The sequence below is a fragment of the Drosophila subpulchrella genome, chromosome 3R, assembly GCF_014743375.2.
Source record: "Drosophila subpulchrella strain 33 F10 #4 breed RU33 chromosome 3R, RU_Dsub_v1.1 Primary Assembly, whole genome shotgun sequence".
NCBI lineage: Eukaryota > Metazoa > Arthropoda > Insecta > Diptera > Drosophilidae > Drosophila > Drosophila subpulchrella.
Window position 1 is genome coordinate 1,297,598 of NC_050609.1, and position 253,444 is coordinate 1,551,041.

Here is a 253,444-nt window from a genome sequence, read left to right on the forward strand (position 1 = left end):
CTATCGCCTAAACATAGATGTACGTATGTATCTATAGTTTGTTATCGATTTGTTTTGTATGTACATATACAAGATGCGTAAAGGTATAGAAAACAAAGCGTTACTACAGCTGACTTGTTACATAACTAAAATGAAACTAAGAACTAGCAAAGAATTCTCCTCTCATCCTCTCATTCCGCAAATTATATTCAAAAGCTTTATAAAATTTCGTGCTGCTATTTTTTTTCTTGATTTTCTGGTGGGGGCGGGGCATTTTCTAAATTCAAACTAAAATCTATAACAATTCCGAACGAAAATGTCGCTTAAATTTTGTGTATTTTAGTTTTAGTTTCCTTGCTGGTCTGCGCCTAAATTCATGCTTTAAAAATGTTGTGTTTTGCATTCTGCAGCTTTGAACATAAAAATTTGCATATCAAATTGTTGTTGTTGCCGTTGCTGTTCGGTGTGTGTGTGTGTGGGTGTGTCTGTGTGTGTGTGTTGAGTTCTGGTTTTATTTTGTTTATTTAACTTATAGCTAAGCGTTTCATTTTTGTTTAGGCATAAATATCTTTTTTCTTGTTTTTATTTTTTCCCTTTTTTCTGCTTTTGTTATTTATGTTTAAGGTATACACAAATAGTTTCTTTAAAATTTCTGGTTTGTTTTTGCTGGTTGTTGTTCTGGATTCTGCAGTTGTTGTAGTTGTTGGTTGTTGGTTGTTGGTTGTTTTGTTGCTTAGCTAATATCATTTTATAGATTTTTACTACGGTTGTTGGTTGTTTGTTGTTCTTTGCTTGTTGTTTTTTGTTTGCTATTACTTGACTGATATTGCCACGCGGTATGCTAGTTTTGGGATTGGATCGGACTGCTCCTCCAGTTCCTGATGCTCCTCCTCCTTCGATCCTCTTTTCATTCTCCAGTTGTGGTTGTTGGTGGTGGTAAAATTTAAGCTATGATTTTGGCTTGTTCGCTTCCGGAGAGCTCTCTGGTTCCCGTTTCCGTTCCAGTTCCAGTTCCGTTTCCGTTTCCGGTTCCGGGCCGGATTACGCGGATTACAAGTGCTGGCCGTAGTACTCGGCCGGCGGGTAATGCGGATAGCCCTGGTGGAACCCGGGATCTCCGGGCGGACGGTGCATCATATGCGCCTGGCTGTCCATCATGTAGCCCATGGCGTCGTGGCCATATCCGGAGGGACCTGGATGCGGTGTATAGACTGTGTTGGTGAGTCGCCCATGAGAGAAAAAAAAAGAAAGCGTGGGGAAAAAGAGAAAAAATGCACATAATTAGAAATTGCGTTCGAGTGTTCGATTTTCAAAAATAAGCGCGGCGATCCTCGCGGCTCACCACACTTAGTTCTTAACTAGATCATCGCCATTTCATAGTTATGGATATTTTTTTTGATTTCTTTTCTTATGTTTTCTAACTAAGAACAATAGTTACCTGCACGATTCGATTGATCGATCATCGGCTGGACGATTCTTCGCCGCGCATTGATGAACCTGTAAGAGAGACACAAAGAGATTTCCGTTTTAGTGGCATTCCCTAATTAAAAAGCACACACAACCGAAAAGGTTGCCATGAATTATGCATGAATTGGAGCCGGATTTACCGCCGGACCACGGTGGTGCTTTATGTGCCCAAGTTAGCCATAAACCAAACCAAATCTCCGCCAGAGTCACACTTTTTGCTGCCCTCCAAACCAGAGGCCAGATCAATGGGCCGCGCCGACTTTGGTTATGATTGTCGTTTAATAAATGCAATAAGAAATAATAAGCAGTTGGGAAGCCAGCCCGTTGCCCGTTGATCCGAAGGATCAGTGGCGACATAAAAAGCGCAAAAAGAGCAAAATGATTAAAGCAGAAAGCCGCCGGCGGAGTGACAGTCACTTGGCCAAGACGATGTTACTCGCAAGCTTTGACACGGCCTCAGATGGAAAAAATATATATATCAGCCAAACAACGAAACCACACGGCAAAAAAAACCCAAACAGGGAAAAGGAAAAACCACCAGAGGAATCAGTTACAGGTGCACTGGGAAAAACTAGTTCCCAAACTTGGAAGAACTAACTACATTTTGGAGATTAGTCTTTCATGGATTTATATTGGATTTTGTTTCTTCAGATTTCATTATTAAAGAAAGATTTAAAGAACTTGCAATTTTTTTAAAAACTAATTAAATTTTTTAACCATCGGTTAAATTTAATTTTGTTTTTCTTTTGTGTTTCAAGATAGCGTTTGCTTTTATTAAAAAAGATTTTGAAATTGAAAGGAAAAGTATACTTTTTTCCAGTGCACGTACAGCTACTCGCATTAGCCAAAAACGAACTAACCGGAGGTTAATGCACTTGGCAACTCCTCCTCAAACGGATTGAAAAAGGGAACATTTCACCGCTCGCCCCTTTGACTTTTCAATTTGCAGTTCGTTTGCGATCTGCCCCTGATTTTTGCTCATTTTGGGGCGGAAATTGTTGCAACGCCCTGAAATCGTTTATCAAAACGACAAAATGGAATTGAGTTCCGTTTGCTGCCATATAGATATTTCGCTGGTTTTTTCGCATTTCAAGATGCAGCTTGTAAGCTGCAAATCGATTTGCCCGCTGGCCCCACACTTGATTGGAATGATTGCAGATGAGGAGAAAAGAGAAAAAATCATACATATATATACATAGGTTCAAATCGGTAGGATAGCAAACATTTGCCGAGTTATTTATGTACTTAGGCCATAATTATAACTTTTCCCTCTGCAGCTGTAACTAAGCGTTAATATTTAAAACTTGCTGAGGAAAAAAGCGAAACTTTTTCGATTACGAAAGTTACTTTTGCTGTCTGGCCATCTCTTATTGGGTGTTAATGGACTTGTACAGAATCTCCTGGTCATTTGAATGGCTTCTTATGCCGAGTTCTTTTCTGTCCGTCTCAAATTGCGCAAAATAAATACACATTTAGAGGAGATATAGTCCTGCGGGGGCTATTCCCCCAGGATTAAAGTCCAGCCCTGCTCAGCGAAAAGGTGTTGCCCGCCTGCCCATAAATAACCAAAAGTGTCAACATTTTATTTTGCTATTTTCTGCCACGGTTTTACTTTTCGCTTTTCTTCCATTTTTTTCTTTTTCTTTTCCTTTTTTTTTTTGTTTTTCCCCAGGACCTTTCTACGCAGCGTTGCGTGCCTAAGCGAATCGGAAGGATGGGCCACGGGGTCCTTTGGCTACTATTTGTTAATTTGCAGTGTGCTTCGGTGAGCGCGAAATTCAATTTAATTGAGCTGAGTGCCTGCCAGGCGGCAGAGCTCTCACACATTTCTCCCCGGATTTTATTGTGGCCTGTCGCAGCTTAAAAGCATTCCACAAAGCCACCTCGCCACCCCGATGGGAACTGCATAAAAGATTCAGCAGCGCTTTTAACTTGCTCTCAAGCTTTTCCATCTCTATTCCTATATTTTCGCATCTTGCAGTTTGCAGTTTGCAGTTTGCAGTTCTTGCACTTTTCAGCTTGCCGAGTGTCAAGTTCTCCAGCCTGTCGCATAATGTGCAAAATTTGATGAAGTTGCCATCTCCTAGAGACGTTTCCCTGGATCTCTGTGGCCCTGTCTCAAGCCTAATGCACTTTGGGATCTCTAGGATTTCCAGTTTCTCCAGTATCCCCAGTATCCACAGTATCCATATGAACATGGCCCATAATTTTGTTTGCCACATTCTTTTCACCTCTTTGCCTGTCGGCCTGTGGCAGGTTCTATTTCCTTGGCGTGGGCTGCCTTATAAATTTGTTTTGGCCAGTTGTGTGCTCTGGTTTTGGTTTCGGTTTTCGTTTCGGGCTTAATCTTACGGCCAAGTTGGAAAATAAAGCGTGTGAGTAATGGACAACCCAGGGCATCGTTTACCATATTATGATGTTGGGTGTTTGAAAAGATATCTGAGCCAATGCGATACGATCGGATCTCGAGCGGATACTCACCAATTATTCACTTGCAGTATCGTTAGGCCGGTGTCCTGGGCCAATTGTTTCTTCTGGTCCTCGGATGGGTAGGGATGCTGAAATGGAATGGGGGAATAAATGTTATTAACTATGTTTAAAGTTAATTTAATTTTAAGTCACTTTATCATCAATCAATTATATACATATTTTTATTCAATTGTTCTTATCAAGTGGTAAGTATCATTGATATCTCTATCAGAACATTTTCTTGCCAGATTAAAAACCTTTAATTTTAATGTAATAAAAAATGTTAACCCCTGTTTTTCACGCACCTTAGCATAGCGTCTATAAATACATGGTGTGAAAGTTGGACAAACTGTTGCAGTGCCCAAATTTACAATCTATCTAGCGAACCGGCCAAACAATCGATCAATCATGGGCCGCAATAAAACCGAATGGGAACCTGTCAGCCCGCCTCGATGGCTGCACTTGAAACGCTGAATTTTCGGTTGTTTTTGGAGTTTTATCAGAGGACCGGTTGCAGTGCCTTTGCTGCTTATCAGCAGTGCCACTCAAAGTGTCCTCAATTGCCGGTACCCTCAGGGGGTTAAGTGTAAGCGAAGGGAATGGGTTAAATGGGCGGGAGGCGTTGCATTGCAATTGGAGCGCGTGTCTAGCGCCAAATGGGCAAACAAATGCCAACGAGCAATCCACTTCCCATAAATCTTGCAGTCGAACCGCCGACACAGTGGCGTCAGTGGGTAAATAGTTTGACTAAAGTGAAAGTGCCACTCCCCCTGGACAGCCGCCTCCAAGGTCCCCGCCCCCTTTAAGCCCAGCTAATCTAATCGGCTGCTCGACCTGGCGCTTATTACAATTTGTTTTATTTGCCTAGTTGTTGTGCACTTTTTGTTGATTCAACGATTCCGATCGCAGCACAAATTCGGTTTATTAATGATGGTTGGGAAGCTACACAGAAAAAAATATTTGGTAGCTTAAAATAATTTAGAAAGCTCCACTTGTAAAAAAAATATTTTTAAGGATCTTTACATATTAGGACTAATGAGAGCATTTTTTAGTCTAATCTTTTAAATTCAAAATATATTGTAGTTCCTAAATAAATTTTTCTTTTACTTTTTTTCTTCTAAGAAATGGTTTAACGTGCCATAAATTGATTTGTTAGGAAATATGCTATCAACAATATTAACTTTAAACATTTTAATAATAGTTTTTACCCTTAAAAAAAAAAGTTTTAACATTTTTCAGTGCAATAAAGTTAAAAAAGGATTCCAGACGTCACCTGGTGGCTGTCAAAAAATTATTTCTAAGGATCTGTGTTGGGCGGAAATAGCCGTCAAATGATTTTGGCTTTGTTTCGCCCCTCGAAAAATCGGGATATTCTTGTGCGCGTGCTCCGGGAACGGAGGACCAAGGACCCAGGACGAAGGACGAAGGAGCCTTTGTGTTTTAACCCTCGACTGGCCGCAATCGTTTCCGGCAGCTGTGGGCGGTTCCTTCAGCTTTTTCGGCCACTCGTCACCAGTCGATAATTGTGATTCGAGGGGATCCGCATCCGAACCCACAACCTCCATTTCCATTTGCCTGCGAATGCAATTTTGTGTGCTGGCTAAGAAGTTGTTTTGGCAATTTACGATGGCCCCCAAAAAATAAATGAACTGTCAACCATACATATAAGGCGGGGCCAAAGCCATTCCAATCCAAAATGTGCAACGCTGCACATCCATGTCTCCGTCTCTATATATGTATGTATCCGTATCTGTATCTGTATGTCCTGGCCATCGTCTGTAATGCAATTTAGTTGCCATTGTTGTTGTCGTCCTGCAGAAGCGAAGGCTTGGCCTTTCCGTATAGCTCCTTAAATGCATTTGGCTTATTGTTTGTGTTTAATAAATTTTACGTGTTGTCTTGCTGCTGCTTGTCCAAGTCGAAGAAGTCCTGTGCCCGGCAGCAATAGTTGTTTGCTGTCCTGTCGAGGCCAGGACTTTCAGCCTGACACGCCCGCACTTTGGACAACAACAACAGCCGAACAACAAACAACTAGCAGATACACCAAATACTATATGAAATTTGCGTATTGACAAATAAACGTAGGAGCCATGTAAATACAATGGACATGCCAATGGCAATGTTAACCCATCCCAACTGCTGCACCTCGTTTTCCACATATAGAAAATGTTCAAGAAGTCAGAAGGCATAAATTACATGCAGGTAAATTAAAACGGAATTTATAGCATACTTTGTGGCGCACATCTATTTGCAGAGATGGCTTTCTCAAAAGGAGGCGATGGATTTGTATGGGTGTGGGTGGTGATAAGATGGGGGGGGGGGTTTGGGTTTTAGTTGCAGGTGGAGCCTGGTTATTGATTTGATGTTGTGGCCAACACGAGCCGAGACATCTGGCAGTAGCAGGAACAACTTTGTGGTTGTCAATGGGGAAAAGGAATGGTCTGCAAACTTGGAATAATTAAGAGTCCAACTCAGGGAAAAGCATATATATTTTGGATTTTATTGCCTGGACAAGGAAGTTGCATCAGACAATTTTAAGGTGAAAAAAAGATAGTACATATATATACAAAAATATCAAAACAAGGTTGCTTGACTCATTTGTCCTCGTAAATTAATAAATAATAACATAATATTAATAGGCTTTTAAAAATACCCAAGTTTATGAAAGTATTCCCATGGTTAAATTTTAAAAATATCATTAAAATCCAAATGGATTAAGGATCTGAAATTATTACTTCTGAATATATAATCTAGAGTCCCACTGCAGATATTCCTTTCACAAAGACCAAGATTTCTTTACCAACTATAAATACAATAGTCTTGTCCCAACTGAATGTAATCCCCTATATATATATCTGTCAGGTCAAGTTCGTTGACTTGTCCGACTCTTGGGGGATCAGAAGTGCATATAATTCATTTGCAAAAGCTTTTCTTTCAACGCCTACTCTTCGTTTGTGGACTCCCAAGAGTCTGTCCCCCGTGTTTCCCCCCTGACACTTCCGTCTCTGTCTGCTTAAGCGTTTTTCTTTCAGCTGCACTTTGTTGCACCAATTAGACTAATGAAAGCAATTATGCATTTCGCACTCCCATACAGAAATATATATATATAAATATATGTATATACAGAGAGTGCATAACATGTCAAGTAGAAACAAAGTCCATTTGGTTTATTAATTTACCATACGACAAAATAATTAATTACTGTCACGCCTTTAAGTTGTCGCCCCAGCCCATAGTCCCCATAGTTGCCCTGTCTCTTTCTCTCCCTCAGCTGGCCGTCTCTTTCTTTCTGATTGCTGTTTCTCTTTCTGTGGCTGCCTTCTTGTCCCTGTGGCAACTTGACTCGCTCCACTTTTTTTGTGCCAGCATATTTTCACTTTGTTGTGTGTTTATTTAAACTTGGCAAATGAATTTAAAACAATCATCGCACACAGATGTGTTGGGAAAAGGGGGGGAGGGGGGTTTTCGAGAGGGGTTTAACTCCTTCCTACTCAACCCCCCTTGCTGACAAGTGGCAGGCCCAAGGCCCCCAGAAGAGGGAAAGAGAAGAGACCCCCTTTTCATTGGACCTGGGCCCAATGATGTCAACATGACTGCAACGCCGTGACACATGGCACAACAAGCCCAAGAAGTCTGCCCGGCCTGCCCCCTTTTGGATCCCCCGCCCATGTCCCCCCACATACACACACATCATGGCCAACAACAACAACAACGGGCAACCATGCGATGCCAGCGATGCCGACGCCATTAACAACGCCAAATGCGACGCCATTTGTGAAACAAGCCAACGGCAACAGCAACAACTGCTGCAGCAACAACAGCAACAGCAACAGCAACACCAACTGCAACAGCAACAACAACGTTGGCAGCAAATTGCAGCGGTGAAAATTGCATTGCCACAGCGAAGAAAAGGCGACTGTTGGCCATTATGAAGATTTTTTCCAGTCTAAACAAAGCCAAATGAGTGTTTTTCCCTCGCACATCCCGCCCCTTTGAAAGCCCCAATGATAAGGTGAGCTGGAAGGCCTAGCACTAATCGCAATGTTGTGCCCCATACTCAGAAAAAATCATAATAATATTCAGCTTGACGACCAAGAGGGTTATAAAGTTATGAAGATGCCCTACGTCTAGCAGGTTGTGAACTTTAGTATAAAATAAATAGGAAGGGGTTTAAATTTAAATTAAAGGCCTTTGTGTCGCATTTAATTAAAAAACCTTCAGGGCAAGAAATATTTGATATAAGAACTTTAAGGTTGCCTTTTTATTGGAATAGTGCACAGCATTTAAAGGGCTCTTAGAGTAAAGACGATGGTTTTATTTTAGAATGTTAAAATCTATAAATGTTTTCATTTATAAGCAAAATACTTTCCTTTTAATTAAGAAATGAAAAAAATTTTATTAATTTAAGATTTAAAAAAGAAATATGATTTTAAAAAAGAACTCTTTTTCAATAAATATAAAAGAAGACACAAGCATTTCCTGGCAATCAAGGTATATTAAAAACTGAGAGTAAACAACTCAAAAATAATATTCTAATTTCCCTTTTAAATATTTATTTATAACTATAATATTTTCTAACCACTATATTTGGTTAGGATATTGGTTTACATTTGAGAAGCGCATTGCTGGTTCGTCTTGAGTCGGTGCCTTGAACCATGCCACACACTAAGCGCCGTTGCAACATGACTCGCTGACAACAATGCAACTCTTTCACCGCGGCTGCACCTAATTCCCCCTGCCAGAAACCCCCCTTTTCGTAAGACCCCTTCGACCTCCCTCTATGGCTTCCTTTGGCCATTTTGCCATGGCTTAACATTTCGCGCTCTTCGCTGTTTTTTTTTCGGGGGTTGCAAGTTGCAACGGCAAAACCAGCAACGGCAACGTCAAAATGTAGGCCCAAAAGCAGAACAGCAACAACAGACAGCCGGAAGAAAATTGCCGGCGAGGGAGGGTATTTTTTTTTTTTTTTTTGGTGGGGGGTTTGAATCGAGAATGGGAACGAACCTGGGGCATATGGGCAAACTGCACACACATGTGGCTAACTGCTCGAGTAGGCGGAGCACGCGAAATGAGACTTTTTTGCTGGTGTTGCTGCTGTTCCGTTGGTGTTGCTGCCGTGCCATTGCCGTTGCCTTGGTTGCTGCTGTTGTTGTTGTTGCTGCCTGTCTGCAGTGCGCGCCAAATGTAAACAAAATATTCGCGCGCCTGCCATAATTATGGCAACCAAGCGGCGGCAACAACAGCAACACATTGCTGCAACAACGGCAATCAGCCCATAAGCAACAACAAGGCAGCCATGCAATGCCCTCAATGTTGCTGCTGTTGCTGTTGCTGTTGCTGCTGCTGCTGCTGCTGCTGTAATTGTTGTTGCAGCCAACGTCTGGCTTTTGTTTTTTGGTTGGCCAGTCAGTTAACCCGGCCCCAAGCACCCCGCCCCCTTTGCCAGAATGCAATGCACTTCATTAGCACCATCATTGCGGTCTTATTTGGGGTCTGTCTTATTCGGATTCGATGGCTTTCGAGCGACATCTCTTTAACTGAATTTATTATGCAAGTTTAAAAATTCAGCTACCGTTGATGGGCCTTTAAGCATATAAATCAATATTAAACACCCACACTTATTAGCGATCTTCAATATTTCACAAAGCCTCTTTTACGGTTCGATTTCTCAATGTCATGTTAACTTTTGTCAACTTTTGACCGAACTTCCCCCTGAATCGTAGGATTATAAAGAATTAACCTTACAGTGAAAAATCCAATTTCTCTTTCCAAACAGTTCATCTTCGTGTTACCTTTCCTTGACAGACAACAAACTAGGACTTTAACCGGACATTGTGAAATCGGCCAAAAATGGAAATTAAGGGATATTAAACGTGTTCTACCTCTACTCATTATTTTATTCTAATTACATTTTTTTTATTCTCCATTAATATATATTTTAAACTGAGGAGTTTCAATACCACATCAGTTATAGGCTCCCTTGGCCCTTAAGTTAATTATTTCGAAAGCTATACCCTCAGTCGATAAATCAAATTGGCAATCATTGCATTATGCCAAATCGAAGGCCTTTGAATACGAAATTAAAGTTTCAAACGCATGTCGGCGTAAAAGAAAAACAATTTCCCTAATGCGTTGAAAAACTGTTAATGGCATTAAGCCGGGACGACGGAGTCAGTCAAGGATGTGGATGTGGATCTGGATGGAATGGTGGATTGCCGATGAGGATGTGCAGGCTGTGAAAGTCGAGACGCTGCCGCTGGGCAAACATGAGTGATGCGCTGATTTAAACGGCAATTCATCAATGTCACCGAGGGTTTGGGGGAAATGGGGGTGGTTGGGCTAATGCTTCTTCCGTTTACTTTACTTTTCGCCCAAGGGGGTGGCTGGCGTTTTAAAACGCTTATATTCTTTGGGTTCTCTTCTTTTTTTATTTTTGGGCCAGAAACGCATCCTCAACTTTAATTTCCGATTCGCTGGCTTATCGCGCTGGTCAGCTTTTGGTCGTTAACTTTGGCCACACACCAAACACACTCGCTTACCGAATTCCATTAAGATTTCTATCATTTTACATACGCAGCAGCGGCGGCAGACTCACAAAAAATCCCCAAAACTAATGGCCAAAAAACGTAGTTGGAACTTCCTTGACCCTTCCGCCCAGCATAAAATCTTATAGTTTTGTTTGGCTCTTTCTTGGCTCGACCGCATATTCAACCCTTGGCCACCTTGGATTTTCCCCTTTTGCCCCTTTTTCCCTCTTTTTTGTTGCTTAACATAAAGTGGCGCATAACAAATCTGTTTATTTGTATTACACATCCGCTGGATTGGACTGGACTTCCGTTTGGCATCTCCGAAATCCGAATAAGGAACTTTGAACTGCAGTTTCTTTGCTTTGAATAGCCATTGCCATTGGCAATTTGTTTTTAGTGCCGCATTTCGAGGCCGTTTAGCCGAGCTCTTTGATGGCCCCAAAATGGAAATCTAATTGGACGCGATGACCGGGCAAAGAAGCCGAAAGACAAGGTCCGAAAGGGTATTTGGTATGGCCAACTGGATAAATGGCTAAATGGATGCTTAGGCCGAGTGAGTGGTCTGCGATTGGGCCTGGCAGTTGAAATGGTTGGGGGATAGAGGATAGAAAACTCTTCAATCTGATCGAGTACAGCACACAATCTTGTTTGCATTTCCCACCCTAATGGCCATATAATCAAGGTTCCGAATGGCGCCTCCCCTGGCTGCTATCGTTTACATCATCGTGCAGGCTTTCCAAGTTCCCTCGAACCCAAGAGCGCCCGTTTTGCTTTCCCCCCATCTTTTCCCCACCCACTGCGCCGCCCATTGACGCAGACCATTCATTGGAGCCCATGCGGTAATCTTATCAACCTGCCACACGTTGGAAAAAACAACGGAAATAAAACAATAGGTAGTGCACTGAGAGAAGTAATTAGGAACAACTGGCTTGATTTGCTTAAATTCTTAAAAAAAACTTAAAGAAGTTTTTCTTAAAACCTTTCATTTCCCAAAAATTTTATTTTTTGGTATACCAAAAATATAACTTGGAATTTTGGTGTATTATAGAATATTTCTTTTGCTTTCTGTTTATGCTTAAAATTCCCAACTCATTTTTCAGAATACCAAAAAATTTACTGAATCGAGTTCATTCGATATGGTATTGCTGTACTTCATATATATGCACTTTTCAACTAAATTATATCTCTTTATGCTTAAAATTCCCAACTGATTTTTCAGAATATCAAAAACCAACTGATTGAAGTAACTACTTTCATTCATTTGATATAATTTAAATTAAATACTTTAGTGCACTACATTGAGTTTATTTGGAAAGTTCGAAGTCTTAGGAATTTGTTTTTCATTTACGTTCAAATAATTTTTTTTGCAGTGTGACTAGACCACATTCTTATCAGACTGGGGCTGGTTTAGCTCCTAGTTTCTAGGGGTGGGGCCGCAGCCCCCAGCCAGTCAGAGATTCCCACTGAGATCGCGATAACATCTCTGACGTGCCGGGAAGCCATTGGCCATTGGAAATCGGAGGTGGAAATGAAGGTATAAGGTGGAAACATGCCACTTGCGCTACTCACCGTTAAATGCTGAAACAGCCACGCTCTCAATATGTTGGTTGCTACTTTTGGGAAAATGCCACGTTTCTTTTGGTTCTTTTTGCCGCTCGCATCGTCGTCCTCCTCGCCGGTGCCCTCTCCACTTCCTATGCTGGCATTGCTGGCATCACCTGGAAAATTCGTGGAGAAATGGTAGAAAAGTGAGTGGTGTTCGGGGCATCTTCCTAAAGGCCTATGTCAATATTGTCACAGTTCTACATACTACTACTATGCCATACTATGCCATAGCCCCCAAAAATCCCAGATCCCAGATCCAAGACAAGTTTTGTGTTTGCTGTTCTGGTTTATGGCTGTTTGTCAAGTGGGCATAAAATTACTCGACTCGGTCGTAACGATAATCATATGGATGACATTGTTTGTGAGTGCAGGTCAGTAGAGTGGGTTCAGCTCCAAGACTTGTTTATAAACAAAATTAATATTTGTCAGGGCTGCCGCTTTGGCTTTTTGGTAATGTTCCTGCATAATTTTTGGTTAATTTAAACTCCCCAGGCTTTTATCTTTTGTTTGCCCCTCTCAGCCATCCCAGGCCAGGCGTTTCCTGTGTGCTTTCCTTTTCATCATCATCATCCTCATCGTACTCAGTGGATCTCCCTAGTCCATGTATATTTTTGTTTAATATTAAGTATGTTATTTGTGTGTTTACTTAAAGTTTTAGTTACACTTAAGTAACTCAAATGCCAGCAAACAGGAAGCCCGAATCGCTGCGCACATGCAAACAAAATAAACCAGACCAGGCTGGAGCAACTCGAAGACCATCCATGGATTGCATAATTTCACGCTCCTTCCTCGATGATGATGATGATGATCATCAGATTTCGGGGGCCCCAAAACAAATATTGCCCAACGCAAAATGTCTAACTTGGTAGCCTTCGTTTAATTCCTTCATAAATTTTCCATGCTTTATCTTTTGCACAACACCTTTGGCATTTGCTTTCGCTCCACCTTCACTCTGGCCGCTTTTCATTAATTTTTCAGTTAACTCATTCATTAATTTTCACACACAGTAGCCACACCTAGAAACAAACACTCAAACATTCAATGGTGGCAGACTTCACGCCATTTTGCGTAAACCGGAAGTTCGTTTTGATTAATTTAGTCGCCGATGGAGACGTTCGCTTGGCGAGTGGTCAGAAAAGTGGAAAAGGGAAGGGTAGGGGATTTTCCAAATAGGCCATAAAACAAAACCCGATGGCAGCAGACCAAATAAAAAATGGATGGAAAAACAAACAGAACCTGGGGAATTTTGATGGTGAAAAAAGGCAGACCTCTCTATACTCTAAATTTAGATAAAAGATATGACGAAGCTTTTAAGCTTACATTATTAGCAATTCTAAAATCACATAGAAAGTATTTTTGGAAAAGCTAGATCGGTTTTTTATAACTTGATTACTTAATATACAATTTTATAGTCTGAGATAAAGTGTAAAATAGAAAAGAAAAGCTAAGTCAAAACATAAGAGAAAAGTTAGACCTTGTTATTCTTATATTATTACTTAATATTCAATATAATACCCTGAGACAAAGAAATATAGAAAGCCACTAACCAAATCAGCGGAACACGAAACCGGAAAGTTGTAAAATTAATTTACCAGAAAGAAGAAAAGGCCCGAAAAACGTAAACAAAAGAAGAAGTTCCCAAAACAATCACTTGTTGGAACGCTGGAACCTTTCTAGCGCCTTTCGCCCCCACCATTCTATGCATAATTTAGCAATTATGGAAATGCGTCTGTGGCCCATAGTGTATGTAGGATGGTATGGTATGGTATGGTATGGTATGTGGCCAAATGAAAGCCAAGAAGGAGGCGTCCATTACACAAAGCTTATCGAGGAGCTCTGTGAGCTGCACTTTAGCTGCGAAGAGCGCCGAAGAAACTAGCTGCTGGCACTTAACAACTTCATTAAAAGTTGTTTATGATCCTCGAAATTGATTATTCCACTCATGAGGGGAGGGTTCAGGGGGATCGGGATCTCAAGGCCCCCCGAATTCCCGCCGCCTAAAGAGATCCACAAGGCACTCAAATCGCGACGGGCGCGCGCTTAAGAAAACATGAAATTGATTAATGCATTTGCCTGCAACATGGTCAGGAGGAGTCGGAGATGCAGATGGGTCGTCTCTGGAGTCCGGGGTCTCTGGAACTCTGGATCTCGGGGCCCGGTATCTGCTGGTGATATGTAAATTCCTTCAAGTGGATTGCACTTTACGCCGACTCCAAGTTCGGTTTGCTGTGGTGTGCTCCCATTTCCATTTCCATTTTCTTATTTTATACTGTTTTCTCCTCTTTTTTTTCGAGACCCAAACACAATTAATCTTTGGCCGAAGCCGCATCTTCTGGCTCGCTTATTATTGTTATAATAACGATGTGCAAAAGCACTTGTGCCACTTGAAAGGGCACTCGTAAGTTGTCGGTGGATGGAAAATAAAGGGGGAAAACCGATTAGGACGCGGTGCGTTTTCGTAGCTTTTTCCCAAAGTGCTTTTCGCTGTACGCGATAAAGGCGCTTGCATTTTTGCTTTTAATTGAATTGTTAAGCGCAGCGCAAAACTTAATTAATTTTCACTATAACTTTGTGGACTTTATGGTGCCCGCTCGATTCTCAATAAGTTTGCTTTTCGGGGGCGGGGGAGAGTTGGAAATAAATTTGATGCCGGGGCAATTTTCGTGGGTGGCTCACAAACATACCCACACAAGCATTTTTATTTATTATTGGCTTAAAGGACGAAGGATGCAGGAGCCAAAGACGCAGACGCAGACAGACATATATATATATATTTCTATATATATACTGTGTGTGTGTTGTTATTATTGCAAAATGCTTCCAAAAAAAAAAAACTTGCTTGCCACATTTTCATGTTTGTTTTTGGTACGCTCTTTTTGCTCCCATTTTTTTTTCCTTCCTGCCTTCTACAATTGCGCAAAATTCCAATTTGCAGTAAATTTTGCGATTTTTCCTTTATACGGACATACAAAACATTTTTAGTTTCCTGCTGGCTTTTCCTTTTCCTTCCGCCCCAGAATGCAATTATAGAGTAAAGCTGACAAAAACCCAAATGCTTCGAGATTCTTGCGGAAAGTTGCCCGATTGATTAAGATTTTTGCAGAGCATGCAGCCTCATATTTTCATATATTTCATTTAAGTCAGTTGCGGTTGTCCAAATTTCTTAATTTAACAGTCGAAAAAAATGGTATAACACAAACTGTTCATATTATTCTATTGTAAAAAAATAAAAACTCTTTAGGCTCTTTTAAATAATTTCTTTTTTTTGTATAAAAATTATTATTGATTATTATTTCATGTGCACAGTTTCCTATTTTTAAAAATAAAGACCAAAAATAAATGCAATTCTTCTACAGGCTGCATAAAATTCAATAACAAAATGCACTTTTCCACCCGTCAAGTTGCAGCAGGAAAAACAAACAAAATTGCTTTTCCAGCCGACAAGAAGCGAATGGCGAAAGACAGTGAGGGCTATAGATATTTTCCCTCTCTCGATGGCAAAATATTTCCAAGCTACTTGACTGTGAGGTGGAGATTGGGAACTGGGTGGTTGGGGGTTTGGGGTTGCTTTTCAATCGTAGCAGTTTTCAATTAGTTTTTAAATAAACTTTTGCCCGCGCACCAACTGAGAAACGCCAAATGCTACCGCACAAGAAAACTTTCCATTTTTCCAATGGGATATGGGGATAGCCAGAGTTGTTCAGTTTTCAGTTTTCAGTTTGTTTATACAAATCCATGCCAATCGTCTGTCAATCATTTTCCAATGGGAACGAGCAACGAGTAACATGGCGGAAGTCTGCTTAAGCTCATCGCTTCGCAGAGTATTTGGATTTTTCAGGGTGCCTAACTAATTGAGTTTGGCCCGAAATGATAATAAACAGCGGTGGCGGCGGTCTATGCCGGTTAATTGAATTCAAAACATGTCAAAAGAAATCACACTGGGTGGCCAGAAACGCCCTCAAGCTGCGGCATTTGTCGTCAGCTGCAGCTTGGCAAACACTTGAGAGAGGAGGGAAAAAAAACCATGGCTCAAGTGTTGGCCAAGAAGCTGCGTTTGAGCCAAACACTTCAGCGGCAGAAATGCCAGAAGAAAAAAAAAAACAGAAGCGCCTGACAAAAGCCCTAGAAAGGGCGTCATCATCATGCTCATCTCGTCAAGTGGGTGGCTCTACAGTAAACACTCGAGCGGTGGACCCCCTACTATTCCAAAATCGAGGAGAGTGAGACCTCCGAGGTGTTAGCCCGCTTATTAGCCAACATCACGAGCTGCGCTTGCTGACTTGGGCCTGATTTATGGCCCGGCATTTATTGTTTATGAAACGCTTTATTGAATCTCATCTCCACGGCACTGTGATAAACATGAGCAATTCATTTCGGTTTAGACGGTGACCAGTTAAGTGATATGCATACGATCGGCAAATTAATAAAGCTTAAGTGCCACTGGCAAATGGCTTAATTAAACATGGAATAATCATCGTGGTTTGACTTTGCTTGGTTTGACAATCGTCTATGAGTTATGGCTGCACAGGGGAAAAACATTCTAATAGAAAGGAGTCTTAAGAATATTATTAAAAATCCTTAAAAAAATAATATCCCGGGGAGTAAGTTAAAAGATAAAAAATATTTAACATCTAAAACAGCTTGCAAGACTACTACAAAAAAGAGATCTCTTTCGTCTTGATTTCAAGAATGTTTCTTTTCGAGCAAGTGAGAAGATCGATTCTCAATTTGAGAACATTTTATCCTAGCTATTTTAAGTTCTCAATTTTTTCTGGCTGTAAGATAGCCTTTAAGTACTTTGTAATTTTAAAAGCCCTCAGCCAAGTGTTTTTCATTGGGTCCATTCGATTTCCCTGGCAATTTTCATGAGCGAATCAAAAAGGGAAAAAGATGAATATACTGCAAATTATCGGAGGCCGCAAAATGATGATGGATCACCCAATCGCGCAACGCCATAAAACGGCAACAAGTCAATAAGAACAACTACAAGAGCTCAGGCATATGGCAAACCAGACTCCAAAGTCAATAGCAATTTTTGTGGCCATTTTTTGTTGTGATTTTTTTTAGCTTTTTCGTGTTTGTTGTTCCCAGGCGCAGGCACAAAAAACAGTTTGAAGTATTAACACAAAAGCCGCTTTAGCTTTTGGCTTTGCCATCCACACACGAATATATCTATACACATATATATATATGTATCTATAGAGCGGAGGCTTTTTATGGAGGATTTGTGTGATCCGCTGCAATATTTTGAGCCGGCCAACAACAACCAACAACCATCATCATTGTCGGCTTGTTGCATTGTTTTTGGCCAACAAAAAATGTTGGGGGAGGGGGGAATAATAATAAAAAATAATAATAATAATGTTGCAAGGGGAAAAAAGTCTGTCGATGCTGCAACATGTTCATGCCTCATTATTTTCGTACGGATTTTTGCGGTTCGCCTTGGACTCTTTGGATTTCGGTTCTCAGGCTGATGATGCTGGAGTTCATTCAATAGGCTTATGTACAGTGCAGGGAAAAAAGAGCCAGAATGCTGCCTGGCGGAAAAAGTTTATTAAAATTCCAGGCCAGGCCAGTGAAAAAAAATACAACAAAAAAAGAAACAGACCAAGCCAACACATGTTTTCACGCCTACGAAAAAAAAGCGGTTGAAGAAAGACGGAAAAAAGCTGACGGAGCACCGCCTTATATGCAGATTAGCCACATGGAGTCGCCGTTTCTTTTCTCGACTCTCCTACCCATATGCAAAATCAAATTATTCAAATTCAATTATTGTCAATTTTATTTATTATTAATGCGCATAATTGTCAAATTTGCCAAATTTATGAACCCCTCGGTTCGTTTTTTCGTTGTTTTTTTTTTTTAAAGCCATATGCAAATGGCGGCAAGACAAGATTTCAGTGCGCTCAATCCGCTCGAATTTATGAGACATGTTGAAATGCATCTCACCTTGCTTTTTGGAGGATCCCAGGTCTCAGAATCTCAAAATAAAACCGAGACAGGAACTGAGAGCCTGGGATACCGAAACCAAGTCGAGTTCTGGAGTTGATCTGCCACCAAGGGAGTTGGCCGGGAAGATTAATGGCCACGGGTTTAATTTGTTTTTGGCTGTTCAGGTATTCATTACTCTTTATGCATTCGCATTGACACCTTTTCAAAAAAAAAAGGGGAATAAAAAACAATATTTGAATGGGGGGCCCACAGGTGAGTGACTCGGATTTGATGCCTCCTTTGGTTTATTACCCTCACTCCTTAGTTTTTCTGTTCTCTACGCCTTGTGGTACATGATATTAAGCAATTCATAAGCGTGTAATTTCGTTTAGCACACGAACCAAATAAAATACAAGCCAGCAAAAAAAAAATGGAAAAAAATTAAATGTCTGCAGTTGATTTTTTCCTGACATCAAAATTGCAGTTGTGCCGCAGACAACGCGCCAAATTCAAGGCGGTCCCAGACATTGGGGATGTTCTGCTTCTTCTTCAGCTTCCTCCCCCTTCTTTTTTGCTTTTTTAATAACACACACAGAAAATGCTTTTTTAACAGCCTGAAAATTATAACGCATCAGTCACGAAAACATGAAGACAAGGAAACTTTTGCTTTATATTTTTTTGCCCAATTTTTTTGCTGTTATTTCCGGTAGTTTTTCCCTTCCTCCGCTTGCATGTGAAAATCTTTTTTTTTCTGTGTACATTGTTACCCCATTTTGTGCAGCTTTGTCGGCCATATTGGAGGGGAAAAGTCTGGCCAGAAAGATAGAGAGAGAGGGAGCGAGGGCGTGCGATAAAAGAAAGAGAAACCAGGGAGCAAAGTGCAAAAACTCAGAGTGAGGGCGAGCAAAAAATTCGCATTTATTCCGCCGCTGTACTTAGCAACAAAATGGTTTATTAGATTGAAAAACGAGAAGCACAACCAAATAGATAAAACTTCAATCTTTTTTTCGTTTTAGATATTTCCCCTTTAGCTTGAGAATATGCAAATCAAGTTAAGTAACAGACAGCATAAATTAAAATTAAAAAAAAAGACTAAAGAATCTAGATGCGATGGGGAGATCAGATGAAATGAATCTTTGAACCGCTCGGCAACTGTCCAATAATAATGAAATATTTCCAACTCGAAACCGGCAAAGAAATAGACAAAAACACGCTTGTAAGACGGCCGTGTGGTTTTTGTTACTCGCCTTATTTATGTTCTCCCTACTAATTTCGAATTTGAATCTTTTCGGCTGTGTGACCTTTGGGGCCTTACACACATATCTCGATATATATTTGGTAGATGTGTGTATTTTTCTTAATTTTGAAAGCGTATTAAATAACGAACCGAGGGCTCGGGGGCCCCCAACCGCCGAACCCCAAAATTGAAACAAGAATTTCAAGTATGTTTAACCCAAAACACACAGAGCCAAATGCCGCAACAGAACAGAATCAAAATCAAAATCAGAATCGGAATCAGAGAACCAAAAACCGAAACCGAAACGCAGAGCAGATTGGATTGGAGTTGGGAGTTCGGAGATTTGGAGTTGGAGGCTCTGGGCTTAAAGTATTTCACAGGAAATCTTCGGAAACGCAACCCAACGGCACTCACACAATATGTTCTACACATTTCTTTCGACCCCGCCGTCGCCCGCCCTCCGTGTGTGAGAAATCGAAATCCCAAAAACTAAATCCTATAATGCCTGCGAGGGGCGCACACACCATCGAAAAATCGAAAAATCCGACCCGCACTCACGCACGGCTACATTTTGAAATATCTCATCGTGTGTGAGAGTGTTCGGTTCGGTTTGGTATTTCTTTTTCTTCATATTATTTTGTTTTCTGCCCTTTTTTTTTTTTTGTTGGTTTCTTTGTTTCACATCCCCACCCAGGTTCCCAGTCCCTTTCTGGCCCCATCTCAAGAGTCACAGGGCACTGGCAACCCGAACAGAGCGTGCGCTCACTCTATAATAATGATAAGATGGCTCTTAATCACAAAATTTATATGTGCCCCGGCATTTAGTTGTTCCTTCTCCCTGAAAAGCCGAAGCCAAAGACCAGAAATCAAGGGATCTGGAAACTGAACACTGAACACTGAAAACTAAAGACTGAGAGACCCCATCCGAACTGAACTGATGATGGGTTATGCGCGTTTATAATTATGGGTCCTGTCATTCCGCATCTCAAAGTCTACAATTTTCAGTTTAGTGCGGAACAGAGATGGGCAGTCATTCCTCTCTCATTCGGTTTCTCCATTTTGGCAGAAAGTTTTGGCCAAAGAACTCTGATCTCTGGGGCGTGGCATTTTTCAGAGGCTGCCCCGAAAAAAAATTCGTAATAATAATTATACAATTATAAGGAGAAAGCTTACCGCTTGCACTCGTTCCGAAGTTGTCTGCAAGTAGAAATAAAATGCAAAAATTAGTTAATTATTTGTTCAGCTATTTGTATTCTTTTTTGGGGCAACAATAACCTGCCTAATTCCCAAATATTTCTTTCCAACTTGGCTATAATAAATCTTCTCATAACCCAAACACAAAATTTCAAGCCCAACAACACGAAAAAAAAAATTGAAAAATTTCGTGCAGACTTCTGACCGCAAATTGTTGTGAGTCTTTTATTTCGGTTTTGTCGGATTTCGCTGGCTATAAAATATGAAATATATATTCACACGCCGAAGGGATTGGAGGGGTGGCAATCAATCAAAACTATGTGAAGCCTGTGGAATCCACACCAAGTGTGAGCCCAAAATATTTGGAGCAAATCAAATGCAGCCTCAAAGAAAACAAAAGATGAAGCCCGTTTCGGTTCCAACATTTTATTTTATTACTTCGTTTTTTAGAGCTTGGCAATAATTTTGTTTCTCTGTTTTATTTTTGGCTTTTTCGCACGCAAATCATATTTTTTTTGTCTTTCTTTCTTTATGATTTTTGAAGCATTTTGTGATTTTGCTGGGGGCATTATGCAAATCCCTTTTTGTCGGTTAAAATGACCATAAACATTATATTCAATCTTTGGGGGATCTTGGCATGAATTTTCTAAGCTTGATTTGGGATAGCGACCAGTTTTTCTTTATAAAACCATTTTTGCATTTAAAATAAAATCTCGTTAAGTATTCCTGATGAACAAAATATTCTGGCTTAAATCTTTGATACCCGCTTTTTTCCTCCCATATCACTGGTGTCATTTAGTCAGTTTGTAATGACATGGCTAAGAGTATTTTGTGAACTCGGCATTTGAGGTTGGCCAGCTCAATTGCAGCCTTGGCATCTCGAAATGGACGCGTTCCTCTTGTCATTTAAGTCATCGAACACGCATTGGTACATTGTACACAGTGTCGGTGTCGGGTTTGTTGTCGTTTGCCGTCTCTTTCTAGGGGGCCAGCTCCCTCTCCCTCTGCTCGCTGGATGTCAGTGTCCTGGAACGGCCATCACCAGACCGAGTTACCAAGTTCCCAAGTTCCAGTCTCAGCTCAGTTCCAGAGTGTAGGATCCCCAGCCCCCCGAGCAGTTCATAAATAATCGTCTTAAGTTGATGGCAATGCGGTGACTGTCGACGATTGCTGGGTGGCACTCGCTGCAGTTGATGGCACACCGAAAGAAATAATATTATCCAGTATTTTAATCTATCAAAATTGCATTTAAAACGGATCTTAATCATGTATCTTCCATATTTAAGCTTTCATTGTAATACTATGTTATTAAAAGCCCCTCGTTGGGCGCCAATTATTTTAATTACATTATGGAGTGGATTTTTTTCGGTGCAGCTTTTCGGCTTGGCTTTTTGGATTTAAGCCCGAGTGCTTAACATTGCAGTTCGAAAATGAAAAGGTACGGGAATTTATCAGCACTGCTGCAGAAAGAAAGCAAAGGCGGCTGGGAATCGTTCAGATATTCCGAAAACGTTTCAATGAATGTCAGCTACGCATTGCTTCAATTTTTTTCTGTTCTGTTTGCATTTTGTTTTTCTGTTTTTTTTTTTTCTTACCCCCATACAAACTTGTGTCGTGTCTGATCCCATTTTAATATTCTAGATACTTAAATAAAATACGTGTCTGGCCTGGCCAACAAACGTTTATTGTTTGTTAATTGATTTCGCAGCCAAAGTTCTGGTTAAAATGCAAAGTGCAGCTTTTTCAGACGGCGTCGCGAGGAGAGAAAAAACAAAATTACAAAAAAAAAATACAAAACGAAGACAAAACTTTGCACACTGGTCTTCTGCTGGCTGGGAATTTGGTATGCAAAATTTGTTTGCCTTTCGGCCGGGCCAAGATCGCTGCTCCTCTTCTTCTCTTTGGCGTTTTGGGCGCAATTAATTTGCAGACAGCGAATCAGCCTTGAGGCTTCTTAACCAGTTGACAATTGTCAAGGACTGCGACAACTTGGCGGCAGAACGCAGTGTTGTTCGTCTCGTTGTTGGTTGTTCGTGGCTGGCTGTTGTCCCTCGCATGGTTGTTGCCTTCCACTTGCCACCTGACAGCTGACAGTTGCAAGTGACTTGGTCTCTAAGCCTCGGACTTGGGTCATTTAACGGTAATTACCAAAATGCTGGCCGCACAAAAAGCTTTCCGCGAACGCTGGCTGGAAAACGCTTTGTTTTTTTTTTTTGGTTCTGTTTTCTAGTTTTAGCCGACTTTCCGAAGAGCAGAAAGAGCTGGCTGAAAGAGCAGCTCAAGTGCCGACAAAGCCAAAGCGGCCAAGTGAAGCATAAAAATGAAGCACCCAAAACGAAGAAAACCTCAAAAATGGCAGAGCCACAAATAGAAGTTGAAGTGCACTGGAAAGAGTTGATGTTTATTTTGGCACATATTTCATTTAATAGGGAAAGATCAATAACTTTTATGAAAAATATAATTTTCATACTAACATTTTTTTAACGTTCTAAGTAGCCCCACGTTGGGCGCCAGTTTTTGTATAGTACATCAGTTATCTCAATGTTCGTGTAGAACTTTTATCTAATAACATTTTTAAGATTATTTACTTAAAAAACTAAGTCATTTCATAGATGTTTTTATTAAATTTTTCCTGCCTTTTATTGCAGAAAAAATATTTAGAGTGTAGAAACCCAGGCACACGATTTTCCATTTGGCCAGAGCCGAACTGCGCGAGACTCTCGAGCGCGACTCACAGTCTATTTATGTGACTATTGAAGTGGGCTTTCTGTTCACTTTCTGGGTTCTGGGGCCTCCTCTTCAGCAGAGTCTCGGAGTCCATGCTCCGCACTCCATAATACTCCAGACCTGAAGAGACTGCGGCGGCTCGGGCTTTGATTTTTGCTTGATTTCTTTCAAAATCGGCTGCAGCTAAAATAGAGATGCAGAGTAGGGCTGCTCCTCCGGACCCGAGAGTCTTGGGCCTCCGAAGAAGAGTGGAGTCTGCTTTTATTTTGCTTTTTGTATACTTTTTTTGTGCTTTTTGTGTTGCATGTGCAGTGACTGTGACGCCATTTTCAGGCGAAGCGTATGCAAAAGAGAGAGAGAAGCCGAGAAGACCAAGGTTGGAGAACATGTCCAAAGGCAAACCGCCAAAAGGATAATCAGCAACAATTTAGTATTATTACACCACGTTTCGAAGCCATCGAAAAAGGGGTTTTGTGGCATGGGGAAGGGGTCTAAAAGGTGGAGCACACAAAGTTGTCTGTCAGAGGCTCTGGGCCCTGGCCCTCTTTTTAGCCTGGCTGAGCTCTCGAGTATGCATTTCAAAGAAAATCATTATTATCGATGCGGCAAGAGGATGAAAAAAGAGGCTGAGACCGAGGAGAAGGAGGATTAAGGCCCCGGGTCTTGCCTTTCGGTATTTTCACGTAGTTCGTAGATTGAGTTTCAATGGAAAAATGATTTGCAAATTGACTTTAACGAATTGCCAGCCAGAACGGGCAGGTTGGCTTTTGGGCATGTTATGGAATTTTGATTACAGCATTTGCTATTAGAAGAAAGCTGCGGCCCCATGTAATTGGCACGCATTTTGGCTTGGGATGTATGGAGCTATGGATCTAGGGAGGGACTCCTCTGGCCACTCTGCCATTCAGAAGACAATCGAAGGCGTTCTCCGGAGCCATGTCGATGCCATTTTGATGGCCGTTTCATTGGCATCGGCATTGGCCAGGCCGAAAGTCTGGCTCGGACTGAGAAACTCAAGATACTCGGGGCCGCAGGCGGGACGTCTGATCTGATCCATGGCCGCCGATCAGGCGCACTCTCTTAAAGATCTCACTGGGGAAAATAATCTTTAAAGTATGAAACAAGATTTCTGCTTTTTAAATCTTTTGTGGTTATATTATCAGAATAATTAGGCTAAAGGTATATTTTCTGTTTGCCTATATTAAAAGAGCTTTTAAACAAAAATCACATGGTTATATGTTTTGATAAATTCAATTTTCTGACTTTTTCTGGACTATTATAATATTTAATAGTATGTTCTTTTCTCTCCGTGTTCGATTGCAACTTCAACTGGGACTCCAATGCGGAGGAGCCTTTGCCCGTTGGGCGATGCCAGTTCGTATATCATTATAGAAATTACCTACTCTCGGCAGCAGCCATTGTTAGTATTTTGCCATTAACGTTAACTCTCTGGCACAATCTGAGCCGCTTGATCTCTCGCTTTTGCAGCAGAAGCAGCCTCATCGATGGGGCAGCAGAAATTAAAAGCAAACCAGCCAACAAACCAACCAGCAAAAGCCCACAAAAAACTGTCAGGCGGAAAGGTGAGGGACCGGGAAAAAAATTGATGTTGTAAATTATTGAAATCTAATGGAAACGTTGACGTCAGTTGGTCTTGTGATGATAGCTCAAGTCCGCTGATAAGTCGCACTATCAGCTGCCCAGACAGATAATGGTATACGAAGTTGGGTAAATGGAAGTTACTTACCAGGACTACCGAGGAAGACTGAGGAATACAATCGCCGGGAGGCGTCTGCATTGCGAGCATCGGCAGGTGAGGACCATTCTCTTCGACACCATCGTCCTGGAAAAGATAGAGAAGCCGAATGTTAGAAATGAATTATACTATCTTAAATACTAATCATTAACTTGTGAAAATAATGAATCAATGAATGTAACAACAACTAAGCTAAAATTACAATTGTAATCTTTTAAATAAAAGTACAACATTTGTGTAAGACCATCGGTAAACTAGGGCTCCACCACTCCATTATCACAGCGGAAAACCACATATAATTATTAATTAAATTTTCCGCGTTCTTAAGCCTTTCGGCAAACGAAGTGAAACTCATTTCCAGTTAAGGCATCCGCAACAGTATTAAGATCTTGAGCCACTCTAAGCCACCGACTGACTGACACAATTCGCAACACTTGTCAACTTAATGCTTTTCAACCGATATTGACAGCACGCTGAATATGTTAAGCCAACGCACATATATCTTATGATATTTGTGGAAGGTTTACGGAGATAGTTGTCTTCTTGGGGCTTTCGTCAAAATTCGAGTCGAGTGACAGGTGCCTCAGCCCCACCCCACCCGAAATACCACCAAAAATAATCTCTGAACGAAAAGGTCGCTTGGTAAAAGAACCCTCAACGAGAATGGCCCACAAAATATAAACATAAGAACCTCAATGGACACTTTAAGCTTATAAAACTTTAAATGAAATACGTAGTGTAAGGAAAAAAAAAAAGGAAAACCAAGGAAAATGGCGCTAATAATAATTTGGTTTATTGGCTTTAAAGCACAATGGGGGCGGGTGAAAAAAATGAAGTGAGGGGGCGTGCCCGGCGGTGGAAGGCCAAGAACAACAACAGCTACCCTCGGCCAATCTCCCGGGCAATTTCTATTATTTTTTTAAGCACTTTCTTGAGCTCAACGACGGGGGCAGACAACCAAACGCACCTTTATTTAAATTTTCTTTTTTTTTTTGCCTCCGCTTCTATGGTCAGAAGAAGAAGAAGCAGAAGAGGGGGCCAGACTACGCTTCGTTTTCTTCTTAATGGGCAATTTTCTTGGTAGTAAATGGGCACGTTTTATGAACGCTTTTGTGGGGTGTTTATGGGGTGGTGCTGATGCCCAACCTTATAGCCACCCACCTTTCGAGAGCCACCCCCTGACACGCCCCCTGTGGGCGAAAGCGAATGCAAGTCTCTTTCGCTTTTGTTTTTCTGTTCAAAATGGAATATTAAATTGCCACTGAAACTGCACCTGTCCAATTAAAATGTAACATAATATGCTCGAAAATATACATTCTGAAAAACTAACAGACAGGGGAAAATATCTCTTTAATTGGTCATCAATTTGCATGTTTTATTTTGGTGGAAATAAATTCGATTTTGATGTAGTATACTTAATGGACTATTTTTGTAAACAATTTAAACAATTGCCATTGATTATTATTATTCATTTTGTATATTAATTAAAGAAATGATATTTTTTAAAAATAAAAATGCTTAAAAAAATATTATTCTTTGATCTAAAAATAATCAATTTGTCAGTTCTATTAGGGTGGAAATAGATTTGACTTTAATATATTATTCTTGACGGACTATAAATTTTAACCAGTTTTTAGATTATTATTTCTTATTATGTATATTTACTAAAGAAATTGAAGGAATATTATTTTTTAAAAATAGTTATGCTATTAATTATTTCTATAAAAATGATTTAAAAACTAAAATTTGATTTTTAAAAAAATCCTAACAATTTACATTTCATAAATTGGAATTCACCGAAAACCTTAATAAAATTAATAGAGATTTCTTGGTGGCAACAACAACAAAACAGCTACAATGAGTGACCGAAAAAAAATTGTTCGCACATAAATCTTTGCACTAAAAAATTTTATTGTCGTTTTTATTGTAAGGAAATAAAATAAAAAGCCGAAGCAAAACAAAACAAAGGCACAACGAAAGCAACAACAACAACAACACAAAGAGACAGAGCCAAACAGTCTGCTGAATTTCGCTCTCCCAAACCCACACACACACAAGCGCACGCCCCATCTCTTTCGCTCTTTTGATGGCCGCGTATATTTCCCCTGGCGAGATTATCGTACCGTAAGTTAGCTGCTTAAATATCGTAAGAAGGCAGCGCCATTTGCCTCGCAGCGGCTCTCCTCTTTCCCAATGCGTCAGAGCGAGACGAAGCTAGTGAAGACATAAAAGTGCGGCGAATTGAGATGTTTTTTGTTTTCTTTTTTTTTTTTGCTAAGTTAATGATTTTCGATTTTTGTGACTCGACTAATTCGATTTTTAAAGTCACTCCACTTTTTTCCAATTTTTTTTCTACTTTTTTCTACTACCTTATGCAATGTTAAATCAATAAGGCGAACAAAGCCAATTCGCTGCGCTTTAAACGCTCGAAAAATGCCACACAATAAATATAATTTGAAACAAAAATGCTTTTCAGATTTCTTTGTTTATGGGGCTTTTAAATGTCACAACTCTCGATTCTGAGAATGTGCTAAAACATTTATGGTTCGCTTGTCTCAAAATGTATTTTAAATTATTTTTGCTTTTTGTGTGTTGTTCGAATTGCTTTAAAAATGTATTTTAAATGAAATTGGGGGTTTTCGTTTGTTCTACTTTATTTTTGACTTTTATTTGCATGTCGTTTTGTTAAAATGTTTTTCGAAATGTTTTTAAATTAAATTAGGTCCTGCTAATTATGGTGCCGCTCAAATTGCCGAGTGTTTTTGGGTCCCACCAATTTATTTTTGTTTCAGCATATTTATCTTGTTTCTACGGGTAATTTCTGTATTTTAAATGTATTTTAAATGTTCTTAGGTTGTGTTTGGTTCTTCATTCTGATTTTCTTGATCTAATATTTATTTTTAAATCCTTTGTTGCTTTGCTTGATTTGCTTTTTGGCCTTTTGTCGGTGAAACGCAACGAATGATTTTCTATTTTTAGTGGCTCTATTTTGGGGGCGACCCCATTCGCTTTTCAGCCGCCAGCTAAGTGTGTTCTTCTCCCCACTTTTCCCCGAATTTTCCCCGCATTTCCCCGAACTTTGTGAAGTGCCCATGGGCCTGATAAATGGCGCTTAGGTATTGATTAGATGCCCCAGAGCTACGAAATGCATTTGCCTTATCACCCATGCACTCCTCACACACACTGGCACACATTATAACTAACACCCATTATCCCCCACTTTTTGTTCCGTCCAAAAGTATCTCCCCCCCCCCCCTTGACAGTCGACCAGCAAAAGCCGAAAAAAAGAAAAACAACAGACGCAACGAAACGAATTTTCCATTTTCCATAGAGTTCACTTCACCCCAATGCCAAAGTCTCTTCAATTCTGTTCAGTGCAGTGAGAGAAAAAAGGGATAGGAGAAATATTTATATAAATATTTACAATAGGATAAGGGGATATTTAAATAAATATTAACAACTTACTTGAGTTGTTTAATAAAATCTAAAATGATTTTAATGGTTTTAATAGAACTGCTAGCTAATAAACCATGTCTATATTTTAGTCAAATATATATTTAATTATATATGTATCTCAACGATTAAATTAAAAATGTAAATAAAGTTTAAATATAGAAGTGATCTGTTTAAGACATGATTTGAATTTAACATATTTTGTTAATTTTGTTTTTGTTTTTTAATTTATAAATAAATATCTTAGAAATCTAGAGATTTGAAATAGTTTTAAATGGTGTCTAAAAGTATGCAATAAAATCCAAAACTACTTTTTTTCATGTATTCCACATATTGGTCTATAAAATCATTTAAATTTCCACTAGTTTTAATAGAAAATAGATTAAGAATATATTATATATAAATAAACAACTTAGAGTTATAGAGATATTAAATAGTTTTAAATGGCTTCTAAAAGTATGCAATAAAAACCAAAACAAAGTGTTTTTCATGTATTCCTAAGATTGAAATTTAAATGTCAACTAGTTTTAATAGAAAGTAGATCAAGAATTTGTTCTCTGTGCATTTGTCTGTCGCTTTCCGTCTGTGTGCGAGTCTCTGTCTGTGTTTAGATAAAATTGTGTTTCGAAAGTGACAGTTGAAATGATTTATCACTTGCCAGCGACTGCAAGGCGCAAACGCCAACGCTGCCCCGCCCCCACCGCCGCACCGCCCCCCCCTTTTCGCCCAGTGCTTGGCTGTCGTCAAAGTTTTTAGCACAAGCTCTCCCTTCGACCCCCCTTTGCCGCCTCCTCTGATTTTCTCAGCCCCGGCATGTTTGGCATTTTTGTGTAGAAAAATTGAAAATTGCTTTTTTCGTCAGAAGCCCCCCTCATAACCCACCTCACCCCCCTTTTTGTCCTGCTATCTCAGGCAACTTCATCTTTCCAATTTTCTACTATTTGGCTTTGTTCCCCTTCCCCTGCCTCTGTTGTTGTTGTTATCTCTGAGTTTTTCATATGAAAATTTAATTCCGCTCACACCCCCACCCACCCACTCAAACCCCCTTTGCCCCCCTTGAAAACACCCAGGCATTTCCCATGCGAGCTAATTTAAAAATTTTTGTAATTTTTTCGCTTTGCTCTTTTGGAATTTTTGCAATGCGCGACAAAATGATTTATGTCGCTGCCTTGGCGAAATTAAAAATATTACAAAAAGCCACAACAGCAACAACAATGTGAACACATTTAAATAACATAAAAAAATATATATATATGTATATAGATACATGTATCTGTACATCTGTATATGCGAGATATACGGTGTCACTTGAAGCTTTAAAATGAAATTGTTGCCGTGTGGAAATTTACGCTGGCTTTTCTCAATTTTTATGCCCAACAATTTCGAGCGACTGCAGCAGCGGCAGAGGTGGAAAAAATTTAAAATAAAATACATAAACCGCAACAATTTTTCAACATTTTGCACGTGTAAATTTTCCAATTGGTTGAACGCGCCAAATGAACGGAGGGGAAAAAGTTGCGAAAATGGGTTGGGAAAAATGAGGGGGCAAAATGTGTGGGCGGCCAAAAAAAGCCGGTTGGTTCGCAGGGGGCGTGGCTCACTTATTAAAGGTCTTTCTGATGGATTCATTTCGTCGATTCTTGAGGCAGGTGAACAAGTTTCCTTCTCATTCCCATTTTCTTTGCATATAAAAAATAATGGTTGAAAATTATGGCGGAATATGAAATTTGCATAGGTTATGGGAAACCCTTTGGGGGCCCTGAAAACTTCAAAACAAGTTGGGAAAACAGGTATTCTATCTGTCTCAGTCTTTCTTTCATCAGTCTGAATATTTTTGCATTGCCGTCGGCAGTTTTTATTTTATCAGGCTCTTGGCTTTTAAAAGTTAAGCGGCTGAATAAGAAAACAACCTATAATAAAAATAAATATATTTTTAGTTTATTAAAATACTAAAAAATATAATCTCAAAAGATAGAGGGAGAATTTAGACTCTGTTCTTTCCCAAATAGCTAAAAAAAAATATGACACATTCGTGGGGTATTTTTGAATTTTTATTAATATAAAAGCACGTTTAAAAAATTAACAAAATCTTGATAAAGCCCGTGAAAATCCCAACTTAAGTTTCATAACAAAAAAAATACTTAAAAAATTGCCAATTTCTTGTGAATGAATTTAGCAACTTCACTTGAGCACAATTCCGAAAAGATTAGCCCGCAGTTGATAAGATTTAGCCCGCCTAGTGATAGGAAAATAATCTTTTATATGGCTTTATTTTATTTCCATCCTTTTCGTTCAATTCTATTTGCAAAATTAAAGCCAGATAGCCGACCAGCGAAAAAAACAAACAAAATATTGTTAACCCAAATTGCATTGGCATTTCATCTCTGCAATCTTTCATTTGGTTTTTCCCCTCACTCTTTTTTTCTTGGCTTTTTGTGTAATTATTCACATGCACCGAATGAATTTTTGTGTTTTATTTTTTTCTTTTAGTTTGCCTTGATGGCCGGAAGGTGGCGCTGCTGCAGCTGCTTTACGAGCACAGAGCAAAAAAAAAAGCAGAGCAGTTATCTATTTTGTTGCACTGTTTTTGTAGTTTGGCTGGCATTTTCCGCTGCCGTTTTCACAGCATTTTCCAGTTTTTTCTTTTTTGTTTGCCCGTTGAGGAATTTTGTTGTTTGCTTTTGTTTTAATTTAAATGAAAAAGCTTTTCGCGCATAGTTATGAAAATAATGGCTGCCAAAAAGGGGGTTAGGCTAGATATATGTATGCATATACGTTAGTATGGAGCCAGTTCTAATGCATTAAAGCACACTAAGTGGTTTTAGTTTGGGCCTCAAAAAGCCAGAGGCCTTAAAGAGACGCTTGTTGTTTTTTTTTCAATAAAAAATCAAGGGCCACACCTCGAACATGACTTGTAACTTAAGCTATGGAACTCCGTTCCTTCAGCCTGTGTCATCAGTTTTGGCGACATCCTTTTGGGATCCGCATATCGCTTTACACTTGAAGCGAATTTGAAAGTCTGGATCGGTCCGCTCGTAACTCTTCTTGTTCCCGCCCCTTTAACCCCTTGTTACCCCCGTCGTACTGCCCACACACACGCTCTTCTCATTGGGTTTTTTTTCTGGATTTTTGCTTTGTATTTCTTTTTTTTTTTTTATCTGGCCCGCGACTAATATAAACGTACAATGGACCAACTTAAGCTGAAATGACAGTTGCGACATGTTTGCGTAGGCGTGTGCGATCTCCCGGACGGACAAAACGGACGGACAACGACCCAAGATCCAGACATACATACCATACCATACCATACAGACCAGAGCAAATGTTTTGGTATTAATTTTTCTTGTTGTTCCTTTGAGCATCTGGCCCCTCAATCTCTGGACTTCATTCCCCGCCCGAAAAGGCCACCAAGGCGACCAACTGACAATAAACTTTATCGCATTCATGTGAATGCACTTTATGACACCTAACCAGGCAACACGGCCAGTCGAAGGTGGAGAAACTTGTTTACCTGCCCGCAATTTCCACGGGACGAACAAAGAATTTTGTTGCGGATTTCGAAGGCAATTTTTGCACGACTGATTTGAATTGAAAGACTTTGATGAGCTCTACATGTGGCTAAGGATATTATTACAAGTAAAAGCAGAGAGAAAAAATATTTTAAATATTTTATGGGATCAAAAATTATGTAAAAATCAAAAGTCCATAAGTTTCTTTTACTTGGTAATTTAAATGGTTTATAAATCAATCAATTTTCTGTTTTATTTGCTAGCTATGTACACCATTTTGAATGATTTCTAAAATATATGAAACTGTTTTTCCGAGTTCTTGGATATTAAAAAAAAACTATTGGGCTTGTAAAAACATAATAAGAGTTTCGTAAGTGAACAATAACGATATTGTTATGCTTTTTTCGCCGTGTGGCAATGGGTATTTTGTGGTCGTCTGGCTGGCTCGTGACTCGTGCAATTTCAGTCGTCCGTTTGACGGTCACGTGACCCTAATAAATCACAGAATTAATGTTACGTAAAATGGAGTTGGCTCGTCCTGAGTCGCTAAAGTCCAGAACTCAGGACGTCCTGAGGAGGTCCTGCGAAATGCGAACTGCGAACTGCGAACTGCGAAAGCCACCACCGTTGAGTGGTTAAACTATGCCGGCCGGAAATTGAAAAACGTTTGCGGCATTTCTGATAAGCCAAAGGGAGCAGGGAAATCGTGTAACTTAAAGATCAACTGGTTAGTATGGGAAAAATAATTTAAATTTTATACTTAATTTTAGCACAGCACTCGCACTCGCAGAAAGAGATAGCAGGAGTCAACACATTACGGCCATTAAAAATACCCAAAACGACAACGACAATTTCCTCATTATCGTAAAATTTATTCAAGCAAAATAAATTCATTGGTCGTTAACCTTGACACTGGTTTTTCTTTTATTTTTCCCCCGTACACAGATGGGTGTGTGTGTGTGTGTGTGTGTGCGCATAAAACTCATGCTATGACGCGTGTTAAATAGTCGCCTGTCAACTGGGGAAAACTTTGGCCCGCCAGCTGTAAAATGATTTTTCCCAGACGGCAGAGCTCCAAAACGCCTCGATTTCGACTACATTAAGTGTAGGCACAGACAAACAAATTGTGATTACAGGCAGGAAAAAAAGGAGATACTAAAGTGAAAAACAGAGGCTCAAGGAATCTGTAAGCCAGGCATGACTTTCATTATTTTCTTTGTCTGGTTACCAAACTACCAAAAATAAATAAAATGAAATGACGCCCGTAAGTATGCTACAATAATCGATACGAGTTTGTTTGGTTGTGTGTGTGTGCTTGTTGTTTTTACTGCTTGACTGCGTTTTTCCGCACACACACACACACACACACAACCATACATATACAGGCAGAAAAGAGACCGATTTGTCATGGGGTTGCCGCGAGTTTTCGGGAGTTTTGCATTTTCCCCAGACATCAGACATTTTCCCCGGGGCTGTTTTCACTGGCTTAAAGTGTTAATGTATCAGTTTGGCATTGTTTTTCCACAATTTATGCACTGCGAACTTGTTGAATACCTTGTGGACTTATGTCCGAACTTAAAGACAAATATGGCGCCCAACTAAATTAAATTTCACATGTAAAACAGCATACACCAGACTCAATATAGCCCCTTTATATATATCAAATTTATAGCTGTGACAAAGGAAAGCTGGAAATGGGAGCTGAAGGAATAAATAAAGAAAGTAAAAAAGTAAAAAAAAAAGAAAGGAGGAGAAAACTAAAATGAAGAAAAGCTTTTTTCAACCCAAAAGCTAGCTGGGTATTCGTTTGTGTGGCAGCTGTCTGTGTGCGTATTGGCGAAAACTCCAACCGACCAACTCCGACTGCCTTTTCCCCATCGCTTTTCCTCTCAAGCTGTCGTCGTCATTTCGTTCTTTATATAAAACCCGAGTGGAGCCAAGGAAAATGCTCAAGCACACACACATAGACATTATATTTTTCCGCTTTTTTTCTAGTATTTTTCTACATTTCTTTTATTTCCAGTCAGCAGAAAAAATTCTTATACACAAGCATTGCGTTTTCTACAAGTGTATGTATGTGTTCTGGGGGAAAGCTTTGCTCTCATGTGTGTGTGTGTGTGTGTGTGTGTGAGTGGAGAGCTGGAGCAGTCAGCTCAGTTTTCTTTTGAATGATTCGATGATTTTAAGCGCCTGCGTTATATGAAAACCAATCGCATCAAAGCACCCCATTAAATTTCATCGTCAGGCATATATCCTTGCCACACACACACACATACAAACGGGGGCACAGCTGCTGCTAGCTGATATCCTTGGCTCCTGGCTGGCTCCCAGCTCCCAGCTCCCAGCTCCTCTTGGCCACGTCTGCATCTATTCCATGGACGTATTCGTCTGTCTAAGCCCAAGGCAACTGTGCTGTATGCTGTGTGTTTGCTATGTGCCGGGGAAATCCGTCAGAAAAGCGCAGTCGCTGCAGCTGCTCCTTCACGAGCATCCTGATCCCCCCATCCCCCTTTCTCCACTTTCCCATTTTCCATTTCCCCTCCCACTCCATCATTATGTGCTGACGGCGTAAATGGCTCTATCAGCACATTGTGCCTTTGGTGCCTCTGACATGTGAGCCTTCGAACGAACTCTTAGCCTCATGCGATTCGGGCTTAAAGTTTCGAGCACATTTTGAGGCAATTTAAAGTGCTGCTAATGGCTTTATAGGAGCCACAAAAGAAATGTGAGGAGAATGTATAAATTGCAAGTCATGCTGGGAAGGGGGGTTCACAGTCGAACCCGTCTTATGAACATTTTTAACAGACATTAAAAGGTGTCTTATCAAATAAAATTAACATTTTTTAAAGGCTTTTAGATTGCCGAATTACAAAACAATTTATTATATTAAGTTCTTTTTAGGTAAATAGTTTTAAATATATTTTTGTTATATACCTATAGTAAAGCTATCCACTCAAAACTGAGAATCAGTGCACAGGGAAATCTACTATAAAGATACTATTCAAATTTCTTTCATTTAATTTGCATAAGTTCTATAACTTGATATGCTTAACCCCATATGTAACGACCATAGTTCTTATAAAAAAAACCATAATGGATTCAATCCCTACGAATATGAAATATTTATAGTCTGAAATGACACCTGGTATGGGGTTTTATTAATGATATTTTGGCACTGACCATTTCTGATTGCAAAGTTATGACTGTAGTTTATTCGCAGAGAGGTAGCACTGTAGTTTTTGGACATGTACAAAACCGCAGCTATATGCACATAGTACCATATAGTCTATCACTGGAAAACGCCGCCATCTTCTGGCGTTCGTCGTTTGCTTTATTTGCAGTTGGTTCTACTCCATCTCTTACTTCTTCTTCTGGCTTTCATTCCTTTATTCTCAACCCACCACCCCACCCCTTTAACTCTCTATATATATATCTTTTTTTTTTTGATGGCAAACATTTAATGGGTTTTTCAGAAAATTGCATTTTCTTCTTTGGCACTCTTTAGCCTTTTTGTTTAGCTGCTACTTTGCTGAGAAAGGGGGTGGGGTGGGGGAAAGTGGGTGGTGGAAAGTGGGTGGCTTGTGGGTGGCTGGGAGGCAGTCCCAGTTGTTGTTGTTGCTGCTGCTGCTCATGACCATGGCTGCCATATTAGATTTTGAATGCATTTCCGCTTTTTGCCGCAGCGAGCAAAACTTTTGTTCGCCATGTTGGCTCTGCTTTCCCAGCTTTCTAGCCCTCTCTCTTTCTCTCCGGCATACCCTTCTCTTTCCATTGCTCCTTCTGTGGGGCTGGGAAATATTTTCCACTGACTGACAGCTGTGCAAATGGGCGGCAACAAGGACGAGGAGGCGTACTGCAAGTTTGTCTATCTTCGGCTTGTTTTTGTTTTTGTTTGCCAAAAGTGGGAGGTGGGCGGTGGGCGGTGGTAGGTTGCATTAAAAGTTTGTTTCATTCTCCTCTTATTTTTCCTTTTTGCTTTTGTTTGATGAAAAAGTCCAAGTTGTTGCGCAAAAGTTTTTATGCAAGTTTTGCTATTTTGGCAAATGGATATCCTTCTGCTACTCCAACTCCCCTGCCTTTCTCTCCCCCCCTTCGATTATGCTGTGGGCGCACTCTATCTATATCTATGTTACTTATATGAAAGTTGGTCAGACATATAGCACGCCACATATATATATTTGTACATACGAGCAGTGCTTGCTATTGGCAAGAAGTTTAATCAAAGTTTTCCCTTGAAATGGGGAGGGAAAAATAAATTAAATAGGGAATTAATGCACAGAAAGAAAATAGGAATCTTATTAAATATCTAAACACATTTTATAAATTCCCCTGTGCCCTTGAACTATTCCAAGTCATTTATTTCCCACTTCATTGTTTAAAATCCAAGAAATATCTTATTAGGAATTGAAATAAATCTTTAAAATGGTAACAATTTTTTGTATACTTTGTTTTTTTAAATATTTTAAAATCAGAAATATTTTTAAGTTTAATTCCGTATTTCTCCCAAAAGAAAAAGGTGTTATACGTGTTAAACGTACAAATTCCTCCTGTTTTTCCGTGTATGAAATTCCAAACCGAACACACCTTCAAGCTATGCTGGCGGAAACAAAAACCACTGCATATTTCAGGGCGCAGGCTGCATATGCAAATGAAACATTCCACACATTCCCCCCGAAGGCAAAAGGCCATTAAATGTCAAACCCGCAGACACAAAAAACAAACATCAGCGAACACATTTTCCCAACCCGTTTTCGTTGACCAAATTAAAAAGCCATTTGGGCCTAGCCGAAGCCAACAGACTTTTGTGCCAAGTTACCTTTTTGGCTTTTTGGCTGGCGGCAATTCATAATATACCCACTGCTACTACTACTGCTTTTTGACTAGAAAAACATACAACCGGTTGATGGGTTTTATGAGTGCCAATCAAAGTTTATCGATTATGCGACAGCAATGCGTCTGCTTTTCATCATTTCGGTTTCAGTATTGAGTTTTCGATTCCGAATCCAATTCCGATCCGAAATGTGAGGCATATCTTTAACGATTCTCAACGGCACTAAATCTTCAAGGACAGGGAGCTGAAGTGAGTTAATCATGAATGATTTAACGAGTCGTAGACCATTTAATTGCCATTCAACTCGGACATGACAGCAATCGGTGATTAAAGCCAAACGAGACGCTCACAAAAACGAAACAAAAAAGCGACACCAAATTGTGTTCGCTTTTAACGACTTGACAAAGTCATTTAAGGAATTTCTTTTGACAATTTTGAGTGGAGTTTCCTCTTCAATGGGAAATGGATACGGCACCTGTAAGTTTTTCCGGTGGGGAAAGGTGGAAGATGTGCAGCACGCGCCATTTCGTTGGAAATTGAAAACGTGTCCAACATCGAGACATCAATTTTTAAACAGAAGTAATCACTTTGTAAACGCCGAGCGGAGAGGAAAAAAATAAATATTCGAGGATATCCTTTGGGGGTTGACTTGGGCTAAGCCAGCGACCAGGGACCACAGTTGAGTCCTTCAAGTCCTTTTGGCCCTTTTCGGGCTTTTTGCCTCTTATATTTTTCGCCCTCGAAGCCTCAACCAGCAATTCTGGGGTTCGGCTTGGCTTGATTTCCAAATTTCTGCACGTAACAACGTAAAGTTGCAGAAATTTTTATACAATTTGTTGCATGCATAATTCACGAGGACAAAAATAAAGTTTGGGAGGGACCTCTGCTCGGGATTTATGTGGGTTGTGTGTCTGGCTAAAGAACTTTCGGTGACTGTCGAGGAATTATGATGAGCCAAAGAGAGCATCAAAGAAAGTGACTTAAACGGTTTGGGTATTCAATTTGGGGAAAGTAATGGTCCAGGCAATTTGTTTACACCGAGAAAATAAACTTTTTTTGAAATATTCCCTCCATTGGACAACCAATTATGGTTATATTTTTCATTAACTTGATTTAAGGCTTGAAAGCCCCTACTGGCTAATTGATGGCTGGGCAAATAAAATCGAAAATAAAGAAATTCAAATCCCAAACTGAGACCCCATATCAAACAACATTAAGACCCCCGTTAATCTATCGAAACGAGCGCCACCATTTGTCTGCTTAAATAAAAAAAAAACCACACACGTTTTAATTGCCGTCCGCACTAAAAACTGAAAATCCAAATAAGCTAAAAATTTATTAAATTCTCATTTATCAAATGCCATAAATCACGACGCGTCTGCGTTGTATTTTATTTCAAATGATCTATCAACAGTTGCCATTTGTTGCCTCACTTCAGCAGACGCTTTTATGACTAGCTAATTTGGTTTGTTTTTGATTTTGATTTGTCAGTTTATTATTATTGTTGGTCTGTCAATGATTCGCTCTCGCTTTTTTCGGTGGTTTCGGTGGCTCAATGAACTATAAAAAACTAATGTTTCAGAGTTTCGCTAACTGTGTGCTGTGTGCTCCTGACAAGTGAATGAAAGGCCGAATGATGATGTCAATCTATCAAATACACACACTCCCCCTTTCAGATGCTTTTTTTTTCTAACCATAGCACACACACACACACCTCTAGGCCTGTCAACTTTTACTTTCCGAATGACCTTTGCTAAACTGTCAAAATTTGTGTCAAAATGTGTGAGTGTTGCTGCGGGGATGTTGATGTTGCTGCTGTGCTGTACTGCGATGTATTTGCATTTGACAGCTGCTGTCGGACGTTCGCTGCCCTCACATGTATATGTATATATTTTTCGCACTTTTGCAGCAGACGCAAAACGCGGCTTTGAACTACTAAATCATTTTTGACAGTTGGCAGCGAAGCCGGGGAAAGCCCCCAGTTGCTGTCTCTTTCGCCCATGACCTTGAGAACCGTTACACAGACACCACACACACAGACAGCAATTTTTATTCCGATGGCGTAGCCTTTGTTTATGCAATAAATTAAAAGCAATAATTTTTCATCTTGAGCCAGCAGCAGCAGCAGCAGCAGCAACAGTTGAAAGTTCGCCCGCTGCGGCGCAACAACATTAATTTTACACACACACACACACGTGAGAAAGAGAGGGCCATACACTGAACCGAAAGAGAGGGGGCATTTTGATAAAGTACCGCCATGGCAATGGCATTGTTTTTAACTCGCTGCGACTGCGCTAAAAGCGAACAAAAAAATATGTGCAGAAACAATAATTCAACTTGTGCTCCACATACACAAATATATATACACGGACTGCAGGTTCAACGGACGCTTTGCGCCTGCGCAGGGTTAAACAAATTGCAGCTGTCTCCCTCTGTCGCCGCAGCCCCTCTCGCTCGCACTCCCACCATCTGTGTCTGTGTGTGTGTGTGTGCCATTAATTCTAGCGCTTGCCGGCTTGTTTGACAGTTCTGACAGACGATTATTTAAAGTTGTGCTTAAACGCTCGCTGTCTCTGTCTCTGTCTCTGTCTCTTTCGCTCGGGTTCTTGGCCATGGCCCACGGCTGTCTGCAACCGCCTCCGCCCCACCCCCCTGCCACGCCCCTGCCCCACAACGCCCACGGGGCAAGCCCAGGGAAATAATACAAATTACACTTTTGGCATATTGTTCGGCTGCTCTCCTTTTTGGCCAGCCTAAAATAAAAGCTCTTTTTGTAGGTTACTGGGTCTCCCGAACTTGAATTCGCACAGCAAACAAGTTGGTAAATCAGTCAAGGAGGTTATTTTAGCAGATACTTATAAAGGTTACTAATGGAAGGATTGTAGCTATTCTCATCATACTTCGCTGGTAGAATATCTAGCTGACATCATATGAAATTATAAAGAAAACCCTTAGCTGGACAAATATTTTTAGATTTATAGGTTGCTATCAGTTTGAAAGTTTAATTCAAAAAGTTTAATTTACTTTGGAGGAAAGTTCTCAACAGTTTTAGTATTAATTTTACAGAAATGATATGTTGCCGTAGATAAAATAATATGATATAGGAATTTTATTTATATGGATACCCATTTGCAATTAAATAGACCTTTACCTAAAATTGTATTTACTATTTATCACTTTCCAACTTAAATTCTTTAAGTTTCATCAATATATCTATCACCTTTTTCTTTAGTACCCACTTAAACTTCATCACCACAAACCAATACACGATTACGACCTCTTTTCGGTGCAGGAAAAACAATCGAATGTAAGTTACATTCAAGCGGCCCTACACTTGCCTTTTTAACGATTTAAATGCTCTGGCACGCCATTCCTCAATTTAACGCATCATAAAGAGGGGAAAACTGCATCCTGAGCTGGGGATTTTACGACCCAGAGGAGGCTGCTTAGCCCGGCAAAAGAGGCAAAAAAAAAAATAAAAAATACAGAACACAGAAAGAAAAGCCCCACATGGAGGGCCGCTCGCCGCTCGCCGATCATAAATCAAATTTCAATTCACGTGCCGGTCGCTCGTCCATTCGTTTTTGCCTCATGTTCATTAATGAAAGCGAAATGCGCTTATATAATGCCGTAATGCCGGCGACTATCGGCCCTCGGACATCATCAAAACTGCCACTGATTTTCGCAGCGCAAAAATTGGCACAAGTTCATCATCATCATCTGTCGGTTGTTTTATATTTTGTCCCCCCCCCCCTTTTTTCAGGGGGCGTGGCCCACATGCACGTTGAAAGCTCCGGAGACCGCCGATGTTCAATTTATGAGCCGCAGACAGTATTGCGTCCCTATGGCCCTTGTCCCTCTTAATCGATTGTAGTTTTTAATTAAAATTTAACTTTATAATGATTTTTTATCAGCTGTCCCGGTCGCCGTCTGTTTAAGTCTAAATTAAAAAGAAATTTCTCATTTTAAAAGATCGCAGAAACAGGAAGCCGCGACCGTGAGCAAAGTGGGCGTGGATCGGGCAGGAACGTGATCGCGAACGGGATTAGTGACAGACATCAAAGAGAGGGACTAAGGGAACTAAGGAACCAGGAACCCCCCAAACCCTATATCGATGATCATGCCCTTGGCCATTGGCCAAACTTTGATTGATGTGCGAACCGAGAGGACAGCACGTGTTTCACTTCAGATCTACCGGGTACTATATCTTAAACTTACAGACTATCAATCTACTCTATATAGAGATGTGTTAAATGGCTTAATGCGGAATGTGACTTACCATCATATGTTAGTTCTGAAGGATTGAGTGATGATAAGAACTTACCATCTGCAAAGAGAAGAGAAGGGGAAAAGCGAATTAATTTCAATTAATACTGGCATTACAATAATTAGGTATCAATAAATTGTGATTAACCAATGAACTGTGGTATACTTTTTTACCCTAGATGATATTTACCTCTTTTCAAACAAAGTAAAAAATTCTATTACCTAATTTTTTGTAATATTCTAACCAGAACTAGAAACATTACATCATTTTGTTTGTCTATAGATGTAAACCAAAATCAGTAAACATTTCGTATATAGGTATACAATTTTTATGTGGGGTATTAAAAATGCACATATTTTCCTACCCATGTTTGCTCCCACTCCTCTACCCTTTTTTTTCTCCATAAATGATGCATTAAAACGCTTAATTACATGCGTTTTATGGTTGCTGTTATTGAACGATATAGTTTTTGTCGGGGTTTTTGTTTGGCTTTTGTTTGCTACCTTTCTGCAATTTTCGGTCTTCCTGCCACGAGTTTTATTCTATCCGCATACACACATTTTTTTGCTTTGGTGCTTGATTAATTTTATTATTGTGCAGCATTTAATTTAATACGCATTGCGGCGCATAATGTACAATAATTATTTTAAATTCACTTTGACAAGCGCACACACCCACGCTAACCGCTTTCATTTCCCTGTTAATGTTAATTTAATATTTTTACATTGTGCCCGTGTTTTAATTTTGCCTGCGGTTTGCCATGTTTGTTCCCGCTGAAATTGTTCAACTTTTTCGCTTATTTTTTCGCTTTTGTTATCATAAAACAAAAATGCAAATTAACGCAGAATCCTCTTCTGCTGTTTCATCTCTTTTTGTATTGTTAATTATTTATGGCTGTCATGGTGCATTTTTTCCCCCTTAATTTTGCCGTGTTTTATCTTTTTTGCCGCATTTTATTTGCACGCATTTATTTTCAATAAATTATTAAATATATATTATTTTTTTTGTATTTTTTCAAGTGACATTCTATGGATATTTTAAGGCCATAAAGACAGCTTGCATTTATTTGTTAGCCAAAACGAGGTAATCCCTAAAAGCTTGATATCGCAACTACTTCTTCCCGATTTCCGTTTGTGGTTACGAGCTTGTAATGCTTAATTTTAATTTTATTTTTATTACCCAGCAGGAGTTTCCTTCTTTTGTTTTTGTATCTTGTAAATAAATCAACGATAATTAACCTTCTGCAGCGCGTAGAAATAATTTTACTGTCAATGTTGTCACCACTGACAGTCGAACATCTTAAATCATTTTGTTGTTGTCGCTCTGTTTCCCGGTTTTTAAGTTGTTTTTGTTGCTGTTGTTGTTGTGCTGATCACAAAACGAAATTAAAAAGCGCAACAACGACGGACACTAAACACGGCTAAATGATCAACGCGCCCCGAAAATGCCAAATGCGCCAAATGAAATGCCAATTCGCACTCAATTGGAGGTAGCATTGGCGGACTGGCGACAAAACACCTTTTCGAAAAAGTCTTCTTGGGTCTTCACCGTCTCTGTCTTTTGCTCTGTTGCCGTCTCTTTCCTTGTCTGAGCAGGGAAAAAAGAAACTATATAATTTTCAAGACACGGAAATAAATACTTATATATCAAAATATATATGATGTTTTAATAATATATTATTTTTTCTTAGCAAATCCATTGTTTTCAATAATTATTCTGCACCAAAAGTATTCGAAAGGTTTAAATAAATTGGAAAATTATCATTGGAAATCATTCGAAATTCCAACTTATATAAAATATTGTCGTGTATCTACACATCTTTGCATGACATTATTAAAAACAAATTTGATATTTTTATGTAATACATTCTTAAAGTTCAAAATCAGTTATTGTATATAGTTTTTTTTACACTAAAAAAAAAAAAATTAAATATGATATTTGAACATCATTCGGAATTCTTCTTTATAGAACATTGTAATTTGTATACAATTTTAAGATGACATACTACATTTTCAATCAAATATTTCCCTTCTTTAGGTGGTAGTATGACTAAAAACATTTTTTTTCCTATAATAAAATCAAATTGATTAAAAGTCTATACAAAATTTCCCTCAGTGCATCCCTTCTCCGTTTCTCCCTGATGCGTAGACGTCAAAATGCCGCGGTGGCAATTAAATGTCTTCGACGCTCATTGCCAACGCCTCAGTCTCGAATTGGACTTTGACTTTGGTTTGGAGACTGGGACTGGGGCTTCAGGAGGAGTCTTCAGGAGGAGTCTTCTGGAGGAGTCTTCCCCTGGGTTGGGCTGTACTGCTTTACTACCTCTGTCCTGCGGGCAGAAGGCCTCCACCACCACCTCCACCCTTTTCCACCTGGTTGGGAGACTCAGAGAGTCGGAAAGTCGGGGCCACAAATAACGCCCAAATATGGCGCAATTTCATTCGCAACGCAACGAATCGATTGCCGATGCCACCGCTGCTGCTTTCAATTCGTTGCGTTTCGATTTATTTATCACCTGTCGTTGAAAATTGAAATTGCATTCGCCTCGAGACTTGGATTGTTTTTTTCTTTTTTTGTTATTTTGTTTTTGCCTTAGTTTCATTTCGATTCGTTTCGTTTCGTCGTTTTTCGTCTTCGTCTTCTGTTGGCCAGGTAATCATTGTCAACAATTAATGAACAGCCATTGGTGGGCGTGGCAGTCGTTTAATGAACAAACCACCAAAGGGGCGGTGGTGCTTTTCCCCATGCTTTGGTTTTTTGTATTTTTTCCTCTAGATATATTTTATAAATTAGCCGAGGCCTTTTCCTATTAGAATGGCCAAAAAACTCATCAGCATAATGTAAGATGTTGTGTTGCTCGGGGCGATAATGAGCCATAATGGCGTTGGCCAAAAGGAGTTGGGGAAAGAGAAAGAAAAGGGCAGGAAGAGGGTCCAAGAACTGGTTCGAAGTCGCTGCTCTTAAGAGCTCTTAACGCCGTATGTATATATAAAATTTTTACTTTTTTTTTTTTGTACCTCTCCTTTTTGCATATTTAAAAGCTTGATTCCGTTCAGACCGAACATTGATCGACTAATCAGCAAAAGGCAAAGAAGGGGTTGTGGAGGGGCACTCCTTATCAATGCACTTTGCCGTGCTACACGTAAACTTACTTTAAACGCGCCAAACTTTTCATTGCCGATAAGGAGGGTAACCTCCGAAGCATCTTTGCCTCTAGACTGATAGTATTACATTGAGAAAAAACCAAGAATAACATTAAAAAATGTTTCAAGGAAAATAATCAAGTACCATCGAATGACTTCATCTTAATTCTAGACACTTCACATAGGTTCATTATTTCTGTATACATCACAAAGAAGTTTTTAGGTATAGTAGCAAAACTCATTACTCAGTTTTAGAGCTTTTGTCATTAAGTAAATTTTATTTAAAGAATTTTATTTTGCAGTACTTAGCTGAGAACTATACGTTTTTAAGTCTCTAATCAAAATTATAATTATTCTTGCTGAAGAATACTCTAAGTTCTGATACATTCAAGAAAAACAGCGCTAATTTAGATAAGATGGAGATGTATTAAGAATTAAGTTTAAGATTTTTGAATGATGCAATATTTTTAAATTATGTAGGGCAAGTACATGAGTAATTTTAAATGTATTATTATTAATGATAAAAAGGGGGCAAATTATAGTTGTAACTTCATATCATAAATAAAGTTCTGAATAACATTGTGATTACAAATTCCTTCTGAATTTCCAGAAATCTTTTTTCTGAGTGCACCCTTTGATTTCCATCATTGTTTATGTACTTTGCATGCGCCTCGAGAGTTGCACTTGATTGGCAGGGAGTTTGGCAGGAGTTTTGCCCACTCAGGAGCGGAGTCATTAGAGCGGCAATTGGCCAGGGCCAAAAGGCTGAAAGCTGAAAGGCTGAAAGCTGAAGGCTGAGCGTGTTCGTGCCGGCGGCGCGCGCTTCAACGCTTTAGTCTTGGCTCCATCTCCATCCACTGGATTCTCCTCTCGATCCGAAGCCTGGGTCTATAGTCTTCGCTCTATCGACTATATGATGGTCTACGGGTCTGGTCTTGTGGCATGCGGACTTTTGTAGCAGACAAAATTGTCGACAAATAGTTTACACAGGCATGAAATTTTGCTGCCCCAGCGAGCAGGAAAAGAATGTTGTTGCTCTTGGCGCAGTTGTTGTTGCTGTTGCCGTTGCAGTTGTTGCAGCAGGAATGTTGCAGCAGCAACATGCAACACAAAAAGCTATTGGCGAAAGGCAAGGCAAATGGTTGGGTATAGAGACAAGTGCAACATGATAGCCCACCTACAACCCACCGGCAACCAACCACCACCCACCTGCCACAAAATGTTTAATTAAATTATGTGAGCAGAGCGATATGCTGCCCCAGGATTATGCATTGTATGCGGTCATTAATTCATATCAAAAGGGTAATTGAAAACCGCATAAATTAAACAACAGCACAACCAAAAAAAAAATACGTATAAAACAGAGCAATCAGTTTTTTATTCAAATTTCTTTCGGTGTTATCCGCTGGGGAATGTGCAACGCGCGGCTTTGACATTTGGCTGCATTATAGTTTAATCTTATTAAAATATTTATTTTATTAAAATATGCATGCAATTTGTTAATTTAACTGCTGCGTTTGCTGTTATCCACCGCTGCCCCCCGGCGCCTACTATTTTATTTATGCAGCACTTTTCTCTTTGGTACCCTGGAATAGCTTAGGGCATTTCCATGTTGAGTGAAGTATACATATAATAGAGAAATAATAAAATCTATACAACCGACTAATTTCCTATGAAACACTATTAAATAAGCTATATTTCTTGGTTTCCTGATAAAGATAATTAGATAAATAAATACCTATTATCGAGGGTATCCAAACCATCGACGACTCAGCATAATATACTTTTCTGCTCTCCATTTTTTTAGTTGGTCATCACTGATTTCGTGCTTTTATTGTGGCAGCCACTGCGCTTAATTGCATTTTGTATATGAATTAATGAATTTTTTATCAGCAACAATGCACCTACACACACAGAGAGACAGATGTGCTATATAAGCCTCTCCACATGCATGTTTTATTTATTTGTTGCCTCTTTTTTTCGTGTATTTTTTCTTGTCATGGCGCCTGGTAATGCAATGAAAACAACAAATGCGCCAACCGCAGAGGCTCACATTTTTTTAATGCATTTTTTACGCTGCGAATATTTAATTTCATTTGTGGTTCGACCAATAAAATCCAACCAGGGATAGACAAAGTGTCATTCGAAGGCCGGTTAATCTTTTTAATATTAATATTCCGCTGCAAAACCCTCCAAGGATTCGGGCATTTACCATGTCATTAACAACTAGGCTCGTATCGTGCCGTTAGGATCTTATTATATAGATCTAGATTCCCTAGAAATATAAATAAAAAGGGTTTATGTTTACCCCGGGGCCGGCAAGTTGTTCCTTATTCAGTTTCATTAAAATGCAATTAATATAGGCTTTCAGCACTCTCTGACGACTTTGGGGACTCCAAATGATACCCGGCCTAGCAGCAAATTAGGGTGCGCCTATAATTAATAACAGTTTCAACGCAGATAAGACGGGGGGCGGGGGAAAATGTGAGGCATTTCATTAACTTCCCATTACATATTACACGAGCCGAAGACCCGAGGCCGCTGCAATTGTCCCAAAAACTCGGCCAACAGACACGTGTAAACCCTATGCACACAAAAGTGCACGCAAGATTACACTGGAAAAAATAGTATTTAATTTTATGAAGTCTTAAAATAATCCCTTGAAGGCTTTATACGTTTTTTCCTCAATCAATTTCATCTTAAATGTTATGGAATAGAGTTTTTTAGTTCCAAAAATAGTTTATGAGGTTTAAAACATACTTTTTCTATACATTTCCCTACTGACCCTTATTTATTTGATTTTTTCCCGTGCAGACAGAGATAGAGAGTGCTTTGTATGAGTCAATCCATTAACGTTTTGATAAAAGATCTTTATGACGACACTCGAAGCGACGCCGGCAATCATCATCATCAGCCGAAGAGCCACAGAAATGGCTTTGGTACGTGTTGGCCAGCACAGAAAGATACATACGTTGGGTGAAAAGTAATTGCGTTTAAATGCGTTTACATTAGGGCCCAAAAAAAAAGGAAAATTTATATATATACACCTATATAATGCAATGGAACGCGAGGCGACCTAATTGCACAGAGAGGTCTGGATGACCAGGGACAATTATTACATTACACTTGTAATGGCATTATTAATGCCGCTCGGTCTGATTGTTTTAACGCCATTTCCCAGGCGATAAGTCAGAAATAAATCTCCATTGGCGACTTTACGACAGCCAAAGGCCAAACACAAAACCCAAAGACCAAGAACCGAAAGATCCCCAACTCCTCATCGCCACCCCTTCATAGTTTTCCTTTTTACGACTTTTTAATAGTTCTCACATAGATTTTATAGATCTTCGCGCTCTGAAGCTTTGATGGGGCTCCCACCAAATATTTGTTGTTCTTACTTCTGGCCAGAGCGCATAAAATTGATTTCCTTTTCCCGGTTTCCCGACTCGGGCGTTTACTTCTTTCTGGGCTGTCATAAAATTTATGTTTATGTCGTAAAATTTAGTTCGATTTTTTGCCCTTTGAGCAATCAATGTGCGTGTTTCACTCCCTCTATTTTTTCCCCTTTTTATTTTAGTTTTGGTGGACCACACCAGGTGTTTGCAAAAGGGTTTTCGCCTAGCAGGCTCAAAGATAGAACAAAATAATACGCAACTTTTCCGGGCAAGAAATTGCCGCCTTCTTTGATAAAAACAAACGACAGACATTTATTTTTATTACACACCTTTTTGGGGGGGGTTTCTTTTTTCGTTTTCGTTTTCCGAAGGGTGACACTTTGGTAGTATATTCTAGTTATTCTAATGCACATTTCATAGGCAATTCCAAATTAGGCAATGTTTGGCAATGTACTTGTACATCCCACCCACCCTGTACATCAAGGTGTGGCCTTGTGGGATGGGATGGATGGTTTGGGTTGGGGGTGGTTACTTTCGCTTTTTCGGGGGCGACTGTTCTGTGGGTTTCCCTCCTTATAAAAAAGTAATTTTCTCATTCAAGGCTTTTTGTATATTAGAAGAAATGGCTTTATTTATTTCTTATTTCTGGGCGTACAAGTGCGAAATGAGGAAAACTTTTCTGCCGACCGCTTTCACTTCAGTTCGCTCTACTCTACTCTACTCGCTTTTCTTTTATTTTACTTCACTTCAGTGTTTTTATTTTTTTTTTCTGGTTGGGCGCCCGTTAAATTGGCAAGTTTGTTGTGCTAAGTTTTTGGGGTCTCTGGCTGCCACTCGGAGCCCATAAATTAGACGCACAAATTAGAAATTATGTGCGCATTTAAATGTGAAGAGGAGCTCCGGTTCGCTCCCCATTTCTCCGGCTGTCTGCTCCATATGTTTGTATTTTCTCCTTCTTTTTTTTTTCTTTTGGGCCAACTTCACCGAGAGCTAATGAAATGGCAGTGGGTTGCCGGTGCCTTTTAGTCAAACTCAATGAATATTTGAAGAGCCAGCAAACGAATGGTTTTCGCAACAGCAACAGCACAACAAAAAAATAAGAAATAAGAAACAAAAGTATAAGTACGAAAACGCCAGGCGAAAATGGAACTTTTGTGCCACGGCGCCATTTGGCGCTACAAAAGATATTTTTCCATTGAAAGCGTTATATGGCCGGGGCGAAAAAGTTGTTTAAATTTAGCACAAGACACATGTGTACACACATCTCCGTTCAGTGGGTGTTGCGACTTACAAGGCGCAGAAATTCCGCATTTCGCATTTCTTTGTGCCGGATTCTTATTTTATTTCTCGAAGACCGGAGACAATTGCCCAAGCAATATGAAAATGACTCAAAATTGCAGACAGTTCAATGATCATCTTTGGTTCCTTGCCCTCGTGATCTCAACACTTTTATCAGCCCATTTGCATCGCCCAAGGAAAAGTCCGTTTCCCCCTGTTCAATTTTCCCCCCATTTTGCTAATGTCGTTTATCATTAGGGTAGGCTAACCTACAATTTCCAAACCGCTGGGCTCAGAAAATGTATATATAAGTATATATATTCACCGTCAATTTTCTACACAATTTTCTTTAGCGTTTTGTGGCATAATTTTCCTCCTGTTGACGCTAGATAATTTCTGGTTTTTCGAGGGCAGTGGACGAACGCATTACAAAATGTCAAAATTTCCTCACAAAACGCCCTCGACACGCTCCAACCAGGTGGGCGGTTCTTTATTTTGGGTAGACAGGGGCGGAGGTGGTTCGTTAGTTAAGTTAAGTTAGTAGGTGGCATAACAAAACAACGGAGGAAAACAAAACTGAGAGGCAAGTTGGTCAGGTGAACACAGAACCACCGACCCACCACGCCCATCACTCCACAAGCCACAAGGCGCACAATTTGTCATTGAATGTTTGCCCAGGCAAAAGAGGCGGAAGGTGATGGGGGAGGGGCTGCTGCCACGCCCACTGCGGTCAGTGGGCGCAGGGGGTGGTCCTACACGGGAATATAAAATATACCATACTGTACCATCTAAAATATTGCAGTTCAAGTAAAGATTTTCAAAAGTATTATAGATTTTTAAAGACTAAACATTTTTATCATCAATACTTTTTTACTCCTAATTTTAATAATTTTTTAAAATAAATAATTCTTTTATATTTTTTCTCTCCCTGTAATATCTTTGCTGTTTGGTTTCCGAAGCGTACAAAACGGAAACCAGGTCTCTTTAAGGGGGCTGTGGATAAAGCCAATAGTGGGCGTGGCTGGTCGAGAGGTTGTCGGCTAGCCTGCCCAAAACATGAGCTGCTTAATTTGCCTGGCCGGGCATTTAAAAAGCATTTAGCACACAGTGCCGTCGATGAAAATATGTCCACTGAACAGAAAATATTTAAGGATATTTACAAGGATTTGGTATAGTTTATTATGCAAGCAAACCAAAAAAAAATTATAAAACTGTATAAGAACATTTCATTTCTAATGTCTTTCCAAAAAATGAAAAAAAGATCATAAAGATATCCAAACTTAAGATCTGTAATATTTGGTATTAACGTTTCTTGAACAAAATCTTTAAGATATTTTCGTGAATCTTAAGCATGATAATTTCCCTATAAAGATGATCCGATTTTTTAGCGTGTTCCCTACGGATTTCGCTGCTATCTCCGGCGTATGTCATTGATTCTGGTTTCAGCGAAAATGAGAGGTCGTCAGGGCTCACAGCACACTCACAAAAACACACTTGAGCACCGAGCGGGAGAGCCGTATAATTATAATTGCTGATAAATGCCTCATACTAATAAACACTTGGAACCAAGAGGCATATGGTTGGGGGGGGGATATGTCAGATCGGGATTGGGATCGGGACGTGTGACGCTAATGACACTTGGCTTCGTCGGGCAAAAATGAAATGATTTGTGTGAGAGATTGCATGCCGCGCAGTGATTTGTGATTTGTGTGTTGAGAAATGCAGTTTTAAACTGCAAAACTGCAAAACTGGCAGCTTGATAAGCTCCGCCACTGTCATCAGCAGCATACGGCACTTGATAGCTCTATTAATGGCACGCCACCATCACGCCATCTCTTTCGCATTCCCATATACCCGTCTCTCTTCCGCGGATGCAATTCAAAGAGACGGACGCCGAAATGAATGCGAAAATAATGAATAATAAAAGTCGGGAGTACATGATTTTTAATGTTTTCTTGAGAATGAATAGCACTGAGGTTAAGGCAGGGACAGAAATTAAAAAGAAATACTTATCTCTAGCTGTCTGTATGTCTCTCTCTCTCTCTCAGCCGAACTTGCCGTCTCTTTCGCAAGCTTATCATTCGAATGACTTGAGTTTGAGTGTTCGGCCGGCTGTGTCTAATTTATGCGACCGCCAGTGTGGCAGATCCATAACTATATTACGACGATAAGTGTAAAGCTAGACAAATTTCAAGTCAAAAGCGACCACCCATGAAACGCGATTCTCAGCGAAAGAGACGGGTATACAGCGCGTGCGAAAGAGATGGCACGGAAGTTTGCATTTTGTTCGGGAGTTTTTTTTATTATTAAGCAACCCTCGAAAGACTTTTTGGTGTTGCTTGTTTGTCAACTCCCGGCGACCTTCCGCCTCATCCTCCCAGAAAAATATTCAGAAAAAAAATTGTTTCGGAAACTCCCAATGCTGGTGTTGATGATTCCGTTGATGTGAGGGTTAGCCCGGGAAGATCCCGTCCTGACTGCCGGGAAATTCGATGCGCATTCTATTCATTGGCGTGTCGGTCCAGAAATATGATAATGCGTACCCAAAAAAAGCAACAGTCAGTTCGTAAATTTTCATTGTAAAATAAGAACAAGTCCCGTCCGTCGTTCAGTTGCTTTTTTTTAGGGGATGAAGATGTATTGCCTTTTGTGTCGTTTGACGTAATGTTACATAAGCTCTCTTTGGTGGTCCCTGGTTCCCATTCCTCATTATGAAACATCGCATTTCTGTTTCAATTTTTACGAGTGCGAGTGCGAATCAACCCGAGCGGAATCCCAAACGTGCAGCAGCTGGTATGGCACGTTTTCTAGGGGTTAGGTATTCCTATTCCGATTCCAATTCCTATGCCTATGCCAAAAAGATAACCCCGAACAGATATGGGCAATTTCTGTCAGCCCTTTCAAAAGGTTTTTTTCTTCGTTTTCGTTAATGCGTAAAATTTTAATTTCATTTTTTTTGTCGATCGTCTGTCTGCTTTGGGAAATTCGTGACAGCGTTTTGACAAAAGAGTTAAAAAGTTGTGGGAACGATAAAAAGATGGATCGACCTGATACGGGAGAGGTGTGAATTATGATTGGATGTCATGTAAATATTAAGGGGAAAGGAACTTACTCCATTGATTTGTCAGAAATAAAATAGCGCACTCTAAAATTTGCATGAGGAATCCAAGAGAACCCCGCTTCCTTTCCCAAACCCAAAAAGACAATAGAATTAAAAGAGAGAGGAGTGAGTGAACCAAAAGTGAGGAAAATGCTTTCACATCACAAAAGACATAGAAAACTCCCAAGGCGAGTGGACTGGACTGAGTTGAAATGCCTGAGAAAAACTGTCAACGCTGACGGGCATAGGAAAACAGGGAAAACCCAAATGGAAATTGTCTAATTGTGCGTGGTAAGATAACAAAGCAGAGTTAGAGCTTCCTGTTATTGTTATTCCTCTTGTTGCTGTTAAACATTCATTCCATCAATGTAAATAAGCTAGAACAACAGAGCATCGGGCCAAAGATAATCGCCTTAGTGGGATGGTATGGGGGGTAAAAACCAAGGAAAAAAGTGCACTTCACACAAGGTCGGGTAGGATTTAAATGCCGCAGTGACAAAAACAAGCTGCCATCCCTCACACATCCCTCTTTCACTTTGATCCGAAGGATACTCTACTCTCGTATGTTTTAAAACTGTAACAATTGGCAATTGTGTGGGTCTTGCGGCTTGACGAACTTCCCGAGCGGAAAGGATAACACGCACTTTTCGAGCCCAACCCCCATGAAAGTTAATTTACGTCACGCAGCATTTTCAATCAATGTCAGTGGCGGCGGGGTAGGGGGTTTGGGTTTTTTTCGGTGAAAATCAAGGGGTTGCTGAACGACGACCGCCTGCAGTTTCTGTTTATTTTCGTTAGCAATTTTATTTCCCTGACCCCCAGGACTGATCTCGTTTTGATTTGCATTTAAGCGCGACACTTGACGACTTGCCGTGTAAATAAACAGATTGGGCTTTAAATTTGTGGTATCTTTGGCTCTTTAACGCGGCATTAGCTCGTCATCCCAAAGTATATATGGGCTTTAATTGAAGTCTGACTGAAGTTGATGAGGGTGATGTATGGTATAATTACAGGGTCTGCGGCTGTCAGTTGGAGTTGATTCGTTTTTATAGGGAAATCTATTGCCCATTTAAGGGGTTTCTTTCTTGCTCTCAAATATATAATTATACACGAGAAATATCTTTAAGGTCTTGGGAGACGACATTCCCCTACTTCCATGACCTCTGCTCGCACAATTCATGGAAATTTCACGTTGCGCATCCTTGTGCACTGAGCTCTTTGGTCCTTCCATTCCCTTTCTTTTTCTTTGTGCTCTCTTTCGGCTGGGGCATGAAATTCCTGTCAAAATTGATAAAAATCACATTTTCCATTTGAATAACATTTTACGAATTCGTGCATAAAATTACGACAGAAAAATATTCCCTTTCCAGCTTCTACTTTTGCAATGGAATTTCTGCAGCTCAGAGAATATATATGTATATATTCTTTGACAACCGCATACCGCCCTTCCGTTGCCTTGTCTACTTAAAATGTGGAAAATATCTATTTGCTACGCCCGAAATACGCGACGCAAATTTCCCACAGACTCAGTAAATGGAGGGGCTTGCCATTTTCTTATCGCTCGGAAAACAAGAAGAAGCTGCGCTCCAAAATTAACATGGAAATTTTGCGCCCTGCTAGAAATTATTCAACTGTAGATAATTTCTATTGAGTGCTCGTCGGTCGTCGGGAGTGCACAACTTGAACTATGCCGAAATTTAATTTGTCTACAAAGTCAAGCGACGTGTAGATAAATCAATCAAAATGGCGCGCACACACGACCACATAAAAAAAATATATATATTTATCTTTATATATACACATCGATGGAACTCGCACACTCAATCGTTAAAGTTGCTGTTCGGCGCGCTTTAAAGTTTTTCGAATTTGACGTCAACGTCAATGGATTGTCTGCGGAACGCCTCCTACTCTTCAGAGCCCTCTTCAAACCCCTTTTTCTTTCATTTACACAGGGAAAAATATTAACTATTGGTAACAATATAATATATGATATAATATAATACATATAATAACATATCATATAATATAAATAATATATCATATAATATCGTATCATATTATATTATATCATATCATATCATACAATATCGTATATCATATCATGTTATATCAGTATAAATAAATACGTATCATATATTTTCAAGCTTTAAGTGCAATTTTGTAACAATTTTAAGCAAGTTTTTTAATGAAATAAAATTTTCCTTTAAACACATGACTATTTTTATATTTCCTGACAGTGCACAAATTCTTCTAGCAGTGAAACTGCATTATCACCTTGGGGCCCCCCACTCAATCTTCGCTTTTTTCCCTGTTTTTTGGAGAGCAGACGACGAGTGGCCCCAGAGTGTCTTTTTCGAGTGCTGTTTTGGCCAGGTCTTTTGTTTTTTTCGCTGCCGCCATACAAACAAAAGGGGAAAACAACGCACTCGCGCTCTCTGAAGAAATACAAAAATAAGGGGAAAAAATACAGAAACAAAATATTATTTTTGCCTATCACCATAAATAATTCACCTGACGCCCCGACTCCCCTCCCTTGGTCAGCACACACGAGATCTTCAAAAAGAAGCGCCAAGTGCAAAGTCAGTCGCACTCGAAAAAAAAATATTGAAAAAGCAACAACATCGAGAGTGTGGGGAAAATACTAAAAAAAAAAAGAAAAAATACACATAAAACTCTTCTGAAGGCTGAAGTGGAGTTTGGAGTGGAGTGGAGGGTCCACAGAGCACCAAGCTCCAAGTTCCGATCTCCAAGACAGGCAGTCTAGGGCCTCAAAACCGAAGATCTGAGGGCTGTCCCTAGGAAAAGTCGTTGCTCATGTGAGGTTGGTTTTTTCGTACTTGTTGTTTTTCCTCCAGTTGTAGTTGTTGTTACTCTTTTGTCAAGTTGTTGTACGATTACGCGGCGAGCTTGTTCGAAAAGCTTTGGCGGCACTTGAAACTGAGGCAAACAACATAATCAAAAGAGGGAGACAGCCGCCTCAAGAGGTGTGAAGTGTGTAACACATTCAATAGGGATTAAGCCGATCGAAACTGGCTAAAATCAGCTTAAGTTTTGCTATGTTTTGCTCTTAAGGTTAGGAATCAAAGCATTTCGATGGAATATGCATGAAATGGTGAACAAAAGATGCAGCAGGCTCAAATGTTACCTATAAAGATGGGTGTGTATTGGATCGTATCATATTGTTCATTCAAGAGATCCATGCTAGCCATGTAATTTGTTCCAAAATAAGAGTTATAATATACTTTTTTTCCAAACAAATACCTTCTAAAAAAATTTCTGCTAACTAACTCCTGGAATGAAGTACCATATCATATGCATCTATCTACGTTAAAACTTCAAAGCACTTCTAATATTCTTAATATTTTCTCTCCTAATTCCTTAATCCGTAATATTTTTGTAGATCTTAAAAGGGACTTACCAGGGTCTGATGTATCTAGGGCAGGTGGCTGCTGTGACAGTGGACCGGGAGTACTACCAGCGCCCGGCGATCGGGCGTCATCGTTCATTGCGCCGCCATAAGACAGCGATGAGCTCGGCGGCCGCTGTAAATAAAACAAAAATATTTATAAAATATTAACAAATAAAGTCCATAAAAAATGTATATTAGAGGGACGTGTGGGGGGCATGCGTTAGCTGATTGTTAGAATTGATTACAAATTGGTTATAAATGTCGCTTTAAATTGACACGCCTGGCCATTAAATGAGCCAGACGATATGGCCATGGCCAATGCCAAAGGCAGACATTGTCAGCCCGTCTTGGCCGGATTCTTCCGCCTCCTTGGGCCCGGCCATGGCCATAAGTCCCAGTCCCCCAGACTGTCTGCACGACTGTCAAGTTGTCAAAAGTGCCATGGCCTGGCCATATTGTGGACAAACAAATGTTCAAGATTGTCGTGGCCTAGGCCTAGAGCAAAATACAAAACCATACCAAAAACGACAAGCGACCAGACAACATCGTGTGCAGAAATAAATATAGCTAGATATATATTGAGGTATATATATAAGTTATCAAATTAATATGCAGCGACTGGCTCTGGCGATCTGGCCGTCTTCTAACTAGGAGTAGAATCAACTCGTCTCCATCTCCATCATCATCAACATCGTCATCGGCAATGGACAACAAGCCAGCGACAACGATGGCATATTAAACGCTGCTAAAATAATACAAAAGGAAAAAAATAAAAATAAAAACCAAGAAAAACTTATGCAGAAACCAAAAATGTCAACGTCCCAGGTATTCAGAGACCGCAGCGCGATCGAAATCGATCGAAGAGCAATTTAAATTCTGCTAATAACGAAAATATACAAAACGCTTCGCATTAATTTCATGCACGTGCAAGCTACAATTTTTAGCCATAAAATTATTATTTTCCCAAGCTCGTAAAAATTCTTGACTTTCGAATACAATAAAATATATGTGGAATTCGTCGCTTTTTGTGATTCATTTGGGATTCGGGGCACATATTGCATGTGTTTTCGCTAAATATTTGTTAAATCGCATATTAATATCGCCCTGCTATAGACAATTTGTGGCTTGTTTGCTTTGTATAATTGTTATGGCCCAAAAATGTTGATTTGTTTAGCCAGCTTAAGGAGCAATGAACTGAAGCGGTTTAAGTGTTCTAAAAGGAAGATAGATAATCCACAGTTTTGAGTTAGATAAACCTTGGACTTGGGCAAGTTCCAATAGATTGGTTCCTGCTTTTTGCCTACTTTCCATTTCAAACACACTCGATGCCGCGCAAATCTATTAATAATTAGACAACGCCGTCTGCATTTTAAACACTCCAATCCAAACCAAACCCATCCCTCCACTTTATTAGCCATAAGGTGTCTCTTGATAGTCGCATAAACAATTTCCACCATAAACGGACGCGATAAAACAACCTCTTGCAATTGTAGCAATTGTCGTTGCTTTTATGGCTTATAAACAAAGACAAAGCACAACAACGACTTTAGACTGGCCGCCGGCTAAAATGAAACTATTTAATTAGCCAGCCGAAATCAAATAAAATGGCCATAAAAAACTGGCCAAGAGGGGGAACAAAAAAACAACAACTTTCCCAACCAACTAGCCAGTGAAATTCAATAGGCTTGACGGTCTGTCCCAAAGTCTTCTGGACTTGCTCGCATCTTTCACACTTGCCGCACACTTTGCCAGGGTTCTGTTTCATTTTTTCAATATAATATATTCTTTTTTTTTGGCGGCCTTTAGGGCCCTGTGAAGGTGTCTCCGGTTACTGGGAGCTGAGAGCTTGGAACACGCCCGAGTGTTGGCCAAAATAACTGGCGTGCTCCTTGAAGAGGATGATGAGATCCCGACCAACGATGCGTGCCTTAATTACATTTTCAATTAACCAACGTCCAACGGCCCGCTCCACAAATTAAGCTATCGAATTCCATTCGCATGTCCTGTGACAATTATTAACAAATATCGGTTTTTATTCAAATGATGAGCGTCCATGCTGGGGACGGCTTTTAATATTAATGAAAGCGAAACGATGGGGTTCACCCGTCTAACCCCAATTCCATTTCCACGTCACGTAATGCTCCCTCAACGAGAAAAGTTTTTTTTGCCCCCGCTTTTTTGGGGGGAGCGGCCCTTTGGGTGCATTAAAATGATCAAGAAACAATTTTCGTTTACCTGCCGGGGAGCTAAATTATTTATTTAATGCCCTCTCCGCCCGCTCGACTTGCTAAATTTTTGATGATATCTGGAGTGGAGCAGCGACAATTGGGTGAGCGCAAGTGTAGATGGGCGACCGAGACAACAACCGCAAATTTCTAGGGCCAAGTGAGTCATAAAAAAAAGTTACGACCTAAGCCATCAAAGTTTACACTGAGAGTAAGAAAACAACGTTAGACAACATTCAGACGTCTGCGAATTTCTATTTTAAATAAAAGATATTACATTTTTTGATTACTATTCTAGCCTGGTCACACTGTTTAAAGCAAAATAGATCAGTGTTACCTTGCTGTCTAACCAAAGCTCAGATAAATGCCAAAATAAAATCATTTCTCTCTTTTTTCGCTGTGCATCACATAAATTACTGAAGTACTGAAGAACTTTGCTCAATTGTTTTGGGTTTCGCTCACTTCATTACTCCGGCGAGAAGTTTGACTTGCGGTCAGTCTGAGAACTTTCCAAGTGACTTGGCTAAGTCGGCTCAGCTGCGGGAGATAATTGCTGATGGAATGGGGCGGCGACGAACAAATATCGACGCGTGTCGTGCTGCGTTCCGCCCAAAAGTCAAAACATGCAATTTTCATAGAGCCCTGTAATTTGGTAAAAATCTCTGTCACAGCTCCTGGCCGGTTAATCACTACAATCAACAGTTTTTGGGCCCCGACCCTCTCGAACTGAAGTCCCCCAGATAAACTAAAGCAAAACAATCAAATTACGGTTCGTAACTCAGTTTTTGGTGCGTGGGAAGTTTTTCCCTTTTCGAAATAGGGCGTGGCACTCGCAGGGATTTCCCTCCCTTTTTTCCATCCATTCCTAATTGCCCGGCGGCGTTTATTCTGCATTTGACATTCGGGAGAGGGTTCCACGGGGGTAAGTCGAAGCCTAACCCGCGGCTAAATTCCAATCCAAATCTGAGTTTGAGTCTGGGATTAAGCCTACGCTTCGGGCTCATTTCACAATTAAAAATACAAACTGCAGCTTAGCTGGTAGAGAGGTATTAGAAAAAACAATAATAATCATACACAGAAAATAAAATCACTGAATACTATATCGTTTCCATTATATCATTTTCGTTTTACTGCTTACAGTATACACCTGTTCACATTGTTTCGCAGTGTGACCATGCATAGTGTGCAATTCTCTGAAGATTTTTCTAATATATTAAACGCTAATATTCTGTACTTAAATTTCCCCCTGTGTAGCTTGTCCTGCTATTTGGTTTGATTTTGTTTACCGAACGCCCTGCCAAGTGGACGTGAAACATATTTTTTCTATTTGTCGGCAAACACTCAGGAACAAATTCTCTCCCCCAATGGATGAGCATATCCTTAGAGCAAATAATTAAATCCTTTTTACACGGCCGCTGCGAATGAAAGTTTTTCCGTGCGGTTTCTGGTTTCGCCGGATTTTCGGTGAGATGGGAAATGCTCGATGTGGAAAAGTGAGTGGCAGCGAGTGGAAGTTGAGCCCAAACCCCAATCCTCGGAACAATCCCTCCTGGCTGTTTGTTTTGATGGATTTGCCGTTGTTGTTCTGGGGCAACAAAAGCTTTTGTTTGTCTGCTTGTGTCATGTTTGTTGTTTTGGTTTAGGTTTTGGTTTTAGCCAGGAGGCTAAAGGCCCTCCAGTCGGAATTTCACTCGGTCTGAAGACTCTTTGGCGTTGGTTTTCTGTTAGCAAGGCTGCTTAATTAACGGTATATAACCACCCCCAAGTGAGTGTGTATGAGTGTGTGGCACTTGAGCAGCAGCTGCTCCACCCTTTTCCACTTTTCCCCCGCGAATGTTTTTCCCCACCCAATGACTCCCCCTTTTTTGCTGCTGTTGCCACCTTTTGTGTACTTAATTGCGCGCATGGCATTTAATTGTTTTTCAAATTTGCTCAAGCTGTAAAATGTTCATGTGTGTAAGCCATTTTGTTTGGGGTGGTTGAATTTTTAATTAAAGCCAGTGGAGGTGCAAAACTCCTTGCAACAGCCCGAACAATTCAATATGGCTGACTGGAATCGTTCTTCCCCTATTTCAACCGCTTTTCACCCATCACTTTTGGCAGGCAAATTGCTTTACTAAGAATTTTCCACTTATGAATAAATGAATGTGTGTTTGTGTGCGAGGTATAATTTCAATCAAATGGCAAGTTAATTACACACAATTATTGTGCACACACACTCAGACAGACAAACAGACGAAGTGGCTTAAAATGTTCAAGTTTGCTTAAAGTTAAGAAAAATTAAAGGTGTTAAGTATTCAACAGAACATTTCACTCGACTATCACTATCGAAATATTTTAAATCTACGTATTTCTTCATTAATCAGCAACCAAGTCATCGGCTATCAGTATTTTAATTAAACACCAATAATTACGCACATTTCAGACTGCTACTATCATATCTAAAGAATTCGAATGGACATCAGCAGCACAAAATGACAAATTAATTTTCCAGCTAAATTCCAAGTCGAGTGGCAACATTTTAATTTCATGTCGAAACACTTGACATAATTAAACTAAACCAAAGAACCAAAAAGTCAACTTTTGTTTTAGATATTACTCATACGCCCTGGTGCAGCTCCCTTGTGACCATTATCTAACCAAAAATCTTGACTTCCTATGCTCCGCATATGCTATCAGCAGCCAAAAACCCCCCCCCCCCCCCCCCCACCAAAAAAAAAAAAAAAACCAGAATAACAATAAAGTACAGGTCTGTGATTAAATATTTATAGGCTGATAACAGCCAAATTGAAGCGGAGGCAGAAACGTAACAGAGAAAAAATTTGGAAATCTTGTGCAAACAATGAAATTAGTATTTTGATAATAAAAATTCAGAAGCTACCTGAAAACTACTCTACTTCAAGAAGTCAGGAATAAAAGTAAGGTAAAATAATAAATAGATAAGGCTGGCAAGCGGTGGCGCGCAATTGTGACTCTATCAAACTTATCATTTGTTTGCCTTTGTTATTATGTTACCCAAACAGTGGAAACCTTAAATGAGAGAAGACTGCAGGGCCAAAAAAAAATAATATAAGCAGGGGGTAGTATAGGGAAAAATCCTAGGAAAATCCGCAAGCGGAAATGGAGCAAATGGAGCTGCACGCGATTTTGCATTTCGCAGAGAGATCGGGTTTATCTGCTCCACAAATCTCGTAGCTATCAATTTGAACTTTTCGCTCACACAGCCCGAGATTAACCAGTCGGAGAAATAGAGCTGGGGTCTCCAGAACTTTGGACTCTAGTTTTATTTTTTCCCTCTCCTCCTTTTTTTTTTTTTTTTTTTTTTTTAATTTGCACTTGAGTGCATTTCTCGCTGCGGCTGCCATGCAAATAAGATAATTATTCAAATGGCATGTTTCACACAATTCCAACACAAATTCCTCTGGGAGATGAAACGGGAAGGCAGGGAAATCACGAAAGGCAATGGAATCATTTTCTTGCCGGCAAAAGATATCAAGATAGCAACATGCAAATGCTGCAATGATCGCGAGAAATAGATTTGCATAAGAGACTTGCAGACTGGCTTGCATGTGAGAACATTAATCGTGTAATTAATTTGATGCATGTGTATGCAAAGTAATTTCATGTAAACTGTCACGCCCCCCGAAACCCCCGCTCCCATTTTCCCCTTATTTTTTTGTGGCGTGCTAAAAAGTCTCCCGGGACAAACGAAAATCCAGCGGAAAGACAACAACGACACCGACCGAGGCCCCAAAACCCAAGCGAAAACCCCAGACAGTGTCAAATAGATTCCGCAGTCCGATAGAGACGACAACCTGGCCCAGAGATTAGCCAAGACATCGGGACCGGGCATCGAGCACCCAGGATACCGATTCCGATTCCCTGATTCCCCGATCCCAAAATCGGACACTTCGTGGACGTTTCCCTGTCAGCAGACTAACGCAAATCCCCACGACAGAGAAAGAAACCCAAACATTTTCATTTCGCAAGCGGCTAAAAGATTTCATAGATTGCATTTTGCAAGTGCCCGAATGAGGTGTTGGCCAACTTATCGCCTTCGCCTTTGCCGGCTTGTTCCTTTTTGGCCCCGAACGATAAGCTGACAGCTGAAATTAGCCCGACTAGAGGAAACATGCCCAGAGACGAGGCATTACAAGGATTTGTCGCTGTCTGGCGAGTCATGCCTCAAAAAAATGCTGTTTTCGGTTTCCGAATGGCTCGTCGTCGGGGTGGAGTTGTAAGGCTATGGCCATGGCTCTCTGGTAGCCCAAAAATGTCGAGTCATTTGCACCAGGCAAGCGGTATAATACGAAATTCATACAGTATTATTGATATGAACACACTGATAAATGGCCCAGAGTGACTCAAATGTAGATCAAAGATTCGCGCGAGCTCCAAATAAACTCCCCCATTCCCTTGGGAGCACCTTCAATAGGAGTTTTACACTGGGAGAAGTTTATGAAATGTTCTTTAAATTAAGATATAATAAGGTAGGTTGGTAATAAAGATTATTGTAATGTAATGTAATTTATTATTTATTTACTGTCTATTAAATATATATTAAAAACATGGAGATAAATTATGGTATGAATAATTATCTCGGGTAAATTCCTTATCCAGATATAATATATTAGAAAAATCTAAATTCTCATGAGGTTAACTTTTATGAAATCTAAAAAAAAATGTAAAATTTATAGACCCCACATTTTAATAGTTTTTTGAAGTATTTCAAGTTATAATTTTAAGCAATTGTAAATGGTATTTAAAGAAATATGAATATTTCAATAAGTATTTTTTATATAACACTTTTGTATTTTAGAACATTATTTTAAGTACTCAAATTTCCCCCCAGTGCTTTGAAATCCTCATCTGAATGCGATCTGAACACTCTTGTTTTGAATTTTAGCCCCGTCATCTTTGCCGCGAACTTCAGCACGGCGCTTTTGAGTTCTGTGTATTACTTCATTCTTTTTTTCCCATTTCGAGATAGTCTTTTGAATAGAGGGGCGGTCGACTCTTTAAAAGCCTGGCCCGGTCTTGGCCAAAAGTGTCGCATCATGGCCAGTGCGAGCAGCAGACTGGAAGACGACGTCGCCATGGCCATGACGAGGCACAAGTTCCGCCCCTCGACTCCCGAGTAACATTCCCACTCCCAATTCCCATTCCCACTCCCAGATATTCCCCCGAAAAGCCTCTGCTTCTCCAGAAATAAAGAGTACTTAAGGTTGAATCATGCCGGCCACTGCCAAATCAATTAGACCTGGTCGTGAGCCTCACTTTTTGGCCATTACTCGCCGTTTGTCAGCCCCGCAGAGGGCCATAAAAATTAGAAAATTTGATTATTGCAACACGAAACGCTGCCCGAGATTCACTTTAGTCGAAGAGGAAGTATTTTTGGAAGGTAGGTGTAGGTAGGCAGGACGACGTCCCACTGGGCCGGGCCATTTGCATATTATCATTGGGGGGCAAAAAGATGCTCTAGCAAAAATTTCATTACCCAAACCCTAGAGGAAACCCGAAAAAAGCACAGTCCACAACGGTGGCGATGAGTTTAAATGAGTTTATTACATCTTTTGGCGCCTTTTACAGCATTTAGCCGGGGTAAAAAGTTTTCAGACCGAGCAAAAGGGGTGTGCGATAATGAAATTTCCATAGATTTGCATAAAGCGAGAGATCCCCCAAGCGACTCGAGTCAGTCAGCAGAGTCAGCAAAGTCAGCAGTCGGCAGGCCGGAGATGCCCTAAATTAGATAATGTCTAAATTGGATTTAAAACACGCATTTTGCGGGTTTCCAACGGCAGCAGCAGCAGCAAACACCCATTGAAGACCCATCGAGACAACATCAAAATATCATTAGAAGGCTGTGCTTTTTTTTTTTCTATCTGGTATCGTATCTGGGTGTCTGGGCATTTGAAGGGTTGCTCTCTGATTTGTATGCAAATGTTTTGGCTTGGCTGGCATGAAATTTGATTTTCCATTTGGTGGAAAACAGGTGCCAGACATTCCCGCTTTTACGCTGCCGGTAAGCCGATTATAAAGCGTAATTAAATTACGCTGGAAAGTCATATGGTGCTTTTTAAATAACAAACAAAAAGTTTTGGAACAAAACCCTGAATTACTTAAAAGGGTTATATAAAAGTTTATAAAAAGGTTTAAAAAAATAACTTAATTATGAAATGTGTGTACTGTTTCTAGGGCAGTTTACATTTTTTGTATATTAAATCATCAGTACAAAAACAGAAATATAAATAAAGGTATTTTTAAAAAATCTAATAAATTAATTCTACTACAAAAACACAGCAATTTTTCTGACTCAAAATTTGGGATATAACTATTTTTTGTATAATAACATAGAAATATAAATATAGTAAACCTGTAATAATAATTAAGTCCGGCCGAAAGTCATAGCAATTATGGCCGATTCCTCCCTATACCTTTAGTTTTAAACTTTTGGCAACAGAGTACAATAACAATAATAAATATAGTGATTAAAAAAAAAAAACTATCTTGTTTATGTGAAAACATAGCAATTTGCCCTAAATAAATTTCATTATTTATTTTACAATGCGTTTTAAAACATAGAAATATACAAAAAGGGATCTACAAAATTATCTAAATAATTGATTCTACCATAAAAACACAGAAATTTGCCCTGCATTCATTCTTCTATTGTCTTTAAATACTTAATTAGTTGGGGGGACATTGTTTGGGTTCTTTGCCAAGTTAATAAATCCTGGTGCTGCCCACATTGTCATTACGTCATTTGCATGCACATAAGAGCCAAGTCATTGGGGCGGACATTACACAAAAAAACTGAAAACTCAACATACTAATATACACTTGGACAAGTTCATAAACTTTCGTTTCATTCTGGCTTAAAGGTCTGGTCTTAATGTTTTTGTTGCCTTTGCTTTTAGTGTGGAGATTGCGTGGCATTTTTCGCATATTTCTGCTGCACATTTCGTGCAAAACTTAATTATATTAACTGAGTTATTTGCGGCATTTGGCGCGCTCTGCGACTCCGACTTGGCCCTCGAGAGTATGGCTTATATATGTATGGCTCTATATGCGCATGATACATACTGCAGGTGTTGTTGAACGACAAAAATTATGACAACTTAACTTGACTAACTGGTGTTGGCCCGCTGGCCCGTTGGTTGTTGGTCGTGGAAAAGAGAGGCAGCTAGTTGTTCGCACCTAAATGGCCAGAATGACGGGCCAAGAAGGACGGACAGACGGGGCAATCAACAACATAATTAAAGACAACAAATGCCCATGTCTCCGGGATCTTTTCTTTTTTCTCCCCGCTTTTTTTTTTGCGAAGTTTGCCTGCCGATCCTCCAGACGTTGGTATGCAACGAGTTGCAATTAAAAATCAATAAAATGCGTGATTTTTGCAATTTCTGCGCTTGCCATTGCAATTTGTAATTGCTATAATTAAAATGTTGACCAGATCAACGAAGACATCGAAGACACCCATCCCCCAAATTCTCTTAATCAAATTTTCACCTACCAAAACGAGATGAAAAACTGGCAGGAGTCAGATGGCAATGAGATGCAATTAAATGCGTTTTCAAACAATTTCACTTCGGACTATGGACTGTATTCGAGGGTTGTGTGTGTTCGCTCGGAGGAAACCACCCCGAAAACCCTGACAAAATCAGGCAATCAATCACAGGACCGCCGCATAACTCACCCTCGTCTCCGGACTTTTCGGTTAGGGGGCGCAACAAATCGGATTAACTCCGCCAGACTGTACCGAAATCCACGCAGGCGCATTTTTACCAAGGATGATGCCCAGGATGAGTTCTGAGTTCTGAATTCTGATTCCTCAACTCCTATATCTATCGCCCTCTCTTTCCCACCGATTACTATCCTTAGCAGGGGGTAACTTATATAGCACACACATAACAATTAACTTTTTTGAGATTGAGGTTTTTGCGCTGTTCTGCGGGGCGTGTCCGACCATCCCTAAAAAAAAAAATAACTAGATTCCCGAAAAAACGAGCAATCAACTGAAAGATCGAGAAGATTTCGGTTCCAGCTGCGTTTGTTGATCGTTAGCCAACACTGGGCACAAATCAAGGGGGGGAACAACACAGAAAAAAGTAAAATATTGGAGGGAGATCACGTGGTCGTGTCAGTTGCCTGTCAAAATAATCATTATCGATGGTCCACCGCCGATAAGGAAGAGATCACGATGCGAGGATCGCTGTGGGTCGGCTGGCGATTGCCACAGCTAGATTGAGGTGCAAAGGTTGTCAGACAGAGATTTGACTTTGGACGGGTTCTAACTAGCCCTGCACTCACAGAAAAATTCATTTCTAAGATGTAGATTATAGTAATTGTAAGACTTGCATTTTAATTGCTTAAAAGTAGAACATAATAGATCTGCAGTTACAAAAACATAGGTCCAAATATTTAAACAAAATTCTTTATTATGAAATATCTATTAATCAGCATGCTATTTGAAAAATATACCATGAATATAAAATTCCTAAGAATTGTAATTATAATTCCTTATATAATAAGATCTTCTCTACCTATAATTCCCAAGTGCTGCTCTAGGGATTTTATCAGATTTTTTGCAAGATTGAAGTCTTGATTTTTGGCGAGTGTATGTGGGTTTTTCTATTAAACCCATACAGCTCTCTCGCTCGCTCGTTCTACCCACAGTCAATTGAAATTCTACGCATTCCAACAAACAACAAACAAATGCAGGCACACAGATACAAAGTTACATTTAGACACATAGACATACAGACAGTTGCATATATAGAATTCTCAATTGCTTTCGCATCATTACGTCTGCGAACAATTTATTTTTATAAAAGCGAAGCGACCGCCGCCAGTCCAAAGTTGGCGTCATCATCAACATGATGATGATCATCATCATCCGTCGTTTTCCCTGCATTTCCCTGCATTTTCTCAGCGAAGCGTTCACGTTCGAAAGTGCAGAAGTGCATGGGGAAAATTGAAGGAAAATACTGAGGCATGAAAGCGGCGTAAAGAAATCAAATAAATTTTATTGTATAAAAGCAGCAACAACACCCAAGCAAAACAATCATTGAGCCTGCTAGGCTGTAAATAGTTTACAGTTCTCTCTGCGGTTCCTCACACTTTTCCTTTGCCCTTTGCAATCGATCGCAAAATTTCCCCCACTTTTCCGCGCTCTTTGGTTTTTCAATCCCTCTTTTCTTTTCCTATTTTTTTTTTTTTTTTTTTGTATTGTAAACAATTCTGTTGGCGGCTGGCGGCTGGCGGCCACATCATCATCATCATCATCAACAGCCAGGCGGCCTAGCTAAATGGGTGTTGAGTGCAAAGTGTTTGTATTGCCACAGATTCCCCGCCATATCCCCCGGTATATCCACCGATATAGATCGCCCGCCATATAGCCCCATCGATCCCCACTCTGCGGCGATTGCAATATGGTCGATCGCGATCCCAATTCTGCATCTGTATCTGCATCTGAATCCGTTTCGGAATCGGAATCGAAATCTTTGCCCCGACCGTGTTAAACGCTCGATAATTTTCGTGTGCATACTTTTACGCCTTGGGGGATTTGTCGCTCAAATGGTTCTTTATTTAGTAATTAATTATTCTTTTAATAAAATGGTTTGCTCTTCTCTTTATGTTTTCAATCTCTTAGTAAGTTTTAACAAGCAATTTATAGTTCTGAAATATTTTTAAGATGTATCTTTTATTAGATTATACGTTTATGTTGTACCCAGATTTCTTGGCATGTTTGGTTCTTTGTTATTATTTTTATTTCCATTAAAAGCTGCTTTATTTGATTGCTAATTTATTTTTTGCACAATTTACTTTCTGTTTAATTATTGCTTAAATTATTTTGTTAAACTTTTTTTGCGGTTTGATTTTTGTATGTTTGTTTGGAGCAGACTTTTGTTCGTTCAGCGTTCAGTTCTTTACTTTATTATTATTATTTTTCGATTCTTTTCGGGACGCAGCGGGAGATGCATCTTTTGTGCTGCTTCTTGATCGCTTTGTGTGTCTTTTTAATTTTATGTCTGGCCTTGTGCTTTGCAACGGAGTTTTGGTGAGAGAAGGGGGTTGGGGAAACGGAGTTTTTGGAGCTGACACTAAAAATACAATTTTAAAATACGAAAAATTCGAAATCGAAGTGAAGCCAGAAAGAAATCATACAAAGGCCATGGTTAAAAGCCAGAAGACATCAAAAAACAAAAAAAAAATCCATCCAGCTCTCTGGTCTTTTTGAGATTTTTCATAATTTTTGCGCTGACCACAAAAAGGCTGCAACAACAGAAACACAGCAACGACCACCATGTTAACGACTTTAGGCTCAGACTCCGACTCCGACTCCGGCATCATCATCATCATCATCATCATATCGGGGTCCCTCCGAATCCCAATCCCTCTCTCTACATTGTCTGCCGGATCGTTTCCTTAACTTAACGTAAAAGTTTCATTTTCGTTGCCTTCGCAGTGATACCAAAAGGCAGGAACCGAAATGAGACTTTGTCCAGAACAACGAACCTCGCGAAGCTGCAACAAATGAGTTTCTTTTTTTGCCCCGTTTATATTTTTTTATTTTTCACTTTTTGCTGCACCCCTCTCTGATGATTTTTGAATTGATTTGTGTTGTTAAATATTAAATTCTTATAAGTCATTTGCACTCGGTGCCTGGGTCTTCTGGGGGCCCGGAGCTCTCGGTTCTTTGGGAGCTTTGTGTGGCTCCAAAATGACAGACAAGACGGTCCAGTCGCGGTCCCAGTCCCCCTTTCAACTCCCCGTATCCCCCTCAATATGCCCACATATATCATTTACACTCGGCCAACTCGGCGGCCAGCGAGCTGGCAATTGGAAACGGAATCGAATTCGAATCCAAGAGCCACGGACCCGACTCAGTCAGACATTCAGTCAGTTCACAGCGGTCGGTCGGCCAAAAATGGCAACGGGGCAGCATCTCAGTTATATACGTATATCTACGTATGATTCCCCCCCATTCCGATTTTTATTTCTTGGTTTTGTTTTTTTGGTTATTTGGTTGGGAGGGGCCGCTAGGTGGGGAGCCTGCTGGCTCAAACAGAAATTATATTTCCAAGGTGTTCTCCTGCACATTGCTGGGTGCCTTAATTTTCTCGTATTTTTGTAATTTTAATTAACATTGCTGGAGCGCTTAAAGATTGCAATTCGATTTTGACACAGTCGGAGCGTTAAATACAGTCATGCTTCGTTATGACGAACGTTAATGGGACTTTGATATACTCATTAAGATTTATTTCACAATTTTTTTTATGTTTGAAAATTAATTACTCCAATTAATTTTGTATAAATGATTAAATTAACAGGTTTTTGCAAAGAAATTGTGTGAGATATATTTTTCAATTGTAATATCTAAAAGATATGTTTTTTTTAGCATTTCTAATTTAAGGAAGCAGAACTGTCTATGACTCTCTGATTTCATATGTACGAAACTGCAGTTTTATTGCCATTTCATGGCATTTTATTAATATTTGCCGAACCGCGGAGACAGACTTTCTTTGGCCTGGGGAAGGAGGAGTTTTGGGGCAGTGGGCCTCGAAAAAAACATTCAATAAACACTCACGCAGTGCACAAAATGGACTTTAAACAAGTGCCACATGAAGTCTGGAAATTTATATGGGGAGCTTTAAGTAAGTCTCCAGCTGCTGTTGTTGCTGTTGTTGCTGTTGCTGCTGCTGGCTGTTTCTTTCTTCTGCAGCTGCCTCCTTCTTTCTTCTGCAGCCTGAATCTTTCTTCTGGTTCCTCGGCAGCTCGTTTCGGTTGCATTCATTACAAGCGAGCCAAAGGTTAACATGCAACGAACGAACGAACGGCAAGCTGCAATACAGCAACAGCAACATCAGCAACAGCAACAGCTACAACAGCAACAGCAACATCGGCAACACACCAGCAACAACTGCTAAAAAGCTTAAATTTCACAACACGCTTCGGAAGACAGACAGACAAACAAACACACAGCATCAACGTTCCTCGTCGTCGTCTCTCAACTTTTGCGTTTGAGCATTTAAGTGCCAATTAATAACAATTTTTATGAACCGAAGAAATAGTTGACAACACGGCATGGCTTCTCCTCTCGTCTCGACTCGCCTCGTCTCGTTTCGTCGCTGCGATGAGCGTTGCATGCAACAAGCAACATGCAACATGCAGCCAGCCAAACCTCATTTGAAAACACATAATATTGTACACTTTATGAACAATTATTATATAAGTTTTATTAGCTGCGCGTCCGCAGGAGATGAAGAAGGAAGCAGAACCCCGCTAGAGTCTTTAATTAATTTGTGATTTTTCTGCATCCCAAGAAGTTGAAGTTGCAGACGAGACTTATAAGCTGCATTAACTCTTAGAGGTACAGCAACAACATCTAGCTGCCAGCAATATGAGTGGCAATTCTAGCTGATTTTACAGGAAAAATGGCTTAGGCTATATCATTAATAATAAACAGGATTAATAACAGCAATATCTAGAATGTTAACTGAAGAGTTTTTTTTAAGTGATGTTAAGAGTTGAATATGATAGCAAGAATAGTATCTATATGACACTTTCCTATGCTTTGACTGATCAGATTTAATTAAAAAGTCATAGTAACTATTTTTAGATCCTTAAAAATACGTTTCAATACATAAATAAAATAATATCATATTATAAATAAATGTAATATATTTAGTAGTAACTAAAACTGCAACTGCAAGTCCGTAAATATCTCCCTTACAATGCTTTCACACCAAAGAACCCTCAAGTAACTAATTAAAATACAAAAAAAATAAGCATAAAATCAGCCATTACCAGCAGGAATGGGAACAGAAAACCCACCCGACTTGGCCATTGCATTAGAGGCCATTTATGCCGGCTTATTGACGTGGTCCCAAAGTCCGCGCCAAGGAAACCCAATAAGCATACCGGCTGACTTTGAAACATTTGGCGACATTAATATGATTTAATGCGTTAATTAGCGCCTGGCAAACAGTAGTAGTAGCAGCAACACATTTTGCCGAGGGTGCGAAAAGCAGCAACTTGAGAGCATCTGACGCAAAGTGTTGCTCCCGGAAAAGTATGCTATGCCCTGTTTTCAGAGCAGAGTATTCCCCAAATCCCCGAAGCGGATTAGCAAAAGCACAGGCATCCCAAGAAAAGAAGGAAAAGCCGGGGGAAAAGCGGGAAAAGCTGGTGTCTGACTGGTAAAGCCCGTGTGCATTGCGTAATTGACGTCAATTTTGTTTTCGCACCGCGCATACCAAGCAAAAGCAACAGCCCACAATACAAAAAAAAAAAGAGGGCTTTGAGTGGGTGGTTTTTTCCTTCCCAGGCCGCCCCGGGGAAATCCAATACCCGACCGAGAAAATAATTTGCCAAAATATAGAAATTGTGTCGCCGTGCAGAAATATGCAGAGATATTGAAAACTTGAGGCCGGGCCAATAAACAGGAGCTACGACAATTTCCATTCGGGGGTGGTATGATGGGTGGTGGCATCATATTTCATTTATTAGCAAAGAGCGTGGCTGGCATTTTTATTTATGCCTCCATAATGCCGGGCATATGTGGCCCAAATGGGAATTGCCTTGGCGGATAAGCAGCCAGCACTCAGAGAACTCGGTGAAATGCAGAGAAAAAGTGTACAGAGAGTTGGAGAAACGGGGAGAGAATTCTCAGGTCCTGAGTGCCCTTGGCAAGTAAAAGTAGCTTAGAGATTTATGCGGCATTTGTTCCATTGAATTTTCTGTTAAGCTGCACTTAGCAGCTCTCCAAACTTTTTGGTTAATTAAAAGTTGAAGCGAAGAAATTGCACGAGCTGTACAAAGAGTGTTTTTACTTAGAAGGTAAACTCAGAGTGGGCATTACTTTAAAAGGGGAAAGCTCTAAAAATATTATATACGTTATTATTAAACAGACTCCTTCGATAAAAAAAAACCTAAAATTAGGCCAAAGGAGTTGGGTTCCCTGGCACGTGCTCTATTAAATATGCAATAAATTATTTTTGACTAGTTTCTTCCTACCCCTTGGCTACTGCGGAATTTGCTAAGCTGCCTGCAAATTATAGAAAATCCCCCCTAAAGACGCCGAGATGTGTGGGGATAAAGAAAAAGCCAATGTAAGCAATAAGCAGGAACACCATTATCTAATGCTCGGCGCGCCATTCAGGCATAAAGCCCATTGTCCCCCAACTCCCAAGGATTTCCTCGTGGAAAACTTCTTTTGGGCCCCCTGAAAATAGTGCGCAGGAAATAAAGCACAAAAAGGCAATAAAAATTGCTGGCCCCCACAAAAATAACTTCTGACTATTTTGTAGATGCTGGCCGCACAGCTTCCGGACCAATAGAAATGCCAGCAGGACAACAAAAGGCCTAAAGAGAGAGGGCGGCCCTTTCGAAATAAGCCAAAATCCAAGACTGGGCCTAATGGCCAATGCAAACAGACAGATAGACAGATAGACGGGGAAAATACAGATAGAAATGGAGACGTCGCCAGCAGCGGGTTTAAGTGCAAGTGATTTATGTCCTCCGAGATGTGGGCGAAAGAAAAAATCACTGGACTGAATCAGAGCCAAAAATTAGCCAAAAAGAGCCTGACCAAAGCCGGAGCCAAATTGCAATTTGTGGTCCAAAAATCAATCAAAAGTTCAATGGCAAAAATAAATGGAAGATAAGTGCATCAAGTGTGCAAGATCAACACGGATAAAAAATATTTTTATAGATTATAATAGAAATATCCATTCATGTAAATTACAAATAGTAACCAAATAATATTCTACTAATTGATATTCGACAATTGTTAACTTGACATTGGGAAAGTTAAAATATATTATTTCCACAAAAACTATTACATTTTATTGTCAGCTTCAAGATCTAAAATCATTTCTCGAAACCCCAAACATTTCTTCCTGCGTACAAAGCAAATGCTTAAGGACTTAAAGCAAAGGGTTAAAGTTAAAAGGCTCGAGCTAAATTCAATTAGCAGCGGTCAGTTGTGCCCTTTTTGATATTTGAATCATAGGAAATAGATGCCTTTCAAGCGGGATTCAATTACATTTAACAAGTGGTCAATACGGGCTAAGCGGACTTAAGGGCCCCCGTTTTTATATTTTCTCTGTGGTCAGTTGCGTGTTGGTAATTGAAAAGCACTCAAACGGGGGGTCAAAAGGGATCAGCGGAGCGATGAGGGGGTGATCCGATGATAGGATCAACTGCTGACTAATCGAGTTTAAAACAAGCGTAAATTGTCCTGGCCTTTCCTTTTGATATTCGAGCGGACTTCAGTGGCGTTATTTGCGGTGCCAAGTGCAGCGAATACGCTGGGTAATTAATGGTAATTGTTCAGAGCTGAGCTGAGCTCCCACATAGGGCTTCCCTCAGGTGAACATGGGTAAAACAAAAAAAAAGTTAACAAAAATAAAAAAAAAACCCTGGTAGAGGTGCTGCATTTGCCTAATGACACAAAAGTAAACCGTCCAGCGGGCTTTGTATAATTTCCACCGCCTTTTCGTTAAGCTCTTAAACCGATTTGCAGCTTAGTTGAATGGCCAAGAGATAGAGGAGCAGCAGTGCAAAAATATTTCGCAAAGCCAAAAACGCAAAAAATGAAACCGAAACTGTGTTCATTGGAAAAAATGTTTCAGTCCAAGACAAAGACTGAGTTGCCGGCTTGTCTTGTGGCATTTTTACGGCATAAATTTCCATTGAATTGATACTTTTTGGCCGGCACTCCCCCGCTCGTCTCCCTTAATCATGGCAAAGGCTTCAGGAGTTCAATAAAAAAAAGGGTTGACACAATCAGGTAGAGTATTTCCTCCTGTCGGCCGCCGCCCTTTGAAGGCAACACTTGAGCAGCGAAAATTCATTAAGATTTCAAAAATGTTTTTTTGTCCAGCTTCTACGATTTCCTGGAAATGAGCAAAACAGTTAAAATGGTAAGATATTCTATAAAATGTTTACGACTAGAAATTAACATTGTGGCCAAAAGTTTTCATTAGTTTTTAGTTTTTTTTTTCAGATAGTCATAAAATTGGAGAGCCGTCAGTTTGGCATGTCTTTTCACGCCCTGCGAAAATCTTCGGTGACCCAAAAGGTATCGCATTCAACGCTTTCAGATCGTGCAATTCCCCTGACAAAACCAAATTCTGATCAAAAAATTTGCTGTCAAAAACTAACAAAAAAACAGGAAAAAAGAAGGAGAACATCAGATCAGCCGCAGACAAAATCTTGTGGCAACTGCATTGAAACATTAGCAGTGATGACATTTTTGCGGTCACCCCTTGTCCACCCCCCAAAAAACTGTCTGTGGATTGTCTGCTTTTGTAGCTTTTGTTGCAGAAATTCCTGCCAACGCGACACTTCATACATAATAACAAAAGATCGACGGATCACAAGGGCAAAATCGTCAAGCACGCATGACTTTTGGGTTTCGCCAAATACCCTGTAATTTGAGGGTATGATCGCACATTAATTTTAAAAAAAACTCCTTAAAATGTTATATTCAAAAGTTATAATGTGATTATTATTTCCCTTACTTGTGATAATGAACTCATTTAAAAATCTTCCTTCAAAAATTAATTCGAGGGTATTTAATCCGCCTTCCCTCAAGAAAAACGATCAAGCTTTCTTGTTTTTTGTTTTTTGGGCATTTGTAGGGCTTTTGTGGCCTGTTGGTTTATTAATTGTAGCCTTGGACTTGGCGATGGTCCGTCTTTGTTTCACAAATGAATGCACAAATTTCGGGACAAGTCTGCTCTGCGGTTTCGTTTGTGCCACAAAACGCAGACAGTATGACGACGCCGAAAGCCGCAAACCCAATAAAAAACCAAAAACAAACAAAAAACACACACATAAAAGTAAATTATAAGAAAGAAATCCTTTTTGGCTAACTCGTATTTCGGCCCAAAAGACTTGAGGTGAGAGTGCGGCTAATGAGCCAAAGCCAAAGCCCCAAAGTCTTGGATCCTTTGATATGTTTTTCTCTTACTTTTTCATCTCGGTTTTTTTTTGTTTTGGTTGGGTCTTCGATTTCAAAACCAGTTGGAGAGTTTTGGAAAGGGAATGGATTGACTTAATGCCTCTAAAATTATAGGTTACTTTGCGCGCTGCTTGGAAAATTGTGTGCGTTTGTTTTGGGGCGTTGCTCGAGAAATTAATGCAAGAAAAAATCAAGCCACACGAAAGAGCATTTTCTTCGGTGGAAATGCCTTGGAATTGGTTTGACTTTGAAGAGCCCAGAAACACGCCCCGGGCAATCACGCAAAATGCCAAATTACATGTAGCCACCATTAAGCGAACGAACTCATCTAACACGCACCCAAAAAAGCGAAAAATAAACCCGCTCGGGGATAAGAAAAAAAAAAGAGTCATTTAAGGTGTTTTACACACGTTCCTTCCTCTCGAAGCAGCTGGCCGATACGATCGGGTTCACTGCTCGAATTTCAGAGATCTGGCGCACTTATCCAGTGATCCCTGCCAGCACCCCCAATTTTCTGGATCGAAAACCTCCCTCTGCACTTTAAGCGGCTTACACGTGCCGCCGGTTTTTGTCTTTCGACTGGAATTTGAACTGCAACTGGGGTAATACGAGCCGAACTCCTCTCAATTTACACACGCTGTTAATGGGACAGGAGCCAGAAATATGTCCAGTTTCCAGTTCCTGAACAGGGTAAAAATATCAGACCAAATGGTCAGCAATTCATAGAATATATATCTTAATAATATAATATAACTAATAGTTTTGGTTTTTTAATCATCGACTTTAAGTTGTTTCAAAAGATATAAAAATTGTGATGACAATAGATATTTCATATATGATCCCTAGTCAGCGTTGAAAGTCACAAAAATCTGTAGTATTTATAAGAAGTTCCAAGATCAATCCAAGCAATTCAGTAAGACTCTCTTGAGGTCATTTCATAAATCGAAAATTCAGTTCCGATTTTTCTGAAAACCTAAAGAAAAGCATTCCCTGCTTATAAAGATCTCGGGTTTTAATGCGATGTTTCCAAGCGCGGCTGAAATGTAGAAAAGGTCCCTAAGCGATACATATAAGTCCATAGCGAGTTATCGGCATTCAACTGAAGATCAGCAAAATGTTGATCTTAAAATTTCAGCTACAAAGAATTAAATAAGTTTGTAATCCATTTAAGTAGTCATCCTTCTTTGGTCATATCGGCTGAATATCCATGGATGATGATCTTCAATCGCTTCTTCTAATATTCCCAGTTCCATTTCGCTCCAAGTCTTAAAATCCAATTTTGCTTATAAACTAAGGTAGTCAGAAAAAAATCATTTTCATTTTGTTTTATACTTTTCAAATATATTTTGGTTTTTTTGTTGTTTTTGTTTCTTCGTTTGTTTCATATATTTATTGGCTAACTCTTTAAACTTTACTCTGTAGTTCTTTTTTGTTTTTACTTAATTCTTCTGGGTTTTTGTTTTTCCTTGTTTTAATTATATTATTAGTATACATATAAATAATTAAAAATATTACATTAAAATGTATTCGTATATCGTATAGAAGTTGCTGGTTGTTTTGTTGTTGGATTTTTATTTTACTTTTCTTTCTTCTCTCAATTTTTGATTGCGTTTTCTCTCCATCATTTCTTATAACATTTACTTTCATTTTACAATTTTGCTAAAAACTAAATAAAATGTTTTATTTGTAAAAACAATAATAATAATAATAATTATTAAAAAATGTATGCTCAAATTATTATTAATTTATTTATTTATTTTATATTTTAAAAATAGTAAAAAGCAAAAAAGCGCCTTCTTTCGATTTTTAAAACATATTACGTATATATTTTGCATCATTTTTTAATTTTAGTGTTTTTATTATTATTTTTACTTGTGTTATATTTTTATAAAATATCACCTAAAGCAATTACGTATTTCAGTTTCAGTATTTTGTGTTTGTATTTTATGTTTATTTTTACAATGCAACAATAAAAAATTTTGCTTCTTTTTTTAATTTTTGTATTTTTTGGTAGCAAAACATTTAATACAAAAATCATTAAAAATAATATTTAACGAAAATGCAAAAAGCTCACACTAAAACCATAGGAAACAAAGTGTATATCTTCGTATATTCTCTCCATTTTTGCAACAGTGTTTTGTTTTTAACTAAAAAGTGGCGAATTATGCTAACAGAAAAATTATTACATAATTACAGCAATTTTTCAATTTAATTTTAGTTTCTTACATACAAATTTTTTTTTAGTTTTTCTGGGTTTGAGACAAAGTACAACAACTATTTTAATTTTTTTGTTTGCAAATTTTATTTTTTATAATTTTGCAAGAAAGTTTTTGTTTTGTAGTTTTGAAAAAATAGTACAAAAGCTTTTCACATTGTTGTTGTTTTTAGTTAGTTGGCTATAATAAACCGCTGGGAATCGGTTCGACTATAGTCTAAGTATACAAATGACTGCCCATATAGCTGAAGAACTGCGATCGCAGCTCGATTTAAGTACATTTTTTGTAGTTTTGTTGGTTTTAGTAGGTCTACAACTCAAAATAGTAGTAGAAATTAGCAGTAGAAAGTGTTTTGTTGGTTGGTTTTGGTAGCTAGAAGAAGGGTTTGCTGCTAACGTTTTCCCGTATCTTTGAGTTTCGATTGCAAGTTTAGTTTACGCCTAGCATACAACTCCTAAGTTGGGGATTTTCTTTTGGGACTTTTGGGGGCCTGACTAAGAACTATATAACGTACGCTATAGTATACAATTGGGGGAGGGGAGCGAGGGGTCTCTAAGTTTCTCGACTGCTCTCTAATTCAATTAAATTACATTAGCTTTCTCTCCGTTTTATATTTATTTAATAATAATAGTATCGCGTAGTTTTCGATTTGCTTTAGTAAATGCTTAAAGTTTGTTTAGTTTGTTTTAGTATTGTTGCTGTTGAATTACGTATATCATTGTTCTTGAAAGTTTATCGGCTCATTTAAAATGTCGTTCGTATAGGCGCATTGCAATCCTCAATTAATTAAATTAACTTTAAGTTTTTTTTTTGTTTCGTTTTTGTTTTTATTCAATAAACCATAAAGTTTTATTCGTATACTTTGCATTTGAACTCAGGTTGGGGTTTCTTTTCTGGTATCTCTTTTTACGTATATGCGTTGCATGATGAGAGTTGAACAAAAAAGATCAACGAAAATATATTTATATTTTCATCTAGTTTTTTTTCTTTCTTATTATTTGGCAAGTTCTCTCCGGTGTTGTAAAACACGCGAAGGGAAAAAGGACGTTTTGTTTTTGAAAAATCGTATACACGTTTGCTAAAGTGAAGAATTCCCGAAAACATAGAGAAAAACAAAAAAAAATATTGAAAACTAAGCATAGAAAATATGTTTAGAAGTTTCTAGGAATTAACTATACTCTTAGCGTTTGTTTCTCTCTCTTTCTTCACTTGCGAGTGAATTTCTTTAAGCGCAGCCTAGACTTGATTTTAATTACAAACTACATGGCTAAGCGTTATCTCTATGTTAGATAGATTTTTTCAGTATATTTATAGAGAACTGTTTGGGGGAGGGGGTCTCGAAGGGATTAAAAGTCGGGCGGGACTAGAAGTCCGCCTCGTGTTTGATGCGATAGCTGGCATAGGTCTCCTCCAGCGGTGAAAAGTCTTGGGTGCTGGGCTGTGATCATTTTCCAAGTAATTGGCACAGATTTACGTAAGAATTTTCGTAATATAGATAGAGAGAGATTTTAGAAATGTTGGGGTATAAAACTCTGTGTCTGTGTCTGGTGTTTTGTTATCTGTTTCTGTAATTATTTTCTTCTTTTTTTTTGGCTATGTCAGTGTCTGCATGTCGTGCTGCTGTTATTGTTCAGAGAGGAGGGACGGGGGATGTCAAGTATTTACAAGTTTACAAACTCAAAAACCGATAAGCGAACTTATCGATCCCACTGTCTAACTGACTGTACCCGATGGAATCAGGGCAGAAAAGTCAGGCCAGCTCTCGTATATCATATCATATCAGTATACATATATAATATATGCGTATTTGTGGGTATTTATATATAGTTTCTATATAGAACTCTATATAGAGTTATGTGCATATGTAAAATTGTTAAAAATTGGTTAGTTTTGGGGTTAGTAAACTTTCTCATAATATAAGTGTTCATTACTTCAATTCTGGTTGGTTGGTATTTTTTTTTTTTTGGGAGTTCAGTGTGGGTTAAGTAAAGAAAAATAATCAAAAATAGTTGGTTAATGGTGTGTGTGAGTGTTGGGTTTTTTTGTTAATAATAATTAATAATATATTGGCGAGCTATATGGGCCTCTTGCAAAAACGAAGTTCTGGAACATTGTTCATTGTTGTAATTTAGTTCTCAATTACTTTATGCTTTTTCTTATCTGGCTTTTGTTTCTTTAGTTGTTGGTACTTTTTACAAATTAAGCGAAATTGTTTGTTGCTCTAATTATTGTTGCTCAGTTGCTTTTGTTCATTTTGGTTTTGTGTCTGTTTATCTTTATCATTTACAATCTGCTTGAGATATATAAACTGATGTTTGTGTATTTACGTGTTTCTGTTTTGTTTGAGAGGGAGTGAGATGCACTACTGAAAAAGGCACGCGGTTCAGGCAAAAGTGTACTCACTTCGGCACTGGCCACGGCTGTCCTCAGTTTTTTGGAACTTAAATTTATGGCATTTACTGTACTGTACAGAGGAGAGCAAACAAATTCTGGCCGTGGCAGCAATAGCAACATTAATGGGTATCCGTGAGACACGTTCGCAGTTCGTTCGTCGTTCGTGGTTCTAGTCGGTTCGTTGTGTTTTTCGGTTCTGCGGTTCGGATTCGTGGCCGAAGCCGCTGGAAGCTCGTTTGTCGCTGGTTAGTCACTCATGTCGGTTACTGTCCTCGGTTGCTGCTGGCCGCCGCTGTTGCTGCTGCCGTGCTGCAACTGCTGTTGCCGCCGTGTTGCATGTTGCTGCTGCGGATGTTGCTGCTGCTGCTCCGGCTAGGAAATTCCTCTGCTCTCCTTTTTCGCTTGATTCTGTATTTCTGAATTTATTAATATATTTTTTGTGTGTGTGTGTTTGTTTGTTTGTTTTATATTTTTCAGCTTTCTTCGTTTTAATTTTTTTTAGTTTTCTGATTCTGACTAATTTACAATGTGTGTGTGTGGGTGTTTTGTGTGTGTTCATAATGACGTACAACTTCTTCTGCGTTCGGATTTGGATTTGAATTCATCAATATTAATATTATGTTTGTTTCGCACAAAGTGAATTAATTTTACTTAATTTGCTTATACAGTGTGCAGCAACATTCTTTTCTTTACTTTCTTTTTTCTTTTCTTTTTTTTTTTTTGTGGTTATCGCTCGGTTATTCGCTCGATTGGCATTTCGTATTGATTGATCGCAATTATTATTATTGATTCATTTAATCCCAGGGCATTGTGAGCACCCGCTTCGTTTTTGCAAGAAGGTCGTTATCGTACTACGAACATGGGTGCACCACCGCATTGTAGCTCGCCAATATAGGACCATGTGCTCCCGCGAAGGGGGTACTCACAACGTCTGGTGTACTAGCTCCATCGGTGTGCGATGTGGAGTCGGCATTGCTGCGCCCTTCTCCGTTCGCCGATCCCAACTCCGGTGGTTTGGTGGTGTCCCGTTCGTCGATCACTAAATCTATTGGCATTTTACCCTTTAAACACGATATATACCGATGACAGAAGTTATCGCATAATTCGTGCACCTGAGGAGTTGGTAGAAGAGAGAGAGAGAGAAAGAGAAGAGTTCATCAGTTTTGAGTCGTTTCTGGGGCGTTTCGTGGGGTTAATTGGGTGCATTTTGGGGGGGGTTACTCTCTAAAGGGGTGCTATTAGAACATCATACATTGATATTTCTCAGGGGGCTTATAACTTACGGGGGTTTCTTATATATAATCTATGGATATATGTTGTTAAGATAGTTACAAAAACTAAAGTAGAGGATCGATAGATTATTTTTATTTTTGGTTAATTCAATTTTTAAGTATTCAAACATTTTATTTACCATCTTTCGATCGTTTGCTTTGTAAATCCTTGTTAAAATCCAGTGACCCATAAATATTGCATGCTTTACATATCGCTAATATTTATTTTTCACTCATAGCTTATATCTACACTTGAAGCCAGCTTAAACATTGCCATACTAAGCGCCATCGCATTCTTCTTCCAACCAGAAACCTGCTCATCCCGAACCCCATCCACTAACCACCTTGCCCCTGCTGCCGCAAATGGCATGCAAATTGCTTTTGATGCGTTACCTGAAAACTCCAACCTGGACTCCATCGCAGAGACCCAGAGAACCAGACACAGGGACCCATGACCATGATGATGGCACTCAAAAATGGCTGAGGCAGTAGGATGGCAGGGCCTCTCCTAACCAAAGGCCCATAAATATGCATAGAGGTACGAAATAATGCACTGGCCGAAAAGGAAGTGGCCGGCCGAGGCAGGCAGCTTAGCCCCGGGGCACACTTTCAGCCAAATAACCCAGGCCACCAAAGCCAAACCAACCAGGCCAACAAGCAGCAACATGAGACAGCAGCAGCACGTGCAACACTCGCATTAGCAACATGGAGTGAAGATCGCTGGCGTCATCGTCATCGTCATCGTAAGCGGGGGAAAAAGGCCCATGAAGACTTGGCCCAAACAGAATGCGTTTTAAGGCCCTGTTGTTGCCGTGTGCTCGTGTGTGTGTGTGCTTGTGTGATAAAACAAATGCGATAAGGCCCAAAGTGAGTGTGAGTCAGGCATATATGCAAATATGCAGCAACAAAGAGAGGAATGCAGCCGCCGCCACGGCTAAAAAGAAATTAATTGCACTGGGCCATGGCTGGCAGACACAGCAGCAACAACAACAGCAGCAACGCCGGCAACACCAACAGCACAACCAGCAACAACAGGGTGCTCCATTTAACCGGGGCCAGGCATTTAATTTACGAAAAAGTGCGCGTTGCTTATGCAAATTGTTTGTTGTTGCTGCTGTGTTGCTGTTGCTGTTGCTGTTGCTGCTGCTGCTTCTTTTCTTTTCGATTCTTTTTTTTTTTTTTTTGGCCTGCGAAAGCTGCAACAGCCAGGCTATTAACTTGTTGCCCATTGCCCAAACTTGTCAAACTCGTTTGCAGGCTGCTTTCAATGTTATTGTCACCGAAAAAAAAAATATTATACGCAAAAGCCAAAAAACAGAAAAAAGTATAACGATGATAACTGGTTTATGACAGGACAATGTCAAATTTGTCGCCGTCGCTGATAAGCTTCTCCACAGCAGCAGCAACAGCAACATGTTGCCGGTGGAGGAGACTCGGTTTTATGATTGCATTTGTAGCTGTCAAAGTGACCATAACAATATCCATAAAGCGTACAATTAGCACGCCAGCAACATGTTGCCGCTGTGGCTGCGCACATGCAACATGAGAGCGCCCACCAAATTGATATGTTTATGCGATGCTGTTGGTGCTGCTGCAACTTGGGCCCTTCGGAGACTGGCGGACTTTCGATCCGGCTGGCTGATAACTTTTGATTAATTTGTCAGCATTGTATGTGACATTTTCGAATGGCTCATTGCGATATTTATGACTGCCAGTGGCCCCCATGTTGCTGTTGCACATTGCTGTTGCTGTTGCTGTTGCTGTTGCTGTTGCTGTTGCTGTTGCTGTTGCTGTTGCTGTTGCTGTTGCTGTTGCTGTTGCTGTTGCTGTTGCTGTTGCTGTTGCTGTTCCCGTTGCCGTTGCTGTTGCACATTGGGTGGGCCCACGAGCAACAAGGGCGACAGGCGGACATGGACAGCAGCAACAGCAACAGCAGCAACGGCAGCAACAGCAGCAACAGCAGCAACCAGAGGGCGTTGCTTGTAAATTCTGACGCTCATTTGTACATCCTGTTAAGCAAAACTTTTCACAGCAGCAACATTGGCTTTTCCCGCCCGTTAAAACCTCACCCCTTCCCGCGCAGCTTCCTCTGTTCTAATCTCGATGCAAATCGCTCCAATCTGCGCAGTGGTAATTCTCGATTTCCGCTCATAGATAGCTTTAAACTGTACGAGTATTTTCCCCCCTATCTAAAGTCTCGGCACGCAACCTCCAACACACAGAACACACAGTCTGTCTAACAAGTTTACAGAGCTCTCCTCTGACATTTCAAAGCAGTGCAATTAATAGTAATATGGATTGCATAAGTGCCCCATAATAGTCTATCAACTTTGGTCCAGTTTAATGGGATCCTTAAACTTTATGTTCATAAACGGAATCTCTTTATCTAGACATTTAAAAAAAAGAATATTTACTTAGTTTTAACTAGAATACAATTTTTTATAAATTCCCTGACATACCTATTTTTTCTTTAAACAGAAAAACAGAATCATCAGTTGTCTTTTTTGGCATCCCTCAGCTTGCATCATCGGCTAAACCAAAAGTCTACAGCTGTCGCTGGCGTTGTTGCTGGTGTTTTTTAGCGAGAGATCCCGAAGCGATCTTGGCCAAGCCATCAAAAACAAGGCCCCCAAATCGTTGGTGGTGTTTCTGTTTCTGTTTCTGTAGTTGTTGTGCCCCCATGCCGGCATTAACCCAACCGATTCCGATTCCGATTCCCCGATTCGATATACCCATATACCATATACCCCCTGCCGGCCGAGAAGCGTGTGCAACTGACCCAACGTGTTGTGTCTCCGGCTCTGTCTGTTTGTCCCACTGTCCATCAGTCGGTCTGTCCCACTGTCTGTTTGTCAATTGCAATGCCTGCCTGCCTGTTTGATTTTTTTTCTCCCCTTATATTTTTTTTTTATTTTTTGCATGTGACTCTGTGACGAGAATTGTCCGTGTGCTGGGGAGCTAAAATGCTGGAGACTATGGAGACTGGGGCCCCAAAGCCTGGAGCTTCGAGACTGAGAAACTGAGACTGCCAAACCAGTTTTTGACAGACACAAGTCTTGAAAACGTCTTTTTAACTGATTCTGTTCGCTGTTGTTGTTTTAAGCAGCGGCAACAAATATGCACAGATACAGATATACATTTACTCGCTCCCATATAGATGTTTTTTTCTGTTTTTTTTTTTTTTTTTTTTTTTTGCAAGTCAACCCGCACATTTTATTTAAGTATATTTTGTATTTCTCTGTAGTTTTTTGTTCTTTGCATTTATATATTTATTTTATACACCAAAAATCGACCGCTGCATTTTGTTGGCTGCATATAAATGAATGTGCTTTTTATGCTTTATTTTTTTTTTTTTTTCGATTTAGGGTTTTGTGTTTTTGTTGTACAAGTTGCTACAGTTCTTTGTTGGTTTCGTGTGTGTCGCAAGCTGTGTGAGTGACAAATGACAAAACAAAAACCTGTCGTGGTCTCCGCCGCTGCTGTGATGTTGATAAAGATCTTGACTGTTTTATTTTTTTTTTTACTCTTTTCTGGCTTTCTATACAGGGTGCAACAAATTGCAGCTGGCCAACTGACTGACTAACTTGGCTTACTGCACTAGTTTTGTGCTTTTGTTTGCCTTGCGAACTTAGAAAGCGTTTGGTGATTAACCACACTAATTGCACCTTGATTGACTCTTCTTCGTTCGATTCCTTTTCACTGTCATTAGCCTATATCGAAGGTCCATACTCTCCGTATAAAAAGAAACTGCATTCCACAGCAAATGACTGTGTAAAGGTCTACTATAGGGCTTTATCTATGGCTATGCTGCACATGTTATTCAGTTAAGATTTTACTAAAACCCTTTTTATATATGGTATCTAAGTATCTTGTATCTACTACTCTACTATAAATTCCCCAAGCGTTTTGTCTTGTTCTGCTTATTTCTTTTCGGTTCGTGTAGAATGCTTTGCATAATTTCTTACTTAAGACTTAATTGAAAAAAAGAGTGTAGAGCGACTTTCGGACGGGACGGGTTTTCTGGCCGGCTTAGCCTCTCAGCCTCAGAGACTTAAACTCCGGCTCTGGGTTTGGGTTTGAGTTTGGGTTTGAGTTTCGGTTTCAGTTTCGGTTTCGGTTTAGGTTCGCTCCACGCTTCGTTGCGCATTTGCCTAATTAATTTTCTCAGCACAGCAGCAACAAAAAAAATATAAAAAGGGGGGGGTAGCCGGCATTAATTACGACCACGTTTGAGGAACAACTTCCATTAAGTCACAGGGACTGAGAGACACGCACCCGAAGCCGCTTGCATATTATTTGAAATTAAAACAAATTAGGCAACCTGTAATTTTTCCATTTAGACAATAAAGTGTCTAATAATCAAGTAGGTGTTGTAGAGAACCCTCTCAGCATTAAACCTCCCCCTGCCCCGTTTTAGTTGGGGAAAATAATTTATGTGGCTGCGCGTTATCTAGGAATTATGTTAGAAAATCGAGAGGGGAAGTTCTGCAGTCATCACACCTCATGTATCAACAACAAAAGAGAAGCCGAAACCCTCAATGCATTCCATTGTTTTCGAAAATATTTTCCTTTTTATTTTATCTTACGCATGAAACTGTAACCAACTACAAAAAAAAAACACCTGCCGCTGGCCAAATATTTGTGGTCTAAGCCACATCCTGTTTCCCCTCTCCCCTTTAAACAAATATTTCACTTTGATTGGCAATTAATTCCATTTTTTGTGTATTTCTCCTTTAATTTAGACATTTTGCAAGTGTATTAGACCAATTGCAGATATATATATAAAAAAAAATATATGTGACCGCCTGCTGTGGGACTCTATGTCCCCGCCATGCCCCTTTTCACCCCGTTTTTGCAACATGGCTCAATAAAATGTCAACACAAATGTTGGTAATTGAAATGCGCGCCCGTTGGCAACTATTTGCCTGCTTTTTTCGCCCCGGCGATTTGGGCCCGGTTTTATTTATGGGCCTGCTGGCTGGAGACTGTGTTTTTGGGTCCTGGGTTCCTGGTTAAACATTTTGGGTGGTCTTTTTGGGGCGTTGATAAATGATTGCCGACGACGGCAACGGCGACTTAGCCTGGCCTGGCACTCTGGCTTTTTCAGTTAATTGCAATGACTAAACAAATGCTGCTTTTTCTGCTTTGATGAGGTTGCACAAATGCTGATTTGATATTAAAGCTATGGCAATGTTTAAGCTGACTTAAATGGTATAGTAAGATTAGGGAGATTTCTATAAAGGCGTTACTTACTTTTTCTAATTCTAAAAGGTGAAACCGAAGTACTTGTATTGCTTGCACCATCTGTAAGAAAAGGAAAATAAAAACAACGTTAGTAAGGGAATTTACACTCATTTAATATATCTAGTGTGGCCAAACTGCGAAAAAAAAGAAGAAAATAAATGTTTAATTCAAACTATTTAAAAGGATTGTGATCAAGATTAAATTACCAATCGTAATAAACATTTTCAACATTTTTATTGATCAAACAAAACACTCACTCTTGCACACTCATAAACACACATGCATAAACATTTTCGCTGGTGTGACCAGACCGCTAATTAAAACATCACTTTGACATTTGACATTTTTACGATGCTGCTAACTGCTGCTGTGTGGCCTGTTTGGTTTTGGTTATTGTTGCAGCTACCGCCAGGAATTCCATTTTAACCCAAGACATGCCATAAACATTTTTATAGCAAGGGGTTTCTTTTTATTTCTGCCTCTTCCTTTAAGTGAGTGTTACTAAATGCACTTTTAAATGTTCAAACACGATAGCGGATAAAGGGGGCGGAGTGCACGCGGGGGGAGTGGCGACCACAGAGTGGCATGCCAAAATGATTTATGGCCAAAGTACGCAGACGCGAGCGGGCCAAAAGATAGACACACACGGCCATGGCCAAGACGATCTATGTATGAGGGATATGCAGTTCGGAGTGGGAGGGCAGAAACTCGGGGGTTTTTCAGTGATTTTGTACTACAACTAATAAACTAATCTGCAAGTGCATAAAATTAGGGCCACCAGAGGAAACTCCGCCGTGAGTGAGTGGGTAAGTGAGTGACACATTTACGACTGCCGGCAATTAAAATTAGTTTTGCCCATAATCTCTTTATACTCCGCCAGACTCTCTGCCATATATATATATATGTATTCATCTGGGTTTTTCCCTGTTCATCATCCGACTTTAGCTTAGCTGCTAGCCAATTGCATGGCTCGTTTTGCACTTTTTGCACGCGGCATTTCCGTCTTGATTTACATTCTGCTGGATGCTGCCTCCGAAATGATCTCTTTTTGGTCCCCCCTTTTGCCATAACTCAGGCCCATAAAAATTGTTATGACTCGATGGGGTTCAGAACTGCCAGGAAAAAAACAAAAAAAAAGCAAGAAGAAGGATCTGCTCAGCCAGTTGTATTAATGGTTTATTTTTAAGTTGGATGTTTAAAGGATTTTCGATACACATAAAAAAAAACAATAATGTAATTTAGGAATGTTTTTAACTATTTCTTCCAATGGAGTTAAAATCTATTTTTATTATATTTTCATTATTTTGTATTATATCTTTTCATATTATTTTTGTTATTTTCCAGTGCACCCACTGACTCATTTCGTTTCTTTATTTCTGGCTGATCCTCAGAAATATGCTGCCCCATCTGAATGCTAAAAATCTCGATGCTCTCTTAACGATCATTTCCTTTAACAGATTAGCATGAGTTCCGTTCCCCCAAAACTATAATAATGCTCCTCGAAGACTTTAGCTCATCATGAGCGGCGATCATGATCATGATCTCCAAGGTTGTGCTGCTGGCATTTGCCTTGGATCGCGTACCCCGATTCGGTCCCCCTTTTCCTGCCCAAGATAGCGAATGCATATTCTAGTAAAGTCAAGACGTTGGCTCCATTGTTGTTATTTTTTACTCTTTTTTTTTTTAGTTTTTTTTCTTTGCACACCCAAGGCTGGCAGGCAGGCAGCCCATTTAGAGAGTGCAAAAATGTCATATGCATCATTAAATCGTTCTGCTTCATATTGTCGTCCGCATGGGTTCGCTCGACGCCAGCCCCTCTCTATAGCACTATATACCCCGATATCGCCCCCGAGAATATACAAATGTACATATACTATCCCCCGAGAGCAGCCACAGAATCGAGAGCGAAAAGTATGGCAACGCTGTCCAATAAAATGACTAAACAACTCAGTTCACGTTGACGAACAAATGCTCATAAATTGCGTTCGTTGGCTGTGGCTTTTGCTAAATTCACTGTGATTTATTCTAAATAAAAGAAAATTATTCAATTGTCGTCGTTGTTTTGGGTCAAGGTGATACACACACAGCGAAAATACAAATAAAAAAAAAAAATAGCCATGATCTTTGGCTTTGGCAACTTGCTGCCAAGGAGGCTGTGGCAACTTTGTTGCCAGCTTTGGTTTCTTTAGTTTTTTTTCTTTTTGAGCTCTTTTTTTTTTACTTACCAGTGAGTCGACTTCGGGATCTGCGGTATAATAGGGTTTCTGTGATCTTATCTGCAAAGAGAAAGAATGAGAAGGACGATGGTTAGTGAGTGTTAAATTTTACAGAGAGGAAAAAATATAGATCTTTTTTTAAGTAATATAAAAAAATCTAAAATATGATAAATCCAAAGTGCTGCCAAATGTAGATATGTTTGCCCCTCTGTTCAGACTATGGACAGCTGTCCTGTTCTAAAAACCGACTCCTCTCTACCACCACTCTTCCTTCTTTTTTTTTTTGCTATTTTATGATGGCTTGGCCGCCGATAAGCTCATGCCAAACCAAAATATTGTACACATTATAAAACTACAACAACCATAAGCAAATCGGTTCCACGGCGAGCATGGGAAACGCAACATTTGTGCGCTCATCAGCTCATCAGCGGACCCAAAGCCAAAAACCCAGACCAGAGACCCCAGATCCGAAGAGGTGACGATGCGACTCGCTGTGACCATAAAAGAGATTCTCGCTTTTATAGCAATCCCGAGCACACAGAGATATAAAAATAAACCACACACTTAGATAAAGATCACAAAGGCAATATCTGGCTAGATTAAATGCCACACAGACCCGACCGAGAAGGTCATCAAAACGCTGTGCGAATTATTTGAAATCTCATGTCGAATTCGAAGTGTTGGCTTGTTTTGCTTTTGGCTCTCACGGAACTGAGCCACAATAAATGGTCGAGATGAGCTCGGGTCTTCAGTTTTTAGTCTTCGGTCGTTAGATAAACAGATATCACCGACACACACCCGCTGCGATATCTTATATAACGGTCGAGGGTCCTGACCTTGTCCGAATGCGTGTGTGTTTTGTGTTTTTGGGCAAAGTTGTTGCCGGTTGACCACCCAGCAACTTGCAACAAGGTTGCCCTGCAGGCGGGATGTCCATAGACAGGGTTTATATTGTCCCGGGGAATAAATGACTGACCCTGAAAGGGAAGTTCTCGCACTGTTATTGCCAATGTGATCGAAAAACTACTACGTTTAATCTATTTCTTTTCATTAGAACTAAATATCTGCCACGGAAATGGTCACACTAATTTATTAAATAAGCAAGTAGCATGTCCACACTATGTGTGTTGAATGTAAAACCTTTCTCAAAAATATTGAAAAATTTTAATGCAGATCGCCTTAAATTCAATAAACAAACTTAAGTGATCTCCTGCAGTTCCCGCTTTACGATCCTACACAGCCCCGAGTTCGAGTCCAGCGGTCCAAGGCAGTAACGGCAATTTGAAATCAACTGAGGCATGTGCAGCTAATAATTACACACTTTGCACACTTTGAACGGCAAGAAAACGGCGGGAAAGACTTGGAAGACTTGTATCTAGATATGTGGGCACTTCCATACCATTGTACGATCGTATGTTCGTATGAGAAAAACGCCCCATTGTGAGTACCATACCATACCATACCATACTATATACAATAATAACAAACACAAAGGACGGCCATTGAAGAGTCGCGATCGGGAAAAAGAGGGGAAAATGCGGGGAGCCGGGTTGCGTGTTGGGTATTTTGCAAAAGTTGTTGCCTGTTGGCTTTTATGTTGCATTTTCAAATGCTGGTTGGCTGATGTGGTGTTGCACACTCACACCGAGATACGGAGATAAAATGGGAACTCGCCAAACTGGTTTCGCTATGCAGGCTCGCGCTTTTGGCTTTAACTGATATGAAAAGCAGAAAAGCAGTCGGCCAAAGATGTTGGCCGGGCTTATATTGCACGCACTTTACCACCGGAGGTAGGCCTCTTGAAAAGCAGAAGAAGAAAAAAACAAAATAAAATGGCTGACCCGAAACCTTGAACACACACTATACAACGCGGTCCATCCTAATTGAAGTTCTTCGCCGAAAAAAAAAGCAAGAGACGAGAAAGATGATTTTAAAAATATATAAATCATGCGGGCAACTACTAAAATGCACAGCATGAGACAAGTCTATAAATACACGAATGTTCAGCAGTTGGGGCGTGAAAATGAAATGGAAATGGGAATAAAAACGAAATGATTTTCCCCGTGCTTTTCCCAGCATTTTCCCCAAACAGTTTTGTCAACATGCTGATGTTGCTGCATTGCGTGGGCGTCTGCAGCTGACAAATTTGTATTTATAGTTTAGTTTTATTTCGAATCTGACTCAAATCGAGTCATTGCGGAAACCGTCACGCGCCTGAAAAAAAAAAAAACAAAACATCGGAACCTGAGAACCCAACGCGAACCCCGTTCGTAATCAGTTTCACATGAGCACCTCATAAATTTCTATTTCTGTTTTTCGTTTGTTTTTTATTTATTTTTTGCTCTTTTTTTTGCGACAACGGGCGAAAAGAAATCACTACTGTTTAGATACTGCTCTTCAAAGCGCCTTTTTTATGATGCCAATAAATGCAATTATACAACCGGCAAAAGGTTTACAATGTCGCGTCTCCAAATCGCCAACCCACAAAGATACAAAAAAAAAGAAAGAAATCTAAAGTAAAATAAAATAAAAATCGAAACTTGCTGGCGTAGGTGGTCATAAATTGCCCGCGCGCGCGATTATGGGGGGAATTTTGAAATCAGTACCATTTCATCAACCACGTGCTATCATCCCCTGTCATAAAAAAACTATATATATACAATATTGAGAACCAAAGTGTGTGGAAGGTTGACGGTCTATCGAATTATGATTCAATCAAGAAATTTTCCTGAGACAATTATCAGGAAAGACGAGAGGCGAAGAAAGCGAAAACTGAGCAACTAAATCTGGGTTCATAAAAGACAGAAAATAAAAGCATTCATTCTAGCCGGGGACTATATTCGTTTTATAATGCCAATACACACGGTTGGGCATGATTTTATGGCCAGGTTCGCTTGGCTATAAAATCATTCCGAGCGGTGCGAGCGGAGGAGATAGCCCCCGACTAGGGACAATAGTACGGGTATTCCAGACTGTATATGTATTCTCTGGTCTGTGGTCTGCAGGCACTTGAGTAATGTGGTGATGGCCATAAAGCCCCCATACCCATTCCTAGTCAGAGTTTTTAGCCCCGGACCGGGCCATAAAGCAATTTATGCCCGACTTTTGGAATCAGCGCACAGTAGCCAAGCATTTCGAGTTGTCGCTGCCGTCAAAAGCTGCCTGTCGATCGCAATTGAGCCTTCAGCCACTTGAGAAAAGAGTGCAGTGATAACAGTGATAACACCAGCCCAATAACAAGAAAAAGGGCTCAAAAAAGATTTGCAAAAAAAGAGGGAAAAGTCCAAAAAGTTGGGAAACTATATTGGCAAGTCATCGAAGAAATGTATGAATGGAAGAAGTCATTGCCTAAATGGTTTCTTTAGTACCATAAATAATAATCTTTCGCGTTTGATATGGTAATAAATATTTCTTTAATAATTAACCTAAAATTAAAATCATTCTATTCTTGAACCTAGAACCTAGAAGCCGAAAAGTTCAAAGTTCGACCTACAACTGGGACTATTTTCCCTGGAGAATCCCCATACCGCCCTGTTATTAGTTGATCTAATTGCGGAGCCAAAAGTCAGCGGGGGATATGAAAAGCGAGGCGCCTAAATTGCAGCACGTAGCCGCATTATATTATTTTCATTTCCATGTTGCGTGCCACGGCGCCAGCCGCATGCGGGTTTTCCCTCCCTCCACTCCCCCCTTCAACATTATAAACAAACAAAAAGAGCAACAAAATATATATAAATATATATGTATGTATTTTTTGGGAAAGAGATAGGCGACTGACTGTGAGTGTCTGGTGGAAATGTTATCAAGATTTGTACAGTGGCCCAAGGAAAAACAGAAACCAAATTAAAGTAACAGCCCAAGATGAAGATAGCTTTGAGACATTTTTCATACAAGTCGAGTAAAAGATTATTTCTGTTTCTTCCATCGGGAGAATGAAAATCTTGTCTAGACGCGAACAAAAGTTGTGACCGCAAAAACATAGGAACAACATAAGATATTGTTCAGTCACTGCAAAATTGCACTTACCTCAAACAGCGATACATAAACTAAGGCTAAAACCAACTCGAATCGAGACAAACAAAACCATATCGGGTTTCTCACACCTACACAATGGGGAAAATGGAACCACGCTTAGGTGCCTAAAAGCTTGCACAATAACCGAAAACCAGAGACTTAACTCTTGAACTTAAGGGGGATTCCTCTATAAAAAAGATCCTAACTCCAGCTTCTAAAAATATTTTGTAATCCTTTGATAAATACAATCAGGGCAAAGCTAAATTTAACAATTATATTTACTATTTATTCTGACCCCTTTGAAAACGTTTTTCGCCGCCCTTGTGCTTGCAACCCACTCATAAAAATAACAATAATTTCGTTGTAATACAAAACCGAAATCCAGCAGGAAAATAAGAGAACTTTATTTGCCTAGCCGATGACGATGATGTTGGACTTGTTTAATGTCGTTGATTACTTTTACCCGGGGCATCATCAACAAACACAAATAGAACAAGAACAATAACAATAACCATGCGTTGTCATAGTTGTAGTAGTTGTAGTTGTAGCTGCTTTTATCTATATCTTTATAATGGGCGCACAATATCGGTAGTAAAACAGCCGCAATTGAGGTGACACAAGCAGAGACTAGAAACAAAACCAGAGACTCGACACCGACGACCCCCACCGACAGTTTCTTTTTTTATAACCCCATGTGTGTACGGTGTACGGTGTACACCCTCTGGAAAAAAGAAGAAGAATAAAGTGCGGGGTCCCCGGGAGATACTCCACTTCAGATACTTCAGTTTACGACCCAAAAGCAAACTCACTGGGGCAGCTACCGCTCAGATACACTACTTCTAACGCTATTTTCTTTTTTTTTTTCTATTTTTTGAGTACGCAAACACACGGTAGAAAAATAAAGAAAGAGCTCTGCAGAGACAATGTCAATATTTGCATTGGCCAAGAGATTTTGTTGGCCGCCTCTTTTACCTGCAACGAACAACTACAGAGATAATTGTAATGTTGCTTTTAAAAACATCCGGTCCTTAACCGATAATCGTGCAAATAACCAAATATCTTTTATAGACATTTTATCAACAAGTTGGCCTGTCAATTGTGCCACAATTTGTCATTTTACAGCCGCTCGTTGTGCTTTGCTTTTTAATTGAGAACGTTTAGCAGACATCTCGTCTCGAGAGCCGGCGCTCATAAATCATTTTGGGTTAGCTTCTAGGCGGGGAGGATGAGTTGAATTTTCCCCATAAGTAACGCCACATAAATAAAGGCGCAGCGAAAGAGTGAAATATATCTCAAAAAAGAGAAGACAAGGGGAAATTATATTGATCTCGGTCCCATTTCTACATCACATATTAGAACTTTATATTATTAATTTAAGCAGTATTTTATATGCTTTTGCTATCATTTGTGGCTCTATTTCTTGCAGACACCCTAATGGGTTAACACACATTATCTATCCAGCAGATACACATTATTCCATGCCATGGCATATATAGAGCTGTTAAAAAGGGTCAAACTACTGAACAAATATTGAAAGTCAGCAGCAGCAGCAGCAGCAGCTCGAAAATGTTGCCATAATCCAAACACAAACTCCGAAATAGAGATGGCTATAGGATTGGAGAAAGAGACAGAGGGGGCAGCCAGATATTCAGGCAGTTAACTAAATAATCACATTTAAAAGGCGCCAAGTGGTTCCATAAACAAATATTTGAGGGAATTTGGAACGCATCTTGTCTGCTGGCTGCTAATGGATTGTGGTTCGTATGCAACTGTTAAGTAAATAATCTTGGAAAATCCACCCTGAGTTCGATTTTTTCCCTCCTTCCAATTTTTTTTCTCGTCGGCTGTGCCAAATCAATTCACGCTGTGCAATTGCGGCAATCAACATCAACATATCAAAAGAATGAATGCAACGCAATTCCGAAAAATTAAAACTCCCCTTGATTCCGTTTTTTTTTTGTTTTTCTGGTTGAAACAGTTGCGTCTGCGCGCTTTTGCTCATTTCGCAGTTCGGCTAAAAAATAAAATAATAAAGGTAAAAAATAAAAATAACAGAAAGAATCTTTTGTTCTGCCCAAGAAATTCAAAACCCGCTAAGGGTTGCGATCGCACAAAACTAAAAGAACAATGCTTTAATAATATAACTAGAAAGAGGGAGAGGGTCGCCGAGCGAGCGAGAGAGATTAAAAAGGTACCAAATTCCAAATAAAAAGGTAAAGGTTTCTGTATTTCTTTTTTTTTATCATTAAAAGAACAAAACAACGGAGAGTCGAAGCAGGGAATATTGCACAAAAGAGATTAAGTTCCTTTTCTTTTTTTTTTTTGTTTTCTTCTCCATGGACCCCGAGAATCCCCGAGAATCGGAGAAACGCAAATGCGTAGAGGAGAAAGGACGGCGGGAGGAGAAGACGGCGGGACGAGCAGAGATATCTCTCCTACAGAGATCCCTCGGCAAAGTGAACATTCCAATGAGGCCGTGCTCCTGCTGACAATACAAACCCAAATGCGAAGCGTAACCTTTCATACCTGATTATGAACCATCCTCCTCCGTTTCGGATGAAATCAGAAAATGCAATTTACGAAACAACAAAAAAAAACGTACGTATCAGGGGAGGGGGGTCTGGAAAAGGTAAGCCAGTAAATTGCCTTTTGTAGGGAAAACCCAACCATATATACCCAGAGAAGTCCCGAAACATTGATTGGCATTAGGGCTTAACCTGTTCGGTTTCGGTTAGAACTCTGTTACCTGCGTATTTTTTCCTTTTCTTGGTCAGCTTGTGAAATGTTGTGACAGTTGTTAGGCAGCCCAGACAAATGTCAAGGACGGACAACTAGAGGCACTTCATTAATCATCTCGAATGGTCCATGTTCATATCTCTCCCCCCTTCCCAAAACTGCAAAGTGCAACAAATCAACTCATCGCATGTCCAAACTATTAGCAAAATGTCAAGAAACGAGCTGATTTTCATTTTAAATTACTTAAAATGAAATCATAAAATTATCCCCATCCTTTGTCTCGTTTTCGGGGGACTTCTTCAACAAAGAAATGATCAGACAACGAACTTTTCGCAGGGGATTTTATTTTTATATATACATATGAACGGCGCACTTGTCTTATACTTTTTGTGGTCTTTATTTTTTTGTTCATCATTTGCATCACATGTTGCTGGTTTTAAAGAGAAATTATAAAGCGTTTCCTTAGCTGCATCATTAGCAGCGCCAACACCAAAAGTCGCCTAACTATGCCCGCCATCCAGAGGAGGATACATATACAGGGGATCCTATAGATGGGGACTTTGGGGAATGGGTCTGTGAATATATGGAGAGAAAAAAGAATATCGCCCTGCCGCTGGCGTTGGCGTGGCGCATTTTACGCAGTTGCTTAGTCCAAATTAAAGTGAATATATATAGCATAGCGGGAGAGTGCCAACGAAGAGATATATCTATGCAATCTATCTATATAAAATGCATCGGCATCATCATCATCATCATCATCATCAGCAGAAGTGGAAGAAGCAGCAGCCACAACAACTGCGCCAACAGCAACTGAACTACGAGTAAAAAAGTGCCAATGCCTTATTTTTAGCCCCTCTTCTGGGGCGAAGAAAACGAAAAACTGCTCCTCTGTTTCTTCTGCTCGTTTGTTAAAATTCGATGGGCGAATGACATTTTTGAGTTATTTTTGTCAGTCCGACAACGACGAAAACACCAACGAAAACAACAAGTCTGAGGCAACTGCGGCAGTTCAGCCCAAGGAACTCAGCCAAAACTATACTGAAAACTGAAAACTGAAAACTCAACGGAGACTACTGACTGAACCGAGGCAAAAACCGAGGCGAAATAAAAGCGAAATGCAAGCGACAACTTAGTTGTTGACGTTCGGTTCGGTGAATGATCAACAAATGTCAACTGCTAGATGGGATCATTGAAGATCGTTTTGCAGAACCGAAAGATACGGCAACTTTTGGGTGAGGTTTTCGCTTAAAAGAGGGTTTGTTAGGATCTGGAAAACCTTGTTGTGATATTAGTTAATAAAAGTTTAACCAAATTCTAACAGTTAAGGAACTTTCTCTGTGATTTGTGAAGAGATCCCAACTTTATGTGACATTTCATTGACAATCTGACAAAAGTCTATCAAAATCTCACCCAACCAAAAACCCAAAAGACAGACAGATCTTGATAAATGTGGCTCGACTTTGAGATGGTGTTTCGGGTGTTGTTTCATGTTGTTCTTGCGGTTCCTGTCGTCGTCGTTGTTGTTGTTGTTCGTTTTATTGCCCATAGCAGGGGCCTGTCAAAATTCCAAATGGACCATAAATAAGAACATCATTTTTATAATATTCAACTGGGGGGCGTCGGTTGTTGCATTTGTTGTTTGCCAAAAAAAAAATGTCACCGAGCGTAGAATGGAGCCATAATTTCGTTTTGGCATCATCATTTGGAGTCTGCGCATCTAGTGTTTCTCAAATGCGGATCTTCACTGACTCATAAAAATAGCTGGCTAACCAAAAATAAGGGAGCAGGATGTGGAGCACAGTGCTACTTCTGCAACATTATAATTTGTATGTTAAAACATCGTAAATTATCCAAATGTCAGTGTGTGGCAGAGTATCTTTAGGATGGTTTTATGAACTCGAAAAAAAAGGGGGCGAGGTCCAGAGGCAGAGCAAGTGTCAAGTGTGGGCAGCGCCATTCTGGAGTCACATCGCATATTTGTGACATATGGCATCAAGACATTGTTGATGTTGCTGCGGGAAGGGGACATGTTGCTGCCGGGATGAGGATGATGTTGCTCTTGTCAGCGGGAACTGTAATTAAGTGCAGACTGCCCCGCTCATTGAGATCGAGAGATCTGAAAGGGATGAGAAGGGAAGGAATCGATCCTCAACGATCCTCGGGGCAATGTAATCCGATCATTTAGCGGCTTGCTTCGTTAAGTTCGTGTGCCGCGATTTTGCTGTTGTTTTTATTTTTATTTATATTTATTTAGTGGCCACATGTGGGCCATGTGTTCCCCTTTCCAATTCCAACTCATCACTGGTTTGGCATGGGATGGGATACCCAAAACCCCGTACTCCTCAACTGCTCAACTCAACTCAACTCAACTCTCAAAGAATCGTCTCCAATTACCGAATGTTGGAATCGAAAGCTGAGGCCATTATTCTTACCTGTTTACTGAACATTGCAATATCCTCGTTGAACGATTCCGACGAACAGACATCGCCACCTTGCACCCCGGGCTCCCTCGGCGTACATGTGGCCAATTCGCACTTCTCAAAGATCAGCGCCAAAAGCGGGAATAGCGGATGTCTGCAAGGGAAAATGGTAAATGGTAAATACATAATACATCAGTTGGTCAAATTTCAGGACATTTCCTGTCCTACAAAATCCAAATGAGCAGCTGCCTTACGATCTTGAAATCATGAAATTGGTAATAAATCGGAACTAGCTGGTCCTTAAATAAAAACATAATTTTACTATCTTTAAAAAATAAATATAATTAAAATTAATACAATATATATAATCAATATTAACAGATCACTCTTATAGTAACTTTATTTTAGCTAACTTTTTGACTAAATCCCACACTATATGTACATAAGTACTTCTTTTCCAAAGCATTTCCCTGGTTTCCCTTCAAAAACCCAGGACATTTCCTGCCCAACGCAAATGCAAATGAGCAGCTGTTTTTCCCATCTGCATCTGTACTTCTGTTCTTTCTGTTTCTATATCTGTTTCCATATCTTGGCCCTTATACACACATAAATAATCCCCCTCTTCATGCTGACGGATTAGTTCAACAACTCAACATGATTTGACCATTTTTTGTTCTCGCAGTAGTTTTTCCCTGACCAATTTCTCAATTTCTGTACAAATTGCACCTGAACAAAATTAGGCGGGACCCCTGACCAGAAAAAGAACCCATTAGATGGCACAAAAACCGGACCGAAAAAGAGGGGGTGTCGACCTGCGCTTAACAAACTATTAATAAGACTCCGGAGTTGCCAGCCTTTTACGGTTGAGTGCGTTTTTCGGCCCGGGATCAGGAGCAGTAACAAAAAAAAATAAGGGAAAAGGCTAAAATAAAACCGCCTGACACTCATTTACGATGACCAGGCAAAAAGAGCAGCTGAAGTTGCTGCCAAGAAGGTGTTAAACAGAGAGCTCTTTCCCTTTGTCTTGCCTTTTCCATAATTTCAATTTGGATTTCGGAAAAAGGTGCCAAAAAAATAAATATAAGGAGAAGTAATAATAATCATAATGGCAGGTGCTCAATGAAGTCATAATCATCATCATCGTGTTTGAGCAGACACTCGAGACAGGGACAATCATCAAACAGTCATCAAACAGCTGATTGAAGAAGACCTTATAAGTCATTCATGAAATTCCCTTTCAAAGCAAATATTTGCACAAAAAATGAAAGAAGAAAAAACACAGGGAAATGCGGGGGGAATACAAAAAAGTGGGCAAACAAGCATTTCAAGCACTCAGACAGCTGGCAAAACAGTTGCAACACATGAAAATTGCCAGGACACGCAATGACATAAAAAGGTACGAAACTCATCAGATCGGGTTAGAAATAAAAAACTTTATTAAAAACAAAAAAATTGCCAGAAGATACAAAAACCAAATGGAGAAGAAACCACAATTTTGGCAAATTAACACCCGAACCGCAGAGCGAGAAACTGCACCTCATTTTCGATGTTTCGTTGGTTGGTTTCCTTGGGTTGGTTCGTTGGTTCACCGGTTTTCGGTTCTTGGACTCCCTAATGCCTAAGCACGTTCATGTTCCGTGTCCGTCACTAAACACCTGACACACCCCCAAGATAGAATTGGAAAACGGACATTTTTGTGTGAGTTTCAGTTTCAGCCGCAAAGGCAAACCCATAATTTTGTATTTTGCGCAAAACGCAAGAGGATCACGCCCATTTCACTCCGTATCTGTCTCTAATAAAAAAAGGATCGTTTCTTCATGGATCATTTTTGAGATACGCGTGCGCAAACTTGAAAACAGGTGGCAAATTGGGTTGGATCGCTGCGAACATGCCAAAAATTATAAATCGATAAAGGGCAAGCCAATGATTGGAAGATTATAATTCATTTGGAATGGAATCCAAACTAAAAATGTGCTCATTGATAGTGATATTTTTATATTATATATTTTCCCCCTTGACATCAGATCTGATTTGTAATATTAATATTATTCCTTCATTATTTTGAGTGATCTTTAAAAGTTCTAGTTTTTAATCAATGACTTGACGTGACAGCCAACGTATAAGCTAGTTTATTCGGAACGTTTCCCACATTCCTCATCCATTAGTTGAGAACCTAATCAGAGAACCTAGCTGAATTTTGACAAACAACAAGATCAACTTGGGTCATTTTGCTAACAGGATTGGTCAACCGACCGATTTCCATTAGTTTTGCCATATACTCTATACTCACTCATAAATCGCATCCTTATCACGTTTGTGTACTTCGGGTATTGCGCCCATTAGGTGATTACCGACCGGCGATACATGACTAGGTGTTCCATGACCCCCGGCCCCCGAGTGGTAGCCGTGCATGCCCACTGTGGCCGCCGCCGCCGCTGCGTGCGTCATGTGCGGAGAGTGGTGCGAGGGGAGGCCCTGCAGGCCGGGCGGCCGGTGACCGGCGTGTGGATCGTACATGGCCGCTGCGGCGGCTCCGGAGTCCATGCCGTAGCCGTGTAGGCCATCGTCATACTGCAAGGTTCAAATGGGAGTAGAATGCTAAGTTAGTGGGGGCTTTAAGTGGGCAGAAAGAGGAAATATGCAACCCCAACTGCTCGATATTTAGGTATTTTTACATTTATTTGGTATTCATTTTATATTCATTTCATATTCATTTACTATTCATTTTATATTGTATTCATTTTTTATTCATTTAATATTTATTTTATATTAATTTCATATTCATTTTATATTTATTTAATATTTATTGGATATTCACATTATATTTATTTAATATTCAATTTATACTCATTTTAATATTCATTTACTATGCATTTTTTATTTATCTTGTATTTATTCGATATTTAATTCATATTCATTTTATATTCATTTTAATATTATAAAGGATACCAAGATCACATATATTTTAGAGCTTCAGTATCATTTCAAAACCAGGAAGAACTACTATAATTTAAAAATACAATATGGTAAATGAGCTTAGTCTTGGTTGCATATTTCAATTTATTTTAATGGTTTTATAGTCCTGAGAGTGTTGTTTCCATCTTCATCCCTTTTAGGTTTATTAATCCTTTTCCTTATTTTTATTTGATACTCTTACTTAATTTTATTAAGCGATAAATTATGGGTATAAGGGCTTCAATTTCTAAATATATTTTTAATTTTTTCTTATTTTCTTTAATATAAATATATGATATATTATTTGTTTTGTTCAGCCCTTTTCTCTAAGTGCAACCAAATTAGCGGCGACATGAAATCTTTTTTTAAACACACATATTTAAATACATTTTCTAAATTGAAGACTCGCGGGGCAGAAGAGAACATGCCGATAAAGAAGACAAACCCCAGCAACAAATGACGACCTTGTGATTACTTTGCCGCTGCTTCGAAATTATATAGATATACGTATAAGTAGGTATACCCGTACAACCCATACAGCTATACATACTATACATTTCGGTTACCTTACTTTTGTCTTTCAACGTTTTTTGCATATTAATTAAGCGCCAAAAGCAGCAGACAATTTTGAATATTATCAGTTAATCTGTCCAGGCATTTTCGAGTGTATTTGTGTCTATCTCTGGCTAAAGTTGTACAACATTTTGTGAAGCCGCGCAATTGCAAACCGGTTTTGTGCAACAATAATAATAATAACACCAAACAACTGAGAAATGATTTTTATTTTTATTTTTGTCAGATTTTTTCCTCTTTTATTTTTACAAAAGTTCAACGCTGTGTGTGAGATTTTTATCATTTGTACTCAAGTGGCGTCGACTGAAGATACACTTCTCCTCGCCGTTTCACACTGCATAATTTGAGGGAGCCCGAAGAAGAAGTTGAAGTTGACAAAAAGATTTTTGTGCAGCGACAAGAGATGTGATGTGGTCCCCCTCCTTTCACCCCGCCGCGCCCCACTCCCCAAAAACAAGTTGAGGTTGATTTTTTATCAGCCTGGAAAAATCTTTGACACTAAATGAGCAATTGACTTGCCGTTGAGAGAAGAGGGTTTGGGTTTCTGATGGAGGGGGAATTGAAATTGTATTTGGCGAAAATGTCAAGGATTTGCAGCTGGTAAGGATGTGTGTATCTTTGTATCTTTGTATCTATACTTTGGAAATAGTGCAGTGCGCGTCATAAGGCAGCTGTCTTTGCAGGTGGCTCAAGAAAAGAGAAAAAGAACCAGAAATAAGCTTTGTCAACCTTTGAGGTTGGCAATCCTTGAGATACACACCAGAGATTAGTTTAGTGAGGCGGTCGTGCTGCCTCCGTTTTTTTTTTACTTTAGTCTGTGTTGGCCTGTGTGTGCACATGCACGAGATACAAACTCATAGATACTACCGAGTTGTCCGGGTTTAGTCAGTTCGTTTTGGCCTGGCTTTTTCGGTTTTTCGCGCTGGGGTTCAGTTCATGGCTGTTAAACTATAAAGTTGTTATGCTAATTTTAGTGTTGGTGGCACAAACCGAATGCTGCTGCTTTTTTTTTTTTTGCTTGCTGCTGTTTTTGTTTCGATTTCTTGGCGTTCGCGTTTCGTTCGTTTAGAAATGAGGAAATTGTGGAGCAACAAAGAGATCTTGAAAATTACCACAATTTGTACTTGTACATAAGTAATGTGGGAATTTGAGATGCCGTAGAGAAGAGCTCAAAGAAAAGAAAAGAAAAAAAAACAGACATACACAATGAGGAGTAAAAATCGAACAGGCAAATACACTTGGGTTTTTGGTATTTTTTCCCTTTTTTGTACAACTCCCCGAACCATTTGGGCCAACTTTGATTGATGATCTCTCTGATGTTGTCTCTGTCTGTCTCTCTGTATTTTTCCCCATTTTTCTGTGTTGTTTAGTGACCAAGCCATTGACCTTGTTGAATGGAAAAGCTCTTGGCCAAGCGGATCAATATAAGCCAAACCAAACTGAGCCAAACCAACCACCGAAACAGTTGAGGCCCATGGTCTGATTTTGACAAGTTCAGCGTCGAAAATCCTTCAAAAATTTATGACGCCCCCCATGGCAGTCACAACAACAACAATAACAACAGCAACTAGGAGAAGAGGGGGCCAAAAGTGGGCGGTGGTGCTCAAAACTGTCAGTGACAGGCGCTGAAGGAGCTACGATTTTGTTTTTTATTTTTATTTTCGGAGCAGCCTTTTATCGGGGGAGTTTTCCTGCGTTTTCCGGCTCTTGTCCCACTTGCTGTCTGTTTGTGTGCCTGGTTTTGGTATGTTTTTGTCGTGTTTGGGCCACATTAAGGCATTGCCAAAAGCCAGCCTACCAACTAAACAGCAACAACTCAATTGGAAATTTTAGGCAGAGCTTTAATATGCAGATTAAAATAACTTAAGTAATATAAATACCAAAAATACTAGCAAAATACCAACATAGTTATAAACTTGAATTGAAATTCATTCAAGTTCTAGCTTTAAGTGAGCAAATCCTGCGTGAACTTGAAACTGAAAATGTTGCCCACACAAAAACCCAGAGAGGTACCGGAAATAGTCGCACAGCAAGGACATTTTACGGAACAGGGGAGGCCCTTAAAAAAGGGGTAAATGGATGGGCATGGGTGGTATAGTGGGTGGTGGATGGGCTTTATCTAGCGGCGCCTAAAACTGACCAAAAACCAGACGCCAGCAGCAGAAGAGTTATGAGTGCAAAAATGCAGCCAGACCCAAAACGCGAGACAGAGATAGAGTTCGTATGTGTGTGTGTGCCCTGGTGTTTTGGCCAAAATGGTGACAATGGCCGCCATTACATATAGCCATATAGACCACCACCCACTTTCCCCGCGTTAAAGGCCTCAATATGTTTTGGTTGTACAACCGACTTCGTTTATCGATTTCTTGCGTTCTTTTGCGCCCCTCAACACTTTTGCTTTTCGCCTCTTCTATTTATTTGGTATTTTTGTATTTTCATAGCCCAAATAAAATCGAACAGAAAAAAAAAACCTTCTTAATTGCGCTGGCGCGGTCGAAGGCCTAATCAAAATTAATTGTTTATCATGTTGTATTTGAATTTCTTTCCATTTCTTCGCCATATATCTGTATGTATTTCTCTATAATTCTTTCCCCTTTTTTACTGGGGCTCTAGCTTTAGCTTTAGCTGGGCTTAATTAGCAGACGAGCCGCAGTTGTAGGTGTGTCCCACTGCCACGCCTCCTTCCCCCGATGAACCAAGTCACGCCCAGTATTTTTTCGGTTTTTTTTTTGGCGGCCTCAAAAGTTTATTTGGTGTTAGACAATTAACTTTTGTTGCGTGCCTGGGTGTTATTTTAATTTACAGTTGCAGGCATTGCCAAACAAAACTTGGAAAACACGCTTCATCCTAGGCGATATTATTAACTTTTATTGCTTATAATAACAATATTATCGAGCAGGCAAACATCAAACGTTGAAATGGGGGGTTTTGACAAGAGTCAAAAACGTGCGCTAATTTTTTTCTTTTTTTCCATTTAATTTATGTCTAAAAACAAATACTTAACACATGCGAAAATAAATATATATGCATAAATTTAAAACAGAGAAATTAGATGCTCGGTAGCCAAATTGAAGGCGACCACGGGGGGAAAAAAGTATAAAATGAATTCTTTGGCGCTTTAACATTTATCAAAAATCAACAACAAATGACGTCAGTCCGTGGCATTTATTAAATTAAAATGAGCCCCAAACTCGCAGACACAAAAACTGGCAGATGATTAACAAAAACCAACAGGGCAAAGCAACAAAAATTTGTCCAAAAAGGTAAATTTAAATTTCGTGTGTTCCGACAAAAATAAAAAAAATCCAACAAGCAACACAAAAATATCGAATCAAAAATAAATCGAAAGAAAAGGAATTTAAAAAATATTTTTAGCTGCTTTCTGCGAATTTAAAGAGCAACGAAACCAAAGACAAAAATGTTTGAATTTAAATTGACAGGAAATTGTGGTGAAAAATGCAGAATAACATTTAAATTGTGGAACATTTTAAATGAAATTAAACAAAGAACATGATTTCGTTTTAATTGGAATTAATATATAATATAAAATATACACCGCTGTCAATCTAAATAAACTATCTACAAAATCCCGTTTCGCCAGCTATTTAATTAAATAGCTCTGCGCCGAGGACTTGGCCAACTTTGCTAACAAAATTCCAAGCGGAAAGAAACAAAAGTCTTTTGGAGTTGGCATTTTGGCCAACGTCTCCTGGCCGAGGCCAAAAGTTACTCAAAAATACGAAAATAAATTGCGTGCTGATGGCTCATTTAATTTAATGAGCGGCGTGCAAGTTGTCTAAATGATTTTTCCTCTACTTTACAACACATTTTTGTCTGTACACATTTTTTTTCTTTCTCTGCCCCGCACGAAGGCAGTGTTTTTTTTCTTATAGATGGATCTCCCCGAAAAAGAGTTTTCTACTAACAGGAAAAAAAAAAGTAATTCCACTTTATTCGATGAATATTAGCAAAACACTTTGACTTAATGTTCGGGGAAATTACGGCAAAGAGTCAGGAGATATTTAAAAAACTTTTAAGCGTAAATGTACAAGAAATGAAACTAATGAAAACACTTTCAACGGCAGCGGCCAAAGCTGGCGACCTCGTCAAACTTGGCAACTATGTGTAGTATAGTAAGGCAGCAAAATAAAAATAATAATACTACTCTATAGGCTATAGCAACAAAGGCAACAACTATATAGCACCAGCAGGCACCGACCCAAGAATCAGGCACGCAATTTGATCATTAAACATGAAGCTCTTTAGCACACGAAAAACAACATGGGATGGTTGGAGATGGAGATGGTGGCCCCATCGTATAGGCCCCATATAGAGAGTCTTAACCCCCCGGTGCCCCCTTGCAGAAATATGCATATGTAATTTGTTTATAAATATTCCTCTCAGCCTGACGCTTCCTACTCGCTCAATTTTCGCTGGCATGTGAAGCGTCTGTAGAGCGAATTCTCAACAGCAAAGAAAAAACCCAAGATATATCTGCAAATCTCCAGATAAACGGGCATGCCGGGGAAGGAACTCTCTTCTGGAGCCGTGACTCATGCGGGGAAGCTGGGTATACCGCAGAATTACTCACTTGATTAGAAAAGAATTGGACGCTAACAAAGATTAAGAATTCGGCAGATTGATAAGGGCCAGCGGGAAAAAATGTTATATTTATAATTCTGAGAAATTCTAAGTTAAGATACAGATACGTATCAAAACGGAAATTCCCGAAAATATTTCAATTTCCTTCACAATATAATTCCAACTATTAGCTTATTCATATGAAGTTTCAGTGATTTAAGAATACATAGCTATTTGGATTTTTTGTTTTTAGGGTTTGCCTGACGGATTTTTATGAGATTATAACTTATAAATAGATCAAATACAATAAAAATAAATATTTTTAATGGTATTTTAATGATATTTTCCCACAAAAATATGTATTTTGTGTACTTTCTGAATAGATAAAATACTATAAAAATACATTGTTAAATGGTATTTTAATGTTATACCCCCACAAAAAATATGGTTTCGATACCAACCAAAACGAATCGCCAATGTTTCCATCAACTTTTGTAAATGTTGTCGGCCACTAAACTAAACCACAAATGATTTTTACTGGATTATATCTTCCAAATAGATAAGATACTATAAAAATACATTGTTGAATGGTATTTTTATGGTATATCCCCATAAAAAATATAGTCTTGCTACCAACTAAATCGAATAGCCCATGTTTCCATCAACTTTTGTAAATGCTTTTGGCCACTAAAGTAAACCACAGCCATCGACTGTGGCATTTTCCGCTGCTCCGCTCTCCTTGATCTTTTCTATTTTGATTTTATTTTCTAAAGCGAGCGAAAAAAATGCTTCGTACAAACAGAGAGCACACGATAGACGAATTATATTTTATGCCACAAATTACGCTGCGGTTAACCTTTAAATTAAAATAACACCAAAACAATTTTTGTGCTGCATTTTGCAGGCGTTTGAAATGGCACACGAACTGAAAAATGGCAAAATGCAGGGGCGGTGGTTGCCAGGGGGGTACAGGCAGCAAAAATTGCAGCAGCTGCAATGCACATTTTTATACAAATTGCAATTGCAATTGCATTTTTTTTTTTTTTGTATTTCTCTCTGGGTCTCTCGTACTCTCAGTGCTTTTTCGAACGGCATAAAATAATCAAATTAAATATATATAAAAATGCATGAGATGGGAAGAGCGAGAAGAACAACCCGCGAAAATTGCTTCCCGCCATTTTTCGCAAATTATAGCAGGAGTAAAGAGTAAAGTCATGGAAAATGGTAAAAATAAAATTGTAAATAATAAAACCGCGAAGCGGGAGAAACTGAATGGATCGCTTTTGGGCCCGCTGGCAATGTGCAAAATGTGCAATAAAATTATATGCATCAAATGCACACAGACCAACCGACAGACAGACAGACAGTATACCCCTATATATACGGTTGGATATACATATATCTCTTGCCCCGAGTCGAAAAATTCATTTGATGGAATTGAAATGGCGCGATTCGGGTAAAAGAGCCAGTGCCGCAGGAGAATTACGAAAATGGGGGTTCGAAAAGAGGTGGATTCGGTTGGGAATCGGGTATTAAACCACAAGCGTAAATTTATTCGACACTCGAAATTCCCGCGGGCATTTCGTTTTCTTTTTTTTCCTTCATTTTGATTTTTTTTTTAATGCTACCAAACAGCCATGGTTATACACACACACACACAACCCCACAAACTTGCTAATTGTTAAGACACACACACACACAACACTCTTATAGCCATGTTTCAAGCCTTTTTGCTCCGTTAAATAAAAATCAAGTTCACTTCGCGTAGCCATGATAATCAATTGATAAAGTCTAACTGCGATTTGGTAATAATATATTTATTTTACCCTTTTGAGGAGCGAGTGGGGCGGTGACCGTCGGTCACCTGATTAGCATATAATTTATGATCCAGATGGATTGTTAAAAATTATTACTGCGTTTAAACTGAGGCGAGAATTTATGCCTTATAAACGTGATGGAAAATGGTGGAAACATCGGGAGATCTCCAGCAGGGGGCTCTTTTGAGGTGAAGGTCCCAAACAATGTTTATACAAAAAAATCTAATAAATATTTATGGTGCGAAACGAGTGGTCTTCGGGAATAGTTGATAGTTCTATAACAACCAGAGCAAAGTCAATTGATGTGTGGTTTTATTAATTGTCTTGTGTTTACTGAACAAAGTTCTGTTTTTAAAACTTTCGCTGACCTCAATAAAGATTCTATTATACTAGAACATAAAATTATACTGACTTCTTTGGAAAAAAATTTAAAGTATTTTATTATTTCACTGATCCCATAATGTCCATCATTCTTTTACAGACATTGTACAAAATGGAATTTAAACATTTCCCAAAATAAAATAGGTTGCCCTGGACTCGGTTAATTACATAAACTTGTAAGAGAAAATGACCCGCATAAATCAAATTTCCTCCTCCATCACACACACACACAAAGGCACAGAAACGCTTGGTTAAAATTCATTTTGATAGGGCTCTATTAATAAATAAGAACTGTATTCCCCAATGAATTGATTAAATGGGTTACTTTTTGGGAGTTTGGAGGCTTTACATAAAAAACTCAGAACTCAAATAACTCTAGAATTTGGCTTGAGATACTGAAAATATTTCATGGTTTGTATATTGGTTGCACTTGAGATTCAGTAAATGATATAATACCTTTATAAACTGATACACATTAGTGCCGTCGGCCTTTTAGAGATCCTAACTCAATGACATATCGACTTAAATAACCGACTATTTAGCCGTCGCTACTTTTCTCAGGATAACAACACTCTCTGGAGGACCTGTCTATGGGGTTTTCCCTATAGATTCAAGATCTACTTACCCTGGGCTGAGCCATTAATGCTCTGGGAGCGACGTCTAACCCGATTTGTGCCACTTTTGGAGTAGGAACAACAAATGGGGGCGCAACACACTGACCGACGTCCCGCTCCGCCGCTTCAACTGCCTCTCTGTTTTAGGGAAGCTCTACTGTAGCTGTCCGTTTTGAAGTCCTCTTTATTCTGTTCTTTTCCAGTTCTTGAGTTTTTTCTTTTTTAATTTTAGGGGTATTACTTTCTTGGTTTTGGTTTTTATGTAGGTATGTTTTGCACTTTTACATCTATTTTGGAAGCTTCTGCTTTTTGAATGCTTTGCTTCTTTATTTTGCTTTCTTTCTTTTGTTTTAACACAGGCACATTTGTTTAGATTTTATGTATTATTATTACGTTTGTATACTTGTTGTATTGTTGTTGTTGTTGTTACGCGCGCGTTTGTTGGTTTTTTAAGCGGGAGATCTGTTTTTTTTTCGAATGTTTTCTTTTTTGTATGTTATAATAATTATTTACATAGAATTTGTTGTTTGGTTTATAAAAATCGTATACAATTTGTTGTTAGTTGCCGTTGCAGTTGTTGTTGTTGTTCTTGGTATACTCGTGTATGGTTGTTGTTGTTGCAACATCATTTGTTATTGGGTTGCAATTGTTGTTGTCATAAATCCATGGCGATTTCCTCAATTTTCCCCTCTCTCTTTGAGTTTTCCTTAGACCTTTTCCTTGGTTGTTTTTTTTTTTTTAGTAGTAGTGTGGTTGCTTTTGTTGTTTTATTTGTTTGTCGTATACTCTTTTTGCTTTTTTCGTATAATATGCGCACTATTTATCACAGCTGCTTCTACATACTACGTTACTAGAGATGAACAAATTATATTGTTAATATAATATAATATATAAGTATGTTTTTGCGACGGCAATTTTGCGTATATGGGTTTTATGTTTTTGCGGGGGGATCGGCGGGATCCCCTCGTTTAAAGAAATTCCCTCCGCGGCCCACGAATAATAGTATTTATTTGGGCCCTATTTTCCTGGATTTTTCGTTTGGTAGTTTCGGGGAAAACGCACTTAAAAACGTGATGCAATTGTTTCGCGCGATGGAAAAAACGCGCGCGATTTCCAAGTGTTTGGTTGATTGATGGCTATCCGTGTTAGCAAAACGCGTGGCAAATATCGGTAATATCAATAATAATAATAATAATAATAAACTTCACCGACGGCAACGCTTTTTCGCTTCGCTTTTCCTCTCTTCTTTTTTTTTATTCGAACGCAACGCAACACAGACACACGTCGTACGCGCTTCGCAGTCAAAAATACACTGTGCGGATGAAAGAAATTTGGACGAAAAACCAACCCGCCATTTGGTCGGCCCTAACATTGCTGTTAGTTAACAGCGGAGAGCAACAGTGCAACAGCAATATCAGCGAGTGCGAGCGGTGCAGAGCGATTGTCAATCATGTCGCCGCACTGCTCGTTCCCGCTCTCTCTCTCTCTCTGGCTCTGGATGCAACAATTGTGCCATTAACTCGGCACATGGCCATAACTCAGCGAGTGCAAGCGAGAGGAATATATACATAGATTAACCGACGGTTCGCAACGCGTATTGTTTATGCGCACGCTCCGGCGAATTGCGGGCGGCGCGGCGAGAGAGCGCAGGCGCTCTCACGTCCTGGGCGACGATGACTGATTTGTTGGTACGCCTCTTCTGTCATGCACACACTTGTCATTCACATGCACATTCGTGCTCGCTCGCTCTCTCTCTCCCTCTCTCTCTCACTCCCTCTCTCTGTTTTACGGTTTTCGCCTCTTTTTGCGCAATGTTCGCCGCGTTTGAAATTTATTTGGCTTTGGCCAAAAGGAGACGGCTTATGGGTTTTTCGCCTCTGCCGGCGTCGCTGCCGGCGTCGAAAATCAGCAAAAACCAATCCCATTTGTTATTTTCGCTTGAGTGAGTGGCAGCTTGGCTCGGCTCTCTTTCGTTTCGCCGCACCTTTTGCTTTGGCACTGCACACAGGTTGAAAGACACACAGTTGTCCATCAGCTTTCGCTCAACATTTCGCTCTCTTTTGGCACACTCGTGCCTGCACACACACACACACACGCGCGCCAGAAATGGCAACGCCTTCCAAGAAAAGCGGTAAAAAAAAGCAAAGAGAAGAAACTGTAAGGCGAAGAAGAAGAAGCGGCGACGACAAAAACAAACTTTTCGCTGCAGTTTGCCTTTTTTTTTTGTTTGTAACGGTGATCTGGCCACTTTGAAAGGATATGCGATCCTGACAACAACAAACAGCTGTTCGGCTCTCCCCCTCTCTTTCTCTTTATCTCCATCTCCTTCGCGGACAACAACAATTGGCACGGCGATAAATCGCCAAAAACATTCGCTGAAAATTGCACATCCTGCAGGTCATTCTGCGCTCCTGTCTGGCGACTAAGCTTTTTTTTTGGATTTTTAATACCCCGTACTAATGGTATCCTTACTTTAATATATATTATAAAGAAAAAAGCCTTGCAAATTGGGACAAAAAATAGTTCAAAAAGTTTTACTTATTTTAGGGGAGGAGTCATATGAAAGACTAAACAAATGTCCTTTCTTTTTTATTTTTTTGATGGGTGAAAAAATTAAAGATATTTATTTTTTAAATATAAACATATAAATTATAAATATTGAAATTAAAAAAATTCCAATTGCAAGATTATGATGAGGAACTCATGGATCTTATGACTCTTCGTTTTTATTTCTAGGCATACCAAACAAACACCTATGTATGTTTTTCTTGAGTAATAGATTTTCTTATAATGATTGTGTTGATAAACTAACGGTTGTAAGGACTTATTATGTAATATATCAAAATGTGGTATATTTTATTTGTCTACAAACATACTCTTCTTCTTACATTTGACATTCTCCTTGCAATGAAAAAATCTGTCACATTCAGACCAAAATATGATACAAATGGATAAATTTATTTTGCTTTAACTCTAAAAAATTACCAATCCTAAAATATAAAACTCTTTCTTCTAGACGCTTGCCAAATCAAAAGCCCTTAAGAAAAATCTACACTGTTCCTATAAAAACCCGCCGATCTGGTAGATCCCTGTCCCTCAAATCCAGGGTATTCCAACCTTCGTAACCCTCCCAAAATCCCCTTTATGGTTGCTGTTATTGTTGCTGTCGTGTCGTCGTCCTCGTGGCAGTTTAAAAAGCAGTTAACACATATTCCCAGGCAATTTTTCACCAGCGTATTTTTGGCTTGGCGCTGCAGTTGCCATTACGCCGAAAGAGAGGGAGACGGAGATAGTGGGGCGGGAAAGAGACGGCGAGCTTTGGCCGGCGTTTTTAGGAAAATGAAAAATAGCCTTGTTTGTTTTCCGACGCTCGCCAAAAGGATTTCCCGTGTCTGTTTTCGCTGGTCAAAAAGATGATGTTGCACTTAATCTGGTTGCCATTTCATCTCTGGCATCTCGAAATCCCCCCCCCCTAAATATCTTGGGATGGGATCTATGATATGGGGGGTCTGTGTCTTGTCAACACTTTGACAAATTTATGAGACTTTGATTGATTTGCGGTTGTCTGCATTCTTTTTTTTCGGTTCGGGGCTCGCTTTCTTCTCTTTTTGGCCTTTTCGACTTGCGAACTTTTGTGCGGCTTCTCAAGTAATTTATGTGAAACGAAAATCACACAAAATCGAATCAATTAAATGCAATAAATTAGGCAAAAGCTTCAGTGTGGGAACTATTCGGTCTGATGACCAAATTAGATTCGACAAACCACAGATCGATCGGTGCGGTGCAAAGTTCAAGGATCCCAGCGAAATTATAATGAAATTAGGTTGGTTTGCTAGAGCAACTCAGTAGGTTAACCGGAATTGATAAGAGGTTTTCGGAATACTTATGTCGAATTTCCCGGAATTAGCAAGGGAAACTGATGCTTTGTCTTCCAATTAAAACTTATAAGTATAGATAATTCAAAGTTCCAAGAAAACAAATAATGCTAAATAAACATATTTTTTATAAAAAAAATTTCTGAAAATTTTTTGAAATATTATAATAAAAACATTAAAACAACTCGTTATGAAAAAGGTTTCTAATTATATTTATCAAAATAATTGAAAAAGTTTTTGATTAGTTCTATAATAAAGCAAACAAGAATTTATAAACCAAACTTGTAGGTTAATAGGCTCTCAAAGGGCTCTAATTTAGGATCAACTAAGTTGTAACGTTTTTCTGAACTAATATTTGTATATTTTTTTTGTATTTCAAGTAACAACTTATAAAAATTGAACATTTTTAACATAAAAGAAGGCAATGTTTTAAAAACTGGTGCATTTAATTCTGTTGAACACCTTTTTTCCTCCCAAAGTCTTGTCTAAAGCCCCAAAAAAATGCCGAGAAAAGCTCAAGAATTTTCCCAAATGAGGCAGGAATTTAATTTAATATTTAGAACTTTGCCAAATTGAAGGGACCATGAAATTTAAATCACCAAAAAAAAAAAAGGAAAATAATCAAGAGGCGAAGGAGAAAGGGGGGCAAGGAAAGCGGGGAAGTGAGCGAATTTAGGGGGCTGGGTTTCCCCACCCACCGAGTGCAAAATACAAAAAAAAAGGCAGAAGAATAGCCGAAAAGGAATTGACTCGGGAAAACCTCAAGGAAAATTGCATTTGGAAACTTCCAATCCCAGACGAGCGAAAGAGAGGGAAGAGCGAGAGAAAGCTCACCCATGCACGCACACACTCACACGGCGATTGGGGGGCAGCCAATATGATTTAAACACTTACGCACACACCAGCGATTACAGTGATGTTAACGCCGGCAGCGCAGTCGGCGTCGCCGTCGACGTCGGCAGCGAAGTGTGTGTTGTGTGCATGACAATTCATCTCTTTCTTATAAACGCAATTTATCAAACGCAAACGACGAGCGACAGCAAAAGATGAAGACGACGACACGATATCAACTTGATGTGGCGCCATCTCGCTCGCTCGCACTCACTCACTCACTCAAGCTGCAAAAATAAAAGGCGAACACAAAAACAAAAAGCAAAAAAATGGCACATGAAGAAAAATAGGAGTTGCCGTCGGCGCTCTTCTTCTTCTTCTACTTCTTATTCGCCGTCGCTGCAGAAATAATGAAACGCAAGCGAAAAAAGAAACAAAGAAACAGCAACAAAGTGACTGAAACCGCCATAATCTTGACAGACAAGTGCACGCGCTCTCTCGCCGCGCTTTTAATGGTTTGTTTTTGTCCGAATTCGCCGGAGAGCGTGGGAGAGCCGCCACGCCGCCGGCCTGCCAGAGCGAGATGGCCTGCGTTGCATTGCGTTGGAGTGAGAGGCACGATGTGTTTTATGGCAACGCGCCTTACAGCTGTTTTACGGTTGCACAGCCACTGTGGGTCTGGGCATGTTAAACAGTTTTATGATCACTGGAGTTAAAGGATCTTCAATTTCCGGTATTTTTTTATAGGTTCACTGTGTTTTATATTTTTAGTTTTAGTAAGTATTTCTTGTCCCGAATTCTTTATATTATATTGATCTAATAAGTTTCTGTAGTTTGTAACCACACATTTCATAGTAATATTATAGATTTTCTTGTTTAATTTAAAGTATGTTATATTACATATTTGTTTTAATTATAAAGTTGTTAACTTCTGTATCATATCGTTGTTAGATTGTTTATTATGTTCCGAAAACAGTACAGATTTTAATGTTTCTTAACTTACACGCGCGCGAATATATGTAGTTGTATTTTCATTTATTCATGCATTTTATTTATCTTAAATCTAAAAATGATTCATTTCCAATGATTTTTGAGTTCCCAGCGAAAGGAATTTGATTTTGAGCACGGGATTTACCAGTTTACCTGCATAGTTACCTGTTCGCCAGTTTCTTCCTTGAATCTTCCTTTTGCCTACTAATTTTTTTGTGACTTTCAACGCTTGAAAAGGCCCATAAAAGGCTTAGGACACTTGCACATAAATCTACCTGATCTATTGCGACTCACACCCTCTACACAGAAAGAAACAAGGATCATTTGTGATGATTTATTGCGATATTTAACAAAGAACCAAGTTTCCTTTCAAAAATACAGGTGTATCAAAGATATATATAAGTGATTAATATAAAGTTAAGAAAATTATAGCTTATTTCTTTCTGTGCAGTAAGGTCCTTCGAATTTTATTTAGTTTTCTTCGAGTCATCATTCAGCCTACTTTAACTGACCCGAAGAAAAATCGATGGCAAATTTGCTGGTTATACAAATGTGCCGTGTCATCCAGGACGATGTCCTTTTGGTATTTTGGGCTGTTTCGCTCTGCTTTTGACAGCCGCCGACAAAAGTGTCAATTCCAACTCGGCCAGCCGACGGGCCTGTCAACAAACGTGGCCTAAACCCGCCCACCGCCACCCCGCTAATCTCAAGGACGCCGCCGGTGTCCCTAATATATTTGCTTTAAATTTGTAATGCCTGTTTCGGTAATTTTCTTATATAGTAGATGAGTAAAAGGGTAAGTATTTATATATTTAGTCAGTTCCTTTTAATATTTTGGAAAAGTTAAGTTGAATCTAATTTTGTTTTAAGGTTTTTATGATATACAAAACCACTTGTATAATTTTTTAAAAATTCTTTAGAACTAATTTTCCTTTTTAAAAAGGTTTATAGCTTTATATATGTTTTATATAGTTGATAAAATATTCTTTGTGGTCTTAGTTTCAGTTTTAATAACCTTTACTAAACCTTTTTATTTGTTAGGGGTTTTGATACTTGAAGATTTCACCATTGAAGTATTTGAATTTAATATATCTACCCTTTTACTCGTCCACTATATATTTTTATTAAATGAAGTACTTTTGCCGTTTAAAAACTTTTGCCACAAAGTTAATTTCCAGGTGATTAAGGGTTTCCAAATCACTTACCTGCTCCCGGATTTTGATCATACTTTACCTGCAAACAGAAAGAGGAAAACAGAGTTAGAAAAGGGCAGATAGTGCGAGTTGATTTTTCATCAAAGTCAGTAGGGAAAACACTGGGAAATGCAAATGAGCGGAAGGCATCGGGGATTAAGATGCACCGAGTCTTTTGTCCACCCGCCTGTGACCACATGTGTTGAGCACCCCTCCCGAAAACACAATCCTCCAAAATACGAAAATCGACAATAATACAATATTGAAAATAGAAAATCCTCGGCCCGCTCCCAAGTGACTCATCCCTCTCGGATGGACCGGTGATCTTTTCCTGGCACATTTGTCGGGAAAACGTTTTCCTTCTAGCTGCCTTTTGATTGATTGCCCTGGAAAACCACTTGAAACTGTCAAGGGCGCAATCGGGGAAGGGGCGGGGGGAGCAGTTTTCCCCGGAGCGGGGAGTGAGCAGCCCATCGAAATGAAGTGAAAATCACTTTTACACAGATGGAGGAAATCGTTTTCCTATGAAAAACTACTTAGCGCAAATGAAGGCGGGGGCCCAGAAGATGCATCATGTTAATAACTAAATTAAGGAATGAGATACCACTTCTAGGATTACCAAAGCGAACGCTAAATGGTATTCGATTCGTCAAGGAATCGAATTCAATTGAAAACTCAAGTATACAAACTGTATTGCAAGGCTGAAAAATGGAAAGTACTATTTCGATCTGTTTTAAAGGGCTGGGAATTGTTTTTGACCTGAAGTAATCATAAACTGGAACCAAAATTAGCTAAACATTTGTATACTTAAGGTATAAATAATTTTCAGCGTTTTAAAATTCAACAAAATAATATTTTATTTTCTTTAACTGCTTAAAAACCATCTTTGAAGTTAGGAGATCCAATAAAAAATAATACCTAATTATTTACTTCATACTAAAAAATAAGTAAAGTTCTTTAATTTATGTATAAAAGATAAAAAATATATCTTTCAATGTCATTAAGCTCATTTTCAACTTATTTGTCTTCGAACTACTCCCAAATTGATGTCAACAAAAATGTTATCAAAAAGAAACTTTTTTTTGAAAATGTCAAGAAAATCTAATTGAGAAGCCAGAAAATGGGAAAGCCGGCAAAGAATATTCCCTGCAAAAGAAACAACAAGAAACGCACAAAATAAATAAATTTATGTGCATTTCCGTTATTTTTTCGAGGTTTTCTTTTTTGTTGTTTTATTTCTCCTTGGTTTTCCTTCCGGTAAAGTAAATAACAAATATTATTATCGCATGACCAACAGCAGCAGAAGCGAAGGAAAACCAGCCAAAAACATGGGTCATTTTCCAGGGGCGGGGATGGCATTATTGACGGGGGTTGGGTGGTAAAACAGTGGTCAGTGGGACGAGGGGGCTGGATTTTCCAAGGCGTGGCCTTTGGTTGCAATCTGCAAGTGCCAAAAAAATTCTCAATAGGAAATTGAAGGAAGCAAACAAAGAGAAAAGCGCTGCCAGAGCAAAATAACATCCATAATTTAATAAGAATTAAAAAATACATATTTTCTTGGCAGTTGTTTAAAAAGTTGGAAAATGATAGAGTGATTTTGCAGAGTGACTTAGCTGCAGCCGAAAAACAAAGCCAGAATTTTGATTGCTTCCAAATATAGTCTTTAAAAAAGTTCAATAAAAAATGATACAAACAATATAAACATATTTTAAATAATTTTAAATGTAGCCTTCAAATAGTCAAATAATTTTTGATTGTGATACCAGCAAATTAAATCCTTTTTAAAAATATTTGCCAAGCTAAACTGTTCACAAACAAATACAACAAATTTTATTGAGTTAACATAGGTTAAAAATATATTAAATAGCTTTTTTTTTTTTTTTAATTTTATATATAGTTTTTATTTTTTAACCTTTCTACATTTTAAAATCAAAATTATAAAGGAGATGAAATATATTAATGGTTTTTAAAATGTTCTTTAATCATAGTGTGTCCAAACATTTAGGTATTTTTCTAAAGCATTCATTCGCTCAACATTTAATAGCGGATACTGATGATTTTAATTAGTTCAATCCAATGGATTGCATACATTGCATACTTTAAAAATATACAAAAATCAAAGCCATGGGTGTAGAGTTTGGCTATAAAAAAGGGGGCAGGAAGCCAAGTTTTCCGGGGGGACTAAAGAACGGAAGCCGCCGTTGCGTCGATGTTGCTGCTGTAGCTGTTGCTGTTGCATGTTGCTGCCGTTGTGCCAGCAACAACAACGGGGGGAAAACAAACACACGGCCGAAAGAGGAGCAACCATATCGACTCAATGAAATTATTAATGGTCAGCACACAAAAATGCAGTTCAGCCAAGGAAAACAAGAGCCACACGAGCGAAGCACAGGAGCAACACCAGCAACACCAGCAACACGAGCAACATGGGCAACACACAGGAGCAACATGAGCTGGCCAGGAGCAACTTCGATGTGGTCACCCGAAAAGGGAAGATGCCAGGCAAATAAATAAAATAAACAACAAACTCTAATTAAACGCCGCTTCCACTCCCCCAGTTTTCTGTGTGTATTTCGATAAGGCAACGTAACCAATTACTCTTAGTCCCCAGCCTCGGTTTTCTTTTTTGGGGGCCCCCTCCTTATCGCCTGGGTCACAGTTTGTGGACTTTCAGCCTCGGAGACCTTTTCGCAAAGTCCTCGGACTCTCTGGGGCTTGTTAAAAACTTTTTGCCAAAAATTCAATCTGTTTTTGGCCGCTGCAAAGGCCAGAAAGGAGTTTACTTGCAGATGGGGAAAACAAGAGCAGAAAAGTGCAACGAATTGCGAAAACTCAAGGTCGGGCTAAGTAAGCTCTTTAGATTTCAGAAAATCTTTAAAAATTTAAAAATTTTAAAGTACCCCAATTCTTAAAAAATGCTTTTTATGGAGTTATAAACTTAGTTTATTGAATAAAAGAGTTTTTTATTTCTAAATGTACTTTATATTTGTTATTAAAAATATTGTAATTAAATATTAGTTATTTCTGTATATAGTATTTTTTTAAATGGTTTAAAATACAGATTTGTAATGTTTCTTTAATTTATACTAAGTATTTTGGTCAGCACCTGCTAAAATCACAAGAAAATCATATGAACCCTAAAATAAATAACCACAGAATATCTTATAATTTTAGCCTTCAAATCTTTAATCTAATATAAGAAATAGTCTGACCCAATTTACGTTAAATATGCATTTGATTTAAAACTCGATTTGCCACATAAAAAAAATGTTATGAGTATATAAAATCCAGTGATTAAAAATTGAATAATCCATGAACTCCGGTCCAATTAGTCAACATAAATGCATATTCCTGACCCCCGTGACCTTTCTATTCATTTAGCTAAACATTTTTGGTTCACATTTGGCGACTAACTGGATTCGAGAACTGTTATGCTCTTAAATCTTACGAAATGCCATAAAATACCCCGACCAAGGAAATGCTGCCAAACCGGCTGACTAAGCTGGCCAAAAATAATATAAAACATTTGTTGTTCTTGCTCACCGACCATTTGCATATCAAAAACAAGAAAACAAAAACCTCAAAGATTAAAAACCGAATGAAACGAAATTTATAAATTGATTCCGAGCGCGACTAAAAATAAAAACCCAAGCCGTGATGCCAATGACGGGAAAAAGCTGCGGGGATCAGGAATCGGAAATCAGGATTTTGGGAACGGGCAGATACGTCGGAGTATTTCGCCGATTTCAGCACGACTCTGCTGGCTCAGCAGAATTATTGCATTTTGAATATTGGCATTTGCGTCAAATTAAATTTAATTGTCAGTACAGCTTCAGTTTTCGAGCAAAAAATGGTTAAGCCGAATAAAATGATTCGAAACGCAGGCCGAAATTGGTTGAGATACGATGCGATACGAAAAACGATTTGTGAATCCTCTTACTATAGATTTAAAATGTAAAAATAAAAGCTGAACACATTTTAATAAAATCTTCCATTGTAAAGCGAACCTACATATTTTCATATACTTTTATATTTTTCAACCATAGTTATTTTTTAAACCTATAAAATTAGTTTTAAATTAGGTATTTGTAATTTTGTTTGGACACTGAACACATTTTAATAAAATCTTCCATTGTAAAGCGAACCTACATATTTTCATATACTGTTATATATTTCAACCATAGTTATTTTTTAAACCTATAAATTTAGTTTTAAATTAGGTATTTGTAATTTTGTTTAGATTTTAAAGAGTAAAAAGAAATTGGTAAAGGTTAATATACATTATCATTTAAAAATATTAAAAATCGAAACAAAACATTTTTTATAATGCTTTTATAAGTAAATTAGATAATAATATAAGAAGTATATATTTTTAAAATTAAAAAAAAATTGGTAATAAGGGCCTATTTTAAAAATGTTGCCATACATTTTTATGTCTTAAAAATAAATCGATTTAAAATAGCAATAACTCTTTATAAAAAGAGTATTAAAATGTAAATATTTGCCAATTCGTGAGGAATAAAAACTGGGGAACTAAAAAAAGGAGGCGATAAGAAACATCTCCGCCGTTAAGGCGACAGAAGAATTACATTAACTCGAAAATAAAAAGCCACCTTTTCATTTCGGAATCAGCGGGTAACGATGACGTTGTTTTCCTTTTGGCATGTTAATCGCGTTTCCTAATTATCAAAACTCATAAATTTCGATTAATGCCTCCGATTCCTGGCGATCGAAAGCGCCGATAATCCCGATACCTCGACACTCCGATTTCTCCACCTACCCCTCATTTCAGATGCACACTCCGCATTTGCCATAAAAAGCGAGGGGAAAAGCCGAGGCCGTGAAAGGAGAGAGAAAGAGAGAGAGCGAGAGCATTTCCCCTTCGGACTTTGCAACTTGGGAAAAGCCCCTGTTGTCTCGCTCCCACTCGCGAGCTTCTGCGGACGAAGGGGTGGTCTTATTTTGAACCCGCCACCATTATGCCATTATGGAAAGTGAAATGGATATATCGCTAATGCGCCTGCACATAACAAGGTCGGCAATAAATCAAAAGCCTGGATACTGTTGGGGGGTCGGAAAAGAGGGGAAAACTCAGTTGCCACCGCTTGACAAAAATCAAATCAAAATGCCATAAAATACCCCAAGTGTTTGGCCCTCTCTTTCTCACTTTTCGGGCTTGGGGCGAACAGCAAATGAATTATTTGCAATTAATTGAGCGCAAATTTGCAAAATACTTTCGTATGTCTGCGTGTCTGTGTGATGATGGATATGCCTGCGATTGTATGGGTGGCGATGGCGATCCCTCAGATACGTATACGCCCTGTATGCGTTGCAGAAAAAAAAATCTCACAAAAATGAAATGCTCGTTTCAGTTTATTGAGCAATTGACTGAAAAGCAATTTTCACAAAGGTAAAACCTTGATTTACAGCTCAGAAATAATTTTCACAACAATTGTTTGACGTTTGGCTATGATTTTTTGATTATTCTGGGCTTTGTTTTAATGGAAAAATTAAATTGTGTAGCTTAATGAAAAAATATACTTAAATAAAGTCACTTAAAATTAAACTCTGAAAAGCGATGGATAAAGCTATAATTTTAGATACCATTTTGGTTATTAAACACAGAAAAAACGTTATGTATGAACTATTCGAATTTTTTTTAAACTTTTTGCTTTATACTTAAAAAATGCTTGGCTTAATTTTATAAATTTGGAGGTAGTATTTATATTTTCTAAGAATTATGAGAAAAATCCTATTGACTATTTAGTCCTATGAAACATTTTAAACGAAAAAAAGGGACATATTTTCTAAAATTTATAAAAAGTGTTGCCATTACAACCCGATTTCTGCAATTTATTAATTATTATTATTATTTTTTGGTAGAAATACGCTTACTTAGAATTTGCTTGTATAAAAAAACAAAACCTTTTCATGCATATTTAACTTAAAAATACAATTTTAAAATACATTTTAATACACCACACATAAATTATAAAATATTGTTAATGAATTTAATGCTGATTAAATACGAGTTACTAATAGGCTGACCACTAAAATGGCCACCTTTGAGCTCCATATCTCCCTTTGGGAAAATCCAGCACCGAACTCTTTTACGACTGACGGAATGGACAATTTTTGTGACTTCATGAGTGCCAGGAAGTCTATAAATCCAATGAACTCGGCCAGAACAATTTGTGATGTCAATTCCTGATGTTTACACTCCCGAAACCCCGAAACACCGAATCCACACACAGAGACAACTTTCACATTTTACGAGTTTTATATGGGCCCTCGGTGCGATGATGATGACGCTAAAGACGATGATGGTATTTTCACTTGAGAGTTTTACGAGCAACAAATTGCGCTACAAATTACACGATAAATAGAAAATTATGACTAGAGGCGAGTGTACATAACCCTCGACCGACCCTTTCGCCGTGGGCCCATCGTAAAAATGTCTCCCTGGTTCCCCGAATGTTCCTCACTCATTTCGATGCCAGTTCGACCAATCTTTTCCTGAGGAATCGAAAACACTAGACCCCTGGCCTGCCTGTACAAGCTGTCAGAAAGTTTTGTTTGGTGTAAATTCAATTGTTGCTCCGTTTTATTGATATTATAGAGTTTTCCCCCTTGAAAAGTCGTAAAGTTGCGAGTCCGCAGAAACAATGGCAAAGTTTTTACGAGCGGAACAAGGAGATTTTCACCTTTTTCAAGAACTAGAGCTAGAGAAGTTAGGGTTAATTTATTGTGTGTGTGTGTGTTAGCCTTGTGGTTTTCAAGGACTTTCGGGCCATAACAGGTTGTCTGCTCTGGGTTAAGCATGTCCATATCGCATATCCATATCCATCGAAGGGGTCGTAAATTTTCGCTTAATTGGGCATTTCACACCTAGCAAAGAGCAAAAAGCAGCAACATGCAACATGCGGCATTAACGAACCTGTCAAAAGTGACAAGTATTCCGCTTAAAGTTGAGCAACTTATCGGCAGTTTCATTAAGCACGGGTTATCTATGGGTTACTACTTATATATATATATATGTATATATATATATACCAGAACTGCATCCTTGGCCACGTGGTCACAACTGACAACTCCCCGAAAATGTTTTCCCTAATTGATGGGCTTCTTTTTTTCGGTTTGGGGTGAGGTGGAGGTGGGCAGAGACAGGTATTTTGTAATTAAGCCACTTGAGCCCTCTCCAGATTGAGTACAGTGGGCCAAGCCGGAGGGACAGTGGGACGGACAGGCAGACCTGTCAAGTTACCAGTTGAAATATATTGCAGGTGGAGCGAGCGAGCGGGCAAAGGCAAACAAACACAACGGACAAACATTCTATCGCAAAGGTAAATGCTTTTTTTGACACTGCCTAATGTGACTTAATGCTGCGGTTACGCATTCTGTGCGAGTACAGTGCGGTTCGGTAATATAAAGGCGTATTAAAATTACAAGAAATATAATGACAGCAATATTTGTTCCATTATATTTTAAAGTAAAATAGTTATTGGGAAAAAAGAACAGGAAAACTTTTTTGCAGCAGTTTATTTTCAGGATTTTTTTAAAAGATTGTTTTCTTGACTTCAAATTAAAGAAAAATAAAAAGTAAATACATTTCCTTTTTTTTCTAGGTTTATCTATATGTTTTATCTATAAAAGTTATAAACGTTACGGTCCCTGGTATTATCCCAAAGATATCCCGGTTTATTATGTCAACATCACATAATTCCAATTTTTGTTTTATTTTTTAAATTATTTCTATGCTTTGTTATATTTTTAAGCAAGATATTGAGCAGCCTTACATTTTCCAAACGTACTGTCTCCTTTTATCTATTTTTCGCCGTACCTCCGAAAATAATCATGGGAAATACCTTTGCTGGAGAATGGGCATGGAATATGCAGGTCGGTCTATGAAAGCCACTCAATCATTCTGTTTCACTTCATGGAAAAAAATAAAATAAGAAAGAAACATTTTAACTGATCGCTCAATCACTGATATACAAGTGTCTGGCTATGGAGTTATATACATTTATCTATATAAATACTCGATCGCTGGGTGGCAGACGCTGCCTGAATTGAATTCATTGTTGAACAGCGATTTGGTTAAGTCAGCCGCGTGATTGTTTGCTTTTCGCCCTGATAAAAAAAATCTCCTGAAAAATGGCTCCTGATTCACGGGAGGCCAAAGGGCAATCAACAGGTGACGGGGCTTTTTTCTGGCTTCTGTGGGAAGATTCCGAAAATTGGCATTCAAGGGTGGGAACATTCATTTTATATTGATAACCTTTTACTCCAACTTTATTGGCATGCAAAATTTTGATGACCGATTTTATTGGCTCACTGATATAAAAATATTTTATGAAGATCGAGGGATTATAGACGGATATTAAATGCTCTTGCATAAATAATAATTAGTACTCAAGAAAATCATTTTATTAAATTTTGTTATATAATATTCTACCGTTTCCTAAAATTATTTAGCTGGAAATAAAATTGCTGTCAAGGACGAAAATGATTTTCATTTTTTCATTCATGGACTTAATGTTCTTTACCCTTCCAAGTTGACTCATAACTTTTACCATTGTTAATGGGATCAAGCTGGTATTTATATGATCTTTGCGAATTAACTGACTCACCCAGTTCTTTTCGGTTTATCTGCGATCGGACTTCATTGCGGTCATAATATAAGCCATCAGGCAATTCGCAATCTAAATGTCCAGCTAAAACTACTGTTAAAACTAACCAGGCTGAAAAGAAATCGCATTAAAACAAAACTTGTCCAGACCATTATGGCCCAAAGTCGCTGCTGCATTTTGGGGCAGAGGCAAAGAAATCCAAAGAGGCAGGAAGAAATTTCATTTTTACGATCGGTGTGGGATCGTAAAATGTCTGGGGCGACCGCGTGTGGAACGTTTAATTTGATGCTGAAATACTGATACTGATAGTCCCGGGCCACGGGCACTTAAATTGCATATAAAAGTGGCTTTTATGATTGGCCTTCTATTAGCGAAATCAACTATTACGTGTTAAATCGCACGATCCATCCGATCTACCAGACAACAACAGCCACAAAATGATCGTTAAATTTAGCCAGTTGTTAAATTTCGACTTGGTTTCCCTTTTTCATCCTGTGGCTTGAAAGTGTGTAAATCAAAGGATGTGCAGCCAGTTTGGTGGTGCACTGAGAGGAAAACATTGCAATAGAGTTAAGTAGACGTCGAAATTTATAAAATACCATCATGCCATTATATAACATCATAACTTGAAATGAGTAAAATCTAATTTTGGTTTTATAAGAAGTAGTTCAAATCAAGTATATACCACCTATACAAAGGATTACAAGAACATGCCCAAAAACTCTTAACATCTCATTCATGTTTATCATAGTAATTATTCTTTAGGAATTATTGCTTTTATTGTTTAAAAAACTAAACTACAACAATTTTAAATTGTATGTCTCTAAAGCATTTCCTTAAGTTATACATTAATTTAAGCTGGAAACTTGGTTCATAATATTTTCATAAGACCTTAAATTTATTTTGATTAATTTTTTTTGTTAAAATCTATATATTGAAAAATTGTTATTAAGATTATTAAGTTAAGATGGTTAGAAATCTCTCTTTGACCTTCGTACATCTGTCAGCCTTAAGTAAATATGAGTAACTCGAGAGCCAAACCCTTTTGCTATAGAGAATGATGTTACCCTTTAAAATACACCCTTTTCGCCAAGTGTATCCTGGCTTCCAGGTCATAGTTCGCTGGGCAAGGTGTCGACTTACATGTGCAGCGATGGATGGCTGGCAAACCCCTACTAAAATAAACTAAAACGAAATGGAGTGCAGTGGAGTGGTTCGAACTTCTGCCATATATTAAGGCAGCAGGCAGTATCCCTAGATCCCGAGATCCTGAGATCTTGGACAGAAAGCGAAAGTGAGTTTTCAGGGTAAATGAAATTAACAACGCATCCTTTGCTGCGCATCGCTGATTGTTTTGTTTCAATTTCTGGTTGCGCCCCTCGGTCCAGAAAAAGAAAGAAAAACGAGGGAGAGGTACGTACGTATAACCTTTAACCTCCGGTTCGGTCGCCTCTGAGTAAGTGTTGCTGTTATTATTTCCCCGAAGTCTCAGGCGGCGTTTTTCGGGGGAAACTATGTACGCTATATGGTATAGCTGGGGTTCTTCTACCTGAACCACCGCTCGGTGGTGGTTTCTTTTGCCTACTTTGACGACAAGAAGTCAAATTCTCGATTTACGACCATTTTGTTTGAGTAATTTCGTCCTTCGTCCTTTGCCACATGCTCGGCAGTTGTGTAAATTGTACAGTTTTACTTTCAGCTGTCGATCTTTTCTTATTTTCGGCTGGGAGTGTATAACAAGATCAGATCCCATCGAGTGACTCAATCGCAGATCATATTAATTGAGTAACTTTAATTTTCGATTTTAATGCTCGCCTTTTACGAGTTGTCGATGTAAATATTTAATGCCTTTCTGCGATCGTAACCATATTTCATTGGCTCATTTGGCTGGTTATTTTGAATAGTAAAAAAAAGGAGACAAAACACAAAAAATACTAATAAAAATCATAGAGGAAATCAAAGCGAAAGAAATGTTCACGATTCAATTAAATGATCGTAAAAGTTCCTCTGAATGGCGGAAAATAAAAGTGGAAACAGAGTTGTTTGCCCCTAAAGTTATATTGTCGTAAAATTTCCCCCAAATTGTTGTTAGAACATAAAAACCACCTAAAAATCGGTAATAAAATCAATCGAAACCTAACTGGAATGGGACTGGCTGTTCGAACTTCTCCTTCACTTCTCCCCCGCATTTTTGGGGAATTCCCCTGGCGGTAATAAAATTAAATAAAACCGAAAAAAAAAATGACGGAAGAAATGTCAATGTGATAACAGCTATATTTAAGGAATGTTTTGGAAGGTGGAAGTTGTCGGAGTATAGCGGAAAATTACTGGAGCCCTATAATTTACTAATGTATAATTATTTTGGTCAATTAAACAGTTGATAATAATTTCAGTTTGTGACGACATTATGTAATTATGTCGATTGAAAATTATCCTGTTTTCCTCATGAAAAGGTACTGAATACGTTTACACATTTATATTGGTGAATATTATGATTATTCCTAACAACTTTGCAATACCAGAAATTTTTACATTTTCTTTAGATCGAGTACAAAAAAGGCTAAATAGATATAAAAGTATGATACAAGATTTAATGTTATATTTTATGAAGTATTGTATTGAACCTTTTACAATTTTACCAGCATTCTCTCATTATTAATTATGTATTATTATTTTTTATTACAAGATTTTCACTAATTACGGGTCATTATACCTTGATTATTTAAATTTTTTGATTCGGCTTTCAAATCGGTTAGGTTTATAGAGTAATAATGTTATTATTCTTATTAAATTCAAAAATGAATAATCTTACAGAATGTTACTTCTCAGCGGGACTAAAAATTCTTTGTGATTTGCACTTTTTCGATCTCTGCAAATTGGCCTAAACCCCGCCTAATCCCCCTCTATGGCCAGCCAGACAACATTCAATTAGAGAAGTTACCCAACCCGGATGTGAAACCCGATGAAAATTGAAAACTGCGCCGCATGCAACAGTTGGGCACATTTCGCAGACGGGCAAATCAACATCAAAATCAAATTCATTGCATTGGCCATGGTTCACGACCAGGCCCAAACCCACACACACGCTCGCCAATTAGCACACAGATACAGATGCACACAGATACAGATACATGGACAGATAGAAACCGTCAACACGGAGTGACTCTAAATGCGGCGAGAACGCGAAAAACCGTTAAGCATCAATTTTGACGCATCATAAAACTGCAATGAAGTGATAAGTGCCGCTGCTGCAAACGCAAATATGCAACAGGAATGTGCAGTTGATAGATATACATTCGGAGTGTTGGGGTTTCTATGGTGCATGTGCACTATATGTGCCATGAAGGATGGGGTTCGCGAAACCAGAGTATCTGCAAATGGATATTGACGAACTTGCCGCTGAAAATGGGACCCGTATCTGGGCGATAACAATGCAAATGCAATGGCATCCACTTCTCATGGACGTGTTCCTATGGGTTTTGGCATCATGCACTCGGAGAAAAATGGTATAGTACAATAAAATATATTTATATTCTACTATATCATATTCTAAAAAAGATAAAATAGGTTAATACTGATGTAAAACACCTCTAAAATATTTTAAAAAAAAGTGTGAGTACTAAAATAAAGTATAGTTTTTTCTCGGTGTATCTGGCAGTTCGTCTATCTGTTCGCCAAACAAAACAAGACTTTTATGAACACCGCGGGAAGTTGACAGCTTGCATCATTGTCGTGATATGCGAAAAACTGTGACACACCCCCATCTATGTATTTTCCACTATTTTTGCTGGTTGGCCAATTTTATTGCCTCGCGTGCGCAATTATGTTTATGGCTATTGGTAACGTATAAATGACAGAACAAAAAACTTTTTGCCCGAATGGAAATTGCACTATTTCCCAGACGGATTTTCCACCCAGTGAATTGATGTGCGGCAATTCAATCAAATTTGTAAAAAAGTTTTTTTAATTTGTTTAAGTTCTTTGGCAATCGAAGATGTTTTTAATGCACTCATGTACCTATTGTCTTCACAATTGTGTGCATTATACAATAATATTAATAATATATAAAAGGACATTAAAATGTTTCTTGTGGGCTTTGTTTAAATAATACTTTAATATCCTAATATTGACCTGTTTCCTAATATTTTTATTGACCCATTTGATTCGCAAATAAACATTAATTTATTAAAATTAATTAGAAAATAATCTGTAGCAAGAAGATCTGATAGAAACTATGCAGATCATTGGAATCGAACCAACAAACAAAGTAGCGGTCTTACAGTCTTTTCAATTTATTTTCGTAAATCTGGATTATTTATATTCAATTAAGACATCTTTGCCCCTCATTTTAGCATGAATATGAATGTCCCAAAATCAATTGCATCCCATTTGCCAATCTTATCGCCAGAGAGCCGACTAATTGACTTATAGCCACAGATGGCAGAACCCTGGACTAATCAGGAATCCAGCCAACACACAACACACAACCATCACATCACACTTTCGAAGGTACATAAATTATCTTTATTGGCAGGTGGAAGGAGCTGCGTCTTTTGGTCTGTGGCAGGCAACACCTAAAATGGGGCTCGTTAATTGTTGCTGCCCCCTGTCGATGGAATCGAGGTCCCAAAGCGACTGGTTAACTGGTTTCCGCATCGTAAATCATGGGGAATCCATCAAAATGCGATCATTGTATTGAGATTGCAACTAAGCCCCCCTGTAATTTCAATATTTTTGCACTCGCATGGAAGGGAATTGCGGGGGGAATGGGGCTATGCCACTATGGCACTCTGAACCAATTGACAACTTAATCCTGCGACATGTCAGTGGAGGCTCAAATGAGATTTACGTGGCTCGCAGTCAGTTAGCCTGGCCCATTTGTGTTGACTCAATGAAATGTTGTACCGATTTTTCAACATGTTGTCTCTGCCGCTGCCTCTGCCGTCTGGGTCGTGTTCACTTTGATTGACAAACTACAAAGGTGTAATTATTTTTCATAAAAATTGTTGCATGTCGCTCCGAAAAAGTTTTCGTTTTCCTTCTCCTTTTATATATATAAGTATTTTTTGTAGCCTTGTTGATTTTGTTGTAGGTTTTCAATCAATTTGCTTATGTGGCGTGGAAAACCCCTCCCTCCATCCAATTATGTCAACGATCTGAGCGCATAAATTACGAGAGCGAGCGCTCATGCCCGGAGCAAAAAGCGCCGAGCGGTTAAGATCTTTCGGACATCAGCAGTGTCGCCATCTAGAAACCCAAATGCAAAGGTGGCACTCGAAGAAAATCTGGTACTTAGACTTAGACTAACTTCAAAATTCTATTCCAATTTTAGTTCTATTTAATAGAAATGCTCTATTTTAAACATATTCTTATCAGTATTTAAAAGGTTAGACCTTCAAGTGTATGAAAACTCTACGTATTTTCACCATTAATTCATGTTTTTATTTTATTTAATGACATTTAAATGATTAAAAAGATTTAACCTTACTTTTAAAATTTGGATAAATATAATAGGTAAGGTAAGGTAACATGTATATGTAATTAACACAACCTGAAAATATCCTAACATGGGTACCACTATATGAACGAATTTGGATTTATTCGTTTTTAGATTTGACATTTATATGATAAAGTACTAAAAAATGTTTATCAAATTATCTTTATTGCGGTGCCTTATTTTTTCTAGTGTGCTTTAGGTAAAGCCGCTGCCATGGGCCGATTTCAGGCCCCCTTTCCAGCTGGAGACCCATTCCATTCCCCAATCCCCCAGAGCGTCACACATAAATCTTGAGGCGGCGGCGCGTTACTCATGCGCAGTGTCCTCCACGAACGGGAGACTCCTCGTCCAAGAGCCCAGACTCCAGACTCCAGACTTTTGCCCCGGTCTGGACAATGTTTTATAATCGCATTGCGACTAATTATCGTATCGGAGGAATTATTATGGCGCGATCATGAAGGCGATTTGCAAATTGCGTGCTTAGATTTGTGCGGGGCGTGGCACGGACATATGGGTATGGAAATAGAGTGCTCTTCCTGTGCTTGTATGATTTATTTCCTTTTGACGGATTTTTTTTAGATTGAATAGGTATTATTATCATTGATAATGTGAGAATCATTAAAAATATGTTTGAGTATTATAAAAGAATATAATTAAATGTAAGTTAATTAAAAATGTAAGGAAACATTGGTTTAATTTGTAATTACCATAGAAATTAATTTAAGTCAACGTCGGGAATAGATACAATAAAAAATTATTCAAAATAAAAATAGTTGGGAAATAAACTACAATCAAAAAACAATCAAATATATTTTATAACGTTATAGGATAAGTCTAAGATCATATCACTTTTACAAAATACATTACATCTACATCTCTACTCTTTCATTTTGGTAGTCCACAATTTAAAACTTTCCCATGGACCTGGGAAAAAATACCCCAATCGCTACTAGATTGAGTCGAAACTAATATGCCCGGCAGTTTATGGAGCTGTATTATGGCCGCATATCGTCAATGATCGTGTTTTACTGCACTCTTCTCGCATTTACTATTTGATTAACCAGCTGGCCCGGCAGCCAAAGTCCCCCCCACAAAACTCCTGTTTCCCAGACGAAAACAGCGCTGGAAAATAAAAACCAAAAAACCGAAGCGAACTGAGCTGAGCCTGGTGATTTGGCTGGTTGTCTTGAGGCATTTTATTTGGCGCCATAAATCTATCAGCGCCGGCTAACTCGAACTCGAACCCAAACGCGTGCGCATGCGCAAACACTGGACCTCTCGGAAATCTCCCTACCTCCTTGGATCTCTCCCTCTCCGAATCTCCCAATCTCTGGATCTGTGGAGATGCTGATAGGCCCGAAGATTTACGGCTGGCACAAAGCCAATGTTCCGATATCTTGGCTGTTCCACTGCGGAGGGTTCCGAGGCGACGGCTAGGAGAGAGATCATTTTAAGTTTATGATACGAAAATCAGATTGCTTTATTGTATGCGAAATGCGATCGATGCGATTGCTCCCCGCACGAAATTCATTTATATTTATGATTTGTGAATTGGTTTTTATGATGATGTTACTCGTATTTTTGTATCCCACACAATTACATTTTTACTGCCTTTCGTTGTTGTGGGGGGGCCGCGCGAGTGGTTTTCCGAAAAGTGTGAATTTGCCACTTCATTTGAGAGCTGGTTAAGACATAAATTATATGGTGAAGCGGGAGCTATTTAGGCGCAGTTTTTATGACCATGTGAATTGGAACAAACGAAAGTGTCGGGGTGCCCCAAAAGTCAAATGGCGGCATCGAGAAATAAAACACTCGTAGATGATGAAGGTACGGCCAGAAATTGAGGAGGCCAGGGGCAGGCACTCCTCGCAAAAGAACTAACAAAATATATTAATGACTTATCAAGGATAATTTGACAACGGGCCATAAATCAAATCGCGTAGCTCGCTCGTTGGCCAAAAACAGGGCGAGTGGTTGGCTCACTCCCCTTGTCCTTACTTTTTGTGCAGAGAAAGAAATATTGTATTATTTTGGACACTTATGAAATGGGTTAGTAGGATGAAAATAATATATATATATATTTAATTTTATTTATTTTTGGGTCGGAGACAATATTCAAACCAGTTTTAACCGTAGAAGTATCCATTTTAAAATATGGATCCTTTCAAATACATTAAAGTTTTTAGACTATAATAGAAGAATAGGGAGAATACACCGATGAATAAGAATATAAATAATAATTTCTGAATTAAATAAATGTGAAAACAATGTAAAAAGTATATTAAAAGCCTAAAGGTGAACAGCGGGTAGTTTATTAGTATATTGAGCATTGTCAAATAATTTAATAGCTTTTGTATGGTCTTTCCCGTATTTTTATAATTTTCATTTTTTTTTCTCAGTGCATAGAGTGACAGCAGTGGAAACCACCCAGAGCCATTGGAATGTTCCAACACACACGCCAAATGGCAAATGCGAAATGCGATGCTGATGCTTAATTTCTGGCCAAGGAATTGGAGGTGGAGGTGGCCACCAGTGGAGGAGACTGGGGATCTGGGCACCGAGTGTCGGGGGAGAAGTGGCCTGTGGTGGGCCAAATTGGATGCCCAGCTGTGTGGTTGCAGACTGTGCCATAACTTAACACCTTCGCTGTTGTCTTCGCCGGAGTGCCATGGCCATTGCATTTGCCAGGCAAATGCGTACTCAAAAAGCGCCCCACCAGACAGGAATAGGGTGACTCAGAACGAGAAAGTTAGAAAAAATGCATTTCTGAAAAAAAATTCCTTACTTATAACTCAAAAAATAGTTGATCAATCTATTCTTAATTCAGCCTCATTGAGTTTAAAACTCGCATTAAGCCAAAGTTTTAAAAAAATATCTGTTCTAAAGTAAAGAAAATTCCAAGTAGGTTGTTGTAACGTTTTTAAAATGTTTGTCCAATAATACAACAAATACTTAAATACAATTGTTAAATATCTCCTAAGAAAAAATAATTATGCATAACCACATAATTATTATACCATATATGAAGTCTATATTAGACCTCTAAGATAAGTTCGAGTTTGTTTGGTTATAATTCTTATTGTTTTGTAGTACACATACATATCCTGATAGAAGAGATTACTTCCCAGTCACACACAAGTTCGGAAAACTAATTTGGAGTTCAATTTCCCTGATGCTCCTGCCCGGAGTTACATTATGACATCAGCTGGTAATTGTGATTAATGCTTTTGGCCCCACAACTCTCAACTCGATACACCCTCTGCGAAATGGCCAAAACATCTGTGGCCACCAATCCAATCCTCAGTCACATGTGAGGCGACCCAAGTTTATTGTATTTCTCGTGTTATTCGCGCTGATTTTCTTTTTATTTGTTTGCTTTTTTCTTAGCTTTTTTGTCAGGCTCATACATAAAATATGATTGCGTTTTCATTTGCATCTAGCAGATTGAGTTTCTTTTGAGGCGCGAGCCCGTGAGTTTATGAGCTTGTCAATTGCCTTTTCTCCCCCAGTTGCTTATTTATTTATTTGCATATCATGGTCAGAGTGGAGTGACCAATAAAAATAATAATAATAATAGTGGTAGTGGGAAGACTGGGGGGACTACATAGTACTGTCATTCAGATCAAAGCCAAACCGATTGGTTAACCCGGCCTCACCTTCGGCTGTTTCGTTGTAATTAAGAACATGTTAGTTGTAAAGAGGAGGTTGTGTCCCTGCTGCTGCTGCTGCTGTAGTTGGCCCCACCTTATAAGGCTGTCGATGTTGTTGTTGTCGTTTGGGGCCCTGAGGCCCCTTAACTCCTCCTTAAAATCCGACTCGTGTCTCGTTGCATTTGCAAATTTGTGGCGGCCGTGTGAAGTCAAGAGGGCGAGCCAAAGTCAATTGCATTCTTAACCCTTTTGAGGCCGATCAGACTGGCGGACAAGCCAGGCAACAACAAATAACAGTACAACTCTAATTAAAAATTAACACACTTCCACTTGAAAGAGGGTAGAAGGGGCAGGAAAACATTCGTTTAATCAAACGAAAATCAAGTCTATTATATGGAGAGGCCTTTTGGCCAAATGCAGCACAGATTGGCTGTATCTGCATGAAAAACGTATAAACAGCGTCTCATTTGAAGTCATCATTAAAAACGACGACGAGGACTGTGGTGTTTGTGGTCTCTGGGTCCTCGATCTTTGGATCCCCGATCCCCAATCCCCAGTCCACAATTCGCAATCCGCAATCCTCTCTTGGAGGCGCACACTTGAGGCCATGTAATCAACGTTTGCTTACTTCATTTAGCGCGCGGCGAAAAGAAAAGCGAAACATGCATACAATCAGCGAGGCTTGCAACTCTGGAAACTGAAAACTGAAAACTGGCACTGGACATCGGACATGGGACATCGGATTCGTATTCGTATTCGGAATCGGAATCGGACGGGGAATGCAGATGGAGCTGCTTAAGCTGGACTTCAGCTCCAAGGCGATAGCACTGGCAGAAAAAAGGAAGGCTCTTTTAGAGGTAAGAAGGGATATAAGTTTTACATTTCGTTAATAGTCTAATAAAAACTTTAAGACATGTTGGTTAGGTAAAAACAAACACCAGAAGTTTTTATAACTACAAAATAAATACCTGTTTTGGCAAACAAACTCAATAAAATGGTTAATATTTAAGTATTTCTTTGTTCTGTTCTTAAAGTTCCATAAGTTAATTATAATAAAGAGTTCTCTAAGCATTGCCAAATAAGTGTAAGTACACTTTTTTGTTGAAAATTATTATTAAAAAAATATGGGTTTTCTTTGAAATAAGGGTTTTCCATTTATAAAGTCTATTTGGTACCAATTTCGACAATTTTTGGAAATGTTTATTAAATTGGGATAATATTTTAAAAGATCAATTGAGAAACTATTTTTTTTAATATTTTGTTATTGATTAAAAACAGAATACTACGTTTCTGAACTATTTTTTGCCATGTGCCGAGTCTTTTGGAAACTTTGGCTGTAGCCTCTGCGGCCTTTACTTGTTGGCAATGATGTATTTTTGATTTCGTATCTTATATTACCAACAACAAGCTGCAGCAGCAACAACACCAAATTCAACAGCAACATCACCGGCAAATGCCAAGTGTGAGGCTCAAACTGCAGAGCTCGAGAATAAAGCCAAGACCGAGACCACGACCAAATCCAACTGCAAACCCAAATCCCATCATCCAGGTCCAAAGGGGGTAGGAAAAAGTTGATTTCAGAATTTTTATTTTTTGATTGTGATGATTGTGCATTGAAATTTGATACATTTCAGCCTGGTCGGGGGGAATGCTGTTGTTGTTGCTGTTGCTGATGCTGTTTTTCTTGTTGCTGTTGCATGCAAAAATGTTGGCTAGTCGACAAGGCATTGGCATGGCCAGAAACTACTAACAACATTAATAAGATTGGCATCTGCTGCTCGCAGTTCAAATGTAATTTCTCATCAACAAAAGTGGGCTGACTCCGGGAATCCGCAACGGGGTGTGGTCGTGGTGTCTCCTCTTCATTTGCCATCCAGGCTCACCGATTGCATTCTGGCCATAAAGATAACTTTTGGGCCCGATGGTGCTGTTGTTGGTGGTGGTGTCGTGTTTTGTGGTAGCTGGTTAGGCTTGTTAGTTGCCATTGATAAGCCAGAGATTGGGGGAAACTCGAAGAAGTCAAATGACCAGTGGATCTGATGCTGAAGTTGATCAAGCTAATGGAAAGCCATCTGTCTACTCGGTAGCCAAACCTTCCAGTTGCCAAAAATATCATAAACATTTATGGTATATCAATCTTGCTTTAACTTGTATTTATCAACATCATCTAAATTTGCATTCTAAAATTACCATGTTTTAAAACTTCTTAATTAAACATTTTATTACTTAACTTAATAATAATATAACAACCTATATTTACATCCTAACTCTGTAGTATTTCTCAATTTAAGCAAAACTTGTTTATAAATATCATTACATTCTTTATAGCTAAAGTTTACGACTCTATAAAATGGTTTCGATAAACAAACAAGTCAGTAAAATGTATATATTTTAATCAAGATAATACATTTTTATAGATCTAGAAGTTTAGTTCTCAAGACATATATTAGTTAGAAAATATTTTTGTGAATGAAAAGGTTTTAGCTTCATTATTCCTGACCCTACGATCTCTTATGGTGTCTCCAATTACTTTTATTTTTTCATGTCAGCACCAAAGAAGTTCAAAACAACCATTAATCTTGGCTTGAAGAAATGCAATCTCTTTGGGGTATAGAAACTAAAGTCTGTCCCAAAAATGTCGTCTATCTTTAAAGGTCTTGACTTGGAAAATGTTTAAGCCCTCACTTGCTTATGTTAATGCCTCTCCGCGATCCCTTTTTCCACAAGCCAAAAAAATAAAACACATGTAGAATGCCATGCGATATGGGCTATTTGGAATATGGATAGTCTGGCGGAGACAATGCGTTTGAACAATATTTTCAACACAATATAAAAGACGGAAATAAATCAAATTGATTAAATTTGAACAGCGAACAATCTGAGGCTCGAGGGCGAACAAAAGAGAGAACCCCAAAAGGCTCATTTAAATAATAAACCACTAAAATCGTAGAGAAGACAACAAATTTAAATAAAAAACCGTTCACAGCCTCCGCGAACAAAACCGAAAAGTAAACCATTAAAAATTACTACTAATGTGCACCTTACACAAAAACCGAAAGAAAGATCCCTCGGCTCTTTCAGCAGAGACAAAGGCCACAAAAGTCACGAATCTCGGCTCCCCAGATAATGCCCAATATCGGAATCGGTCCGACTTCGACTTTGACTTCGACCCACTGCGGCGACAGTGGGTTCCAAACAAACGAGCACCGATTCATCTTTGGAAAAACCTCTTTGGTGAGCCGACTTTGGGTGGTGCACTTGGGAAAATATTCACTTTGAAATAAGGAAACTTTTAGTTGATACTTAAATTTTCATAACTAAAGAGAATATGTCGAAATAAAGGACTTTTTATAAAATATTATTATATTATAGATCATATCATAGGTACTATATATATTTCATTTAATTAGATCCCATTAAAAAACCGAGTGAAACGAACAGATATAAAAATCTTTTAGAATGTAGACTTTGCAATATGAGTTTATGTGTATATAAAATACAACGTTGTATAACATCTGAAACATAAAATTGTATTTTTTCGTATTTATAGAGACCCCAAATTTTTTTTTGTAGTGCACCTACTGCCCCCCAGTTTTCAAGGTAAGTGGCGGAAAACTACTGAACATAAATTGCACAGGGAAATCGTTGGTGCTGGGGAAAAACTAAAACCACTTAACTTAATGAGCATCAAATATCTGACTGGCCCGAATCGCACATATCTGCAGAGCCATATCGTTTTGGCCGCAATTCTCGATACAAATCTATTATTTAAGACTAGCCTGCTGCTCTGTTCCTCTGGCCGCACTAACATTTCAATTAATAAACTGCCCTCCGCCGGCACGCAGAACTCCCAGAGAACTCCCGGCGAACTCCTGGGGAACTCCCAGCTCACCTTTCCGAGCAGTCGGAACAATAGCTAAGTATAATCACTTTGTTTGCACCTTTGGGAATAGCCAGTGACAGACGTTGTGTGGATGTGGATGTGGGTGTGGGTTATAGTTGGGTGGCTGGGGAGTCCTGAAATAGTTGCCGGATAATGGCTCTGGATCGGACAGATCGGGGGAGCACGGGAGTGGCATATGCCACGCGCTGCAAGTTGGACGTCGCCTCGCCACTGGCGTTGCATTTATGAAAATGAGCTCTGTTCTGGGCGGCGGCGGGGCAATTTGTAAACGAGACAATTGACCAAATGCATGTAGTGACTCTTTTTTCTCCTCATTGCGACCTGATTGCCGGGGCAAAAATGGACAAAGAGCCGAGTGTAACAGGTGACACATTGCCATCGTTGTGCTCATAAAGGATATTACTTTTATAGACTCTCTCAGATTTAATGGTCATGGCAGAATATTCAACAAAAAAATGTTCGAATACATAGCAACCAATGGCAAAATCGTTATAAATATAAATATAAATTAATATTTCCCTTATCCAAGTATTAATTTAAAGTTTAACAGTTGTCTAGATGTCTTTACTCGGAATTGTGTTTGGATATTCCTCTTTATTCGTATATAATTGTCAAAGTAAAATAGTTAATAGTTAGTTACAGAGTAAGCTATTATGTAATAATCTTAAATATTAAGGCCAAGGAAAATTAAAAATATTAAATCATTACAAAAAAAATGTAATGGACTAAAAAACTTTTGTTTATAAGGTAAAACGTTGTACAGATCAAAAATCTGTAACAATAATAAATATATAATTTATTCTTTCTCTTTAAAAAAAGTGTTTAACCCTTCTATTGATCGAAAAAATTAAACTCAATTCATGCAAGCAATTTTACTTAATTTTTCGTTAGATATTTTTTTGGGAGGAGAGTAAGTAATAAATTATTTTAAATTAAAGGTGGATTTTTAATGTTTTGCTTTTGCACTCCTTATAATAAAGGCCACCTTTCCCATGTTTATTCACCCAAGTGCACACCTGCTTTCCATTTTGCCATTTCTGTAGCAGGGGATCTCCCATTTTGGGCTGTAATCCATTTCGATTATCACCCACTAGGATGGCCCACTCGAATGGCCGAAACAATGGACAAAATGCCTGGCTAAGCCTGTCAATCTCTGGCCAAAAAGGCCCCCGGGCAGCAAAACTGCAAAGCTGCAACTGAAAGTCAGCCAACCAGCCAACTGAATGCCCATTTAGAGCGACTTTGGGCGACCTGCCACCGGAGGTCCTGGTCCTTCCACGAGGCTCAAAAGCGGCGGCCAAAGACAAAAGCCACCGACAATTGTTGGCCAATGGCGGACAATGTGGCGATCCACAATGATGGCGGTAAAAGCAAAAAAAAAAACGAAAGGAAAAATAAAACAACATCCAGAGCGAGTGGTAATAAAAGTGAAATTAACAATCAACGGACGCTTTACGGTTGACATTTCACATGACAGGCTAGTAATGCGATTTAGCAGGATAAAGGACAGCGGAATGGAATGGTTTTATTTTATTTTTTTTGTATTTTTTCTCTGCTCTGCAAAAGGAGTGCAACCAAATGGACTGCAAAAACAATTATTGGCTTTGTGTTGTCCGCTGCACACACGAAGTGGTCTGATTTTTTTTGCCTTGCAGCTGAGTGGTGTAGAGAAAGTTAATTAAAATAATGAAAAATTCCGTTGACAAATGTCTCGCCTGTCAGATTGTCACATTGCATACTTAATAGATGCTAATAATAGAGTTTTAATTAAATAGATTATGAGTGCGAGTGTGTGTTTGCTTTGCAGTTGTGCAATTGTGCAGTTCGACATTTGGCATTCTGCACTTTGGCTTTCTGCAGCATTTGCATATTTGCGTGTTTTCCGCTCGGCGCCTTGGGATCTCTCGATGGCATTTTGTAATAAGCAAATTGATTTAAAATTGTCAGTGTGGCTCAGTCGTGGTCCGGCTAAATTAGATTCTGCCGTGCAGAGGCGGTTGCTTTCCATAAATATTAGATAATGTGGGTGGTCCAGCCGAAGCTTTTGCCCAATTATGCAGGATGGTGGCCCGAATTCGCAATGGCATTTCGAATACTTAGTCAATAATGAAATGCCAATGATTTGTTGAGCACAAGGCGAGTTCATTTGGGTTCAGTATGAATTTAAATTGCTCTGTCTTGAATGCAAACTTTGGGTATAAATCTTCCTGTGCAACTTTTAATTGCTTCATTTGTACAAATATTAAGTTGGATAATATCAATGATTTTGTCTTTAATTTATTATGCCAAACAATTTTGTGTCTTATTTGTTTTTATACGTATACTTTGCTATACTGCTAAAATAAAAGTTGTAGTAAAATAGTTATAGTACATTTTAAGTGCCTAGTTTTCAAACAGGAGCGTTATTGACTCTCTTTTTTTTTTTGTTAAAATAGACGATTTGTGTATAAGCTCATAAAAATTATGATAAATAAAAAAATACAATGCTATAATCAGGAAAAATACTTTAAAGATATATCTTGGAACTTTCAAAGAATAATACAATTTTATTTTATATATATTAATAAATGTTCAATAAAAAGACATAGCCAACATAGATAATATATATATATATGTATTATTTATTTTAGATTTTTAATTAATATTGGACTATTATTAATGTCAGTAAAATTGTATTTCGTTTTATGTAGCTTAAGCTGTCATAACTTCTTTTAATATTCGATACATGTTAGGTATGAGTCAGTCAAAGAATATGTCTACCTACATAAATGACATTTTTAAAATCTATTTTGGAGGGGTGAAACTCGTTCATGGGACCCAAGGAGATTTATTCTAAGACTTAAATTTATTTCAATTAATATAATAACCACTTACCCATCAATTTATCAATCCACCGCCAGTGTCCCAAAGTAATCCACCGTTGTCCTGCGTCCTTTGTATCAGTTTAGTATCAACTAGGAACCATTAAGTGCTTTAACTGAGTCTTGTTTTTGTCCATTTCACGCCACCTTCACATGGTGTTTGTCAACAAGGTTTTTGCGGGGAATTCACTCGATTTGCACCACTGTACACTGACAGTTCTGGCTGTCAAAATTGGCAACTGAGAGCGCCGTTGGTGGCCAAAACATAAACATGTCACGCCAGAGAGAGATATAAAGAGTGCAGAGAGAGTTTGGAGAGAGTCCTGGAGAGAGAGTGACACCGCGCGAGAGAGAGAAAGTCACACGCACACACACACACACACGCGGGAGAGAGCGAGCGAGCGAGCAACTAAAACACTGTGGGAATTTCCGAGCGGGGGTTACGGATACGGGGGGATTTTCCGGGGGGTCTACGGGATAACGTCTACGTCTAACAACGGTGCTCCCGCTTTCCTCCGCTGGCGGGTTTTTCCTCTAGCACTTTCTAGTGGGGATTACGGAGTATGGGCCAGTTCCCTCGCCATTGTCCAGTCCTCTCGCTCGAGGATGGGTTATAGTTATCCCGATTCTAGTGGCAGTATCCAGGATCCAAAACCACCGACAACGTGGCGGCGACAACGACAACAAACACGTCTAACATGGCGACGCGATGTCCTTTCTCCATATCCCTCACACACACACTGGCACACACACACTGGCACACACAAAATTTCTAATCTCGCGACTATTTCGATTTTCCAGCTTCTAGGCTCTGGTTCCACGGCCACTTGGTTTTTTGTTTAACTTATCTCTCGGCCGTATTGCGAGTTCACATTTTCTATTTTTGCATCCTTTTTTTGTATTATTATTAATTTTTTTTAATGTTTTTTTGGGAACAACAAAAGCCTGGCCAACAGGAGCCCACTCGCGTCGCGTCGCGTTGCGTTGCGTTTGTCAAAGAGAGCGACAAAAGCCAAAATCTCACAGCGTCCCCTCAGCGAAACCCAAACCAAAATCAAGGACCAAAAACGTTGCCGCCATCGAACCACGCACACACACACAGTCGCACAGCGAAAGCATTTCTAAAAGTTCGGCCAAAGAAAATGGGTGAAAAAAAAGGAAAACAGTACGTGGAACGTGGAAAAGTGAAGTGAGCATCAAAGCGCACGGGACAGAATAGTTTTCAACCCGACCAGCGGTGCACGGTGGGCTGTGGGCTGTGGGCTGTACTCTGCTGTGCTGTGCTGCGCCCCACCCGGCACCACCCCCCAGAAGGCCACCCAAAACTCCAACCCACCCCACCCCATCCGCCGAACCCATTGAGCCACTGAACCACACGGCCAAAACATTCTCTCCTTTGGCAGCGGCTGCTGCGTCTAAAACCGAAAACAATAAAAAGCTCGAAGCGAGAGCTTGCCAATTTCGAAGACGACCTTGGGAATGCTCTTCAAATATTGGGATCAACCCAAAGACAAACTACATAAAAATGTCATAAAATAATGGAACACATTTTAAAGATACAGCTTGGCTTTAAGAAAATGTTCCATTTATAAATTAAGTTTAAGACATTTTTCATATTCATTGAAATTTTAAAAATGGGACTATATTTCAGATGAAGTACTTCGAATTGATTACCTATTATTATTTAATAATTTTCATATATTCCTAAGATTTTTTTAATTTGAGAAATATATCCATTTTAAAAATATACAAATTTAATTTATTAAATTTCTTTAAAAAAATATTTTTTTTTTAATAAAAGAGAAATCCCAATAATTTCTTTATATTTGTATAGTGTAGGTATCCTACAAATTTTAAAAATTCTAGGACACATTAAAAATATTTCTTAGGCAAGAAAGTTGGAGTACAATACTATAATATGCTACTATTCTATTTGGAGTATCAAAAAAAAGGTACAAATTCCTTGATACATAAGAGTTGTAACACATTCCCGAATACCCTTAAAATATTAATAGAATGTTTCCCTTCACCTATACGACGCACAATAAAACGTAATACTAAAATTGCAACCCCTGGCCGATAAGAACCCTTCGTTGATAAGAAAACCCCCGGCTTAAGGTACGAGTACAACAGATGGGATTTTTGCATAAATAAAATATTTATACAACTGAGCGTTGCCAATGCGCCCATCGATTGCCATATGCCCGGCATTCGACTTGGAACTCTGGTGGAAAACCGGAGGGGAAAAATAGGGGGGGAAACCGGGGCAAAAAAGAGCCGTAGAAGAATGCCAAAGCACGCGTTGACACTTTGCGCTCAACACTCGCATACGAACACACGGAATCGGAATCGGAATAGCATATATGCAGGACTCTCCTCTCCGGAGAATTTGCTCCGGGCCCGTCATCAACGAATGTCCTGCAGCCCCAAAAGGAGCAGCATCCTCCCAAATTGCTGGAGTTGTTCATTGTAAACAAAGGATGTGCGAACTCTCTTCTGCATGTTTTTTTTATTGTTATTGTGTTTGGCATTTTTGGTGAGATGTTGATGCTGAGCGGAAGCTCATCTCTCTGCGCAGACTTGGGAAAATCGAGAGAAAAGCTCGCTGAAAACCCAGTGGCAACTGGTAGTCCGCCTATCGATTTTGCTCACAGCGCCAGCGCCACACAATTTTGACAGCTGTCAACGCGACGGATGACACTTTGGGCACACCGAAAAACACCGCCTCCTGCAGCAGGAAGGTAAACAAATTGAAACGCAAACTGCAGGCGCAATCATTTATCAAATGTCCATCGGCCGATAAGGCAGGGTTCCCCAGAGCTAAAAAGTGAAAAAAGCCGAGACCAGGAGCCAACAGGCCAACAACCAACAGCCATGGCAATTAAACAATGTCAGAAAGCATTTAGCCGGCAAATGAATGTCACCAGGCGGCCGAAGGATGAGCTAAACTACATGCGAATTAATGAGCTGGTCGTGTAGGTGCACTAAGAAAAATGGAGTATAAAGAAAATTCAAGAAAATTATATTTTATTATACTATTATTGATCACATCATTTATAAGTAGTATTATTTATATATCATATAATTAATTTAGAAAAACATTTTCTTAAAAAAGAAAAAATATTCTCAACTCCAATCCGGAATTATAATAATCTTAGGATCAGTATATTTATTGGCAAAACTTACAAAATAATTGAAATGGGGAATAAAAATATTTTAAATAATCTTTTCATATAAGTACTTATTTGCCTTTTTGAATATTCTAGAATTAGGAAAAACGATTCCTGATATACTGATATCTTAGATTACTTTTCAAATTTAATTTTTTGTTATTCTATAATTTTTCCGACATCTTGGTGTACGTTTTTCATTTGCAATATTAGTTAAGGATAGTATACTTTTGGAGAAATTAGTATGATATTTACTTCTAGAAGAGGATACCATAGCCATTATCAGGCATTTAAATCATCATAAAGGACACATTAAGATTATCCATTATTTTTTAATCACCTTTGGAATTTTTCGCCAGTGTATCGAAGTCAATATGGAGAATCCGTCGACGGCGCGATCCCTGGCCCGCTGTCAGTATGAATTTTTGATAATTTAATTAGAGTGCCGCCGCTCGGGATGGATGGCCAGATGGTAGATGGCTGATGGTTGATGGTTCGGACCACTGGCAATTGCTTGTAAAAATGCGGCTGACCACGGCCCAGCCCCATTTTTCCGGCCCTCACGCACTCCGGGGCGTTACAAAGGGAATTTTCATAATTAAGCAATTACCCATTTTTTCGGTAACGCAGTTGGAATAAGTTTTGGGTCCTTCAAGGTTCTGCGTGGGCGTTGCGGTCACTTAGCCTGACCGCTTCTCCATTTGTTCTACTTGGCCAAATGTCATAACTGTTTTTTGTTGTTCTGTTTTTCGGGGTCTCCGTCGGATCGCTTGACCCCCGGCTAACGAAGACGAATTGGTTTTTTATTCAAATTTAATTTATGCCCGGCCCTTTTCCTATTTTCGGGCCCATTAAAATCGCCAAAAACAATTGAGACACGTGATTTCTATGGCCTCCAATGTGTCTCCATGAGCTGTGCGTGCCTGTCTGTCATAACCAAGGTTAAAGATGGGCGGAGGTCGGTTTAGGGGGCGTGTCAGAGTAGCAGGCTGATGTCAACTAAATATCATCACCTAAGCAGATGGCCCAAAGCTGATAGCCATGCTGGCGACATGGACACGGCGTTGGGGATATTTGTTAGGTGCAAAAAATTATGTTTAACTTGGGACGGGGACATGGCCACTTCGTCATAACGACATTGGACATTCATATCTGTTACTTGATAAAGATCTAAAATAGCTCAGGTGGGTGGGAGCTACAACTAGACAGGAAATTTAATGGGGTAGAAGGTTAAAAGGTTGGGGAAATATGTGGTTTGGCTGGGATATTTTGATAAAGTCAAAAAACTACATAAATAAATCCTTATAAAATGTAGAGAGGGTGACAAAAGTGACAAGATATCATTTTGTTTAAATAATCTTTATTTTGCTTATACTAAATAGTATTGGTTCAGGGATCTTTATCATCAGGGGTATTTGTATGATACTTATAAAGGTTTATATCTCCCAAGATATTTTTTATTTTCGGGGGATAACCAAACATTTTACTTTTCCTCAAAAATTTCGAAATATTTTAATAATTCTTATAGAGATCCTCTGAATTTTACTCATAAATGGAATCAATTCAGGGCTAATCTGAGCACCTTATCACGTTCCCACGCCAAGAGATCCACCTTCCGCCAGGTAGACAGGCACTTGTCCCTGTGATTTCATCATTTGCGACAGAACTGGGGCTTCCAGATTTCCAGGGGTACAGGAATGGGTATGGGTACTACGTAGAGTGGGTGCCTACATTGTATAATTACCAAGCTAAACAATCACTGCACATTCATGGCGCTGCTGTCGTCATTGACATAATGCGACAAGGAGACCCAACGTCATGGCTGGCCCGGTGATATCTCATATAGATAGTAACTACCGATTCCAGTAATGCGACTACCGACTACTCAAACCCCCCGTACCCATCCCCAGATAGATATTGTACAAATAGGTGGACGTGTCGTACACTGGCCTGACAAGATAACAAAATTACTGCCTTCTAAACATTCCCGCTCAGATATTGTGATAAAAATTTATAGTGAGTGGGTGTGGGAGTGGGTGAGTATATATATATATGTATATATAGTAAACCGACCGAGATTTATTGCCCCTCAAATCTGTCAACGCGCAGAGCCGTGCAGCAAACACAAAAATATTTGAGCTTGCCTTTGGAGGGACACAGAGACTGTGTTCTCCTCTTGTCATTATATCTGGGGATCCGTTTTTAGGAGCACATATTTGCATAGTGCCAGAACAGTAGCGATAAAATGTTAACTCGCCGATTAACGTTGCAGCCATGGGTAGTATCCGACTTTCCGAGTATCTGAGTATCCGAGTATCTATATCTGTATCTGGACAAACAATTGCAGTCAGTCTGCTTCTGCTGTTTCTTTTCGGTTTTCTGTTTTTTGTTTTTCTGCTCCTGCTGCTGCTGTTTTTGGTGATAAGATAGCCTTTGGCTGGAGCCGAAAATCATAAATTACAAATCATTACGCAGACGGCGGACAGGAATCTTACTTACTGACCAAATCCGTCGGCGACTTCAGTTATATATCTGGATCCAACTCTCGACTCTCATAATGCAACGACGATTTTTGACATGTACATGAATTAGACGAGAGGACCCCAAATGAGTTAAAAGAACAAAACTGAAAAAAAGAACCTCTGGGGGAAGCCATAAAAAGGGTAGTATAACGATTAATTTTTTCCACGTTGACATTTTAGCTTAATTGCACTTCAATAATCCCGAAAAATACAAAAAAAAAATAAGAGAGGGCTTAAACAAGAACAGATACAAGGCTAAAGCAAAATGGCAAAAATGCGTAAAAGGGCATGAAAAGCGGCAGCCGACAGAGCAGAGATACAATTTTAATCCCACGGACTTTTGCTGCATAAGCACTGGCCGAGAAAAAAATGAGCAGAAAAGGCAAAAAAAAAATAAAAAAAAAATAAAATAAAGAAGTATCTGGAGGGTTTACCAGGGGGGGAGCAGGGAATCCGAATCCGAATCCGAGGCACGTTGTCAGCAGATTCAAGCCGAGTTGCAAGTGGGCTGCGACTGCGACCCCAAAAGCGGCCAGCAGTACCGCTAACAAAGTTGACAAGAAGTAAAATGTCCGACGGACTAATTGGCTTAAACGCTGGCAAAATTTATTTAAGCACATTAGTGGGATTTGGTTTTTGCCATCGCCAACGTTCGTATATAAAGAACATGTTGTGTATTTCTCTGTGTATCTTTCGCCGTCGATTCACTTGATTCACTTGACCAGCTGGCCAAACTCGGAGACCTGAGGTCTCAGTCCCTGCTTCTGGCTTTGGGCTCTTCCCACATGACGATAAGTAGATATTGGCCCTGATATTGATTTAAACACTTTCCGCTTTTCGCGGGGTTCATTAGCAGGGAACTAAAACAACAGAACCAAAGGTATATTTTTTACCGAGAGTTAAAAACGAATTCTGCAGGTAACTCGGAAAACATCTCTTAGGAAAAACTTAAAAAAATAATGATTGCAATAATATCTTACAATTTGTATCCTTATCGTTAAGACTGTATCACTAATATGAAGTACCAGAAATTGTGTAATTAGAAAATTTAAGTGTATATCTAACATTTTACATTATATCCACAATCGTTTTATATACTTCGGTTTTTTTGTATATTATATGCCATTTGTCACAGGTAAAAAAAATTATTTTAATCTTGCGCTTTAAAAAGTTGTATTAACTTATAAAAACTCTTTGGTAAAAGTATGAGCTCCCTTGTATCTTCAAGTCGCTGTGATTTATAGGGGTCCCCCAAAAATACAAATACCGAATGAATCCCCGGCCTATCCATTTTAATTAACCCCAAAGCAATTGTCACTTCTGGAGTGAATCTGGGCAAGGCATAAATCATTCAGCCCAAGAATTCCCAAATATTTTGAGTCCATTAAGCCCCAGACCCTTAACCCTCAAAGTCCTGCCCCCACTCTTTACTCCTACGCAATTTTTGTCACATGCAGGAAATACCCGGACTTTACCTTTTTATTTAATTAGCTAATTTCCAGTGACCCCAGTAATTGGTGGAGGTATAAATAATTAAAATGCCTGATGGGGAGTGCAAAGTGCAAATGTATCCCACGAATACGCAGCTGTGCTCAATACATTTTTAATCAAGTCGAGAGGAGCAAACAATCTTGAATTATTCAAAACAATTCGCCGGTACCTATGTCGTCCCCCAAGTTGTGACTTTTAGAAATTCTTCTCCACCCACCCGCACAAATTGATCTCCCCTTGTCCCAAACATATTTTGATCTATTACCAGGATGCCCCAAAAAGAAAAGAAACCATTCTGTCGCCTTCATACAAAAGAAATTAAAATTAAGAACAGCAACAAATTTCTCACGCTGCTCGGATGCAGAGATTTAAAGATTCGAGTTTCGATTCCGACCTCGATGCCATCTTCTGGGTCTATCTATATCGCTCGACCCCAAATACACTTTCTCCCGTTGTCCTCTGTGTGTATACATTTCACACCCTCAAAAATAGAAATTATCTTTGTGCATTTACGCAAGTTTTTAATGCTATTAGTTCCATCTTAAAATCTCGGGTCTTTTTGAGATACCATCCTCTGTTCCCCATCTCCATCCCTTCCTTCGAAGTGAACCAAATTGTCTCTTTCGGTTACTGTATCTGTATCTTTGGATATATCTGTTCCTGCGTTCTGTGTGTCCTGCTGCCTGTGCGCCTTTTATTTCAATTCTATTTTCTATACACTCACTCGCTGCGTTGCACTCAACAAGAGCGCTGGTCTGGACGCAATTTTGTTGGCAATAAATCACCCAAAGTCGACATTAAATCTTTTTTCCCTTCCTTTATTCTTTTCTTCTCGGTTTTCCTCCTTGGCATTTGCTTTCCCTACTTTGCGTTTGACTTTCACACAAACAGAGCGCATTGCACATGTCTCGGGGATTACGATTGGACCAAATCAGGGTAGCAGTGTCCTTTCGATTTGTTCTTTTTTTTTTGGGATACACTGAGGGAGAATTGAGGATTGAAGCCGTGGTTTTATCAGGATCCCTTTCCTTAACACATACAAAATGTTCAAAAACTCTTTGTGGGCCACCTTTCATTTATAATCAAAATATAGGTAACAAACTTAAACTTAATTGTCAATTTATAAGTAATTTAATGTACTATACCTAAATTCAAACAATTTCCTTAAGTTGTGATTTTAAATAAAACTGAAATCCAAACTAAATAATTTTTTATTAATTTCCTCCTTAACTTATTAACTAGTTTAGCCAATTGAGTCAACTTTTCATATATTTTTGTTTTTAAGTACAGACAACCCCTTTCAAAAATACTTTAAGCACATAGAGATTTATAATATATATTTAATCTTTGTTGCAAAACCCTGAGAAATTTATATATTTATAGAAGCTGTCAATAAATTAATAATAATTTGAAATTGACAAGAATATGTAATTAATTTATTGTAATAAAATTCAACCCAGCTTGCGTGGCAGGTTTTTACAATGTGTACTTGAAATTGCTTAACGCCATGAATAAAAGCATATCAAATGCATAATTTTTTATTCACGGTTTTCTATCAGTGTGCCTAACAAACGAAACGGAAACTTAAATTGAATTTGGAAAATGGTAAAATTTGAATTTGAATGGGTGCCAGCAGGCAATCGGCTGATTAACAATTTCGAATAGGCCGCAGAATCCAAACAAGAATCCGAATCAAAATCCAAATCTGCTCGGCCTGGCCAGGCAGAAAATGAAACATTTCCGCAGCGCGGGCAGCACATTAGCACTTGCCGAACGGAACAATGGCCCAAGTGGCATCCATCAGATGCGAGTTCGGGGGCTGTCACAGATCTGTCAGCCCGGCGAGACTGTGAACAATCGCAGGAAGTTCGGAACAAAAACAGCCTCAGAAAACAGCTTTCCAGGCGACCCGCTCTTCCTGCATTTCAATTGACGAACAAACAACAAACAATTTTGCGCTTGGAAAAACAAATGGAAGGCAGCCAAAAGAGCAAACTCAACATGCGTTCAACTAATAATTGTCAAAAACTCAGAGTCAATTTCGTATTCAATGGATGCAGCAGCAGGAGCAACACAGAGCTGACAAAGTGGCTATTTTCTAGCTGTGCCTAAAGGGATTTATATTATAATTAGTTACAAAATTTATTTAAAAATAAATTATTTTAAAAAGAACAAATTTGTATAAGGATCTTGTATAGATGAAGACAACCACACAGAGAAAATTCTGACATTCTCATCTGAGTTGAAAATGTTGTTCAAAATAGAACAACATCTTTGAAGTTGAAATTATTTTTATTTTGCTCGAATCAAGTTGATTTGGCGGTACTTACATAGTATATCTCAACAAATAAACTATTAGTCCAGTCAGTAGTATATACTTATCAAAAAGTTGTTAAATAAACTCAATTAAACTTTTCCCTTCTCACCATTTCGTTCTAATATTGAGAACATTGATACCAAATTGTACTTAGACGGTTTTTAAGAACGATTGTTCTCAATTCAAGAACAATGTTCTTGAATATTTCTTTCTGTGCAATATTAACTTCTTTAAAAACAAATAAGAAAACTTTAGTAACAGTCATTAAAAAATATAAATCTGTTATCTTAAAATCGTATACTTATTTAAGACACATCCCTTTGTATTTATTCAATATATTTTTGTATCTAGATTTGGTTATGCTATTTTTTAGCTATATTTCCAAACAAGAACTAGCTACCTTAAGGACACTCCATCCACCAACTCAGTGGCATCAAAGTTCAGGATCGGAGTGGAAGGGTAAGCGCAGGATAAACCTGAAATTTGTGACGAGTTAGGCGGCTCAATGTCAACCACCAACTGCAGGGTATCCCTTTCACATATCCTTGTATTTTGTTTTTTTTTTCTTTGGTGCCGACCAGCGATCTCAATCAAATGTGTTTTGTTGTACATTGACATTCATGCGCTTTGCCGCTTGTCTGTCAACAATTAGCACGCTATTCATCACGTCACTTGGCTTTTCCACTTTTCGACTTTTTGGGGAGGCTCGGCTCGAGTAGGGTCAAAGATCCGCAGCGAATATATCCGCCATCCGCAGCTGCAATTGCGGATAATGTGGTCTCACATTTGCCAATCACACACGCGGTGTACTGGGCTTGTAAAGGCTAGTAATCTCCATCTATCTAGATGGGTGATTTACATAATTAATGTGCTTGCATGCCAGGCACCACTTTCAGGATCTTGACTAATTCGTCTGCCAATGTCGCAGAGCGATCTTTTTGATTAGTATGCGCACCTAATGATGGGGTTAAAGTCAATAACCCAAATCGAAATCGACCCAATCCAATCCAGACCAAATTTAATACATTAGCTCATGTGACCGCATCGGACTGGAAACTTCATTGGCATTTAAAAGTCAAATTCGGTCTCTATAATATCGTCGGTTTGACTTTCTTACACCAGCCGAGAATCCCATGAACTTGATTTGACTATTCAAAGGCAATTCGTTACGGATGATAATGCTGACCTTTGTTTGGCCAAAAATTCAGGGGGACCTCTACTTAAACAGTGCGTTTCGAAATTGAAGATCACATTTTGGATGGCTTCAAACTTAAGTTTATGTCTTAAAAGGTACAAAATCTATTTATTGTTTTCTTTAAGGTCTTATGGAATCAATTTTATTTATCTTAAGAAAGATTTATTGTTACTAAAACAAATATTTTTTAGATTAGATAAGATTTAAAAAAATTCTAAGCCTTTATAACTCCGGAAGAGACTGTTAACAAATTCTGTGGCCCAAATATATGTCTCAAACGTCTGCCTTTCAGACAGTTTCTTAATTTTCTTTAAAATATTTAATTTTTGCTTTTTTGCAAATTCAGTTTTTGCACAAAAACGATTGTTAACATATGCGTAAGCAAACAAAAATAGCTAAGATTTGAATTTTGTTGTTGTTTTTGGTTTTTCGGATTAATTTACCAGAATCGACAAAAACATTTTAGCTTAGTTTTCGAACTTTGCAGCTTCATTTAAATTTTTGATTGGCTTCCCTGCCGCCAAAAAAAAAGATACACAGAAAAGCTCGTTTTGCCCAGAAGTTCCGAGAGATCCGTGTGGACCCGGCTAATGAGCAAATGGCGTTCATTGATCGCTTTAAATTAATCTTTTTTTAATTTTTTGGGGGTTACAGATTAGACGCTGTCGAAGCAAAAGTTCAGCGCAGTTCAGTCGGCCGCAGCAACGTAATTAATATGCAAATTATAATCCAACCGACTCAATTCCCAATCGGCTTCTCACACAGCACAGCACACAGAAAAACGGGCCAACGAAAAAGTTCAAGATGAAGATGGACATGGTCCATCCAAATGCGGTTAAGATACAAATGCCCCCGCAGCCCTCGACCCCACGACTTTGCACGTGTTATCTCGGCCGCGGTCCAAAAATGTTTCGAATAACTAATTGCCAACTCTCAGGTAGCCAAAAAACCGGGCGATGTCCGATGTCCGATGCTCGATATGTGCAATCAAATTTGATTTAGCCGCCTCGACCGATATTTATTTATGGACCCATACTTGGCTTTGATTTTCAGCTGGCGCAGCGTCGTGGCGCATAAATCTGAATCGTGGGTGCACTGGGAAAAATGAGATCAAAAAGGGCTAAAGATCTTAAGTATAGGTGCTTTTATCACAAAAGATATCCTAAATATGACCCAAAATGCATGAGAAAATACCGAATTATGATAATATCTCATACATATAACTTCTGGATATGTAGTTTACTGTTTCTAAACAAATGTAAAATTAAAATAAGATTATATTGTTAAAAGGTCTATAAAAGTATTATAGGTGGTAGCATATAAGATATTTTAAGGATCTATTGTTTGTATTATGACTGTAAAGACAATAAGTGGTTGGGGCTAAAAAAAATATAGCCTATTAGAACACATTTCTCTCAGTTTTGTGGGAGAATGGTTTGGTGGTGGAGGTGGGATCCGCCGCCATCGGAGCCGTAAATAAGTCTGATGGCTGCACTTTTTGGCATGTCGGCAGACCCATTGCGGAACGCCCCGCATTTGCGCTAATGAAAATGGATCTGCTTGCATGGGCCGCCGCTCAATTGAGTGTGCCTGAATTTATGCTGTGGCGACAGGTGCCCCCGATGCCCCGATGCCCAATCCCAATCCCAATCCCAGTTCCAATATCATCCTGCACCTCAGGTCGTGTGCGTAAGCAGCTCGAAATATTTATGGGGATTTATTAGAGGGGAGGCAGGCAGCTCCTATGTGATAAATGTTGGGATAGGCTTTTGACAGGGCGGGTCCTTTTAGCAAGAGACCTTTACTTTGCTTTGTCGGGCGATGCCACATACAAACTGACAAAATACTTAGTTTATACTAGCAAAGATGGTATTGAATTTAAATGGAAAATAAAATATTTTGTTTTAAGTTTGCAAGGTTATTGACAATTAATTTAAGACTTCTTAAACATACAATCTACATTAATTATAATAATAACAAAAATTCAGATCAATGGGAAAATAATATCATTGTGACTTCCAAAATATAATTGTTTAGGGATAATTTCTGGAACTAATTCTTTTTTGGGGTTTTATTAGTTAACACATTTTAAGTGCATTAAGATTGAATATAAAATTACATGTTTTTTAAAACTCAATAAAAAATATTTAAATCTCTTAGATCTTGAAATATCTTAAATCAAGCATGCTGATGGACTTGTGTCCGTTGTGCAATAATCCCAAGAAATATCTTTTTTGATTATCAAACAGTTAGGTATGTGCAAATCCCAAAATCTTTAAATAAGCTTCGAATAACTAACCAAACAAGTCTGTAAAAACGATTTTTTCAGCCTACTGAAATGATTACAAATTCCTCGGCCGAGCCTGAAAATCGCATAGCACCCACTTCAGACCTCCGATTCTTCGGGTCAGTGTGGATTGCAGATTTATAATCCCCGCGCGGGCAAGTTTGTTGATTTTTCTCTTACACCAAAAGCTGTCAGTTTTGTGTGCGCATACTTTTCATGAAAATTGTTTTTCAAATAAATTTTCCACCCACACATGCCTCGCATTTTACCAACCGCTCGAGCAACAAATTCTGTTTTTGGATGGATTCGAATTGGGAACTCAAACGGGATCGATGGATATGGATCGAAGTTTCTTTTGGTTTACTGTTTGTTTATTTAGACATAATGCGCGAATAGTTTCAATCACTGGGATCGGGAATACGATTGGAGCGGCCAAGATCTTGTCTTTGATCTCTCGACCAGAAAGTGTGTGAAGCATTTCATATCGTTGGCCCGTGATTAATCAAATGAATGAATTTAGAAGCCCAAGTGGAAAGGAGGCCTTCGTGCTGAGGGATGGGAATGAGGGGTAAAAAGCGGATTGGATGCGAAAATGGCATCAGAAATGGCTACGAAAATATAATTAAATATTTATCAAAATGTGTACGGTAACGGCAATCCGAACACTTGTTCGGAGGGCTGGTCCTCCTCCTTTTCCACGTTCCCGTCGAGCTGTCAAAAAGTGACATTTCCCACATCAACGGCCAGAGCGTCCGATCCGAGCGGAATCCTCATTTTCGCTACAACAATTTAACATTAATTCGCAGTCAAATAATGTTGCATTTTTTATGCGCAAATGTCGTCGTTGTCAAGTGCCAGGCGGAAGGATGTGAGTTTTGTGTTGTGTGTTTTTCATTTTTTTTTCAGAGGGGAACTGAAAAGCGAAGTTCGGGCAAACAAAATGGAACTCTAACGGATGTATTAACGCATTGAGTGCCCTCCTGCCAACCCTGCTGGTATATACACCATATAGTTTATTAAAAAAACAAACAGGCCTGCACTCAAGCTGCTGGTGGTTGGATGGTTGGATGTTGCTCATCCAACCAAAAGAGCCTGGCAAACGACGAAGCGTCGGCGGGCCTGGCAAAATGTCAAATGTCAGAATTTGACATGCGTGTGACATATCAGTGGCAGCTTTTACATTAATCAAACTCCCTTTTTCTTTGGGCCCACGGAAAAGAGCAACTGAAACTGAAACAGCAACAGAACGAGAAGCCGGGATGCACTGAGCGAATATCAATTAAATTACAATAACTAAGCTGCACTTAATAATGTTCTTATTAAAATAACAAATATTTTTATTGATCGTGTTTGGCTTCATATTCTTTGTTCTTTATTGACAGTATTTTGCAAATTAAAATAAAAATGTGATCATAAAAAATAAAATATTTTTTAGAGAGATAGTTAGTTATTATATATTATTATATTCAAAATAATAATGTTGCCTTAAAAAATATTTTAACAAATAATACTAAGACCGTAAGTTATTAATAACACTTTGAAAAAGCAGTTTGGTTGATAAGGTCACATTATTTTATTAAGATAATCATCTATCAGACAAATTAATACATTTTTTATGATTTTGGTAATGCTTTCCATTGGTCTATTGAATTCTGGTATAAATAATTTTATTATAATTAGTTTTTTAAATTTTAATTTTCTCTCAGTGTTGGGCCTGAGCCAGTGCCGCAAACCACCGCCAACGATGACGATGACGGGTCTGGAGGTCCGTAGAGCCACTGAGAACGGGACCTTCAGGCCCGCTGACGAAGATGCTACACAATTGACACATTGAATTAGGGACATGACGCCTTCTGTTGCTAAAACACACAAACCCTCCTCCGACCTTCCCAAAACCCACCACTCTCAACTCCCGCTTCCATATTCATTTACTCCGATCTTCGGCGTTTGGGTTCTTCATGCTTTTCACAGTTTTAATCGAATAATCGAATCATGTGAAACTTATTTTTCGAAGTGCGGTTTTCGCTCGATACGCTCTATTATGAATTTCGATTGGGCCATGGGTAAATTGAAGACCGTGAAAATGCATATGCCATTGCAGTAGGGCAATTCAAATTGAAAGGATTACAATGCCGTTGATGTTTGAAAAGGAGGTGGGGATGATGAATTTCGATATTAGATATATCATTTTTACCCCTTCTTTAGAAAGGTTAAAGCGTAAATGGATTATTGGTTTTCCAATATAATATTTACTAATTGCAGTTGCATACATTTTTTTTAGATTTAAATACCCTGCTTGCTTAGATTTTGTTTAAGTAGACAACCATAATTTTTATAAAGAAATCGTTCAGTTAATGTCCTAACTTCCTCACTGTAAATTTGATTAAATGGACTTGGAAGATCTTGAATGACCCTAAATTAATATTAAGTGCAAAAAAATGTTTCCTTCATCTATTGATACTATGGATGATAGAATGCGTGGGAAAAGCCACTAAATAATCTTTTTTGTAAAGAAAAAATAATTAATTTAATCTACGTTCTCACTTAATTTGTGAGTTAGCTCTTCATTAGAGCTGCGCTTTGTCTTCATCATAGCCCGGTGGCAATTGTTGTCAATCTATGGTTCATCAAACGTCATTAAAGCCGCTACTTATCTTCAAAGTACAATTTTTGGAGGTATTTCTCGGGGCTGCCCGCATGCGCTGTCAACAGGAGTGTTATGGGAACAAATCCTGACTCAATGAAAGTGAAAACGTTTTGCCCATTTGCCCAAATGAGACTGTCACATCATTTGTCAAACGTTTTATTAGCCCAGTGGCATTGTCCATGCGTGTGTTCCCCAATTTTAATGAGGGGCTGGGCCAAAACCTCCAAGGGGGGTTCTGGATTGGATCTCGTTGCCGAACTCGAAGCGGAACGATCCATCTTGAACTCGTCAGATTGCGAGACGTCATGTATCTCGATCCCCCATCATGCGTAACGAAATGGCGCGCACAGTGGAATGCGCAGCGAATGGCACAAAACAAATCTGTGCCATAAGATACACTTGGGAAAATATATATTGAAGATATGTATACTTGAAAAAATTATATGAATTTGAAATATAATTAAAATACGTGGCTGTACAAGGAAATATTTAAGGCATTATTATGTTATTATAATGGCAGAGCATTTTCTGCTTTAAACTACTTTAAAATAAGAGAACAAATTTAAGGGTAACTTTTGAAGATAGCCATTTACAATACTAGATTCTTTTATATTTTTTTAAATTTTTAAATAAAGATTTAAAAAATTGGCTTTGGTAATGTTGGAAATTCATAAATTAACCAAAATTTGTTTATCTGTTCTTTGTAATGTCTTGAGAAATATTTAAACGAGCCAAACTGTTGGAAAGATCATCGAAATTGCTTCTTTTATGTGAAAATGGATTTGCGCAAGTACATTTAAATTAAATAGAGATTTTCTTTGCGTGTAACCTTAAAAAGCGTAGGGAAATTAGGGAAAAATTTGCGCACATGCGTGAAAAGCAACAGGGAGGCGCCACACAAAAAGCTGAGACAATAGTCGGGCCCCCGAGCCAAATCAATAAGAAATAATAAACAATAAATAATCACACGGAGGAGCATATTATTGGTGGCTCGTTTGGCTTCTTGGGCAGCCAAACAAAAAGCGAACAAATGAAACTCCCAATAGACATAAATCATGGCCCAGAGTCGGTTTCCTCATCATTTTCGGGCCGGCGGCAACCTTCAAATGATGCTCGCCAACATGTAGAACATGACGTGGGACAACCAAAATCATCCACATCAACCTGAGCAACTTCATCTCGAGACTCCATCTTCTACTACATCTACTCGAGATTCGGATGGAGATTCAAGATGCGCGGCTCGATCAGGTTGCGTTTGCGAGTTACGGCGATACGGAGGAGTTTCGGAGTTACGATGAAATTGAAAACGCTCTTAATGCGCCTTGATTTATTATCATCATCTTGGGCTGGAGTGTGGCCGTGCGTCTGCGGTTTCTTTGCCATCGTCTACCATTTACCATTTTGGCGCACAAGTGTTATGAATCAACATTTATGTGAAGGATCTTTCAAAGGAAATTCTCGTATTCATTTGTATTCCTCATTTTTTTTCTGCCCGTCATCCTCATCGTCGATGGCTGTGGCGCGTGTGATCATGAGAATTGTAAATTTTGACATATTCATTTTGAGACGACACCCGAAAGGTGTTACATATCCATCCAGTCGAGCAGGCCCCCTCGATTCGAATGCAATGACATGCATTTATGCAATATTTTTCCATTTATATATTCATATCCATTGGAAGATCGGAAGAATCCCATACCCAAGCTAATTTGCTATGCCAATGGCCATCAAAATATTGTTAAACATTTGTCTGGCCGTGCGCTTGGCCTGTCTTAAGCAAATATCGAAATGAAATAAATTTCAGGGCGGAAATATTTAGTTTATTGCCAAAGTCGGTCTCTCTGGGGATCAGGTGCAAGCCGGGTTTCAGGCCAGCCAGCTGCAGATGGAAATTATAAAACAATTCGCTTGAAATGCGCATTGGCGGGTGCATTTAATTATAATAATTTTCGTCGGCCTCCTGTCTTTTTTTCGCCGTTCGCTGGTGCATTTAATTATAACGAAAATTGCTCGAAACATTGCCATTTGTTCAGCCATTCCCATTCCAATCTCCATTCCCCGTGTCTCGATCTGGATCTGGATCCTTTTGTTACCGCCCCAGTGGCTCATCTCATTTGATGGTCACATCTGTGCCGGTTGCGGATCTCCATGGGGTGCTTTCGGTTCCTTGGCCAAGATCCAATTGGCTTGGCTTATAATTTTCAGACGATTTACATGGCGGAAACGATACAAGAACTTTGAGAGAGATCTCTTAGGCACTGGTTAACATGAATGGCTTTCAAACTGTTTCGGCAAATTGCAACAATTTATGGACGGAATTGCATTTTTTAAAGAAAATCGTATCTTGTTTCTAGAATTTATTCACCTATATAAAAAGGGGACTTTAACAAGCTTATCAAGTTTTATTATGGCTTTTAAAATGGCAGAATATTATGACGTCATTCAAGTTGATCCAAACTTGTTGCCTTTCGTACAATTTTAAAAGAGTCTAAGCTTAAAACAATAATATCAATAACTTAGTTAAACAACCCCAATACTATGGACTGTCAAAACTTAAAGGAGAATCTGTTTTAAAAATAAATTAAAAACAAAATCATTTAAGTGCTTTGCAGATGAGTGTAATTGGCCTGACATTTGATCATATCTGAGCCACTGGCCAATGGAAGTTCTTATGAAAACTGATTTGTAACTCGACATATTAAACATACTACTGGGATCCTCTTATGTCAGTGCCCCCCTCCCGAATCTCCCCCTCTACCACCCACATATATGAATATCCTATCCTCAGCAAACATAAACTTAATGCAAAAAGTTTTCCATTTCACAAATGCCGAGAATTCATGCTGAGCCGGACCCGGAGACCAAAGTGACCATGTGGCCATGTTGGCCAACTTGACTACAACTAGTACAGAGAAAAAAATACGCCAAATTTAAAATGTGATTTAATATTTATGATTTGGTATATCACTGTCTCCATTGGATAGCATAGTTTAAAATCACTCCTAGTTACCCAGTATAATACAATTGTAATTTATCTGCTAGTTAAATCTGAATTCATAATAGTGTTACCAACAATTTTTGTTTACTATACTTTATGTAAGTGTTGGTAAAGTAAATAGTAATACTTGTATTATTAGTAGAACGTATGATAATACAAATTGTACTTCAGCTATTAAAACAAATCTTATAATTAAAGATCTAAAGGTTAAATTCAGCGCATTCCAACTATTATTTCGTGGTATATCGTGGGCCATTGTTTTCTGGATAATATTTCTCACCGTGCTTCTGAACAAAGTATCTGACTCAGAGCCAGTATCCCAGTAGCCATGTAGTTGTGGATGAGCTACTGGTTACTCGCCTGCCGCCCGGCTGATAAATCACGAATGCATTTGCGCGCGTATCAATGTGCAAAACGGGGTCTCGAGTGGGGGGCTGTGTGTTTAGTTTGTAATTATTTTTACGCTCTTTGCGCGAAATTTGAAATTCATTTCATAACTCAATGTAATGGCGACCGCAAAAGCTCAGCCAAACGCTAAACTCAGCTCAGCTGGCCATGAGTGATGGGCCAATAAACTAAACGATTTTATGTCCCCGACTCCGGCGACGCGACAGGCCGAGTAATGAAAAATAATTAGAAAAGCGTTTAGACGGTGAAAGATCCCACCCCGCCCCAAAAAAAAAAACCAAACGAACGGGGAGTGAAACCTCAGGTTGGGTTTTCAAATCAGCATTATCCGCTAATTGCTTGTTAAATGTCGCCGGTAATGTGCAAGTCTGAATGGGAAGTGGGTCCGCAAATTGAATGTGCAAATGCCAATGCAAAAATGCAAATCAAAATGGGCAGTCACTCAGTATCGATCTTGAGGTGGTATGCTCAAATGACAAATATCAATTGCATGCGATTTATTTCATGGAATTTATCAGAAGGTGAAGCTGTAGTTGCAAAAGTGGATAAATTAATTGAGAACTGCCAGAGCAAATTTGCATCTCAGAAAACTGGAATTCATGGTATTTTTAACCTTTAGTTTAAGTGTAGATTGATTAGAATAAGTGTAAGCTATTTGTCACGAAATAGATATGGCAATTCTTAAGAATAAAACTCTTCAAAATCCAGATGAAATCGTAATCCCCTATAATCCTAAAAATGTAAATATATAAAAAACGTTTTTATTTTTTGCCGACACTCGCGGCCAAAACGAAACTAAACATCTATTAGAGTTAATGCCAAACAAAAAGGTTCAGAAACAATAGACGAATAAGAGATGCCAGTAATAATGGGGCATGGCAGGGAAAGATACAAACAACAAAATCAATTACAAAGCGATTTCTCTTTTGATAGCATCCAGCATATGCAAAAGGCAAAAGTTGGTAATTGAATACCAATATTCAATATATACACTGGCAGAAAAAAGTCACTACATTATAAATTTGTCACTAATACAAAATCATTAATCTAAGATCTGATTAGAACTTCCATTCCCACAGCATATTGATTCATATTATAATTGGGCTTAACATTAAATAGGTATAATTTATATTATGGTCTGCTTAATATATTTGTAACTTTAAAGGTTAGGAAAAGTATCTACAAGATAAAATATTTAAAAGTAATATATTTTAAAAACATATAAGAGTTCCCTAAAGTGCTTAGTCAATATTTTTTAAAAATCTATATCTCTTTAAATACCCAAGCTCTTTCGTGAAGATATCATTATTAATATAAATTTCTCAAGAACTAATTCCTTGTCAAAAATTGACTATTTTTCTCCCATTCTTGTTTTATCTGAGATGTCCATCTCAGTGTACAAATTCATTTGAATAGGGAGTACTTCTCGTCAAGTTGCGGCCAGATTACGATGGATATTCTGCACATTCACGCCGCAGACGGGGCCACAAAGCCACCAAAAGCACCGCCACTGACACGCTGTCTGCCCCTCGCGCCTGACAAAAGTTACATCGAACATTAAACATCAAACCAACTAATTGAGTGCCGATCACAATGAGCCATAGAGATCGCCATGGCACCTTGGGACCTGCTCTGCGATCGGGGACTGGGGATCTGGGTTCTTGGATCTCGAATCTCGAATCTCAGATCGATTGCCCACGGGCTGGGCCGCCTTTAATGTGAGCACCTATGACGGCGACCCCCAACTCCATTTGAATCCATATACCAGAAAGTATCTCCAGCTCAAATCAATCTTATCAGGCGAACGTGTGTGCGTGTTTGTGTGTGGTTCTAAGCAATTCAACCGCACATACAACACCGAACACTGGCGGCTGTCACCTAAGCTATTAACCTGATTTTCTAGATTTTCAATCAAGTCCCAAAAGAAAAAAAGACAAAACCCATTGAAACCGAATAAAGAAAAAAAAGGCGGAAAAAAACGAAAAGAGACACGCATACAAAAGGGAGGAAGGAGAAAAAGAATGCAGAGCTTCGAGCCGCCATATCTACATACCAAAAAGGCAGCAACAAAAGGCCATAATCCGGTATTGTATCTCGTGGATCGACGCTCTCTGACTGGATCCGCTGGATATGCTGGCTTAGACATCCCCTGGCATTATTATAAAGTCAAATTTTGTTTCGTTTAAATGCGATCTTTACGCTGAAAGCGTGTGTCCCTTTTTCCCGAAAACTGAAAACCAAAAAAAAACCGAAAACAAATCCGAAAAACCTTTGAAGACCAGAGCGAAGACCATCTAGCAAGTGCCGTGTGCCGAGGAGAAAGAGGGACAAGAACCGAAACCGAAAATTGAAAACACAAATCCCGAAAACAAAAAGGCATTTTTTGATTGAAATCAATTTAAATTGTTTTCTAGAAAAGACGGCTCTCCGACAAAAGCCAACGCGGTAACGCACAGATAGTATCCATCGGATAAATGTGCGGGTCCGCACAGGTACCATACCATACCATAACCTCCTCTCAAGTCGAATGGTGGGAGACGGAGATCAATCCCGAGCGAACACATCGGGCAAATATAGTCGTGCATGTGTCCAAACTGTTGGCAGCTATTTAGATGGATTAACATAAATCCGAATGCACGAAAAGCCATGTGAGAATTATTGGAAAGGAGATATGGCCAGGGGATAATGTGTGGGAGATATCACCAGCGGTCTGAAAGGGGGAACACTCTGTGTGCATCATGACTTATGGGCATGAAAGAAAGTGATTATGTTCGCTGTTAAGAGCTCAAGTTCTCATCTCGAGGGGTTAGTTAGGTAGACAAACTTGTGGAGTTGGTGGATATTTATTCAGCACGCCGAAGGTTAAGTCCACTTGGTGTTGAAGAAAATAATGATAAAGTAAATACAACATTTGTAGTTTAATTTACGCTTATCGAAGTATTTTAAATAATTTTTATTTAAGAAATATTTAAACAAAACTAAATATAATTATGATTAAACAGTAATGTTAATCTTTGATAAACAATGAACGATACTATTTCGATTTCCCTTTCCCAAATCGACTTATTGATGAGGTATTCTGAAGATATTCTACCCAAAAATTTTAAAGTGATATAATTCTAATTTATGCTTGAATATAACCCCATTTCCTAAAAAATGTATCTTATGCGTCATCTATGTAGTCTCTTATCTGCCCATACATTTGCCTAAAAGCCCACGCCGGCAGTTTGGTATCTTTAAAATCTATCACAGCTCACATCCATCTGTCTAATTATGAATGCCCAGCTCCCACAGTAAATTCAATCAAATTCTTTTAAAATCTAATAAAAGCCAGTGAACAAGAAAAGACAACCGAGACAATGGTTATGGCTTTTGGCCAAAAGCGACGCCCTCGTGTCTCCGGCTTGTAAATTGTTGTTGGATGACCGTGATGGCCATAACTCGGCCGATTAGTATCTTTGTTGAGAAGTACTGCCATTATGATGCCAATTCGAAAGAGCTTTCTGTGGAAGCAGTCCATAAAACGGGCATAAATGTCGCCCTGACTCAGATCGCCTGGGATGGCCGATGATGGCCACACATACGGCAAACCATGGGCACAAACTTTCCGGTCGCGTTGGCCGGAAACGCAACTTAAATGGCAATTAAAACTATAACTATTAGATAATGCCTGCGGCGGAAACAAGGCGTAATGATGCTTGTAAACCAGAAAGGCGAACCGAACCCATCCCGTCTGAACTTTTAACCCAAACGAACCGGCGACCACAGGTGCAGGGGGCCATAAACTGACAACTTTCTGGACAAGTGTCAGGTCGTGTGATTTATGCGCGCGCTTCCACAGAATTCGAGCGACTTCGGTAGGAGGCAATGGCAATGTCTCAGGTGAAACCTCAGGAAGAGGAAAAGGCGCATGCGCAACGACCTGCAGGTCGCACAGTGGACACAGTGGACACAGGGACAGACGGACGGACGGACAGTGGACATTGGATAGTGGACATGGGACAGTGGACGGGGGAATGAGAACTGCGGACAGGGAACAAATGTTAATCGCTTTAATCTCTCAAGTGCGCCGAAAACATGCTGCCAAATGTCCCATCGCGGAGACACGGCCACGTTTCCGTCACATTGACGCTCTTGTCCACTGGAAACAATACTTTTAACTGTACCTTACAAATTTTAATTTTAATTTACTATCATATCATATCATACAAGACATAAGAAATTTACAAGCCATTATTGGGATGGTAAGATAAAAATAAAATATTTTGATTGTAATGAACTAACATAGGATTTAAGACATTAGAAATTTCCTATATCAACCGATCTTAAGAATGATATTTCCAATATTTTACAATGTTTTATAGAAATCAATTCATTGGTATGGTAAAATAAATTTTTTTTATTTTATCGTTAATATATATGAATGATACACAACACAATATTTGTAGATTGTTATGAATGCAGTTTAAAGAAAATGATCTATCGCTAGATCATATAACTTTCAGTTTTGCGCAATATACATTTTTCACTATCATAAAGCACAGCAAAAGCTCACTACTTTCTTGAATTTTCAAAAGAGATTTTATTTTTCATATTGTAAAAATTATTTGATACACGTTTTTACAGATTTTAATATAGCATTAAGACCTCCATTCACTGGCGGTATCAAATTTCTGAATATATCTTAAGTCTTATACTATCATTCCTTTTTTTATCAGTGTGCCTGCCCGTTGCGCAATTTTTGTGCTGGCCAATGGCCATGTGTATGTCACCCAAAAGACAGCGGGGAACGTTAAAGAATTGCCGAAAAACAGCCAAGAACAGCAGCAGGTTGTCCGATTGCCACGGAATGCCGACATTCCCGGCCCGATAAGCCCAATGTCCAATCGAGAAATGCATTATCCAAATTTTCAGGGCCAACAGATGTTGTCTTCGGAAGGCAGGGAGTGAGTAGTGAGTAGTGGGTGGTTGTCGGTAGCCGGGGGAACCCATAACTTATCCTTGGGTATATGCTTGAAATATAAATGACCTCCTGGCCAGGGGCAATCAAAAGTCATCGACAGCCAACACTTAAAACGAAAACAGAAACAGAACCAATCCGAAAATCAAAACCAGGGAAATGGGTATTAAAATTCTGGGCGAGGAAAAGCCGAACTCGGCGCGATCGAAGAGTTATGATGGGGCCGAAAAGCAGATTGGGCCATTGCACGGCAGTATCTGATTTAGATGCAAATCAAATCAAGAGCCCGCCAGCGAGAACAAACTATGAATGTGGTATTGAATGGCTTATGGCTTTCAGATTTCAGTTTTAAATTTAAGACCTTACACATTGAGTATTTTAATGTGGCGGCCCCCAAAAAAAAAAACGAAATTCGAAAAGGCAGCCCAAGTCTGATCGCATTTGGCTTGACCCATCGTCGACCCCTTTATTTTTTTTTTCTTGGTGTGGACTCTTCAGATACGCATCTGAATCGTGTATAAGACTATCAACGGACACATTTATTTCATGTTTATGTTGATATTTTCAAATTTGATAAAAACAAAAAAAAAAAAGAAACACAATACAAAACGCAAGACTTTTCGTTTCGTTTTTTTCTTTTATTTATGTTAATTCCTCGGCAGCAGAAAGATTGTGGCTCATTATCATCATTCTTCTGGTAGTTTGGTCTACTATTGAGGAGCAAGACTTTGAGTCATTTCGAGTCACTTTGTGCACTTTATTGGCAGGAGTGGCGCTTTGCTCAGCGATAACTTGCGATTGATGGATGCTTATTGATAAGGAGCTTGTTACTTGGTATCTATGGGATAGCCACTTTGGAAATAGAGCAGAGAAATGGGAATGGCTAAAGAGAAATTGCTTTGAGAATTTTAGATACATAAACAGATAAATGGAGCGGAAAGTAAGTTGAGTGGTTTGGAAATTTGAATTTAAGCAGTGATACAAAACAAACTTTTAGTTTTAGGATTTTTGTAATCTAGGCCTTATATTAAACTTACTTACTTAATTCTTGGAAAAATTAAATAGAATTTTAAACCTAGAATTTTAATCTACAAGAATCTTAATACAATACCCTTTGTTTTGGGCATGTGACATCGTTTTTAGAAGTTTTGAACTTATAGAACTTTAAGGCTACTTAATGTAGATTTATCAAGAGTATTAGAATCATTTGTTTTCAAAGCCCATCCAACAGTTTCTCAAGCGAAACCCCAAAGGGCTTACCCAACTCCCTTCCAACTGATCCGATCCCATCAGATCCATTCGACTGGTACGGCCAATCAACTCTATAAGGTGGGGCGCGGAATAAAAGAAACTTATTTAAATCGAAAAGCGCATATGCATAAATATTATTTAAGTTGGTTTTTTGCGCACAATTAAAAAAGGAAAAAAGGCCGAAGAGCAGGGGATATCCCAGGGATCGGGGGACGCACTATTCAAATTAAAAATCGAACGTAAATGCGGTTCACAGCAGGATGCGCGATTTTGAGAGAGCCTCCAAAGCCTCCAAAGCCTCGGAGCTGGAATGAAAATGGGGATTGGATGTGAGATGGGGGATGGGGATTGGGATGGGGGATCAAGGGGCATGGCGACTGATTGTTGTTGGACGGACCGACCGACGGACAGACGGACGGCGACTGCTGGGGCATATGATAATTTAAGGCTGCACAACGTCATGCTGTTGCTCCATTGCCATTTATACAAAAGATGGTCGGCGGGGCGGTGGACGGAACTGAACCGAAACGAACTGAACGATTGGAGCCGCGGGATTGCGTGTTTGTATCTTACGGGTATGACTGACTGCTGCCCGCGCCGCATGGGATGGATGCGATCCGAGTGCCCGGCCTCCATTTGGGGGCCGCCGACTGTGCCGAGCATCCTTTGATGTGGCCAGCTCGGGATGCTCCCAAAAGGTGCAGGAACACTCGGAGAAATGTGTGCTTTAATAAGGAGTGAGCTTTTAGATTCCAGAAATCCTTGACATGTTAGAACTTAAAATCCCAAAAAAAGATAATTATAATTTTGTTAAATTTTCATCATTGGTTTTTTTATCAGTTCCTATTTTTGGTTTGTGGTTTAAAGTGATAAGCATTGGTTTTAGAGAAACAAGTGCTTTAAAATTAATAATTTGCATTTAAAGAATTTATTAAAACAGATTTCAAAGAAAATTGCTTAAAAGACTTTTATAAGAGTTCCTTAACAGATATTTTATAAATATTATATCATACCTTGAATTACAGATACCTTCTTATTATAGATTGTATTTATAGTTTTACTTTTAAAGCTATACATAAAAATACTATTTAAAAAATGGGACACAGAAAATATTTACTTTGTGGTTACCATAAATTACCATAAATGTGTAGCCAAATTTTAGAAGGACCCAAATATTTTGCCCAGTGCATCGCAGACACTGCTTCTTTGCTCATCCCTCCCTGCGCCTTTGATGCGATAAAAAATTAAGGCGATAATGGAATTGAAGCAAATGAGCTGGCCAACATTTGTAAGATTGCCCTTGTCCCGCTGATCCTCCCCTTGGGCGACCCCCTTGGCCCACAAACAGAGGGGGGGATGTGTACCCATTTGATCCCCCTTCGATTGGCCTGGAAACTATGCAGCTGTGCGACAAGCAAAAATTGGACAAGCGACACGCAATTTATGTCAATGTGCGCACCCAGTGCCGGCCCACACGGAAAATTCGTTGTAATTAATAAAGAAAACGGATCGCGGCGACTAAAACCATAAATGCGGCAAAAAAATATGGGAAGAAAAATTTCATGGAGGGGAAAAAAACTTTCGACATGTCGCTGTGTGTTCAATTTACAAGCCACCTACGTTGCGCTTGACAAACGGTTGGTCATAAAAATTAAAGAAAAATAAAATCGTATATTACGTGCCGCCCCCCCCGCCCATCCCCCTCTATAAAACGCTATCCAGTGGACGATGGAAATGGAATGATGTTGGCCCGGCTAACAACTTCATTTCGAGCGACGCAAGGCGACACTCATAAGGCATAAATTTGCTAGACTTAAGCCTAATTTATGCCGCGTTTTCGAGCCTGGCCAGAAAGGGTCGCCAAGTGTATATGTATATCTATATATATGCAACAAGTATCCCTCGGATACGAGCCCCTCCCCGGCAAGCCGGCAAACCAGCGACTGCATCTGCATTCACAATTAAACAATTTCCACTAAATCTCGTTACTTCCTTGGCAATTTGTTACGCGCGGCAGCAAAGTTATGTGACGCTGTGCCATAAATTCATGCGCCAACCGAGGCTACCCCTTTTCAGCCCCCGCCCCTGGCTGTGAGCCCCCTTTCGGACTGACCATCCAGTGGCTGTGAAATCTCCTGCAAGCGGCACTTAAATCGATGGATTTATGTAGCCTGGCACGCCTGCGCAGAAGGAACCGCATCCGAAAGTGCAGGAATCCCAAGGAATCTTTGGGAATCTGTGGTCTGTAAGTCGACTGGCCAGCGAGCTGCAGGCGAGCATAAACTCCGATTAGGCGACACTCGGCAACGGGTCATCACCTGGAATGAAATATATTCACCCAGCTCTTGGATCCCCGAGTTCTTCTTCCCCGGGATTGCTGACCCAATGCCCAAGGCACTGGCGATGGTAATGGTATAGGGGTTCTGGAAAAAATAAATACTGCGTGGGTGGAGCTTGACAGTCATTCGATCTGATGTAGCTGCAGCTAATTCAAGTTCAATTGCGGATCAAGTGTGGCATTATTTCGGATAAGTGTGGACTTAGGGCACCTCTTCGATGTATGCAATAAACTCGATCGCAAGAAATGATGGTTCGGTGGAATTTCTTTTTAAGCATTTAAAAATATAACTAAACACTAATAGTTTCTAAAGATGCAATCAAAGGGTTTTTTGGGCTATGTGAGATAGATCAAACAATCTTTTTTCTAAATGTCTTGCTTCTGAGCCAAGATTCTTGTCTGAAGTCTTTTATAAAATATATAAATACAATAAAAATGCATTACAGTCAGCTTAGCTTCACAAAACCTTAACAAAAATGGTCTCAAGGTATATAAAAGTATACAACATGACACTTTTTAGAACGATTTATCATCTAATGTAGACTTTAATATTTATTATTATTATTGACCAAATGTTATTTCTGATATCTGTGTGTAGATAGCAAGCAAAGTTATCTGTCTAGCTAAGGTAAAGCCAAGAAACAACACTTATTATAAGACGCAATTAAATATATTTTAAGCTTCAGCATTTTAATTGTTATTTTTCCCATTAAAATATTCTTATTAACTTTTATTATTATTTAGAATCTCAATAATATTTTATCTTTATTTCCCTTGTATAGCCTATCCTACTATTTTCCTAAAACTTCTATGTAATTAATTCAAATTAAAGGAAATCCCCCATCGCAATTTCCCGACTAGTGTTATCTAGCCGATATCTCCAGATGATTCGCATTGTTTCGCAAAATTTGCGTACTCTGTTTCCAGTACAACAAATTTTCAAATTCCGAAATTTCAGCGTAAAGTTTCTACACTACGCTCAAAACAAACAAAAAACGGAAGGGGGTAAATCGGGTGGAAAAACAAAAAGGAAAACAATGTTCCATTGGTCAAGCCGGCATGTCTGTGCGACAGTGCATAAAAATATTTCAGAAATGTTGCATGCAACACACGCAAGAAACTGAAGAAAAACCCGAAGAAGAAACCCTAGAAATCCAGCACTGGCATTTCATTCTGTTATCAAATCAAAGCGTCTTGAATACATTTTGCTTTTGCAGCCATCGCGAAACGAAGGCAAAAACGTTTGCTTTTTGATTGGGGGAAAATCTTGCGAAAAATAATTTTAATTTATCACTTCCGCCGGCCATTGTGTCGTTCCATTCTCCGTTCACCCATTGCATTTCCCCCGATATCCCCCTTTTTTTTCGGCCAGATTGCAATCTTGCATTTCCTATATGCATGCATGCAAGCTACCAGTGCCATTAGGCCCCGGCTATACCGCCGCCATTGAGGAGAGTCCTCCATTACCATTACCATTACGGCACTACCGAACTGCCGATTGCTGTAAACTGGGTGCAGTAGAGTACAACCCAGTAGTACTGTAGTACAGTACTCCCCACCCCCCGAACCCACTCGACTCCAGTTTTTGTGCCACATTTACTATTCGTCTGTCTATGCTTTGTTTGCACCCATATGCAAATGCAATTTTCGCAGCTAACGGTGTGCGCGCTCTTTTGAGTTATGCCAGTGGGGTGACGGAGCCCCCAGACCCCCTCTCGAAACACCCCCTCTACAGAGGTCCACAATATATAGCCATATAGCTGGGCTTGGTTTTGGGCCTGGGCTTCGACTTGGGCCAATGAGCCTTCGCCACGCAACAATGGCCACAAGTCTTGGCCACAGGAGCGGATCGGTTAAGATCTAAGTTTAAAAAGTTTTAGAGGCAATGGAAATGTGTAGTAGATCATATAGTTATATTTATAATTTTGTGAAAGAAGCTACTACTTTAATTATTAGATATATTGAATATAATAGGAAAATCCATAGATCATTTTCATGATTTTTTGACTTATTTCATATTACTTTTAAGCTTTCAACATTATATTTATTTATTTTAAAGTTTAATGTTTAATTACTTTGTAGATTAATTTTTATGTAGATTTTAAAATATTTTTAAACTATAAATATTTTATAAAATTGTACAATAATAGATAAAAATTCAGTAATACTTACAAAAAGAAAACCGAATCAGCTAGAAAACCTTTTCAATGTACCTATATTATTTTGTTACATCGATAGCTAAATTAGTATTGTTCTAACTTAATAAATACAATAATTGATATATATATTGAAGATTCATTAAATAAGCAAATAGGGAGTGAAGTTAATGAACCCTTATTTAAATTAAAAATCAATGAGGGAAAAAGAGATAATAATATTCCCCTAAGTTGTTACCATATTTGTTATTAAGTCACTTGATTTCTGATACTTTGTTTGATATGATTTGGTTTAAGTAGCCCTATTTCCCCAGCTCTTATTCCGTCCCCGTAGGCGTCAACTTAGCGACTTGAACGGCAAGTGTTGACCCTATTTTTTCGGGGTAGTTACGGCTTAAAGGCCCTCTGCTAAATGGCGTAACATTTTTTGCATGTTTCGAGGCCCCCGCCTCGCCCTCAAGAAGAGGAAAACCCCCCTTGAGTTTTCAGTTCTCAGTTCTCAGACGGTCATCGGTGGGCCCTTAACGTTGTCGTCATGTTGCCACAGACATTTGCTGCATTGCACTGCACTCGCGGCTTTTTCGCTGTTTTGGCTAGCAAGTTAATTTAGACGGGTCTCGCAGAGGAAAACAAAGGCAAAAAGCCAGCTGCCTGCCATATTCTTTGGCCCCGCAGAGTTGTTTATTTTTTTTCCCCATTTTTTTTTTGCTGCTGCTGGTCTGGTAATTAATCATCGGGCTGGTAAGCATTCGTGTAAGCGCTCTTATCGCTCAAAACACATCTCAAGTAGTTAATTTTAAAATGCCCCACGTAACAGGCTGCAATTTCAGTTGGTGGAAAAATTGTTGGGGGAGGGGATGGAGAAAGGGGGAGGCCACTTGTCAACGCTTTTGATTGACAGCACTTAAATATTTTCGCCAAGGCATTTCTTTTTTTTGCTGCTCTGGCCCCTCCCCCGTAATACTCGTAATCTACACCCACGTGGCTTACCTTTTAGATACATATATAAATTTCTATTCATTTCCCAGGGTTAATTGAAGAGTGGCGCCCCCAAGCGGCCGTTGGCTGTACCCCAGTGATTACCACTAGAGAAAAATGGAAAGAAAAGGAGGAAAAAACACGAATATACGAACACCCACTGCATTTGGTGGTGGCTATGCTGCCTCTCTTTCTCACCCCGTACATATAGCCGTCTCCTTTCAAATATGGCGATGGCTGCCATTGGCTGTTGCTGCTTTGAAGAGGCGTGGCCATTTTGTATTGAAAAATAAGAAAAACTTTAACTGAACTTAAAATTAACAATAAAAAACAGCTCGAGCAACAAGTGCAGATCAGTATGGGCCACAAATCGAATTAAATCAAATCAAATACACCGACTTTTGAGGCGATTTGAATCAACTTTGACAGTTGTGGGCCAAGTGGAAAGGGAGCGAAAGGGGTTTACTGGGTTTACCTAACCTAACCATATCCGAAAACCCCCCTGCAGCCAATTGCAATGCGATATGGCAATTTAGCTGTCAGTTAGCCGCTCTCTGGGCCAATTAACCGGCCTGGTCTCATTGTTATTGCCATTTCGTGGCCCCAAGTAACCGAAACTCAACTGATGATTTTGCGGTTTTGTTGTGTGTTGTGTGCAAACAGCAATTATCTGATAAATGCCCTGGCGCTGAAAAATTGATAAATTGCTCATATAAACGTTACGCTATGATTATGGCATTTCGATCCCAGAGATCCGAGTGGAATTTTTCGTTCATGTTCTGTGGTATCAAGTGCACAGCTGACAGTTAATTGCTGTCAAAAAAGAGTTGGTTGTACTTCGAGTGGCCATGAGTGGGAATGAAGAGGCTTTGGCATCGAAAAGTGGTCATATCTATGAAATTACAGACTTTAGAAGGGAGCTCAAATCGTAAAGACATGAATTATATATCAAGTGCATATTGATTATGTTATCTGAGGGGAAGTACATCTTTTTCAATTTAATTTACGAGCTTATTTTGAGTTAAAACATTTTTTCAAAAGACTGATAAGGCCAATTCTTAAACTTTATATCATTTTTATATTATTTCTAAGGCGTTGTTTATCATTCATTAATTTATTAGGTCCATTTTTTGCATTTTTAAAATCAAATGCCATGTCAAAATACATTTTGTAACAAGCCAAACTGATTAAAAAAGCGATGTATGTATATACGTCATGGTTGAATGATAAACTTAAATTAACATTAATGAATATTATAATTTGTCTACAATTTTTAATAGTGAACTTAAGAAAAATTTTACTATTTATTTAATTTATCATCAATTTACATATTAAAATGAGTACTTGCGATCTGATACAAGTTGTTTATAGGCAGTATTTTACGAATACCTATTTATTTATATAAGATTTTTTATGAATTTGACTCGAATTTACTTTAGATTTTAAACCTTTTAAAAATGACAAAGAATTGGAGTAAACTGGTTTAAAATATTTTTGAAATGTAAACAACTGTCAAATTGAATAAATTAATAAACAATCACTACTTATGTGGTTGCTTGGCTCTTTTCTTCGACAGCATTAGATCTTAATCATTATACCCTCGTTTCCTAATCGTTTTCAGCCAATTTATAGTTGGCCCCATGACAAATCGCCCATTGACAACCATAAACTAAACAGCCCGCGAAACCCAACTCTTCGGAAGATATATGGCGTGGCATTAAACATTTTTGGACTGCCAGACGAAGAGGTAGTCATCTCATCAGTTGATCAGCAAATCCATCATGTTCGAAGGGCTGCGGATTGTTTTTCTCTGGATGTTGAATGCTGTGTTCTTCCCTCTGGCTAATTTGTAGCATTTCGGTGTTTATGTTTGCCACAAGACCAAAAATCAAGATGATGATGGCCACCAAACGAGAAGCGATGATGACGAGCATCGCATCGATATGCAGGAATGGATCGGTTCGGTTTTGTTTATTTATTTAATTCCAGTCAAGCTCAATTAGAAACCCAAATACACAGCCAGTCGGGGGAGGGTGTTTTGGTGTGGTATAAATATATTTCTCCCGGGTCTCGTGGCGTTGTTTGGCTTTGGCTCTGGCGCTTTCAGCTTTATTGATTTAAAAAAATGAAAAATTTATGTTTAAACAAAGCGTTTGCGCCATGCATTCAGTGCACAGACCCTGCGATCTGATTCGGAATAAGAATCTGAATCTGATTCTGATTCAGAATCCCATTCCATTCGATTTGGCCATTGGCGCCACCACTTAAAAACAACATGAGCAAGAAGCTTGGCGGACTTTCAAATGTAAATAAATAAACAAACATCGGGGCAATCCAATCGCCAAATCGAACCGAATCGAAGAAAATCGAGATACTGAAAAATATATGTATCGATTTGGGGGCAGAAAAAAAGGGAAGTGAGTGTGTTTTGCATTGTCGGCAAAACGCCTTTTGATGCCATCGGGTCGGCGGAAATAAGTTCACATAATCAAAAATGCAATTGGCGATGAATGCCAGCAATGCAACAATACAAATAAATTGCAATCATTCATCAAAAACAAAAGACTTGCCGGCAAGGCAGTCTCCGCTGCAGCTTCAGTTGCAATTTCTGTTGCTGCTGCAGTTGCAACTTGCAACTTGCAACGGTGGCAACAGCAGCTACTGCCGCTGCAATTGTTGCACCTTATTTGGGCAATTGGATGATGAAGATAGGGGGGAGAATTTAGTAGGACCTAAGCAGATACAGTGGTTTGAATTTTAAAATAATTATTAAGAAATTGCTAGTAATATTGAAGCTACGTTAAGAGAGATACTTGCATTTATTTGATGAAAAATGTTAAGCCAAAAAATTAGAAGTCTTATCATATAGTAATCATAATAATTCCACAGATCATAATTAAAAATTAATTTTCTTTTATTTAATGTTATAATAATTTTACATTTAAGAAGATATTTTAAGCTATCATTAAAATAAAAATAAATCATTTTAAGTTTGAAATATAAAGCTGAAATCTTTTTAAAAACATTTTGTCTTTCAGTTTTATATTCGTCGATTATAAAGTTCTTTCCCATTATAAATAAATAGGATAAATTAAAATATATTCTTAAGATATTTTAAAAATATTTGTCAAATAATGCCAATAAACGCCAAAATAAATTGAAATTACAGGAAAGAGGTTACTTTATTTTTAGGGAATTTTCAGATTGAACTGTATTTAGCAAATTCCAATCCGGTCTTAGAAATGGTCTGTAAAATGTAAGAAGTAACCTAACCGCAAGGGATTTTCACAAGATCACCATGCAAATTCGCACTTTCAGCTGCCACATCTCAATATTTTGTTCCCCGATGGCACCTTTCGTAATCGGCCAATAACACCCCCAGCTGACCTGATCTGGATTTGGTTTCAGATTTTCGCAACCACTGTGCGGCGATACAATGTGTGTCTTGTGGCGTTTTCTACGAATTTCAGGAGCCGGGCCTGGCCAGAGATCAGCTCATAAAAGGAGGCACTCAACAATCAAGCATGACGAAATGGCCAAGCGGCATCGGCTTTTCGCCTTTTTGCCTTTTGGCTTTTGTATTTCCTCTTGGTTTTAGCCGTATGCAAATGCAAAACGCCGGAGCGGAGAGTGAAATAATGCGCTAAAGGCCCGCAAGACGTCTGTCATTGTCGATGTCGCAGTTGTCGCAGCGGATTTGCCTTTGTGCCCCTGCCGCAAAGTCAATTGTGAGGCTATATCTTTTGAGGATCGTAGTATCGGAGTATCTGAGTACCTCGAGCATCTTTAGGACCGAGCATCTTGAGCATCTCGAGCAGCGACCTCGGATTAGTTAGCTCCTGCTGGGCAAGTCCATAAAAATTTGACTACCGCTTTCACTATGGCCTGCGACCCTGACAATCTCTCTTTCTTTCTCCCGCCTTTCTCTAAATATTTTGATAGCCTGTGTGGCTGGGCAAGTGTGTGTGTGGTCCAAATCCGTATCCAAATCGTCGGCCAAATCCGTAGCACAATCCAAAAGTGAAAGCATTTTCCTGGCCACTTGAGTCAGCCATTAACCTACCGCAGTTTGTATATAGAACTAAAGCAATGAGAAAAAAGATAGAGAACACAGCAAACCAGACACAAATTAATACTAATAAAACGGGGGAAAGTGGGTGGGGGAGGGGAGAGTCAAAACTGTTAGTGGATTTACGACTTCCTCAACATCCTGCACACATCGTATCCCTGTTTCCAGTCGCAGATCCCCAAGGAAACTCCCTAGACAGATAGACATCTTGAGTAGGGTTCGGTTCGCTGGCTTGAAGGCTTTCAGTCAAATGCTTTTAATTGATGTTGGCCAATGGCCAGCAACAAATTAGTCTGATTTCCAGGCCAAAAGTCGCCAAATTATTTAGCCGCGATTTCAGCTGAAGGAAAATAAAAAAAATAAACAAGATTCAAAAACGAAAAAAAACAAGCAAAAAAGAGGATGATCGCCGGGCGGAGAAACAAAGGCTTCGGCAGTCGAGGGCCGATCAGATTAAGTGCTTATAACATGGACATGACTCCATTGACCAGCAGCAGCAGCCCGGCATCCAGTCCATCGCATCCTGGTAGCCACCGCGGTTGGGGATCGAAGCGAGGGACACTCATAGATGGCTGCCGATGATGCCCAAAGTTCCCTCGCCCGAAGAGTGCCCCCTGTACTTTTGTCGGCAATTGCTGGATGCACCCTACAATCCAGTGAGGATGCATATATCTCAGTTATCTTAAATAGACGAGGATACTATCCTAGTCCTGGTATGACAAATTTGATTATAAAATAGGTAGTTCAACAGGCTTTTTCATCACCACAATAAAATCTGTAAGTCCATAAATAAAATAAACAATACTTAAAGATTATTTACGTATTTGCAAAATATTTATTTCTATAAAGACAGCTTTAACAATTGTATATAAATAATAATAATAAAAACATCTCTTAACTTAACAAATCTGAATTTATTTAGGTATTTGCAAACGATATATTTATTGATAACTTGACAGCTTTGAAAAATAAAATATATTAAACAATATTATTTGTCCAAAGTTAATTACTCAGAAATATAAAATAAATTATTTCTGTTCAAAACTTAAAGTGTTTTCACAATGAATATTTTTTAAATGGTTCCAAGAAATATAAATAAACGGCTAATTGAAGATGAGAAAATATTTTAAAAAATGGCTTTTCGTAATAAGTTTTTATTTTTAAAATATATGAATTCTTAAAGATTTATTTAATTGAAATTAAAATTTTTTCTATTCTTGCGTAATCTGATCCTAACTTGTATGCTTAGAAATATAACGTATGGTATATAAAAATATAAGGTATCTATGTTTTTATTATTCGAGCAATCCATATTATAGTATTCCGAAAACGATTGTAAAACATCTAATTTTAATCAAAATATGCGAGTTTCTTGATAAAAACCATTAAAAATAGCTCATTCCCCAAGTCTCCCTAGCCCTACCCACATTGCTGCCCAGAACACAGACCCACACACCTGATGGGGACACTTTCAGGAGCAGGAGGAACACAGATCTTGCCAGTTCCATCTCTGTCGCTCCCCCAATTGCGGCTGAAAAACTTCCCTCAATTGGCGGCATTAAACGAGGCCGAAAGCGGAACCAAAGCCCAAGTGCCCCGATGCAATAATGCTACCCGATCAGATCCTGGGACTAGGGATGGGGATGGGGATGGGGATGTGATTTTGGAGCTGGGAGACCTCCGAATGGAGTCTGGAGGCTGGATGCTGATGCGATTGTCGTCGCCACATGATGCCTGCCCACTCTGGCACATCTTGGCCATTGTTCTCGCTCTGTTCTGGCCAAGAACCGATCCGAACACTGGGAGCCAGCGAAATGTAGCAAATGTTCGCTGTGCTGTTGTTGTCGCCGTTGAAAAAATGTCAATATTCTGATTCCACGAATAAAAAAGCCGAACGAACAGCTCCCCAATCCGCAATTCCAAACTTCCCAATCCCAGGCTGATGTCGCAGTGCCCCTGACGTTCAGTCCATCTTGGTGAGCAGCTTAGTTGCATCCACCTTCTCAGGAGCACTGCAAAATAATGCTAAGGTCTGTGAGACGATTTGAAAAATTATAACTAAAACCATTTTAAAATAATAATATTGAAGATATTTTCTTGTAATGTGATTAATGGTTTTTCGGGCACATATTTTAAATGCTTATATAGGGCTTTTTTAATTTCAACAAATCATTTTCCTTATATTATATAAGATCAAAGTAAAAAAATCCCAAAAATCCCTACAATTTTTAAATCATTTGTATATGTGGCTAAAAGTAGGCAACAACAGATTTATAATATTTCGATCACTGGCTACTTTTAGAAAGCAATGATCTATGGGGCACCCCTATGTAGAAAATTGTATGAAATATTTCTTCTTATTTTAAATAAGGAATATTTTATTTCTTAGGACTTGGGACTTCAAGGGATGTGAAGGTTTCAATATTATCTATTATTGCTGTATGATTTTAGTTTATTAGTCATATTAGTACATATGATGCATTTTTTTATGTAGCTGACTTTGGGATATTTTTAAGATTTTTAAAAGGACATAAACATTATTTCTTACAAACATTTTCCCACAGTGCACTGATGCCCCCTCTCCTTTGCAGATCCATTCTGCGTAATTCAGTTGCAGTTGAGATTGAGCGGCAAGTTGGCAAAATGGTGGGCATCAGGACACAAAGGCGGCCGACTGAGGCCGAAAAGCTGGCTAAAGGCTAAGACTGGCGGCACATCAAAAGCCGAAATGGCCCACAGTTCAATAGGCTTTGTGCTGATGCCGGGGCTAAAAACGAGAATGAGGCTTTTGCTCGCTGGGAAGTAAGTTGGCAAGCGGCTATAATGCGCTTGGATATGCAAAATTGCATTGAAATTTGAATTCAATTCAAGGGGCCATTGGCCGATGAAGAGGGGCCATCCGATCGCCTGGCCTCTCAGCTTTTTCTGCATTTTCTGACCGCCTGATTGTGCGACGCTTGCCAATTTGAAGGAAATCAAAAACTCCGCCGCTCTTGACCAAATTACGCAACCTTTTTCCTCGGCTCACGGGCTCACAGCTGCCGCAGCTGTATCTGCATCTCTGGCTGCATCCGAATCCGCATCTGAATCCCAATCGGTAGCCAGTGGGGCATTTGCCCACATAGAGAACCATGGCGAAAAATGAGTCGCTTAATAGTCGCCGACAGTTACAAAGTGCCAGGCAATTGTGGCAAATACCATGCTCCCAGTTCTGCACACAGAAAAAAAACAAATTAAAAATTTGGATTCGGTTATCAAAAAATGTTTAAAATAATTAATCTGAAATAATAGGAAAATTACCATTCTATCTTCAGAGTTAAATCATCATCCCTACGTTCAATTTTTTATTTATTTAAATTTAATTTTGAGAAATTTTAGATAAAAGTAATAATTAATTATTAAATTTCCATGACAGGATACTTTGTTTATACAAATACCTAGTATTCCTTATCCATTATTTAATTTAAAAAACATTCTGTTTGTATTTTGTGTTTAAAATGATCTTATATCAATACATTAGGTTCAAAATTGTAGTTCCAAAAGAGTGTGAGAGAGATGAATGTGTAAAAAGTATCTTGTAAATTCTATGGCTTAAATGTTTTGAAATCCCATAATTAACAATGTTCTTTCTGTGCATTTTGCAACTTGCAACAATCGCATGGGCGTCTTTGCCAGTTGCATTTGGCTTTCAATTTGCCATCGAGCTGGCTACACCTCTGGGCGTTCCGAGATCGGCGACTCCAAGAGGCAGCTGGCCACCAAAACTTCTGGCGCAATCATAATTGCAACAAGTAGTCGGCGACGACTGGCGGTCAGGCGTTTTGCATTATCTAAATCAAGGCTGCAACATGAAACGAGGCATTTTCGGGGCTACGCGGATGGGTTCGGCCGATCTTGATATGTTAATTCATTCATCTGATATTTATGTGGGCAACTTGAAGTTAACTGCGGCAGGAAATAAGCAATAATCTCAGGAAAAAAATCTGTAAGGAACAAGGACTTTTCACAAAATTAAATTTTATTATTTTAAAAAATGCAACATACTATTTGATTTAAGGTATTAAGGAAACGAATTAAATCAACTAAATTCAGAAAACTGTTTAGTTCTATATGATTATCATATTGTTTGTGAAATATTTAAAAAATTCCTTTTTTTATATCAGGGTTTTTCCAGTTTTTAACTTACATTTTGTACTCTTCTATTTATGACAAACAGATTTTTTGGGATATCTTATATTTTACCTTATATTATGATTTTCAATTGTGAATGATTATGATGAATAGGAATTTATAACCAATATTTTATGGATGTACAATAAAATTGTAACTAGATTTTCAAAAAGTTGTTGCTTCAACTTTTTAAACTAAAATTGCATTTTTAACATATTTTAAATTGACTGAAATCTCTGCAAACCTGATCCTATCTTGTGAATTTTTTCCCTTGAATCACCTGTGAATGATCCAGCGGGACAATGTGATCTCTGCCAGCGGCTACAATTGCAGCATTTCGGTTAATAATTGCACTTGGCCCGGCGGGCAAAGGCGGCAAGGTCTTTGAACACTTTAGTTGGCCAACGCTTCTTCGGCCAACAATTATTAATGGCCATGTTAACAGCGGCAGGAGGAGGAGGAACGGCATCAGTAGAATCAGGGGTATCAATGGAACCAGATACAAAGCCAGGCGATCTGAGGATCCAAGAGGGATAAAAGTTTGCGGCTGTCAGGCGAATTGAAGGACATGCCAATGGAGGCCCGCTTCAATCAGACGTGTGGTATTATTATCTAGATGTGTGGAACCCTTTTGGGTTAGGACGACCAGGACTAGCCCGTCTGAATGTGGGCAAACAAACAAATCTTGGCTGTCACGGGCATTCAATTCGAGAGTGAATGGAGGACATGGCAATGGTAATCCGAGTGCGAATGTGGAAGTCTCTCTAGCACGTTAGTTGGCCAGCGTGTTGCGGATATGAAACATATCTCCGGTTAGCAGGCAGGACATTTCCGTTGGCCCATCCTTATGTATGTTTGTGTTACCACCCCCTCCATTCAGCTGTCATAAATCCCATGTTCGAGAGTTGGGCTTTTGCGGCAGGATATTGCCCAAAAGGATACGCGCTGCCCGCTCGACTGTGTAACAACTTGATGGGCATTTGAATGCAGCCTCGTGTCATTTAGTTGCCACAAAGAACTGGGCCCTCGTCCTCGAATTATCCGCCAGAACATTTCAATTGAGTGGCCCGTAGTGAGACACCTGACACTTAAGCGCCAGGATCGGAGGAGGGATGATGAGCAGCCAGCCATCCAGGAATCCCATCATCCCGGCTGGTCGAAGGCGTTCGTCTGACAAATGAGACAAAGTGACACAAGTCAATCAAAGGCCACGAAAATGCGCCGCATATAAATTCCATTCGATTGGCTCTGACGCGGCCCAATTTACTGCCCACTTCACTGGAAAAATTTTTTGATAAGTCTTTAAGTTCCATAGGAATTCATAGTGTGTAGAAAGATTATATATTATCTAAGATTGCTAGAAAGAAAAGTGTCAAAATAGTTATATTTTATATATTTTAAGATCACTTGATTTAAATTACATTCAAAATTAGATTGAGTTGAAAAAAGATAAAAGAAGTAAGCTAAGGGTCTCAAAATCACTTATAAAGGTGTGTAAAAGTATGCTATAAGATACTTTTGGTTCGAAGCTTCGATAAATTCTTTACGAAACGCGGACTTTCCTTTTATCATTGCATACTTTTAGACTCCTTATCACTGAACCCCCAAAAATCTATTGTTTAAACAAATATACAAATATAGAAAATATAAAAACTAAATTAACAGAAAGGCGTTGCCCCACACTAGTAAAGTCCAAACCAGAATTTTAATATTTTAATACAAAATTTTCTCAGTGCCCTAAACCTCGGCGGTAACAATGCGAATGGGCCTGTCTGGCCCCTTGGGCCAAAATGTATTTAAATGAATTCCGTCAGCGTCAGCCGCGGCCCGAGTTCATCCTCAGCCAAAGTGATGGACGCATTTAAACTGTCAATACGCATCCAGCTCAGGCTCTCAGGTTCTCAGGAAGGTTTCTCCAGAAGGCCAAGACGGGGAACGCGAACTCGAACGCGCGTAAGCTTGAAGTCACTGAAGTGGCGGAGACAATGAATCCTGTCAAATCAAGGCAACCGGCGTGGCGAAAACGCGCGAACCGGCCACCAGATATCCAGATATCCAGAATCCACCAGCCAACCTTCAGTATCCGCCAGAATGCCGATAAGAAGGGCCGACCAGCGTCCCTTTTTGGGGGCGGGGCAACCACTCAGGTTGCCAAATCCATTAGAGTTAAATAAATTTTGATTTTGAGTTCAATTTGCGAGTTAACTAGGTGGAGGCGCGCGTTGGTTGGCTTGGGGGAAATTCTGCCCAGGGGGTGGTTTAAAGAGTTTTAAATGGGTATTAATAAGACAAATAAATCAGTTACGAAATTATAAAAGGTGGTTAAGTTTTAATCATTACAAATATTATGATTTTGCTAAGAAGATATTTATTGTTTTGAAAATAAATTCTGATCTCTTAGTCTTAAGCAACCCTCTCAGGTATTTTGTGTCCCATTATTTTTCAGCTCAGCGGTTAAAAAGTTCAAAGCATTCGTCGCTCTCCAAGGGCGTAGAAACAAGAGTTGTTCTTAAAGGGGTTTTAAAAAACAATCCACTTTTGAATTTTCCAAAGCTGTTAAAATCTGTTAAGTGAATATTTAATCGAAAACTCCGTCAAGAAATATTAGCGATTATGTAAATAATACATAAAATAATTTAAAACAAGGAAGAACGCTATAGTCGAGTACCTCGACTATCAGATACCCGTTACTCAGCTAAAGGGACCAAAGGGAAATGGAGATATGCAAGCAGCAAAGCGAGATTTAAGTGCGCCACCTACCGGCGGAAGACAGATTTAAGCATTGTGGGCGTTAGGGTAGGCGTGGCAAATTTTTTTTGGATCAATCGATAGGTATTGACGAGACCAATACATTTCAGTTAAAATTTGTTATCTAGCATAAAAATTGTGGGCGCCACAGGCTTGGGCGGTTTGTGGGCGTTAGAGTGGGCGTGGCATATTCGCATAACAAACCTGCGCTGCGTACAAGGCTACGGAATCTAAATCTGAAATCCCAATACTCTATCTTTGATAGTTTCCGAGATATCCGCGTTCATATTTACGGTTTTTTGAAGTTTGTGGGCGGTTTGTGGGCGTTAAAGTGGGCGTGGCAAACTTTTTTTTTGGGTCAATCGATAGGTATTGATGAGAACAATTCATTTCAGTTTAAATTTTTACTCTAGCATCAAAACTGTAGAAGCCACAGTTTTGGGCGGTTTGTGGGCGTTAGAGTGGGCGTGGCACTCTACTGAAACAAACTTGCGCTGCGTAAGAAGCTCAGGAATCTGCTCGCCAAATCTCAATAGCCTAGCTCTCATAGTTTCCGAGATCTCAGCGTTCATCCGGACAGACGGACAGACGGACAGACGGACAGACGGACAGACGGACAGACGGACATGGCTAGATCGACTCGGCTAGTGATCCTGATCAAGAATATATATACTTTATGGGGTCGGAAACGCTTCCTTCTGCCTGTTACATACTTTCCGACGAATCTAGTATACCCTTTTACTCTACGAGTAACGGGTATAAAAATAATTTGTTTACGATCCTCAAGCTTAGTCGAGAAAATACTACATTTTTGAATATATATTTAAATCCTAGAACTCTAAATTCATATGATGGGAGAAATCTTACAAAGTAAATAAGGTTAATATGAGTTTAAAGGTATTAGTAAGGAGTCCTTGCTTTATGCTTAGGTAAACATTGATCCCCAAACTGCACCCCCCGAGGGACACCCCTGACTTTCATGAGCGGCGAGGACAGGCGGCTCGCCGGCGACAAGTGATGAGTGAATGCAAAGAATTTGAATATTGTGCCGCGACCAGTTGACATAAATCGTCAATGACAGCAACATCGCCTCTCCGTTTGGCCTTAAACACGCAACCGAGATGGAGGGTATAGGGGTTTCGAACCCCCATCCCATTTTGCGATCCAGGGACCATGGATGGGACCTGGGTCGTGGATTGGAATGGAATGGATTGGGAGTGGCAAGTCCATAGAACACGACAGACAACTGTAATCCGCGCCATTGTATCGAGGATGATTGCTCGCGGGTCCGTTTGGGCCTGTCAGCGGTCCTTTCAAAATCAATTCTAATCGATTTAGGACACTTTGACAGCGCTTATTGGCAGCATGCGCGTGGCCGCGATACCAACAACACCTTGCCGAATTTCCGATTCTGATTCCTGTCCAAAGCCGCCGATGCCAGCGAAATGTCAACAGCATTTTGGCTTAAAAGGTAGTACCAAAAAAAATACAAAATAAATAAACGGGGGCCGAGAGAGAACCAAAAGTCCGAACAAGACTACAGCAGCATTATCATTATCTCAATGGAAGCTGATTGAAAACAGATAATTAAAATCTTCTAATTAGGCGGCATGTTCACGCAGACACACACACACTCTCACAGACAAAGGCGCACAGATTGCCGTGTGTGTTACCTTAACCACTGTCGGCTGTCAGTGGGAACAAGTTCATAAATCTTGGCTCCAACAAATCGTTTTGCAACATGAGAGAACATTACGTGTAGTAAGAGCCAGTATCCCCAGCAGCCGCCAACAAAAGGCCCGCGGACTAAAAGTCGCAAAAAGTTGGCCAACTACAAAATTATGGCTGGGGACACTGCCAATTTTGGGATCCCGAAAGCGAGCAGTTTTTTTTCTGACCCTGGTGTGGGAAATTCATATTTTTTTGGCCAATTATATGGGTAAGCGAGGTATGACACTCCTCATTCTGACATTTTAGGTCAAAAATACTATATTTTAGCGGTTTTTCAATCGCAGTTTCGCCAAATCAAGGCGCAAAGCTAAAAGACATAGTGTTTTGAACGCCTAGATTCTTATGCTAACAATCGCTATCACTTAAAGGAAAATGTATTTCTTGACCAATTTTCGCATTTTTATAACCTTTTTTTTGCGAGAAATTGCAAAAATTAAAAATATCTAGGTTTGAATGCCAGTGGATTTGAAATTAAACTACGAGCTCAACGAGCTATGACACTACTCATTCCGACGTTTTGTTGCAATATGGCAGCCAAAACATTGATATTTTAGGTCGAAAAAATGGATTTTAGATTTTAGTCAAAAATACTACTTTTTTAGCGGTTTCTTAATCGCAGTTTCGCCAAATTAAGGCGTAGAGCTAAGATACCGACTGTTTTGGGCAGCTTGCTTCCTATGCTAACAATTGCTATCAGTTAAGGGAAAATTTATTTTTTGACCAGTTTTCGCTTTATTTTTAAGTGTTGCATCATCTATTTTTGCGAAAAATGGCCAAAATAAAAAATTTCCAGGCTTGAGTGTCAGTGAATTGTAAATTAAACTGCGAGCTCAACGATGTATGACATTCCTCATTCGGTCGTTTTGTTGCATTATGCCAACCAAAACACTGATTTTTAGGTCGGAAAATGTAATTCAGATTTAAGTTAAAGATACTAATTTTTTAGCGGTTTTTCAACCGCAGTTCAAATCAAGGTGCAGTGCTAAAAGATGCACTGCTTTTGGCAGCTTGATTTGTATGCTAACGATCGCCATCACTTAAAAGAAAATTAATTTTTTGCAAAATGTTCGCATTTTTTAATTTTTTGTTTGTTAGTAATGCCTAAGAGTATGCCTTAGAAAATATATTTTAATACAAGGTGTTTTGGGAGCACCAAAAAGTATGCTTTACATTACAATATTATGTTTAAGTTCACTTCAATCAAGGACACAAACCATGCGAATATAATTCACCATAAAGCGAATTTAAGGCGAATACAGCATTATAGCCGTGTCACAAACCGAACTACAATGGTGAGTAATATTTTCGGCGGGAAAACGGGATGCGTTCAAATTCAATATATAAGAATTCATATCATTCATTATATTATTGCTTTTCACAATATTTGTTTCTCATAAAAACACAATTTAAACTCACAAATAGTGAATATTAAACATTAGCTAAATTTTCAATGATTTTCTGATAGATCTCCACACCTTTTAGGTACGTATCTGCATTGATGAACTCATCATGATCGTGCAAAAGAACTGGAGTGTTATTCATTGGAGAGAAGCCCAAAGCAGGAATGCCTACCTTGCGAATATGCCGACTGTCAGTGCCGCCAGGGAATACCTGAAGTTTGGTCGAAAGACCCCTGGAAAATAGACAATATAAAATAACATTATTTTCAGGATACTACACAAAACACACAATTCTTCAGTGGCATTTTTAAAGGCAACCCAAAAAGGGTTCGAATCATCTGTGACAGTTGGTGGAATGTGATCTTTTCTACTAATGTCAAGCTCAATATCGCCACCAGCCTCTTCGCACCATTTGTCCAACTGCAAGGTATGTATAACTTTAATGAATTTGAGTTAAATTAATTATTGAAATACCCACATAAGCTTCGAACTCGAGGACTTTTGTATCCAACGACAATCGAATATCAAAGCAGGCGGTTAGCAAAGGAGGCACCACATTGCTCTGGACTCCACCATCCACCGATGTCAAGTTAATGGTGGTCACATCGCCAATATGCAGTTCTGGATTATCCCTTAAGCGTTTCACTTGCCCTGCCCTGAACTCCATCAACTTGCTGGTTAAATAGCTGAATTTCTCGCCCGCAGTATTGGGCATCAAAAGCAAACCATGTCCTGCAGATCCACTAATTTTAAAAATCGTACCTGGAAAATACTTTATATTTGTCGTAATCCCTAAAATATTTGTATTTTACTCACGTTTCACTGTACGTTCGGCATAGAAAACGGGAAACTCTGAAGTGGGCGATGCAATTCCTTCGTCCAAGGAAAACCCAATGTTAAGGAGCTTAAATTCCTGTGAGGAAACAAAGGGTAGCATTCCCTTTCGGCCACCTAATTCCTCATCTTAGAATGATAATGTTTCGATTAAAATGTTTTGATACTTTAATGGATATTTACCTGGCACGAAGGAGATGTGAATGGTTCTCTTGAATTTTGATCCCTTTTCCTTTGAAGCCCTGATGGCCGCCAAATACTGCATTCCCACACACTTCATATCTTGCGATCCTCTGGCGAAAATTCGACCATCCTCATCGATTTCAGCCCCAAATGGTGGATGAGTCCAGCTTTCAGGGAACACAGGAACTACATCCATGTGGGAGTTTAGTAGAATGCTTGGCCATTCCTTTTCAGTACCCTCCCAAGTCAGAACCACCACGGGATTCTGTTTGTCGAATGGATAGTAGACCTTGATAGGTAGATCCAAATCCTTAGCCTGACGCTTTAGAAACTCCACGCAGGGCGCTAATATAAATATAATTTAAGGAACTCTTTATTCACTAGTAAAATAAAATCTCTCTGATACCCACCATAGTCCGGATTCGGGTGAACACTTGGAATTCGCAGATATTCGAGAAAATACCCTATTTCCTTATTGGAATCCCACTTCTTGTCGGCCATTGTGTTTCTATCTACAGCTCAGGTGTTACTGCATCCAATGTTAAAAAAGCTGGGCTAATGTAGCTTTTTATTCTATATTTTACTACGTCTACCTCTAGACGTTGTTATTATCTCAAGGCAAATCCATTTTAAGCACAAGCGATAGAATGCAAAGGTTTGTTTAAGATATCTCTTCAAGAAGTTTATTTTTATCTCATAACCGTTATTATATGCATCAAAGGAAAGAACACAGTAGATTATGGGGATTAACTAGACATTAGCTACGTTGCTTATAATTTTCTCGAATATCTGAATGCCCCGTATATAGATGTCCGCCTGAATGAACTCATCGTGATCGTGGAGAAGTACGGGTGTCTTGTTCATGGGGGAGAAGCCCAAAGCTGGAATGCCAACAGCGCGAATGTACCTGCTGTCAGTTCCTCCGGTAAATATTTCTGGATTAATGGACAGCTTTCTGAAAAATAAATCGTGATTTTGTGATTAACGAACATCTTCTAAGCAAGAAGTTATACTTACAATTCATCGGTGGTTTTTTTGAAAGCCACCCAGAAAGGATTACTATTATCGATGGCAGTGGGCGGAACCTTAGGTTGTTTTTGTTCGTAGGTTATCTCGATGCCACCACCCACATCATCACACCATTTGTGTAGCTTTAAAAATGTACAAAGGTTTATAAATGAAAACTTTAGGTCAGTAGGGTACCTACATTGGCTTCAAACTCCACTATATCAAGATCCAGAGCCAAACGACAATCGAAAGCCACCATCAGCAAAGGTGGCACCACATTGCTCTGAACTCCGCCACTGACTTTTGTCAAATTAATGGTCGTCACATCGCCAATGACCAACTCAGGATTATTCTGTAATCTCTGGACCTGAGTTTTACGAAACTCCATCATTTTTCCAACTATATAGTTGAGCTTTTCGCCAGCAGTGTTCGGCAGCAAAAGGGATCCATGACCTGCCGATCCACTGATGTTGAAATACACACCTTTCAGAGGAGTAAGTATTATAAATATATAGCAATATCGTTAAAGTCTAGGAAACTTACGCCACACAGCCCGCTCTCCATAAAAGAGAGTAAAAGCCTCGTTGGGGGACGCCAAACCCTCGTCCATTGCAAATCCCACATTAAGGGCACGAAAGTCATCAGTGGGCACAAAGGGTCGCATTCCATAACGACCACCCATTTCTTCATCTGATGAAAATTAATTATAATCATATAATAATTTAATAACTTACTTTTTCTACTAACCTGATACAAATGAGATGTGGATAGTTCGTTTGAATTTGGCTCCACTTTTTTTCAACGCTCTGATAGCTGCAAGATGCTGCATTCCCACACTTTTCATATCCTGTGTTCCTCTAGCAAAAATGCGACCCTCCTCATCAATATCTGCTCCAAATGGTGGATGGGTCCAGTTTTCGGGAAATACTGGAACTACGTCCATGTGGGAGTTCAGCAGAACGCTGGGCAACTCAGGTTGGAGACCTTTCCATGTCAAGATCACCACGGGATTCTGATTATTCGCTGGATAAAATACCTTGAGAGGCAGATCAATCAGCTTTGCCTGACGACTCAAAAACTCGACACATGGTTCTATAGAGGTAATAACAAAATACTTTCAAATTATATTCTATATTCTATTATGTTGTAGAAGTCATCTACAAAGGCAAACAGTTTAAAATGTTTGTCAACCGTTTGTATATGTAATTTCGTTGAGAAATTATCAATGCACATGATAACGCTCTTTGTCCCATCTTCCAGATACTTACTATAGTCCGGATCGGGATGAACACTTGGAATGCGCAGATACTCGCGGAAATACTGGATCTCCTCATCGGATTCCCACTTGTTAGTGCACATTTTAATGGATCACAAAGTTCTATGTATATACGATCCGTTGCAACTGACAGCTAACAGCGTACTGACTTGTGTTAGCTAGTGTCCGAGTCGAGTTCCAGTGCCCTACTAATAATAGACTTATCTCTCGATCTCCACGATTGTAACGCCAACGCGCGACCCGCATAATTTTATCAAATTGAGAACGATAATTTTGGATGGTGAAAAACTCGTTTACGTAAAGTAGCTGGGGGGATTACTTGTTTTATTCTATAACAACAGTCGAAACTCTTTGATTGGACACCCTTGCATTGGGTGTATTTCTCTACGGATTTTTTCATTTGAATAATACCATCATATTTTATATTGCTTGATTTATTTTCAAAAATCTTTGTTTTTGGCGATGTCCTTTTAACATAACTCAAAAATTACTGGGAGTCATGTTCTTCCCTTATATTGTGTGTTCACTGTACAATTCTCACCATGCACTTCGCTTGTCTCTTGTCCTCTCTGTTATCGTTTAGATTTGATTAGTAAATTTATTTTAAGGTCGGTCGTTGGCTTCATTGTTTATATTTTTATGAGATTTGGAAGGAGGGACAACCATTTTTACCGTGCCACACATTCTTAAAACTAGGGGAGGTTAAGAGTGTGTAATATGACCCTCTTGATTGGGATGATGGGCTACAGCAGCTTGAAGATTGCTGGTGAGTCCGTGCGATTTATATATATTGTCTAAGGCTTAGGCTAAATGCAGGGTTCTCGCCCTGTTTAGGCCCGTTTTAAAATCATACTTAAATACAATAGGAAGTTTATTTATTACATTTACAATTACTTCATACATCTTGGCGTGTACAACGAAACTTAAAGATTCACTAGTGACTTATATGCGAAAATACCGAATCTTGATCCCTATTAGATCGTCAGGCCTTGCGCTCGAAGAGGACGGGGAAGGGCTTATCCTTCGGCGCCTGCAGCCAATTGTCCTCAGAATACTTGACGTTGTTCTCAGTCTCGATGACGTGGAAAGTGTAGGCGTGTCGGCTCTTTTGCGACCGATTCGGCTCACTCTTGTGCACCACATTTCCGTGGATGAGGATGCAGGTTCCTGAAAAAGGAGGTTTATTCATTTAATAATTTTAAATTTTATATATTTCTAATATGTCTAAAATACAAAAAGTTAATTCTTTTAATATTAAACAAGATGTGTAGGACCTAATAAATAGTTTTAAGACTAACCAACTGTTGAGTTTCCATTTTTTGGGTACAAGGGTTAATAGAGAAACCCCGCAAATGTTTATTAACATAAGCCCAAGAATAGATCGTAAAAAGTTTCTGCTGATAAAAACAGATAAACAAATATCTACTATTGTGTTAAAGCACCATAAAGAAATATTTTTTACATGAAAGATATACCTCAAATACCCTTTAGTCTCAAAGAAATTTCGAATTTATCCATAAATTAAGACTTCGAGTCAAATGAAGTAATATATAAATATTAATTTAAATTAAAGTATTCAACCTGAAAGTTTATATAAGTTTGAAATGCTTCTTCTTGGAAAGTTATGCATGTATATTTCCTTTTCTGAACTCACCCTTGCTGACTTGCATTGGCGTGAAGCTGGACTGCGGATAGATGGGGGCTGCTCGATCGTAGACCATCAGTTCGCTGGCATCCTTGTCGGGATTGCGGAGGTAGCGCCTGTGGACGCCGCTCTTGTGCGATCCCTTGATGAACTGCAGACAGCCGTTCTGCAGGGTGCAGTCCTCGAGGGCTATCCAAAAGCCCACCGCCGAGTTGGGCTCGGTGTGCAGGAACCACGAGTCCTGGTGCGGAGTGACCTCGCCGCCCACTCCGGGATTCTTGTAGATGTACATGCTCTGGCAGACGGCAGGGCGATTGTAGTTCAGCTGCCAGCAGATCTCGCGAACCCGGTTACTAAAAGTAATTGCATTGAAGGCGGGATGCTCCACGTGCAGGGCGTGGCCGACTTTGTTCAGGGCAATCATGGGATCCACCAGCAGCTGACCCTCCTCGCCCACGGCCCCCTTCTCAAAGAAGTAGCGCACCTTGTCGCCCGACTCCATGAAGTACAGCTCCTTGCCCTGGGCATCTTCCTGCTTGATGGTGCTAAAGATCTTCCGGTTATTCTGCGGAGCATCCAGGCACAGAGCTCTGCCCGCCTGGAACAGGGAGTCCACCTCTTCAGGCGTGAGGAAATCCTCGATGACAATGTAGCCATTTTCATTTAGCTGGAAATATGGAAGCGGGTGAAGGTCTCCGTTAATTCACGAAATAATCTTTATAAGCTATACAGCTGCTTATCGCCTGCGCCGTCTCGTCTGGCGGACCCGGCAATCTCCGACCGGACTCTACTGACCGATTGACCGCCTGCATAATGGGCACGCGCTTACTATTCGAACCCTGGGGTATTCTACCATTATCGCAAAATAAACATTGCGATAAGATAACAAAATAAACATCAAAATTTACTCATTGTGGAAATAATAACATTTTTTTTAAGCATTAGAATTTATGATCAAGAATTTTTAGATCATACATTTTTTAGTATACTCTATAAGCAAAATGATCTAGTCTCCTTATCGAAAAATATTTTTAAAATGTTGACCAATCTATAAGCTAAATATATTATTTAAACCTAAAAACTATTATAAAAACAAAATTCAAAACCTTAACGAAGTGCATTCTGAAACGACACTGAAATATCTTCTATTACATTTTTATTATAAGTAAATCTCCAACAACCTTTGTTTTTTGTCTTAGCGTTTCCCTCAGTGTATTAGTTTACTTTGTTCACCTTTTTAACACTCGCTAATTAACAAATTCCCGTGCACGTCAAAATGTTAATTCTGCCTGACACAAACCCACAGACCAAAATTCGTGCTCATTCATTGAAATCAGTCAACGTAAAATTGAAAATTCACACATTCTCTTGTTTCTAAATTTCAAAAAGAGGTATAATAGATGGGCAATCGCGAATAAGACCAAAACACCAAAAAATGACATCTAAACAAATAGTGATGGATGTTCGACTTGTTGTAAAATCAATCTCTCTTAGACTTATAGCAAGCTTTTTATTTCCCGACTGAAGGGCAATAGTGTTTCGGCTTGGTAAACAAAAGATAAATATATCATTTTTGTTGTGGGTGCTCTTTCTCTCGTTTTTCTCCCGGTTTCTAGCATGAGTGTGGTTAAATTAAATAAATTTAAATTGCTTGAGCGAGAATTTTGAAAATGAAAAACGAGAGTAAAAATAGTCGCCGTGACTCAAAGGCAACCGACGATTTCCACCTGAAGTGATCGAAAAATAGGAAGAGATCGGGTCAGCTGTCGATCTATCAGATCTGCGAAAATAAATCATCGGATGAAAGGGGCAGATAAGTGGATTATGGGCTCTATATAGACATATGGTTCCACATTACAAAAGGCATGGGCATGGAAAATTACACCAGAGGGTCAACAATCAGTAGTTGCATTCATCACGTATGCTGCTTGTCTGTCATATAACATGCTTAGCCAGCTGATTTTGTAATCGGTTTGAATTTGATAATGGCAAGTGCAGTGAAGCCTGATTGCAATGGGTGTTTGCAATAATTTTGTAATCCACATGTTAGGCAATAGCTTGTTGAACTAGAACTTGGGTGTGGAATACAGAGCGAAAACCAACTCGTTGTTAATTGAAAGATATGCTTGGAAAATTAGGAACAATGCCAAATAAATCTAGTCAATCAACTTTAAATTAAATAGGCTAAATAATACACTAAAACGTTAATTTATTTCAAATAATATTTGCATTAAAGTAATATAACTTTGATTAAATCATAACGTTAACAAGATTCTCTGTGAAGTAAGAAATTTCTTTATAAAGTGATAGGACAATTTTCTTTCAGTATAGATTATTTAACGGTCAGCGTATGCGCAACTTTAAAGTCCGATAAGAAAACCGAATCAATTTTATGCTGAATTAAATATTCACTTCAATCAAAATGCTGCCTATTTGCAAACTAGTTTGTCAACAAACTATTCTAAACCATATTTAAGCTCCAATCGTGGTGGTATATCACTATTATGAGCCCCACACGTCGCATTGTCTGGAAACTAGTCTGATATTCAGGGTTGTTATTCGGTTTTTTGTTTAACCAAATGTGGTCAAGTCTTCGGAATCTGGAAACGTTTCCTCAATCAGAAAAGAGTTCTTTGTCTTTTCTTCTTTCTGCAGCAACAAAAGAATGCTTTTCCCCCATCCAATTTTCCGAGCCAACGAAATGTTTATGATGCCGATGGTTGTAAATAACACGATGACTCTTGGGGAACAAGTCATCCCAGGATGGGGATGACTAACTAAGAGTGCTTCCAATAAATCATTCGATGGGTTCCAAAATAGATTTACAAAAATGGGAAAATCGATTGATCGTTCGATTGATTTAATATGACTACCCACCTCGTCCAAAAGTTTGCTGTGCATTTTGTTTGCCGGTACTTTTTATTTGTTTGGAAACCAATTAACAGTTTTACTTTTGTTTTCGATTTAAAGAACGCAAACTTCCGAACTTTTGTTTGAGTTCCGTATTTTACTTGCAATTTCCACAGCGATCGAGAACGTTTCGCACTGTTTGGCGTGTCTTTTGAAACTGATCGGTAGAGAAATTTTCAAAAAACGCTCGAAAATATCAGACGGTCTGAAATCGCGGGAGCGTGAGAGAGAGGGAAAGAGGCGGCTGCTCCCACGCGGCGTTTAACCGTTACATATTATTCTAAACATAGAGAGCGGCGATCACTCTCCTTCTCTGTTAGATAACAGCGAGCGGTTCTGTTGGCGAGCAGCGCGTGTCGTAGCTTCTGTATTGATACCCTTGCTTATAAGAAGGGTGCTATTATTATGGTCATGGGTCTGCCGAAATGAAAATAAATATTCTATAGTCCCTTAAAGAATAAATATGTTTTTGTAAGTAGGGTATTTGATCTTTATCTTTTTTCCTGGCTATCTATCTCTTTGTATAATGGAAATCTATTAAAATGGTAATGCTTTAATATAATTGATTATATATTTTATGATTTATGGAGTAAGGTTAGAATGCCATTTAGAAATGCATTCAATACATATGATCTGTTAGAATAAAAATACTACATTAACATTTTCTTTATACATAAGTGCAAGGGCATTACATTTCCGACTTACCTTTGCTTAGCTTTCCTTCATGGTATTCATATTTCTCTTGGCAGTTGTTTCTTTATCAACCTCTTAAAGTGTGTCAGTCTAGCCATTGACTTTGATAAATAAATATCACTTTAGATTGTCCACTATAGTTTTGAGCTATTGCTGTGGCGCAATCTTCCAGTTGACTCTGGTGTCCATCAAGTGTGTATTAAGTTGCTCTTCTCCCTGTTCCCATGGAAAACCACCCATACCTTTCTTCTCTAGACACACGTGTACCGGCTGTGATCATCAGTCGGGGGTCTGGGTCTCCCACATGACTTTATTGTCTGTATGTTCATCAGGCATCCTCGAGTCAAATGCACAAATTACTTAGGTTCATTGTAGGGTACATACAGGTACACAAAGAGAAAATGTTTGGGGTAAATGAGAAATCTATTAGAAACGATAATATAATATAATATATAATGATACAAAAGAATAATAATAAAATGAAAAATGATATGAAATGAAATGTATATTATAAATACATACAAATGTAATGCCTTAAGCTAAGTTCATACTGCCTAATAAAAGAATGTATTTTTAAAAATTAAAATGAATTTACCTTTTCTCTATAAAAGTTTATCATCAATCTTAACTTTGCAAACATGTATTATTATTATAGGTTCTTACTTAACTGGAAATCTTTTAATCTTTCATTACCAATATAATAGAATAAATAATTATCTTATATCAAGCAAATTATTACAAAATGTAGTTAAAGGTTTGAATTCATTTTGATGGGCATTTTACAAAACCAAGATAAAATAACTTGCTTAATTCCATTAAACTTCAGAAAACTGACTACAAATTTATTTCAAATTTTTCTCTCAGTGCACCTTTGTGTGTCTGTGTGCCAGTTAATTGCCGTCTGTGCGTGGGCCGTGTTCGTTTGTTTCTCCGTCTGACTTTTGTAACTGCGATTGCCTCATCGGCTTTTCACGGCGTGCAAGAAATGTATGCAAAACTATTGTTGCTCTGCGGCTAATTGCAGATGCTTCCACAGTGGTTAACAAAGCTGGGAGTCTCGGAATTTTCATAATTTTGGGTAATTACTACATTTTTGGATGCTGGCATCTTAATTCAGTTTATTTGTGCACTTTTAGGTGTCTTTTAAAACACTTTGGATAAATCATAAGTCTTGGTCAAAGAAATAAAGCTACATAGAGTTTATAAAGCGGTATATGTTTTTAAAAAACATATTCTGAGATCAACAAACCATGGTAATAACTCTAAACTAATATTTAATTTCTTAATTTCCAGTACTATTTCAAATATTTAACTAATAGGCTTAGGACTAGAAAATTCTCATACGATTACCAAATATTTTAAATACCATTTTATTTACAAATACTTGAGAGAGATATGTGTATATGCTTCCTCATAGGTGTGTGATACACCGCCTATTTAATATTTGTTATATTTTTCCTTGACAACTTCATTTCGGACTTGTCTACCGCACTTGAGTGTAAACACTCAAATATTTGCACATCTTCAATGCTGTGCTGAGCAGTTTGAAGCACAAACAAAGGCCGTAAGTGCCACTTTTTGACTGCACCTCGACCCAGCCAACAGCCAACAGCCAACATTCAATCGGGCCCACACACCCACTAGCCAACTAACTAACTTAGCCCAGTGACTAACTTCCACTGCAAATGCCATAAAGAGTCGCCAAATGGAAATGGCAAGATGATAAATAAGCAGGCAGGAAATTTATGCCATGCGGCTGATGCTGCAAATCGCAATTCGGATTTCGCATTTCGTATCTCGCATTTATTGCGGCTTCACAGAAGATTAATTACACGAGCTGCGGCCATAAATAAGGCAGGCAAATACAAACAGCATTATTCGCATTGCAAAGCATAAAAGTAAGTGCATGTTGTAAAATTCAAATTAGAAGCCATCGTGTTGGGATCTACCACTTGTGACCTTGACTCGCCGAAGAAGAAGAAGAAGCGGTAGGGGGGCGGCAAGGTGTTCGCAGGTGAACAATCGAGTCATAAACAATGTGCAGCCAAGTAGCTCCCACTCCATCATCCATCGCCCAAGGTCATCTCGTGGTTCTTCTTGGCGAGACCGAGACTAATTAAATTAATTACCATCCGAGGCACGCGATTGGCCAGCTCAAGCAAACAAAAAACAAACTGATAACAAATTCAACGTTCACATTGTTTTTATTACACTTTTTTGCTTCTCAATCTTAACTTTTTTTTTTTACTTTTTGGCCATAGAAGGTGAATGTTATTTTCGCCTCGGCTGACGACTCGCGGGGCTGATTAGAATGTGCCTTGTCAGCGGGCCATAAATTAAGCTAAGCTGCCTTTCCAATTTGCATACCCTGTAATTAAGTGGTCAGCGGTGGATCTGCTTAATATCACAAGCACTTAAAAGCAAATTAAATTCCATAAAAAATTATTACCTAATGTTATATGGGAAATTATGACATTTGGCACTTATGACACTTGCTGTATTTTTGATTATCTGACTGGATTTATTTTAAGAAGTCAAGGCAGCATAAATATAATTTATTAAATAAATGCATAAATTATTGTTAATTGGTGGACCCTATTTCTCTTAGCTGTCTAAACTATATAAACAAATTCATTAAGCTAATCAATAATTAAGCAAGTGTCATAAAGCCTTTAGAATTAAAACTCAAAATTCAAATAGTTTGTAAATGTTCCACAATAGTTTATTTAGCAAATATGTATTATTGGGTGTCAACCAGATAAGAACGTAATTTTAAAGATTGTATTAAATTAATAAAATTTACAAAAGCTGGGTTTTTTGTTACGGTATTTCCAACTTCGATCCCTCCAATATTGCTTTCTTTTCGTGATTATTTTTTCAAATAGGATGTACCTAAGCTTAATAGATAAGCTATATTTATTTGGGACAGGCCCCCCAAGTCGATCTAAACGATTTGAGCTTGACCTTAGACCGAGTTGTTTGGCAGCAATATTGAAAGCATGCACCTTGATATTCGACGATACTTTAAATGCATGATGCAAGTGAGAGGAAATGCTGACGGCGTGTCAGGAAAGGGAAATGATGTTATATGCACTAGACGCGGATCCCAGAAGCGAGCAACTTTCTCCGCACCAGAAAGATGATGAACTGTTCGGTTATACTTGAAGCACTGATCTTCAAGACGATATCTACCACCACCTCCAACTGTTGGCTATAAATCAACGATGAAATCCACCCAAAGAAATTCGCATAACAATGGCTAATTACGCGACACGCTCGGACTTCATCATCATCATATGGATATGGATGGTCGGATTGGTTTGGGATCTCCTGGTTTTATCGTGTTCGTGCATAATTTTCGGATCAATCAACTGGCCGAAAGAGCGAGACAACGGCGGTTTAGAGCCATAAATCTAATGGGCCCCCACCGAGTTGGCCATGCAAATGCGAAAGTGGCCAGAAGAAGACCAGACCAGACCAGCCAAGTTAATAATGTTTGCTTGGGTTTTCGTGTGGCTGGTGTTGCTTCGACTGCGGGTTCGTCTTATTCCCAATGTCAGTTGGGAAATTAAAAACTAATTTGATGGCAATTCAAATTACGCACATTGAGGCAGTCCCACACTTAACAAAAAATTGGCCTACATATGGTTTTATTTTCTTCTACACCCTGAAAAATATGGAATACAATTACAACAAAATTAATTGAACTACGTGTTTTGAAGATATGATATTTAAGGCTTGACATATTATAATCCAGTTAAATATTTCCTAATTTATTATTATAATCGTAAGTAATGACAAAAATATCAAGAATAAAATATATATTATAAATAATTAGATCAAAAAATACTATAATTTTAAAAAACAGTTTTAATAACTTTAAAATTATTTAAGATATATTTTTTTGGAATTCAATAACATCTTTTGTAACTCTGAGTATTTTTTTGAAGTGAACTCCCGGGCGGGCCTCGACTTTTTTCTTTTTTAATAAAGAGAAGGGGTTTGGGGGAGTGGACGCATCGGCTGGAAAAAGAGGTTCCCCCATGGCTCCACCTTCGCAGCGAGTTGATTATGAAAGCGTTTTACAACAGCAATATGACTTTTTGTTCGTCTGCCGGTCTTCAAAGTGAAAGAAGCATTAAAAGCGACCTGAAACATGATGACTGTCGGTAATTTATACGAAATGTGCGTTTTTGCCTCATTTAGGTATTTCAGTATTTCCAGCATTTCCCTTATAATTACACGCTCCTCATGTATAATCGCCAATCACGTCGCCAGTTGTTGCTCCAAAACACCAGGTTGCAAAAATAAAATACTGTTTTACTTTTGGCTCTACTTAGGCAAATCTGTTGAAACCTAATTTGAATTTGCAAAAATCATAACGTCGTTTTTGGGATATAAAAATCATCATCATCATCATCGTGCAGAGGTTATTGATTCGCCGTTGCCTTTGTTGTTACCACAAATGAGAGATTATAAGCCAAGCGATATATGGTGAACAAAAAGCTCGAATGCAGGCACAAAGCCAACAAAAGATTCAGGGCCTTGGCCAAGAACAAAAGGATGCCCACATTTAGACTTAGTTTTCGCCTTGACTTCGACCAATGTCGTTGCCTTTGTGGGGCTCCCAGAAATTATCTTTATTGTAGTGGGGGCCCTAATTGAATTATGTAAGCGGGAAGCAAACGGTTAACAAGCGATGGTAACCGCACACTTACAATCTGACCTTTTGTGATTTCTTACTTTTTTGTCGTTTTTGGGAGCCTCCGGCAACCACGAGCGATCCCAAACACTGTGAACTTGGCCAACGGATCACGAATTGCCAATCTGCTTTCTTTCACCTTCGAACCGGTGATTTAATGCATCACGATAAATTAACAGCTGCGGCTGATTATCTAATCTGGTAATCCAATAATCGGGGGAACAATCGAAAGTGCCATGAAAGGGAACATAAAGCTGAAAAAACAAATTGTGTTGGGTATTATTTAATCGAAAAGGTGCCGAAACAAGCAATCACATAAGGAAATAATGTTGAAGATCGATAGAAAATCACCTAAAACATGAATATGTTGAAGGAAGTGATTAAAGTTACAACTTTCAGGGAATTGTAAAACAATTAAATTAAATGAATTTTTTATAAGGCATTTGGTAACCAATTTTCTCCCCCACAAGTTACATACATAAAATAATGTAAAATTCAACAATCGCGGAAATAGCGGCAAAAGGGAATAAACAAATTAAACGTGCAGGAAGTAAAAACTGCATGTAATGCCAAACAAAAGTGGGTATCGAGCATTCGATATTTTCGAATCACTTTTGGCCATAATGTGACTAAAATAAATTGCATTAGTAGTGAAACAAGTTCAACACGCAGAATAACATTTAAATTCACCAGCAACAAACAGCGAAATGGGCAACGAAAAAAGCTGAAAAAACATAAGAGAAGACATGAAAAATGACAGAAGGTGTGCAAAAAAATGTATTTGACTTGGCCGAAAAGGCAACGCGGCAGAAAGACGTTTGAAGTTTGTCGTTTTTTTTTTTTTCAAAGAGGACAGCAACAACCATCGCAATAATTATTGCTGACGGGCGAGCGACAACAACACCGCAGCAACAGTGGGTCACTAGTGAGCCAGGCGATCACAACAAAGAGGCAGCAACAGCACGGGCACAACAGCAACATCAGCGGCAACAGCAACACTCAGAGTGAAGATACCTACAGCAGCAGCAACATAAAGAGTGGCAGAAGTGGCAGCAGTCAAAACACCACAGCAACACCAAGAGTACAGATCACAGCAGCAGCAGCAGCAACATAAGCTACAGGTATAGTATTTCCAATTAAAAAACTGCAATACTATGTATAAGTTAATAAAAACTAAGCAGTAAAAGCAACAACATTAGGAAACACTTCAGCAACATTGCACTTGCACGACAGTAAGTAAAAGTTTTTAAACAGCTGCAACATCAACCTTAGCAACAGCAACATAAATAGCAATTGCAAAGGCAACCATAATGTTTATAGGATAAGCAGCAACATGAACAACAGAAAAAGTAATTAGTGTGGCACAACAGCAACAAAGATCCAAAATATTAATATTTTAGAAAAACACCAGCAACATCAACAGTGAGAATAGCAATATCAGCAGCAGAAATATCAATTGCATTGGCAACATTAATAGTTGTACAAGGAGCCGCAGCATAAGTTTTAGATATTGCAATCTTAGAAACAGGACCCACTAACTTCATAAACGGCATTTTCAATAGTACAACAGCAACATCTAAAGTCACAACAGCAACATTAAAACAAACAATATTTTTGGGCAATTAAGTGACAGAAGACACAGCAGCAACACCTGAGAGACAACTTGGGAAGAAGAATTTTAATGATACAGCAGCAACATCAGCTGTAGATGCAGCAATATCAACAGTTTAACAGCAACATCCAGCAACAGCAGCAACATTGGTAGCAAAACCAGACCCACAACAGTTCTGCCGGCGTCGGCAGAGAGAGCGGGAGCGGAGAGGAGGCAGCAGCAGCAGAGGCCGAGGCAGCAGCAGCGGTAGCGGGTCCGAAAGTTTTTCAACTCTTCGCTGACAGCGCAGACGCAGCGTCGTTGGCGATCAGTGCGGTTTTGGAGTTCGTTGCGTTCGGTCGCGAGATCTCAATCTCAGTGGAACCCCTTCGAAAACACAGATCCCTGGATCGATACGAATTTTAAATCGATTCGCGAGTGCATAACTCTATCTCTTAACCAGAGGTTAACCAGAAAGTGTGTGTGTGTGTGTGTTATTATCAGGATAAGCACATCCTGCCGTAATAAATTAAAATAAAATCAGGCCTTAGGGCAAAACACCATCAAGATAAAATATTAAAAAATATAGAAACCCCAGAAACACACACACGTTAGCCACCGTTAGCCATGTTGGCAATGAAGGATAAACCTTGGCTGCTGCTATTTGGCCTATTGGCCGCATTAAGCTGTAAGTACCCCGGGCAATGATTTATAAGTGCCATTGTGATGCAAATTGAACGGATAGCGATGCAGACACAGCTGCAGATAAAGATACAGAAACAGATACAGATGCTGAGATACAGAAACTAGATTAGTGGCCTGTATTTGTGGCCCAGACAATGAGCCCACACACATCTCAATGACATGCCGACTACGAATCTGAATCCGAATCCGATTCCGAATCCAATGTATATACATATCATCATTTGTGAGTGCGGTGCCAGTGGCAGCCAGCCAGCCAGTTGAATATTCATCAGCTTTTATGATCACGCTGACCGTTGAACCGCTGACCAACTCCACAATTGTCCCACTGACGGACTGCATTAGCATTTTCACCGGAGATTTGCATAAATTGCTAACATGTTTCCTTGATACCATTTTGGAGACCTCCTAGCGACTGGAAAATCCGCTGGGAAAGTAGGTCTCTGGGTTGGTCAGTCGGTGCGAATAACAAAGAGGGTTTCATAGAATCGATTTGATGTAGAATTACTTTTATAACTTGTTAAAAAGTTAGGAATTAAAAAATAATAAGGAAATTGGATTTAATTTTAAAATAAAAAAAGCAATCCGCATGAAATTTTCGTTTATAAACTTATTTTCTTCAGCTTATAAATGATATTCATCTGAAAACCGAACTAATAAAAACATTATCGCAAGTAAACTTTTTACAAGTAACAAATCAATGCGAAAACGAATTGGTTCACCAAAGATCCAGATAAATTTTTACAAGTGTGAAATCAATGCCAATACAAGTTGAATAATTACACTCTTATTTGTTTATGGACAATGAATATCCCGATATCGAGCATTTATATATATATGGGCTTGAAAATATTTCGAATTAAATTATTTCTTTTCGTGTGCGATTATATGCTTTTGGAATCTATTGATTTTGCAATACGAGTCGCTTCGGATGATTGGCAATTGCCCCCAACCAGTTCGATGGGTTAGCTTGGCCAACAGTTGAGTGTTGAGTGCCTGTGCTTGCCTAATGGCTCCGTCTGACTCTGGCCCGATCATCATTAATAAGACTGCGATTGCTTTTAATTACACCTTTGGCATTTTGCATACGATCTCGCAATTGGCCCCACAGAGCTTCAAATTGATGATGGGATATGGATTCTGGGCCAGCCAGGCGGAAATCGGCTGGGCAGATCAGTTCAGTTCAGAACCGTGGCCGACAAAAACTGGCCAGATTCTGGCCAGAAACGAGAAAGACTCGTCCGCGTCTGCGCAAAATTTGGAGCAGCCGAAGCCATGGCCACGGAAAAGTGAACCGGCCAGCGGGTAAAAAAAACCAATCGGGTTGTGTCAAAAATAAAAAATAACTGCAGGCCATGGCGACCATGTCGCCCCGACAAACCATTTGATGGCAGTTAAAAAAACCAAACGTGTTTATGGCCCGTGCAAAAAACAAAGCACAAACAATACCAACAAAAAGATTGTAATAAAACACAGATAAATTGAATTTTACCAACAACAACAAGAAAAGCCAAAGCCAACGGCCAAGTTTGTGAAGGTGAAGTGGGAATTTTTCAAAACGAAATTCGCCAGCCCACAAAGCCAACAAAGTTGGCCCATTAAAGTCGGCTTAGAACCATTCATCTCCTAATGAGAATTAGTTCCCATTAAGACTAGGAGCTTTTTTTGTTTTTTCGTTCTTTACTTTTGTTTTGGTGTTACACGCCTCACGAATTTTCGGATTGTATTCAAAATTTATTTGCCGTATATCCGTAAATCCGAAACTTCCTGTGCTCCAAGAACAAAGACGGCGATCGAGTTTTGGCTATGACACACCGCTTTCGTAGATTTGTGTTTGATTTGATTGTTTTGGTTTATTTGTTTGCCTGGAACCCGTCGGCATGGAAATTAAAAGCACTGAAAAGATCTTAGTTTCAATACTAGTCGTAGAAATAATAAACAATTAGCATAGATGGTTAAATTACCACTTAATTTTTAGATCGTCAGTTAAGAAAATTAAAAATCACAATTTCTACATAAAATTAAATTAAAACATATGATTTTTATATAGTGATATAGAGGATATGTTGCAAAGTATCACTAATATAATGCAAATTTCTTGTTAGCCCTTTTTAATGGGAAGTATACCTGTGAGAATTAAATTATATCACTTCTCTGTATAATATGAATATTAAACAATGTAAATTAGTGGCTTTTCCCCCAGTGTACGACTAATTAAGTGGTCGCTAAGTGGCTGCGGAGATTTCGTGTGTGTATTCATTGCCCACTGACTCAGCTAGCGCCAAGTTTGTTGCCTAAGTCTTTTGTTTTGGCCGCTTGCCTGACCGATTCTTCGGAATGTTTTTTGTGTTTGCAGGTTTGGCCAGCTTTGGAGACGCTGCCTATCCGTATTATGGCACGAAGATCGGAGCCCTGACCCGCCTGCACCATGGAGTCTCCGGCGATGTGTACGCCGTGGACTCGCGCACCATCTTCATCAAGAAGTTCAACTACGATGGCGAGGCGCCGGCGGCCTACTTCTATGTGGGCAATACGGCGAAGCCTAGTAATGAGGGCGCCGCCCGGCTGAGGGACGAAAGGGGCGGAACCGCCTCCCTGACCCGCCGCTACCGGAATAAGGACGTCACTCTGTCGCTGCCCGAGGGCAAAACGCTGCGCGACATCAAGTGGTTCTCGGTGTGGTGCGATGAGTTTGCCGTGAACTTCGGCGACGTCTCCATTCCCGCCAACTTGGACTTCCCGAGGCCGCAGAAGATCAACGCCCTGAGGGGCGTCCATGGAGTGTCCTCCGACAACATTGTCATCGTGGACGCCCAGACGCTGCTGGTGCCCAACTTCAGTTACGACGGGGAGGCTCCAGGTGGGTACCACATCTAAAATAATAATAAAAAGATACGGAATTTAGTTTAGAAGGTTACGAGCTATAAAAATAATACGGTCTTAAAATATCATTTAAAAATTATTTATACTACAATCAATTACACAGTCAAATTTATGAGGGCGAAACACTGGATTAATAATAAATTTTAATAAATAATATCTTGTAGAGTAGGACTGGATAGTCGATTATTATCTAGTGGATCCAAATAAATTTAAGTAGTAATTTAAAGCATCACAGATACTTATTGTCTAAAGCTTATTATCACATTAATTACCCACTCCAAAATATGTCCTAAAATCAACAAACAAATATTAGTTAAACTTTTCGTTTTTAGCTTTACCTAAAATCAACAAACAAATATTCTGAAGCAAATTGGAAGTTGTTTGCAAGGCTTATAATTTTGTCGAGTACTGGAAATTTACGCTTCAATAATTATTTGCATTATTTAATAACAAAATGTTTTCAATTTAGGGGAATTCACATTAAACTTTTATCTTTGTGTTAAAAATCAATAATGAACAAAATTTATACTGGATCAATAAAGTGCTTTCGTCATAGGTATGCATTATAATAATGAGCTAAAACCTGAAAAAGGAGAAAGATCGGATTGTATAATTGTGTTTTTTTTTTAATAAGCCATTTATCTATCCTTTTTATTAGGCTAGTTTTAAAAGTTTCTCTGACTATAATTTGCAGATGCCAAATTCTGGGTGGGTCGTGGCCAGCGGCCCACTTCCGAGGGCCTAAGGATTCCGGACGAGAACGGCAAGGAGAACCCGCTGCGTCGCTACGAGCGCAAGACCATTGTGCTGACCCTGCCCGAGGATCTGACCATCTTCGATATCGGCCACTTTGGCGTTTGGTGCGAGGCCTTCACCGTCGATTTCGGCCATGTTCGCCTGCCGGAGGGCCTGAATGTGCCGCCCTCGCTGAAGATGCTCGGCATCAGTCCACAGGTAAAGAAGAACCCCAGCCAGATCTTAAGCGAGCTGCAGCGCTGATTACTACTACTGATCGCTGATTAGTGATCGCTGATCGCGGTAGATGGGTGTAACTGTGTGTAACTCTATTTATGCAATCGTATTTATTGTTGTCTATATGCAAAATATTTATCAATCGATTCGAATCGGATCCGGCATTTACGGCATTACGAGAGTCGTGACCGGAAATTCCTAGACTGTAAGCTGGACGGACGGCGGAGGAGAGATCCAAAATATATCTATATATATTTAAATACTTATATACATACATATGTGCAACACATTCTATAATATATGTGTCTATGTAATACTCACCTGCTTGTTATTTGTGTTTTGTTGTCTTGATCAGCTTTTGCTTGAGCTCCGGGAGCTCCCCGTCTTATACAAAATGAAATCTGTGTGGGACCGAATCCTAGTTGTTCCTCCACCTTGAAAAACCCACAGCACACAAACAATTACACACGCATACCGCACACACACAAAAACAAAACACGCAAATCCCAAAAAAGGAAAAACAAACACAAACACATACATATTCCTGTGATCTACTAACCCCCAAGCGAAATCAAAAAACATTTTTCATTTTGTATAATATAAACCATTCAAAAAGCAAATATCTTTCGAATACAGCAAAACAAAAATGCAAACATTTCGGGTATCCTCAAAATTTTGACTTTGGCAAAGCTTTCTCCTCCCCCTCCGAACCCCAAGATCCTCACCCACACGCACATACACTCGCACCGCACATTGTCCAATCCAAAACCAAATACAAATACAAATCCTATTCCATTTCCGCTTCCGTTTCCGATCCAATCGAACCTTCCCTTAAACCAATCTCTTCCAGTCGAAGCTCAACTGCGAGGTGCTCTACGACGATCTGGCATTCGAGGTTCGCTGGGCGGTGGCCGGCGAGAGCATCGTGGTCCAGTTGGTGGCCAAATTGGGTAAGTCAGGGTCTGAGGTTTATGGGTGCTAAGTGGTTCTAAAAATACGGAAATTGTTACTTTTCTGTAAGCGTTGTTTTGTGTTAATTGAAGCTTTATTAAAGCTGGATATAAAAAAAAAAACATTTACGATTTTCAGCCTAAAAAAAAATATAGAAAGATTATACTTAATTTTATAACTTTATGGGTTATTAAACAAATATTTGATTTTTAATAATCGGTATTTTAAATTAGATATATTTGAAGAATCAATTTCTTTATGGGAATAAGTTTTATTTTGTTTATAAATGAAGTTTACGCATTTTTACAAAATAACTACATTTTAATATGGACATAGAAAAAGTATTTTATGAGCTTTTCGTATAAACTCTAAATGTTTTTTGGAATCAAATTCTCTTTTTTTACATGTCAAATTTATTTAATTTATATTTTATTTAAGATCTCCTTTCATCGGGTAGGTATAGTAGTTTAGGTAGGTAGGTAGTTTAGGTATTTATAACAACTGGCTTTAATAAAAACCATTTTTTAATATTAGAAAATTACGACAGCTTTTTTTTACGAGATAAAAAATGTGGTTAAGTTTTAGGGAGTGCAGAAAAGTCCATTAAAAAGAAACTGAGCGTATTGGGAATTTTTGCAGCCTGCTTAGTGACCCAAATCCCTTTATGCGACCTATCCCACTTGTTGACAAGCCCTCGGCAAAAAGCCAAAAGCATGCTGCCATGCTGCATGTTCTGCTGGTGCTGCTGATTTATGATGCTTTGACATTTTATCGAGTACAGTTAGCAGGGAGGCAACAATAAAATCCAGTTAGCAGCCAAATTGACCGATCAGCAGCATCCACAGCCACATATCCACGGCAGCAGCATCGTTGGCAGAATAACAAGTTGCGAATTATGACGACTGGTTTTATTGCGCAACGCGACTGCTGGCTGGGATGGGATGGGATGGGGCTGGGGTGGACAAATGGATGGCAGCGATTTGCTGGCTGCATCTGCAATCACGAGCACACCATGGGCATACTTTGGCCATATCCATATCCATTCCATTCGCCACTGGTCTTACTCCAAGCTGGGCAATTTGCAACCGCTAAGAATGCCGCCAGGAATTTTCACCGGGAAAATGCCTGCCGACCGGTTGACCAAGCCAGAATTGGGGCGATCAACTTTCGTTGATTGCGGGGCACCCAGCACTTCCCGTAGAATTTTACTACACTCGAGAAAGGAATTAGAAATTTTGTTATACATTAAAATTTAATTTAATACGCATTAAATATTCAAACTGAAGGCAGTCAAAATATAAACATGAAAATATTCCAATCAACTTGTTGTTTTCGAGATTGAAAATATCTAAGCGACTTATGTTAATTATATTTATAATGTCCACGGATAAATCACATATTCCAAATTTCTTTTACCCTTATTTATAATTTTTATTTGTCTCAATCAAATTGATAAATCAAGCTTGTCCCTAAGTTTTCTACCGAATTCTTCGAAAATCTCTTACCATTTTTATGTCCATCCACAGAACCGAACCACTACATGTCCTTTGGAATCTCGCCGAGCAAGAACATCTCCCAGATGATTGGCGCAGATGCTGTGGTGGCCTGGGTGGATCCCCAGACCGGAAACGGATTCGCCACGGACTACTTCCTGGAGGGCAAGGCGCAGTGCTCAGGTGGGCGTGGCGCCTGCCCGGACACCAAGATCTCCGAAAAGACCAACTCCATCCGCCTGCTGAATGCTGCCATGGTGAATGGCTACTCGATTGTGACCTACCAGAGATCTCTGGCTGCCACGGATCGTTTGGATTTGCCCATCTCGATTACAGAAGCGGAATCGGTGGTCTGGGCAATTGGACCATTGAACGATTACCGCGAGGTTTCTTTCCACACGTTCTACAATAAGCACCTCCATCAGATCGAGTTTGGTCGCCAGCCCAAGTGGAATTGTCCTCTGCCCGAAGGTGCTCGTCCTGGCAGCAACTCCTCGGAACAGGAGGACTCCGCTCCGGCTGCCCAAAGTTCAACCGGCGGAGCTGGTTACCCGCCAGCGGGAAGGCCCAATGTGGAGCCCGACGAGGAGTTCTATGAGAATCGGGCGGAGGCACTACATCGCCAGCCGCCACAGAGGCGCCAGGAAACGGCCATAATCACCCAGAGGCGTCCAGTGCCCACTCCAAAGCCCGTGAACAGCAACGGAGCCTGGGACATACCAGCCATCCAGTGCCACGAGCCGGAGGACGGAGTGTTCTACGCCCAGATGGGTCCCACGGGAGGAAAGCACGGCTATCCAGCAATCACAGGTGGGTCTTTTAAAATCCCTCTAAGTTGTACTCAATTTAAAAGCGGAATAAACTATTTGCTTATACTCGTATCACTATTTACTTAATATTTATATTTTTGTATATCTTAGGCCATGTCGGCTGGGGAATTTCGTGGTACATCAACGGACTTTTGATTCCCGAGATCCATGTAGTGCGTGGCAGGACCTACACCTTTGTGGTGGAGGGCGGCAACAACCCGGACATTCCGGCCAAGTACCATCCATTCTACATCAGTGACGATCCTGTGGGAGGATACGAGCACAAGCGCGAGGAGGAGAAAAAGGTGAGTTATCTAATCCTGATGATGATCTTTGATTGTTCACATATGTATATAAAACTCCTCTGCAGGCCGTTCGCATCTACGCCGGAGTGCATCGCTCCCGTTCCGGCCAAGTCACGCCCACCGGCGTGGGCCGCCTCTGCAACTGGACGCCAGACGTGGAGGGTCCTCCGGCTGATGACTATCAGTCATTTGGCGCCTATCAGCGCACTTTGACCCTCAAGTGCGACGCCGGAGAGCCGGGCGTCATTAGCTGGAAACCGGATAGAAATACACCGGACACGGTATACTACCACTGCTTCACCCACCGCTATTTGGGATGGAAGATCCACGTCCACGATGCCTGTGACTCAGAAGCCGGTGGACTCAAGGGATCTGCTTCGGAACGCCACGAAATCCGGCTGCCGGCGGAATCCACCGCCGCGGAACCGGCTCCCGTGCACGAGGACTACGCCGGCGAGGCGTCCGTTCGGCACGAAACCAAGGTCAGCGCCAACGATAATTTTTTATTGAAGCACCAAACCGATTTGATTAAGAACCACAATATGAACGGAACACCGCCCAAACTGAGTTTTGAAATAACGAAATCTTCGGAAATAACCAAACTGATTTCAGATGGCATCCGCGCTGCTGAGGCTCTCGAGGAGAGCCTAATGAGGAACCCGAACCTGAACCATCCCAACAACCATCCCAACCAGTACCCGATTCCGAATCCGCACCAGAAACCGAACGTGACCCCGACCGAGATCAACTCGCGCCCTGAGATTCTGCTGGGCGAGACCCATGCCCACAAGCCGAATGCATCTCCACCCGCATCCGCATCAGCATCCGCATTCCCATCCCCATCTGCATCGCCATCCCCTGCCACACTGAAGCTACCCATCTTCGCGAGTGGTCCCCTTCTCATCCACCATCCCCCGCACCCCCTGCATCGCCTGCACCACCATCCGCAGCATGCCCCCCATTCGCATCCGCATCTCCATTTGCATCACCACAATCTAACCGCTAATCTTCCAGCACTGGCACAGAAAACCATTGGACTCTCTGAGTTCCTTCGTCCGCCGCAGAATGCACCGCTCTTCCATCCAGTGAAGCTGCCCGGTCGTCGACCCTTCCCCGCACCCATCAAGAAGGTTCCGGCCTCAAGGCCAGTGCTTCCGCAGCAACATCCGCACCTGCATCCGCATCCGCAGCATCCTGTCCTGCTGCAACAGCAGCCCTCTTTGATTGTAAGTCACTACAGGAAGCCGGTGCCCGGTTTGCTCAAGCCTTTCGTCAAGGAGAAACCGTTTCCGCTGCAACCGCTTGCTGCTTCTGTTCTCCTCCTGGGACAACCCACGGAACTGGGCGGAGGATTGGGCGGACTAAGTGCCAAGGGAGAACGACTCAAGGTCAAGGGTAAACCCAAAATTCCAGTACCCTATGTCGACCTAGAACCACAGAGTTCTCTGCAAAACACGGCCTTCTTCAATCAGCCAGGTGGAAAAGGGGATCCAAAACCCATAACGCCTAGTTCCAGTTCCATAACCAGCTCAACCACAACCACGATGCCGCTGGTGAAACGTCCTCCGGTTAAGGAACCCTCTCAGGAGGAAATCGCCAGCATGCGTCCTGCTGTAAATCAGGGCTTCAAGCCCGACACCGTGATCGTGGAGAGCGGATTCCGACCCATCATGAGAACCGATGGCACGGGGGTGCAATTGCCCAAGGAGATCATCGAACAGGTTGCCAATCGTCGCGAGGATCCTGGCACCGAAATCGATGAGGTGATGGAAACGGATACGCTATTTTTGACCGCCCAACAAGGTGGCAGTGAGACTCAAAGCTTCGAACCCATGTTTATACCATCTCCCTTGGACAGTACCAATGCCTCTAAGATATTAAGGGTTAATGTAAAGGAGGTTAGTCCCACGGCATCGGCTTTGAGATTACCCTCTGCAGCTCTGGAGCACGCCCTGCCCTCCGCTTCGGAGTTGAGAAAGCCCACCTTGGATGAACTCTTTGGAGAGGAGATAGACGAAGAGGAGCTGGGACTAGAACCCATGCCGATTGGAGATGATGAGGAGCTTTTAGAAGAGACAACCAAGAAGGCTGTCACAACCACTACAAAAGAGATCCCAAGCTCGACTACCAAGAAACCGGAATCCGAACTGCTGGAGGACCTCTTTGGACCCGATGAAGAAGACATATATGCGGACGAGCTGGAACTCGAAATGGATGACCGAGTGGCAGCCGCTGCGGAGCGGATTGACACTTACTACCTGCCACCAGACAACCGGAAGGTTCCCCATTCCAGTCTGCCAAGTGGAGCCCTCTACACCTTCGATGGCAAGTCGGTGGTGGACAGTAGTCTGGTTCTACCACCTAAATTGGATGCAGCGGATATTGGTGGGGTCCACCAGCGACATGCTCAGTATGGGCTAACTCCCTTGGAGCAGCTTGTCCGAACCACACCGCAATTTGGGATCTTTAGAGGAGAGCTGCCGCAGGAATTCCGTGGTACAGAGCCACAACCCGTTTCGGAGTATTCTCATCCAGCTCCATTCAGTCGAACCAGTACCACTCCCGGATTCTCCAGCAGCAGCAGTGGCAGCACCATCTATCCGTACTCCTCATCGCCGGGTACATCCACATCCCTATCGACATCGTCATCGTCATCGTCCTCATCGCCATTGTCCTCATCATCGCTGAGACCCATTTCCACCAAGTTGCAGCTCCTGAAGCCCGAGGGCCGAAGAGCGTAGGATCGATCAGCAGTAGCGAAATTATAAGCAAGAACTAGCATTTAACCGTTTTGGGGTGTACTCTCATAACCACGTTACATTTACTCGTAAACCTGTATTAGCCCGTAGTTTTCTTTTAACAATTATGATGCTCTTAATTTTAAACGAACGCATGAATTTTATTAGCTAAGCTAACCGATTGTGTCTAAGCCGCATTTTAGTCGTTGTGAAATAAAACCAAGAATTAATCTGAGTTCTCTTTGTTTGTCGGATTTAAATAAAATAGGTTAAGCTTTAATTCTTTCAAACTTTTTTAATAAACAGTCTAAATGATTAATAAAATATATTTTTGAAAAGCGCGCCAAATGTAATCGATATGTCGATAATATTCGGTATTTTTCCGTATTTTTTATAAGAACGTTCGGAAAGAATAACCTTAGTACATATTTATTTTTGATCAACAATTATTTCATACTCACAGTGTAAAATTTTATGTATTTAGCAGAATTTGAAAATTGTGCCAATAGAACCTGCATACAATAATAAATATTCAACAATTCGTGCGATTAAGGAATGCCCCATTTGATAGCATCGATTAAATATCGAATTTTGTTCCACCTCTATCAAGAACGTGTGTTTTGGTAGCGCTGCTGCCATTTGTTTAATTTTAATTTTTATGCTTAAACAATTATGTCGGCGCAGTACCAGAGATTCCTGAAAGTACTTGAAAAGTGGCCAGCGGAGAAATCAAAAATCGGCAGGTAAGCTATAAATTGGCATCGAAATACTTCAAAATCATGAATGTTCGTTCTGTCGGCGCAACACATTGGATTATCTAACAAGTAAATATTGTTACGATTTCATATTATTTGTATTTAAATGCAATCTAGAGTCATGCCAATGTTTGCTCGCTATGTGGCTTATCAGTTTTATAAGTTTATAGGTTTGGCAATATGAAAATGTGGGTGGAATTCGCTTACAATGTTTTCTCATCTGCCTGCGCGCCAAGAAACTTAGGTTCCACACCAGCTGACTCAAAGATGTGTGGATTATGTGGGCTTTATTTCGCCAATTCTGGCCTGGTCAATTCTGGATCTTGGACTTCAGTTACCTGATTTACTTGGCTTAAACAGGGCTTGCATTGTCTTACCAGTTCTCCGATCATTCGATATCTTCTTAACTTAATTGTTTTCGCGAACAAAAAATGGCTTCAAAATACACATATCAGTTGGAGCCGGTGGATTTTCTTTTGGGCCTTGACCCTGAGTAAGTTTTTTACTCCTTTTGGTTTTGTATAATGTATTAATAAAATAGAATATTATACTTTTCAATAAAAGGCTGGATTTCTAGAGAAAAATCGTGCTGATAATGATCTGCGGATAATTACAAGGCCACATGGAACTTTTAAGTTTAAACGCCTCATAAAGATTATCTTGAATTCATTATTTTATTTATTTTTAGTTCTTTTGAATTGTTTTACTCTAGATTTTATTATTTCGCCATCTTGAGGGTTGATTTTCACTAGGAAATATCATTTTTCTAGACAGCTTATAAGTTTTTATGTCTGTCTAGAGCATTTTTCATGTTCCGAAAATGGAATAAGTTTTAATTAGCGGAAAGTTTTTTCACCAAGGCAGAGTTATGGTCACATATGCTATCCTGTCAGTTAACTCTATTTATGGTTTCCAATTACCCCACCACTCAAGTGGTTTTCCAAGCCAAACCCGCACTTCCGAGAAAAGTGAACGAACCTCCTAACCAGCTGCGCCGCATGGAACGAACATCCGCCACAGAACACACACACATCCACTTCACAAAGTCAATGCCAATAAAACCCTCTCTCCTCTAACCCAAAAAAAGGGATCTCGGCGAGCAGATTCGCAAGCAGGTGACCAAGCTCACCAGTCTGGAGGGCGGAGCTACGGACAAGGGGCTGGACCGCCAGATCGAAGCTCTGGAGAGGCTTTGCAACAACGTCTACGCTAAGAAGTATCCGCGCACCTACGAATCCACAGCCACCGGATTAACAGCCGCTCAGTGCAGCCAAGTCTTGAGCTCCGAGTTCCTGCAATATCTCAACGAGGGAGCGGGCACCAAAAAGAAGTAGCATCATGATGAAGCGACTTCTAATCCCGACTAGACTGAGACTGGATTTATTGAGGCTTAATTCTGTTGAAGCGAAGACGGCTGCAGCTCCTCCTCCCCATGTTCCCGTCCTCTGCGACACAGCCATTGATTACCTGCAACCCGTTCCCGGAGGCACCTATTTCGACATGACCTTCGGAGCTGGTGGCCACACGCGGCGTCTACTGGAGAAGTGTCCCGAGGCAAAGGTCTACGCCTTGGATCGGGATCCAGTGGCCCACCAGCTGGCCCGCGAGATGAGCGAGTCGGAGGAATACAAGGGCAGGCTGATTCCCCTCCTGGGAAAATTCTCTGATTTGCCAAAATTTTTCAAAGAACATGGCTTGGCCAAGAACTCGGTGGACGGAATGCTCTTCGATTTCGGCTGCAGTTCCATGCAGTTCGATGAGGCGGTCCGGGGCTTTTCCATATCCAGGGACGGACCGCTGGACATGCGAATGGATGGTGGCCAAAGCGGAGGCGTTACAGCTGCCGAGGTGTTGGCCAACGTGGAGGAAGCCGATCTTGTCAAGATTCTGCGGACATATGGCGAGGAGAAAGCAGCAAAGAAGATAGCCAGAGGGCTGATAGACGCACGCAATGCACTCTTCAAAATTGAGACCACCAGGCAGTTGGCGGATATAGTAGAAAACATCATGGACGGGGGTTCCAGGAAAGACAAGCTTCGAAGACCCGCCCATTCGGCCACCAAGACCTTCCAAGCGATCCGCATATTTGTGAACAATGAGCTGAATGAGATAAACTACGGCATGGTTTTGGCCAATGAAATCCTCCGTCAGGATGGTCGCTTAGTGACCATCACCTTCCACTCGCTGGAGGACACCATCGTGAAGCGTCACATCAATGGAAATGTTTTGGCGGGAGCCGCCAATGCCTTGCCCCTGAAGTACTCCAGTCACTATGCAATAGACGATCCGGAAATGTTAGAATCGCTGACCAAGAAGAACTGGAAGCAGCTCCATCGCCATGTCATTGTACCAGATGCCGAAGAGGTGGCCAGGAATACCCGCAGTCGATCCGCCAAGCTGAGAGCAGCCGTCAAAACAAACTAAACGCATGTCAATAAATTCGCTCGGTCTAGTCCAAATATTTTCCCTCTCAAAGCCTATGTTTCTCTCTATTTCACTTTATGCTCTGGATGTTTGGACTGCTTCGCTTATCTGTCCAACCAATTGGCACCTGATAAGGACTGGTTTATCTATTTACCAGAGTTATTTGTGGTTCTCGTGCAGAATGGTTTTTATTTAGTTAGATTAGGAAATTGTTGTTAATTGCCAGGTAGAGAGGTATGTTGGTACAGTGGAATCGATTTTGGTTTAAGGTTCTAAACATTTTGATTAATTATAATCTGTTATCAGGATAAAATTCTTAAAAACTAAGTGCGTTTTTAAAATGTATTGATTTCCAATTCATTCATTGATTCCATAGTCCATATGTTTTATGAGCTTGTTGAACTTTTGAGTGCCACTTCAAGTGCTTCATATCACTGTATACGGATTTGATATGGAAAATACTTTTGCCAGCAATTTTCCACAATCATAGCCATGGTATATGTTTACCAATCCCATTTTTGCGGTTGTTTTTCTCCCAGAGATGTATCATGTTGTGGATCTTGGATCTGCTGGGTTGTATACGTCAGCCGGTGCTGTTCACGGTTGCCAATCGCAAGATGTGACCCGCGAGAAACCCGAAACCGATAATCTAAAAGGCGCCTGATAAGGGAGCGGGATTAAAAAAATAGAGAGGGGCAGGGGCAAAGTACCTATGTATGCTATAGATAGGGGTGTCCGCGGAGCACTCCGCTCAGTTGGATTGCGCGAGCCGAGTTGGCGTGGCTAGTGAGGCAAAATTTTCGGTCTTCCGGACTAAAGTACTTTACGGGTTTACGTTTTTTTAGCGGAGAGTGGAAAGCAGAGCCGGCGATCAAGATGAGCGGGGCCAAGATAATATCGGGCACAGCGGTGGCCAAGTGAGTGGGTTTAACTTTCGGTTTATAGATCCCTACTTTACACTTCCTTATCCGCAGATCTATTCGCGAGGAGCTGAGCAACGATGTGGGGGGTTTTAGAAAGCAATTGGCAAACTTTGTGCCCGGCTTGAGGATCGTTCAGGTAGGCGGACGTGAGGACTCCAACGTCTACATCCGCATGAAGATCAAGGCGGCTACCGAGATCGGCATCGATGCCGCCCACGTCCAGCTGCCCCGATCCATCACCGAGGTGGAACTGCTCGATAAGGTGAGTACCCCACTGAAGAGGGCTATGCAATGGTCCATACAATGTGTAATGATTGTAATGATTGACTGAAAAATTCAATTTTCCATACTTGACTGAATTTGAAAAGAAATGAAAGTTATGTGAGTACTATATATATTTAAATAGTTTTCTTTTTCGAATACTTTTGAATCTTTTAATAAGTACAGAGTCTTAGAACAGTGTCGTAACACATAATTGTATGGTTAGATTAAAAAAAACATATTTTAATCAGATAAAATTATCGGAATGATAGGAAGAGTTTTCACTAATTTAATTTATTTCTATAAATAATTCTATTTAAGGTAGACCCTCATTAAAGACTTCCAAAAACATTAAACCAATTACTAATGAACCCTAATTCCCTTGCAGATTAACGACCTGAACGAGGATCCGAGGGTGCATGGTATCATAGTGCAAATGCCCCTGGACTGCGACACTCCCATAGACTCCCATCGTATTACGGACGCCGTTTCTCCGGAAAAGGATGTTGATGGTCTGCACACTGTGAACGAGGGTCGTCTGGCCATCGGTGATCTTGGAGGTTTCCTGCCCTGCACACCGTGGGGATGCCTGGAGCTCATCCGTCGCTCTGGAGTGGAGATCGCCGGAGCAAGGGCTGTTGTCCTGGGTCGCAGCAAGATCGTAGGCACTCCCGCCGCCGAGCTGCTTAAGTGGGCCAATGCCACGGTCACGGTTTGCCACTCAAAGACTCGCAACCTGGAGGAGATCACCCGAACTGCCGACATCCTGGTGGTTGGAATCGGCGTGGCTGAGATGGTCAAGGGATCGTGGATAAAGCCAGGAGCAGTGGTCATTGATTGCGGCATCAATGTGAAGCCAGGCAAGTGATGATAGCTTTTTATGGAATAGGTTTTTAACCTTTTAAGCCGATCCGTTTCCAGACTTATTTTTAAGATATGCTATAGGAGATTTTCACATTTTTTTCGATTGACTTGTCTTCATATTTTCCCCTTATCTTGGAAAATTATTCCACTTGTTTACTGATTTTCCCTCAATCGCTTATCAACGCGATTGACCCCCTGCTGGGTCTCCCAACCCTCGGAGATAAGAAATGATTTTGTTTTCAAAAATCATGCTCTCGAGAATTAGTTAGGGAACAGCTCCCGATCGGGGTGAACCGATCTTAGAACTGAGACTTTCTAACCTGCTCCTCGATCCTTTTCAGACGCCAGCAGGGCCAGTGGCACTCGGCTGGTGGGGGACGTGGACTACGAGGAGGCTCTCCAGGTGGCGGGACATCTGACGCCCGTGCCCGGCGGCGTAGGACCCATGACGGTGGCCATGCTGATGAAGAACACTGTGCGCTCGGCGGCCCGATCCCTGGAGCGTCTGATCAGGAGTGAGTGGGCTCTGCAACCGCTGCCCCTGAAGCCGTTGCGTCCCGTACCCAGCGACATTGTGATTGCCCGTGGCCAAAGGCCGAAGGACATTGCCGTGCTGGCCAAGGAGATCGGTCTGCAGGCGCGAGAGGTTTCCCTGTACGGCAACAAGAAGGCCAAGATCTCTCTGTCGGTGCTGGAACGTCTGGCCGATAAGGAGACGGGACACTATGTTGTGGTGGCCGGCATGACACCCACTCCCTTGGGGGAGGGCAAGACAACCACGCTGATGGGCTTAGTTCAGGCTCTGGGATCTCACAAGCTGAGGAACACCGTTGCTGCTCTCAGACAGCCCTCCCAGGGTCCAACTTTCGGCATCAAGGGAGGTGCTGCTGGCGGCGGCTACTCACAGGTGATTCCCATGGAGGAGTTCAATCTTCATCTGACAGGCGACATCCATGCGGTGTCTGCAGCCAATAACTTGCTGGCCGCCCAACTGGACACCCGCATTTTCCACGAGAACACCCAAAAGGATAAGGCCCTGTACGATAGATTGGTGCCCAAGGTTAAAGGTCAGCGAACTTTCAGCCCCATTCAGCTGCGCCGCCTCAAGAAACTGGGAATTTCCAAGACCGATCCTGATACTCTTACTGAAGAAGAGTACGGATCCTTTGCTCGGCTGGACATCGATCCCGAGACCATCATGTGGGAGCGTGTTGTGGACATCAATGATCGTTATCTGCGAACCATTACCATTGGACAATCACCAACCGAGAAGGGAATCTCTAGGGAGACCCGATTCTCCATCTCGGTGGCCAGTGAAATCATGGCTGTGCTGGCGCTATCCCGTTGCCTGGAGGACATGAAGCAGCGATTGGCTGATATGGTGGTGGCTTTTGACAAACGAGGCAAACCCGTAACCGCCGACGATTTGGGTGTAACTGGTGCCCTAGCTGTTCTTCTCAAAGATGCCTTGGAACCCAACCTGATGCAGTCGCTGGAGGGAAATCCAGTGCTGGTGCACGCTGGTCCCTTTGCCAACATTGCTCACGGTTGCAACTCCATCATCGCCGATGAAATTGGCCTTAAGCTGGTGGGCAAGGATGGATTCGTCTGCACAGAGGCAGGATTCGGTTCGGATATTGGCATGGAGAAGTTCTGCAACATCAAGTGCCGGACTTCCGGACGCAAACCGAACGCCATGGTGCTTGTGGCCACCGTTAGGGCCATCAAGATGCACGGAGGCGGAGCACCCGTCACCCCCGGAGCTCCCTTAAATAAGCAGTACACCGAGGAGAACCTGGAGCTCGTCCAGAAGGGGCTGCCAAATCTGCTGCAGCACATCGCCAACGGCAAGGCCTTCGGCATGCCTGTGGTAGTGAGCCTGAATGCTCATTCGGCGGACACTCCGGCGGAGCACGAGTTGGTCAAGAAAGCTGCTCTGGAGGCTGGTGCCTTCGCCGCCGTGGTTTCCACCCACTGGGCGGACGGAGGAGCCGGAGCCGTGGAGCTGGCCGATGCAGTCATCAAGGCCTGCGAGCAGGGCAACCAGTTCCGACTGCTGTACGATCTGGATCTGCCGCTGGTGGACAAGATGAACAAGATCGCCACGACAATGTACGGTGCTGGAAAAGGTGGTGCTCTCGCCCGCGGCCGAGGAGAAAGTCAAGCGGCTGACGGAGGCGGTAAGTCCAGCTCACATTTTATAATAAATACAATCTATTTATTAATAATTAATTTTCTCTGGTTATAGGGCTTTGGAAACCTTCCCATCTGCATGTCGAAAGTCTCCGGATCTTTTACGGGCGATGCCAAGATCAAGGGCGCCCCCAAAGGTTTCACTCTGGACGTGGAGGATGTGTACGTTTCTGCTGGAGCCGGCTTCGTGGTCGCCATGTGCGGTGAGGTCACCAAAATGCCGGGTCTTCCCACCCGTCCGGCCATATATGACATCGATCTGAACACGGAAACCGGACAAATCGAGGGGCTTTTTTAGACTGCGCTCTGGACAAAGGTTATAAGGAGAAGATTCCCGCTAATTCCAAAATTTACAATTCAAAATTTCAAAATACTAAGAAATTATGCGATTTAAATTGTATATAAATTGATATAGAGATAAGGGTTACAGTTGGTATACTAAAATACATTCATGACGATTAATGGTGTTTCTGTTTAAGATATCATAATTTTGTAATTGTACGGTAAAATGCTATATTTTTTGGTCAAATCAGCGTTATATACGTATTTACAATATAAGTTTAAAATTTTTAAGACCTTCTGACAACTTCTCAATCACAACTGCAAATCGTGATTTTATGGCCCCCAAGTTTTTAATGATAGACAAATATTTCTCGTTTTACATGATTTAATTGATGTACTTATGTATACTTGTATCTACAGTTTGAAAATGTATAAATTGCACGAGTAACTTTTTTATCGCTTAAAAAATGGAGGAGATTCCCTCTATTAAGCTTTTTGCTCCGCGCAAAGTCTATCATCACAAGCACGAAGAAGTAATCTTCGATTACTACTTTTTTCCCGGCTTTTGAGAGAATTTCTCCAAAGATATGGATCCTTTTTTTGACAGCCATTTGTCAGTGCTAACGTCACTGATGCGAGGCGTATCATCGAAATCTCCCTTTCGTATCTTGGACATTATCTTGAAGTAATGGGCAATGATCTGGTCGATCCTCGGACCCTCAGATGTGCTGGTCAACTCCTTTTCACAACGAGATACCACATTCGTGAGCAGACCTTCTGAGCGATAGAATGCAATATTTATGTCTCTCTTGACCCACTTGCAAATTTGATTATGGGTGCATGGCTCAAAAACCAAGCTCAACTTGTAGAAGTGCTCATAGTTCTCGCTCATCTTCCGCATCTCAAGTTCCCCTAACTTGGGAATTACCAGGTGAGGTCGCCTGATTATGTGATACGGGTCGAACTGTTCAGAAAAGTTGGAGTACCTTACAGCCGGCCAGTCGAGACTCAGAATCGTGTTATAGAGCTTTTTCGGGTGTCCGAGGATGCCATGGGATACATCAATCAAGTGGAGCTGTGATCCGGGCACAATGTACTCCAGCTCAAGCTGGGCAATACGAAAATCGGTGCCTCTATACTTACGTCTACCTATCCACAGGATGGGCAAGTCTTCGGGAGCAACTTTCTCCAATTCCTGGACCAGCGGAGAGATCTGAACGCGATAGTTAAGGTTCTTTTTATTGCGACCATAGAGAAGACTGCGCTCCGCTTCCGTGAACTTAAGGTACTCAGGACGGGCGGAAACGAAGTGCTCCGATCGAAAAAGACGATTCATCTCCATTTCGATGACAAAGTACGCCCGGCGGTGCATGCATATCCATACTATTTGTATGGCCACGGCCACAAACTGCTCATGGAAGAACTTGTCGCGGATCGTGGCTGATATATTGGAGATCTCCTTCATGTGGTAGTACTTGGCCATCAGTCCCTGGCCCTTGATGATCTCACAGTAGTTTCTGGCCACCAATATGCGGTACTGGCTGAGGTATACGGAAAAGGTCTGCTTCATCTCAATGGTCTGCTCGCTCTGCACTTGGGCCATATGCCCCGAAAGTTCATCCCGGCGAATAAGCACAAACTCCACCAGGCGTAGGTAGTACTCGAAGTATAATACCAGGGCGTGGAGGACGGAATGCACCGGTGGCTCGTGCATAAATTCTACGAACTTGTACGACAGAAACTCTCGAGGCATAAGGTAGAGTACTAAATCTCTAATGTCCCGCATCACCACTGTGTCGCTGTTATTGCTCTTCGGTCGCACGTACTCCTGGCGAAAGATGAGCTCTTCCTCCTGGTCGATGGTGCGCAGAAACTTGTACCCATTGGTCATTATGAAGCGCTCCCGAGCGTTTTCCAGATCATTGTGCGCCTGAAAGTGGAGGCAATCCTTCTCCGAATCCCATGACCACTTGCCACTGTAGTACTTTGGGGCGTAGTTATCCACATGGATGCGCTTCATTGTATACGGTTGGGTAAGTATTGGGTTTGTGTCTTTTCCTTTTTTTTTTAGGGTTTGTGTCTTATGGTTTTTATTTTTTTTAGGGTTCTTGTATTGTAGTGTACGCGACGAAGTATAGGGGAGAATTGACCATTTTTAGAATCCCTGAAAGTGAAGTTCATTTCCTATGCTACTCTATATAGCCCATATAATCTTTTTTAAAACAGTCATTTTTGATATGATCATTAGATTAAAACATAGCTTCCCAGTCCCATTGCCTTACAGCTTAACACTTGATGTTTGAGTTTATATATATTCGCACATATGCATGGAAATGGTACAATTGGATACAAAATTTCAGTTTCAAAATATCGAAATTGGGGTGTCATCGAAGTCCCTTTAACTATTTTCAACCGGATCTGTTCAAAGGATACTTCTGTGACCCCCCGATACTGAACTTTTTTTTGTCACTTTACCTACACTAAAGCGCGTTGCCATACTGCCAGAACGTGCGTTTAAAAAGCTATCTTTTTCTTTGTCCGTGTCTTTATCACCCTTGCGTATTTTGGATATAACCTTGAAGTAGTTGGAGATGATCATCTCGACCCTTGGACCCGTGGATGTGCTAGCCAACTCCTTTTCACACCGCGATACCACATTCGTGAGCAGACCTCCTGACCGGTAGAACTTGATGGTGAGGTCTCGTTTGACCCACTTGGTGATTTCATTGTGGGTGTAGGGCTCAAAAACTCTACTAATCTCGTAAAAGTGCTCATAGTTCTCGCTCATCTTTCGCATCTGAAGTTCATCTAATTTGGGAATTTTCAGGTAAGGTCGCCTGATAATCTGGTACGGATCGTATTGTTCGGAGAAGTTTGAGTACCGTACAGCCGGCCAATCGAGGCTCAGGAGCGTATTGTAGAGCGCCTTTGGATGGCCGAGAATGCCATGGGATACGTCAATCAGGGGGAGCTGTGATCCAGGCACAATGTACTCCAACTCCATCTCGGCAATGCGGACATCGGATCCTCTGTACTTGCGCTCCCCTATCCACAGGATGGGCAGATCCTCCACTGGCACCAGTTTCAGCTCCTGGATCAGTGGCGATTCCTGAACTCGGTAGTTACAGTTCTTCTTGTTTCTGCCATAGAGAAGACTGCGCTCTGCTTCCGTGAAGTTGAGGTACTCAGGACGGGCGGATACAAAGTGCTCCGACCGGAAGAGCCGATTCATTTCCATTTCTATGATAAAGTACGCCCTGCGATGCATGCAGATCCAGACCATTTGAATGGCCACAGCCAGAAACTGCTCATGGAAGCACTTATCGTGGATCGTTGCTGAAATGTTGGAAATAGGCTTCATGTGGTAGAACTTGGACATGTTGGCCTCGCCCCCGATGATGAGGCAGTAATTGCGGGCCACGAGCATACGGTACTGACTTAAGTAAACGGAAAATGTTCGCTTCATGTCACTGGTCTGCTCGCTCTGGACTTGGGCCATCTGACCGGAAAGTTCATCACGGCGAATAAGCACAAACTCCACCAGGCGTAAATAGTACTCAAAGTAAATTATCAAGGAGTGGATTACGTGGAGCACCTCCCGCTCGTGCATGAACTGTACGAATCTGTAGGACAAAAATTCTCGAGGCATCAGGAAGAGCACCAAATTTCTAATATCTGTGATCACCACAGTGTCACTGGTGTTGGTCTTCGGTCGCACATACTCCTGCCGGAAGATGAGCTCTTCCTCCTGGTCAATGGTGCGCAGGAACTTGAAGCCGTTGGTGGTTATAAAGCGCTCCCGAGCGTTCTCCAGATCGTTGTGTGCCTGGAAGTGGAGGCAGTCTTTTTCCGAATCCCATGACCACTTGCCACTGTAGTACTTTGGGGCGTAGTTATCCACATGGATGCGTTTCATTATGTTTGGGTAATATAGTGGTATTAATGTATGCAGGTATTTAATTAGGAGCTGTGAGAAGTCGGTGTGGATGTGACGTCTATGGTTTGAGTTGTGGTGAATGAGTAATTATTTTCGAAAGCCACATCCGAATCTCCTTTCGGATGCTGCTGCGACTTATATTATTTTAAGAGCCCGAGTATAGCTTGGTTCTTCTCCCAAAAATTATTTCCATGGTGAGCCTTTTGTTTTCTTTCAGATTACACACTTAGTGAGGATACCGGCGTGTGTTCCAGCATGTTCCGACGCAACAATGCCCATCCGGTTATACGGCAGTTCATCCTGCGCACCGCAGTGCTCAATTATCTGGGAAAGGATCTGCGGCAGCAGTATGATGAATTCTGCCATTTGAAGGCAAATCTCTCCAAGAGCAGCCCAAAGAATGGTGAGGATCAGGAGGACGAGGTACAGCAGGTTCTTTCCCAGCTACTTGATGTGCAGCGGTCGAAGACGGCTGCTTCGCATCGTCTGCTGAAGCGGGAGTACAACGAGCTTTTCACGTACATGATGGACAAGAGCGAGCTGTGGGACAGTCCGGAGTACTTCAAGGCGAAGGCGGCCCTGGGAGCGGCCAACCACAAGCTGCGGGCATATGAACCCATCAAACCCATGGACTAAGACCAACGATAGATAGTCATACATACAATCAGTATATACATACATACAAAGCCAAACGACTTAACTACTTGTAGAAAGGTATTTCCACACGTCCGGATTTCGTATTGACCGCCTCCCAGCAGGTGCACGCAAAGGTGGAGCGGTCCATGTGGTCCGTGTACAGCTTTCCCTCCAGGTGATCCATTTCGTGTTGAGCTATCCGGGCATTCCAGCCGCTCAGTGCCAGTTCGTTTTGGGTTCCCACTTGGTTAAGGCCCGTCAGCTTTACTCCTTCAAAGCGCTCCACTTCGGCGGAATATCCTCGCACACTCATGCAGCCCTCGGGATGTTTCAGTTTGGAGTAATTGGTCACAGTCAGCACGGGATTAATGAAAACCTGTCAAAAGTTATGTAGTTAGAAGGGTTGAAACTATGTATACTGGTAGTTAGTATTTCCATCTCACAGTCAATGGCAATTCCGACATTTGCCTGGATTGGTAAACCGCGTCGGGAAGCTCCTTTCGGATTCCTCCCTTGAACTCCATGGCTATGATCCTGAGGGAAACGCCTATCTGGGGCGCCGCAATGCCCACACAGTCGAACTTCCTCAGCACCTTGACCATCTGCTCTACGATGGCCTCGATCTCGGGACTGCCTATGTGTTCCTTGGGCACCAAAGCAGCCTGTTGCCTCAGGACGGGGTCTCCAATCTGGGTGAAGTGGTTGTAAGGCGGCAGGTTTGTGCGCTCCGTGGTCCACAGTTGTTGGTACCACTTCCTGAATGACTGGCTGGCAGGAGGACTTGTTCCCAGGTAGCGGTGGTGTTTCAGAATCGTTTGGCATAGTTTTATCCGTTGTTTTAGCAGCATTTTGTATAATCCTATCCTGGTTGTTTAACCTCTTTGCCAGCTGACCGGCTAGCGATGTGAAATAATCTATCGACTATCGATAGAAAACGTTTTTGAATTTGGCGCGCAGTTTAAATTTTGAATTTAAAAAACAATAATAATAAAAGACAAGTTGAATTGGAATCGTACACATTGTATGAAATTGTTCTTTACTCGGGATAATAATTATATATGTACACCGAATAGCTTTTATCAAAACCATATAAACCACATAAAAACCTTAAAATGCCATTTTTATGACAAATAAGTTGTTCCCGAATTATACTTAGTAATTGTAGTTATATTTAATCTACAAGAATTACTATTTATGGAACCAAATCGCGGAACGACCTTCGGCTGCGTTGATTTGCTCCCAGCTGTTGCAGTTGAAGGTCGAGATATCCATGCGATCCACGTAAATAGTTCCGTTTAGGTGATCCACCTCGTGCTGGGCGATCCGTGCGCTCCAGCCCTCCAGTTCCATTTCCGACGGAGTGCCCAGCTTGCCGATCCCCCGGACTCGGACCTTGTCGTACCGCTCCACCTGAGCGGAATAGCCCCGCACACTCATACAGCCCTCGGGATGTTTGTTCACCTGGCTGCTGATTATCTCCAGCTCCGGATTAACGAAGACCTGCAAGCATATGATTTATGGTGTGAAATCACGGGATTGCCGTTGCACTTTTTAATTAAAAATCTTGCACTTTAAAATAATGTATCTTAAAATCTTAACACTTTCTTAAAAAATGTTTATATATTATAATTGTTATTATTAAATTCAATTATATTATCATTTAAATCTTATCAATAATTATATTTAAAGATGCAATATTTACTTACGGCCAGGGGCAGCGTAGACATTTTTCGCTCCTCGTAGATTTCCGGCTTAAATTGCTCTTGCTTGCCCTCGCGGAACTCCATAACGATAATACGCTTCGGAATTCCGATTTGGGGCGCTGCCACGCCCACGCAGTCATAGTGACGTAACACCTTTACCATGCGGTCAATAATTTGGTCTACCTCCAAACTGTCGATTTCCTCTGGAGAAACTTCCTCGGCCTTTTGGCGGAGTACAGGATCCCCAATTTGGGTGAAGTGGCGATATGGAGGAACGGACATGATTTTGGGCGAAAGATGGGACTCTAAACTGAACAATGTCTATCGAGCAACTGCTGTATAGGATTGTCAATGTGGGAAGATTTCGGTGCGATAGCCTTATCTTCGGATCAGCTGACCAGGCACTACAAACAGTGGCAATAATAAGTCCGCGAACCATTTCCATTTTTAACCAGAAATTTATAATGATAAGGGATGCTTTATTATTTTAAATACTTAACATTAATTACACCTTATTAACTATACCTAATAGTTCCTAATTCCCCAAATAATAATAAAAAGATAAGCTACCTTTTTTCATTTGTATACCTTCTTAAAAATTGTATTCAATGTTTTCAATTTCTTCAATGGTAGCTGAAAATCCGGAGTCCAGAATCACACCAAAATTTAAAGAACCATAATGATTTTATTCACGAAATTTAAATTTTGAAGTATTGCACATTTCTTAGAAGTCCGAAGAATGGGATATTTCTCCAAATTTACTTTAAAAGCGAAGGAATCAATCGAAATAGTATTCTTGGGAAGTGACTTTCTTCTGACGCGGCGAGTTAAAGCCTCCGATTCGCGAGGACGTGATGCTGATGTTGTCCGCCTCGTAGGGAGATCCCTTGCGCAGCCTGGACTTGACCTTGAAGTAGTTGGAGATGACCTGGTCGACCCTGGTGACCTGGATCTTTTCGGCCAGTTCTTTCTCGCACCGGGAGACCACGTTGGTGAGCAGCAGTCCTCCGGAGCGGTAGAACTGGACGAGCTTGTCCCGCTTGAGCCACTTGTTCAGGATCTGCAGGCTGTGCGGTTCGTAGATGCGATAGACCTTGTAGAAGTGCTCGTAGTGCTCGCTCATCTTGCGCACCTTCAAGGCGTCGATCCTGGGAATATCCAGGTGGGGCTGGCGAATTATGTGATACGGATCATAGCCCAGCGAGAAGTTCGAGTAGCGAACAGTGGGCCAGTCCAGGTCCAGTATGGTGTTGTACAGGTCCTTGGGATGGCCCAAGATACCATGCGCCACATCGATCATACGCAGCTGTGGCCCGGGCACAATGTACTCCAGTTCCATCTCGGCGATGCGCACATCGGTGCCGCGGTACTTTCGCTCTCCGATCCACAGGATTGGCATATCCTCCTCCGCCACGTGCTCCAATTCCTGAATAAGTGGCGATACCTGGGTGCGATAGTTGACAATCTTGTTGTTCCTTCCGTACAACAAACTTCGCTCCGCCGGTGTAAAGCTGAGATACTCCGGACGGGTCATCACGAAGTGATCGGAACGAAACAACCGGTTCATCTCCATTTCAATCACATTATATGCCCGCCTATGCATGCAGATCCAAACAATCTGGGTTGTCACAGCCAAAAACTGCTCGTGGAAGATCCTGTCGCGACTCGTGTCCGAAATATTGACAATCTCCTTTAGGTGATAGTAATTGGCCATGTCGCCCTCGCCCTTCAGGATCACACTGTAGTTGCGGGCCACCAAGAGGCGATACTGGCTGAGATAGATCGAGAAGATCTTCTTCATCTCGATGGTCTGATCGCTCTGGATCTGATCGGCCAGCTCATCGCGTCGTATTAAAACGAACTCCACCATCCGCAGGAAGTACTCGAAGTAAATGATCAGGGCATGAATGAGCCGATGGACCGCAGGGCGGTGCATAAACTCCACGAACCTGTAGGTCAAGAACTCACTGGGCATTAGGAAGAGTACCAGATCGCGGACATCGTTGATCACCAACGTGTCGAAGTCATAGGTGCTCGAATCCCGGACATAGGCCTGCCGGAAGATGAGCTCCTCCTCCTGGTCGATGGTGCGCAGGAACTTGTAGCCATTGGTGGTGATATAGCGCTCCCTGGCGTCTTCGAGATCGTTGTGGGGCTCAAATTCTAGGCAGTCCTTCTCCGCATTCCAAGACCACTTGCCACTATAATACTTCGGAGTGTAGTTGTCCACGTGGACCCTCTTCATGACTCTGTATTGGTGTGTTTACTTTTTTTGTGTTTTTAAATGTAATGCAATTTTTTTGTTTTGGGTTTTTATTTAGAATAGGTTTTTTTATTTGTATACTTTTCTGATATTTATTGTGGAATGTGACAGTTGTGTATCGGTGTATAGTAAAATGTACGGAACTGAACTGAATTTTGATCTTTATTAAATTTTGAATTTTAAATTTGACTAGTTTGGGTTTATCCAAGGCTTATGTCATAAACATAATCCCCAGTAATAACTTGAAGTAGTTAGCACAGTTCATATTCAGCTTATATATTTTAAAAGCTATACCTTTTAAAGTGGACAATGTTGTTCTCCCAATTAGCCACTGATATGTTTTTCAAAGTTTGCCCCATTACCCAAACACTTTTCTTCTAAATCGACCTACAAAAAGTTCTTAGCCAGTTTAGGAGTTGGTGTACAGATTACCCCAATTTTAGTTGTGTTTTGCTGAAAGTGGCAGAAACTTTTTAACAATTTGTTGCGAGATAAAAGTTTTTGAATAAGTGTAAAGTGCACCCCCAAAAACTAACATGACTTGTTAATTTGTACCTAAACATAAGAAGTAATTTAAAAAAACAATTGTATAAATAAAGAAGTCTACAATTTTTTAATTGATTTATTAAAACTTTTTATTTGTATTAACTTAAATAACTGAAAATACATTATAAATCTGGATATTTGTTGCTGCTTTAACGTGTTTTGGTGGACTAACTGCCGAATGTGAAACGAAGCTAAGAGAGAGTCCTGAGCCTTAAGCTTTTTTATGGTCAACATTTGTATAGAAACATCAGGAAAGCTTTCTTGTTTTATGGCAGCTCTAGGGACTCTGGTTTAAATTCTGCCATTCGTTGAAATAAATTTTTTGAATTTACAAGCCACTTTATTTGCTTTAAATATGTAGTTGGTAACATACTTTTAGCAGAACCTCTCATGCACCACCCACCAGAATTAAATTCCCCGTCGAGTGTTTAATAGTATAATCTTATTTTAGCTGTGAGGCAAATTAAGATGGTGCCAGGATATTGTTATCATATCTTTCCCATTCCTTTGTATTTCTAGGGCACTCATAACGCCGAATAGGCAAAATTTATGAGCATCTTGCGGGAAATTTATGTGGGAACCTACCAACAATCAACAAAAGAACGAGGGAATCTACTTTCCCACACAGAATGAGAAAAAGCCTCTGGCCCTAAATCTTAGTCACTCATGCAAACGATGGCGGTACAGTGAAGCCTCTTGTAGAGCATCCATACAATTCTTTTCACACCATACATTTCAAAAGGCATGTGGGGGTTTTCGTTTTATTTTCAATTGACGTCATTGTTTTTATTGTTATGGTACCCAATACCAATTTATATAATTGCTATTGTTCAAATCATTTCTATACCTATTCAATTGTTTTATTTACCAAGGCAACAGTTAATAGCTGCCCTTAAATGTGTTTTGTTTTAGTACTAGACAAATAAGCAGAGATTTATATTTTTTGAGTTAGGTATGGGAAAAATTAAATTCATTAAAGTCGATTTTACCCTTTATTTATAATGATTCCTAGAAGTCTGGACCAAGATTATGAAAAGTTGTCTGATGTTTTGTCAATTTAATTACCATTTCCAGAGAAATGTACTTTCCATACTTATATTTATAGAATAATCCTTTGCATCAACTTTCTGCACGGAGGCGAAAATGTAAATTTCATTAATAGTTCCTAGGGGCTCTTTTTTGTAGCAGGGTAAAATCAAGTATCCGCCCCCTTAATGCTATTTTTCTGTGACATTTTCAGACCAACTGCAAAACAGCTAAGAAACTAATTTGTAGTTCTTTCAATTAAATGCACTTAACTCGTTGAAAAGCAGAGATAAAAGGATAGGCGAAGCGGAAAAAGAATGGAGAACTGATGTCAGTTCCTGGCGGCATTGTTTCCTTTGACATGTAGTCAACAAGCGGTCTTTTTAGATCTCCGCTGGGCACATAACGCTTGAAATCGCATAAACATTGCTGGACCAACCTCTTTCTAGAATCATAATCTAAGGTTTTAATTTTTTTGTAGTTCTCTGTACCCTGCGGTCTCTCAGTTTTTAGTACTAGTATTTTGTTCTCATTGTTAGGGATTTGTTTTGCATGCAGAGCAGCCTTGAAATTTCTTGGAAAAGTACAAGGACAATTCTTTTTTGCTTCGTGTTGTGTGGAAAGGACAAAGAAGGGATCAAATGAAAAAAATGTGGGACATAATTAAAGAATACCTGAAGAAGGGAAAGGAAAATCCAAAGTTATTGCTGATACTAAGGAAATTCTTAACAAGGATAAGTTTTGGAGAGTTTCTTATGGCAGAGTTAACTTAAATTAAATTTATTATAATATAATATGATGTAATTTAATACTTAAAATATTTAAAGACCATGCTTTTACAGCAAAATAATATAATATGCTGCCAATGTCTGTAAAATAATACTGGTAAAATAAAAAATGGACATCCTTTTAATTACTTGCCAGGCTTTCAGCAGCTTAAATACAAGTCTTTTGCACCTCTGACATTGGCAGAATTAACTCGAACATTATCAAAAGTAATTATTGATTTTTGCCTTACCAATCAAATTTTAAACAATCAGAAAGGGTAAAGGTAATGAAACGACTACTTGGTCCCCTTTGAATTTATATTCAACTATTTATATCAACAGCACTGTAGGCAGAAATTCTCTATTGCATTCTTTTGGACAGTTATTTTATGGAACTTGTACAGAATTCCTGCAAATATTTATCCCACTTTTATTGGCTACAATTTCCCAGTCGGATAGCTGAAATAAGTGGATGCCTCCTGCGACTGACATTTGTTTCCTGTTAAATGTGTTCAAAGTAAACACGCTCGGTTACATGTAAATAAGCATTCAAATAGCCTACGCCCTCATGCATAAATAATTTAATTGCATGCGAGGCTCGAGTGTTGGCATAAAAAATAAAATGCAATTAATACCCGATTCGATACGAAATAAACAGGCAGAACAGGTGCTAAGAATGGCCTTTAATCATATTGTTCGGTTTTTTTGGGGGATGGGAAACCCATGGTGCGGTACAACACGTATACGCAGTGTGGTACGGCAGGCGTTATAGCGTTCAAGGTAAGGCAGAGTAAAACCAGGAAAGGCAGGAAAACCAGGAAAAGATGGAAAAGCGGCAAGAGCAACAGCTACAGTAAGTCAGCCAAGTGTAACTCCCCTGCCTTGTCGCCTGAAATCTGGCTTTGTCCTTCGCTCCATTCACTGGGCTTCCTTAATGGCTCAGTCGGCAGTCGGCAGTCGGCAGTCTGGATACCGAATCCAGCAGTTGGCAGCATTTATGGCAGCATTTATCGAAGCCCGGATTTTACCCTCGATTTTTGGGGCAGCTCCCACCGGCGTTGCTAAAAATTTATTAGCCCGCTGATTTATTTGTTCAATTGCATGTCGCACGGTCGGAAAGTCACGGCATGATTTTGATGTGGGTACGTGCCGCAATGGCATTTTTAATGTCTTGCCTTCGCTCACAAAAAACCATTGAAAGGAGTTTTATAATGTAACTTCTTTTTGGGGTAACACGCATTACAACCAATCTATTAAAAAAAATTATAAATACAATTTCAATACGTCCTAAATTCAGAAATAGCCATATAAGTAATTACTAATTAGCCCGATAAATTTACCCTAGTGTATGTAGTCATTAAGGCACACCTGCCGAGTTCGCATGTCCTTAAAAATGACATCTACATGCATAATTGAAACAGAAACCCTATTATTAACCCTCAAGGTTGATCAGGGGGGTTGACATAAGTTCACGCCTATGATATAAAGGGTAGGTTAATTTTGTGGCATGTGGAACACTTTCACCTTTCAGGCTAAAAAAGTGGAGGCTTAGTTATAATTAAAAGAAGCTCTCGAAAAGTTCAAGGTATTAATGTACTAACAAGGCTATTTTTCTTCAATGCTAAAATGTTTCAAGTATCGCTAAAAGCATTCAATCACTCAGTGAAATATTTTTGACAGCTCTTAAAAACTTCAAGTCTTTGCCATGGCAATGTAAGCTAGACGTTTTAATTGGTTTAATAATTATCGACATTTCGACCAGCCAAAATTACACAATGAAAGACATTAAAATTTAATTACATTGTGAGGAAAATTCTTAATTCTTAAATACTCTTTAATTTGTTACCAAATGCATTCAGCAAAATATTTAATTGAAAAAATCGCTAGACTTAATACTTTTAAATGTACTTTCCCATTCAATTAACCAGAAAATATTTTTTTTTTTCAGTCAAGAACTCTTTATCAAGCAATATAGTTTGCATTTTCCCAAGGATATTTTCCATGTTATCTGTTGTTCAATTCACAGCCAAGTTAAACTCATTCGAGTGGCAATAAAATCCAATTGTCACTCTAATTGTACATACTTGCCATGACTTCCTTGAGGACCACTTCCCGTCCGAATTTGTTATTCTGTTCGTGCTGCGGTTTTTGCTGCTATTGCCACTGTCCATTTAAATCTCTTAAAACTTATTATTGTTGTAAGTGGCAGGCCATTGATTGATAGGCATTTATATGGCTTTCAATGTCAAAGCTTATTACGACAGTAATCCGGGGGGGAAATAGTATCAAATATGGCCATACTTCCTGAAGCTGGCGATTGTGTAACAGAGGTATTGGATATATATTGAAATCGATTGCGGGGGATTAGATAGAATTCGAACAAAGCAGGGTAATCTCTGACACAATAACATATTCTAAAGGAGATTTATATATATATGTATATATATTCGTATACCTAGTGCAGTCTCCCCCAGGCGAGTCCTAAAGATTTTTGGCCGACTCATGTTTATTTAATTCCTGACTTTTGGCAGTGTTTGCTAATGTTTCTGCACGTGGTGGCTTTTCAGCGGCAAGGTTTAATTAAAATTCAGTAAAAGCCTCGGCCACAAAATGGCCCAAAAAGTTCGCCCACGGGGCACACAAAGCGACTGAGCTAAATACATATGTAAACACATCATCAGGTGCAAGGTGGGCCATCTTAATGAGCCCGGTGACAGCAGAACACGTGTCATTGATTAGCACTCGAGTGCTGGCCAGCGCAATTCTAATTCTCATTTAAAATGCATGAGTCCCACGGAGACGAATTTCTCCGGGTAGCGTTGCAAAATCTGGAAAGTGGTTTTTCCGCTCGGCGATTATAAAGAGTGCTTTTCATCTTCACCTATGACGATAGACAGTAAAACCACGAGTGTTTTGAAATCTCATTAAAAAGGTGTCTAAAAGTATGCAGCAATATAGGCGGAAGATCTAGGGATTTGTTCTCGAAACACGACATTATCTTTTTTCTGCGTGTTTTTTGGCACGATTGTTAATTATTAATTTATTTTTTTAAAGACCAAAATTTGATGTGCACAATTAAACGATTCGAGGAAATCTTGTTCAATATTATAAATTGTGGACTTTCTAATATTCTTCTTAATAATGATTAAGGAACTACATAAATGTGGATACTGATTAATTAAACAGAAAACAATAGTTTTGCTGTATCTCAAAGCCTGTTACTATAGTTTTATACTATGCAAATGTAGAGTAGAGATATGAAAATTCGTCTGAAATACAAAGTATGTTTTTTTCCAAACAGTATACACCCTTACAGTATACACACCGACTAAGTAGTCAAAAACACACACATCTAATATACATGTTTATAACACACAGCGGGTTCTCGGAAAGGTGGTGGTATTATTATTATCGCGGAGGACGATGAGTAATCGAAATCCTCCACCGCGTCCATCGACGGGTCAGCGCAAACCGAGTGGTCAACGGACGACTCTTCCTCCGCCCCCGCCAAAGCCACCACCTCCTGCACCTCCAAAGACAGCTCCTGTGCCTCCTCCTCCTCCGAAACAGGCTCCCCCGCCTCCAAAATCATCTCAGCCACATAGCGAACCTCCGGTATTGAGCGCGGCGTCCTCATTGGCTTCCAGGAGTCAGCGCTCGAACATGAGCCTGAAGAAGAAGCACCTCATATGGGTCTATGCGCTCCATGCGGCCCTCACGACCTTCGCGGTCGTCCAGCTGGTGACCTTAAGGGTCATGGAACAGAACTTTGGCCTGCTGATTAGCCCCACGGTGCCCAGCTTCTTGTGGCTGCTCATGGCCGTGGGATGTGTCCTGATCCTGGCCTTCGTCTACCTGGCCAACCACTGTCCTTGCAACGGCCTGCTTGCCATTGTGATCGTGGAGATGGTGGTGATCTTCGTCAACTGCGAACAGTGGCCCCGCGTCACGCTGCCCTGGGTGGCTGGCATCCTGGTCATCGTCCTGGTCCTGAACATCCTGCTCTACATGATGGGCATCTATCTGCCGCTGAAGCTGCTGCCCGGCCACGTCTTCATGATCATCGTCACATTATGCTGTCTAGTGACTATCGTTTCGATATACGTCATCGTGTATCTGAATGGTAATCGCTATATGTTGCGTTATGCGTCGATGGTCAGTCTTCTGTATGCGGCCACACTCATCCTCTTCACCGTCACGGTGGTCCATCAGCGGCGGTACGAGTACGTGGATAGATCGGATAATGTCCTGCAGGCCTCCGTCCTGGCCATGCTCTTCGTCTATATGATCGACGTGCTCTCCACGATTGTGCGGTTCAGTCAGCATCTGGTTGAGAATATATAAATAAAATGTATTTGTGAAATTTAAAATCCAGTGATAACTTAATAATATGTGGTATTATATGAACATTATTTTATTTTATAACTTAAATTGATGTTAAACTTGATTTGATTATTATTTTTATATCATTATTAGTATGACTTTAACCTTTCCTCACAACGTAAAACTATCATGTGTTTAAAAATGTACTTTTGATCGTGAATTAAGGCTTAAGTTTGCAAATTTACAATTTTAAGTATTATTAAATATTTTTATATCATAATCTTACTTACCATTACTTTAGTAGTGTCATGATTTTATTATACACATGTGTTTTTATTTACTGACGTGTGCAAATTTGTTAGACAACAATGGCAAGCCTTTAGGCCCACACTTTGTGTCCAGATTCAGGTTATCGAACTCGAATCCCATGGGTTGTTTGCATATATTTGCAGATATGTGTATGGGTGTAGATGCTCTTAGCGACAAGTTCCTTTTTGTGGCCATTTCGTGTTTTATCTAAGCCCTTCTAGCCGATTAGACAGACAGACGGACAAAGGAAAACGAAAACGGAAAGGACCTGCGGCCGAAATGAAAGTAGAAAATGGCCCAGCCATATTTTTCGGTATTTCAACGTTTCCTTGTCGCCCTGCAAAAGTATTTTTGAGATTTGCCTCCGTTTGTTCACCTCAATGAATCTGAAACCATCCATATCCTCTCCATGGACCTCTCAAAGTTGTAATTTAGTTTGGGTTCAACTTATGCTAATTTCATAAATTCACTTTTCGTTGAAACGCTTTTAACTCTTTAAAAATAGTTGCCACCAGCTTGTCCAGCAGGATAATGGCCCCGAGTGGGGGATTTTCCATGGCAAGAGAGCTGGTAATTTACTCAACCACAAGTTGCACATTAAAATGCAGTCCAAGGGCATTGTTTTCAACCAGTTGTGGGTGTGTGTATATTGTACGTCATGTGGGACCCTGTGAGTCCAAAGTATGCATAGTATTCCTATTAAAGGTTTTATAATGTCAAAAAAAAATAAATACTATATTCCCCGTCAGTTGGTTTTAGTTTAACCCTTTTTAGAAAAGGATTTACAAAAGTTAGCTTAAACCTTAAATCAACAGTAAATGCCTTTTTAACAGAAACAGCCTTTCAGCAAAGCATGACACAATATTAAAAGGTTTATATAAATGGACTCACCTTAAAGACTAAATAAAAACAATCTATATGTTTTCTGAAAATTAAATATTTTTTTATAAAGTCCGCCTAATGTTTATTAATTTGCTTAACCAACACGTTGCCTTTAATATAGCCCTATTATTCAAAGTCATCAAGATAAATGGCCCAATTTGGGCCGATAAACCTTGGTCAATGATAAACTTGACATCATCGCAATCGTTATCATCATCAAAGCCACATGCTACATGAGTGGAAATTAATCATTCGGCTACAATGTATCCTTTGTTTCGAGCCTTTGTCCTGCACATGTGACATCTGCGGAATGTAGTACATTTCTTTTCAGGAGGACTCAAGGCCATTTACTGTGCTCCTTTATGCAAAGTTTTTTGTGGTCGGGTCGCAGACAGATGTATCTTTGCCTCTCTGAATAACGAGAAGCGAATCAGCCGAGACATCAAATTAATTCACGAAATTGTTCATTTGTTCAGCATGTCCTGGCCGAAATGCGTTGGCCAAAGAAGGATTTGGGGGAAATCCCCAGCAATTTGTTTCACAAATGCCGGACTCAATCATTCAGCCGGTGTCAGGCAGTGCTGCCAGGCGCCAGTTTGACAAAAAACAGAAAAGATCTCACAAAAAATTAAAATAAAAAGAAAAAGTGAAAGCAGGAAATGGGCAATAAATAAATTTTTTTCTCCTCGATTGGATTTTAATGGCTTGTGCAAATACGTTTTTTTCTGGGTGTTGTTTGGTGTTAACTAATAGGATTAAAAAATACAGTTCCCCAATTGATTGGATATTTTTTAAGAAGGCTTTTTTAAATAAAGCTTTCATTTAAAAAAAAAAATGTTTATATCTTAATTGGTTTTTTAGGCCACCTGCATGCTATATCTTTATAATAAACCCCCTTTTTAGCTTGTAGGTTTAGCCATAAGATAGCATAAGATGATCCATATTTATTTATTTATATTTATTCTATATTTATTATTTTTCTTGTACCTGATTTTTATTTAACGAATTTTGGTTGTGGCACTTTCGCTTTTTTTCCCCTTAGATATAACTCATCACTGGTGTCGTATCAAGTTGTCTGAGCTCCTTCGAGCCCAATTCTTTTGCCCTCTGTCAACACAGAGGCTCGCCACAAAAATGCCATGAAATCAACTTTGCGATGTAATAAGCCAGGGTCTGAAATGTTGAGGAAGAGCCTACAACTGGCGTCCCAGGAGGCGCATGCCATAAAAAGTGAAACACGTCAATAGTTTCGAGATGTCTGGCGATGGCAGGACAACAAGGAAGGGTGTCGCCTTTTTTGTCAAGTTATAGGACTGGGTGAATGGAAGAAGTTGCCAACTATTTGACAAATGTCAGAACAGAATTCCCCGAGACAGGCGCAGTTGCGATGTAGATAAAAGTTGAAAATCACTTTCCCCTCGGGTGACTTAAGTCTGCCGGGAAACGGCTTCAAAGCGCTGACGTATTCTTTATTTTACACATAAGTGTGTAGCTTTGAAAGGATTTGCATAGTTTATAATGCTTTTCCATCTAAAAGAAACATATTAATTGATTATTCCGACCTCCAAGAATGAAAAACATCTATTAATCCCAAGAGTTAGCCTCACACCTAATTTTCCCTTAACTTACAATTGTATTAGATTTGTGAAAATGTTATCAGTTCGAATTAAATTCTGCCCTCTTGCGCAGCGCTAACTTTGTTAATATATATCCAAACTTCGTTCAATCTAAATTTAGATGGCAGCGAAACATCATTTACACAGTACAATTAAAACTTTAACGATTATATGTTTGTCTTGCCAAATTGATGCGCGCCTGGAAACTTTTCGAATACCAAGATTCCTTGGCCTGCAATCCTGCGTTGTTCCCCCGTTCGCAATTCTTTGGGAATTCGTAGGCGAATTTCGGATTCCCAACAAGAGTATCAATATTGACTTCAACTTGGCAAATGCCGTAGGCGATTTCTTGGTCTCCCGTTTGGGCGCACTTTAATTGCGTGAACCTTAAGCCGACTGAAGCACTTGGAGCACCCTCCAGCTGGCTGGCTTCACTTTTGATAAATGAGCTTAATCAGCTGTAGGCAGGCACTCAGCTGGTCTTCCCACCTGGCAGGTGAGATTTGCAGAGGATTGGCGACAAGTTCCAAATCAGGGGCTGATAAATTAAAACACTCCTGCCACTGGGAATGCCAAGCCTGCAGGACCATTTGCCATTTAACTTGTTTGCCATCGGGCGGTAAAGTGAAATGAAAAACTCAGATATTGCCAGTGGCAAATAAGTATGCTCATCATTGACGTCAGACTTGCTGGATTACCTGGTTGAGGGATTGGATCAAATCCCCTTGTTAATGCAGCTTAACTTTAAGCAACTAAAGCAATTTACATTTATGTTGTAGAGTGTGTTAAAAACCCCAGGCAACATATTTATGTTCTTATGAAAGCACACCCATAAAGCTAGACCTAAAAAAAAACAAGGTAAATTCAGTCCACGTTTAAGATCTAAAATATTAGAAATTAAATAAAATACGTTTCCTATCAAATGTAATTTAGTTTTACTTTGAATAAATTCACTTGACAAACGTAATATATTTAGGAACCCCGTTTATTGGGTTTATAATAAATTAGGTTGCCCATTAAATTTAATTAAATGCCTGCCTGTCACAGCTTAAACGGCATATATGAGCCACATGGGTACTAAGGGTCCCTCTTTAATTATAATTCCAGCTTTACTTTAATAGGTTCACCCCTTGTCAAATGTAGTTAAAAGTTCTAATATTAAATTTACAGTAAGCTTCGCATGAAGTCCAATTAGCAAACTTTATTTTCAAGAATCCTTGTAATTCTCCCTACCTTTCGCCCCTTTTACGAGCAATTCCGTTTTATCATTTTAACAGGCAGGCCACGAAAGTATGCAACAAGTCCTGCAAACGGGCTCAGTGAACTTTGCTCCTTTGACTTTGACCCTCGGCGGGCTTTATGGCTACTATCATTTCCAGCTCAACGGAACTATTTCTGGAGCGTTTGCCACTTTTCCCATCTGACCAAATATAACTTAATGACTTGACATCATCTAGTTGCTGAAATTAGTTTCAGCCTGGGCGAAACCACAAAGTTTGGTGCAACAGCCGCCGCCCTTTTGGGGGAATTGGCCCTAATTTGACAGCCCGCCCGGGAGGGAGAAAGTAAAATAAACTTGTCCGAGGAGATTTAATTAAGCACTGACGGACCGAGATTCGGTGTTTTTGTATGCGATTGCGGTGCGCCGATATGTGGCCCCATCCGGATCCCTGAACCCTGATCCCTTTGGCTCGTTTCGGGGCGACCTTGTTGACATTTGGAGAGATGAAAGGCCCGGGAATATTTAGTTTTATGCCTTTGATACGCCATGTTGTCCAGGCTTAATGAATGGCCAGACAAGTGCCACTGCTTTGGCCACTCATAGCTGACAATCTAGGCCTTTTCAGAACAGCATTATATATTTGATACATCCTTAAACAGGAGTGAATCCTTTTAAGGGCGAGTAATTTTTGTTTGCCTCTTAAACATTTTCATGATATCAGCAAATTATATACCTTGAATATAATAACCTTGATAAAATTGTAGCTATTGTTATAAATATTTAAAAAGCTGTACTTTTATTTTCAGAAACAAATAAACATTAACTACTACTACTACTAAATATTAAAACACACTCTAACGGGGTAGACAGTAAAAAGCTGCTGTGATCAATGAATTTTTTATTGATAACAAGTGTTAGGATGTAATCGATTCATTGTTGATGACAGCCTAGCTACTGTCATCGATGAATTTTTGACTGGTGACAGTCATTGATGAAGCCTTCTGCTTTCATCTATACCAGTGGTCGGCACACACATACCATCACAGTTTTCCTTGCATTAGTGTAAGTGTAAAAAACACGAAGTTGGCGCGCAGCGCTCTGACGCCTGACGTTTCTCTGTTTTGCACTGAAATTCTCTGCCGCAGAAGCAAAAAAACACGCCGAAGCTGAGAAAAAAAAGACCCGAAGACTCATGCCGAAGTCATACGAACATCTACGTTATACGTGAGCGAGCAGAGGATGGGCAGAACACTATCCTATGCTCACTAGATAGGCCGCTGCCGACCACTGATCTATACGTTGTTGGAGAATTGTGCACTGATGACATCATAGTTGCTGTCATCGATGAATTTTTCAAGACTAGCTGGTGTCATCGATGAATTTTTGACTGATGACAGTCATTGATGAATTGTTGATGACAGGCTGTCATCTAATGAAAAGGTCCAGGCACCCCTACCGTCCGCAACACCTCCAATATAAAGTTTTTATTGTCTTGGCATGTAATCCTTTTACTTTATGCTATACGTTTCGATTGGTGAGTCACTCGTTACGATCGGACTAATCACTGCGCTGTATACAGTAGTCGCCTGGTGCTCTTAGTCACTATGTGGACTGCCGTCCTCAGTGATAACACCTTATAGACAGTACTTCATTGTGGAGGTTTCTGCTGTCTGAAAATCCTCATGGAAAGTCGCTAGAAGGTCTTCGCTCTAAGGGCGGGATCCCATTTCCGAATTGTTTGCTCGTTGTGTTTCAAACACATGCATAACAATTAAGTAAGTGCGCAATGCTGGTGTCCAAGCCCCAATTGCAAAATAATAAGCGGCGAATATATAACGTTGTAACCCCACCACCCCACATATATGTACGATATACATGTCCACATGAATGAACGACCTGGTAGAAATTTGCCCACTCAGCCCACAAACGTGTGCGTGATTCTCCAGCGGGCGGTCCATTGTGTTTAGACGTGCCTTCGGGCCTCCGACGGGTGGCAGCATATTAATTTTGTTTATTTTACTTCAATTTCGGGCTGGACGGGTCGGCTAAATACCGTTGCAAGTGTTGGTAATTGCCCCCATTTATGGCCATAACGGACGAGTGCCATAAGGGTTTTTTCTTGTGTTTTCTCTAAGGATCCGTTATTACTTCAGACTGCCGGCGGGCGTTCTCAGTATGAATTTATCCCAACATCCTTAATTAAATTAAAAAGTTGTATGTATAAGTGAATATTGTGTTAAGCATTTTAAATTGATGGCTTGATAATGGACATTTTAGACTTACTTGACTGGGCTCCATTTTCCATTATAAAACTAACCTAAATGCCAAATGAATGGGAAGAAATGCATATTTTATCCTTCAAATCAAAATTAATTTAATACACCTTTGACTATTAAAAAGTATTGAAAAGACCCACTGACAAAGGGTCCATTAAAGCATGAAGCAATATCGAAAATCAGAAACTACTTCACCGCTTTCAATGGGCGATGCCAAGGTGTCGTCTGGAACACGAAAGAAATGCTCGATGCCTGGAAATGTGCGATAAAAATATTTATTTCTGAGGAATTCCACAATGACTCGTAAGTCTCAAGCTGATTTTTTTTTTCGTCAAGGCAATGACAATGCCAATGGCAATGGCAAAGTGTATTGACTGCAGTTGAGAGAATTCCGATGAAGTGAAATGAGTTTCCGACGATTTCGGCTCCTTTGGCAATCACATTTCATGTCAGTCGGGGATAAGCTGATTAATTGTTGAGCATTTGAATGCCTCTAAGTTGACAGTTGATTCGCCGATGACAAATCTCATAAGAGGCTGCATTATGGGCATGTACGAAATGTATCAAAATTCGTTACACATTTTCCTTGCGTGCCACGTGACGTATGCGCAATGTGCAGCCGTCTGTTTAATGATGCGCTGGCTTAATCCTGACACACACACACACACAGATACAGATCCTGTGGAAGGCACACACAGACAGAGACACTGGTAAGAGGACATAGCAATGTCAGCAGCTGTCAGACTCGTTTTGAAGTTTTATATTTCATCAAATGCTGCCACATGGCGCTTTTGGATGAGGGCTTCCCAGCTTTACAAGCTACGCAGCTCCCCCTCCTCCACTCTCACTTTCACTTTTACTTTCCGCTGTGATGCAAAGATTATCAAGTTGTCAGACCCAGGGACATGCATTCTCATTGTCTGACTGCGAGTTAATCAAAAGATTAACCGAGACGTCGGCTGTTGTAAACAACTAGGACCAAAAATTTAATTAAATACTCTGCACCGTCTGCGACCCAAAAAGAAAAACACAAGATAATCACAGAGGATTGGACAGCAGGAGTACCCATTACTTGGGAATACCGCTTGGTGGCATTTGAAATCAGTTTTTGTAATCGAAAAACATAAATTAAGTGACTTTAGGAGTATTATTAAAGAACAAGAGGTCTAAAGAGGGTTACCAAATTAAACCCAAAATTCCAAAAATGTTTTGTATTGGTTTGGAAACATATAAATATCTATTGTATATATTTCTTAGATTAAAAAACCATTTTGGGAAAGTAAAACCTTTTTGTTGATATATTTGTAAAGCCCCTTAAAATGCCGATTTCCCTTAGGCCTTACAATTTCCCACCAATAAAACCTACTGGGTAACCGAATAGAATAGGAATGTCTAAAATAAATCACCGAGGACCTAAAAAAAAGACCAAATGAGAAAAAAAGAGGACCCAAACTCTGAAAATTTTATCTTTTGGTCTTTGTCGTCTTCAGTTCGCTTTGCATTGCTTTGCGCGATTTTCGCGCTTGTTAAACATTTTACTCGCTTGGCTGCAACTGTCGGCAACAATGCAATGTCCGCCTCTACTGCCACGCCCACGCCCACGCACCGCCCCTGGAAAACTAAGGCGCCTACAACCAAACCGATTTGACGAGGGCCCGGGATAAGGAAACAGTGCATAAATTTCCACTGGCCATAACTGAAAGAAAAAAGAACGTCGGCAATTATGATTGAAATGGCTTGCTGCAATTTGTGAATTAAAATTAAATTAACCATAATGCCGGAAAATAAACAGAGAAAAATTTATATCCATGCTAACAAAATCTCTTCTAGATCTATAGAATTCCATAAAGTTGTATGAAGTCTTTTGTTGTGAAAACAATTTTTTGGTTTGAGTACCTAAAGTATTTATAGGACATAGTTCGTTGGTTGATATTGAAATGAATATAAATTAATTTAAAAAACAATAATTGTGAAATGTCGTAACTTAAATACATGTCAGTAGTAATAAAATAAAATAAAAATTACAATAATATAGTTATTACGGGTATTATAATCTAGCTGAAAACGTGCTTCTTCAAACATTTTTTTCAGTGTTGAATGTATCTAAGACCAAGTTTTTCTGCAATTGTTATTTTCGTTTTGCTGTATTTCTGAGTTGGTGTTTGGGTTATTTGCTACCAGCCGCCGCCGCATTATGATTAATTGCTGAATTCCGATCCGCCCACAAGTTGCCTGCCAGAGCTTCAAAATCCATTAGACCTTAAAGCCACACCATCAGTCGACTGCTTCATAAATACCTTAGTGCGATAGTAAGTCAGCCCCTGGAAGCCAAGCCATATAGAATAATCAAGTGCAAACAAAACGTGCAAAATTTGGCAGTTGCGAGAGCTGGATTTGCTGCTGCATCCGCAACTTTCCTCTCGAGATTCGAGATTCCGGGTCCTGATGGGATGCAATGCATCAGGAGCGTGTGTCCGTGCTGATGACGTGCCAACTTGTGTCAGGGAGAACTGCAAATGAAAAACTGCTAGCTGCAGCCCTTGTTTGCGCATCCTTTCGCTTTTGAGTGCGCCGGACGCAGGGCAGCAAGGATCTCCAGAGGATGGAGGGAATGTCCTCCGGAGTGGAAAATCGTGTGTAAATATTAATGAAATAAAATCTAAATTTCTCCAACTTGTTTTCCAACGCACACCAAAACTCGTCTGCCATTCTCTAACAGAATTGCTGGCTAAACCAAAAACCAACAAAAGTTTTATTTTCGAATGGGTGAAGTCCAGTAATACTTCGCAATTTGCGTTTGTTTAGTAACTAAATAAATTAAGTATTTGAACATTTAATTTTAAACTAATTTCCAAATAAAGAGAATTTATATTCTAAGAATAATGCATTCACAATGAAACGAATTCATTAACATTTTTTTAAAAATTGTGAAGCGATTTAAATATATTTCATTTTATTAATGTTTATAAACAGATATTTTATTTTCATTTTATCTAAGCAAGAAATAAATGTTTAAAATAATCAAGTTAAATGGGTATAAAAAGAAAATGTAATTTAAATTGTTATGGAGCAAGATAAGGAACATATGTAAATGATCTTTCCCCCAGTGAAATGGCTGTCCATTCGGGACGTTTAAAATTTATTTCTTTATAAATTTAAAAGGTTCTGATTCCCCCATATATGTCCATGTATATACAAGCAAGCACGTGTCCCTGATTAGCCGCAAAGGGCAAGGAAATTGGCTGTCGACCTGCGGACATGAAAAATATTACACAAACAAACCGCATCGGCGGACGGACCGAGTCGAAGGCCACCTGACCGATGTCCAAACATTTGCACACTCACTTGACTTGGGACATCGGACATGGCCACCTTTTTTCCAGCCAATTGCCTTTTGAACAGCGGTTTCACTTCTCATTATTTATTTATATGGGAATGTGGGTGCCGAAGCGGCTTGAAGCCCAAATGTCAAGGGGATATTGGCAAAGAGGCGTTGCACAGCCTGAGGAATAGCAAGTCTGAAGTCTCGATGAAAAATACTTTATTTTAAAGTAATGACTACGTTCGAGAAACCCATAACATTTTCTGTGAATTTACTGTTACATTTAATTTCATAGCCACTGGGTTTATGAAATAAATTTATTGTGACATTTTGGGTATGCAACAATGTATTTTAAACTGTGACAGATGACTTTCCCTTATTTGTTGAATACTTTTAGACAACTTAAATTAAATTAAAATGGAATTTAAAACTGTAGGCACAAGCGATTTCATTTTTGTACCTTTATAATAAAAGAAATGTTTTACGCATGCTTGAATTTTCATCTATATAGTATCTCCATTTAATATAAAAGAAAAGAAACCCTTCATGTTGTTTTTTGTCTTAAAATGTTTCCCTCCATTACTCCAATTAATCTTTGTTTGTGGTGAGTGCGGAAAAATGAAACAGATAAGACCTCGTCTGAGGCTCGATTTTTTCGCCACGCGCCCTGTAGAGTTGAAAAGTATCTCCGCTGCCACAGGATATCCATGCATCATGCCATGGTTGATTTACGGTCTGCAAATCAAGTATACGCAGTGACCGCAGCTCAACCGCAGCTGTGTTAAAATATTTTTCACCCGAAATGCTTTAAAGCACAAAGCCAAGTGTAAATAATTACCTTAAGGGTAATCCTAATTTGCATAATTCGGTTTATTTATTCTGATTTTTCAATTAGCCTGAGATAAGTTCCGCGGAGGTCAAAGGCCAGACCCAAGCCCGCTTTGATTTGGGCCAAAAGCGTTTAAACGCCGAAACACCGAGCAATTACAAACATGCGCCACTCCGGTGAAAAACCAGCATCACGCAGTTTGAAGGGCTGGCGTGGAAATTCCTTTTCTATTTGCCATTCCGACGTGATCCCCGGATCCAAAGAGTCGTGACTGAGAATCGGTAACGGGTGGACAGGAGCAGTTTCCCGATTTTCGCAGGATTTGGGGGGATTTTCAGGGGTAAGGGTGGCCCAGAGATGCTGTCAAATCGACGCAGGGCATTAAGCAAATAGGAAAATTTGCTCGCCCCCTTGTTTAACTAACTGTGCAAACGACGGCAACCGTTATGGAATCTCAATTAGGAAGTGTCGCTGCAACACGATTTTCCTCAAACATTTCCACTGCCGTTCCAAAAATCTTGTTGCCTTTGATTAAGCTTTAAATGCATTATGGATAAAGTATAACTTTTCCATACTTTCTAGGTTATCCTTTCAATTTTGTTTTGTTTGCTCGTCAACTTATGCAAATTTCACAGCAAGATCTCTATCTATTTATGCTAATATTAAGCTCAACAGCAGCCGAATGATATGAAATTTATGCAAAAGCGAATTAACCAGCAACTGAATTCGAGCAAAAGGGGTGACTGGAAAAATTGAATTGAAGCTTAAACCTTAAAGCAGGAAATTCCACAAGGACAAAAATGTTTTTCTTGAAGTTCAGCAGAGCAGAAATAATTATATTAAATATTTCTATAGCTTTAAATGGCCTTGCTGAAAGAGTAAGCTTGGTGATCTGTAAATGGATTCCCCTATGTGGCTGGGTTTTTTCCTAATAACTATGTGCAAAATTATTCTCAGAAGGGTAACTTAAGAGTATCATGATTTCTTTTGGATTTTATGAAATCAATTCGGCTTCTTTTCCATATCCCTCGAGCCAAACCAGCGTATCAAGTTCTTTTTTCGACCTAAATAGACACATTTTGAACCTTTAGCCACTCAGACTCACTCTTCTGGGTTCTTGGATGCGTTGGCATTTCTCAATTTCATAAGCAAATATACATTCACAATTTAGTCTTCATTAACAAGCTCCAGAAATGTGTACATCAAAGAAATCAAAGCATTCCTTGAATTTGTTTTTATTTTTGAGCTCCTCCCCTCTCTGGTATTTTGCATTTAAATGTCGACACAACGTTGACGTCAATGGCAGTTTATATTTTTGGTTCACTCTTGTTATTACTTGATACAAATTGTTTCCTTTGTTTGCCAGAAGACACTTGACGGGCGGCAAGCCATAAATGTTTGCTGCTTTTCTTGTGAGCCAAATATAAACCCACTGTTGGCTTGCCCTGTTGAAATCTAAAACAATCCCTGCCATTATTTTTAGTCCAGCTCCGGCATTGAGTTCCCTTTAACCACAATCTGATTATGGTCCTGTTTTGTTCCAGACAAGTCTTGCAGAATACCATAGTTCAAGTGTCGTCGTCAACTGCTCGGACTAATTAAAATGCAAACTTCGGGCCAAAGTTTGGCCATGTGAGAAGTGCTTTTGGGACAACTGAAGCCTTAATTAACTGACGATTTGGGTTTTATGGCCTGTGACTTTGGCCAAGTTTTGTTACTCGCCACTGAAAGTTGGTAAAAGTACCCCGGCTTGTTGTTGCTCTCAGTGGTCATTTATCTTCGCTATATTTTTTTTGTGGCTCCTTTGACAGACCGACAGACCGACAATCGTATCAAAGGCAGTTCGCCAACTTGACCAAAAGGAAAGAAAAAGGGCTCATTTGGGCCCATTCAGCTAGACATTGACCAGTCCATTTGGCCATGTCAGTTTATCTCCGCTTGGCCCATCGATCTGGCCATTACATTTGAAGTGTTATGGCCAGGACATCAGCACGTAACACGGGTTCCTTTTGGTCTCGGCCAACTTGGCCAACATCCGACTTCAATGGCTTGGAAGTGAACGGAAAAAGAATGGCCCGGCAAATTCAATTAAAGAGTTTGTCTAGGAAAGTTCAATTATCATGTTTGAGGAGAGAGTTTTTACTTTCCTTTTTTTTGAATTTATTCTTGCTACTTTTTCCTACTACCAGTACTTTACAGCTTGCCTTTTTTTTGGCTAATTAAATTTGCAAAAGCTTTTGCCTGGACAACAGTATCCCTTTTAGTTTTTAGAGTCCTGACTCACACTCAATGACCTCTTGGCCGCTCTACTAATTAGTCTAGGAAATTCTTGTTATTTTAAGCTGCTCAGCCAGCTGACCCCAGCTTATACATGTATTTAGTACGGTCTTAGGGGGAATTTATTTGCTTTTTTCGTCTGCCAGTGCAACAAGTGCCTTTCCAACCTGAGAAATGCCCCCAAGGGCCAACAGAAAACCGGACTTTTGGTTGGTATAAGGAAAGGAAGCAGCCTTCGGGCCATTTAATATCTTCACACTTCTCTTTTTCAACTACTTTTCTTGGCCTTATTTTGTAAGTCCCAGTGAAAAGGAGAGTGCGCTAATGAAAACTGCCTTAAATTATGCTTGGCGAATGCCCCGTTGAGACCTTAAAAGTTCACTATCTCCTTTTTCCCTCTGAAGGCACGACTGCATAAATTCTCCTTTTTAGTTCATAATCAATTTGCCTTATCACCCCGGGGGAAATATTCACGGAACGTGACACTTTTTATGGCTATAATTTCAAATTTTAAAGGGATTTTTGACTCCTTTATTAACCGCTTTGTTACGCATTTCGAGCGAATTGCTCGGTTAGCGATTTCACGTGTCATGTGCCGGAAATATTCCATTTAATTAATACCCTTTATGAGTTTTCACAAGCTGGCGACACATTTCCGGAGCTGAAAACTGCACCCACATTTGGGCCACATATATACAATTCCGATTCGGATCGTTTGGCCTTTTTATGATCCCATCAAAAGGCGCGCAATTAAGCCGCTTATGTGGCAGCCCCTAAAAAAGCGAGAGAGGAAGCAAAACAAATAAAGGTTTTCCCCTAAACCAGGCCTACATATGCATGATTTTCCCAGTGGAAAGTGGGTGGCTCTTTTCGCCTGCTAAGCTCGCAATTTGTCAAATTAAGTTTACGACTCTGTCGCGGCACAAAGCATTCCATTTCAATCACACAAAAACGCAAATGGCGTGTCGAACAAAAGGAGACTGGGCTCAACACTTAAACCCTTTGCCGCCGTCTTGGCCCTATATAAGAAACCGGGAGAGCAGTTAAAACGCTTAATTTATGCTCGTCGGAGGTTAAAATGCTCCCATTTTGCGGGGCCTCGTAAAATATCAGACAGCTTTCAGCGAGCCGAACAAATTGAATTATGTCGACTTTGCCAAAGATTTGACGGTGTCGTCTGGCTGAGAAGGTTGAAAAAATTGGTAGAAATAATGCGCCGGGCAAAACATGTATCATATCATGTTGAAAATGTATATTTGTTTTAATAAAAATATTTTAAAGTTAAATTACTTACTTACCACTCACATAAATCTAAGAATTTAAGAAGGATTTGTTTTGATTGGGGTGATAAGCCAAAGTTTGATTACCAAAATATTTGCCTACTGATATTAAAAGCCTTAAGGCCTTATGACATTTTCATTTGATATTTCTCTGATTTAAAAAAGCCATGGCTTACAGACTAACAGCATTTTATAAATTTATATATTAAAACGTTTTAAAAAAATTAATGATTTTGGATAAACTAAGAAATCAGAATAATCAAGCAAGTGTAATAATTCCCTAATAAAGGCTTTAGAACTTATATTAATAATTTAAGTGTTTAAAAAAATGTATTCTTTTTATATATGTTTTATTGTTTGTTTTGACAATTTTAAAAATATTAAAATATGTATATACATAAAAAAACCATATCACCGAAAAAGTCAATTTAACCATAAATTGTAATTTTTCGTCAATTTAATCCCTTTCTCGTGGTTTTTTCATAAAAACATCACCATTTAATTACACTTTGCATTTTTCAGCTGCATTTTTTCTGTGTGCTAATGGAAAAAAATGGTCCTTCTTTTGGCCGGATTGGTCTCACAGCTCAACGGCTTCCTCTTTATGTTTTTCAAGGCTGCTCCTGTCCTTTTTGTTGTCCAGGTTGGGTTTGCTTTGTTGAGGTCACAGCCTGGTTGGGACTGAAAAAATATTCTGTCGCCAAAGTTGGCAAAGTATCTAACGTTTATTAAAATTTTGCAACAGGGGAGAAAAATCAGGCAAATGAAAAAAAAGCTTGAACGTCAGGAAGACTTTCAATAACGGCAATTGCCCGTGGCCTTGAGCAGAATTGATGCAACACTTGTTGAAAGCCCCCTCAGACGCTCTATTAAACCTGGCAAACACTCCTCGAACGTGAGGCAATCTCAGGTGTTTTGTCAATTATTTTGCTGGCCAAGAAGATGGTTCGGTTTGTTTTCTGGTTTGTCACGTTTAGGGCGTAAATTTGCATATGCATATGGCCATGTAAACGAATCTGGGTCGCCCCATCTGGTTGGAATACATCTAATCCCGGCCCAATGTCTCCTTCACACACTCCGATTCAAGGTGAACTAATTGCCTTTTTGGCCAAATGGCTTAGGCCAAAGTTGTTGTTGATGACGCAGGTGGAGGTTTTCGCTGGGGGAAAGAGCATCGTTAATGGGAAAGACGCCGTGCATAAATACTCCCCTTTGCCGGCAACTTAAATGGGTACCGAACATTAACGACAAAGTTGCGCAAAAGTTACCAAACTCCCGTCCACCGCCGCAAAAAGCTGTAAAACATGTCGGGTCCCCAGTTGAAAATGGTCGCCCTGCGGCTGCCTATTTAAATAAAATGTAAAACATGATGTCCTGACTCTACACAATTCCTCCTGGTTGGCAAATTTCTCAGCTTAATCCCAGCTCACCGCAGTCATAGTTGAAATATGCAAAGTTCTGTGCCAGCAATCATCAATCAACCGTCAACCGAAGCAGGAATGTTGAATGCTGAATATTGCATTTCGAGTTTCGATTTTGTTCAAATTATTTTTCACATTCATCTGAATCCCCTGGACAGATATTCAAATGGACAGGTCGACCCGGTCGAAGTATCAAAGCCCCGGCAAAATTCTTGGCAAGCGAAAATTTCGGTCTAAATTCAGTTTAAAGGATTTCGTTTGAACTAAGTGGGAGCCACTAAAATGCTATGCTATTTCCGATAAACTTTTGTCAAATGTCATATGGAATTTCATTTCGGAATAATTTTATCATTGAGTGTCAAGTTTCCTAGAATTAATTGTCGCCTAGGTGATTTAATATTCAATTCCAATTATTTTCACTTTTAAAATTTAAACATTCAATTTTGAAATTATTTGAACAACACCTTCCCAATTTGGTACATTTAATGGTCCTAGAAAATGTATAAAAAGGGTGATAATAGAACTGAGTATCCAATTCTAATTATAAATACCAATCAATAATTTCCAAGTATTATATTCCCCAAAATGTAATGTAAATGTTAAATATGATTCTTCTTTAATCATATTTAACTAAAATACAATTTAAGACATGTTTATAAATACTTAAACTAACACTACTACTATACTTGTACATAATAGTATTGATAAATCACAAATAAATTGAAGCGCCAAAACCATTATCTTGGACCCCATATGTTTTGTTAAATCAGAGGCCATTGTTTGATATTTCCTCTTAATTGTCGTCGAAAAAGTTTTTACCGCACCCAGTTTATCGCAACTGCCACGCATGTTCTTCAGTCGCATGTGTGGAAGCTCTGTGCCATTTAAAAAGTTTTGCAAACTTGGTCCGGCGCCTCATCTCACCCCAATCGCATTGTGATGGCTATTAGCCGGAATCATAAACAACCTCAAATTTGTCCAAGCCCAATGACAGAGCAACAACAAACGCCCAAAACTTCCGCACTCACTTAAGCCATGTCATTTCAATTATTTTAGCAACTTTATGATCAACATGAGCCATAAAACCCCGTAAGCTGAGAATAAAAATTTCAGTTGTGGAGCCAAGTAAATCCCGAAAGAAGGGCATTAAACTGGGTTGCCTGGATGAGGGAGCTCACTAAATAAGTAAACTTAATTTGGCAAATACGTACATTTGAACCGAGTGGCATTAAAAACTTGATGCCTCGCTTTCTGGCAAATGGCAATTGTTGTTATAAATATTAAATCAACATTATGCGCGGCCCATAAATTCCACAAACAGGAGGGAATAATAAAAAAGTTAAGAGAAATAAAATCAACCGCATGTCCGTCTTGTGCAGATTTATTTGGCAGCCAACATGACGTATACGCCACGTGAATCGCCAGCTCCACTGCCCTTCACTTTGTATTTTTTACTTTTACTTTTGCTTTTTTTCCTTTAAGAATTCACTGGGTCACTTTTAATTTGCCAAACGGCGCACTTTGACTTTATTTTACTCGCCTCCCGGTGGCATGCGCAATAATAAAACAATATGCACACACGGAATTTAATAAATATAAATGCCAACTGCAGGGGCTGCAAAAAGAGCCGCAGTGTGTGCTAAAATGCGCTTAATTGCCAGGGTTTAAAGCTCTGGAACGATAGGTACTTGCATAAGAGACAGGCTTTGTCTTCGGAAAATGTCATACGGCTCACGATGACCCCTTGGAAGTGGACATTGAACGTGACCAGTGCGCTACTCACCTGGCTTAAGCTGCTTATATAAAACCGTAAGAGGATATCTCCGAAAAGACTGGGAATATTCAAGAGTGCTATAACTAGCTTAGCAAATACCACCTCACTTTGGCTTAAGTCCCTTTGTTTTAGTTGACAATCCAATGCACACTAATTGGTCTTTAAAAACTCCTTACCACTTAAAGTAAATAATCAATATATTTAGATTATTTATTTAATATCCTTGCGCGAGAGTTTTAGACAAATTTTAAGAATGATTGACCTAACCTAACATTTAGGAATTTAAATTGAGTTATTAAATTATTAATATCTTTTGTTTTCCATAAACTTATTTAAAAAAATATATTTTATTATCGATATTAACTTATTTGTTTTATAACTCTGAAGTAGCATTTATAAACTTTTTCTAGCACAGAGATGATATTTTGAACAGATATAAGTGTTTCTTATACCTAACGTTGCAAATTTGTTTCAACTGCATATATTTTTTGTTAAAAATTAAACATTCCAGGCCACTTTAAATTTAAAAGAACATCCCTTTAATTTTTAAGCCCAATCTGAATCAAATGTAAGTACAAAACACCCCGGTCAATATTTAATATGACAACAAGACCCCGAATGAGCTCTTTTACCGGCAGTGCTTATTTAGCTAATGAATGTATCGTTCCACAGTGATGTAATTTCAAATTTAAACAAATCACGAGCTGCTCCCAGGTACACATTAGCAAAATTATATAAGTCGGAGAAAAGCCCTTTCAGAGTGCATTGGATTAATTATACTGCAGAGTCGGCAAAAGTTGTTACGCATGCAAATGAAACAAGTCGCAATTAAAATCCCCCCGAGCAGCCTGGTAAATATTTAATGCTCACCTAGCCTAATCCTATTGACCATACATTTTGGTTGCCGGCTGCTATGAAACCTAGTATAAAAAGCTGCAAAATGACATTTTAATAGCCTCGCAACAATATAGAAAACAGATTTTGCCTGCCATTTAGTCGTAAAATGAAATAATACATTTTAATACGTTTTAATGGGGCAATCGACTTGTTGGCGCCTGGAAAAGTTTTCAAGTTTTTCCACACACATTTGTTTACGCCGTCTCGTAAATATTTATGGATCGCAGTTCGAATTACAGACCTACAAAGAGATAACATTTGACTGAGCTTATCATGTGACATTATTGTTATTGTTATCTTGTTTATAATGAATAATTATATTCGGAATCATTCCCATCTGCTCAGGCATTTGCATTTCAAAATTTTCCAAACCCCATTCCGGCGGCAAGAAATCTAATATGCCGTGCCGCCTTCATTTCCTATGAAATTTCTTCCATTCAAATGAACTGTAACAGTAGGCGACTTATATTGTTTAGACATCTGCAGAGGTGTAGGAAGCCTGGTTGTTGGGGGGGCCTGTAATTCAGTGGCTGTTCCAAAGACGGAGATAATGGACTTAGACACAACAGAACCGAGTCCTTGAAACTTTTTTGCATGGCAAATTAGAAAACAAACTGAGTTTATTATTTTGATTAAACTTCTCACACAGCGCCAGACTTTGTGTGGCCTTGAATGATGATAAGGCAGGATTTTCACTGTGATTTCCATTTAGAGTCAGCATTTGTTATGGCAGGAATAACTTTGTGACAAAAAGGAAGACTTGCAAATAGATCAAATTAAATACCATTTAATAAAGTAGTAGAATACCCTATCATATATGGGTTTATGTGGTGTATATCGTTTATATGATAATGCTTGTTATATGGTTAGCCAAATCCAGTACCTTATAATGTTTTTAATTTAATTTGCAGCATTTTTGACTAATATACATGTAGTACTTCTTTAACTTTATACCAAGTCATCCAGCAGTTAAGTAAAAATAATCTTATAGTAGCCATTAAGTTTAAAGAGAATTCGTCCTGACACAGACACTCAATGCTTGCCAAGAAGGCCGCCCGCTGGCTTCTGGCTACACAAGCCCTGCAAGTTGAATGTCCTTTTTGCCATTCCTCATCCAACTTGCCAAGTCCCTGAAGTCGCTGTTAGCCACCGCAAACATGCGGCCACATTTTTCAGGACTCCCGGGTTCCCCGAAAGCCAGAACCACTTCAGAACCCTACGGGCGATACCAAGCTGCTACATTGTCAGAGGCAGGCTTTGCAAAAATGTCCTCTGGCGATGGATACACTCGGAAATAAAAGGAATACCCAATGAAACAATAACTATAATTTGAGATTCGTAAGTTAATCCTAAAACCCTTCATAAACTGTACCCCCTAGGCTGTTATAATTGTCTGTACAAATCAGTAATATTAATCTATTAACTCTTCCCTAAAAAAATAACTCAATGTCACTTTTTGAATTTCCATTTTTCCGCTATACTTGATTGTTTACAATTTTTTTCATAAAACCATAATTGGATTAAGGTCAAAATTAATTATGGTTTCATGAAAAAACTTGTAACCAATCAAAAGGGCTTACAATTTAATTTTCCTTATAATCCGACGTCTAATAATAACATTTTGCAAACGAAATGTTAAAGCGAGATTATATATCTGTAAGTAGCAAGTATTAGTATGTAATGATGTTACTTATTAGTTGGTAATGAGAAATATTTAGTGGGTGTTTTGATACATATTTATTTGAAACCTTATAGTTTTTTTTGTTGTGCAAGGTATGTTGTTCAAGGGATGACCGTCATTAATCTTCGTGCCACTCCAATTGTCGTTGTGGCATCCGGCCTCAGGTGCAGCATCATTTTCCGGCGCATCTCCTACAAATTCGAGGGGGAAAGTGGAATGGGCAGCGGAACTGACCAGCAAGCCGCGTCCAGTCAAAGGACCTATTTAGATTGGCCAGCCTCAATTAGGGAGTTCCGCTGGCAGAATCAGCCTTTTGGTAGCCTGTGAATTACTTTTTGGCTTCTGGGAATCGAAGGATGGACTGGGGGTATCCAATACAAAGTAAAAATTGCTTTTCCAGCTGTTGCTCAGTGTGCGTGTGTGACGCAAATCCTTTGACGACATTACCAGGATGTCGAAAAGGGTCGAAAAGTGCGAGGGGGGGCATGGGTACGGAAAAGAACTTTCATGGAAAGTGGTTCCTGGGCGGCTGTGCAAACAGAATGCAATGTGATGGCAGGACTAGCGTGTACGACCACTATTGCTTCGCCATCTGGGCTGCTTCAGTACGAAAAAAACACATCCACCCTACACCGCCCACACCATAAACATACTTATAAAAGTTACAAAATGAAGGAAGTAAAGCCAGCCAGTGCATTTTCCTTTTTGGAAACTTTGCAGACTGTGCCCCAAACAATATATCTACTGCGGTGCTGCCTGCTGCCGGCAGGATTTATATATATTCCTGCTGTTGGCTTTGGCTTAGGGGAAATTGCAGCAATAAAATAGTCCTTCCTCTAATTCCACTTAACAATGATGTGAGCCTGTAATGGACGAGTTTCGACTCC

At 39.7% G+C, this 253,444-nt stretch overlaps 14 protein-coding genes, 1 long non-coding RNA gene and 1 pseudogene across 20 annotated transcripts; 5 read left to right on the forward strand and 11 right to left on the reverse strand.

Moving 5' to 3' along the window:
* Nucleotides 1–227: 227 nt before the first annotated feature.
* LOC119562407 (homeobox protein homothorax) lies at nt 228–140,310 on the reverse strand. 4 transcript variants are annotated; one of them, XM_037875606.1, is made up of 15 exons: nt 139,351–140,310; nt 107,918–108,756; nt 99,276–99,556; nt 96,998–97,139; nt 87,825–87,875; nt 85,609–85,659; nt 80,011–80,196; nt 55,287–55,410; nt 40,965–41,012; nt 24,884–24,979; nt 20,389–20,412; nt 12,012–12,160; nt 3,928–4,004; nt 1,418–1,476; nt 228–1,190 (listed from the first exon to the last, which is right to left on the reverse strand). In XM_037875606.1, the coding sequence occupies exons 2-15, from the start codon at nt 107,930–107,932 to the stop codon at nt 1,030–1,032; spliced, it is 1,464 nt and encodes a 487-aa protein (XP_037731534.1). In that variant the 5' UTR covers nt 107,933–108,756; nt 139,351–140,310; the 3' UTR covers nt 228–1,029. The 4 variants fall into 4 exon arrangements, with proteins under 4 accessions (XP_037731534.1, XP_037731532.1, XP_037731535.1 ...); XM_037875604.1 differs by lacking the exon at nt 139,351–140,310 and having other exon boundaries at nt 107,918–109,228; XM_037875607.1 differs by lacking the exons at nt 40,965–41,012; nt 139,351–140,310 and adding an exon at nt 49,554–49,556 and having other exon boundaries at nt 107,918–109,228.
* Nucleotides 19,417–19,934, reverse strand: LOC119562427 (annotated as a pseudogene).
* A 4,525-nt stretch (nt 140,311–144,835) lies between the features above and the next one.
* On the reverse strand, nt 144,836–145,538 carry LOC119560589. Its single transcript, XR_005221032.1, has 3 exons — nt 145,464–145,538; nt 145,007–145,149; nt 144,836–144,944 (listed from the first exon to the last, which is right to left on the reverse strand). It is a non-coding gene; the product is annotated as an uncharacterized LOC119560589 (long non-coding RNA).
* A 38,599-nt stretch (nt 145,539–184,137) lies between these two features.
* On the reverse strand, nt 184,138–185,725 carry LOC119556291 (aminoacylase-1-like). Its single transcript, XM_037868353.1, has 6 exons — nt 185,601–185,725; nt 185,191–185,535; nt 184,990–185,136; nt 184,652–184,935; nt 184,463–184,593; nt 184,138–184,406 (listed from the first exon to the last, which is right to left on the reverse strand). Exons 1-6 carry the CDS (start codon nt 185,689–185,691, stop codon nt 184,202–184,204), a joined length of 1,203 nt encoding a protein of 400 aa, XP_037724281.1. The 5' UTR covers nt 185,692–185,725; the 3' UTR covers nt 184,138–184,201.
* A 125-nt stretch (nt 185,726–185,850) lies between these two features.
* LOC119553956 (aminoacylase-1-like) lies at nt 185,851–187,640 on the reverse strand. Its single transcript, XM_037864654.1, has 6 exons — nt 187,467–187,640; nt 186,946–187,290; nt 186,742–186,888; nt 186,398–186,681; nt 186,208–186,341; nt 185,851–186,145 (listed from the first exon to the last, which is right to left on the reverse strand). Exons 1-6 carry the CDS (start codon nt 187,555–187,557, stop codon nt 185,941–185,943), a joined length of 1,206 nt encoding a protein of 401 aa, XP_037720582.1. The 5' UTR covers nt 187,558–187,640; the 3' UTR covers nt 185,851–185,940.
* Nucleotides 187,641–188,327: 687 nt separating this feature from the next.
* On the reverse strand, nt 188,328–192,188 carry LOC119563126 (phytanoyl-CoA dioxygenase domain-containing protein 1). The gene is made up of 3 exons (XM_037876374.1): nt 191,997–192,188; nt 189,129–189,786; nt 188,328–188,641 (listed from the first exon to the last, which is right to left on the reverse strand). Exons 1-3 carry the CDS (start codon nt 192,018–192,020, stop codon nt 188,457–188,459), a joined length of 867 nt encoding a protein of 288 aa, XP_037732302.1. The 5' UTR covers nt 192,021–192,188; the 3' UTR covers nt 188,328–188,456.
* A 7,148-nt stretch (nt 192,189–199,336) lies between these two features.
* Nucleotides 199,337–210,103, forward strand: LOC119553707 (protein Skeletor, isoforms B/C). 2 transcript variants are annotated; one of them, XM_037864296.1, is made up of 8 exons: nt 199,337–199,703; nt 202,074–202,577; nt 203,295–203,554; nt 204,423–204,522; nt 206,050–206,826; nt 206,937–207,130; nt 207,196–207,612; nt 207,743–207,927. In XM_037864296.1, exons 1-8 carry the CDS (start codon nt 199,643–199,645, stop codon nt 207,779–207,781), a joined length of 2,352 nt encoding a protein of 783 aa, XP_037720224.1. In that variant the 5' UTR covers nt 199,337–199,642; the 3' UTR covers nt 207,782–207,927. The 2 variants fall into 2 exon arrangements, with proteins under 2 accessions (XP_037720224.1, XP_037720216.1); XM_037864288.1 differs by having other exon boundaries at nt 207,196–210,103.
* Nucleotides 210,104–210,483: 380 nt separating this feature from the next.
* LOC119560016 (C-1-tetrahydrofolate synthase, cytoplasmic) lies at nt 210,484–217,750 on the forward strand. Its single transcript, XM_037873305.1, is given in 7 exon segments — nt 210,484–210,611; nt 213,893–213,964; nt 214,022–214,232; nt 214,620–215,091; nt 215,437–217,220; nt 217,222–217,275; nt 217,344–217,750. Coding segments are annotated over 7 exon segments (2,907 nt in total). The 5' UTR covers nt 210,484–210,540; the 3' UTR covers nt 217,587–217,750.
* Nucleotides 211,811–213,098, forward strand: LOC119560042 (probable methyltransferase-like protein 15 homolog). The gene has a single exon (XM_037873348.1). It carries the CDS (start codon nt 211,962–211,964, stop codon nt 213,045–213,047), a length of 1,086 nt encoding a protein of 361 aa, XP_037729276.1. The 5' UTR covers nt 211,811–211,961; the 3' UTR covers nt 213,048–213,098.
* Nucleotides 217,751–217,926: 176 nt separating the features above from the next.
* On the reverse strand, nt 217,927–219,725 carry LOC119560028. Of its 2 annotated transcripts, XM_037873336.1 has the most exons (2): nt 218,714–219,725; nt 218,491–218,645 (listed from the first exon to the last, which is right to left on the reverse strand). In XM_037873336.1, exons 1-2 carry the CDS (start codon nt 219,588–219,590, stop codon nt 218,632–218,634), a joined length of 891 nt encoding a protein of 296 aa, XP_037729264.1. In that variant the 5' UTR covers nt 219,591–219,725; the 3' UTR covers nt 218,491–218,631. The 2 variants fall into 2 exon arrangements, with proteins under 2 accessions (XP_037729255.1, XP_037729264.1); XM_037873327.1 differs by having other exon boundaries at nt 217,927–219,725.
* A 128-nt stretch (nt 219,726–219,853) lies between these two features.
* On the reverse strand, nt 219,854–221,737 carry LOC119560022. The gene has a single exon (XM_037873315.1). The coding sequence runs from the start codon at nt 221,484–221,486 to the stop codon at nt 219,993–219,995; it is 1,494 nt and encodes a 497-aa protein (XP_037729243.1). The 5' UTR covers nt 221,487–221,737; the 3' UTR covers nt 219,854–219,992.
* On the forward strand, nt 221,712–222,159 carry LOC119560072. The gene has a single exon (XM_037873383.1). The coding sequence runs from the start codon at nt 221,763–221,765 to the stop codon at nt 222,141–222,143; it is 381 nt and encodes a 126-aa protein (XP_037729311.1). The 5' UTR covers nt 221,712–221,762; the 3' UTR covers nt 222,144–222,159.
* Nucleotides 222,157–223,117, reverse strand: LOC119560050 (peptide deformylase, mitochondrial). Its single transcript, XM_037873359.1, has 2 exons — nt 222,587–223,117; nt 222,157–222,519 (listed from the first exon to the last, which is right to left on the reverse strand). Exons 1-2 carry the CDS (start codon nt 222,989–222,991, stop codon nt 222,208–222,210), a joined length of 717 nt encoding a protein of 238 aa, XP_037729287.1. The 5' UTR covers nt 222,992–223,117; the 3' UTR covers nt 222,157–222,207.
* A 30-nt stretch (nt 223,118–223,147) lies between these two features.
* Nucleotides 223,148–224,173, reverse strand: LOC119560061 (peptide deformylase, mitochondrial). The gene is made up of 2 exons (XM_037873371.1): nt 223,850–224,173; nt 223,148–223,643 (listed from the first exon to the last, which is right to left on the reverse strand). Exons 1-2 carry the CDS (start codon nt 224,126–224,128, stop codon nt 223,332–223,334), a joined length of 591 nt encoding a protein of 196 aa, XP_037729299.1. The 5' UTR covers nt 224,129–224,173; the 3' UTR covers nt 223,148–223,331.
* Nucleotides 224,174–224,511: 338 nt separating this feature from the next.
* LOC119556877 (protein phosphatase 1 regulatory subunit 36) lies at nt 224,512–226,310 on the reverse strand. The gene has a single exon (XM_037869356.1). It carries the CDS (start codon nt 226,089–226,091, stop codon nt 224,625–224,627), a length of 1,467 nt encoding a protein of 488 aa, XP_037725284.1. The 5' UTR covers nt 226,092–226,310; the 3' UTR covers nt 224,512–224,624.
* Nucleotides 226,311–231,763: 5,453 nt separating this feature from the next.
* Nucleotides 231,764–232,818, forward strand: LOC119560984. The gene has a single exon (XM_037874765.1). The coding sequence runs from the start codon at nt 231,872–231,874 to the stop codon at nt 232,790–232,792; it is 921 nt and encodes a 306-aa protein (XP_037730693.1). The 5' UTR covers nt 231,764–231,871; the 3' UTR covers nt 232,793–232,818.
* The last annotated feature ends 20,626 nt before the right edge of the window (nt 232,819–253,444 follow it).

Bases quoted from the DNA above. Each gene is read 5' to 3' on its own strand.
- LOC119562407 (XM_037875606.1), bottom strand. The intron at 80,197-85,608 runs GTAAGTAACGCC...CCAACTCCTCAG, and splicing joins ACCTTTTAGAATTAGAAAAA to GTGCACGAATTATGCGATAA. The intron at 24,980-40,964 runs GTAAGTCACATT...TATCTTTTCCAG, and splicing joins TTCAGAACTAACATATGATG to GACGATGGTGTCGAAGAGAA.
- LOC119556291 (XM_037868353.1), bottom strand. From the start codon at position 185,691: ATGGCCGACAAGAAGTGGGATTCCAATAAGGAAATAGGGTATTTTCTC. The intron at 184,936-184,989 runs GTGAGTAAAATA...AGTATTTTCCAG, and splicing joins TGCCGAACGTACAGTGAAAC to GTACGATTTTTAAAATTAGT. The intron at 184,594-184,651 runs GTGGGTATTTCA...CATACCTTGCAG, and splicing joins TCCTCGAGTTCGAAGCTTAT to TTGGACAAATGGTGCGAAGA.
- LOC119553956 (XM_037864654.1), bottom strand. From the start codon at position 187,557: ATGTGCACTAACAAGTGGGAATCCGATGAGGAGATCCAGTATTTCCGC. The intron at 187,291-187,466 runs GTAAGTATCTGG...TTACCTCTATAG, and splicing joins TCATCCCGATCCGGACTATA to AACCATGTGTCGAGTTTTTG. The intron at 186,146-186,207 runs GTAAGTATAACT...TTTATTTTTCAG, and splicing joins AAAAAAACCACCGATGAATT to AAAGCTGTCCATTAATCCAG.
- LOC119563126 (XM_037876374.1), bottom strand. From the start codon at position 192,020: ATGCACAGCAAACTTTTGGACGAG. The intron at 189,787-191,996 runs GTGGGTAGTCAT...CCATATTTCCAG, and splicing joins ACAGCAAACTTTTGGACGAG to CTAAATGAAAATGGCTACAT. The intron at 188,642-189,128 runs GTGAGTTCAGAA...CTCCTTTTTCAG, and splicing joins GCCAATGCAAGTCAGCAAGG to GAACCTGCATCCTCATCCAC.
- LOC119553707 (XM_037864288.1), top strand. From the start codon at position 199,643: ATGTTGGCAATGAAGGATAAACCTTGGCTGCTGCTATTTGGCCTATTG. The intron at 202,578-203,294 runs GTGGGTACCACA...TATAATTTGCAG, and splicing joins TTACGACGGGGAGGCTCCAG to ATGCCAAATTCTGGGTGGGT. The intron at 204,523-206,049 runs GTAAGTCAGGGT...GTCCATCCACAG, and splicing joins CCAGTTGGTGGCCAAATTGG to AACCGAACCACTACATGTCC.
- LOC119560042 (XM_037873348.1), top strand. From the start codon at position 211,962: ATGATGAAGCGACTTCTAATCCCGACTAGACTGAGACTGGATTTATTG.
- LOC119560028 (XM_037873327.1), bottom strand. From the start codon at position 219,590: ATGAAGCGCATCCATGTGGATAACTACGCCCCAAAGTACTACAGTGGC.
- LOC119560022 (XM_037873315.1), bottom strand. From the start codon at position 221,486: ATGAAACGCATCCATGTGGATAACTACGCCCCAAAGTACTACAGTGGC.
- LOC119560072 (XM_037873383.1), top strand. From the start codon at position 221,763: ATGTTCCGACGCAACAATGCCCATCCGGTTATACGGCAGTTCATCCTG.
- LOC119560050 (XM_037873359.1), bottom strand. From the start codon at position 222,991: ATGCTGCTAAAACAACGGATAAAACTATGCCAAACGATTCTGAAACAC. The intron at 222,520-222,586 runs GTGAGATGGAAA...AACTTTTGACAG, and splicing joins TGTCGGAATTGCCATTGACT to GTTTTCATTAATCCCGTGCT.
- LOC119560061 (XM_037873371.1), bottom strand. From the start codon at position 224,128: ATGTCCGTTCCTCCATATCGCCACTTCACCCAAATTGGGGATCCTGTA. The intron at 223,644-223,849 runs GTAAGTAAATAT...ATATGCTTGCAG, and splicing joins TGTCTACGCTGCCCCTGGCC to GTCTTCGTTAATCCGGAGCT.
- LOC119556877 (XM_037869356.1), bottom strand. From the start codon at position 226,091: ATGAAGAGGGTCCACGTGGACAACTACACTCCGAAGTATTATAGTGGC.
- LOC119560984 (XM_037874765.1), top strand. From the start codon at position 231,872: ATGAGTAATCGAAATCCTCCACCGCGTCCATCGACGGGTCAGCGCAAA.